This window comes from Mauremys mutica, chromosome 6 (assembly GCF_020497125.1).
Source record: "Mauremys mutica isolate MM-2020 ecotype Southern chromosome 6, ASM2049712v1, whole genome shotgun sequence".
In the NCBI taxonomy this organism is placed as follows: domain Eukaryota; kingdom Metazoa; phylum Chordata; order Testudines; family Geoemydidae; genus Mauremys; species Mauremys mutica.
Window position 1 is genome coordinate 76,390,646 of NC_059077.1, and position 288,358 is coordinate 76,679,003.

General features: G+C 41.2%; 3 protein-coding genes across 6 annotated transcripts; all 3 read left to right on the plus strand.

Moving 5' to 3' along the window:
- Window positions 1-894: 894 nt before the first annotated feature.
- Window positions 895-149,203, plus strand: MEGF10 (multiple EGF like domains 10). Its single transcript, XM_045022148.1, has 25 exons — window positions 895-1,076; window positions 43,318-43,450; window positions 48,125-48,226; window positions 49,788-49,888; window positions 66,610-66,702; window positions 90,487-90,733; window positions 91,959-92,079; window positions 93,464-93,600; window positions 100,541-100,753; window positions 107,307-107,481; window positions 108,426-108,546; window positions 109,524-109,687; window positions 113,836-113,938; window positions 126,309-126,455; window positions 129,737-129,871; window positions 130,286-130,414; window positions 133,998-134,126; window positions 135,823-135,951; window positions 138,090-138,218; window positions 138,790-139,026; window positions 140,303-140,430; window positions 140,661-140,784; window positions 141,398-141,442; window positions 144,162-144,368; window positions 146,403-149,203. The coding sequence occupies exons 2-25, from the start codon at window positions 43,335-43,337 to the stop codon at window positions 146,561-146,563; spliced, it is 3,393 nt and encodes a 1,130-aa protein (XP_044878083.1). The 5' UTR covers window positions 895-1,076; window positions 43,318-43,334; the 3' UTR covers window positions 146,564-149,203.
- Window positions 149,204-166,286: 17,083 nt separating this feature from the next.
- On the plus strand, window positions 166,287-197,794 carry PRRC1 (proline rich coiled-coil 1). Of its 3 annotated transcripts, none has more exons than XM_045021759.1 (9): window positions 166,287-166,431; window positions 173,949-174,083; window positions 175,490-175,897; window positions 176,504-176,667; window positions 182,440-182,542; window positions 189,090-189,253; window positions 190,090-190,193; window positions 191,098-191,200; window positions 196,359-197,794. In XM_045021759.1, exons 2-9 carry the CDS (start codon window positions 173,969-173,971, stop codon window positions 196,566-196,568), a joined length of 1,371 nt encoding a protein of 456 aa, XP_044877694.1. In that variant the 5' UTR covers window positions 166,287-166,431; window positions 173,949-173,968; the 3' UTR covers window positions 196,569-197,794. The 3 variants fall into 3 exon arrangements, with proteins under 3 accessions (XP_044877694.1, XP_044877693.1, XP_044877695.1); XM_045021758.1 differs by lacking the exon at window positions 166,287-166,431 and adding an exon at window positions 166,665-166,963; XM_045021760.1 differs by lacking the exon at window positions 166,287-166,431 and adding an exon at window positions 168,847-168,865.
- A 23,031-nt stretch (window positions 197,795-220,825) lies between these two features.
- On the plus strand, window positions 220,826-240,788 carry CTXN3 (cortexin 3). 2 transcript variants are annotated; one of them, XM_045022090.1, is made up of 2 exons: window positions 220,826-220,903; window positions 240,220-240,788. In XM_045022090.1, the coding sequence occupies exon 2, from the start codon at window positions 240,268-240,270 to the stop codon at window positions 240,559-240,561; it is 294 nt and encodes a 97-aa protein (XP_044878025.1). In that variant the 5' UTR covers window positions 220,826-220,903; window positions 240,220-240,267; the 3' UTR covers window positions 240,562-240,788. The 2 variants fall into 2 exon arrangements, with proteins under 2 accessions (XP_044878025.1, XP_044878024.1); XM_045022089.1 differs by lacking the exon at window positions 220,826-220,903 and adding an exon at window positions 230,808-231,172.
- The last annotated feature ends 47,570 nt before the right edge of the window (window positions 240,789-288,358 follow it).

Genomic DNA, 288,358 nt, shown 5'->3' on the forward strand with positions numbered 1-288,358 from the left:
AGTCTGGACAAAACTCCCATTGACTTTCAGGCAGCCAGGATTTCCCCCTAGATACTGCATGCCAAATCCCTGGCCCTGTGTGCCTTGGCTGATTTGACCCCTGAAGAGTCTTCCCCCAGGGCTTTGGGTGGCATTTTGCCATTGCAAGTGCGTCCTCTGTGTCGGGGCAAGAAGTCATGTCTAGGGCATCCCTGCAAGCCTCGGCGGAGTGGCTGGGCCCTAGGGCCTGCCTGGGCCGGGCATGGGAGCTCTCAGGCTGCTCCAACTTGCCTGGAGTAGCAGCCCGGCCCCTGGCCAGCCTCAGGCTCAGGGGAGTGCAAAGCTGAGCACCTCTTGCCCAGCGCAGAGAGCCGGCTGGTTACCTACGGCTGCCGGCTGCCGCGGGGTCCCTTTCTGTCCTGCCCGCAAATCTCCTGGCGTGTGTCCCCTGGCTCCGGGTGGGGCCGCTCTAGCTACGGGCGCCTCCCTGCCCCGGGGCAGAGGGGCATGTCACCGGGCAGGGTGTGGGTGGGTAGGGGGTGTTCCACGCCGGCCGGCCGGCCAGGCTGGAGGCGGCAGCAGCAGCAGCATCCTCTGCTCCGTCTCCCTGCCTCTCCCCGGGGCTGGGAACTCCACGCCTCTCGCTCGAGCGCGGCGGCGGCGGGACACTTGCCATTGGCCGAGGCGCGCTGTGGTGTCACAAAGGGGAGCAGCAGGTTCCAGGAGCCCGCCTGGGACAGCGGGGGCGGCAGCGGGGGGCACTCGCGCTACGTGCCAGACAGGAGGCGGCAGAGAAGCGCCTCGGTGACTGTCCCAGGAGCAGCCGCAGCTGAGCTCCCCCCTCCGGCTCTCCCCACCCCTGGGAGCCCTCCACGCCCGGCGGCCAGCGGGACCCCTGGGAGGTCGGGGAGGGGATCTAGTTCTCCTGCCCCCTTCGCCCTAGGGCCAAATCACTATGCTGGCGTCAGCTCGGTGCAGCAGCCGGCTGTAGGCTAAGCCAGCGAGCCGCGGCCGCAGCAGCAAGTGCCCTGCCAGGGGGGTGCGCGCAGCCCTGAGGAGGACGCTGCTGGGGTGCAGCTCAGCATCTCCAGGGGCGGGTAAGGAAGCCTGGCAAGGGCCTGGTGCTTTGCGTGCTCTCCTTGGTAAGGTATGTGTGTGGTGCGGGGCTGTGCCTGACCTCTGGGCTCCAGCCCCTCAGCAGTGCGCGGGGTTGTGCTGGCTGCGCTCAGTTTCCAAGTGGTTTGTATCGGCTCTCCCAGCACTTTGCATGCGGTGGGAGCGCGGTAAAAGCCCTCTAAGTGTTGCTGTTGTAGGGGAAATCCCCCCAAGTTGGGATTGGGGTGGGCTTCGTATGCCGCTTGCATTTCTTTTGGGCGCTTTGTGGATTAGAGAGCGGTTCACATTGGGCATTTCGTCCAGAGAGCAACACGCTTAGGGTCGTTTACAGCCGCCTTTCGACTCACCATTCAGCTCCGAACATGAATATTTTACCCAGGGATGTTGTTGTCTTTTCCTCTGGCAACTTTGGATTCTTCCCCCCTCCCCACCCAAACTGTTCTTCTATTAGTTACTCAGTGTTTGCAGATGCATTAATGTTTGCCAGGTCCCCAGATGCGGGGGAGCGGCAGTGCCACATGTTCTCGACACTCCAGAAGAGGGTCAGATGCGGGTTTAAAGTGTGCTGTTTATATTGAAGTCTGTGCCATTCCCCACTTGTTGGGAGCTGAGTTTGTGGAAACCTTGGAGACGGGTTCTCCTTAAATACAGGTTTGACGGCCGTGTTTATTCTTTATAGTAGTTGAGTGTTTGTATTCTTTCTTTCTTGAATGTACTGGGTACAGTCAGAATCATTTTTTTTCCTGATTTGGTAACAAATTACATATAGATGCCTCTTGTTTTCATTTTTGTATGTGTGAAGGAGTAACTTAAAAAATCCTTTTATTTCTTCTCTATAGATAATATACCTTGTTTTAGCATCCACACCAGATGTGATATGAAAATATACATTTTGTTTGACTGTTATTTTAAACAAATAATAAAACAGTCTTTTATAATCCACACACATCCAGTTGGTCTAGACTGTTTAGACAGAATTTCTCTAAGTCAAAGCAAGGGGAAAATAACATTTAAATAAGTTTCCTCTGCAAAGAGTAACTTTTTCTTCATTGTCCTTTTGACTTCAAAATTATGTGTAGGAAGCTAATAACTTTACATATTAGTCAAGGCAACAGACTAATCATAATTTTCTGTAGGGTTATCACTGCTGGGTGAACTGATAAATAGGGATTCCACTCAATACATCCCCAGATGTCCTCCCTCATGCCTTATAGCACCCGCCTACTCCCCCTTCTTTGGGACTTGATTCTGTACTCATTCCAGTCAGTGGAAACTCCCATTCACTTCAGTGCAGAATCAAGCCTATGACTGGCAGACCACACTAGTAGCAGGGAAACTGTTTCTTTAAAGAGGTTTAATTTTTCTTTGAAGGCTCTTAGACTTTGGCGCGTCTCCTTTGTTTCTGACATATTTGGGCTGTATCTGAACAAGGGAAAAGAAAATGTTTTCAAAGGCCTTTTTTTATGAGCAACTAATTCAGCAATACTACCTAATTGTATTGGTGACCCCTTTCACACAGCAAGGGGAGTATGAACCCCTTTATAAATTAAAAACACATTTTAAAATATTTAATGCTATTATAAATGCTGGAGGTGAAGTGGGATTTTGCAGTGGAGGCTGACAGCTCGCCACCCCACATGTAATAACCTTGCGACCCCTGAGGGATCACGACTCCCGGGTTGAGACCCCCTGAACTAATTTGATCTCTAATAGTAATTCTAAAAACATTGTACAACAGGAGGAGACCTGGGGCTGTAAGTGGGTGTAAACTTGCAAGTTCTGCTCATAAAAATGCACACCTGCTTTATAACTTGACTGTGTTCAGGAGTGTCTGCATAAAGACTTTCACTAGTGTGATATCCTGTAAGCATTTTTGGAGTGCAAATATTCCATGTTTTCATTTCTTCCAAACCTTAGTTGGACTTCAGCTGGAATTATACACTCAAATCAACTATAAAAAAATGAAACTCTATTTTCAGAATAGACTTTAGGTGAATTTCTTAGGGTGAACTAAGAACACAAATTAGTTTGGAATCTTATGAATTCTTCAAAGATGTTGCTGTTACCTGTAAGATACTTCCCTATAGTCAGAATATAAATGTAGTTTCTATGCCATTCACCACATTGATGCTTTCTCTATATTAGGTGCCTACATTTGGTCTATAATCCTTTCAGTTCACTGAAGGTCTAAAATCTCTATTCAAAATTTGTTATCAGCATGGTATAAAAGAGATGGTGTGCAAAACTTAGTGAGATTTTCAGCTATGCTTGGCAATGTCAAATAGTTTGGAAGAGAGACCAACAGTGACTTTAGGAAAATGTTATTGTTCAGTAACTTATACAACTAAAAATCAGTTTGGAGAAGTGTAATTTGTTGCTGACCTGCACTTAAAAGATGCATTGAGTGAGCAGTGGCATGTCTGATATGAGACTGAAACTGAAAGCTGTGTTCAGACTTCAATTTCATTGTAAACAACCCTGAATGGCAGTTGTGCCCAAAAACACAATTCAGGGAGAAAGCATACATAATTAGCTATGTGCATTCTTCTTGATGTGCAGTATAGGGTGGAACTGACTGAGCTGGAGGAGGAATTTATGAAAGTAGCAATTTGGGTGGGCAAATTATCCATGTTTTCTGGGTTCTTAGTTCTGTTTCCTTTTAAAAGCCATTGAGTAGCAGTTTTTATTTTCAGTCTCAAGTCAGATGTGCCAGCCAGGCAGAGGTATTACAGAAGATTTTTAATAAATTGGATGTACAAAATATCTTAGGCCCAAATTTTCACTTTTGCATGTGTCCAACTTGTATTCATTCACATCTTGAAAATGTGGGTCTTGTATTGTAAAAACTAGATCATTTTCCCTATAAAGACAGTTGGGACAGACATATTCTCTTGTCATACAACCAAATTTGAAATGTAGATTGCCCTTTAACAAATCTCCTTAAAAGATAAATGACTAACAGTTTAAAATAATAACTTTAATCAGGGAGTTGAACAGTTCATGGGATTGAAAGTGAATCTTCCCCTCTAGCTCACTAGTTCTAATCCATAACTAGCCAAAAATGATCATTTGTTGTCCTTTCAATGGTCTATGTAAAATGAGTTGGTTATCTCAGTCTAGTTTTCCCTGAATAAGTTTTTACATCACATAAACTAGAATTGGTATTGGTGTTATTTCACCAAGGAATAAAAAGTCCTGGAGACTGAATTATCCTTTCACATCTAGGCTGCCTCTACATTAGCAAACTTTGTAGCTTTAATTCTCTACATGCAGTAGAAACAATGAATGCTGTAGTGTGGAAACCTGGATGACACAGTGGTAAAAATGCCTGAGTCCTGTCTACATAACAGCTTCCATCATTGCTATCACTGGTGGAGCTGCACTGGGAGTGCAATACAGCTAATAAGTAGACAAGATCCTAGAGGCGATTCCTCTAAACCAGGCACCCAAGAAGAAAATGTAGGGAACTTTACACTACTGTTGCATGTGCTGTACCTAGTTTGTAGATAAACTGGGAATTTCTTTAGGTGGTTCATCCAGCACCTACCATGAGCATAATGACTAAGGAGGGATATGATAGAGGTCTATACAGTCATGACTGGTGTGGAGAAAGTAAACAAGGAAGTGTTATTTACTCCTTCTCTTAACACAAGAACTAGGGGTCACTGAATTAAATGAATAGGCAGCAGGTTTAAAACAAACAAAAGGAAGTATTTCTTCACACAATGCACCGTCAACCTGTGGAACTCCTTGCCAGAGGATGGTGTGAAGGCCAAGACACTAACAGGGTTCAAAAAAGAACTCTCTGAATTTATCTAGGATAGGTACATCAATGGCTATTAGCCAGGATGGGCAGGGATGGTGTCCCTAACCTCTGTTTGCCAGAAGCTGGGATGGATCACTTGATGATTACCTGTTCTGTTCATTCCCTCTGAAGCACCTGGCATTGGCCACTGTCAGAAGACAAGACACTGGGCTAGATGGACCTTTGGTCTGGCTCAGTGTGGACATTCTTATGTTCATATATTTAAAAAAAAAAGGCATATTCAATAAATGAGCACAACCATCTAATGAGGCAAATAGCTAGTTTTGATTTCTCAAAAGCAGTTAATTTGGATACAGAAGGAACACAGGAAAAGTATTAACATATTTAAGTTTAGCTGGCAAAAAACAGAGTTGTATTGAGGGGGCTTTTGACTGCAGCTGGTAAGTGTCCCTTGAGTTTCTGTTCAAATTACTTGGCAAAAGTTTTACACAGCATGTCTCATACCTTTTTGTTGTACCGGCATTATCAGATGTCCTTTTTTAATGGAAACTAAGCTGCTGTTGGAAAAAATGCAGAGTGCTTGCATATGTGATGAAATTCTCGGTACTAGTTAAGATAGTTTGTGTTGCCAAAACATTACAAAATAAACATTAAATATAGTGGTAATAAAACATCTTTTATAAACCTTTTCTTTAACAATGGGATTATGGGCCAGATTCTCACTCGTAAGTATCACTTTACTCAGTGAATGGGTTTATTGACATCAGAATCTGACCATCTAGTTGTCACGGTTACTGCCTTTCTACCAGTCAAAGATTGGTTCCCTTACATTGAATAGTACCCTACACCACAAACAGTCTCACTGAAATCAGTCAGACTAATTGAGGAGCAAGGTGCTGATCATCATCAGCAAGGATAATGGAATTTGAGCCTACATTTGCAGTGATAATCTAATACCTACTTAATGGACACTAATCTCTAATAATTTCTACTTGTGACTTTTTCAGAGACTTAAAAACAATGTGGCACAAATTTATACATAATTGTGCCTGTTTTCTTTTCATGTGGGCATATAAAATTATGAGAGAAATCTGTATTTTCATGTAATATTCCAACGTTATTCCAATTAATTGAGACTATTGATATCAATTACAGCCATCTTGTCAGAAAAATAGTTCTAGGGGGGCAATAGGCCTTGCTGATTCAGTTTGATTAATTGTGTCAGTGTCTCAGTTAATAAACCCAAGCAGACTATTTGGTCTTTACTCAAACAAAACATCTTTTGAGGACTGCAGATAGCTCAGTCTGTGAGATGTACAAATTAGCCACAGGCTGAAATTTAGACAGGCAAGTCTAGTTGCAGCTCTTGTAACAATTTAATTTAAATAATGTACCTGTCTTTCATATCTAATTAGCAAAGAAATTGATCCATAATGTGCACTGAAACAATAATTTTGAACTCTCTCGATGTGTGAGGCAATGAGTTCTAGAGGAATGAGCCTGGGATTGGGCATCAGAAATTGTAATCTTGGCTCTACCATTGACTCAGTGTGTGTCTTCAGGCAAGACATTTAATCTCTGCCTCAGTTTCTCTAACTTTAAAATGGGTATAATTCTAATTCTATCTAACTTTTTAACTATTTAATTCATAGGGGTGCTAAGAGGCTTCATTAGTTAATAATTGTAAAGGAGCTTGAAAGTTCAAAGCTCTATATGAGTTCTGTTGTTGTTTATTATTTGTATTGTGGTAGCACCCATGAGCCTCAGTCACAGATCAGGACCTCTTGGTAGGCTTTTTACAAACACTGGCCCAAAAATCTTACAATATAAATTTAAGACAACAGGCGGATATAGACAGACTGATGAGGGAGTACAAGCAGACGATGAAACAATCTTGGTCAGCATGATAAACAGTCAAGATTTGTGTGGGCATCATAGCAAAGGAGCGTTTTAAAGAGGACAATGATGTGGCTTTGCAGGTGTTTACAAGGAGGTCCTCCCAAGTGTGAGTGGCAGCATGAGAGAAAGCACAGAAGGGCTTGTTTGAAAATATAATGAGTGATGAAGGCTTGCATCATTGGTCAACTGGAGGCAGCAGTCAAAATCTGGATAGGTTATGAGAAATGACAGCCATGTGAAAGGCAAATAGTGACGACAAATCGTTTGTTTGATGTGATAGAGAAAGGGGAGCCAAGATAGAAACGCAAATATAGAATCATAGAATATCAGGGTTGGAAGGGACCTCAGGAGGTCATCTAGTCCAACCCCCTGCTCAAAGCAGGACCAATCCCCAACTAAATCATCCCAGCCAGGGCTTTGTCAAGCCTGAACTTAAAAACCTCTAAGGAAGGAGATTCCACTACCTCCCTAGGTAACCCATTCCAGTGCTTCACCACCCTCCTAGTGAAAAAGTTTTTCCTAATATCCTACCTAAACCTCCCCCTCTACAACTTGAGACCATTACTCCTTGTTCTGTCATCTGGTACCACTGAGAACAGTCTAGATCCCTCCTCTTGGGAACCCCCTTTCAGATAGTTGAAAGCGGCTATCAAATCCCCCCTCATTCTTCTCTTCTGCAGACTAAACAATTCCAGTTCCCTCAGCCTCTCCTCAGAAGTCATGTGCTCCAGCCCCTTAATAATTTTTGTTGCCCTCCGCTGGACTCTTTCCAATTTTTCCACATCCTTCTTGTAGTGTGGGCCCCAAAACTGGACACAGTACTCCAGATGAGGCCTCACCAATGTCAAATAGAGGGGAATGATCACATCCCTTGATCTGCTGGCAATGCCCCTACTTATACAGCACAAAATGCCATTAGCCTTCTTGGCAACAAGGGCACACGGTTGACTCATATCCAGCGTCTCATCCACTGTAACCCCTAGGTCCTTTTCTGCAGAACTGCTGCCTAGCCATTCGGTCCCTAGTCTGTAGCAGTGCATGGGATTCTTCCGTCCTAAGTGCAGGATAGGGGGTGACATAGTCAAAGTGAAGAACTAAGAAAATGATCTTTGCAGGACCATTCTGAATGCATACAAGTGGGGGCAAGATTGTATTTTTCAAGCCAGAGAAAAATATGTTGTAGTGATAGAGACGTGAGGTGATGAGAGCCTGGCTGGCAGTCTTAGTGGTGTGGATGGATAGGTAAGGCCATATCTTACCGACAGTGGCAGAAAGAATTGGCAAGGTTTAGGCCCAGCCTGGATATGAGGAACTTGACATAGAGCTGACTCAAAAGTGACACCCAGGTTACAGGCCTGAGTAACAGGAAGAATGGCAGTACTGTCTGTAGTGGTTCAGAAAGGAGGAAGTGGGGACAGTTTGGGAGAAAAAGATTAGGAGCTCTGTTTTTGTCATGTTGAGCTTGAGCTAATGGCTAGATATCCACAAAGAGAGGTCAGAGGGACAGGCCAAGATTTTAGAGTGGACAGAAGGAAACGCATCTTGAGTAGAGAAGTAGATCTGTGAATTGTCAGCATAAAGTAGTTGAATTTATGCTTGCAAATGAGATAACCAGAGGCAAAGTGTAAGAGGGAGAAGAGAAAGGGATCAAGTACCTCTTTTAACTCGCATAGAAAATTGGAGGGTGGATGGGGCAAATCCTCCAAATGACATGCTGAAGGAACAATAGAAATGTTGGAAAAGAATCAAGAGAGGACTAAGTCATGGAAGCTAAGGGAGGACAGGATTTCAAGAAGAGTGTGGTCAGTGGTGTCGAAGACAGCTGACAGGCCGAGGAGAATGAGGATGGAGTACTGGTTCTGAGATTTGACCAGAAAGAGGTATTTAGAGACTGATGAGAGCCATTTCAGTGGATGAGATGGGCAGAAGCTGGACTGGAGATTGAATAATTATTTTATTATTGGTTTAAACTCAGGAAACAATACACAAATAGATTGTTGTTTCAAACATTTTACCATTTCAGTTGGGATAACTCATATTGTTTTGCGAGGCCTTTTAGGCACTTGGAACTCTATCTTGTGAGGTGCTGCTGAGTGCCCTGATCTCACTTAGGGCTAGTTTCTATTACACTTACGCTAATTGAACAGGACCTTACTCCACTAGTAGTGCTACTGACTTCACTTGTACTACTTCCAGAGCAGGGTATTTCAGAGAGTGAGTAAGAGTATCTGAATCTAGTCCTCAATATTTTAGGTCTCAGTCCTGCAAAGAAAATTCTGTTCTTATAAAGGTAGATGTTTAATCCCTAATGGAGTCTCATAGATATCCGTGCACTAGCAGCATAAATTGGAATGATTCCTTCATGGTGGTTGGTTGTCTACCATCTAGCATGTCACAGACTCTACTGCAGACTTATTAGCCATCCACAGCAAGGGAATTTGATGGATTTCTTTCTTAGAGAATGTAATACAAACCAGGGGCGGCTCTAGACATTTTGCCGCCCCAAGCACGGCGGCATGCCGCGGGGGGTGCTCTGCCGGTTGCCGGTCCCGCCGCTTCGGTGGACCCTCCGCAGGCACGCCTGCGGGAGGTCCACCGGAGCCCTGCCTGCTGCCCTCCCAGCGACCGGCAGAGCGCCCCCCGCAGCATGCCGCCCCAAGCACGCGCTTGGCGTGCTGGGGCCTGGAGCCGCCCCTGATACAAACTAACATTGCTGTCACCACAAAAGTAACCTGTATTTTTCCTGTTAAAGTCAATATAAGCTTTATCTTCCTAATTTTTCTAAGATATTTGAGCTGTGTATTTCAGAGGCAGAAAAGTTTGACATTCATGTGTTTTCTTTCCCAAATACCATTCTCCACACAAAGCCCTATGTACCACCTGAAACTCTAATTAGTGGTACATGAATCCTGGTAAGGATGAGACTGGTAAAACAAAGAGGTGCAGTTTTCTAGCTGAAATGCTGTGCTTGTCTCCCCATTGTGGTTACATTTTTGAGGTGGTTTCAGACTAATGGGGGATGATTCTGACCATATGTGCTGCAATATGCTTTCAACCGGATGAATTAAGGATGACTGTCAATTCACTCTAAATTGTGTTTCTGTTGTTACTTTCATTCAGCTCTTTAATCACACTGCAGTATATATTTTTTTATTATCCGTATGGTTTAACACTTGAATTGGGTTTTGATTCTTCCTTGAAATTGCATCATTATTTAAATGGTGGCTAATTCATGCTACTTGCCTCTTTGTTTTTGTGACAGGTGGATAAAATTAAGCATTGGTTGAATTAGATACATTTTTAAACTTTATTCTCAAGGTTTTAGTAATCAGCTATCCTGATAAACTATGGAGTAAAATAGTTCTAAGCACAGGGCTCCTGCCAAAGAGAGCCCACGAAGTGGATGATTTGTGTGAAAGCATGCCTTCCTGTTTAAGCCTGGAGTGACAATAATCGTAACATAAAACTGTTCATGTGACAACTAGACAAAGAAGCCATTATGCATGGCTGGCTGGCATCAGAGCCTATTGAAGCCAATAGTCAAACTAAGCTTGGTAGCCCCAAGGAAATTAATACATTGGAAGCGGTCTTATGTAAAAAAACCATCAAGAGGTGAAGGTCTACAGCAGTTAAACTGTTTATAGTGACATAACTGATGCAGTTCTTGTATATAGTTTTTGTAAGCTCCTGTATGGAAACGTAAGATATGTCAGCAAATAATAGACAATATAGAATTATAAAGTTAGAATGGGAATCATACAAATAGAATAACAGATGTTATAGATAGAAAAGATCAAGTTGGTCATTTAGTGCCTCCACCTCCTAATGCAGGATTTCTCCCCACAGTATACTTTTGAGTCCATTTAATCAAATTATTATAGATGCCTCATAAGCACTAGTGCAAATTTTGAATGAAAATCTGCCCACAAATACATGTATGTTATACTAATGAACCTTAAATAGGAGTTGTATACACTAATATCTGTGGGCAGCATTTGGCCCTTGTCTTAAAAATCTTTTCCAAAACATTCATGATCATGTGCCAAAATTACAAGACTCAAGAAAAGAAGCAAGGTCCCAGAATACTTGTACACTATGGTAGCTCTGGCCCCCAGAGGCAGCAGACTTGCGTCATCCACTGTAAGCCTATTTAAAAATTAGGATAAGACAGCTGGAGTGGAAAGGCCTTCAATTAGAAATGTATTTGTTTAAAAACAACTGTTCTCCCTCCACTGCCTTTGGGGAAGGATTCTTCTCGCTATTCCCTGACGACGCTCCCCAGTATCCAGCTGAGTTTCTCAGGCTGAGAGCCGGGGGGCAGGATTTTGGCCTTACTCCATAAATAAGAGTAATGATACTTGATCATTTCACTGCCTTTTTGGATCCTATGATCAGCTCTGACTTTAACCTCTTTTGAAACATGTTTACCCATAAACACTTAGCTCAAAGGCCACATATGATTCTCAAGAAGATCTTTGTTGTTGTCAGTGTTTTTTAATCTTTATTTTCCACTACTATATAACACTGAAGCATAAGGAGTTAAGCTTCCCCAAGGTTGCTTATGGTCTATCTATATTTTGCATTGTACCTTGATTATACTGTGTAATAATGTTTTGAATAATGAGTTGTAAAGCTTTAGATTACATGGATGCAAATTATTGCACTTTATTTATTATTTTTTACCCTTTGTTTATACTCTTGTAAGTGAATACTTGATTTTGGAGACACTTGAAAGAAAAAAAGCAATGTTTGTAATTGGTAATAGAAGTATATTAAATAATCTATCCTGTTTATTCAATTATCTGTCATTCGGACTTTTTGTTTTCTTTTTTTATATGCTTTTGGGAGAGGCTGTTACCAAAATTACTTATGCTTGTACTAGTTTGTGTCAACATAGATTCAGTTAAGGAATGCTAGAAGGTATTTTGTTCTTGCAGTTGTTGTCAAAAATGAAACATAGAAATGTTAAAGTAGATGTACTAGTATTTAAATGTTAAATACATAGCATAAGAGCCTTGGTAGAAGATGATTCTGTTATTTATATATAAAATATCAGCAAAAACAAAGGGCCACATTCCGTTCAGTATTACACCCATGCAATGCTATTGCTCACGCTTACTCACAGGGTTGTATGCTCACATATACACCATTGACTACAAAGGCACAAAGTGTAATTGCTCACTAATGTAATGACTGGGCAATCAGGCTCTATATGGACAGAGTACTTTAATTTACAAATGGCTCATTTCAAAGTATCGTTATTAAGTGCTATGATTAAAATCAGCCATTTTTACAACTGTGATTCCTATGACAATAAAAATCACAAAGTTTGCCCACTACTTTGTAAGCTTTCCCTTGGTTAGTGCTATGTACTCATAGCATAAGGGACAGTGCAGAGCCACACTGCTCCAGGAGAAGTACTGGGAGGAATGTGGAATAAGGAGGGGAGAATCAGAACCCCTACTAGCTCCTCCCCCAAGGCTTTAAATATATGTTTTGGTCAGTGTTTTTAGTGGAAAGAAATAAGCCCATGGAACTGTGAAGATTCCACCCAGCCAGGGCCAGAGAGAGACTAGACTGTCAGCATAAGAAATTCCTTCCATTGATTAGAAGAAACCTTCCTGGAAGAGTGATCACTGTGACCTAGCACAGCTGAATAGTTTAGGAGAATAAAGGTTTGTGAAGTATGGAGCTGTGCTAGCCAGTCTGTTTTTATTCTGTGGGAGACAGCCTTCAAGAAAAGGATCTTAACCATTTTTTAAAAATTGCTTGTTTTAGAACTATGCCAGACTTTCTGTAAAAGCTGGGCTTTCCCCTTCTATTAGAAACAGTATGTAAATGATGTCTGCGAGTTTTGTATGCACTATGGTTGAGGAATGTTCTGCAGGCCACAGAGCATCATTATTACTGCAGTGGATTTTAATTACCCATATAATTACTGTTTTGTGCATAAGAGCTCCTTTATTTAAAACATCACTATTAATGTCTTTAAATCATTGTCACTTAAAACAGGGATGTCTCTTTATTTGGAGATTATATAAAAATATAAGAGCAAATATCTCATTGAATTACTATGAGAAGCAAAGTTCGTAGAATGGCTTTTTTTTTTCATTGATGCTCCTTTTTACTAGGATTAATCTAAAGGGAATTAATGCCAAGTAGTGATAATTATATTTGTGTTAACAAATTTAGGTCCAAAGTGATTGTTTGAAAGCACTGGCCACATTTATTTGTATCTTATTGGTTATAGCGGTTAAAAAACAAAAGCAGCAGCTAGCTTTAAGTTTTTGACTGCATAGTATATGAATTTAGGTAGATCATAGTACTGAAATAGTGCTGATTGATACTGTTTGGTGCACTAGATTATTTCTACTACATACTGTTTGGTGGCTAGATTATTAAAAGTAGCACTTTACACTTACGTTAGCTCATCCCAGGTCCTGCTTAGGCAATGAGTTATATACTTCAGTTCCAAGCTCTTGCTTTGTTGTTAGCATGGATGTCTGTGTCTGTCATTTCAGAGAAATCATGTGTAACATAGCCAGAAGGATAACTAATTCATAAAACAGAATACTAATATAACGAGCATTAAAGTATATGCATATCGAGATCATTTTAAAGACAAGGGCTGGGATTTTCAAAGAAGGCTAAAGAAATTAGGCATGTAAAGGCCATTGACATTCATCATAGAAATATCTCTTCAGCTCCCTGTTAAAAAAAATCTTCCTTTTCTAGCATGCCCCCTTCCTCATATCTTCTTTCCCCTCACCGGGTAATTCTTTTGGTATTTTCAGGTATATTGAAAGTACTCAGATTGCTATATTCAGTGACATCACAAATGCTGGAAGTCCCTTTGAAACTCATGCAATCTATAATATTTTTGATGACATTGAAAGATGCAAGCTGGAATTCTTTCAGGAAGGAAAAGGCATCAGAAATATGTCACAGAAAGTGGGAGGGAAAGAACAGGATTGCTTGGGTGCACTGAATTTGGCCCAATATGCTTAACAAGTGGAACTTGCAGTACAAGCAACATTCACAGTAGTGTTGCTGTTGTAGCCACTAGTCTGTTGCTTTCAAGGGGTATCAAAGAAGAAAGTTTTCACATTACAAACATACTTCAGTTGCCCCACATTCTCTTCTGTTTGCTAGTCTACTCACCCATGCTACTAGAGAATAGTGAAAGGCAGTGAATAATAGAGAATAAAATTACTATGTAAAAATAAATATCCAAAAATTAATTAATTAACCTGGAAAGTGAGACATTTTTATAATATGTTGCTTATACAGCAGAATGTGGAAAGGGAAAATACTTATTGGCCTAATATGGGTGCTGTAATCCTGATCCTGCAAAGAGATCTGCACAGACACCTGCCTATGAAGATCAGTTTGCAAATAGAGACCTAAAACTAGGAAAATGTAAGGCAGGGAGCTTAAAACCTAGTTGTCTGACTATCCCACAAACAGATGAGTTGTTATGTAGCAACAGTCCCATCACGGTGTATCATTTGGCTTTTGCCACTGTATATGGATCATGTGATGCTCATGTAGATAATTTAATGCCACAACAGGGCAGATAATATGACAGCCTGGTTCTACATTCATAGAAAATTTGTTCTCCATGGCCCTTGGGCATCTAGCACTAATTTTAATGTTTTTCTGGGGGTTACCAACTGAATTAGAAGCCTCGTATCTTTCCAGAACTAGCATGATAAATAAGTCGTGTGGAAAGATTTCTTCTGCTACTCACAAACTTATCATCAGCTACACCCCGGAATAGGGCTGGTCTTTCACACCCACTACCCACCTTCTTAAAGGACACTCCCATGTTTTCTCAGGGGAGTACAATAAAGTCCCTTTAAAGGTGAACAGCAACAGATTTTTTAAAAAATGGACTTATGCCTTTTTAAATAATGTATAAAAAACACCTAATTTTTTTTCTTTTTTAGATCTTAGACATATTAGGAATGTCGCATCCAGGCTTCCCTGGTTTTGCTGGGGGACATCCTGGGTATCTTCAGTCATGCATATTATGAGTTCTTATATTTTACTTAAATGGGTGGGAGTGCTGAATCTTTACTGAAGACTTATTCTCTGCAGAATTAGTCACTGAAGTTAAATAACAAAAACAAGTAAGTAAAGTTAAGTACGCGAAAAACAGATAATTTTAAACAGTCTGACTAAAAAATTCCTTTAATAGATTATAAGGCAAGAAAAGCAACCGTGATAATCTAGTATGACCTCCTGCATGACACCAGGCCATAGGATTTCCTTGTCTTAATTCCTGTTTGAACTTTCCCTTTCAGTTATTCAGCGTTTACTCAACTCTTGTGATGTCATAATTTCACTAGTTCTCCACTCACCTAAGTGTTTGTTTAAAATGCTGCGAGCAAGTTTATCCTGGTGCTATTTTAAGTAAAATAGCTTAGTGTAGACATATCCCCAGAACCTTCTGGGGAAAATCAGACCTGAATTCTAATGTGAAAGACAAAATGTAATTTTTTTAAATTAGCCCCTAATTCTTCCCCTCCACAAAACCTTTCAAGTCTATTTTTTTTTTACAACACAAAGATACAAAAAAGAACACACACCCATTTACCTCCTACTCCCCCGTTAACTTTAAGGGTGCACTAGTGTTCTGGATTTACATGCCTTCTAGCACCTCCATTACTGTCAAAGAAGAACTGGTTAATGGTAGTAAGCATGTACAGGCATTTGTTCTCCAGAGGTTTTCAGTGGACTCCTGAATGCAATGCACCTGGGATTAGATACAGCCTTCTTAATTATCCCTAATGTGGTGATCATATCTCAGGATCCTACTATCAGATATTCTTGGTTTGCAGGCCAATATCCATAAATTCTGGCATGTTCTTTGCATCTGAAATCTAGTGTCCTCGATACTTTCTTTTACTTTGGGGAGGGATAGCTCAGTGGTTTGAGCATCGGCCTACTAAACCTAGCATTGCTGAGTTCAATGCTTGACAGGGGCATTTAGGGAACTGGGGTAAAAAAAAAACTGTCTGGGGATTTGTCCTGCTTTGAGCAGGGGGTTGGACTAGATGATCTCCTGAGGTCCCTTCCAGCCCTGAGATTCTATGATCTTTCCTTGCCAAAGTTGGTGTACATAATTGTAGGTAGATCTAATAAATATATATAGTTAATACATACAGCCTATTTCTGGCTTTCTGCCACAGCCCATGGCTGTATGTGAGATTATCATCTTGTGTTGAGGAGACCTGTAACAACATAGATGATGCTATGTTTCTATGGAGAGCATATGCTGGAGCAGCATCTTTGTTGCTCTTTGAGGGTTTTTCTTAACTGAAAGAAACTGAATCTGGTTTAAATACAATTTTTAACAATTGGGTTAAGTGTCATGATGCTGACCTCAACTGACTGGTCAGTGTAGAGAAAGGCAGGTATGGTCATAGCCTGTGGTGTATACTTGAAAATAAGTGAGGGAATTATCTTTGTGTAATTCATGCAAAACAGCTATAATACAATTAATCAGGGGCAATAATTTACATGACATCAAATGGATTAAACTGTATTCTGAAAACTGGAAATTCTGAGCTTGTACCTTCTCTCTCTGGGCTCTTTTGGGATTTCTTAGATGTTATACTCTTGCATGTTTGAATTGACATACATATATGAAGCAATTCATGTTATTATAAATGCCACATATAAACATATGTGAACCTGGAGGCTTACTGGCTAATAATTACACCTGAAAGTTAACACTCGATTGAGATAACACAGGGAAGTTCACCACTTTCTTAGTTATCTTATTCCAGTTTCTTGGGATATATTATTATAAGAAAGACAAAACCTTGAAAATGTGTAAATTTTTACAAAGAGAATAACTAGAAATTTGGGACCAGATCATGCATCCCAGCTCTTCACATGTAGAGGATCTTCAGTGTGTAGGACTCCCACTTCTGTGTGGAAGAGAGAGTCATCTGCCTGCTCAGAGCCACCCATTCCTTTTCTGGACCCCATGGAGGGCTCTTATGTCTTTGCAGGTTTATCATCTGGGGAGTAGTTGACCCAAGTCAGAGTGGGGGAAGGGAATTGTCCCCAATCACTTATCTTTCAATTGTTCCCTTATTGCCCTATAACTCTGCATGGAATTCACTAAAAACTTAGTACAGTCTGGTGCTGATTCAGTTTTTTTCATGGAGCCATCTGTGTTCTGTGGGTTACCCCTTTTGAAGGGTGAGGATCCCAGTGGCAGTGGTAAATGGCAGAAGCCCTGCCAAATCAACTAGAAATGGACTGTGGAAGGACAGTAGACCCTGAAGCTACAGAGGAGGCACAGGGCCTCAGCACAAATAGTTCTGGACAACGTCTCAAGATCTGGGAATTCTGAGGGCCAAACTATCTGCCCATTTTGAAGGAGAGGCATCCCTCTCCATTAAATAATGTAGGGGGAAACTCCAAAAGAGGAACCTTCCCTCAGGTTTTTTGACAAGGAGACAGAATTTGGCCCTTTATTTTTGTAATGGGACAGTGGAAGGGTCCTGTGCAACAGATTTGCCCGACGGACTATATGTGGCTGATGCTTTGGCCCAAAATAAGGGTGGACAAATTCCATTCATAGTGTTAAATGCTAGTGAATGGACCATCCTACTTCATCCAAGGGTTCACATTGCTGAGGTCTACTTGCCAACTACAGTAGTCCCAGTGGGAAAAGTAGCATTCAGTAACACCAGGAACATATTACATACCCAGGAGGTTCAGGGTCTGACCTTTCCAGGCTCAACTAGTGGTTATCTGCACTGGGAGGTTCTAGTACATATTGAACAGGAGGACCTAACTGAAGATCAGGTACAATAACATAAGGAAGTCTTTTCGAAAGATGACACCAATTTTGTGCATAACACCTTGGACACCCATCGAATCCCCTTGGGGGAAATGGAACCAATTAAAGAGACACAGGAAGATCCCAAGCTGTCTTCCAGGAATTCAGGTGATGTGCAGGATCTGGTCTCCCGTGGCATCCTCAAAAAAAGTGATAGTCTATGGCTGTGATAGTGGTGAAGAAAGGTGGAGGTGTCCATTTCTGTTGTGATTATAGGTGATTGAACCAGGTGCCCTGAAAGGAAGCATATCTTCTTCCATGAATTGGGGACGTTTTGTGAAGGACCAAAATCTTTTCAGCATTAAACTGCACCTCTGAGAGAAGACTGCTGTCACTACCCTGTTTCTACTGTTTGAGTGGACACTGATGCTGTTTGGGCTGTGCAGTGCCCCTGCCACCGTCCAATGCTTAATGGAGAAGGTGTTGAGCAGTTGTTATATCTATGAAATTCTCCTTTTACATCTGGATAACATAATTATATTTTCCTCAGTCCTCAGATGGAGTAATATGTCCAGATTCGGTCACCACACTTTAAGAAAGATGTGGACAAATTGGAGAGAATCCAGAAGACAGCAACAAAAAGGATAAAAGATTTAGAAAACCTGACCTATGAGGAAAAGTTTAAAAAACTGGGCATGTTTAGTCTTGAGAAAAGAAGACTGAAGACAGTCTTCAAATATGTTAAGGGTTGTTACAAACAGAACAGTGATCAATAGTTCTCCATGTCCACTTAAAATAGGACAAGAAGTAATGTGTTTAATCTGCAGCAAGCAAGATTTAGGTTAGATATTAGGGAAAACCTTCTAACTATAAGAGTAGTTAAATTCTGGAATAAGCTTCCAACAGAAGTTGTGGAATCCCCATCACTGGAGGTTTTTAAGAACCTAAGGACTAACACTTGGCAGAGATGATCTATGTCCCTCAGTGCAGGGAGCTGGACCTGATGACTTCTTGAGGTCTCTTCCAGCCCTATATTTCTGTGATTCTATCCACTTGGAGAAATTGGACACTGTTTTCCAAGTTAAAAGAGCATGGCCTCAAACTGAAGCCTAGCAAATGTTGGTTGAGGAAGGAAATTCAGTTCCTAGGACACACAGTTATGTCTCAAGGTATCCGAGTAGATGAAGAAAAGACTAAAATTTTGGTTAACTGGCCTATGCCAGCTGATCTAAGGGAAGTACAACACATATTAGGATATATGACTTTAGTTTACCATTCATTCCACCACTGATGCATATAGACTTGGCTTGGGAGCTGTGCTCATCTAGAAGCAAGATGGAATGGAAAAAGTAATTGCATATGTGAGCAGCCTACTGAGAAATGCAGAAGAAATAAGAACTACAATGTGTTCAGGTTGACACTGCTTACAATGAAGTGGGTGGTGACTGAAAAATGCAAAGATCATCTGCTGTACCAAAAGTTTGTTGTCTTCATAGACCACAACCCAATGAGCTACTTGGATACTGCCAGTCTGGGAGCAACTGAACAGAGATGGGTAGCCCAGCAGGTCCAAGCAGAATGTTGATGTCCTGTCCCATACCTAGCCTAGTGGGGAGAGGTCCCAGACATTGAGAATGACAAAGACTTCCTCATGATAGTGGCAGAGGATGTGAAGATGAGTTTCTGGCCTGTAATCTCGAATCAGGAAGATCGCTCTGGAGAATTACTGGAACAAAATCTGACTCAGAAGTGCTGTAAAATCACACAGAACCAAATGGAAAAAATGTTGGGTCACAATAAGGAACTTTTGCAGGCTCCAAGCTGACAACCTATGCATTGGACCTGTCCTGACACTTTGGTTCCAGAGATACCACAGAAGTCATCCAGCAGAGCTTTTATTGGCCAATATGGCACCAGAGATTGCACAATGACTAAGCAGTGTAAGAGATGTTCTTTGTCCAAACACCCGTGTCCCTGTGAGAGACTCACAATAGGATGTATAAATGTAACTAGTCCACTGGAGATAGTGGCTCTGGACTACACATTACCATGCAAAACATTTGATGGGTTTGAGAATGTATTGGTGCTGACAGATGTTCTATGTTCACATGTTTTACCATTGCAGTACCCACACTGGATCAGACTGCACATACAATGGCTAGACCCCTGGTACAACATCAGTTTGGATATTACAGATGTCCAGCATGTCTGCACTCCAATCAAATTTGGAACTTCAAATCCAGTGTGATAGCAGAGCTGTGTAAAATGTATAACCTTGCTGACAATCCCTTATCATCCATCAGGGAACAGGGATTGTGAAAGGTTCAACCATACCATATATAAGATGCTCTGGACTATGCAATCTGAACAAAAGCAGAGATGGAAAGACCATCTTCCTGAATTGGTTCTGGCAAACAGCAGCCACCTGCACTCATTGACGGGTTACGCGCCATTCTGTCTGTTGTCTGGGAGAGATCCAAGGCTGCCCATGGATGTGGGCTGGGTATCAGCTTGACCTGAGGTTGAAGTTGAAGTACTGGATGAATGGGTCCACAAACACCACTGGAAGTTCATGTTGGCTTGTGACCCTTGCTTGAGAAGTGTCAGAAAAAGCAGCTTAGTCTTGGAAAAGGGGCTATGATCATAAGTCTCACAGAGCCATCATCAACACTGGTGACCAAGTGCTAGTCAGGAACCACAAGTCAAGGGGCCAGAATAAAATAGGGAGTAGATGGGAAGCAGTTACCCACATAGTGCTCAGACACAACAGCCTGGAGTTGCCCATATATACTATATGGCCAGAGAAGGGTGGTTTAGAGAGAGCAATACACAGGGATCAGCTCAAGTTATGCCCTTTACCTCCCAAACCAATAAGACAGAGGGCCCCAGCCAACCCAGTATGCTCAGAAACATATGTGATAGTGTCAGAAAGAAGGAGAAATGGGTCCCTTACACATATACCATTGAAGCAGTTGCAAATTCTGAGCCAGAGTTGGCAGTTGTGAATGGGTGGCCACAGAAGATGAACCTGTAAGTGATGAGGCTGAGGGAGAGCTAGATGGGGCTTCTGAGGCAGTCAGGTTAGGGGCTCCAAAAGACCTACCTGTTCCACTAGGACTGTCGTACCAACCCGGTATCTCAATGATGAGCAGAAGTGTTTTTGTGTACAGGAGGGGTGAAATATAACTGTAATACCTAACTTCAGTTGTATATAATCCATTTCAGTATCCTATGTTTTGATTCCCCCCCAAAAACATGGTCATGGACATTATTAACTTTGCTAATGCCTTACTCAACTGTCTGTACAGTGACTGCTTGGGCAGAGTGGTGAGCATGGATTTTCAAGGACAATGAGATACCTGCTGTACTGTGGTCCCTCCACCCCACTCCAACGTGTTATGTGATATATTGTACATGAGGCCAGGGGGATAAGTTTTGAAAAGCCCAGAGGAATGTAATGGTACCGTTGGCCCCTTACAAAAACTTGGTGGGGTTTTTTTGATTGGCCCTCTGCCTATACAAGGGAGACAAAGGAAGGACTGAGAAGGAATCAGGATCCTCGAACTGAAAGAACCTCTGGCCAATCTGAGAGCTCCACATCAGGGCCAATGGGAAATAGACAGTACTCTAAATCAGTCTAATTGACCAGGCAGCCAGGCCAATTAGGGAGCCCAGCTCAGGTCCTGGCCTCTGTGTGTGCTGGGGGAAGGACAGATAGAGCAGCACAAGGCAGGATGAGGAGCTGTGGCTGGAAGCCAGGAGGAGAAAAGCAGCATGAGAGGCTGGAGGGAAGCTGCATAAACACACAGTGAAAAGTGTAAGGCGGGGGGAAGTGGCTTGACCTGGCCCCAGCATGCTCTGCTCTGCTGTGCTCCTCTGGCACCCTGCCTTGGGGGAGCAGGGGGAAACTGCCCCCCAATGCTCATCGATGGCGTGGCTGGGAGCCGGTGGGGCGCAGTGGGCTGAGTCTGGGTCACTCCACTTCCCGCCGCCCGGTGAGTGCAGGGCGCACCCGAGCTCTGCTGCAGTCCCCCAGGACATAACTCTGGGGAAGGGGTGGAGTTGGGGCGGGGCAGGGGTAGAGCAGGGGTTGGGGGCTATGTGGGGAAGGGGTGGAGTGGGCACAGGGCGGGAGCGGGGGTAGCTTTCCTGGCCAGCTCAGCCAGCCGGGGGATCGGGCTGGCTGCTGGAACAGCACGCAGCTGCATAGGGCACCAGGAAATTTAGGGCAATTTGGTGCCCCAAATTTCCTGGTGCCCTACACAGCTGCATAGTTTGTGTATGGGTAAGGACGGCCTTGGCTGTGATGGCCCTCAGGGAGAGAGGGAATTTGGGTTGCAGCCTTAAACACAATCACAAAGTGTTCTGGGGCTCAGCAGGCTTGGCCCTGCTAGTATAGCCTTGCTAAGTAGATCGGGGAAAAGGAAACCCCCTACTATTGTCTCACCCCTTCCCACATTCAGCCTGTTCCTCTGGATAATGCTGGGGTGGTGAGAGATGGGTTGCTTATTGTCCCACTGAGATAACTTGGTCCCATTTTAGCACACCACTGCCTCAACTCATATTTTTAAAATTTGAGAGTGTGACTTCTGGAGAAAACAGTATAATCTGCACAAAGACTTTAATTCTGCTTTTCTATTAACACAAAGGATCATTGATTCCTTTGCAGTTATTTGCAGTTTTTTCACAGAAAGACCTTTTAGTAGACTCCTCCTTCCTATTTCTCTTTTTTTTAAATGCAGCATGGAAATACACAGGATGAAACACCATTTTTTTACTTTTTTCAATGGAACGTAAAACTTTGTATAGTCTCCTCTGCATGTAATATATGGAAACCCCTCTGATGAGAATGTCAAATGGAGGAATTTACCAGTGGCACAGGCGCTGTGTGTATAAACTCACTGTTTAGCCTACTTTATAATAGAGCTTTAGTGCTGCTTTAATCCATGCCACATGCAGATGACCTGAGTAAACCCTGCGGGAAGACAGAAGCCTTGTTGTGTGCATGTGAAACAGTTGCTCAGAATCTGATGTACAGCTGTGGCCTGACTTGTTTGGAAGTGAAGAGTAACTTGATCTTTTAATCTTTTTTTTTTTTCCCCAGACAGATACTGTAAATAACAACTGTTTCTGAAGAGTACCTGCCAGTGAGATTGAAACATTTTTTAAACTGTAGGCGTTATTTTAGTAAAAACGATTGATTGCCTGGTGTGAAGAGTTTTGATTTTATTTTTTAGTTATTGCAAAATTTAGAAATAAAATGATTAGAAGCATAGAATTATTTTTCTTTGGTATGTTCAGGCAACTGTATTGGGCCTGATATTCTTCTCACTTATACCAGAATAAATGTGGAGTCAATGGAGTTACAAAGTAACTGAGGTAAGTGAGAAGAACAGGAGGCACGCTATCCCTTTTTAATGCACTGTACAATGTGTGAACAAATGCTATTGTGGAATCTAAACATTGCAAAGCTGCTTCCAAAGTCCATACAATTGGTCTCTTCTAGTGGAACATTAAAGGAAAAATGCTGAACTTCTTACTCGGTCTCCAAGTCTGCTGAATATGTACAGCAGTATAAGTGTATTTATGCTTTATCATTGTGATGGATGAAAGGCACTACATTCTGTAAGTCTCTGGGACAAAGGGGAGATTTGGCCCATTGTTGTTACCCTGAGCTACCATAGAACCAGTGCTACATTTATATGATGGCTAAGCCTTGGTATGTTAAAGAAGGAGATTTGATATTTCTTATGATGAGAGGTCAGGCCATATGAAAGTCATACTCACTAGTTCTGGAAAAGCTGCATATAACCCACAGAGGAATATATTATTAATTATTATAGCAGAATAATAAATAAAGATAAACATTTTGATTTGTGATAATAAAAAGACACAGAGAATACATTGAGATACTTGTTCACTCTAATGGCTCCAGTTTGCTGCCAGTAGTTTCTTCCATCTCCAACATCCATCTGTTCCCTCCACTACAACCTAGAGAGCCATAATGAGACTTAATCTCTTCATTGAAACACTTTCAATTAATTTTCTGCAATTTTAATACACATTTTAAGACCAGACTTCTTTTCCCATAACTACAGTTCTTGTCAAATTGTGTTATGCATGAATAACATAAAAGCTTAAAACATGTTTTCCATTATGGGCGAACCGCAAAGGTTTAGTGGCTTGGTTAAGCATCCCAAAGTTTTGGATACTTTTCCATACTTCTAAAATATTTGAGGACTCCACGCCTATGACCTTTCAGACTGTCTTCTTTCCTATGCACACCTTTTCCTTGCAGATCTCAGATTTTCCAACCCTATTTTGGTCTGCAGTAGGTCATTTTAAGAAAGTGAATCATCCTCTGTTGAACAAAGTCATATTGGGAAGCAGCCATGAAACACTTTCTCCTCTGGCAGTGAACTACCTGAGGAAAGATGCAAGCCAACCTTGTCTTTCTTCCTTTCCTTAGATGGCTGGTTTTTGGAATGAACAAGTAGTTTCCTTGCTAGAATCCACTGCAGTCAGTGGAGCTTGCATCCTAGAATGCAACAACTTCTTCTTGGCCTTGCCAGAATCTCTTATGGGGATTTCAGAATTGCTCCTGTTTGCACCAGATGTGTTTGTCTCCAAGTGAAATCCCAAAGCTTTAGTATACCCGGCTTTCCTTTTCGGCATCGTAGGATGTAAGTTAGTTCACTGTAGTTAACATCTTGAAAAGTAAATGGAAAAGTAATTAAATGAAAGAGCAGAAAACAATGCAACCCAAAAAGCATCTTTGCCTCCTCATATACTCCCTGTGACAGAGTGCAGGGTGCAAACAGGAGAGCCTGCACTCTGATCACTCTAATAGTAATTAATTCCTCAGTAGGCAGCTGATGGTGGTAATTAGCTCAGCTGGGCAGCCTGATTGAGTAATTGCCCCATCAACCCTGGGCTGATAAAAGAAAGGTGAAGGAAGGAAGAAAGGAAGGAATAAATAGCGCTAGCTGAGTTTAGCCAGACAGAGGCTCAGAACAGGGAGTCTTTCTGTTACCCTCAGGCCCTAGTGAGAGGGCCAGAAGCTAGTTGAATATTGTAAATAGGCTGTTGCACAAGGACTGTTGTGAAATTGATGGAGGGAACACAAAATAAAAAGACATGGTGAAGGCACAACCATGGGGGTCTGGGCAGTTTTTGCGGCAAGAAGGCAAGAGAGGAGCCACGCTCTGTGACATTGCTCAATCCTGTTTTTTTTTTAAAGGCCTCTTTTGTAGAGTTGATTGAATTCTCTTGATTCCTGTTGAAGTAAATGAGAGTTGAGGGCACTTAGCATCTCTCAGGATTAAACCCCAAACTCATACATCTCATGACTTTGATAATGGTATTACACACATGGCTACTTTCACTGAGGCTGGAAGGTGTATTGGAAGCAGCATGATCCCATGGATAGACCACTAAACAAGAGGTCAGGAGACTTTAGTTCTATTTCCAGCTTTGTTATTGACCTGTTGTGTGAACTTGGCCAAGTGACTCCATCCCTTTGTGCATTAGTTACCTGTTTTGTAAAATCTGGATAAAAATATTTACATTCTTTATAAGGAACTTTGAGAACTATTTTATGAAAAGTATTGTATAATTTATCTTGAAGGTGTGGTTTAGTTAAACAAATAAAATCCACCAATTGCAGAAATAAGGGGAGTTTTAAGAAAAGCAGATGTTGTACAAGACACGTGGGAAACGGGAGAGAGACTACAGGGGTGGAGAGGCAAGGGAACTTGAGCCACAATATAAATTAGCTGGTGCTTAGAGCAGTATGAAACAGTCTTGGAGCTCTGATTTCTCTAACTGTTCAACAAAGACATTCTAGTAGTGACAGACAACACTTCTGCTATGGCCCATATCAATAAGCAAGGAGGAGCTTTCTCAGAAAGAGGCCACTCCCCTACTCTTCTGGAGGAGAAAAATCCCACATCCCCATGTGCCCTGTACTTGAAAGTGAAACTCCATCGCAGCAGACTTGCCCATCAGGACATTGATATATTGGGCCGAATGGAGTTTCAATCTTCTGATCATGGGCAGACTGACAGTGGATTTCTTCACTTCAAGTTACAATAGTAAGACACCTAACTTCCTTTCCAGAAAACTGGATCAACCGTCCATAGCAATAGATATTCTCTCCCAGAGCTGGCCATGATCACTTCTCTACACATTCCCACCCACCTACATACTCTCCAGAACAATGCACAAAATCAATAAAGAGGCGGCAATAACAATAATAATAAACTCCATCGCTCAGAAGGCCAAGGTTCTCTGTCCTTGTCAATATGGCAGCTTTCCCATTCACTTTCTTTCCTCACAATAGAAACATACTATCTCATGGGGGAGAGGGATAGCTCGGTGGTTTGAGCATTGGCCTGCTAAACCCAGGGTTGTGAGTTCAATCCTTGAGGGGGCCACTTAGGGATCTATGGCAAAAAATTGGTCCTGCTAGTGAAGGCAGGGGGCTGGACTCAATGACCTTTCAAGGTCCCTTCCAGTTCTAGAAGATTGGTATATCTCCAATTATTAAATCATTCCTGTATTTTAACAAGAAAGGCTGACAGTTAAGGAAGAAAGGGTATGTACTTGGATAAGCTAATAAACATTTTGCTAGGATCAAGGAAGGCATGGACTAATAGCATGTGCTCCACAAACAGGAAAAGTTCAATTGCTGAAATAAGGAATATAATAGAATATCTGCTAAGGCCAGAGGAGGCAGGCCATGGAATTCCCACCAGGTGTCTGATCATGGACCTAAATCTTTAATCTCTAAGGTATAAAGTAGCAGCTCTATCCAGCATATTGGAGCCAACAGACTGGAGGAATATTTCACTTCATCATGGCATCAAGAGATTTCTCAGAGTGGTGTCCCTAATTATCCCTACATTGTGTGCATAGAACTCTCCAGGGGATCTCAGTTTGATTTTAAATATCTTCACAAAGCACACAATCCAATTGTTTGGGAAGATGTCTCTACTTGCTATCAATCAAGTTGGCCTTCCTCATAGCTATCAATCTCAAAAAGAAGAATGTCAGAGCTGGGAGCATCATACAGCCATGATGTTGTACCTTTCACAAGGAGTAAGTAACAGAATTAGTTCAGCTTTCATCCCAAAACTGAGCACCCAGTTCTACAGGTTGCAAGAGATAGTACCACCTTAATTCTCACCAAAACCTTCTCATCTATCAGAACAGCTCTGGATAGCCAGTGAGCTCTCAAGATTGAATGCACAAAGACTTTTCAGAAGTCTAATACGCTGTGTCATATAATCAAACAGCCAAGGGCAAGAAAGCCTCAAAGACTTCAGTTTCAAGATGAATCATAGAATATTAGGGTTGGAAGAGACCTCAGGAGGTCATCTAGTCCAACCCCCTGCTCAAAGCAGGATCAACACCAACTAAATCATCCCAGCCAAGGCTTTGTCAAGACAGGCCTTAAAAACCTCTAAGGATGGAAATTCCACTACTTCCCTAGGTAACCCATTCCAGTGCTTCATCCTCCTCCTTGTGAAATAGTGTTTCCTAATATCCAACCTAGACCTCCCCCACATCAACTTGAGACCATTTCTTCTTGTTCTGTCATCTGCCACCACTGAGAATAGCCTAGCTCCATCCTCTTTGGAACCCCGCTTCAGGTAGTTGAAGGCTGCTATCAAATCCCCCCTCACTCTTCTCTTCTGCAGACTAAATAGCCCCTGTTTCCTCAGCCTCTCCTCATAAGTCATGTGCCCCAGCCCCCTGATCATTTTCGTTGCCCTCCACTGGACTCTCTTCAATTTGCCCACATCCTTTCTGTAGTGGAGGGACCAAAACTGGATGCGGTACTCCAGGTGTGGCTTCACTAGTGCCAAATAGAGGGGAATAATCACTTCCCTCGATCTGCTGACAGTGCTCCAACTAATACAGCCCAATATGCTGTTGGCCTTCTTGGAAACAAGTTCACACTGCTGACTCACATCCAGCTTCTCATCCACTGAAATCCCCAGGTCCTTTTCTGCAGAACTGCTGCTTAGCCAGTCGGTCCCCAGCCTGTAGCGGTGCATGGAATTCTTCCTTCCTAAGTGCAGGACTCTGCACTTGTCCTTGTTGAACCTCATCAGATTTCTTTTGGCCCAATCCTCCAATTTGTCTAGGTCAGTCTGGACCCTATCCCTACCCTCCAGTATATCTACGTCTCCCCCCCCAGTTTAGTGTCATCTGCGAATTTACTGAGGGTGCAATTAATCCCATCATCCAGGATTATTGATAAAGATGTTGAACAAATCAAATGGAACAGTGGAGAAGTATACAGAGCAAAGAGTTTGATTCTTCATTCAATGGACAGGGCTCTCTCTCTGAAGCTTAGTAGCAATGTGGGCAGAAAGATCATATGCTCCATATATTGAAACTTGTAAGGTGGCTGCATAGTTCTCTGTTCTTACTTTCACAGAGTGTTATAAAATAAAATGTAGGCAGGAAAACTAGCCATTAGGCCTCCCAAAATGGGTAATTGGGTACCTCTATGGCCATTTCAGTGCTCAAACTGAAAATGGTGACCTAACTGAGGTGAAAAAAAAAATCAAAATATGGACCATGTCTCTAATTAATAAACTATTTACTGAAATGAGATTGATACCTTTTTAATGTGTCACCTCCCACCCTCTATCTTTATATACAAATTTGATTCATAAGAATAAAAGACCACAAAATGTAATATAGTAGTTCTTTGTTGTCCCAGGAGTTGGTTGTTGATCTACAACGACATCAAAACAGTGCTACACAACTGTAAGCAAACATGAAACTTAGTCCCATTTGGCATTGTGGATTGCTGACTGTTCTCCTTAGACACAATCTTATAAAATGTGCATGTAAATTATTATAGCTCTTACTTCTGAAACCAGTAAATGTTTCTAATAAAAAAAAATAATCAACCACCCACCGCATAACTCTTTACTGAATGAACCTGGGCCAAGAGATACATTGTTTTAACTGACCAACAGCAGAAGCCGTAACAGATAAGGTGCTAATACCAGTTGGGCTATAAGTTATACGTTTATTTATGCAATGTGCCTGTTTTTGGCAGAGTCTCTGACGCATACACTCCAGTCAATCACAGTAAAGTGCCAAATAACAGATGTGGCAATTAAGCTGAAGAACTCTGTCTCTCTCTTTTAATTTTTATTACAGAGAATAACAAAGTACCTCATTAAACCCACCATCATAGAGATTTTTGAATTTGGTGTACAAATGTCTGTAAAAATCAGATCACTGAATAGGGTTCATTGTTAATGTAGGTGCTTTGTCAGACAATGTGTGAATAGACCATTTTTGTAATGACAGAATGCTTTTGGTGCTGCTGCCCTTTTGCAGCCAGTAATGGAAAGAGATGCAGATTTAAAGAATGCAACATGTGTCATATAAGGATCACGGTTTTGGGATTTAAGTCCTTCTGCTCATGTTAATAAAAAATGCAGTCTCAATTCTTCTAGCTTCAAATTACGCTGCTTGCAGCAGGAATTAGCTTCAGACTTCACTTTTAGAAAGGTTTCAGATAACCTGAAACCAAAGTAAATTAACATATTTTAATAAGGGAAATTATCTAGAAAAAATATTAATTACAACCAAAGGGGTCTTTCTTTGATTGTTACAGTTTCTAAGGCAAGTGCCTTCATTAGTTTCCTTTCATGATGAACCAGGCTCTGTTTTTAAAGCAGAGCCGGGTTCATCATTAAAGGAAAAGGATGTAAGGATTTAATGATTTGGGACATCTTTAAAAAAATGTTTTTTGTAGTAAGAGAAAAACTGAAAGTGATGTAAATCACAACTGGAAACTTTGATATTAAATCACTCTTAATTATCAAAACATTTTTATGCATAATATGTAACGTTGTTTACTTTGCCATTGGTGGAAGGGACATCTTTTACTACTCCCAATCCCTAATATTAAAAAATTATATTTTTCAGAGTTTAAATTCATTCACTAACATTTCTCTTTATTCTACAAAAAGCAAAATTTTACTTTCAGGAGAATTTTAAAAAAGCCCTTCGAGGCTCTGAATTTTCTTATGTTCAGCTGATTTTACAGCAAACCAGTTGTTAATGTTGTTATTGGCCTGCAGGTGTTAAGGGCTCACAACTAGGAAAATTAGACCAATTTACCTTGCCACCCTGTGTTAATGAGGCTTGAATATGACCTTGCAAATCAAACAAGTCAGTAAGTAAATATGTAAAGGTCTAGGTGATTTCGGGCAAGGATCATATAGGGATATATAGTTTTCAGTACGGAAGACTCATAGAATAAAATTAAATCTTGCCTGTGATTCCACATGTAAACCAGGAGGGACAAAGATGCATGCAAGAGGAATCATCACGTAAACAGAGGTTCATGAATGTGGTGCCTGATGGCAAGAGTGTGTAGACAAACATCGCAGTGAAAGGCGATGGGTAAGCAGGGAAAATGGGTATAACTCTGATCTAGCAAGTGCACATGCTGTTCACTATAGCACTCTTCATTCAGCACAGTTAGCAGTAAGTGAAGTGAAGAAGTGAAAAGAACTTCAAGTGCTGGTGAGTCAGCCTAGTGTGTAACATCCTGCCTCTTAGGGTACGTTTACACTACCTGCCGTATTGGCGGGTAGCGATCGATCTATCGGGGATCGATTTGTCACGTGTAGTGTAGACGCGATAAATCGATCCCTGATCGCTCTCCCGTCGACTGCTGAACTCCAGCAGTGCGAGAGGCGGAAGCCAAGTCGACGGGGGAGCCGTGGCCGTCGATCCCGCGCCGCGAAGATGCGAAGTAAGTAATTTTAATTGGATCTAGGATATGTCGACTTCAGCTACGCTATTCTCGTAGCTGAAGTTGCGTATCTTAGATCGATCCTCCCCACCCCCCAGTGTAGACCAGGCCTAAATCTTGGTCCTATTGAAATCTCTTGGCAAAATTCCCTCTGATTTCAATGGGAACAGGATTTGGCCCTTAATATTTACTGATTTGTTAAGTAATTTTAAGTAGCAAAAAAGGACCTTTCAGTTTTGCATGTTAGTCACTCTGATTCTGAGGCAAAAAAAGGTAGTTTCCCTTGTGGGGGGAAATGAAGGAATGGTGCCCATTTTAATCTTTGTGAATGAGTGCCTGATTGCATGTAATGCTCATTAATTTCTTCATACCTTTTCTCTTGGCAATGTGGGCAAATACATTTCTGGGTTACCCAGACTTCTACATCAGTGTACTGTGGTATAATGCTGACATGAGGGGGATCTTCTGTAATGAATCATAGATTGCTTTGAACTAGATTCCTAAAGGTATAAAGAAAGGCTTATAATAAATGCACTGAACTGCTCAAAAATTTCATAGATTCTTAGAATGAAATGGCACTCATAGTTAATTTTTAACATATTTTTTTCATTTTAAGTCACAGCATTTGAATGTTAAATTCTGTAATAAAGTATAGTGATGAGAGTTTGTGGGAGCCATATTCTCAATATATGTCAAGAATGCAGAGTCTATTTTATATAAAATAATACACTCTCTTTTGTGTAGTGTTTTCTATTCAGATAGTATTCTTGGATGATTTAACAAGTTAAATGCAGTGATACAGTACTACAGCTAAACTTTTAAACATATGATAATAGGTAGAGTGAAATTAAGGGGCATAAGCAAATGAGGTGTCCATAGATGAGATTTTGAAAATATGTCAATGATGGAGGAATGGAGAGTATAGAAGAAAGGCTCTTACAGCTGGTGAGAGCTGCAGAGAAGAAGGATCTTGCATTAGCAATAATGAGATATATAAAGGGAAAGAGAGGAAGCTAGTGATAGATGTGTGGATGAACCTGGAAGAAAGTGGGGAAGGGGGAGAGAGAGAGAAAGTGTCTTAAAGAATGTCAGAGCAAGACGACAGAGGTATTTTAAAAGGAAGGGGGATAAGTTTGAATTGGATCCTAAAATGAAGAAGGAGCTAGAGGAGTTGTCTGAGCAAAGTGGTTATACTCTTTTATATATGGTGAGAAGGCTGCCAGTGGCATATGCTGAAATCTGGAAAGTTGGGACCTGAGCAGGCCATAGAAGAGGGGGTCAGAATAGTCAAGATAGAAGAAATGAAGGCAGGAATTAGGATTTCAGCAGAGCTGGAGTTGAGGAATGAGTGTACATGGTCAACCACAGGATTTTCTTGGGCAACTTGTCAGCAACCACAAGGTGTTCATAGTTCTATTCAGAAATTCAATATTTTTATCTCCTATTTCTTTTATGGGATGGTAATCCCAAAGCATCTGAGGTTAGATTTATCCTCAACAAATTATTCTGACTGAGAGTATGCCAAAGATGGGACACATGGCGCTAGACCAGACTGAATTTTCCCGTATCTTGTTATTCTGCACTGTAACCACTAAATCACAATTCTTCACATACACAAATAACAAATTAAAAGCATGCATTTCTTTAAAAGCATAGATCTGGTTATTCCAGAACAATACCACCACTATTCAATCATTCCCAGTCACAAAAAGTCATTCTCGGTGCAATGTAAGGCCATACCTTCAGCAATTCTGGAAGAAATTGTGCCCATGCTACAATTTTCACTGGGAAGCTGCAATATGTGGGCCTCTCCATGTTTGGCAAGAACTGCTGGCTGTTGAGGAGGGAAGACAGGAAATGGACTCACTCCTTTTGGCATTACATGATTCTGGGAAACCTAGGAGGGAGCAGTCTCTGTGCTTGAGGATTCTCAACGACTGTGACCATGTCTGACTGCTCCACTGCGGCAATAGAGGGGAAGCTTCTTGCAACTTTCTCTTCCTTCCTTATGCAACTGCCCAAAGCCCAGTCACATGCTGATCCTTTGTGTTTACACTCCTTAAATACTGGTAGATGCATATCATACTCTTTCTCCCCTCATCATTTAACTAACTGTGCTATTTAGTTCTCGTAATCTTCACTCATGAATCCATCATTCCGGTCCTTGAATAATTTTTGTGCTTCTTGAACTCCCTCCAGTTTGCCATCTTTCTGAAATGGAAGCTGTCCAAATTGTGTTCAGTATAGTAAGTACGCTGTCCTTAGAGCCATATACAGCGGGACTATCCTTTTCCTGTTTTGTGTTATGATATTTTGCCCATGCAGCCCGAAATCTCATTAGCTTTTTGGCTGCTGTAACATATTGCAAGTTCCTATTTAATTTGCAATCCAATATCACCCTAGGTCTCTTTCAGCATTATTGCCTTTCAAGTATTCTCATCCTATTGAACATCTCTGTTTTGGATTATCCCCCTTTCCAATATGATTCTCATTTTGTAATTGTTTGCCTGAATTTTTGACTTCTCTATTATTTCTCTGTCCTCACAGGTGTTTGCAATATCTTTCAATGTAGTAACATCTGTGAATTTAATTAATATGCCACTTACCTTTTCCCTCCAGATCATTGATAAAGATGTTAAATAAAACTGAACCTAACATTGATCCTAGTAGTGCCTCACTAGAAACCTCTCAATAACATGCTGCCATTTATTTACATTTGCCTTCGTTTACAGTCCTTCAGCCAGTTTACAGTCCATGTGACAATGATCATATAAGAAGTAAATTCATATTTGTTTTACAAGCAAGATTTTCTGAGTCACTGCATCAAACTCATTTTTAATCTCCACATATAAAACATATACTGCGTTACATTCTCTTCATCCATTAATTTTGTAATGTGACTATGAAAAACCCAATTGTTTTTATTGATTACAAGTTAGCATGAGACTAATAATTGCTGACAGGATGGGGTCAAATTCAAGTTTTGATAAGTTGTTTTGGTTTTATTGTTGTTTTAATTAAGGTTTGTGTCCCTGGCAAGGAAAGACACTTTTTAAAAAAAGATGCTCTATGTCACGTGATGCTGCCTTACATTTATTTTGTGCCTTATCCCAAAGAGCTTTACAAACAAATAGGGAATATAGCAGAGGAACTAACACCTCTAGGGTGAAATGATTTAACGTTACACTAAACACTACACAATGAGTTAGGAAAGGAAGCAAAGAATACTTTACCCTAGTGGAACTGAAGTGGGTATTTAAAATACATAGATTACAGCTACCAACAGAATTTGATGCTAACCTTGCTATTTTGGCAAAAAGTACCATGAACTCTTTAGGTGATACTCAAGTTCTGTCTCTCATCTGGGGACATTTTCAGGAGCACAGTCTTCTATCACCTAATGCTATTCTGCGGCATTGGCTTAGTCCTAAACAATAGGGATTGAGAGAGAGGAGGGCCACCTCCTAAATCACCAACACCATACTCAATATTGATTGTACAATTTGTAAACACAATGTGAAAATGAAAGTATGATGAACAAGAGGTTATTTCTTTTTAAAATAACATCATCTGCTATCATATGTGCAGGATGGCTGTGTACAAATGTAATACAAGGGAATGCAATGTGTCATGTTGTATAGAGTGGCTCACAACTGTGAGTGCCAACTTCAGCGCTGACACCCCAAACCGGTGGTATGTTCTATAATTAGATTTCACCAACATAGTAGCAAATGTGAACGCCTGAATCACTATATGAGTCTTACTCTAGAGTCACAGACAGTCCCCTTGGGAACTGCAGTCTATCTGGCAACCCAGGCAAGCTGGATTTAGTGATAAATTTAGTGATCTATGGTTCCAAAAGGTGACAGAGTTGTAGTAATCTCTCAGTACTGAATATCTTTTGAAGACTAAACCAGGTTGACCTTGGGGATCTCTGCTTCTGTTTCCTAGCTTCAGGCCAGTGAGAGTCCAAAGAGCAAAGACATGAAGAATTTTCATGTCGGCTGTCTTTATTTTCTTCTTCCAGAATTAAAGTTGATGGGACAGGCTTCCTTGTACATAGCTGCTTTACAGATGTGTGAAGGCAATTAGCCCAAGCTTCATATTTTGATGCTTCACAATGGCGCACTTAGTTTTGATACAAACAACAAGGAGTCCTTGTGGCATCTTAGGGTAGGTTTACACTTACCTTCCGGGTCGATGCGGTGAGTTCGACTTCTCGGAGTTCGAACTATCGTGTCTGATCTAGACGCGATAGTTCTAACTCCGGAAGCGTTGCGGTCGACTCCGGTACTCCACCACTGCAAACGGCGGTGGCGGAGTCGATGGGGGAGCCGCGGAGTTCGACCCCGCCGCGTCTGGATGGGTGAGTAGGTCGAACTAGGGTACTTCGAATTCAGCTACGCTATTCACGTAGCTGAATTTGCGTACCCTAGTTCGACCCCCCTTCTTAGTGTAGACCAGGCCTTAGAGACTAACAAATTTATTTGGGCATAAGGTTTCATGGGCTATAACCAGGGGTGAAAGTAAGGTGGTACTGGCCAGTATGGCATACCGGTAAAAAGTGGCCGCTGGTACCGGTTCCTACCACTTTACTTTAAAGCGCTGCTGCTTTTGTGCCCCCCGTCAGTGGCCCTGCTGGGTTCCTAGTGGCAGGGCTGCCAATGGAGGAGCACAAAAGGGGCAACAACATTAAAGCGCTGCCGCGGCAGCACTTTAAGTAGGGTTGTTAAGCACTACCGCGGCAGCACTTTAAGCAGGGTCTTTGCCGTGGCAGCGCTTTATTGTCACTGCCCCTTTTGCCCCCCCCCAGGCTGCCAACAAGGGGGAGAGGAGGGCAGTAAAAGAAGCAGCTGCCCCGGGGCAGGCCATTTAAAAGGGCCCAGGGCTGCTGCCACTGCTACGGTAGTGGCAGCAGCGGCAGGATCCTCGGGCCCTTTAAATTGCTGCTGGAGCCCCGGGTGGTGCAGGCCAGATAGCCTGGAAGGGCTGGGGGATGCTGATCCTCAATTCCGCCAGCTTCCTCCCAAGGCCCCGCCCCTTCTGGGGGTACCAGAGCTGGCTCCTGTACTGGTAAGTTTTCAATTTTACTTTCACCCCTGGCTATAACTCACTTCATTAGATGCATGAGGTGAAAAATACAGTAAGCAGGTATAAATATTCAGCACATGAAAAGATGGGAGTTGCCTTACCAAGGGGGCGGGGGGGGGGGAGGGTCAGTGCTAAGGAGGCCAATTCAATCAGGGTGGATGTGGCCCATTCCCAACAGTTGACAAGAAGGTGGGCTGGGGAACCACTCCTTCTCCTGGGTTTACAAGTTCAGAGCAGGCATTTTTACAGTTATAAAGCAAAACTTTTGTATTACCTTACAGCATGGGCTATAGATATTACAAGTAAGGTTAATGCATTCAGCAACTTACAAGTGTTTTATAGAGTCTAAACATCCTTACAAGTCCAACACCTATCTTGAACAGGAGAACTGGTCTGATTTCCAGTTATGAATTTGTCAGTGCTCAGCCTTGGCAAGAGCTGGCACCTAGTTTACCAGTTTCACAGAGTGCACTATAGATGATTAGAAAGTTTCCAAACAACCTATACAATATCTGTGCTAAAGGACAGAAATGAACAAAAAATATCTGACTGATTAGAACAAAGCAGATATTACAAGTTCCTTTCCCAATTAAATATATGTTTCTGTTGCATGTTTCATGCTGCAGAGATAAAAGTGCTTTTGCAAAATTGTGGGAAAGCTATATCAGCATTTCCCTTGCTCTTCAGTCCAGTGTGTCATGTTAGCAATCGTATCATACTATAGCTCTGTTGCTTTGCAGTTCTAATACTGCTTAATTCACCAACAGCATTTGATTCTGCTAACCATAAAATACTTCTCCACTGCCCTGAGCAGCTTCTGCTTCTTTCATGGTTTTCATTATTTTAGCTTTTGTCCCCCAACCTCACCCAACATTTACATTTTGTTAAGATAGACTAGAGTATAATGGTTAGAGCAGAGAACTGTGAGTAGGGCCTCCATTTACCAATCTGTAAATGAGGAATGTTTGCTTTCCTTTCCTTTTTTCTACTTCTGATCCTGAACTTAATTTAAAAAAAAGGTAACTACCTGCCAGGTATAGTAATATTACCTACCACTCTGGGGTTTTGAGGTTTTCTTAATTAGGTCCAGATTATTAAAAGTGGGTGCAGTGGGCACATCTACAAATCCCAGATTTGTGTGCACAAATCAGGTATAGTAACAGTGACCTGGGACAATTACATACCACCCTGCCTCCCGGGCGCTTCTGAGAGGCAGTACTTCCCCTCTCACAAGCACAGAGTCTGAGTGTAGCAAAATCCTTTTAATAAAGGAGGGAAACAGTGCGGCATTATGTTGTGGAAACACCACTAACAGGATTCATAACACAAACCATGAGTAAAAGACCCACCCCCAAGTAAGTTTGGCAGTATCCTTTTCCCATCAGGGTCTTAAATCCAGCAACCCAAAAGCTCACCCAAAAAGTCCAGCACCCCAAAAGTCTCTTGAGTCCAGCAACCCAAAAATCACCCAAAAGTCGAACAACCCAAAAGTCTCTGTCCCTGAGTTCAAAAGTTTATCTGCAGAGTTTTACCTCCCAGCCTAGAGGGGAGGCACAGCGGTGTAAAGGGGCAACTTACGTGGTCCGAGGCCGACTGCCCCGCCGCTCCATGGGGTTCTGCTGCAGCCTTTACCACGAGCCACGCCACCAGCCGCTCCACCCCTCCAGCCATTCCACAAACTGCTCCGCTCCACCAGCTGTCTTGCAAGCTGCTCCAGTCCACCAGCCACTCAGCAACATAGGTTCAGCCACCCACCACAGCAATCAGTGATTTCAGTGCTTAGAGATTTCAGCTTGTAGTAGGGGAGCCTCAGTGCTGGTGCACCATTGTCCCAACGTGAATTCAGCTCAGGAGCCTGTAACTAGACTCCTAATAGAATTAAAATTAGCTCTAATATTCCACAGTAGAGAGAGAGGAAGAGATGCAATTGTCATTTCAAAAGGGCCCATACCATCAGGTACAAATACCTGTCCCCAGCCTCTCTCAATTCACTAGGTTTTGGAACCCATGTCCCTTGTGTAGTGAGTGCTACTTAGTTGATGGCGAGTCCCTCTGGCATAAAACAGTTTCATTGTCCTCGATTCACATAATCGGAGTAACAACACTTCATTCTTCCTGCCCCAATAACAGAGAAACTGGGGATCCCACAGCAGCCAAAGTGACCATTTGGGCTGCTGTGGGTTCATGCTAGGCAGGGTGGGTGTGCCTATGCAAACAAGATCGGTCCCTGAAGTTCTTTTCCACAGCTCACCACAATTCACCACCAGATGTCAGGGTAGAGCTCATTCTGACTCTGCTTACACTAGTAACAGAAAATGAGGCAGGGCAATCAAATTTTAACACCTTCTGTTGTGAACTATTGGGTGGTCATTGTTCATCCTATCCTATTCTTTTGAGGAAAAATGTGGTTAGAAAGACCTTATTGCTGTTGCTAGATTGAATTTGTTTTGGTTTCAGTCATGCCTTGATGAAGGATGGGAGTACTTCATCTATGTCAAAAGAGTTGCATTGATTAGTTACCAGTCAAATAAATTGCTTTTAAAGTTTATTCTGCGAATTTACACATGGCCTTGTTGGAGCCCTCACATCTTACTTCTTAAATTGCTTGTTAGTTTTGCAGTGTTAAATATGATGTGACAAATTTCTTGGTTTTTAAGTATGAAAACATATTGCTGGCAATGAGGGAGCATTTTGAAGGCTCTTCTTCACCTCTTTGGAACGCTTTACCATTGATTTAAATGGAATTACTTATAGCTCTAGGCCTGGTAGCAAGTGTTTACAACATCAGTGGCATAAATTATACAAAAATCTGTATGAGGTCAGAAGATCTTTCTCTTCTTACATGAATTGTTTACTTACACATACTTTTGCTAATCAGTAACATGTAGACAGAGGACATATTCCAACACAAATGTTTTCAGCTCTTAGATCATTTGTACTGTATGTGGTAGACTGCATATTGGGGGCACTGGAAAAATACTGGTAATATTACCTGTTGAGCCTTTTGTAGCACTACACAGTAGCAAACATGGATCTCTGAGCAGGACACATCAGTGCAAAGTGTAGGCAGCAAGAGTTAAATGAATCATCTATGGTTTTTTTTATTGCTAATGTAAACACTTTAGCAATGCTAATCAGTTGTACTGATTTTCTGTTTTGATTTTCCTTAATAATTAAGCAAAAGATCTGGAATGCAATCAAGTTTTACACTAGGGGGCTCATGCAAATGATTTTTTTTTAATATATTTTAAAATTTGTTAAATGTATCCAAAAGCAAAGTTATTGAACTTTTTTAAAAAAAAAAAAAAGAAAGAAAAAAGAGAAATACAGTATACAGTCTGCATATAAATAAAAATGTCTATTTTAATGGAGGAAATCACCACTTTGTTGGTATTATTAAATTGAAAATGCAGCTGCTTTTATTTGTTTTTAAACTAACTCCACACTAAATACCTTGGCATGCTATGCAGAATGAGAGGGAAGTTCCAGAGCATGAAATGTCTTCAGTCAGGCCTGGGTTTTGAAGGAAGGTTTTGAAAAATTGGGCAATCTCTGTGATCTCTACTTCACAATTAAAAAAAAAAAAAAAAAAAAGCATGTTTCTTAGATTTTTTTAAACATGATCTTAAACTGCTTGCATATTTATTTTGTATTCTTGAGGAGGTACCATTAAGTAGGTCTATGTCTATTTCATGTTGCTTCTACCATGTTCCAATACATTTTTATTTTTTTCCTTTTAAAATAATATGTCAATAGGTTTTGTGTTACTCTGTAGTGAAACAACTCAGAAACTTTTTGTTTCAGATACATTTATTTTACCAAAAATATTTTCATTACTTAAAAAATTAACTCTTTGGTGGGAAATCTACTTTATTTCTACATCATAAGTTAGCTTTAACAATCTTAGAATTGTTTTTGCCCAGATTTCGGAAGCCATGTATTAGGGTGACCAGATCACCCAGCTCAAATATCGGGACGCGGGGGGGGCGGGGCGGGGCGGGGGCAGAGGGGGAAAAAATGGCGGCAGAGCAAAAAAAAAAAAAATCCCCCACCCCCGATTCCTCCTCCCTCCGCAAGCGCTGGAGGGAGGCCCGGGAGACTCGGGAGCGCGGGGCCGGGGTGAGTGTGAGTCCAGCCTGGCCCCGAGCAGGCAGGACTCAGGCGCGGTATCTGGAGGGAGAGTACGGGGTGGCCTGTGGGGCCAGGCAGCGGCTGTTCTCCCCACCTGGGCAGCAGGACTCGGGAGCAGCCGCTGCTGCAGCTCCCACTGCCGCGGGGGGAGGAAGCGGCCGCTGACCAAGCTCGGCAGCTGCGGCTCTGGCGCCCACGAACCCCCCGAGCCCGGGCCTGCTGCGGGGACCCAGCGCGCATGCTGCGCATACCCAGCCCCTGGCCACTCACGTCTGGGCTGGCTGCCCAGCTGGTGCAATCCTGCGGGCGGCCTCGGAGTGGGGGCAGCAGGCCCCAGCCCCCCGCATCCTGCTCGGGTCCTGCAGGGGAACGAACGGGACTGGGCTGCCGATGCCTCCGCCACGGGATTGCACCAGCTGGGCAGCCAGCCCAGACGCGACTGGCCAGGGGCTGAGCGCAGTGTGCGCGCTGCCCCGCAGCAGGCCCGGGCTCAGGGGGTTCGGGCCCAGGCACCAAAGCCGCAGCCGCCGAGCGCCACGTGCTTGGCCACTTCCTCCCCCCGCAGCAGTGGGAGCTGCAGCAGCGGCTGCTCCCGAGTCCCCTGCCCAGGTGGGGAGAACAGCCGCCACCTAGCCCCATGGGCCGCCCCCCTACTCTCCCTCCAGGTACCGCGCCCGAGTCCTGCCTGCTCAGGGCCAGGCCAGACTCACACTCACCCCGGCCCCGCACTCCCCTGAGTCTCCTGGGCATGGCATGCTTGGAAAGAGGCGGGGATTTGGGGAGGGAGACAATGGGGCAGTGAGGGGGCGGGGATGGGGGCGAGGATTTGGGGAAGGATCCAATGGGGGAAGGAGGGGGCGGAGTTGGGGCAGGGGAGGGCGCGAGCCCTTCGGGCTCCGGAGCCTTTGCTTGTTTGTCCAGTGTCCCGACCTAACATTGGTCGGGACGCGGGACAAACAAGCAAATATCGGGACAGTCCCGATAAAATCGGGACGTCTGGTCACCCTACCATGTATAAATATAGAGTTAATGTTAGAAACAGTCATCAAATGAGGATACAGGGCCAGATCCTCAGCTAGAGTAAAATGGTATAGCTCTATTGATTACAATGGAAACATGCTAATTTAAACCAAATGAGGATCTGGTCCAGTATAGCAGATCTATAATAGATCTTCCTTAATGCATCTATAAAATCATTGTTTTAGTCTAATTTCTACTTTTACACAAAAAAGCAAATTCCAATTTGTAAATGGATGATATTTTTGTTTGAACTGGTGACTCTGTATATAGTTTTTATTTAAGGTAATTTTTTTTAAGTAGATGGCAAATTGCTGCTTACCAGCCTTCATTCTAATCTTTTGTGGGAACAATAATAAGAGGCCAGGTCTTAAAAAGTAAAAGCATTTCAGTATGTATTTTAAAATTCAGTAGCTGAAAATTCAGCTACAACATACTCAAAGCAATTGGGCGGCATTTCAGTTTATTTTTAACATGAGTTTTTTGATGGAGGAGGGAGTTGTGCTAGCACAGAACTTTATGACTTACAATTGGGGATTTTATATCAGACATCAATAAAATGATTTTTATGGATATTTTACAGTTAAACTTAGAAGCACAACAAAAAATTGGAACCACCTGTGAGAAAATTTTGCAAAAACTTAAAGCAAATTGGTTTAAAAAAACCCACAAACATTGTCAATGTATGCACTTGCATGGGAATTATGGGTCTGATTCTGCAAGGTATTGAGCAATTCCTGGAGGTGGTGAGCACTCTATACTCTCATTGAGGGGTTTGTTCAGCATCTTGCACGTTTGAGTAATATGTGATTCATAAAATATATGAAAAAACAAAAAAAAGTGTAGCATTTATTTATTGTTACTTGTTTGTTTATCTGACTTCCATCTTTCCCTGTGATGTTGTTGTCAGTTTCACCATCCTAGACTGGGTAAACAATAATATTTATTAAAACATGCTAACTGTGATGTTAGGTGCATGTTAGTAGGATCTTCCATCTGTTAAAGATACAGTCCTTTTCCAAGTAAGTCTATCTTTTTGCTATAAGCATAGGATCCAGTTCAACTCTCTGTGCACAAGCATCTCCCTTGTATGCAGTGGGACATGTCTATTCTCACAGCCAAGATCAGAACATGCACCCTTTTCACAGTGCATTCAACCATCATTGGTCCAAGATCAGTCTTGATTTTGCCATTATTCACATCATTTCTGTGCAAATCTTATCTGAAATATAGATCTTTCTCATTTGCCTAGCTCTCCTCTGCTGGTGTGCACACACCACTGTGTATCATGCTGACCAATATTATCTAATTGTTTTCTTGTACTCCCCATTCTTTCTGTATTCTTTTCTTATCTCTTGTCTTATACTTAGCTAGTAAACTACTTAGAGCAGTTCTGTGCTTATACAGCTCCTAGCACAGTGGGGTCCTAATCCATGACTAGGTCTGCTAGCTTCTACAGTGATACAAATAATAAACAATAAGAATATTGAATTATATCAATAGGAGGAAGTATGGTCTAGTGAATAGGGCATTGGACTTTGGAGACCTGGGTTCCATTCCTGATATAGATTTCCGGTGTGACCTTGTTCAATCTCTGATTCTAATCTGTTCCTTAGTTCCCCATCTGTAAAATGGGGGTGATATTTCACTACCTCAAAGAGGTATTGTGAGGCTAAAATCCATTAATGATTGTGTAGTACTCAGACATAGTAAGGGGAGCCATTAGAAATAGATAGATGAAGAATTCTGGGATACAGTTTTTATGAGCGATGCTGTGCAAAAGACAGTTGTTTCACATTATACACTATCGTGGATTTTTATAAGTGAAGTTGGGTCCTGTTAAATTGTGGGACTCATAGCACTAAATACTTTGTCCCTAGAGCCAGGGCTGGCTCCAGGATTTTTGCCGCCCAAGTGGCGGGAAAAAAAATGCAACGATCGTGATCAGTGGCAGGTCCACCGCGCCGCTTTCTTCTTCGGCAGCAATTCGGCAGCAGGTCCCGAGGGGCCCGCCGCTGAATTGCTGCTGAAGAGCCCGACGTGCCGCCCCTTCCCCTTGGCTGCCCCAAGTACCTGCTTGCTGAGCTGGTGCCTGGAGCCGTCCCTGCCTACAGCCATTCTGTGAACAAGTGCTGTCTGCACTTTTGGACAATACTCAGTGAATTGCATCTTCATTCTGATTGGGAACATCCCTGCTCCTTTAGTCTTCAGTCTTTTCTGAGCTAAAGATGTCAGTTGTTTTAATTTGTGTGTCTGTTCTGTGATATAGACAGATAACCACTGGTATGTAAACTGAGCCCATCTAACACAATTTCACTTGTGACACAGGTCTAGAGTGACCAGATAGCAAATGTGAAAAATCGGGACAGGATGTAGGGGGTGGGTAGTATGTGCCTATATAAGACAAAGCCTCAAATATCGGGACTATCCCTACACAGATCTCCAGAGGTGAAACTATAGTGCATTTGCTCACTCAGTGCCATCTAACCCATTCACATTTCATTTCTGATTTTGAATTCTATTAAGGAGAGCCTTGTATTCCTACTACGAGGCTGACACCATGTGTCTTGCTGTTAAATGCTGCTATCCTACATAATCCGGTTTGGGGCCAGATTCTAACTCGGTGTAACCAAAGGAGTTTCACCAAGGAAGAATTTGTCTCCCTATGTTTATAGTTTGAATATTACCTTGACATAATATAAATCATGTTTTTGTTCACAGGTCATTTATTTGAAAGGATGATTATTAATTTGAACTGGTTTGTGTGCTTCCCGGTTGTACTGTTTCACCACTGGATGGGGACAACATTATCCTTGAATCTTGAAGATCCAAATGTGTGTAGCCACTGGGAGAGGTAATGTTTCTATTAGCATCATAGACCTGATATATCCTTAGTTGCTTCTGATTATATTTATTATTTATTTTATACAGGGCATTTCACATGCTTTGAAGTGTTTTATAAAATAATGAACTGTGGACCAGATCCTGCAGTTACTACAAGGGGAAAAATGAAAAATTGGGCCATGTATATGTAAAGGGATCATCTCGCTTTACATTGAAATGCAGTCATCTCTGGGGTAGGATGCAGCATCCATTATAAGGACACCAATAACACTACACAATCGTACAGGGACAGAAGTTAATAAGAATACCTTATCCAATTAACTCAGCAGGGGAATTTGCATATTCAGAATATAATTAGCCATACTGGAATTGGGCCAAGTATGATTAGGGTGCTGCTTTACTTTTCTGCTTTCCCTGAATCTAAATTAAGACTTGTTGGCTTAATTTTTTGATGAGATTCAGGAATTTAAAATGTACGGCTATAAATTCATCAATCTAGTTAGTCCGTTGCTTTCATGATTTCATGATAATTGCCAGTAGAATGTTCACATTGGGTAAGACAAGATTAAACAATAAGCATTTGTTTTCCCTTCTTTTCATGTATGAAGATTATAATAATGAAACCATGCCTCATGGTCTCATTATCATTATTTAATAATGCCTATAACTGATCAGCTAGTCAGTAAGCCAAGCTGACTGTTAGTTTGAGGACATCTCTAGGTTATTCTTCCGGCATCAGAAGTAAATTGTATTATATATTTAAGTGTTGAGAGTTTTGGTGAGCATTAGTAGAGACACGTGCCTTATGGTGATATTTCTAAACTTGATGGGCTATTTATCAAAAATGGCCTCTAAGAGCCTGATCCAACAAATACTCTGAGATTCATGTGGAACATTTCAACTCTCTGGCCTTAAATTCTCACATGCAAGTTAGAATATGCAAAAACTTGTATTTGCTGATATATATCAAGTAGTTAGCTGAATAAATACCCGGTTTCTGAATGTCAAGCACAAAGCCAGAAGCTTGTTTGATATTACTTTATATCCTATATGGTATGTTGGGGGGAGGGCTGTCCTTAGCTCTAGGGATGATTTTGAAGGAAGCTACAAGATAAATGTAAACAAAAATAAAATAATTATCTATTGCAAGATTTCTTTAAGATAAATAATCAAAGGCTGCAGAAAACAAAAATGTAACAAATCTGCCTAGTGTTTCTAAATGTCAACTTTCATTCATCTTTCCATTTTCTGGGGCTTAGAGAGGGGGTAGAATGTATACAATCACAAACTGAAAATTGCCATAGCATTTATATTCCCATTCAGAACAGACAGCAGGTACAAAAGAGTAACCACCAGCTACCAGCTTATTGCTGCCTGTGTCATTGGCATTCCTATAAACTTTAAGTAAGAGGCCCGCCCAATAATAAAACCCTCATTACATGTGAACTGAGATCATAGTAGGAATGAACAGAGCTGGCTCTGTGTAAAGTAAGAAGTGCAGAGCCCCAGGGAAGTTGAGGTAACCCCTATAACATTTGGTTGGACAGAGTATGACAGCTGGATGGGATTAGAGTTGTTTGTCTTTAGAAGGATGCAGGAACCAGCAGGGAGTGGGCTCTGGACACTTGGAAAAGTTAGATCCCCAGTGTCCCCTCTCAAGGTAAGTGTCAAAACAGGAAGGGAAGATTGTAGGTGCTGTCTTGGAATAGATACTGACTGATCAGGGACACCAAATGTGTGGGGCCCTATTTGGCCGCACACTTGGCACATGTCTGTGGCCAGCCCAGGGAATTAGCACCACAGAAGAAAATGTACCCTTCACTCTCATACGTTATAATCCCATTACTCGGTGAAAAGTTGATTTATTGCCAGCACAAACAGTCTGGTTAAGAGTTTTCTAAGATTCAGTTATTATTTTCTCCTCTGAAATGTAGAAGGATTCCACTTGCTTCAGTGGCTTCTCTGCAGGCTTTGAGTCCCAAACCACATATACTTTCCCACTGGGTTGCACCTGTAGTTTGGCAGGAAACAAAACTAACACTTTAAAATTGTATTTCTTGGAAGCCATTTTAAAAAATGTGTTTATCTTTAATGTCCCGTACTTTCTAAGCCTCGTTCAGAATACACTTCATCTCTTTAATCTGTTACAGGAAATAATTGTTCTACACACTGTCTGCAATTATCATCCAACATATTTCTAAGATTCCTGTCATTTTAGTATCTAAGTATACCATAACTTTAGGTATTCTCTTAATCATCCCTCTAAGTCTTTCCATTCACAGTATTCAAAGAGGATTTCAGGTACAGTTTTTTCAGACATTTCTCTAAAAGTCCTAGCAGATTTTCTCTCTCTGCCTTCTCTGGTTGGCCAAGAAACCTCATTTTATGGCTCCAAACTTGGCTCTCCAGCTGCTCAGTGAGAGTATTTAAAAGCTTATTCCCTGGATATATCCTCAGGAAAATGTATTACAAATTTCAGTCTCCTGCCTTTATTTCTCCAATTTGGTCCTCACTTGAGACAACTGATTTTTCAGATTTACATTACTTTTCTTTAAACAATCTATTCTTAGTTCCATTTGGTCAGATATATTACCCAGCAGAGCAGTCCCTGCCTGCATGCAGAAAAAATTTCTTTTTTTAGTGAGGTCTGTGACTTTTTCAGTTCGTGTCTTCTCTCTGTTCTTTAAAGATGGTTGTTTCACCTCTTAATTAAGCTTGCATTTCCTGATGAGCTTCAATTTTACATATAGTTGTCCTTTTTTAACTTTAATATTCATCAGTAAACATCTCAGTACAAGTGGATATATTCATTACAGTATTGTGTCTTGTGCTGTATGTTTTCAGTGTGGAAATTGCAACATGGTAGACATTAAAAGACATCAATTTTATGTTTGGCTATCTGTTAATATCTGCATAATACAGGATTTATTAGATTGTTAAGATCCAATCTGTGGCAATTAGCTGTTTTCCATTTCATAAAATGATGGACAATGTTAGGATTGGGAATAAGAACATTAAAATATTATGACTGACGCAGATGTTAAAGAGTAAAGATATTACTCTTTAGTTAACTGTAAGATTACTTGTTATACTTTTCTCACAATCAACAACAATTCACAGCATAATAGGGCTCAGTCATTTTGCAGAAACTTCTAAATGATTACCTTGGTTAGTTGTCGTTGCCATCCACTTTGAATTATTAAAGTCTTCAATAAATCAGAATCTAGTGATCATTTTCTTTGATAGACATAATTAATTTCAGGTACAGTTTTCTTGAAAAGAAATATGACCTCCCAAGTTCTGAAAATTTGGCACAAAATGAAAGGCTGTCTTTAAACAAACAACCCAAACAACAATAACCCTTAGTGGTCTGTATCTTTAATAAACTTGCATGATAATATTAAGGAAAAAAATAAATGTAGAGCAAAAGTTAAATTATATGCACTGATATGCTTCTTTTAGGATGATGATTATTTTATTTTATTTATGTAGTACCAAATTAAGGCCTTAGGACCCAATCCGCCAAGTTATTGAATGTCCATAATTTCCACTAAAATCAATCAAAATTGAGAGTGCTCAACACCTCTCAGGAGCTGGCCCTTTTTCTGCAGAGTGGGTGAATGGCCTCCTGGGGCACATAAGGCTCATAATGCCTCATAAACTACTTGCTGCTGTGAACTGACCTGTTCATGGCCCCATGTGCAAAAGAGAAACCAAAATAAACCCTTCCGTTTCACAGTTCTTAGTAGTATAGCTACTCATATCTAGCACTGTAACAGCAAGATGGGCTGAAGATTGGGATAGCCATCCATCTCCTCCCTCTGAGCCTGTGCCATAGGTCATGAAAATATCTACAGTATTAGAGCTGTAATTGGTGTAATTCCTGCTGTATTATTCCCTCCTGGAGAGGAGAAGGCAGTGAGAAAGGAACTTAGATCTGGGGTTCTTTATAGAAAGTAACAAATCTGCAATTATTGGTTAGGATGGGGATCTTCCCACACTGATAATCACTACTGAGGGGGGTATTGGCTTGGTTGGATGTGTTCCACTTTCTTGAAAGTACTTGAGATGCCTACTTCATAGTTCAATGTAGTGAGGCAGGGGGCTCATCCTTCTTTTTCCTCCCTGTTCCAAAATACCATCATGACAAGAGAACCTTCCATTCAGTGAATCCTGTCCTTTTTTTAGCTGTGTTCCATTTTGGAGTTGTCGTCCCTGATTGTTAGGCTCCCAGAGAAGAACTTGCCACTCCATTTTACATCTACTTCTGGTAAAACAGTAGAAAAAGCATTGAGTGTGCTAAGTGCTTCCTTGATGCCATTTCCTAAATTTTCATACATAGTAGTTTGAGCTTGACAGTCACAGAATCTACCCTTAGGAAGGGGACAGTCTTAGTTGATAGTGTAATATGTAGAGCTGTTTCTTAGAGAGGCTTAAGGAACATCTCTTCTGCAGGTCTGCATCTGTGAAGACAAACTTGGATGGAAAAGGACTGTCAAGTTCATAGTCCTATATTGTTAAGTACTGATATAAATATTTCTAAGGGTTATTGGCGCTCCCCCAAAGACCTATGTGTAGTCCTCAATTCTAGCTACAGCTAATCTACTGGGATTGATCTTTCTTTGTAAAAAGAGTAATACTATGAGCACATACTTGCTCAGTAATCTGTTTTCTTTCTCTTCAGTTATTCAGTTACAGTTCAAGAATCTTATCCACATCCTTTTGATCAAATTTACTACACCAGCTGTACTGACATATTGAACTGGTTTAAATGCACACGACACAGGTAATTTATAATTATCAGTATTTTCAAATTGTTCATTTGTTGTAGTAATGTATGAAAGGTGTATATTTAGTGTGTTAAAAACTGACTGTTGTGTACAACATACATCAACAATAGTGAATAAACTGTCTAGCAGTTACAGTTCAGCTCATCTGGAAAATGTTTGTCTAAATCAGTCAATAGTATATGTGTTTATAGCATTTGTCCCTGTCAAGATCATAGGGTCTATCAACCCATCATATATGTGGTACGTATCTGATAGGTCCAGGTTAAAAAAGATTTGTATGATATACCAAAATATGATACCCCTCAGCTCCTATAAGGAGTAACTGGAGGGAGGTGTAAAATGAGGCATATGACTTGCTGCCCTCTTTGGAGAAAGGGAACATTGCCTTCAGGAGGAAAAAAGGCTTGTTTAAGGAAATCCCTTTCTTATGCATAGTAACAAAATAAGGAAGGAATGAGTGACTCAGAACTGGCCTCAGCAGCTGCAAAGTATTCTTTCTCTTCTGCCCAATATGATACACCCATTAGTTATGGTGGTGTTGGGTAACTACTCCTTGAGCATACCACATAAGATAGTTTAATATTGACAATACAAAATACAAGTGATACAAGAGTTCATGGAGATGTTGTACTGACAACACGTGTCTTCTATGTTGCCATTTAGATGTGTGCTGTTCATTGTTCAGTGTTCATATTAGGTCGGGTTTTGTGAGGGTATGTGTATTGTTTCCTTAAATCTGTAGTCAGAAGCCAGGCAGGAGAGAGCTTGGGAAGGTTCTAGGCTGGAACTCTACAGTGAAGAGAGAAAGTGTAGAGAGAGAGGCTGTAGGGATAAAGCTATATTCCTTATTCTAATAAAGTTGCTTGTTTAGTGTTTTAAAAAAAAGCAACTCTTTCTGTGATTCTTTACCATTGTCACAGTGACACAATTTGTGTTTCTTTTGTTGTGTTAGTGCTTCTGTTCACATGGGGCGTGATCCTGGAAGGTGCTGAATGCCTCATGCCTGTGAAATGCTGAGTGCCCTCGTGTTTCACAAAAGTTAGCACATTTCAGGATCTGAGCCCATAGAGCTGTGCTCTCTTCCTCTTAACCCTGCAGTATGGCTCTGGCTCTGACACCCTGAGTAAACCTTTTGCAGGGTAATTTCCAGAACTATTGCCTTTGGAAGTTGGAACCTATAATGATCTTATAGGCTGGCCAATTTGTGTTGTGTAGTTCCTTAATTTTATTCTAGAAAATGTTACATTAGAAAGCTCTATTTCCAGAAATGTCAAAATCTAAGATGGCGACACCTATTAGCTTAAATGTAGGTAAATAACCAGAATGCTTAATCTTTTTTACTGGCCCCTGAAAAATAAGATTTATGATGGTAATACTGGCAGATTTCCAGAATGGAACATTGATATTGTTAAATTTATCAACCAATAAAACCAAATCTTTGTTTTTGTTTCTCTTGTATTATGTATCAACCCAAGATATCCTTAAATATGCTAAATTAAACATTGTTCTATTTCAAAGCCATTATAAGAAATGTAAAATCCATTTATTTTTCATTAGAATCAGTTACCGTACTGCCTACAGGCATGGAGAAAAAACAATGTACAGACGGAAATCTCAGTGCTGTCCTGGATTTTATGAAAGCAGGGAAATGTGTGTCCGTAAGTTCAACTTTGTATTGCTTTGAAATTCCATGTGTTTATCAAAATGCTGGGTTCACTCCTCTTTGGAAATAGACTTGTGGAACTTGAATTACCAGGGGCTCAATTATCCCATCAGTTGTGCACATGCAACTCTCTTTGAAGTCAATTGGTGTTGTGCATATGCAGATGACAGGATAATTGGACCTCAGATGTATAAGTAGATACATTTGACATGATTTTCACTAATGATCAGCTGGCATGTTGCACCTCATACAGTACAAGTGTCTGTGTCCTTTCCAACACAATACATAAATACTTAATACTAGACCAGTGTTTTTCAAATTGAGGGTCGCGACCCAGTACTGGGTCGCAGAATGTAAGGCACTGGGTTGCAGTGGCTCTGGTCAGCACCGCTGACCGGGCCATTAAAAATGCTGTGGGCGGTGCTGCCCGGCTAAGGCAGGCTAGTCCCCACCTGTTCTGACATCACGCTGCGTCCTGGAAGCGGCCAGCAGCAGTTCTGGCTTCTAGGCAGGGGGGCAAATGGGCTCCGTGTGCTGCTCCTGCCCTAAACACCGGCTCACCGGCCAAAGGGAGCTGGGGGCGTGGGCAGTGCCTGCGGGTGAGAGCCACATAGAGCTGCTTGCGCACCTCTACCTAGGAACCGGACCTGCTGTTGGCCACTTCCGGGAGTTTTTCACAATTCTTACGGCATCTTATCTTCCATTGCTGTCCTGCTTTCAGGAGGAGCTTGGCACCTCACTATTTATTGCCCTAAAATAGTAACAATTACAACATATGTTATTTCATGGCTGGCTTTTGAAGGGTTATAGTCTTGGGTGAAACTTCTTCCCTTGGTAACATTTAGATTCTCAGGAGCATACTCTTCGTCTGCTGTTGCCACCAGGAAATGGGATTTTGGAAATGGAAATGAGAGAAAGCATCAGTATTGTGTATGGTTCAATTTTCCTGGCACAGAATACTGTGCTATTTGATTAGGGATCAAGCACATGAACACTCGCTAGATCTATAATTGATTCTTACTTGGCAAATTACTATTGACTTTTACTACTAGACCTTTATTATTCAAATATAAAAATAACTTTCTATCTAACAACTATCTATCTATCCTATATGAGCAATATTTTCCATAGGATTATCAGTCTGAAATCAACAAGATGAAATTCCATAAAGACAAGTGCAAATTACTACACTTAAGAAGGAAAAATCAAATGCACAACTACAAAATGGGGAATAACTAGCTAGGCAGTAGTGCTGCTGAAAAGGCCCTTGGGGTTATAATGGTTCGCAAACTGTATGAGCCAACAATATGAAGCAGTTGTGAAAAATGTCATTCTGGGGTGTATTAACAGGAGTGTCAGATGAAAGAAATGGGAGGTATTTATTCTGCTGTACTCAGCACTGGTGAGGCCTCAGCTGGAGTACTGTGTTCAGTTTGGGGCACCACACTTTAAGAAAGATGTGGACAAATTGGAGAGCATCCAGAGGAGAGCAACAAAAATGATAAAAGGTTTAGAAAACCTGACCTCTAAGGATAGGTTAAAAAAAACTGGGCATGATTAATCTAGGGAAAGAAGGCTAAGGGAGAACCTGATAATAGTCTTCAAATATTGTTAAGGACTGTTATAAGGAGTATGGTGATGAAATTTTCTCCATGTCCATTGAAGGTAGGTCAAGAAGTAATCTGGGGGGGCATGGATCAGCATTCACATCACACTCCCCATCAGTACCTGTCCTGGGCAGGCTAATGATTCAACCAGCTGACCAAATTTGGTGATGAATCCTGGTCATGTGTCACCTGAGGCACTTTGCGTATATTCTAACAAGACGTAATCAACTTAATCTGCAGCAATGGAGATTTAGGTTGGATATTAGGGGAAAATTCCTAACTGTAAGATAGTTAACCACTGAAATACGTTAATGTTGTGGGATGTGGCTTCCCTGTAGCACCCCCCCTCCCCACTGGCCAAGTGTGGCACTGCCTCAGTTTCCTTTCCTGAGATGGATCTCCTCAGCTCTCTACACACAGGTCAGTGCTGGAGATGTGGCTTAGGTCCCTTCCAGCCCTACATTTCTCTGATTCTATGAACACCATGTTCCATAAAATGTCATGCTTCTTAAAATTAGATTCCAAACCCATTGCCAGGGATGTAGTTGTAAAAATCTACCAGCAAATATCTGTAGTCATTCTGACTGTCAAATTGACATACTTATTGAGTTTATGAAGGAAAACTTGCTAAATTCTTAGTTTATTCTATAATGCCATTGTCATCTAAATGGAATAGTGCCAACTTTTTGTTTCTGAAAGTCTGGATAATGCCCTTGCAAGTGAGACAACCTGATCAGCAAAACTTAGGTGACCTAGCATAAACCACTGTTTACTCAATATGTTCTTTTTGGCTACAACAGCCAAAACATATTTCAGTTTTTTAGAGGGAAACCAGAATCCATTGCTGTGGAGTGCAGGTTCATCCCTGGAAACATACCTGTAAAGCACTGTGAAAAAGCCTTTGGGTACGTCTACACTACGGGATTATTCCGAATTTACATAAACCGGTTTAACAAAACAGATTGTATAAAATCGAGTGTGCGCGGCCACACTGAACACATTAAATCGGTGGTGTGCGTCCACGGTCCGAGGCTAGCGTCGCTTTCTGGAGCATTGCACTGTGGGTAGCTATTCCGTAGCTATCCCATAGTTCCCGCAGCCTCCCCCGCCCCTTGGCATTTCCGGGTTGAGATCCCAGTGCCTGATGGGGCAAAAATCATTGTCGCGGGTGGTTCTGGGTACAGCCTCACCCCTCCCTCCCTGAGCAGCAGACAACCGTTTCGCGCCTTTTTTGCTTGGTGAACTGTGCAGACGCCATAGCACAGCAAGCATGGACCCTGCTCAGCTCAATACCGCAATCGTGAATGTTTTAAACACCTCGCGCACTCTCGTGCAGTCTGTGGTGAACCAGGACCTTCAATCCGAGGCGAGGAGGAGGCAGATACGGCAGCGCGGCGATGACAGTGATGAGGACGTAGACACAGAATTCTCTCAAACCGCAGGCCCCTGCGCTTTGGAGATCCTGATGGTAATGGGGCAGATTCTATCCATTGAACGCCGATTTTGGGCCCGGGAAACAAGCACTGACTGGTGGGACCGCATTGTGTTGCAGGTGTGGGACGATTCCCAGTGGCTGCGAAACTTTCGCATGCGTAAGGGCACTTTCATGGAACTTTGTGACTTGCTTGCCCCTGCCCTGAAATGCCAGAATACCAAGATGAGAGCAGCCCTCACAGTAGAGAAGCGAGTGGCGATAGCCCTGTGGAAGCTTGCAACGCCAGACAGCTACCGGTCAGTCGGGAATCAATTTGGAGTTGGAAAATCTACTGTGGGGGCTGCTGTGATGCAAGTAGCCAAAGCAATCACTAAGCTGCTGCTACGAAAGGTTGTGACTCTGGGAAACGTGCAGGCCATAGTGGATGGCTTTGCTGCACTGGGATTCCCTAACTGTGGGGGGGCGATAGATGGAACCCATATCCCTATCTTGGCACCGCAGCGCCAGGGCACCCAGTACGTAAACCGGAAGGGGTACTTTTCAATGGTGCTGCAAGCACTGGTGGATCACAAGGGACGTTTCACAAACATCCACGTGGGATGGCCAGGGAGGGTTCATGACGCTCGCGTCTTCAGAAGCACTACTCTGTTTAAATGGATGCAGCAAGGGAATTACTTCCCAGACCAGAAAATAACAGTTGGGGATGTTGAAATGCCTGTCGTTATCCTGGGGGACGCAGCCTACCCCTTGATGCCATGGCTCATGAAGCCATACACAGGCAGCCTGGACAGTGGTCAGGATCTGTTCAATTACAGGCTGAGCAAGTGCAGAATGGTGGTGGAATGTGCATTTGGCCGTTTAAAGGCGCGCTGGCGGACATTACTGACTCGCTCAGACCTCAGCCAAACCAATGTCCCCTATGTTATTGCTGCTTGCTGTATTCTCCACAATCTCTGTGAGAGTAAGGGGGAGACCTTTATGGCGGGGTGGGAGGCTGAGGCAAATCACCTGGCCGCTGATTACGTGCAGCCAGACACCAGGGAGATTAGAAGAGCACACCAGGAAGCGGTGCGCATCAGAGAAGCTTTGAAAACAAGCTTCATCAATGGCCAGGGTACAGTGTGACTGCTGTGTTTGTTGATGAACACCCAACCCCCTTGATTGACTCAGTCCCTGTAAGCAACTCCCCCTCCCCCTTCGAGTACAGCTTACTTATGCAAATAAAGTCACTCTCATTTAAAAAGCATGAATTCTTTATTGATTCATTATAAAAAGAGGGAGAGAAGTAAGGGTGTGGTTTGGGAGGAGGATAGGAGGGATGGAGAAGGCCATTAAAAAAAATTCACAGTAACGGCAGCCTTCTGGTTGGGCTGTCCACGGGGGTGGAGTGGGCGGGTGCACGGAGCCTCCCCCCACGCGTTCTTACACGTCTGGGTGAGGAGGATGTGGAACATGGTGAGGGTTGAGGGTGGTTATACAGGGGCTGCAGCGGCACTCTGTGATCCTGCTGCCATTCCTGAAGCTCCACCAGACGCCGGAGCATGTCAGTTTGATCACGCAGCAGCCCCAGAGTTGCATCCCGCCACCGCTGATCTTCCTGCCGCCACCGCTGATTTTCCTGCCGGTCTTCCTGCCGCCACCTCTCATCTCGGTTGTCCCTCCTGTCCTCACGTTCATCCCTCCTGTCCTCACGTTCACTGGCCTCTTTCCTGTAATTTGATACCACGTCCTTCCACTCATTCAGATAGCTCTTTCATTGCGTGTAACTTCCATAATATCCGAGAACATCTCATCTCGCGTCTTCTTTTTCCTCCGCCTTATCTGTGCTAGCCTTTGGGATGGAGGAGGGATGGTTGAAAAATTTGCAGCTGCATGAGGGAGAGAAATATTTAGAAAGATACATTTTACAGAACAATGGTTATACTCTTTCACAGTGAACAGCACTATTCACCTAGCACATGTGATTTCCCTACAAGGTCGCATTTTTCATCTTAATAGTGAGTGCTTGCAGCTCTGGAGTTACAGATCTCACTGACACAGGTCCGGGCATCAGAATTCAGCTTGCATGTGGCCATGGTAAGCCACTGTCTTTCGGCTTCTGTAGTGATTTACCCCTCCCCCCCAACGCATGGCTAATACCACGCTAGCTCCCTGCTAATCAACAGCCTTCCCACCCCCCCACCCACTGCGTGGCTGGTAGCTTGGGGAAGATCGCCGGTGACCAAACACAAAAAAGATCATCGGCATTTCACTCCTCCCCTCCCCCCGCTTCACTACGTGCAGGAAAGTTTTTTTTTAAGCTGCTGCAGTCCACGAACCCAGTAGAAAAATGGCCACCCCCCTTACTTAAATTCCTGATTTTTAACCAGGTTATCCTGAACGATATCACTTTGCTGAGGATAACAGAACAAGATAAAGAGCGGATGCTTCTTGAATGCCAGCAGTCACCGGGACCATACGCTGCTATGCTTTGCCACGCAATGATACCTGATTACTTGCTACATGCATGGCGTGTTAAAGTGTCCTACCATGGTGGGCGGAACAAGGCTGCCTTGCCCAGAAACCTTCTGCAAAGGCTTCTGGAGTACCTACAGGAGCGCTTCATCGAGATGTCCCTGGAGGATTTCCTCTCAATCCCCGGACATGTTAACAAACTTTTCTAAGTAACTATACTGTCTGCGAATGCATCCCAAGTCCTCAGGGCAAATCAATCATTAAAAAAGGCTTGCTTAAAAAACAATGTTTTCTATTTGCAAAGGTACACTCACCAGAGCTCCCTTCCATGGCGTCATTGTCTGGGATAGTTGCTTGTGAGGGCTGGGAGGAGGGTAATTCCGTCAGGGTGATAAAAAGCTCCTGGCTGCTGGGGCTCACGGAGTGCTGTGTGCTCTCTGCTAGGTCTTCCTCCTCTTCTTCATCTTCATCTTCCCCGTCTGCATAATCCTCAGCCATGGCAGAGATTACAACCCCCACCTCGGAATCCACGATCAGGGGTGGGGTACTTGTGGCGCAGCCCCCTAAAATTGCATGCAGCTCAGCATAGAAGCGGCATGTTTTTCGACCTGCCCCGGACCTTCCGTTTGCTTCTTTGGTTTTCTGGTAGGCTTGTCTGAGCTCCTTAACTTTCACTCTGCACTGCACTGAGTCCCTGCTGTGGCCTTTATCCGTCATAGCCTTAGAAATTCTTTCAAATACTTTTTCATTTCGTCTTTTGGAACGCAGTTCTGTTAGCACTGAATCCTCTCCCCATATAGCGATCAGATCCAGTACCTGCCGTGCAGTCCATGCTGGGGCTCTTTTTCAATTCTCAGGAGACTGCATTGTTACCTGTGCTGATGAGCTCTGCGTGGTCACCTGTGCTGATGAGCTCTCTATGCTGGGGAAGCAGGAAATGAATTTCAAAAGTTCGCGGGGCTTTTCCTGTCTACCTGGCCAGTGCATCCGAGTTCAGAATGCTGTCCAGAGCGGTCACTGGTGCACTGTGGGATACCGCCCGGAGGCCAATACCGTCGATTTGCGGCCACACTAACCCTATTCCGATATGTTAATCCCGATATTAGCGCTACTCCTCTCGTCGGGGAGGAGTACAGAAACCGATTTAAAGAGCCATTAAAATCGATATAAGGTGCCTCCTAGTGTGGCGTTAAATCGGTTTTACGCTCCTAAAACCGATTTAAACGCCTAGTGTAGACCAGGCTTTTGTCAGCATCCTTTGCTAGTGGTGGTTTTAATTTGCCCACAAATTAGACCCTTATGCTTTCAGAAATAAAAACAGTTTTTACTTTAGACAGAGAATGAGAGAAGACCCCACACATGACAGATGCCAATCATATTTCGTGATGTATAATTAGATGACACTCACTGTGTTCTTTAAGATCAAATCACTCATTATCACTAACTCAAAGTTATACATTCTGTCAAGCAGGGTGGGAATGGAGATTATCTGAGTAAAGATATATTTTTGTTCTAGTTTAAAGGAGATGTGAAATCTAAATAACTCCCCCCAAAGATTAGGGGGGGAGAGAAAGAATCAATCCATTCATTTAAATGAGGCCACTTGCAGAATAAGTAAGGGTGCCAAAACTGGACCTTTAATTGTACTCTGGCTAAAGTACCAGTGGGCTAAATACCAGAGGCCACTCACCTCCATTACTTCTGTGGAGATGAGCTTCATTTTGGATGTCAGGTAACAAGAAAACATAAAATCATCACTGATAAAGTTTGCAGATGACAAAGGAACAGGGGGAGTGGTCACTGATCTGGATTGCTTGGTAAGCTGGGCACAAGCAAACAATGTGCATTTTAATATAGCTAAATGTAAATGTATACATCTAGGAACAAGAATGTAGTCCATACCTATAGGATTGGGGGTTCTATCCTGAGAAGCAGTGACTCTGAAAAAGATTTGGGAATCAAGGTGAATAATCAGCTGAACACAAGCTCCTAGTGCGACACTATGGCCAAAGGAGCTAATGTGATCCTTGGATGCATAAACAGGAGAATCTTGAGTAGAGAGGTTATTTTACCTCTGTAATTGACACTGATGCGACACTGCTGGAATACTATGTCCAGTTCTGGTGTCCACAATTCAGGAAGGATGTTGCTGAATTGAAGAGGGTTGAGAAAAGCGCCGCAAGAATGATTAAAGAATTAGACAACATGCTTTATAGTGATAGACAAAGAGGTCAATCTATTTAGCTTAACAAAGATATGGCCCGGGGTGTCTGAATAGAGTCTATAAATACCTATTTTTAAGAAAGGAAAAAAAAAGTGATCTGCCTAACTCCAGCCCTGTTAGTTTGACATCTGTAGTATGCAAGATCTTGGAAAAATTTTTGAAGGAGAAAGTAGTTAAGGACATTGAGGTCAATGGTAATTGGGACAAAATGCAACATGGTTTTACAAAAGATAGATCTTGCCAAACCAACCTGATCTCCTTCTTTGGGAAGGTAACAGATTTCTTAGACAAAGGAAACCCAGTGAATCTAATTTACCGTGATTTCAGTAAGGCATTTGATACGGTTTCACGTGGGGAATTATTAGCTAAATTGGAAAAGATGGGGATCAATATGAAAATTGAAAGATGGATAAGGAACTGGTTAAAGGGGAGACTACAACGGGTCATACTGAAAGGTGAACTGTCAGGCTGGAAGGAGGTTACTAGTGGAGTTCCTCAGGGATCGGTTTTGGGACCAATCTTATTTAATCTTTTTATTACTGACCTTGGCACAAAAAAGTGGGAATGTGCTAATAAAGTCTGCAGATGACACAAAGCTAGGAGGTATTGCCAATACGGAGAAGGACCGGGATATCATACAGGAAGATCTAGATGACCTTGTAAACTGGAGTAATAGTGATAGGATGAAATTTAATAGTGAAAAGTGCAAGGTCATGCATTTAGGGTTTAATGACAAGAATTTTTGTTATAAGCTGGGGACACATTAGTTAGAAGTAACAGAGGAGAAGAAGAACCTCGGAGTATTGGTTGATCACAGGATGACTACGAGCTGTCAGTGTGATATGGCCGTGAAAAAAAGCCAATGTGGTCTTGGGATGCATCAGGCGAGGTATTTCCAGTAGAGATAAGGAGGTGTTAGTACCGTTCTACAAAGCACTGGTGAGACCCCATCTGGAATACTGTGTGCAGTTCTGGTCTCCCATGTTTAAGAAGGATGAATTTAAACTGGAACAGGTACAGAGAAGGGCTACTAGGATGATCTGAGGAATGGGAAACCTGTCTTATGAAGGGAGACTCAAAGAGCTTGGCTTGTTTAGCCTAACCAAAAGAAGGCTGAGGGGAGATATGATTGCTCTCTATAAATATATCAGAGGGATAAATACCAGGGAGGGAGAGGAATTATTTAAGCTCAGTACCAATGTGGACACAAGAACAAATGGATATAAACTGGCCGTCAGGAAGTTTAGACTTGAAATTAGATGAAGGTTTCTAACCATCAGAGGAGTGAAGTTCTGGAACAGCCTTCTGAGCAGTGGGGGAAAAAGACATATCTGGCTTCAAGACTAAGCTTGATACATTTATGGAGGGGATGGTATGATGGGATAGCCTAATTCTGGCAATTAATTGATCTTTGACTATTAGCGGTAAATATGCCCAGTGGCCTGTGATGGGATGTTAGATGGGGTGAGATCTGACTTAGTGCAGAGAATTCTTTCCTGGGTGTCTGGCTGGTGAGTCTCACCCACATGCTCAGGGTTTAGCTGATCGCCATATTTAGGGTCAGGAAGGAATTTTCCTCCAGGGCAGTTTGGCAGAGGCCCTAGGGGTTTTTCACCTTCCTCTGCAGCGTGGGGCATGGGTCACTTGCTAGAGGATTCTCTGCCCCTTGAAGTCTTTAAAGCACAATTTGAAGACTTCAATAGCTCAGACATAGGTTAGGGGTTTAATACAGGAGTGGGTGGGTGAGATTCTGTGGCCTGCGTTGTGCAGGAGGTCAGACTAGATGATCCTAATGGTCTCTTCTGACCTTAAAGTCTATGATTCTATGAATAACTATTTGATAATGGGCTCTTCAGTCCAGTAGAGAAAAATATAACATGATCCAATGTCTGGAAGTTGAAACTAGATAAATTTAGGCTGGAAATAAGAAGTAAATTTTTTAACAGTGAGAATAATTAATTATCAGAACGATTTACCATGGGTTGTGGTGGATTCTCCATCACTGGCAATTTTTACATCAAGATTGGATATTTTTTAAAAAGATATGCTCTAGCCTAGGAATTATTTTGTGGACATTCTCTGGACTATGCTATAAAGGAAGTCAGACTGGATGATCACAGTAGTCTCTTCTGGCCTTCAAATCTGTGAATCTATGAAAAACCGATCGCAGTTGAGCCCCACAGAAGTTCAGAAGAACTTTCCACCATCTCTCTGCAGATCCCGCCTCCTTCCTTTTCTCCTCACAGGGTCTTTGGAGTCTTTTCCCCCAGTGACTACAGTAACTTCCAGGGAGCTATCTGTGCAGGGGATAGTGGATTCTGGGGATCAGAATTCTGTTTGCCTCCACTCCCACCAACACCACGTGCTTTTGGTACTGGCTTAGGGAGGTTGTGACTGATGAGCCCTTCTTCCTCCTCACTTCTTTCGCCTTAGAAGAGTCATTCTCAGTTGCAGTGGCCTTTCTGGGCTGATGGCTCCATTTGGCAGTTATCTGGTACTGTATCTCCTTGCTCCTGTCAGTTGTCGGTCAGCAAGGGGAACCTGCTTCCCCATTTCTCCCCATGCTGGGACATTCCTCCCAACATCATTCCCCAGTGATCCCATTGCCATCTGCAGCAATGGAGGACAGGTTCATGAACTCTGCCTGTGAAACAGGGAATGGGGATGGGGACGTAGGATTTGTTCTGTGGCCACTACAGAGACACATGCAATATCCTCTAACTGCTCTTTGGGCACAGTGTCTGGCCCAGAGGTAAAGCTGGGCTCTAGCTTGGATCGATGCCTGTCGGGCAGCGGAGTCATGATTTAGCCATTCAACTTCAAATGTAGTTTTGCCAAGTGTGGTCTTGGGGATTTGGCCCTTTATAAATATATTTCTCTCTGGAGTTTTGCAAATAACCAATTTTTCAGTTCAGTGGCAGAACCAAAACATGGAAGAACAGAAGAAGTGCTTGTGGTTGTTGTTGTTTTGGGTTCACCCCAAATTAACATTTTTTTCAAAAATTTCAGCAAACTGTAAAAGTAAAAGTAAAAAAAAAATCATTTCAGGATGAACAATGCATTTTATTTGACCTGAAATGAAACATTTTGTTTTCAATGGCTTTTTTACCTATAATTTAAAAAAAAATGAAGTAAAATTCAAAATGAGAAGTTATTTTCAATTGAAAAATCTAAATGTTTCATTTCAAATATGTCAAAAACATTCTTTGACTTTTTCAAAATTTTATTTATTTATTTATTTATTTTCCATCTGAAATAATTTGGCAGATTCACAGTTCAGTAGATCCGAATCTGCCATTTTCATTGAAAAAAAAAAAACCTGAAAATTTTCACCTAGCCCTATTCCTGAGCAATATAGGTTTAATTCTTTTCAAAGTATTTGACAAAGGTCTTCAAAAAATTGTGCATTCCTTGTATTAAAGATCAAACCCTCTTTCTCATTTCAAGATTTACTGTAGTGAATTCTTCAGCATCTTCTTTTGACATTAGATAATTCTATGCACAGCTGTTTAAACACAGTCCACAATGGCTTTATGATTAAGAAATTTCATATCACTTTCTGTTACTGTGCGGATTCATAAAATGCTATTCAGAAATTTTGATTCACCTGATTATGTTTCACAGCTGACAGGCCTGGTGCACAAGTAAAGGTGTAAGGTTAATGGGACATATAAGTTCCAACACTCAAGTGTAATATTTTAAGTAGATGGTGGATGTAAGCGGGTCGGTACTCACCCCTGCCGCGCCTCCTGCTGGGCGGTCCCGGAATGTCCCTCGGTCCGGCCCTGGAGCGCCCCCGGCAGGCTGGTGACCCGCCCGTTCTCTGGCCCCGGCGTCCCTCCCTGGACCCGGTGCCCGCTATCTATAATTGGGTCTCCCCCTCCCAGGGGAACCCCGCGCTACTATCCCCGCCTTGCCTCAGTAGTGGCTACTGACAGTCATGGTCTAGCCCCACACCCTGGGGCAGACTGCAGTATCAGCCCACTCATCACAGGCAAAGGGGGTTTGGACCTGCTGCTTCGTCCTACCCCTGGGCTGCCCTCTGCAACCCACAGTACCTATGGCCCTTCGCTAGGCCGCAGCCTGGGGCTGTCCTGGCTAGAGCTTCCCTGGCTCCTCAGCCTATCCCCCAGCTCTGGTTCACCCTAGGTGCCTTCTCAGCTCCCTAAGCAGCTAGGCCCATCTCTCTCTGGAGCAGAGAGAGACTCTGTCTGGGCTCTGGCTTTCCTGCCTCTTATAATCCCCAGGGCTTCAGTTTGGGGCGTGGCCCCAGCTGCAGCCACTTTCCCCATCAGCCCAGCTCTGTCAGGGCCGCTTTTAACCCCTCTCAAGCCCTGTCAGGCAGCATTACAAAGCCCTCAGGGCCGGAGCAGGGTCCACCCTGCTACAGTGGAATTGAAGAGAAGTCTAAATTTGCACCACAGGTGGTGTACTGTAGCACATTAATGTAAAAATTAGTTTCTGGATTGCAATCTTTTCTCTAAATGTCATACCGTCTGTCTGTACCCCATGATAACAGACAAGTATCAATTAGAGGCCTTGTACTGGTGGTAGGACTAATCTGGTTAGTGTCTGAAAATTGCAAGTTGATCTGAAACTGTATTATATGCACTAAACATAGTTTAATTCCCTTGGTATGATCTCCCCTCACCATGATACGATCCTGTGATATGTCTGAAAATGTGTGTGGAGAGTTTGCCACCACCAGTTGCAATAGTATAATAATAAAAATGGCTATGTTCTATGCGGATAACACTTTTAACATTTTAATATGTAGTACTGAGCTTACTCAGCAATGTGTTCTCATTTGAAAAATACTCTAATTTTTTCGTATAAATGGTTGTTTTGGCATTGGTTGATCTGGCAGAGCTGAATGTGCTTTCTGCATGCTGCTTACTACTGTCAACGACTGGTTGGTGCTATTTGAACCAGACAGACTCAATGTTAAGTTACACCAATCCTTGTACATCAACATGTTAGCATCAGGTCTGAAAGTTCTTTAGTGGGCCATAATGCTAACAGGACCTCTTTCCTTGATGCCATGCCTTGTTCAGCTTTTTCACTAGTCCAAGTCATATCCCACCCACAGCCCAGTGCAAGACTTCTTACATCTTTTCTGACACATTACACACCTCCACAGATAATATGCCCCTATTTGCACTTCCTTCCACTGGAGCAGATGCTGTTGCTCTATTTGGTGCCAGCTCTGAATTTAGCTCAGAGTTTTAAAATGCCAGAACTTGATGATGTGGTATTTTTTGCCTCACACAACATATGTTAAGGATGCTGGCTTGAGTTCAGATGCTGTGAGTCCAACAGTAACCACAGAAGATGTGTGGGAAACAAATAATTATTTTTATGACTGTAAACAGTTATGGATATATTAGTGTCCTGAGTATGGAAAGAAAAATTTCTTGAATTAGATATATTTTTGGATTTAAGAAGATTAACTAAGAAATGTTTCATGTCCCTCCTTTCTCTTCTTTCTTAGGCACACATAGGATGTGATCCTGCCTTTCTTATATTACTTAAATATTCCTCAACTTTAGTATAACCTCTTGAAAGTAAAGAATTACATGTGGATCTCCTTTTGTGTAGAATTTTGTAAATATGGTATTTTCATTTGATGTTTTAAATTATCTTTATTATTGCTTCCAAAATAATTTAATAATCATGTTATATAATACCCTTTATATCAATGAACTTCATCCTGCATTCCTTGTACATAAGGAATGGCAAGAAGAGTCAGCAGGAGTTTTGGATGTGAAAAATTAGTTTAAAGCCTATTTGAATTTCTTTCAAAATGGCAGTTGATACAATGCCACCTCCCTGCAGTCTCTACTCATAGTGTAGGCAGTATGGTACTCGTCAGCTAGTGGAATGGACTAAGGTTGTTTTTATTCTATACTATACTAGGAGCAGTGCTGAATCTAGATTCAAGGAGCCACAACCGGCTTCTTTGTGCCCCTCTGCTGTACCCATCAGGCATTGGGCACAATTGAGAATCTGGGCCAGAGTCTCACCTCTAGGCCACCCAAATCAGTTCTGGACTTTAGTGACTCAAAGTCTTTGCAATCTGATGGTTAATCATTAATCTATGTGAAATGAGATGGTGGTTTTAATTCAGTTCCTGATGGGCATGTGTCCACTTACACCATCAAAGAGGTCTCTTAATGGCATCCTTGTTAACAGCTTTAGTGGAGTGGCCTAAGAACTAATGGAGAGGGAAACTGAGCTATGCTCACTGTTAGGGGAGGTCCTTTGAGATCAAGGACACATTGGTAGCTGTGTGGTGAAGCCTGAACTACTATTGCACATGCTGTAGCTCCTCTATAGATAGATAAAGGACTTCAATCTGCAGGATTGGCAACCTGGCATATTTCACCAGCACTAAATTCACTTTATTTTTAAAATAACAGTTACTTTTCATGGGGGCTGTAAATCTCCAGCTTTATAAGTTTAAAACAGTCTAGTAAGTAGATTTCTCTGCAGTTACTGATGAAGGTATTACAGATGTATTAAGTTATAAAGATATTATATAGGTATTATTATTTAGGCTTGTATTAACACATATAAACTTTTGTATGTATTATTTCTATGTATTTCACGGTGTGCATAATGGGATATAATGAAAGTGGGGCCAAGGCAGAACTGTGTAGCCCCATTGCATAGAAATTTGGGTTTAGTATGTGAATAATCACCTGTTTATCCACACATACACATAGTTCGGGCTTGCTGCTTTCACTATCACCGTGTAAACCCTATGGTTCATTGGGAAGTTTACAGCAGACTTGGCTGAGGAAACACTTGTAGCTATTCTAGTGTGTAAGGCAGCATTAATTTAGGGCAAGAATCTTCAGTGATGTAGGTAGTGCATATCTAGTTATAAGACTAGTGGAAAAGTATGATGTATCATTTAATTTAATTATTTAGGAAATTATCACAAAAACCTCCAGTGTGATTGCTTTATATTTTCTGTTGGCTGGTGCTTTAAAAATATATTTTCTCAACCTAGATTTCTAATGAAGGTCATTTTAATGCACCTCTGAAAAAGAGCTTACCAAAGCATCCAGAGAGAAAATTAGAAGCTGTGAAACCATGAAGTTTACAGTCTGGGGCTCAGTAAACAAAACCTTTATTGGTCTATAAGGCACATATCTATCAGACTGATCTCTATGGGTTTTCTTTTTTTTTTTTTTATCATCCAAAGCTTAAAGATGACCACTCTGGCCTCTTATCCTTAATTAGAAAAAAATCAGTGGGAATGTTGAACATATTTTTATTTTTCAGTGCTAATTAACTTATGGGATGAAGCATTTCTCATCCAGTCAACAAAAGTCCAATTCATAAGTAGCCTCCTTAAACTTCTTGCAAACACCAGCTGAACCATTTCTCATTTCCCCTCCCTCAAAGATTCACTTATCATTGGTATAAATGATCAGGTTTCTGTTGTGGATGTTTCTTTCAAATGGCAGACTTCGGAGATGTTACAGAGAGAATCATCATCCCATGTGTATCTTTTAGAAATTACTGTTTGAATTTGTTGTTGAAAAATTCCCACTGTGTGTGTGTGTGTGTGTGTGTGTAAATGAACTGACCTTCCTGGGGATATACCTTCAGTGTATGTAGTTTTCTTTATTTGTTTTTCTTTGCTAGAGTGATTTCAAGCTCTGAGTGGTGTGGTCGGTCAGTCATTGTCTTAAATATTTACCACCCCTAATTCCTGCAGAGTAGCTGTGATGGGCAATTCTATGAGGCTTCTTTGGTTTCCTGGCCTAAGCGTTACTGGTAGTTGGGAGGGCAGGACTAATTGACCTGTCTGCCACTGTGACTGACAGAAGCCCTTCCCCTCAGTCAGTATGGTGATGTCTTTGTCTTGTTTTCAGTTTGGCCTTTTTGTCCAACAAAGATCTGCCTTCACCTCAATCCCTACTCTGGACATATCTTCACAACAGCCCCGATTCCCTCCCTATTCCAGTCTTCTCTGTGCTGCTCCCTCTCTGCTCTGGGTTCCCATAACTTCCTTCTTGCTCTAGGTTTCCCTCCCTGTATCCCATGCTAATAGTATGTAGCTTTTTGTGCCCTTCTAGTGGCTAGACCACTGTTTCTGATTGTTCATCAATAATAATTTACACTGTGCTTTGCATCTTCAAAGAGCTTTGCAAACATTAACATTAATTCATGTTCACCCCATTATGTAGGTAAGCAAGTAACATGTATTTCAATTTTATAGGTGAGGAAATTGAAGCAAAAAGATTGTGATTTGCCCAAGATGACCTAGTGTAAGTCTTATGCCCAGGATTAGAACACTTTGGCTCACACTTCTGTGCTCCAAACACTAGAGCACATCTTGCACAAAAGACTCAACATTAGGGCTGGTCAAAATAAAAAGTTTTCCCCCAAAATTTCCAATTAAAAAAAAAACCCTTATTTGTTTAAAAATAAGTTTCAAATGAAAAATTTCAGCCAGCTCTACTCAGCACTGGCAATGATAATTGCAGGAGGAGCCAGCAAGTTTACATTTTGTATTAGTCTAGTGATCATGTTTGTTTCACTGTGCTTCTTGTGAGTCATACAGTCATTCATAAAGATAAATATTAAAGTACTGATGTGTTGTGATGTATTCTGTGTCGTATAGAGAAAAATCATATTTTATTCACTACTGCAGCAAAAACTGGCATGAGTTTTTCTCCAAAAGTTTAGAGTATCTTCTCATAGCTTAGCATGAAATGGTATTTGAGCAGCCTTAATGGAATTTATTTTGAGATTTTGAACTTAGAGAAGAAGTTGTATGGTTATAAAATACATGTTAAGTCTGAAAAATGACTCCCAGGCGAAGCTACCAAACATGAATTTACCAACATTTTTTCTTGTTTTTAAAAGATATTTGAGACAAAAATATAAACCAGCTGGATTGGGGAAAAGGCTATTGGGTGGTGGTTGTTTTTATTTTTGTGCAAGATGTTCTTATTTTTATTGATTTCTCTTTTTGACAGCTCACTGTGCTGATAAATGTGTCCATGGTCGTTGTATTGCTCCCAACACCTGTCAGTGTGAGCCTGGCTGGGGGGGACCCAATTGCTCTAGTGGTAAGTTTACACCTGCTGCTGCCTGTCTTGTGCTGTTTTTACTGTATTGTCCTTCTTTTGGGAAATTATCATAGATCCCGTGCTTGATCTCCTGGTCACAGTTGGAGGAGCTTGCGCTGATTTACCAGAATGTGTCAGGACTCTGTATGTGGTCTGATTTCTTTCATTTATTCCAAAGCAGTTGCAGCACATGCCAATATTAAAAAATGCTAATTAATTTAGCCCCATTGACAAGCCAAATTGGATAGGGTTCCATTGCTGGAGAAGGTAAATATATTTGCCCTGATCAAGGTTCCCTCTAACTTTTGTTTTCTGAGTGCAAAAAGAATGATTGCCTAAGCTCAGGTTTAAACCTGACTAGTCTCTTCCGCTGCCTGTTCCCTACCCCTTTTACTTTATCCCCTCCCTCGTCTCATTTACCCCTTCATTCACTCATTCCCATTCCTTCCTCCTCCATTGACTCAGTATCCTTTTTTGTTCTCTGCTTGGTTGATTTCTTTTCATTTCACTCTCCCTCACTGTTTTTCACTTACCAGCCACTCTCTCCAACTTTCCTTTCCCTCACTTTTGCTGTGTGTGTGAATAAGAAAGAAAGAGAAATTGAAGGTGCCCTTCCCCAACCAGCACTTAAAGCTGCCATGGGAAATCGGAGACCTGGAGAACATCCCTGCACTTCTCCAAGAGTTCTCCCTCCCCACCTGGGTGGTACCAGAGAGTTGAAACCCTGCCAGGCAGGTTCCCTGTAGTGCACGGTGCCTGTCAGCAGTGGGTGCAGCTGTACTATGACCACATGGCTTTGGGGGTAGGGGAACCCAGGTACTGACCTGTATGTTTTGTATTTTTAAATAGAAATGTAGTGGAATAATGAAATCAGTTTTTTCCAAGATTTATTATGGGAAAACTCATATTAATGGTGTTCCTCCATATCTCCTTTTAAGGTGTATAGCTTTATTCAATAACAGCTTTTTTTCTGACCTCACTAGAACCTGATTGTTGTATGTAAAAGCTTTCTGTGTATGTGATGTTAGAATGAAGTTACTCTGCAAAAAAACAGAAGTGGAGGTTCATTGCTGTATCATAAAAATTTTAATTAGTGCATTGAAGGCACTGAAAGAACTTGGGACTTCAGTTGTTCTTCATTATAACTAGTTTCACTACATCTGGCCTGCAGGATGACTCTCCAGGATTACTTTCCCTTAGCCAAAGCCCCTTCAGTTATAATTTATTTTGAATATATTTGTTTCAAATCAACTCTCTTCTGCTGCTACTGCTGCTGCCTCTGCACGTTGCCTCTGACTGCTGGTCATAGTAGCTTCAGCAGTGAAAATACCTTGTGCTTTCTGTACACAAAAGACCTAGTGTGAAAGAGCCTTTGTTATTGTACCTTGAATAGAGTGATCTCATGGGATATTTGTGATGCTCTATAAAAGTTTTTGCATACCAATACAGCTAAATTTAACTGCTAAAAATTTGTTTCAGATTGCTGCTGTTCTTCTAGGGAGGATTAAAGAGGAAGAGGGTATTTTGTTCACTTGCTGTTGAAGCAATGTTTGAGACATGTGGTTTGGCAAATATCCAGCTTTTTTATGAGATGTTGCTTAAATGAGATGTTGCTTTCAGTGGATTGTCTTGCAAAAGATTCAGTTGTTCATAAGCATTCTAGGAACAAATAACATTATTGTTGGCCAGCATAGAGGGGAGGGTAAGTTTTTTAATTTGAGCAGTGAAGTTTGTTACTAGGTATAGTATGACAGAATTGTGTGATCTCCTCATCTGTGTTGACAGACAGTGCCTCTTAAAACAGACCAATAGTGGAAATCAGACCAAATAAATAATAGTTTGTAACACTGGGAAGACAACTACTGGACCTGATTTTCATCAACATTTGCATAACATAAACCCCCGCCCTCTTCACCTAATATACTTTCAGCTATGTTATCCATGGAGTCCCAAGACTTGCATTTTCTTTAGTCTCAACAAAGGCACAATAAAATAATATATCAGATTATTTATTTTTATAAACATTTTTGGATGTTATAAAATAACATGATTATACTGTGGTGATGATATATGCCTAGATATCTAACTCAGTAAGTAAGATGAGCCAGAGACTCTCCATGAAATCCAAATTTGCATGTTGGAGCTCTGATTCGGAGATGGGCGGCAGTATTAAATCCTAAAATAGAGAGGGAGACATTTACCTAGGATTCTGAAATTTGTTGTAAATTATTGTTTTGTAAATCCTGATTTGGTGTTTAATTTATTTGCATGGTCATTCTACTCAAGAATAAAACCTGTTATATAAATGGTGCAGAAATGAACCTACTCTCCAAAAAATACAATTCCTTATCAAGGAGGGTCAAACACTGCCCTATGTCGAAGCTGCACATATTTGTAACTGAGGATAGAATTGGACCCATAATGGATCTCTCCACCTGTTCTTCCTCTTCAAACCCTACTTGCATTTTGACTATTATTTATCAATTGTGTAACTGTCTTCTGTTAACAGAACTTTTATTTCAAAAAGTCTTGGGCTGCTGTATTACTGTGACTGTTTGGCTTGCTGGGTGGTAATTGTAGACAACGACTTCCTGAGTGCTATAATGTTCTCTCTAAAAATGACAAAGTGATTGCACTGACTCGATTCGGGTATCATGCAGGTAACAGCTGTGCAAGCAGCCTCCTCCCATACATTACTGCTAATTCACCTCAGTGTGATATGAGCTAATGTCCATTTGCGACTAGCATGGGACTCCAATTCACTTTTGATGTAGATTTGAACTCCACTCTCTCTAGAGATGCAGGGGGAAACCCACCGAAGGAAATTCATCTATTCTCCCAACCATATCCTGTGCACTTCTGAGCACCTGGTTCCTCTCCATCCTTCCCACAGAGTGGGGATCTTGGTTCTTCTTCTTTCCCTGCAAGAGGGAGGACAGGTTCATCAGCTTTTCCCCTCCCTGATTTATTGCAGGGATTGCAGGCATAAGATTCTCCCTCCCTAAGCAGGAGATTCTCTTTAGTTTCCCTTGTTCTTGATTCTTGGTCCCTACATGCTGTGACAGACTCATGTGAGAGGCCAGGAATGGAGACGATTCAACTTTATTGAAACACCAATTCCTTAGATTGCTAGTGGGGCAACTGCAAACTTTTTATAAGTAGGTCTGTTCTTGCTGCACATTGTAGTAGGTAGGTGTGTGTGTGTGTGTTACACCTCCCTTCATTACTTTAGGTGTCTTGCCAAGGAATTACTCTACTGTGACTCTCAACCCTTGTATTGAGAAAGCTCTTCATTGCATGCCAGTATTTAGTCTATTTTCATAGGCAAAATCCTGATGTCCTTAATCAGTAAAAATATCAGTGTTTTTCACCAGTCCGTGAGTAAAATATGAGCAGAGACTTCAGGCCTGCTATGTCTAAGATCTCCTTGATGAATTTGTCATATGTATAGATGTTTTTTCTTCAGACCTTAGACCTTATCTTTTTGGCAAACATATTATGAGGCATTGGGTAATGTATTGCCTGCGGTATAGTTCGGTGCAGAGAGATGAATGAGATGATAATATAAATCTGAAAAGAAATGCCACATGAATTAAAAGGGTGCACATTTACAAAACATTTTCATTCCAGTGCAAGAGCTGACATTCATGTGAAGTAAATTATTCTAATAAAGATTTATTGACTGGACACAATAGACAGATCAATGTCATTTGAGTGGACAGAAGACATATTGAACCTATCCCTTGGAGCTAGTGAATCAGTACATCCATTTCACTGTCAGGATCACTTTGAAAAATTGTTCATGAAGCTGCAAGAGTATGAACTGATCAGTTTGCTTTGGTCAGAGTGAGGGCAGAGGAGAGGAGAAAGGTTGATCATGATAGGAAGGGGTGGATTAAACATGAAAATATTTTAATAGATTTGACAAAAAGAGCCTCTTATTGTCTCATAGTTAGATTGATTTTTGTCAACAGTTGTAGTGAAAACTTGAATTACAGTAGTATAAGTTTTACTGGTTACAGTATTAGAAGAAAATAAAAATAAGAGCCCATACATATCCAGTTTTTTTCTTGTAAGAGTAGTTCTGCCACTAGCAGAGATTTTACTTATGGGTGTGGGAACAAACTGTATATCAATGAGTACTGAGTTCTGATTCATGTGGGTTAGTGTGCACTGCAAACTCTCTAATTTTATTTCTGACAAGTAAAACAAATTCCTCATTTGCGAATTCCTCAATAGCAAAAGATAGAAACCATCAAGTGAAGATGTGTTTTGTGTTCATTTCTATACATCTAGACAGACATGAACACAACACATCTTCACTTGGTGGATTCTAACTTTTGCTATTTTACCTTTTTTCATGATTGGGGGACACAGAGTGATATCCAGATGAAATGATACATAGCATTATAGATTACACAAGTCTCAGTGTGGGACATGTATGTGACTGAAGTATGCATATGCTGTAATATTGATTCCTGATACGTAATTAGGAAATTCCTTTTCTTCACATTTTCTCAGGCTGAATAGTTCTTAGTCCACAAATTGTTCCACTGAAATCAACAGGACAATTCATAAGGAAGCTTTTCCTCAATGAGAATAAGGATGACAGAATCCAGAGGATGAGTCATTCATAGAGCTGAATTTGGTGTCATTTTAAAATTTATTTTAAGTGTGAGTGACAACTTTTAAAATATATTTCCTGGATGACTGTCAGCTAGTCAAGGAAGGATCTGGTCCTAGGCTTTGGTCTGCACTGAGAATGCTCAGTGAATCTCTCCACATAATTCCCATAATCTCATATGCAATATATGCCTTGGAGTGACAGGGTCCAAGACTTTAGGGCACTCTGATTGATGGATTTGCCCTACAGCTGCAGACCAGGGTCCCCTGCAGCCCACCAGGAATCCAGGCAGGGTTCTGTGGGAACCCTGCTTGGTTTCATTGAAAGTTTTTCGAATACAGGTATTTCCAGTGAAATGTTTTGGGCTTGACAAATCAGCATTTTCCAAAACTTTGTTTCACTGGAAAATTTCTTACCAGCTCTACTTATGGGATCCACCAAAACTTGTAATTTACTTGTAATTTCTAAAATTCCCCTAATTTAACTCCAACTTTCTCTGATTAACTTCTGACTTTTCCCTCTAGGATCAATGAGAATCTTCAGCTTAAGATGTAGGGTTTCTTTTCCCAGCTAGTTAGATGGAGTGCTGGGGGTCAAAAATGGAAACCATCAACACCTTAACAGTGGATGGAGTCATTACTGTGGCTTAAGTAATAGGTAACTTAGCTGCAGAGCCAAAATTTCTGATGCTACATGGCTTTGGTACTTATTCAGGCCCCAAATCAGCAAGGCACATAAGATTAATGTTATACATATCTTTAAGACCATCTCTATTCAGTAGAGCACTTAAGCATTGAAATCCCACTGAAGTTAGTGGAAGTTCAGCCCCTGCTTAAATTTAAGCACATGCTTAGGTGTTCTGCTGAATCATGGCCCCATTGTTTAAGCCCAGGAGTAAACACGGAGCTCTTCTCCAGTCCTTAATTCAGAGAATTATTTGTCTAATGATTTACAGTAGCTTTTGGAATGAAAATATGAACCACGGTAGCTTTAGAAATCCTTTCCAAACAGCACAAAGTTCCATAAATAATATATGCCCTCCTGAAGAAAGTACTCAAGCACATATTTATCTTCAACCCTCCTAATGTTCAGGGTCTATCTGACCCCAACAAGCCCAAACATTTTTCATGCCAAACCTGTGCCACTTCATACATTAAGTATCCTTAGACTAGGGATGAGGTCAATCTTTCCACATTAGTTTATCATCCTACCTGTTGTGGTTTTTGTGTAGCAAAAAAGGTAATTAAAAAGGTAATGGGATCAGTTAGATCACTCAATATTAGTGAACGGGGAAAATGAAAGTACTACACTTCCAAGATCTTTGGGGGTCTCTTGGACCCTAAACACATACAAAAATTTAAATGAAATATGAAACCACTGCCTCTCTTTTCTTCAAGGATTCTCCTGAGGACAACCTGTATATCAACCTGTCTACAAATCTGTTGTGGTGCAAAAAAGTCACTCAAAAAATATTAGGGTCAGACCCCAAATTAATTATGCAGGCATTTTATTTTGAGGCAGCAATATATTTCAGCATTGTTTTTACCATCATAGATTCAGTGGTTTTTGTTTTTTTAAAAATGCACCGGTGGGGTCTAGGGTGGGATGTGAGGTGGGGTCATTGACACCCCAGATAACATTTTCCTCATGTATCACCACAATTGTCCAGCAAATTGAGTTTCTTTGAAGATAACACTGTCAAATTGATTTTCTGGGAAGCCTACACTTGCTAGGATTCTGAGGAAGCCACAGTTGTGAAATCTATTTTCTGGCAAGCACAGACTTGACAGATGCTGGGGCAAAGAATTTCTGGGGAAAAGACTCACTGCTGCACATGCACATTGCATATCTGAATGCACATATTGTTTGGATTTTGTTGAATCACACATGGCATAATAAATCTTTGAGTAAGAGATGGGTATTTCTAAGGGACCTGGGTACAGAAATGGTGAAACCACTGGTGCAGGAAAGGAACATTGCAGACCTTCCTTAGGCTTCTAGGGAACATCCCCTGTTGCCCATTCCCAGCTTCTGGCAAAGACAGGCTAAGGACACTTCAGAGCATGGTTTTGCATCCCTGCCCCCACCCCCCCCGGCTAATAGTCATTGCTGGACCTATCCTCCATGAACTTACCTAGTGCTTTTTTGAATCCTGTTACAGTCTTGGCCTTCACAACATCCTCTGGCAAAGAGTTCCACAGGTTGACTGCATGTTGTGTGAAGAAATATTTCCTTTTGTTTGTTTTAAAGCTGCTGCCTATTAATTTCATTTGGTGACCCCTAGTTCTTGTGTTATGAGGAGGAGTAAATAACACTTCTGATTTACTTTCTCCACATCTGTCATGATTTTATAGACCTCTATCATATCCCCCCTTAGTCGCCTCTTTTCAAAGCTGAAAAGTCCCAGTCTTATTAATTTCTCCTTCTATGGAAGCTGTTCCATACCCTTAATTATGTTTGTTGCCCTTCTCTGTATCTTTTCCAGTTCTAATGTATCTTTGTTGAGATGGGGCGACCACATCTGCACGCAGTAATCAAGATGTGGTCATACCATGGATTTATATAGAGGCAATATGATATTTTTTGTTTTATCTACTCATTTCCTAATGATTCCCAACATTCTGTTAGCTTTTTTGACTGTTTCTGCACAGAGAGTGGATGTTTTCAGAGAACTATCCACAATGACTCCAAGATCTCTTTCTTGAGAGGTAACAGCTAATTTGGACCCCATCATTTTATATGTATAGTTGGGATCATGTTTTCCAATGTGTATTACTTTGCATTTATCTACATTGAATTTCATCTGCCAGTCACCCCAGTTGTGTGAGATCCCTTTGTAAGTCTTCATACTCTGCTTTGGGATTAACTATTTTGAGTAGTTTTGTATCATTTGCAAATTTTGCCTCCTCACTGTTTACCCCTTTTTCCAGATCATTTATAAACATGCTGCACAGTACTGGTCCCAGTACAGACCCTGTGGGGACACCACTATTTAACTCTCTCCATTTTGAAAACTTACCATTTATTCCTACCCTCTGTTTCCTATCTTTTAACCAGTTACTGATCCATGAGAGGACCTTCCTTCTTATCCCATGACAACTTACTTTGCTTAAGAGCCTTTGATGAGGGACCTTGTCAAAGGCTTTCTGAAATTCTAAGTACACAATATCCGCTGGATCACCCTTGTCCACATGCTTGTTGACCCCCTCTAAAAATTCTAGTAGATTTGTGAGACATTTACACATGAGACATGATTTTCCTTTACAAAAACCAACAAATTGTATTAATCTATGTGTCTGACAATTCTGTTCTTTGCTATAGTTTCAACCAATTTGCCTGGTACTGAAGTTAGGCTTACTAGTCTGTAATTGCTGCGATCGCCTCGGGAGCGTTTTTTAAAAATTGATGTCACATTAGCTATCCTTCAGTCATCTGGTACAGAAGCTGATTTAAATGATGGGTTACAAACTACAGTTAGTAGTTCTGCAATTTCACATTTGAGTTCCTTCAGAACTCTTGGGTGAATACCATCTGGGCCTGGTAACTTATTACTGTTTAATTTACCATTTTTTTTCCAAATGGTAAATTACACCTGTAATGACACCTCAATCTGGGACAGTTCCTCAGATCTGTTACCTAAAAAGAATGTCTCAGATTTGGAACTCTCCCTCACATCCTCAGCCGTGAAAACCAATGTAAAGAGTTCATTTAGTTTCTCCTCAATGGCCTTATCTTTCTTGAATGCTCCTTTAGCATCTTGGTTGTCCAGTGGCCCCACTGGTTGCTTAGCAGGCTTTCTGCTTCTGATGTACTTAAATATTTTTTTTGCTGTTACTTTTTGAGTCTTTGGCTAGCTGTTCTTCAGATTCTTTTTTGGCCTTCCTAATTATATTTTTACACTTCACTTGCCAGAGTTTATGCTCCTTTCTATTTTCCTCAATAGGATTTAACTTCGACTTTTTAAAGGATGCCTTTCTGCCTCTAACTGCTTCTTTTACTTTGTTATTTAGCCACATCAGCACTTTTTTGGTCCCTTTACTATGTGTTTTAATTTGGGGTATACATTTAAGTTGAGCCTCTATTATGGTGTCTCAAAAGTTTCCATGCAGCTTGCAGGGATTTCACTTTTGGCACTGTACCTTTTAATTTCTGTTTAACTAACTTCCTCATTTTTGTGTAGTTCCCCTTTCTGAAATTAAATGCTACCATGGTGGGCTGCTTTGGTGCCCCCCCCCCCGAGGGTTATTACATTGTATTATGTTTCGGTCACTATTACCAAGTGCTTCAGCTATATTCACCCCTTGGACCAGATCCTGTGCTCCACTTAGGACTAAATCAAGAATTGTCTCTTCTCTCATGGGCTCCAGGACTAGCTGCTTCAAGAAGCAGTCATTTAAGATGTCAAGAAGCTTTATTTCTGCATCCCGTCCCGAGGTGACATGTGTCCAGTTAATATGGGGGTAGTTGAAATCTCCCATTAATACTGAGTTTTTTATTTGTATAGCCTCTCTAATCTCCTTGAGCATTTCATAGTCACTATCAGTGGTCAGTAGTATATCCCTACTGCTATATTCTTATTATTCAAGCATGGAATTGCTATCCATAGAGATCCCAGGCAGCAGAGTCTAGTTGCTGAAGCAGCATCTAGTTGCTGATCCAGAGACTAGGAAACAAGGATGATGTTCCATCTGTTTCAGAACAAGAAACAGAAAAACACACAAAAATGTGCAAAGTGTAAAACCTTTGTATGTTCAGAACACGTCACTTGTTTGCCCGTTTTGCTCAAAGTAGTAGGCCACTGACTGCCACTTTGCTGTATTTGTGCCTTTGATTTTGTTGCTGTTGCTATCTATTTTCATTGTCTAAACGTAGCATCAGTTAGAGCCTGACACTTGTATAGTTTGTAGCTTTTAAAAAAAATGTGTTTGATCATGGGGTCAGTTAGATCTGACTCTCCCTGCATATATGCTTGTATAAAATAAAGGAGCCTCAGGCTGTCTGATCTAAAATCAACCGTGTGGTCAATTTTCCACAACAATCCCAACACAAGTACTATGTAGTGTGCTCCTGAATCTAGAAAAGTTTTAATTTGTTCATAGTTTTATAATCACTGGTTACAATAAAGCTAGTTTTAAATACATGCCATGTTTTTTTCCCCAATTTTGACATACTAGGGGTCTCCAAGACCCTAATATGGAAATAGTTGGGTGGTTTTTGGTTCTATACGAGGTAAGCAGGTGCTTACATCCAGTGGGACTAAGTATATGCTTAAGCACCTTCCGGAATAATTATGCTTCCTGAATCAGGGCCATAATTTCTACTTTAATTTGCTTTAAAGTATATTATATATTAACATTATCTATTAAATGTAATAAATGAACAATGAATCATTGGAAGTAATTTATTCCTGTTTTTAATTAGAGTTCATTTAGGTGTATGTGATAGTCCCAATAAATCTTTCTTCTAAACATTTAACAGTAATTTAACAATTTCAATAACACACTTTATTTCACTTAGCAATGCTAGCCTTAATGATAAGCCTCTGGTGGTTGAAGGCATTGGGTTTTACCTTGTACTTTACATTTCCCTTGAAGCATGTCATTTTTTTAAATATAACTACATTTCTTATCAGCTGTTATGGTGTAGTTAATTACTAGAAATGCTAGTGTCTGTATTAAAATCAGTTAAAAGAACTAATTGACTTATGACATACCCTATGTTAAAATATGTGGTTTTGTTTTTTATGGTCACAAAAAGGCTTTCTTATGAGAGCTATACTTTTATTCAGACCTCTTTTAACATACATTCATACTATGGCTCAAAGAAACATTTGTATCTTTCTATTCAGCAGTTACCAAATGATCTTTAAAGCATATGCTTAGTGTGTCTGGAGGGAGCTAGTGGTGTTTGGTAAGTAGGTGTTGGGAGGAGAAAAATATGATTAACTTTAGGTTGTCATAAAAACAGTGTTTATCACTGTTATTATTTTACATATAGAATGTTGTTTATATTAATAGGGTCACTGGTGAAGCTCAGCACATATTCAAGGGGCCACATTAAAACAACTTCTGGAAATGCTAAATATTTTAAATAAAGATTTAAAAAATTGTTTAAAAAGTCTATATCCCTTAAAAATAGCAAAAAAGGAATTTAAAAATAACAGAGAAAGTAAGATTGGATTCATGGCCTGGTTGCTAAAATTAATACAAAATTGGGTTCCATCCTGCAAACTCTTGCTCACAAGAATAATTTGTGAGTGGATGATTGTAAGCTGGGGGGGAGAGGTAGATATGCTGGAGGGTAGGGATAGAGTCCAGAGTGACCTAGACAAATTGGAGGATTGGGCCAAAAGAAATCTTATGTGGTTCAACAAGGACAACTGCAGAGTCCTGCACTTAGGACGGAAGAATCCCATGCACCACTACAGGCTGGGGACCAACTGGCTAAGCAGCAGTTCTGCAGAAAAGGACCTGGGGATTACAGTGGATGAGAAGCTGGATATGAGTCAACAGTGTGCCCTTGTTGCCAAGAAGGCTCACCGCATATTGGGCTGCATTAGTAGGAGCATTGCCGGCAGATCGAGGGAAGTGATTATTCTCCTCTATTCGCCACTGGTGAGGCCACATCTGGAGTATTGTATCCACTTTTGCCACCCCTCCCCCACAATACAGTAAGGATGTGGACAAATTGAGGAGAGTCCAGCGGAGGGCAACGAAAATGATCAGGGGGCTGGGGCACATGACTTACAAGGAGAGGCTGAGGGAACTGGGCTTGTTTAGTCTGCAGATAAGAAGTGAGGGCGGATTTGGTAGCAGCCTTCATACCTGAAGGGGGGTTCCAAAGAGGATGGAGCTCGGCTGTTCACAGTGGTGACAGATGACAGAACAAGGAGCAATGGTCTCAAGTTGATGTGGGGGAGTCTAGGTCGGACATTAGGAAACACTATTTCACTAAGAGGGTGGTGAAGCACTGGAATGGGTTACCTAGGGAGGTGGTGGAATCTCCATCCTTAGAGGGTTTTTAAGGCCCAGCTTGACAAAGTCCTGACTGGGATGATTTAGTTGGTGTTGATCCTGCTTTGAGCAGGGGGTTGGACTAGATGACCTCCTGAGGTCTCTTCCAACCCTAATCTTCTATGAGTCTATGAAATAGTCCCATTGACACCAAAATAAATGTATTGTCTTTAATTTAATTGACTTGAGTTGAACTACTCACATGAATAAGGGTTATTCGCGTGAGTAAGGATTGTAGACTTGGGTCCTAAATATGAGTGAATCTCTTTGTATTCAATTTTGAGCAAAAGCAGTTAGTTGTTCCAAACTACGGTTTAGGAACATAGTTGTTCCAATTATGGTACAAGTTGTACCATTTCCATACCAGGGGGAAAAATTGCTAGAATTGGTTAAATAATTCACTGCAAATACTGGCCCCAATTTAGGACAGCACTGAAGCATGTGCTTAAGTCCCACTGGAGTTTTAGTCTTGCCTAAGTGCTTTCCTGAATCAGGTCTACATTCATTGCAAATTTTGGCAATTTTTATCCAATAACTTTTGTTTGTTTAGGAATTTGATCAGTTGAGTAGATGGTGAACAATGTGTGGTGAATTTTGGTGAACCATTATTTACAAAAGCAATTTTTTTCATTATTTGATTAGTTCTATCAACAAATGGACTGATCCTGTCTTATTCACTCAGACAAAGCTCCCAGTGGTTTCACTGGGAAGGACTATAGGGTTAGTTACTGTATTAAAAATTAAGAACTTCAAAATACAGGGCAGAAAAAATTCAAGTCCCAGTCCCGCAATGAGGTGCATACAAGATCTGATTACATACTATACTCAAATTCATATGATATTTTAACCTTCTCTACAATAATGATTATTGTGAGTAGGGTTCATGTCAGTAGGACGGTAAAATTAGAACCAAAGACTGTTTGTGTTTTTCCTTAACAGCTATCCACCATTGTGTTCTGAGGTCCAAAATATTTTAAAGAGTCTTGTGAAATGTATGACATGTGAAAGGCATACAGTTCCAGTCCTTTAGAGAGTCTAAAAAACACATTTTCATTGTTCTTCCACTTCACAGACCAAAAAGCTTTTACAAAGTTAAAAAAAAAGTCTTGAATAAAAATCCTTTCTTTTATACAGAACAATAAGAACGAATGAAAAATATGCCTGAGGGTAGAAAGCCTTCAATGTAACAAATGAAATCAGATAGAAACAAAAGATTCTAAAGGAAATCCAGATTTAATAGGAAGTGTTGTGTTCTACAAAAAGCACTAAGTACTTCTGTGTCTGGGATGTAGGAAAAATAAGTCTTTTACTAAAAGACATTAATACTTCATAATTATTAAGAAAGATTTTTCTAAAGAAGAAGATTATATTTGTCATAAGAATGTAGTTCTTGCCAACTGAGGTAACCATACAGATCACAATAGCAAAATGATATGGAGAATAATCTCTTGTTTTTATTAATTGAAGCCTTTTAAAAAGATTCTCAGAGTGGAAGATTCAGCATAGCTGGCCTTGATTTATAGCCCTTTAAATTGATTTCTGAGATTTCTGCTTCCAAATTTTACCATCTTGTAACCCTAGTAACATGCAAGTTTGATGCCACTTGTAGGGATGGACTTAATGTGTTTAATCAAATTTTGAACCCACTTGAATGTTGTTTATTTGAAATTTAGGGTGAACTTGAATGTTATTTGGTTCAAGTTTCACTTAGGAGAGTAATTTTCACTCTCCTATCCTCAGAGGGTAGCCTAAAGGAAAAGAGTGACATTATTTTCAGTATCGAACTAACCAAACCCTGGTATCAGAGTTGAGTAGTCACAAGATTGCACTCTGAGTTGTGTAATAAGAACGGACTGGATAAGGTTGGTTACAGTATCATTCTTGCCATAGGTTTTGCCATGTAAATGAATGGATATTACTCCATTTACTGTTCTTGACGCAATCTAGGTCATATAATAACATTTCAGAATCTGTGTCCCAAATACTGCATCAATGAGAATAGTCTCTACACTATTGTACCTTTTTGGTACTTCGTATTTTGTCTGACTGAGCATTTCACAGAGGCTAATGACACTGTAATCAGGGAACCGTAGGATATAAAGCCATTCAAAATGCAGTTTTACAAGGTCTAAGTTGCATGATATATTACCATAGTATATGTTACTTAAAGGATATTAATATTCCTCTGCTACCTCTGTGTGGACAAAGGAGAGGAAAAACCCAAAAAGAATACAATCCAGTTTTATGGCAAAGATTATGATTTACCTAAAGCCTAGAAAATGTTACTTACATAACTCACAGCCTCTCTAAGGCTTCATACTGTAAGCTTAGAGTACCCTTTGGACAGTACATTGAACATATTTTAATGTATACAACATATAAGAGGATTTACATCCTGATTTTTAATTCACTTGCAAATCTCCCATTGACTTCAGAGAGGTGGATGGGATGCCCTCTGTCTATGTAGAGTTGAAGTGACTTGTTTAAGGTATGGTTCCTCACAAGGGTTCTGCTCCTTCGTATTTGAGGTGGGCCTGAGTAACAAAGTTCAGATATGCAAAGAGTCTTATGGCACCTTATAGACTAACAGATGTTTTGGAGCATGAGCTTTCGGGAGTGAATACCCACTTTGTCGGATGCAAGATCCAGACTAACACGGCTACCCCTCTGATTCTAAAGTTCAGATATGGATCTAGATTTAAACTCTAAACTTCAGGGTGTTTGGATTTGGGATTCTCATGCAGACCTGCCACTCATCACCACACTTGGATTTCAAACACATTAGTTCCAGAAATATAAAAAAGGGCTTTTCTCACTGTCTGTGTTAAGGGAAGAGACCTTGGCTCAGATTCAAAGCTATGGCTAAGCTGTACTCAGCACAGCTCAGGAGAATGGAAGCACAGGTCGTTTTAAGTCTTTGTTCATCTACTGAAGGTTAATAATGCTGGAGAATCTGAACAGCATTTAACTATAAAGCCAAGTAAGCCACACACTTAAAGTTTTGCTGAAAATTGTTGGCATGTGGCTACATCAACATCTTGAGACAAGAATTAGCAGAAGTCAGTTTGGTTTCCACCCAGGAGTAGGCATGAGGGAGGCAGTCTTTGCCCTGAGGATCTTATGTGAGCGTGTGAAAAGCACAAAGGGAAATGTATATGTTCTTTGTAAGTTATAAGAAGGTATTTGGTAAAATCAAACACAAGAAAGTGATACAAATTCTTAAAGAATCTAATATTGACTCTCGAGATATATAATTAATAGAAAGCCTGTATAGGGGACAGTCTGCAGCAGTCTGAATGAACTATGAACTATCTGATTATTGTAACATCAAGAAAGATGTAAGTCAAGATTACATTCTATCTTCACAACTATTTGTAGAAAGTACAATGAGGCAAAGTTTAGAAGACACTACCAGGGCATGCAGATCAATATAAGATATGCTGATGATCTATTTTGTATCACTTCACCTAGGGAAGAAATTCAGAACTTGCTTATTGCTGTGAACAATGTCCACAAGAAATATGGAATGAGAATGTTAGAAAGACAAACTATTATAATGAGTAAATACAGTGATGCATAAGATAGGCAATGCCTATAACTTGATAGTCAAGTGTTAGAACAAGTGAATAGTGGGGCCCCCTATTTAGGTGGTCCAGTAACATCAGATAGAAGATGTGATGAAGAAATCAAGAAAATAATAGAGCTTGCAAAAATGTATTAAACAATTTCCAAAGACTTCTGTGTTTTCAAAAGTAAAAACTGCACATCTGCACTAGATTGCTGAAGTAGTGCTACATGTGATCAGCTCTCCTGTATGGATGTGAGAGGTGGACGCTTAAAGGAATCCAGAGCATTCAAGTTTTGGTGTTATTGAAAAATGTTAAAACATACCTGGATAAACAAAACTATGAATGAAGGTGTGACAAGAAGGATGAATTTAGAAAGATCACAATTACTTGAGACCCTAGGTAAAAGAATAACATTTTTGTGGCCATATAACTCTCCAATCGCAGAGCAACCTTCTTCTAGCACTCACTATCAGGCAAAATTGCAGGCAAACCAGGAAGAGGAAGAAAGTTAATATCATCAGATGGATTGGTAGCCAATGGAGAGTGGAAATTTTACAACTCTGTCATGATCATAAAGGTGGGAGGTTACAATTGATAATTTCCATATCAGAGATGTCTCTTGAAGAAGAATTACCATAGTGCCTAGGAGCCCTAGTAATGGACCAGGACTCCATTGTGCTAGGTGCTTCTGAACAAAAGACAGTCGTTGCCCCTAAGAGCTTACAATCTAAGTATAAGACAAGAGGCAACAGATGGACATAGACAGATGGGTAGTACAAGGAAACAGTAAGACAATATTAGTTTGCACATTAGGCAGTGGTCACAGCACACCAGCAGCCTAGCTGTTGTCAAGTTTTTGTAGGCATCACGGCAAAGGAGAGTTCTAAGGAGTGTTTAGAAGAAGGAAAGTGAAGTAGCTTTCTGGGAAAAACCACAAAGGTGCTTGTTTGAAAATTTAACAAGTTGCCAATGGAGGCTAGCACCTTGGGCCGATTGGAGGCAAGAGTTGACATCTTGATAGTGAATGAGCCTTGAAAGAGAAGATACATAGTTTGTGTGATGCAACAGAGATGTTCAGTGGAGGGAGGCAAAGAGAGAAGTGACATGGTCAGAGTGACAGCCTAGAGAAATTATATTTGCAGCAGCATTCTGAAGGGATATGAGTGAGGCAAGATTGCATTTGTCAAGGCCAGAGAAAAAAGATGTTGCAGTAACTGAGACAAGAGATGATGAGAGCCTGGGCAAAAGTTTTTGCTGTGTGGAGGAATAGGAAATAACATATCTTAGAGATGTTATGCAGAAGGAATCAGCAAGATTGAGATGTAACCTGAATGTGAGGAGAGAGGTTCGAGTGTGGGTCAAAGATGATGCCCAGGCTACAGGCTGGTTAAGTCAGTTATTGCATAGCTGAAGCAGTGCAAAGCAACCTTAATGTACCATAGACCTCGACCTTTTGAACTCAGCTAAAGAAATTATGTTTGGAGGTTTAGATGGACAGGGGATGAGATTTTTCACTGTTACAGTTGCTTTTTATTTAAATTTTTGGCTGACAAAATTACATTCCCAAATGCGTGAGCAGCTCACTCTGACCCACAATTTGTGGTTGGAAAAAACACATTTTCATGCATGTGTTTTATGGTTAAACTTGTGCAATCACTTCAGGCATCACAGGAAAGGAGATTAAAATTATATTAGTCTAGTACTCTTATAAAGGTCTCTTCTGTTTTTGGCAGCAGTATAAATGGCACTTGTTGCCAGACACATACTATAATGTTCTGCCATACAATCCCAGGAACAGTTATGAGCTAGAATCAAATAGTATGTTATTATCTCCGTACCACCTATCTGAACAAAGAAAGATGCTAAGAAAAATAAATCTTAATTTTAGTGTGATTCTTTACTTTAGCATCCATGTTAGCATTAGCAAAAAAAGAAAAATACAAGAAAGTCAGACCTTTAAATAACTTGCCATAAACATGTTGCATCCTGAATATCACATTATATAAGTAACTTTATAGTGTACATGTAAGGTAGTTGTCTTTGTTGAGTTTCTAAGGGGAATTTTCTTCTGAAATGTTCTTTGACTTGATTTGATAGCCATATTTTGCTCTCATCATATGCCATTCTTTAGAGAAGCTCAGAATTACATGTGATCAAGGTGGATTTGTCAGGAATAAACTTAGACTCATTCATGCTTCTCTTTTTGTTACCTTCTCAAGAGCAATCAATGTAGAGAGACAGAGATCACGTCATGTTAAAATTGGACTGACACATTGTTTTTGTTTATAAGGAATATAAGAGTTATAAAACCAAAAAAGTGTACTTCTAATGATACAAATTCCTCTCTCACACTGTAAAATATCAGGACACCTTGCCTGCTAATTTGCAAGTCACTACCAGGCTAGATAAGCCATGTGCATAAAAATGAGATCTGTCTAGCATAATAACAATGTGCATTAAAGTTATTATAATATGAAATACACAACTTTAAATCTTCAAGGATCATACAAAAGCCCCAAGAATAGTACCAATTTGCATCACACATTTTCTTCCTTTGCTTTTTCCTTGAAGAAGGTTCTTCGCAGCTGAAGCTCTGGGACCATTTCTGTTCATAAAGTTGTCATCTGACACTGTGCTTCAGAGAGCATTTATAATTTGTTTTTATGTTAGTAACTTTATATTGTCTTAGGGTTCCATATCATACTGATGCATTTTAAATGAGGGTTTATATAATATAATGCCCTTATTCCCAAAGGTATGCCTTTGCTTTTATTGAGAGCCTTTTGAGAGGAATGTTTGCTGTCCTATATTTGTAACACTGTGTGATGTACAGAGGACATACAGTAGGGGACTAAAAAGATATTATTCTCAGATGAACAAACTCTATAAGTGGCACCAAATATTTTTCTTTGCTAAAAAGTCTACTATGCAGTTTTTGGCAAACATTTCTCCGAGTTTCTTCCCACAGCGTGAGAAGTAGGATATAAGACTCCCACAAAAGAGTTGACTTTGAACAGTAAGTCTGGAAAACTGTTTTATTTAAAATTGAGAACACTGAGGTTGCATATAGTGTGTGCAGGAATGGTGTTTGGTATTTTGAGGAGGCTGTGCCCGTGAAACTGAGATTAGATTGGACCAAATATATGCAATATGGATATGGTGGGGCAAATCTTCTGTTGGTGCAAATTATGATTACTCCATTGAAGTCAGCGGAGCTATGACAGTGAAGATCTGTTCCAGAATATTTTGAAAAATATGTTTTCATTATTTATAAATCCAGGGATTAACTCCTGGCCCCACTGAAATCTGTGGGAGTTTTGCCATTGATTTCAGTGAAGCCAGGATTTCACCCAATAAGGAATAAACATTCTCTAGCTACTAGGAATAATGATGAAAATACTTTGCAAATAGAACATCACTATTGTCAACATCAGCAACTGATTGGTGAGGTCCATGATAATACATTAATATAATCACATTAAAGAAACAAGTTTTTACCATTAACATTACACATCTCACCACTTAGTTCTTGAGGCTCTGTAGCGAGTCGGTGTGGCTCCCCTCCTGCCCGGCAGAGGGAGCTGCCCTGCCAACACCTCAGTGGGCGGAACTTCCGCCCCCAGTCCCCACCCCCCAGAAGTCAAGGGGCGGGGCAGGAAGTAGAAAAGGAGCGCGCCCAAGCTCAGTCAGCACCCAGCCACCGCCGAGAGCAGACGTGCCTGCGGGAGCTCCCGGCTGGGAGCCCTCATTGGCCCAAGGTAACTGCCCTGCCTGGCCGGAGCTTCCCCGCGCCCACTACCCAGAGGAGCCCCCGGAGCCTACCCGGAGCCCGTACTGGGAGGAGCCCCCAGGATTGCCGAGCGCCCGCTACGAGGAGGAGCCCCCTCGGCCCTGCTGTTACCCAGAGGAGCCGCCCGAGCAGTCCTGGCCCAACTTCCCAGAGGAGCTGCCGGACCTGCCGCCAAGCCCTCCACCGGAGCCGATGCAGACCGACTGGCCTGAACCGGGTGCGACGGACGAGGTAGGCCTTGAGGGGGAGATGGAGTGTAGCCCGGGGGTAGCCGACCCTTGTCCGGCTGAGGGCACTGATGTGCCCATGTCAGTGTGTTGCGGCCAGGATCCCCACTGACTGCAGCGGATCCACGCCGCTGCTAGGGCCCCGGGCTGGGACACAGTGGAGTGGGTGGGCCTGTGTCCCCCCCTGCCACCCCACTCATGGGTGGCAGTCTCCCCCTCAAACCAGCGCTCCGGCATAGAAGCTTGCACTTGCCTGTTGCTGCTCAGTTCCTGCTGCAAGGATCTGAGCCCCCTGAGCAATTGTTTGCTGCCCCGCCCTGATCGAGGGCTTGGGCTTTATAGACTTGAACTGCTGCTCAGCCCCTGCCTGAGGGTCTGAGCTAGAACTGCTGTTTTGCTGCCCCGCCCTGACTGAGGGCTTGGGCTTTATAGACTTGAACTGCTGCTCAGCCCTGCCTGAGGGTCTGAGCTCTGCCTCTTGCTGTTGCCCTGCCCTGCTCCAGAGGGCCAGGGCTTATTGAACTACTGTTGCCCTGCCCTGCTCCAGAGGGCCAGGGCTTATTGAACTGCTGTTGCCCTGCCCTGCTCCAGAGGGCCAGGGCTTATTGAACTGCTGTTGCCCTGCCCTGCTCCAGAGGGCCAGGGCTTATTGAACTACTGTTCGCCCAGCCCCTGCCCCAGAGGGCCTGGGCCTATTTGAACTACTGTCTGCCCAGCCCCTGCTCCAGAGGGCCTGGGCCTATTTGAACTGCTGTTGGCCAGCCCCTGCACCAGAGGGCCTGGCGGTCTAACGTTGTTCCCTGTGACTCCTAAAAGACCAGCAGGAGAACAGAAGGGAGTCGGTGTGGCTCCCCTCCTGCCCGCTGGAGGGTCGAGCCCCGACCAACCGACTACAGGCTCTTGAACATGATGACCCATTGAGACAGCAATCATTGGTGGATAGATTCTGAAATGCTTTGGTATAGGACTCAAATCAATTCCCTGAATTGTTAGTGCTGAGTCTTATTTTCTGCTGAAACAGTTCTGAATATGGGACTTTTATTTCTTTTACTGTGTGGTTCTCTTTCCCCTCCTTTATGCCCTACACTGTGAAAGATGACTTACTACCCTAATTCGGTTTGGTTGAAGTCTCTAGCTGACACTTTCTTCTGCTCCTGTGTGTGTGTGTGTGTGTGTGACCTTGGAGTAGTAAGGATGGTTGTTATAGTAGCTATTCTGATTAAACTCTAGCTGACAGTCTGTAACCTGAGGATACTCATTAATTCAAAGAAAAATATTTGGTGCCACTTATAGAGTTTGTTCATCTGAGAATAATATCTTTTTAGTCCCCTACTGTATGTCCTCTGTACATCACACAGTGTTACAAATATAGGACAGCAAACATTTACCAGATTAACAGCTGTGTGACTTTCAGCCTGTCTTAGTTTTTGAATATGAGGCAGAAGTAGAAATCGGCCGATGTAATATTTGGCAAGTTTAGCCTCCAAAGATAATTAAAAATAAATCTCTTTACAGGAAGCATTTCTACCCCTTCCCTTTGCCCATATTTGTTTTGTGTATTGTAATCTAAGTATCTGTTTCTGATAAATCACTTTAATTTCCTATGAGAGACCTTATTGATTAGAGTGATATATAGAAGTAAAGTATGCAATTTATCTATCTTGTGCAAGAATATTATTTAATCCCATTAATCATTCAGCTTTCTCTGAAGTGGTGCCCATAACTCACAGTTAGAGAGTAGGCAAGTGACAGACCTAGTGTAATAGGCTACCTTATAGCGGTAATTGTTCTGGTAAAATACTCCAGCATTATGCTATAGTGAAATAACTAGGTAGTCAATATTTGTTTCCCACCCTCTCACCCTTCTCTACAGAGGGTGACCACGGGACTGGAAAACTAAAGAGTGAGCACGTAGTGTTTTTATTTTAATAGGCCCTGTGCAAACAGAATGAGAAAAACACACCAGGAAACCAATAAAATGTCATACAATGTGCAGCACATGCCTCTTACAATAAAATAGTCTAGAAAAGTTCATCTCTAACTTCAGCAGATCTCCAAGGGACAGTAACAACCTAAGAGGACAGTCTGATGATGTAGCTGTTAAAATGCATTATAATGGGAGCAGCCTGCAATGCTTCACAAATGATACAGTTTGTGGTAATCCTGCCATTGTGCATATTGTCTGGTACTGGTACTGTGGCAGGTATACAGTAGCAAAGGCTGTCTGCATGTCTTTGAGACTCATTAAACTCTCTCTCCAAACCTCTGTGTGAATGTTGGTGGATTGCATCAAATATCTCACTTCCAGCAATTGGTAAAATAATACAAGCTGCAAATTGTAAGCCAAAAATAAATTTCCTTTTGCCTAGTGGTGCTTTTTATATATTAAGAAAGGTTGGGCCAAGTTCACCCTGATGTAACTCCACCAGTGGGATGCATATGGCTCATTTTATTTTATTTGAAAGAGCTGCTGTCTGATGATGATTTTAAATCCTTCAGTTCTTCACAGAGGGTTTTTCAAACATTCCAAAATGTTCAAGTTTATTTTTAATTTCTGTATGAAATGGCTGAAATTGTCCTTTTCAGTTGGAAGCAGGAGCGGGATTGTAATATGAATCCATGATGGGGTGTGAAAGAAAATGATTTTGGTGGCCTCCATACAGTCCTGAGAGAACATCTGTCTGTCTCACAAATCCACTGCACACATACATACCTTTCAGAACAGTTGGTTTCCTGAGGAGAAGTTGAGGACTGATTCAGCACGAGGATTACTTTTCCTCCATCTAGACATTTTCAAAATATTGTGTTGCCAGGCCTGGGCTTATCTGTGAGCTATAATGAGGGAAGACATACATCTTGTGTGAAATACATTGTGCATTGTACAGATAGTCCAGCACGTAAGAATGAATGTTTAAATAGCTAAATGAGGAAGAGAGGGGACAAGAATGAAGAAATGAAAGAGGTGCAGTTACTACATGTTTGGTTTACTCCATTTATAAATATATATAACACCTCTACCTCTATATAATGCAGCCTGATATAACACGAATTCGGAAATAACGTGATAAAGCAGTGCTCCAGGGGGGTGGGCTGCGCAGTCCGGCGGATCAAAGCAAGTTTGATATAACGCGGTTTCACCTATAACGCAGTAAGATTTTTTGGGTCCCGAGCACAGCATTATATTGAGGTAGAGGGGTGTGTGTGTGTGTGTGTGTGTATACATAAATACATACACATTTTTAGCCACAATATGTGTACATAAACAATAGCTACATTGTGGAAAGCATGTTCCAGTGACCTTTTAGGAAAATACTGTTTGAGAGGAAACTGTCACTTCAAAGCATGCCATAGCTCTTAGGAATTAACCAGGACACAAGCCATACAGAAGGAGAAAATTCCTTAAAGGACCCTAATCCTGTTTATTTGTGTAGTCTGAGTGATCAGTTCCTACAGCAGAGCAATTCTTACCCCAGGAGATGTCTTGAGTTCTTTTGTCTCGCTCTAAGAAAGTAGATCTGTTCTCTGCTTGGCTGCTCTGCCCCAGGAGAAGACTGAGTGAACAATAGTGGTCAGTCATTAAGGGCATCCAGTGATTGCAACTGAGATTTCACCACTGCACTATTGTTATCAGCAGAACATAAAAAATTAAAAGCAGATCCTTTGACCTTTATGATTAGCACATTTCTGGTGAACTGTAGGTGACCGTTATCTTCTGGTTTGTTATTGAAAACTGCTATTTCTCATTTTAAACAAATCTTTCCTTACTGTTAAAGATTTCTTTTGAAGGTGAGAAGACAAAAGATTCTGAGAAGGGTTTACTATCATTACTACTGATGGAGTAGAATGTAGAAAACAAAAATACATAGTAGAGTGGTTATAAAACTGTAGCCTTACTGTCTGTGGTATATATCACCATATTGTTTAACCAAATAACAGTTAGTTTCTGTTGTTTGATGGAATGTTTATTACATTGCTTACAGCACTGTCAACCAATAGTATTGTAAAACATGAAAGGAAATAGCGGTAAGTATGTAAACTAGTTGGAAGTTTCGCTTTTAAAAAATTGCCATGCAGTGTGATCCTCTTATAATGAATTCATCTTTACATAGAATAACTTCATTGTGGGATTCTGATATATGTTTATGGCTCCAAAATCAGATTATGGGCTAAATTTTGCTCTCGTTTATACTCATACAATTCCAATGAAGTACGTAGCCAGATGGAGAATATGACCCTTTGACCGATTCACTATCATCATAATTTCAGTTTCACATTATCATGCATTGAAGAAATTTGGAACTTACCTTTATTTCACTGAAGACGAAGTTTCAGTTTATTTTAAGTGCAGGTTAAGGCATATACTTGTAAACAGGAAATTAAGTCCTATCTGGCTATCAAGACACTTAAAGACCCAGGAGAGCTGAGGGTGTCTCTACAAGGATACCACTACCATTTCTGTGTCATAAAAAAGCCATCTTGATATCTCTGAATCACCATGTCTTCTGCACTGCACCATGCATGCTTATAGAAGTGCTATGACATTTTCTTTCCACTTCCTCAGCATGTGATAGTGACCACTGGGGACCCCACTGCAGTAGTCGCTGCCAGTGCAAAAATGGAGCCTTATGTAATCCCATCACTGGAGCCTGCCACTGTGCTTCTGGTTTCAAGGGCTGGCGCTGTGAGGAACGCTGTGACCAGGGAACATATGGAAATGATTGCCACCAAAAATGTCAGTGTCAAAATGGAGCCACCTGTGATCATGTGACTGGAGAATGCAGATGCCCTCCTGGATATACTGGTGCTTTGTAAGCAGAGGGTATATTATTTACTGTTGGGAAGGCGGGTTTGGCATGGCACTAACCCCAGGGTAAATATTTAGTAACCTATGTGAACATTATGCTGCAAGTGCTTCTTTTAAAACCTACCAATACTTATATCTGATTATAAGTCTCTTATCAATGAATGTTATTAAAATGCTAAAGCAAAAGCTCTTGGTAAGGTACAGCTGTTGCACTGGTAGCACCAGCAACTTTGTTCAAAAGCATTCCTGTGGTTATGAATCTGCACTAATGAATAGTATGGTTTACATTTAGGTTTTAGTATAAGTTTGAGAATTGACTTCAGCTTTTAGATTTGTGTTTAAATTAACCACTTCATCTCCAGCCTACTTCTTGCAATGGAACATCAGGACAGAGCTGATGAATCCATAATTTGAGTGTTAATGTCCTGGCTGCATTAGGTAGCAGTCAACAGTTTAAGATTTGGGGGTTGAATTTTAAGGATTAAGCCCAAATTTTCAAACCATTCTCTGTACATATGCTCACATTTTGGGGGGCATACGAATGAGTATTTAAACACACGTAATCGATAGTTGGATGGGCAGCACTCTGTTTGTTTGTACGCACAAACTCCTGGTAGAAAACTAGCTGGCACAGTCTATAAGGGAACGGGACTGGCCCAAGAGGAAGCAAGGCCATGCAAGACAACAGTGTCCTGATCCAGAGCTTTCCCTAAAGAGTCTCTGCTAGTGAAGTTCATGTCAAGTCTTGGCTGCTAAATAGAGCTGCTCCCTATGCCCAGCTTAGAAGGTGAACACTGTTGCCAAAGCAGCTGCCTCTTGGAAGGCAAAGGGGACAACAAATCGCAATCCCTGTACTGCAGGAATGAGTTTGGTCCATAAAACATGGTCCAAATTCTGTCCACGTTTTATAAAATTCAGCCAACAGAGATTGGCCCTGTAGTGGAAAATTAAGCATAGAAAAATGCACTTGATTGGGTTAATCATTCTAGCAGAGAGTTTTAATCTTTGTCCGTACCAAGACCAAACTTGGTTTTTCTAGAAAGAAATATCTTTAAGGAAAGATACATACACTTACAATTTTTTAATTGCTAACCTTATTTTCATATGTTCATGTCATTGATCCCATAAAGTTTATTTCCCTTTATTTCTGTGTGCTTGCGTAAGAGAGGGGGAGAGACTGAACTTTGCATATAAATAACAATTATACTCATTATGCACCAATTGTTTAGCTGTGAGGATCTTTGTCCCCCCGGCAAGCATGGGCCACAGTGTGAAGAAAGATGTCCATGCCAGAATGGAGGAGTGTGTCACCATGTGACTGGGGAATGTGCCTGCCCACCTGGATGGATGGTAAAGCTGCTTTCTAAAATAAATATAAACTGGGTAAATTTCCATGTTTGTGGATTTCAGGCAACTTCAGGAGAAAGTTTAATTGGAAAAGCAAAGACAGTGTGACTGAAGCCAGGAACAAAAGGAAATGTATTTTAGCACATGGTACCACCACAAGGGATCAAAATCAAATATAAATTCTGGACTGCCTTGTTAACCTTTTCAAAGAGTGGGAAAAGGAAAATGTGCTTTCTGCAGACATGCAAACAGCATCTTTTGAAACTTGATCAGAAGTCATGTCCTTGTGGATATAATTTGATATAACTGTTACATTTTGAACAGCAGCACCATCAGATATTCCTATGATGGCCTTCACATGTGTTTCCAAATATATGATGCTGCCCTCTTAAAAGAAAAGTAGGTAATGGACAGGTTCTGGTGGCACCTTCATAGCCCAGGAATACAGTGACATCAGAACATCTGCTTCATAACTGATCAATAGACTTTCTATCCCTTTGCACCTCACACCAGCAAGGTCCTATTCCTACCACAAGGGCAAACATGAGAGGCTCCACTGGTTTCCCAGCCCCACATGGGGAAGAGAATTCTGTACAAGGACGGAGGCCATTGTTTCAACAGTTTATATCCAACAACCAACAAATTTAATCATGCTAGATACCAGGGTGGTTGGAGATTGTCTATATATAGTAAGGGGGCAAACAAACAAAACAAATAAATATTATGTAAAATAATAGGCAGTGAGCCCCGGGTGACCATTACTGGCAGGCAGTGGAAAGGGAGTTAAAATGATGTGACAGGGAATTTTTAAATAATTAAAAGGGAAACATTTAAAGTTTAGATTCCAAACCATCCAACTGTACACATGTACCATGTGATCTTATTGCTGTTACCCTCAGTCTTCTTTCCCTATTGATGTCTATTGCTCTTGCTGTGTTTTGTTTTTACTTAAAGCTACTCAGAAAATGCTAATATATTTTCCATGAAAAACTTCACACAAAATTTAAAAAAAAGTGGCTTGCTTTGGAATATTTCATAGAATTTTATACTAATATGAAAATTGAAACGTTTTTTAGTTTTTGTCCTCTCCTCCACTTTTCTCCTCTCTCCTTTTCTACGTGAAAAGAGTGTATGTGGTGAAAATGCAAATGAACTTTTTTTTGGTTCTCATTTTTTAACCAAGACAAAAATGTTGCAATCCTTTTTTCATTTTGGCAAAACATACTCTGTGTTTAAGGCTAAAAATGAATCTGCATTTTCTAGAAGAGCATAAGCAGTCTGATACATGATCCCATTAATCTCCTCCCTTCTTTCCAATCCCCTTCTCTTCTTCTTCTCCAAACAGCTGCAGTCCCAAGCCTAACATTTAGATTCTGTTTGTAAACAGGGCACAGTCTGTGGTCAGCCTTGTCCAGAGGGTCGTTATGGAAAGAACTGCTCCCAGGAGTGTCAATGCCACAATGGAGGAACATGTGACTCAGCAACAGGGCAATGTCACTGCAGTCCAGGTTACACAGGGGAACGGTAAGTAAAACTCACTTCTACCAAATTGTACCAAGGATTTTACAGCAAAAGGAAAAACTAGGAAGCAGGTGGAAGCATATCATCAGTGATATAATTCAAAGTGTTTTATAGATTTGTCAGTTATGTCACCTAAATGATAATGAATCAAAAGTAAATGTGGCAGTTCAATTCTTGAAAGATGTTTTAGTCCCTATGAGAAATGGTTTAGTTTAAGGACTCTCATACTGTGCCCAGTGTACCCCCAGTAATGTACAGGCCCCTTGCTGAGGGGTCTGCAGAATGAGATAGTTTGAGAACCAATAATGGGGTGAGATGGATCAATGGTGGCTATAAGATGAGGTGGCTGAAGAAGCGCTGATCCATTTGGTCTCTGAACTGGGCTACCAGCTGTCTTCTTTTCAAAGCATTTTCATTCAAAAGAAGAAATTAATCTTTTTTCATTGCCTAGCTGTGGTTAAAATGTCCATCAAATGTGTTTCATAGTAAAAGTGGACATAATATTTTTCCCTTATAGAGGGGTAGAAAGTGCTGAAAGAAGCACCTTCCTGCATACCTTTTAAACAGTACACAACCCAGTTGCTGAAGTCCACAGTAACTTAATCACTGGGGTTAGTCCGTAGGATCTCTGCCAACAATGATAGGTACCATCACCACATTCCACATGCAATTCCAGTGCAGGCATCCACAGGATGTGGGGATAACCCAACCAACCATAAAAAAACATAAACAACCCCAAAGAAGAAAAACAGCCAATCCAGAGCTATTAGTGTTGCCAAAATTAAATGTTTGCCTCTGTAAGGAAACACTGGAGATTGTGTTACATGCATTTAAACAGACACAGACAAATCAGAATGAAAGCACAAACCACTTTCATGAGAGACAGGACGATATACGCGAGAATCTCCATGCTGCACACGTGTTTCTAAAGACAGTTGTGGCTTCTATTTTTCTCATTTGAGATTCAAGTCTTGCTGTAATTTGACTTTACAAATCAGAAACAATTATAGGCCACACTGTGTCTATCCCTTGCAGAAGTTTGAGGTACAAAGAGCCTTTCATCTTTTGCCCTCCTGCATAGGGTCCAGGCATAGCTGTAGTCCCTGTGCTTACCAACAAGCTGGGACTATTCCCTGCTAGGGTGCTACTTATCTCACTGTAGTATGGGTGGGTCAGAAGGCCATGGTCTCATTGGCTACTCCACACCAGTTGACCAGCCATGGAGGGAAGTACTTGCTGTGTCCCCCCACAAGGGTGTGTGTGTGCAGTGTCTGTGTTCCTATTAGCAGCTAACAAGATGGTGTGAACAGGTGTTAAACTACTCCCTATATCAATTTATAACTTCAGGCACCTTCTTCTGACTCTTCAGTGTGGTAGCTGCACTAACTTAGACTCCCTCACATTCACTTATACACCAGCAAATGTGTGTTAGTATGTCTAATAGAGTCTAAATGAGTGTAATGAGATCTAATTAAATTCAAGAGAGTCCAGTTTATGCCACCTTAGCTGTAATTTCTGAACACAGCCCACTGGGGATTCATTGATACCAGTCTTCAGTAGAGGATGGAAGAGGTTCTTTCCTAAACAAATATTTTTTAAAAATTGCAGTGTGAAATTTGGTCTAATTTTGTTGTATTTCTTGATCACCATTTTGCAATATTTCTCCTTTAATTTTTTTTGCACAACCCCAGTGAGTAAACATGTAGGTGGGATTTTCTCCCAGCATTGACCTAATGACTCTTCTATTAATGTCAGCAGAAGCATTAGGTCAGCACTGAGCATTTTTGAAAATCCCACCATCAGTGCTTATGAAACGGAGGGATTAACAGTGCTGGCTTGAGCTGGGCAGAGGGCGGGCAGGAGCTGAACGTGTTTTCCTCACTTACCTCTGTTAAGAACCTTTCTTCTGCTCTGAAGTGCCCCATTTGTAAGCAGAGTCTGCCAATCATACAAAGATAGTGTGATATCTCCAGGGAGACTATTTTTTCATGTATTGGGGAAGAGAGTTGGTTCCTTCTTCAATAGGCAGAAAAACAGTATTAGCTCTAGGCCAAATCTTCAAGTTCTCAAGCTAAATCTCTCATTTAGCCAAATCCTGGAAGGTGCTGTGCACCTGGAACTCCCATGGGTGTATAACACATCTCATGATTGGAGTGTCAGTGTAGCCTGAGTAAGGATTTCAGGATTTGGCCCTATTTATCTATCTGTCTTTCTGTTTCTCTGTGTACATTTATATGGACCAGTCAATACATCGTGTAATTTGTATAGGGCCTGTATCAATAAATATTCTCTGATTTTCTCTGGCATGTGAAGCTGTGAAACACTCCACATTCTGGCTCTGTGCATGGTAACCTGTTCAGTAGGAAGGTCAACCTGCTGTGAAATGCATCATAAAATCTTTAGGGCTTTTAATAAGGGCTTTAGGGTGGTGTCATTCTGATTTTTAACAGTTCAGTCATAAAACACAGAGAAGCACAAACTGAAAACATCAAGCTGAGATCGTATATTCTCTCTAAAACCCCCCAAGTGAAATGTCTATTAAAAAGTACATCAGGAAAATGGGTTATATGTTTTAGAACAATCAAACAGGAAACTGGTTTTTCAGTATTTGTGCTAGATAGCAAGATGTACAGAATCATCTTCAAAATAATTAATGTCTTTTTCCAAAACGTGTAAAAAATTCAACAGATTTTTACTCTTGGAAAAAGCTGTTAATTTTTCCTCGAAAGCTACATGAAAGAAAGTCTGATGGAGGCTTTAGAAAAGAAATCCCTTGATCAGAAATTGACTTTGTGTCTTTCTGGTGGTGCTACATAAATTAAGCAAAATTTAAAAATGCTCATTATTTTTTACTATCTTCTGTGGAATTCAAGCCTCCTCTGACATGTATGTGTGAAAACGAGTAGCCAAGTGGGTTTTTTTGTGCCCACTCCCAACTACCGTTGAATCTGTGGATGTTCTCTGTACCACAGTTTTCTCTCTCTCCATTTGTCTTATCTGTTTAGACTGGACTTTCTTCAGGACGGGGTCTGCCTCCTACTATAAATCTGTGCAGTCCCTTAGCACAATGGGACCTCTCTAGGCACCACTATAAAATGAATAACTAATAGTCCTTCTCTATGGCTGGAGCCATGAAAAAGGTTTGCATGTTAGAGTGGTTTCTGTTTTAGCACAAACCCCTTTGGTCCCTTATGTAGTTTCCCTGCTGGGATTAATCCTAATTTTGATTTCATTTCGGAAGTCCATTCAGGGACACTTTTAACATTAGGGTTAATTAAAAAACAGTTTAATTATTTTCCCTCAGATGGAAAGTTAGGTTTGTCTTAATGACATAAAAAAAATTGGCCCAAACTGCTCTTTCTGAATTGGAATGAGTTTTGGTATTTACAAACGCTTTACTTTGGGGTCAGTGCTGAGTTTAAGGCACAGTTGTGAAGATTGAAATTATTCCTGGTGCAGTTCCAAGAGGCATTGTGTTTGAAGCAGAGAATGTCCAGATTCAAAGCTGGACAGGGGTGCACAGGGGTTCTCTCTTGTTCCAAACTGGGAAAGGCATAGGACATAGTTTTGGGGAGGCCAGAAAAGAAGTCTGAGGCTATGTGGATCTAGTGACTGGAAACCTCTACATGTGGGTTGTAGAGGCGCTACTGTTGCTATTCCAGCCTTCAGGCTGTAAAAATGACCCAGGAGAGGATGCGTTGCAATTTCAAACCTAGCCTCCAATTTTGGGAGTATATGATGTCATGGCCTGACACTGGAGGACACTGGAGGTGGGCCTACTCTCTCACACAATACTTGTAGCTTTCTATTTCAAACTGAATTGAAATCATACCAAGTGCCATATTTTGTGCTGCTAGAATCCTTGAAAGGTAGGGTTTTATTCACCGACCTTGTATTTCATCTTGTAGAAGATTCCAAGCAGTCAGCATTAGGTGCTGTATACCTGGAAGCCAGAAGGCAAAGAATAATGAAAGGCAAAGGATATATATAGCCAGCTCCATGCTATTCCAACCTGTCAATATTCTTTGCCCATTCGCTTGCTTCCTGGCATAATTGTGATTGTCTGGAATCATCTGCAGGAAGGGAGGAGATGAGGGAGTCTGACAAACAGAATTACTGGTGATGAGTAATTTCCCCAGGTTTTAATGTGGGTTCAGTGTTGTACGTAACGGAAACCTAGAAAAGTTAATGTGACTGAATTACAGGGAACTGTTAGTGGTCTCCGTATATATTTTATCATATGTTGGCAGAGCACTAGTGTTGTGTGGAAAACATCTGTAGCAGATGGTCTTAACTCAGATTTTTTTCCCCCTAACCTTCAATTATCTCCTTACAACCGGCTTATGTTCTAAAGAGCAAACACCGTTGGGCATAGACTTTTTGCTTTATTCTTATGTCAGCTGTTACAGGAAAAATAACATTTATGCAAGCCTTATTCATCTTTCGGGGCCTGATCCTGCAAGGGTTGCTGAATTCTCACTGAAATCACCCCACAAGTTCAGCCCCTTTGTGTTCTTGTGGGAGTAAGTTGTTAAATCCTGTCCAATTGCACTTCACAAATTCCAGTGGCTACAGAATTCATAAGAGAGACTTTAGAAATCTGCCCTGTTTTGTTTTTAAAGAGCAAATTGCTTCATATTAAATGAAACACAACAGGAGTGGGGGAACTAAGAGAGGGTCACAATGAATGCTGTGAAAGTGTGACTAAATCTTTTTCTATCCTCATATTTGCATAACGGATCATTTCAACTCACAAACTGAGATGGCTCCGTTCCCTCACAATCTTCAAAATAATAAAAAAACATGTAACACATCCAGTGCAAACCCATTTTAAAAAGTAGTTAACAGGTGTTTGGTTGACAAGTCCTATAGTAGCAGGACAACTCCGTACAGATGGGTTTTTACAGCTTAATTGTTGATTTAAATAGAAAGTACAGCCTCCACCAATCTCTTTGCATTTATACTAATCTATTATTAAACATTCTTTTGCACAGATTTACAGACCTTGTTGGGCTTTTTCTCTTGAATGTTTATTTTTAATACAATTGAATTTTTTATCTTTTTCTTTTGCTAGGCTGACAATTTCTTTAAAATGAAACACTGACCCAGATCCCTAACACTGTATTTGTTAGTGACTTGGCAGCATGAAAAATGCCTGCTACACTGACTTCCCATTTACATGACTTCACTTGAGTCCCTAGAGGAATTTTTCTGTCTCTCCAAATATTGCATACCATGCTCCAGGAAACTACATCTCTCTCCTCAGTATCTAGCTAAACCATTCAGGAAGAAACTCAACCTGAGATCTTAGTTAGTATAAGTTCCTTCTTGAGAGAAATGACTGGCAACAGTTTCTGCAGCTAAAACCCAAGGAGAAATACTATCTATTTACTAAAAGTTTGCAATGCTTTAGGATCAATAAGTCTTAAGGCTTATTTAGAGTTAGGATGTCAAGCCTACTTCTAAAGACAGAGCCGTACTCCCATATTTTGACAATATTGAATCATATTCACAATCACTTTTGGTAATTCCAAATTGCTAAGGATGGCAAATGTGTTTATTATTCATATTTAATACAAAAAACTATATTAAAAGTAGGTAGGAAAGTCAAGTGCTCAAAAATTAGGAAATGCTTGTGAAACTTTAGTTTGACCCATTTGTACATTAAGATAGTCTTGCCCGTCATCACATAGCAAACCTGGGACAGAGCAAAGGAGGGAATCCAGATCTCCAAAATCCCAGTACAGAACCATTAAACACGAGAGACCAGGCTTTCTCTTCTTGCAAGTTACTGATTCTTCATTGTCCATCCTGTGCACTGAATGAGGCAGGGTTCCTATAGAACAAATACTGTGTGACTGTGTAACTAAATGCATCATAATGCATACTCTCACTGGGGATGAATTGACCTTTGCTTTGCCATTTACATTTCTTAACTTTTGAGTGTTTGACATTGCAACCATAATGGGTGAGATCCTTGCTCTGGCCTCTTTATTCTGCACAAAAGGGCCAGAGTGACATAGAGGGGCCCCCAAAGACCCATATTCAGCTGGGTGTGGATTTCCCCTGATGCAAGCACTGTGGAAGACAGCTGTGTGGCTGCCTTCCAAGGACCCCTTAACGAGTCTTGGTGTAATGTGTGTGTGGGGAGGCAGAGTGCAGAAATACCAGGCAGTGCAGCAGTCCTTAGGGAAACCCAGGAAGCCTGTTGTAATTTAGACAGGCCTGCTGGGGGTCTCGCTAGCCACTGGAGTAGCCCAGGATCCGTGGACAGACAAAGGTGGCTTAAAGCTATCATATCCCCCTTTTCTCAGGCTGCCAGTTCTACGCTGTGTCTGTTTGAGCACAGAATCCCACTCAGTCTTCTTCTAACATACGTTTTTGAATGTCATTTCTAGGATTTTTTAAAAAACAAACTGAAAAGCCATGTGGAACTATATTTACATTCCCAGTCTGCAGCCCTCATGGCTATCAGCTGGGTACGAAGTCAGGAGCTTTAGATCATAGCACAAATGACTACTTGAGCTAAAGAAGGAACTATTAGTGTCAGTAAGTTGTCCTACTGTGTGAACCAGCCATTAATAGAGGTGTGTGTGTGTGTGTGTGTGACATATTTAACACTGGAAAAACTATTTTCCCTAACTTTTGTACTCAGAAATGAATTAAATGGTTTTCCTGAAACTTTCCAAAAAACATTTACTCTGAGGCAGATAACAAGCATATAAAACTTAAAATTTGGCAAAGTTATAAGCAGCTGAAAATAGGAACTTATAGTGCAAAGTATTAGGCAACCTTAAATAGAAGCAAAATTACTAGCTCCACCTATAATGATTTTAAGAATTCTATCCAGAGAAAACTCTTCAGAAACTAAGATACATTTTTACATTGATTCTCCAAAAATGTTTTAAATTTAAGGCAATTTAATTTTTTCCGACTTTCACAGATGCCAGGATGAATGTCCAGTGGGGACTTATGGAGTGCAATGTGCAAAGACCTGTCAGTGCATGAATGGAGGGAAATGCTATCATATTAGTGGTGCTTGTCTCTGTGATCCAGGATATACGGGAGAACACTGTGAAACAAGGCTTTGTTCTGAGGGAGTCTATGGTCTCAAGTGTGACAAAAAATGCCCCTGTCACCTGCAGAACACTCGCAGGTATGTTGTTATATCTTTTAGCAGATTTTCTCCAGGTGGAACATTTAACCAAGAATATAAATTATAAGGAAATAAGTTCCTTAGGTTTCCAGGAAAAGTGAATCAGCTAAGAGTCACAAAGCTTAGGCAGAGAGACTATTTAATGTTTTTATAATCATAGCAAGAAACACAATAACAAGCAGGGCAAGAACTGCAGATTTTTTTTTTTTGGCTTACAGCTTTATTTGATGTCTTTAAATAGCAATCGATAATCAGATTATAAACTGAATATCAAGATTTATTGACACAAGATAAATATTGACCTGGTTTTTGCCTTTGTCTATATTTACCGCATATAAAAATAAATCTTTACATTTTTTACCATATGAGGTCAATAGACCTGCTTCTCCTTTCACTTACACTGCGGTACTATTAATTAAGAGTATCTCCAATCAAATAAATGGAAATACACCATCCCGTACACATAAAACTGATATGAGAGGAGAATCGGGCCCAATATATATATTGTGGGGAGGAAGCATGCTGATTGTTTTAATGAGATATATCTGGAATTCTCACCATTATGACTATAAATTTCAGAAGTGTAACTTTTTCATTTAATCTAACATTCGACAAAAAGTAAAGTTTGATGCCAAGAAATTGAAAAAAATTATTTGTATAAGCAATCTAATTGATTTACATTTCTCCATACCTCTGTAGTATTGACTCAGAGAAGCTAAACAATAGAAACTTACTAACTCATCATATGACTCTTTTCAGGCAATCATGAGCCAAATATTTTTGCATTGTGTATGTATCTACGGGACCCACAAAGCCTTAACATGTTGTAATAAAAATCTATAAACCAGAAATTCTGAGATAATCCCTTTGGGATACTAGGGGAGGGATGGGAGATAAGACAAGATAACATACAATCAAAATATAATTCTCATGACAAGGCTTATCTTCTTATAAAGCACACCTGGTTATATGAAAGACTCCAATAATTTTGCATTCATTCATGCATAATTCCATTAATAATACACAATATGTCAGATAAATTTTGTGTACATATGCCAAATGTTTTGCTGTCACGGATTGCTGTGTTAAAACTATTTGCGGAAATGATGTACTCTTACACAGAACAATGTTGTGTTTTGTATCTGAGATGCACATTTTTTTTATACATACAAATAAAGCCTTTATTCAGAATTTAGAAGTGACATTAAAATGCACTGGGACATTAATGAAAAAATCTCCTTTTGAATATCTCTGTTTGTGTGATCCTGTTAGAGGGCACTGTGAGAAATAAATTCTTGGATTGCTCAAATTGTTCAACATAACTTCTGTTCACGAGCCATGTAAGAGAGGGCTGCATTTCTCCCATATTTCACTTACGTATTTGTATGTTGGTGTACTTGTACTTCTGTTTACCTCATCTACTTGAAATGTGATTTGAAACAATACTGTTTGGACAGGACGTGAAATCCAGTAAATTATGGATTGGGGAGAGAATTTAGGGGTAAGAAAAACTATAATCCCTCCCCATTTCCCTGCACCTTGTCTGGCACTCAAAACGTCGGTATTTGGCCCTCATAGCACTATGTGTATGAATTATGGTTAGCCGGTTTTCTGCAATTTTAACTGAAGACTAGTGTAGAAGTTTAGTTTGACAGGAAAGTATTGCATTGTATAGCATTTCTGATATTTCAAGGATTACTTCTGATTTGTGTTTAACACAGCTGTTCCTTCATTTATACCTCTGGAAGACAGCTTGTGGTCAAATCAAATCACAAATGTTCAAATGTAAACAGCAGCATATGGCTGAGCTTTTTTTGAACGTTTTCTCCTCTGTATGACAAATCAAAGGGAACTTAGCACTGTTGTGGGTGTGGGAACATGTGTGTCTGTAACTGCATGTTACAGTTGAGTAGAGAAAAATGAGAGGAGGGAAGCAAAAATTCACAGGCTTCACAAGATATTTTTATATTTTTCTTCTTCCTTTGTGCTGGGGGGTGATTAAGACCACCAGCTAGTAGCAATCAGATAACTTATGAATAATAATGGGGAAAACATAGGCCCCACTGAGGATACTTCCCTTCCACTTTTGATGATACAGTTGTTTCTGGCTATCTTCTGTGACTAAATGCCAGCCTGGTGGGAAAGAACTTACTCTCGCATAAACACATCAGGGAATGTCTATGTAGCGCTGATTGGGACTTTTTCCATTAAACATTTTTTGTCAAAATGGAAGCTTTTCATGGAAATGTACAGAGGGAAGGTCTCTGAGGTCCAGGAGGGAATTTTGGAGAAAGAGAGAATTATTAACACATCCCAGTATAGCTAATAGTCCAGTGGTTAGGGCACTGAGCTGGGATGTGGGAGACCCAGGTTTAAGTCCCTCCTTGGTCTCCCTTATGAGTGCCCTAACAATCATGCTACAGAGTCAGTCTCTCTCTCTGGCCCATGGGCTACAGGTATAGGCTGGGGGAGGCTGTGCCTCCCCAAACAGCCTGGTGTGGCTCTGCCCCCAGACTCCCTCTTGCAGTTCCCTGTGCTTTGTCCTGGCTTGGGGTGGCTGGTGCTGGGGCCGTGCTACCCACCTGGCAGTTGGACCATGCTGCCTGGTGTTTGGGGTGGTTGCCTGGCACTGGGACTGTTGGTCATGATGAGGGTGCTCTGGGCTCCTGTGTGGGAGTGGAGGGAGAAGGGTAGGGCTTGGGGCAGAATGGGAGAGGCTGGGGGCTAGCCTCTCCCAAAAGCTGGGTCACCAGCCACCCATGCTCTGGCCCAGTGAATATTTAACTATTTATACCAAGTGGAACAGTTTCAACAGGAGAGAAAGACTGACTGACTCTATTGCCCAGGGGTTAGAGCAAAAATCAAGCGTCCGTGCTGATTCTTTTAGATACATCAGCTGCCTTGAATGATACCGACCACATGATATTGTTGACATGCCTACTGACGCTGGTGGGGATGGAATTGTATTTGAGTTACTTTGTTCTCTTCTGTCCTAGATGGCTCCAAGGGTAGTACTGGGTGACTGCCCATCTGCTCCAAGGGCTCTCTCATGGAATGTTTTATTCTACTCCCTCTCATCAATATGAATGTGAAATAATTTGGGCTGCAGTGCCAACCATATGCAGATGATGTGCAGCACATCTGCTGCTCTTAGACCAAATGATGCTATTGATCAGTTTTCCATGAATGAGAGCTAGCTGGCTGAGGCTAAACGTAGATAAGACAGAAATAAAACTAGAAGGTTACGGGAACAACCTGGAGAATTGGTGAAATTAATATCTAGCCCTTTTAATTAGGGGGTTTGCCTGCCCTTGCTATTCAGGTTCACAAACTGTGGGTCTTGTTAGATCTTCAGTTGCTTCTGGAGGTTCAAATGGCAGGAGTCAGCAAATAGTGACTTTCCACCTGCCTTTGGCAAGACAGAACTGCCTTTGGCCAGTTCTTTTGGAAATGGATCTGTGCTGTGTCACTTTGAGGTTGGATTGCTGCAGTCCCTCTACTTGGGTGGCATCTGATGATCATGTGAAAACTTTAGAAGATACAGAATGGAGCTCCTCACTTACCTAGTAGTAATTCTTAAAGGGAGAAAACTACACCTATTCTCCAGAGAGTGCCCTGATTTCCAGTTAATTTCTGAATACAGTTCAAGTTGTATTATTTTGTATCTGATAAGCTTGTCAGGGCTGTCTGTTTCATCATTGTTTCAGCCTGGCAGTTGAGATCAGCTGGAACACTCAACCTGGCATGCCAAGGTCATTCTTAATAGTGGGGCCTTGACTCAGGACTTATTCATGACCCCAGGTTTAATACAGAGCATATCTACTTTCTCTTGCTTTTTCTGAGGCAAGAGTGGATGAGATGATGAGGGATGGATTAAGTTTATGTGTGCTGATAGTGTTTTAATGTTGACTTTAGGTCATTTTGTATTTCTGGATGGGGTTTTTATGGTGGAATTGTACATATAAATTGCCTAGCGAAGTTGTGGAATCTCCATCATTGGAGATTTTTAAGAGCAGGTTAGATAAACACCTGTCAAGGATGGTCTAGATAATACTTAGTTCTGCCATGAGTGCAGGGGACCGGACTAGGTAACCTCTAGAGGTCCCTTCTAGTCCTTTGATTCTATGATATACATAGCTTTTTCATCAGACCATTTTATAAATTGAAACAAATATATGGCATAAAGTATGCCAGAAAACTGCAGACTTAAATAACTTTAATTATATTATTACCAAATATACTGAAATTGATCTTAGTGCTTATATAGGAAATGTACATATAGGTCAATAAATTGTGAACAAAAATGAACAGGAAAAAAGGCAGAAATACTTGCAGCATCTCTCAACATCTATTCTACCTCCCTATCTTAACACACAAATCTTATTGCCAATTAAGCTAACTGCATGAGAACCATCAAAAAGCTTCAAAAGTGCTCCAGCTTCCTACATCTAATTACAAATTACAGAATACTAATTTTGGTGTCAATCAATATATGTGCGAGTATGCCTTACTAATACTCACTGGGGGGCACAGAATATCAATGCCTCTGTCTGCCTCATATGCTACATTCTTAAAAAAAAAAAAAAAGGCAGCTCAAAGGATTTATTTCCTGAAATCACTGCACCACTAATTTTCATTTTTTATATATTTATCTTATTTCTTCATGCTATGCTGCCTATTGTTGGGCAGGTTGAGAATGCTTTCCGTATCACTGAATACCTCCTGTAGTGATAAGAAATATGGGGATTAGATCCAAAATGCCTCTGGAGGCATACAGAAAAGCAATTAGGTATAGGGAACTTATTTCTCAGGGAACACATTTCTGTTTCTCTTTCTACATCATGTGTTTCCTGAGGTTAACATGTATTTCATTTGAGAATATTTCCATTCCAGCCCCAATTACCTGCTGGTGTTCTAATATTTTAATATATAGACTGTTCTCAGCAAACACCACATAGCCTGTTGGTGTGGCTTGATCTGTTTCCATACACACTAGATCAGTGGCTCTCAAACTTTTTTACTGGTGACCCCTTTCACATAGCAACCCTCTGAGTGCGACCCCCCCTTATAAATTAAAAACATTTTTTTATATATTTAACACCATTATAAATGCTGGAGGCAAAGCAGGGTTTGGGGTGGAGGTTGATGGCTCGCGACCTCCCATGTAATAACCTCACGACCCCCTGATGGGTTCCTACCCCAGTTTGAGAACCCCTGCATTAAATAGCCCACTCTAAACGTCTCAGTCTCTACTCAGTTGAAAATATCAGGGGCTAGATTTTCCTCTCATTGACAGCAGTTTTACACAAACGAGTCATGCCTTGTTAAAAAGAGATGTATACGTTTAATGCCACATTCCTTATTTTCACTCACGACTATTTTAAACATGATGATTATTAATTCTGCAATACCCAAAAATACTTTTCATACCTTCAAATAGGAAAAAAAAACTATCAGTTTTATTCATGTGTGTGTACACACACACACACACACACAAAGTCAGCAAATGAAGGAAGTCTAAAGGCATGTAAAACTTTCTTGATGTCATGGGTCATTTAATATGTCTGGACTTAGACACATTTTTTCCAATACACTTCAGGGGACTTTACTTCAATCAGTGCCGGAAGACTATCTTTAAATAGTCTTCCTATTGTAAATGTATTTGATTTGGATATTGAAGCTTTCCTTTGGTGAGAATTAAGCAAGTGCTTTGTCTGCCAGAGTGCCACAGAGTACTCCATTGTGTCCACTTTTCCAGCACATATATCTTAGCACAGCTGATGATGTCCATTTGTGATGAGGCAACAGCTGTCTGTCTGGCCATTCAATGAAACTGCTGTTTCAGGTAGAGACAGCTGGTCTATCACCAGGTATGTACAGTGTAGACCAAACACATTTTAAAAGGTCACTGAGTTTGACAGTGCCTCTGACTTCTCCCTATGAAAGTGATTTGGTATTATTTACTGGAAAGAAGCCAGTTGTACACTTCTGAACCACAGCTTTAAAGAGAAGAGCATTCATGTTACTCCTTGACTGTTGCTTTATTAAAGAAACTCGTCATCTTTCTCAGACAAAAGGATTATATTTCCAAATGGGCTTTGTAAGAAAATAAGATGCTGATTTTAACCATTATTTGAAAAATAATTATGTTTTAGTTACAGCTGAATTACCAAGAAGCATAGATGGAAGCTTGAATTTTTCACTATTTAAATATTTTTAATGTCATGAAATTTATAGTCATGAAAGGTAACTGTAGCATATGTAGGGTTTTTTCGACACAGAAATGGAAATGATAGATCTTTTTTTTTCAAACTAAATAAACACATAGATTTGTAAGTATGTGTCTTTATGATGTATTATGTTACATTATACTAATTGTGTGTGTGTTGTGTATGTTTAGTTTGGGAATATATATATCTTTATACACAGTATATGAAGTCCTTTTAAACAACAGATCTGTAACAGCATGTTGTTCTCTGAAAAAAAATTACATTGGGATCTTGGTGTCATATTTAGTCCCAAATTATTTATTCCTTTCATCTTCTTCTGCCAGCTGTCACCCTATGTCTGGAGAATGCTCCTGCAAGCCAGGCTGGTCTGGACTCTACTGTAATGAGACATGTTCTCCTGGATTCTATGGAGAATCTTGTCAACAGATCTGCAGCTGCCAAAATGGTGCTGACTGTGATAGTGTGACTGGAAAATGCATCTGTGCCCCTGGATTTAAGGTAAATAATTCTGAAGTTCACAGTTTATTTTTTTCCTTTACTGCCTTCAGTTAGGGCCCGATTCAGTGAAATGCTGAGTGTACTCCTTCCTGTGAGGTTAATGGGAGGTCAAAGCATTCAGCTTGTCACTTGTCAGGAGTCACTTAGCTCCTTGTGGGACAGGCTTATAAAAGAAAACAAATTGCATTTGGATCTCTTAAAAATAATGTAGTGATGAGAATGGAAAATTGCTAATAAGGTATACATACCTACTACAACAGAAAGGAATCGGGGAACTGTGACTGTTGCAGCACTAATCTGTGGATTTAAGTAACTATTTTATAGTAAAAATCTACAATAAATACAGTTATTTCTACAAATCATGATACCTGATTTCTGTGTTTCTCACAAATGTTTGTTCTTATATAGAAAGTTGATGATACTAAAAATGTAACCTTGAAGACATACTATGGTACTTCTTTTCTTCTATCAGTAATTCTGTGCATAGTAGAAAAAGCACTTTAATCAAATGACATTTTTTGGAATATTGTATATATCCAAATTGTTTTCCATTACATTACCATTTTACATTACACTCTGCTTTTGTAAATTGCTTCTTTGTACAGTAGTACTGAATATTGGCTTACCCAAGTGCTGGCAGGTATGTGAAATGCTCTCCGACATCAATTAATGTAAAACAAATACTTATTGTAGATTTAAAGAGTATTAAGAGCCTTGCTTAATGCTTTCCTGTAAACCCAGGCTGACCTGATGACAGCCTAGAATGTGACATGGTCTGCACATTTTCTTATACTTGTAATACTGTAACAACAGTCAGTCTCTCAGAAGGGGGTTGACAAGTCAGTTAAATCTAGGATTAGAGAAAGTGCTGGTGATATATTATTGTTTGAACTCTCATTGATGTTTTGTAAAATATTTTTTTAATATATTTGTGTATGTTTTAGGATTCTGATTGTGCTACTCCTTGCCCTCCGGGAACCTATGGAGTAAACTGTTCTTCTGTGTGCAACTGCAAAAATCAAGCCATCTGTTCTCCGGTGGATGGTTCTTGTACCTGCAAAGCAGGTCAGAGTGCCTAACAAATTAGTCTCCCATCTAGTCTCCCAATTAGTCTCCCACCTAGTTAGACATCTAGAGCACAAGGCAGATTCATGACAACATGTGTTGTGAATAGCTTATTGATTAGATTCAGTGCAGTTATTTTGACCCCCACTTACTATAAACAGAGTATAGAAATAGAAACCTAACTTGTGTCACTGTCAATGATAGCATATGACTACTTGGCAGTTATATCCAATAGATGTATAGTATCATGTTTTTAAAAGCTTTCTGTTTTTCTGCTTAGTTCAGTGTGTACTTCCTGGGTCATTTCTCTGACTTAATCACTGTTTGAAGCATCAACTTACAGACATCTTCTAATTTGTACTGGGGTTATTTTTAAATATTCAGAAGGAAGTGAGGAATCTCCTGAAGTATCTCATATCTGTCTTTGGAAAAACTCACATAATGACTTTTTCACTGATCTATTTTTTTATCCTTGGTTTCTTCTGCCAGGACCACTTATGATTGCATCATAGCTCTGTCTGCACTGAATGTAGTCCGCAAAGAGCCCATCAGAAAAACTACTAAAGAAATAGCCAATACATACCCTGTATAAGCAATTTTGTTTTTAAGAAGAACTGACCCTATTTTCTAAGGAATAAATTCTTTTTTTATGCTGTCCCTTGCAAAATTCAAAATAGTTTAGTGCATTTCAGTGAGCATTCTCAAGGTGTCCTGTTTTCCCTTCAGATGTACTATTAATTGCTTTCAAATATTCACACCAATTTATAAAGTGTGCTGTGCACAGCTGTTACAGGTGCACAAGGACACATCTGTTTGAACTTGAGCAAGGCCTCAGCTGGGAGGACTAATACTCTTTCATGGCTACATGGCCATCCTTGCTGCTGTGTATCACTGAGAGATTCCAAAAGAGGAACCTCCCAGCAAAGGAAGAGAAACATGTCCTTGTTTAATATGACACTTCATTTTTGTTGTGGCAGGTTGGCATGGTGTGGATTGTTCAATAAACTGTCCCAGTGGCACATGGGGTCTTGGTTGTAATTTAACTTGCCAGTGCCTTAATGGAGGGGCTTGCAATGCTTTGGATGGAACCTGTACCTGTGCTCCAGGTTGGAGAGGGGAAAAGTGTGAACTCACTTGCCAGGTAATTAAAATTCATTCAATGATGAGCTATAGGGTTTCTGTTATAAGTGGCCTGATCCTGCAAAACTTCCAACTGAGAGTATTTCTACTGAGTACAATGGAGCTCCTCAGCTGCGTAAATGAATATACAATACCTTTTTTTGTGCCTTCATATTGAAAATTTGACTCCAGATGTTTTGCTGACTGTTCCAGAACTTGTTTAAAAGCTTAGGTAGAGCCAAATTCTGCTCTTAGTTATAACGGTATAAATCAGGAGTCTCCCAAACTATCTCAATGAAGGTATTTCAAAATGAGCGTGTAAATGAAAAAAATGTAACCTCCAATTAACAAAAATTACTCTGACTATAAGAATGTGTTTAACTAGGTTAGTTTGTCTTCCATCATGAAAATAAAACCCAACTGAAAATCTTTCTCTCTCCTTCAACCAGATGTACATAATCTTTTGTTGTAGCAGCTTGTTGTGTTCCTCTGCTTCAGAGCTTTGTCTGCTACTTTCAATATTTAAGCAATCTCTCAGGGAACCACGAAAAAATCCGGGTTTTAACAGAGGAAACTTTATTATCAATATAGAACAGCGTTTTACTCAAGATCTTTGGGGGTACTGTGAGTCAGACACTTGGGGGTGGTCTCTTGATTAACCTTTACTGCATCTCATTTCTTCCATCCTGTTGACCCACACTCTTATGCTTCCTCACTTCTATCTCCATTTCTTTTTCTTTGTTTCTTGCTTGCTTCCAGAGACCTGCAAATCTGTTTGTCTCTTCTCTCTTTTTCTTCTACAGACCCTCCCTCTGGTAAAATTGTTTTTCTAGAGTGGGCTAGAAAACTGAGATTTCCCCCCAGGAACATTTTAGTAGGAAAATCCCCTTTTGAAATTTTCCCATTGGGAAATTTCAGTTTTCTCACAGGCAATGTATAAAATGTGGTAAAGTAGTTCCCTATTGACCTTTCTGACTGTTCTCCAGTTTTTCCATCTGGGAAAGAGCAAAAAAATGGGAGCTAAGTAAACTATGTTTCACTTTTAAAAGAAACACTTTCAATTTTAAGGGTTAAGGGTTAAATGTGAAAGTGTTACTTTGTTTTTGAAAGTGTTAATTTCAGAGGGAAAGTAACACTTTCCATTTGTGCTAAGATGTAACTACTGGCAAATGGGAAACAGATAGTGGAGTGGTGGGGGAAATTCACAATTTCAGAATGAAAACATTGGAATCTTTTTTAAATAATTGTTTTTTCTCAGCTTTTTTTCCGTTTCAAATACATTTCAGAAATGAAAAAAAATCATCCAAAATTTGTTTCCAATGAAATCTTGTCTTCCAATGAAAAGAAAACTATTTGTGAAGAAGACTGTCTTATGGAGTTATGGATAAAGAGAAGCTTTGGGTTAATTCAGTTACAGATGAATTACCTGAATTGCGCATGAACCCTGTAAATTCCCCACCCATGCCACTTCCACATCTATGTGTTTTGCTTAGCTCCATTTTTTTCAATGATATGGCGGTGTGAGCAGTTGGATTACAACATGTCTGACATCCATACCTGTGCTACTTCATTGGATCCGGATTATGCAGCTATAGGAGCAATCCGGAGTTAAATTTTGGGGAGACTGTTTTGTTTTTAATTAATTTTCTTCACAAAGTAACACATTATAATGTAACTTAACATACTAAAATGAAAACACATTCTTTACAAACAGAAAACTGATAGGGTACTAACAATATAAGCACATACAATGCTTCCAGCAAGACTATGAATTAAGCTCCTAGAAAACAGGATCAGATTTCTTTAAAACTACCTTGTCTATCTGATTCTGCAAGATGCTGAATGCCCTCAACTTGCATTGGCTTGCATAAGCACCTTCCAATATTGGCTCCTTAAGAGAAAGCTGCTCTTTCAAGGCTGCTAACCACAGCAATCCACTATTTTCAGCAAAACAACACCCACAAATACTAACCTTTATCAAATGCTTTTTCCATCTCAAAATTCTGTAACATGAGAATAAACAAAAAAACTAATTTGAATGTAAGTCTCTACATATGTCTTATCTCTAAGCATAGGGAGATAAAGTGGGTGAGGTAATATCTTTTATTGGACTTCTGTTGAAGAGAGAGACAAGGTTTTGCACTTACACTGAGATCATCTTCTCTAAGCCTGCTGTTTAAATTATAAAATCTTCAGGACAGGGACTGTGTTGAGTACACAGTTGAAAATTAACAAATTAATATTATGAAAAGTGAATATTTTTGAAGTACATATAATTTATCGATTAGAGTTTCCATCCATAAATATTTCCCCTCTGCTTTTATTATGTGAGAAATGTTTTTGTCAACAAGAAAGTTAGTTGGTTATTTGGGTCCACTTTAATATCCACATTCATTATTAAATTGATCCTCCTGACTAATACTTTCTCCCAAAAAACATAGATCAGAGGAAGTGCGTATGACATAATATATGTACTGAAGTTTTATTTTTTAGCCCATATCTCCAACAGTTATTAAACTTGAATCTAGACCACAGTTTTCCTGTGTCCAATGTGATCTGGGGAAAAAAATCTTTTATTATTTCAGCCACAATTTCAGGCTGTATACTTATGCTGGTCATTCCAGTTCTGGTGAGCATAGGATACATCTTTTTATTAAAATTACAGCTCATATTAGTATTCAAAAGTGAGTGAGTTTGCAGTGTCTTATTTCTGCTATGTCTTACTTATAAATTACCCTCTTTCCAGAATATATTTGAGGATTTTCTTTCTTCACAAATCTGATTATATGCAAAGGAAGTACTTTCCTTAATCTCTTCTTCTCCCTTACATTAAAATGGATTATTGAGATAAGTAAGACACTGCTTATTCTTGAGTCGTGTGCAGGGCAGGGCAGGGTAGTGCAGTGTTGTTCTGTTTTGGAATTGAAAGACTGGTTGTTGAATGGCCAAATCCAGTGGAACTCTATACAAATGTAGGCATGAGGATCAAGAAACAGCAGATGAATCTTGATTTAGGCTGCATTTCAAGTTTTGATGTTACTATGACCATATTTTTAGCCTTGGTATTTAAATTATCCTACTATACTAGCTTTTTAAACAGCACGGTGTGTTTTTCTTTTCTTGTTTTCTTTTATGCAGGTAGTGCCAGGCACATAAGTGTGATTATACTACCTATTCTGCCTTATATTTCATTTTGGTTCCAACCCCCTTTTCTATAGTTTCACATTACTGTTAAACTTTTCTTTCTTCTCTAAGGTTGAATCTAGTGGTTTTTCTTGGTGCAGTTTCCAGGGTTGGCTTGATGGGGAATTGTCTCTAAAATCAGTTTACCCTCTCCTACTTAACAGAAACTAAATGCAGTTAGAATTGGGATTCCATTAGAATCCCACGGAAGTCATCTGAACTTGCAGTGGGGAAATTTAGAGGAGAATTTGACTCCTTATGTCAAATCCTTCATACACCAGCTTTCCATCAGTCCACAGAAATGCTACCACACTAAAAAATAATCTTTGTCTTACATCATTGTCCCATCTCCCTTTGCAATCAGTAAGCATCCTTCCCATTGTCAGGTTGCATTTACTGTAATGCAAAATAAGGGAATTTTAATAAAAAGAAAGTGAGGCTGTTTGTGCTTGTTTATAAAAGATTTATATGTAAAATGCAGTCCTAGTATCACTGCAAGCTAAAAGTTGTACTTCCATACTTCTACTTTCTACTGAGTTCATTATGAAAGTCTGGCACTAAATGGCATCCTTCTTGGCAATCTTAATAGAGAGGTCAAGGACTGAGTCAATATGGAAACTGAATTACTCCCTCCTTCAAGGTCTCTCCACGTTTCAGGTCAGGTTTGAGGGCCATTAGTAGGACAGTGCAAGGAAGCTGCAGTGCTGCTGCTAACTTTGCAATAACTGTTTTGCAAAAAGAGTTGTCTGTCTGGGATCTGTCAAAAGCATTTTAATTAGCTTTTTTTCTTACCCCTGGCAATAAAAGAATAAAACCACAGATTTTATGGTTTATTGAAAAACAGAAAGGTGTTTTACCTTAATTAAGCTGATTAAAGTATAAAAAAGGTAGATTGTTGCTGCTTGAGAGAGGACTGATCAGAACTTGTTCTCATCTAAGTCTCTTTTTTAGCTTTCATGGTTTCAGCTATGTTTTTTGTTCTGACAGGATGGCACATATGGAATGGACTGTGCTGAGCGCTGTGATTGCAGCCATGCAGATGGCTGTCATCCAACCACTGGTTACTGTCGCTGTCTCCCTGGATGGTCAGGTAAAATAGAGATTAATATGAGGGTTAAAAAATGATGACAACCTAAATAAGGTGAGACCCAATCATTCCTTTTGCTTTGGTGGGCAGAGAAGATCCAGACTGGTAGTTTCTGGGATGGGAAGTACAGAAAGATAGGAATGCCACCTCCATGGCATGTGTTCCCTTTCATGGAATGTAAAGCTCCCTAGGATCTGGGCTCTGCATACATTTGGGAGTGGAAGTGGGAAGTCTCAAAATGCAGCCAACCTCCACACCATGGGGTCCCTTCAAGACAAGGTCGGTAATTGTGTGGATAGCTAAGGTAATGCTGACAGAAAAAGGTAATGCTGACAGAGCCACACCTGCACCATCCCCAAGGAGACTTTTTAACACTCAAGCAATAGGCAGCCGGGCAGTGGGATCATGGCTCCTGCAGAAGCTATGTTGTCAGCAGAACTGGCTGAAATTTTTTGCGCACACAGTTTTTCTGATGAAAAGTAATCTTTACAAAAACTGAAATTTTGGTAACATTTCTGCAACATTTGTATTGATTTTTATTCAAGTTTTTGTCAAAATTGTGTTTGAAATTGTTACTGAACACTTTTATTTGCAGAAAAATGCTTTCAGTAAATGAGAATGTTCATTGTTTTTATCGTGATTTTGATTTAAAAAATTGATGATAAAAATGTTGTGGAAACTTGAAAAAAAAACCCCACAATTGGGTCCATTCCAAACACCGTGAAACAGAAGAAGTTTAGAAATTTATTATGAGACTCTTCCATTTTTTTCTACCAGCTGTACAGTAACTCCTCACTTGACGTCGTCCCAGTTGTTACGTCCCTGATCTATTAGAGCACATACTCATTTATAGTTGCGCAGTGTTTCCTTTTAACGTTGTTTGGCCAGGCGGGCTTGGAACCAGGGTGGGCTGGCAGCCCCCATCAGCTCCTCTCCACCACCATCCCCAGCGCTTCCCACCTCTCGGTGGCCTTGCAGATCAGCAACTTCCCTCTCTCTCCCCGCAATCAGCTGTTTCATGGGCATAAAGGAGGCTCTGGGGGAGGGGGAGGAGTGAGGACGCAGCGCTTGACAAGTTATAGCATATTTTTCTGCTCACAGAAGGTTTGCAGACAGACTGATTTCTTCAAACATAAGCACTATTTGAATTTACTTGATTTATTTTGCAAGTCTGTATTTTAACTCTGTGGATAGATCACAGACATTTCAATGCAGGTATTTGATACTCAATATTTGAAATTCATGTGTTGGTTAGCTGTTGCAATTGTTTATAACTTGTGTTATACTGTTTCTGTTCTATGATCGATTATGTTTAGTTCTTACAATCAGGAGAGGCACTGACAAAGCCAGTGAGGCTTTGATTCTTGCAGAGAGAGAAGGGAACTAGCATAGGCCTTGCCTGAACTATCATTCTAGTGTGTATGAGAGTGCTAGGGTGGCCGCGGGGGGTGGGGAGGAGGAAATAAAAAATAGAATACTGTACAATTTATTGACTGACTGAAGAGCTTAAATTAATTTTCACTTGTCAAGTTCATTCAGAATAACTTTCTGCACAAAAATTCTCATATTGTGTGTTTGGGATCATGAGCATGAGTGTGCAGGGTTGGTGTGTGTAATCGTATGTCTTCACAAATTGCGCAGGCACAGGTAAGAAGACCAACTGAAAAATTGTCCATTAATCTCTTAATATGAAGGCAAATAGTCATGAAGGCCAGCATCATTTTATAAAACTGCAAAGGAAACTTAAAAAATATAACACATTTGTTGTAATGACTTTAGTAGAATCATGACAAACTTTTTTATAACAGGTCTTTTCCATAAAAAAATATTAGAGACTTGAGAATTATCAGTAGAATATTCTAAACTAGGATGTGGCCAAGACTTTTAAATGTAGCACAACTCTCCTGTCCTGTTTGAAGCCAGTTACTGAAAAGAGGGCAATGACTATGCATTTTTGCTTCTTTCAAAGTTAATTTCCCTTTTATACTTAGAGATGAGAAACATTAGCCAAAAAAAAAAAAAAGCCTCACACATGGTTATGGGTGAAATTGAGTCTCCCTGATGATGTCATCTTGGCAGTGTGTGTAAGAGAGACTAGTTTCAACATGTCACTGATGTCTAGACATACAGTATCTTATAAACAAGATAGACAGTATAAGAAAACTGAAAAAATCCTCCACCCACACACCATGGATCAGACTGACAGCCATGCGGCAGCCACACTTATTTATGAATGTACTTATATTTAGAATGGGGAAAAAAAAGATAATACTTTAGCAAGAGGTTCTAAAATAGCTGTGCCATAGATTCACATTTTAGTGATGGCACTTTGACTGTTGGGGGTAAACAGACTAATAATGGTGAAGATATCTTTTGTTATAACATCAATTTAAACAGATTGGTAATGTATGAAAAATGAATGGAGATACTGAAACTCAACAACATAAAATAATTAGATTTTTAAAAAGAGATCATTGAGCTGGTATATGCTAGGATTAAAAACTCCAAATTCTTGTAGTTTACAGACATATCAGACCTGATCCTGCTTCCACTGAAGTCAAGGCGAAATGTACAGGCGGAAGGGACCCCAAGAGGTCATCAAGTCCAGCCGCCTGAAGTGAGGCAGGACCAAGTAAACCTAGACCATCCTGGCAGATGTTTGTCCAAGTTGTTCTTAAAAACTTTCAATGATGGGGATTCCACAACCTTCCTTAGAAGCCTGTTACAGAGCTTAATTACCCTTAGAGTTAAAAAGGTTTTCTGAATATCTGACCCGGAAGTCCCCAATCAGTGGGGCATGTCCCCTAGGGTGGCGCAGAGGAACATATGGAGGAGCATGGTGGGCGGGGAGGGAGCGCTATCCAGCTCCATTCCTGGCCGTGGCTGCCGGCTCCGTGTCTGGGATCCTGGCTGCCGGCCCCACTCCTGGCCGTGGCTGCCAGCCCCATGCCCAGGGGTTCAACTGCCGGCTCCATGCCCAGGGTTGGTTTGGCATGATTTGGTCTTGATAAATCTAAGCTAGCTATTTCTTATAACCCTATTCTCCTCTAGGTGCTTACAAATTGATTAATCATTTGTTCCAGTATCTTGACAGGTATCAAAGTTAGGCTGACTGGTGTATAATTCCCTGGGTCCTCTTAGGGTACACTGCACTTAAACACCTGTGCCTGGCCTATGTCAGCCAACTCAGGCTCATGGAGCTCAGGCTACAGAGCTGTAAAATTGCAGTGTCGATGTCCGGGCTTGGCCTGGGGTCTGGGCTCTGGGACCCTTCCCTCTTGCAGGGTTCCAGAGCATGGGTTCCAGCCCAAGCCCAGACATCTACGCTGCAGTTTTATAGCCCCACAGTCTGAGCTCTGTGAGCCTAGTCAGGCCACTACGGGTGTTCAGTAGAAGTGCAGACATGCCCTAGTTCCCCTTTTTAAAGACAGGTATTATGTTTTCTCGTCTCCAGTCCTCTGGGACCTCACCCACGCTCCATGAGTTCTCAAAGATAATTGCTAACAGTTCCTAGATTGATTCAGTAGTTCCTTAAGTACCCTAGGATGAATTTCATCAGGCACTGCTGACTTGAATACGTCTAACTTATCTAAATATTCTTTAACCTGTTCTTTCCCAATTTTGGCTTGTGTTCCTTCCCCCTTGGTGTTAATATTAACAAAGAATATTGCTATCGACTTCATTGCAAATATGATTCAGCTCTTCGAAAATACTGTGTCTGTGTCCTCCCTTTTAAAAGAAAAACAGATATTAGGCATTTTCAAATGGTAGTTTTGTACATCAGAGGAATATTATGCCATGGATTGATTTTGTGGCATCAAGTATGATCTTAGGAGGGTGCTGAGCAATTGTTAAAGTCACTAGCAGTTGTGGTATTTGGGGGGGGGGAGCAAGTACACAGCCAATACATGTAACATTTAGTAGTTAGCACTTTTCCTCAGTTTTCATTATTCCTCCTAAGGGTCATTTGTGTGCCTAGCATCATGGGTAGCAGTGTGGTGGGGAAGTAGGGCTTCTGTGTGTCCTATTCATACAGGTGGTTTGGAGAGGGCAGAACAGGGCAGGGTTTGGGGGGAAGAGGCCGTGGCTTCACCTCCTCCTCCCAAAACACAGTGGACTGAGGAGCTGCACTAGCATGCTGGGGAATGTGCACTGCACCAGACATAGACCTGGTACAAGTTATTCCTTCTCAGAAGCAGTGGGGGAACTGGCTGCTCCTGAGGCAGTGCAACAATACATTGTCTTATACTCTGGACTTATGGCAAAGCCACAATTGAGCAGTATGTCAACAAATTAAGATAGTATTTAATTAATTTTTATAAATAAGTTTGCCTTTAATATGAGCCATGCCCCCCAAATATTGTTTTCGTTCTAAAATTCTTTATACTTTTAAGAACAAAATTGTAAACTCACTATTGGATATTACATTGTCATGAGCTACCACAAAGTAATCAGAATCATTTTTAAAATATCTATATTATTTCTACAGTATCTTCTACTGTTACACAGTGAAAGGTTTATGTTAAGAATGTTCGTCCTAAAGGAAACTCCACCCCGTTTAGAGAATTCAAGCTAAGAATGCTCACCCTATAAGAACCAAGCCCTGTTTAGAACTTAAACTAAGAATGTTCACCATATAGAAGCCCCACCCTGCTTAGAACAGCTGGAATTAATGGAGTGGCTTATTTTCTGGTTCTCACTATTCTGATGCATTCCAGGAGCCACTTGAATTATTATGTTATAAAAGGGACGCACTCACACACATTTTAGATTACCTCTATGCACAGACCCACCCTCCATCCCTTGGCATCTTTCACTCTGATATTTTTTTAATGTCTTCATTTGGATGGAGAAGAATAAATAGGATGATGGAAAAGAGTAATGTGCTTTAAAATAAAAGAGCCTTAAAACTAAGAGACTTACACACACACAAACCCCTTATTGTTAAATAGTGACCATTAAATTTGGTACAATGTGTCCATGAACATTTAATCTACATATGTATATATTTTTGGTATTTCTAGTTCTCATCTTAAGCTCTGGGTACTCAATATCTAATTTAAAAAAACAATAGTTTAAACTACCATTTTAAACCTAATGCGCTTGGATACTATGCACTATTCCACTCTATAATCATTATCCAGCAATTTCAGTAACATAACAAAGCTATTATCCTTATCCCCTAATTTCACCTCTTCCACAAACAGCCATGAAAAAAGTGGAGTTTGGAGCAGGCCAGTAAAATTAGCAAATCCAGGCAGTAGCAGGCCAAGACGTTCCACTGAACCAGTGTAAAAAGCACAAGATTTTATTTCAGACAACTTAAAATATGCCTTACTTCTTAGTGATAACACATTATTATTTTGCTGTGTTGCACACTATTTTGTTAGTTGTTTGGAGACCCTGAAGTAATACCATGTCACACTGATACTGCACATGCAATTTTAAAAATCAATTTAAGGGTTACGTGGTGCTAGGGATTATGAAATATGCTATGTATATCAAAACAATAGCAATGGCTTATGGAAAAGACAGATGCAATAATTCCTGTCTATGTTATGCCAGCAACTTGTACAGTATTCAACCATATGTTATGCCAGACAGGATGTTGGTGTCTTTTCCCTAACCTGGACACCTGCTGATACTAGTCAGTCTGTCTGTCACCATATGTGTCTGCTGTAATGAGGATGTGTCGTGTTTTTACCATGTGATCCTGACATTACTTTGGGAGCCACACTTGTTATTGAATTGAAAAGTGAATTGCCATAATTATCAAAACCTGCCTCATGGATGTGAATAAGCAGGTTCTCTGGGTCGCCTGAACTCTCTGTCTGTCTGTCTGTCTATCTTTTATTCAGAATGCATTTTTGCATACTGTGGGCTTGTCTCCACTTATCGGTGGATCAACGCTGCGGCGATCGATCCACCAGGAGTTGATTTGGTGAGTCTAGTGAAGACCCACTAAATCAACTGCAGATCACTCTCCCGTCAATTCCGGTACTCCACCAGAACAAGAAGAGTAAGGGGAGTCGACAGGAGAGTGTCTCCCATCGACATAGCGTAGCATGGACCCTGCGGTAAGTAGAACTAAGCTACGTCAACCTGATTTACGCTACTAATGTAACTCAAATTGTGTAGCTTAGATCGATTTCCCCCCCCCCCCCCCCGTAGTGTGTGATATCTTTTGTGTCTTTTTTTCTGTGACGTTCCCTCCCCACATTAACAGCAAAAAGTGATCCACTTCAGCATAGATGAGAAGAGGATCACTGACTCTTTAAAAAGATTACTATAATAAATGGTGTGTATAGCACTAGTGCCCTGAAGGAATTATAATGCTGAGCTGTGTGTCATAGGCACTATACTGCTGACAGCTGAAGGAGATTCTTGTTTTGCTCAATTGACTGGTGTCTGTAATTTTGGAGCATAAGGATCTGAGTCCTATCCCTGCAATCTCAGTGAGTGCTATAGCATACTGACAGCCATCACTATAAATCATATTGCCACACATTTGTGATAATTCTGTACTATGATATTACTTTCCAAAACACATGGTATGATAAAGCCTTTGTTAAATAATACTTTTTGTTTTGGTCCATATTGTTTTACAGTGAGTTCATTGTGTCCCCAGATCTGTTGGGGTTGTGCACTCTGACTCCTTCTATATACAGAGGCGATAGTGCTTTCTTTTTAAGAACAAACTTTCAATAGATTAACATAAGAAAAGGAGACATTATTTTATTTCTTTTTCCTGTGGCTGTTCAGAATCTGATAACTGAAAAGTTAAGTATCATTAGGCAGGGTGGCAGTGTCTAATAGAGCCTGGAAAAGAAAAGATCACCCACTAAAAAACTGTGAAATCTTAGAAGTAACTGGGCTCTTCCTTTAATAAAATAAACAAGATGTGTGCTACCAGCCTCTGTTTCAGCAGGGATTTTGTAGAGAGGTTGGTGCTGGCTTGCTCCCTACAAAAGCAGTTGGAGATTTATTCCTTCCCCAGTTACAAATCAGTATATGTACCTGTCTGCTTATATGTGCCCCTTTCCCCCCACCCCCAATAGAGTGGAACTGCCTTGCTTATAGTGAACTTTATTATAAATGGAATTTCATTATATCTAAGTGGATGGAAAGTTCAGAATTGTTTCAATGCGTTACGTTGTGCAAATTGAAATTCCAAATGGTCTGAACTGATATGAAAAATTCAGTGATCCTGTATTTTCTCCAGTTGGAAACACTGAAGTTCTATCTATTCCCTCAGCTTCCCCTAATTGGAGATCAAGGGCTCCCCCTCTTCTCAGCTGGAGACAATGAAGGCATCCCCAACAACCATATCCCCATTGAGATTGTCCACCTCTGTACCCTGTGCTCTCTCCATCAAGCACTCACCCCAACCTGATTCCCTTTTCAGTGTTCATTCACTCATTTAGTAAAGAATTAGAGAAGCTTTCCTTGGTTTTCTCCATTATAGGATGCACCTGCTTTCCCTCTCAGGAGTCTGAGCTTTCTTTTGAACTGAAGTATTGTAAGTTTAAGGAAAAGTGTTTCTCATGTGAATAAAAACAAGGGATGAAATCCTGCACCCTATTGAAATCAGTGGGAGGCCAAGATTTTATGGAACATTTTGAGGGTCTGATCCTGCTCTCATTTGCAGTGTTCTGTGTCAGAATTAACTCCAGTGTATAGGAGTTATACTAGGTTAAAAACAGGTCTTGATTCTGTTCCTTAAGGATATAATGGGAGACTCCATATGCCACACAGAGTATAAATACACTGGCATAGTAGCATGATATTTATCTTATTGTATGTTGGACTATTTTCCTCAATCAAATGGAGGGTGAGTAAGCTAGAAAGCATGCTCAGTGTCTGGGAACAATAGTTTTGCCTGTGTCACTACAGATCAGAAATAATTATTTATGGAATTTTCCTCTTAAAGGACAAAAATAAATAAGCCATGAGCTTTCAATGTGGGTTGATTTGGATATATCACTTATTCTCAAACTATTAAAAGTACAGTGTATGGAGTATGTAAACACTCTGCTAGTATGGCTGAAAACACTGATACCTCAAAAGAATTATTTACTTCAGTCATGCAATTCGGATGCCGAGGGAATGCTGATTTAGATGTGAGGCCCTTGGCATAAAGCACTGGGCATTAAATGCATGAGTATTTCTTCAGAGCTGCTTAGTTGAAGTTTATCATGACCATTCAGCTATCGCCTAGCAACTTGTGGAAGCAATCAAAGAGCTCTTTGTCCGCAGCCCTGGCAAAAACATTTCTTCACAGATCTCCTTATCAGGATCAAAAGCAACACACAAACTTATCAAAAATACTTTTATTGGATAAGAAAGAAAATACACATTTTTAAATCAAATTATTCATCACCATGTAATACTGGTTATGTCAAAATATCTCTGGCAAACCCCACTAAAATCTTGTTTTCCTCAGTTCATAGCTTTGCTATAAAGCTTAGCTCTCTTTTCTGAAATGTAGTATACAAAATCAGAGCCTGGAGAATTCTTTCTCTTTTTTGTTTAATTTTTTTGAAATTTCTACCCTTCTCTCAAAAATAAGTTAGTTTTTAAGTTATACAGATGTAAAAATTAAAACTAAAATTTCCTGTTTTTAATTTTTTTTGTGTTCCTCTCAATAACTAATAGATGAGATATTTTAAAATATGTAGATAGAGATACAATATGTCATTAAATTAGTATATGTACCTCTCTGCTTATACATGCCCCCAACTCCCAATACAGTGGAACCTGCCTTGATTATACTGAACTTAGATATAATGAAATTCCCTGTATAATGAAGCGGATGGAAAGTTCAGAATTGTTTCAGTGCATTACGTTATGCAAATTGCAATTCCAAATACAGCAGTCACCATTAACAATGCAACATTTGCCCATAATTATGGACAGTAGTATCTGAGATGCAATGTTTTTTCCTTTGCTAAGTATCCTGAAATAATTCTCCACCTGATCAACTTCACCCATCAGAAAACACATGGGAAGAGGAAATCTTTAAAGTTTTCTTCATGGAAGTTTCTCCTTCACCACTATAGGGGGAAGGGGCTTGTCTTTTTTTTTGTTCCTCCATGGCTCAGGTTGGGTCCCCCAAACCTCATTGACCCTATGGGCCCAGGACTCTGCCCCTTCTACACGAATGTCCCCACATAGCATGGTTGTCATAGATCAGTGATTTTCAAACTTTTTTTCTGGGGACCCAGTTGAAGAAAATTATTGATGCCCGTGACCCAACGGAGCTGGAGATGAGGGATTTGGGTTGTGGGAGGGGCTCAGGACTGGGGCAGAGGGTTGAGGTGCAGGGGTGAGGGCTGCGGATTGGGGCCAGAAATGAGGGGTTCAGGATGTGTGAGGGGGCTCTGGGCTGGGGTGTGGCAGGGGGTCAGGGCTCTGGGCCAGGCGTGCAGGCTCTGGGGTGGGATCAGGCTTGAGGGGTTTGGGGTGCAGGAGGGGCTCTGGGTTTGGAAGGGGCTCAGGGCTGGAGCAGAGGGCTGGGGTGTGGGGCAAGGGCTTACGTCCAGCGGCTTCCCTGGCCTGTCCTGGCACCGTGGACTGCCCTGCGCCCTGGAAGCAGCCAGCAGCAGTTCTGGCTCCTAGGTGGAGGTGCGCACGTAGCTCCGTGCAGCTCTTGCCCACAGGCACCTCCCCCCCCCAGCTACCATTGGCCGGGAACTGGCCAATGGGAGTGCGGAGCCAGTGCTTGGGGTGGGAGCACTGCGCGGAGCCCCGTGGCCCCTTCTGCCTAGAAGCCAGACCCGCTGATGGCCACTTGTGTGGCGCAGCGTGGTGTCAGAGCAGGTAAGCACTAGCCTGTCTTAGCAGGGCAGCACCACCGACAGGACTTTTAATGCTGACCAGAGCCACTGGGTCACTAAGCAAGGCGACCCAGTGCCTTACATGCTGCGACCCAGTACTGGGTCGCAATCAGAACTTTGAAAAACACTGTCATAGAGGCTTCTCTGTGGGCAGTTCATAGGAGCCCAGTATTGGGCTCATTATGGACTACGTAATCTCAGAAAAACACTCTGGGGTAGCTGTTGGCAAATGCTGACTTGTTACTAATGACCACTATATATTGAAACTCAACACACCCTAATTGAAACTCTGTGAAAAAATGTTCGCTATGACAAGATCCCACTGTGTGAAGCTGTGTATGATATGAAGGATAACGCACAAATAGAATGAGTTAAGGCAGACAGTGTACAATTTAATTCTGAAATGTGTTGTTTTTGACAGGTGGTGTTACAAACTCATAAACCCAGGCCAGAGTTTTCAAATTTGGGTTCCTAAATAAGTCCATATTTAGGCATCTAACTAAGTGGTATAGTTTTCAGACATGCTAAAATCCCACAGTTCCCACTGATTTCAAATGGGGGTCCTTAACATGTCTCAATATCAGGCCACTTAAGTGCCTAAATATGGACATATTTGTCTAATGTTAGGTACCCAAATTTGAAAATATTGGCCCAAGTTATTGAGAAGCTGGTTGTTTTGTGTCTTAACTGTAGATAAAAGCAGGACAATTAAGATACCTATGTAGGCAAAAAATCAAAAGTGATGGTGGTATTGTTAAGATACAGGAACTCTTTCACCTTATGGCAATAAAAATTCTTTTTGGGTAAATATTAATCAAAGGGTTGTTATTATCTTATGGCTGTTAGGTGACCTGTATCTGGATTCTAATAGACAAATGTTTTCACTACTGTTGGCACTATTTTGGCCCCCTTTTTGACAGTCTTAACAGAGAGGCCAAAGATTTAAGAATCTGGAGATTCACCTTTCCTCTAACCAGAGAGGTGCTCATTCCTTAATTAGATTCAGGCAGTTTGCAGAGCAGTTGTTGCGGGGCTGGAAGGGGTTAGGGTAGGAGAATGACACTGTGCCTGTATGGATGAATAGGGTAATTTATTTTCAAGGATTTTCAGCATTTTACTAACTCTAGATATTCACTTTTCAGTGGTTTTTAGAAGATTTTTCTCAAATATCACATGTGAAACTGTTTTGCCTTTTTTGAAAAGTCTGACAGTAAGTGACCAGAACCATATTTTGCTGAAAATACTTCTAAAGCAAGTTGTACTTGTGGCTGGATTTAATCCATTTTTTCTTTAGCCAAATGATTCATTCAATAGAGGCACTAGAATAATCGACAGTTGCTAATGCAAAGTACTGTAGACACAATAAGGTCTGAGTACCACAGTAGTTGCTTACTGGCATTTAACATGCAGGGGACTTTTCAGAAGTGGATAGAAAAGAAAGAAAATCAGGAAAGTTAGATTTAATTTTGCTGGTTTGTAAAGAAAAAAATGTCTATGATTCTAATTACCAGTTCATGTTATGATTTGTGCCTGTTTCTGTATTGGGCTTCAGGTCATGGCAATTTTATATTCAGTTTTGTGCCAAAAACAGAGAAAACACTGAATGACGGATGTCCTTAGTACTGTGTTGCAGCTAAGCATTTTGGAATGCTCACATGGTGTGTTTTGAAACCTTTTGTGTGCTCTACATTTTTCCATTTGGTGTGAGGCTTAGTGGTAATCAGCTCACCACTAATTAGAAGTCATTCCATGTCCTGATCACTATTGTTACATTAAATTATCTCAGTCCTTAAGAATTTTTACATTCAGAAGAGAAGTTTCTGCAGTAGTTTGCTTTGTCTTGTATATTTTCCTCACAAAGAAGTGACAATGATCTTCTGCTATCTGGAATGATCATTACAGAGGAACCAAAAGCCATTTATGGCGCATTTGGGTTATTTTGCACTTTTCCATTTCATTTCTCTTTGCAGCTGGTAAACAGAACATACTCAGGGTGAAAATGAGGGGTGAACAAGGCCTGGTTTTATAAAGGTTATGGGAGACACCAAAATTTTTTGTAATACTGGAGGCTTGGCTAATTGGGGGCTTCAGCCTTGTGGAATTCTTAAGCTTTGCTAAACTGAAGCTAAGCACCTGAAGAGTTCCTAAATCATTGTGGCTTAACTTCAGTTTTACAGATCTTAAAAGCTCAGCAGGAATGAAGCTTGAAGGTAGAATCTCCTGTAGCTCATATGTTCTGTGGAAGCAGAGCTGCAGCGATGCTTTCCTGCTGTAGAGCTTAGGATCAAGTCCTGCACACAAATAATCAAAGTGGAAATATAAAGGGATCCAGTGTTGTGGAGTCCAGGAAAGGCAGAAGCAGGGAGAAGAGCCTGATTAAAGAATGGGATGAAATCCTGATCCTATTAAAGTCTATGGGAGTTTTGCCCTTGACTTCCATGGGGCCAGGATTTCACCCCATTGTTTGTTATCTGTGGTCTATAGAATCTGACTACTGGTGCTGCTGGTGACATCTCTGTGTATTTAATGGCTTGCAGGTATACATTGTGACAGCGTGTGTGCCGAGGGTCAATGGGGTCCAAACTGTTCATTGTCCTGTTACTGCAAAAATGGAGCTTCGTGCTCTCCAGATGATGGAATCTGTGAATGTGCACCAGGATACAGAGGCACCACTTGTCAAAGAAGTAAGGACAATGCTTTAAAAATTTCTTCCCTTCTTCCTTTTTAAAATATGTGTATCATATATCTCTATGTGGTTTTGCCAATATATGATGTAACAGGCCCACATTCTGCATTTTAATTGTGTTAATATACAAGGGGAAACGAAATGTGCTTTATGTACAGTTATCAAATAATTCCCATCAGTAATCATCATCTTTTTGTTACTATATTTTTATACTTTTATTTATTATTTATATACTGCTATAGTAAAGGGTCTTACAATCAAAGTCCAAAATTTTCAAATCCAAATTTCTAATATCAGGGTCCTAAATCCATATTTAGGCAACTAAATAAAAGAAGCCTGATTTTCAGATGCACTGAACATCTGCATTTCCCACTGAGTTCAATGGCAGTTGCTAGTCTAATTATTACTATTATTTAACAATTATGTTGCAGGAGCACCTAGATGCCAACCAGGCCAGGATCTCATTGTGCTAGGCACTAACACAGTATACAGCACACAAATGGACTGTATGTACAGACATATAAATATGAAAGGTTTTGCAATCTAAAAGACACCACATAACAGAGGAGACAAACAAATGGGCTGAGGTGGGGTGGCAAAAAACAGGATCACAAAAATTATAGGGTGTGCACAATTCTTAACCACCAAAGAGTACAAATCACTATTGACCACCTTCCTAGGTTTTTCAGACTGTATTTTTCTGTTTGTACCATAGAAGAGGTGAGGGAGAGAGATCCGGAGTAGAGGTAGATTTGTGAGTCATAAGCGTAGAGATGGTAGCCTTTTTTTCTGAAGAAGATCACCCCCCAGGGAGGGTTTTGAATGAGAAGAGTAAGGGACAAGGATGGAGACCCGAGAAATCCCCACTGAAAGAGGAAAGGAGAAAGGCCCATCCAATGACTATCAAAAGATAAGAGCAGAACCAGGAGTGGATGGAGTCACAAAGCCCAGGAATGACAGGATTTCAAGAAGAAGAAGAAGAAGAAGATGAATATGAAAACAACAAGGAGTCCGGTGGCACCTTAAAGACTAACAGATTTGTTTGGGCATAAGCTTTCGTGGGTAAAACACCTCACTTCTTCAGATGCATGGAGTGAAAATTATAGATGCAGGCATTATATAATGACACATGAAGAGAAGAAGTGAGGTTGTTTTTTGTGGATACAGACTAACACGGCTACCTCCTGATACAAGACGGATATGATTGACCCTAATATTAAATGCCTGACATTACTGTGGCATTAGTATTCTCTAAGCATTTCTAGTTAAGTGGTGGTAATTGTTCTTTACTATCACTTGCATGCCTCTCAAAGGACTTTTTCAGTAAATCAGTTATCCCAAAAGAAGACTAAGAACCTAGGAACACAAGAAAGGCCATACTGAGTAAGATCAATAGTCCACCTAGCCTAGTATCCTGTCTTCTGACAGTGGCCAATTCCAAGTGCTTCAGAGAGAATGAACAGAACAGGCAATCTTTGAATGATCCATCCCGTGTTGTCCACACCCAGCTTCTGGCAGTCAGAGGCTAGGGATACCCACAGCATGGGGTTGCACCCCGACCATCTTGGCTAATAGCCATTGATGGACCTATCCTCCATTAACTTATCTAATTCTTTTTTAACCTTGTTATAGTTTGGCTTTCACAACTGGAAATGAGTTTCACAGGTTGACCGTGAGTTGTGTGAAGAAGTATTTCCTTCTGTTTTAAACCTGCTGCCTATTAATTTCACTGGGTGACCCCTGGGTCTTGTGTTATGTGAAGGAGTAAATAACACTTCCTTATTCACTTTATCTACATCATTTATGACTTTATAGACCTCTATTATATCCCCCCCTTAGTCATCTCTTTTCCAAGCTGAAAAGTCCCAGTCTTTTTAATCTCTCCTCACATGGAAGCTATTTCATGCCCCTAATCATTTTTGTTGCTCTTTTCTGTACCTGTTTGAATTCTAATATTTATTTTTTGAGATGGGGTGACCAAATCTGCATGCGGTATTCCAGATGTGGGCATACCCTGGATTTATATAGTGGCATTATAAAATGTACTGTCTTATTATCTGTCCCTTTCCTAATGATTCCTAACATTCTATTAGTTTTTTTTGACTCTGAAAACATCCACTCAATGTGCAGCAGCAGTCAAAAAAGCAAACAGAAGGTTGGGAATCATTAGGAAAGGGATAGATAATAAGACAGAAAATATCATATTGCCTCTATATAAATCCATGGTATGCCCACATCTTGAATACCGTGTGCAGATGTGATTACCCCATCTAAAAAAAGATGTATTAGAATTGGAAAAGGTTCAGAAAAGGGCAACAAAAATGATAGGAGTATGGAACAGCCTCCATATGAGGAGAGAGTAATAAGACTGTGACTTTTCAGTTTGTAAGAGATGACGAAGGAGGGATATGATAGAGGTCTATCAAATCCCGACTAGTGTGGAGAAAGTAAATAAGGAAGTGTTATTTACTACTCATAGCACAAGAACTATGCCTTTCTGCCAATACAGCAGTGGCCTGAAGTAATTTAGATTTGTCCAACAAGTGAGAAAAAATATAAGAAGTCAATAATAGCAAAGCCTTAGAGTAAAGTCTTTCCTCTTAAGGATACAACTATCTTACTCCATTCTCCTGTGTATTGTGTTCTAATGTTTTTTTCCAACTACTTATCCTTTAATTTTCAAATCTACATATTTTTCAAACATAATTCATGGAAGTTATTCCTCTCATCCTCTGCTTAAACGGAAATATGTTTGATCTGAGTCACATTCTTGTTTGTATTTGTTTGGCTGGTGTGAAATATAGCCTGAATACATGGCTAGGCCATATTCTGCCACTGAATTACAACTTGTGCAACCCCGCTGACATGAATGGGATTGCTCAGGGTGTGAGTCAGGCCAGAATTTGAGTCACGGTCATTATAGGCTTTAACACATTCAGTGCTGTTTTTCACTGCCACTACTTTATGGTAGTCCATTGTGGCAACATCCTTTCAAGTGCCTGAATGTCACCAGCTACTAACCAGACTGTAGCAAGCTCCTCAGGGTAGGGACTTTTATCTTAGATATCTGCAAGGCATTAAACACTCACTGGAACTAGATAAATAACAATAACCACTAGTTCAACAAGAATGCACCTAGTAAATGGAGCAGAACTGGAAGTGACAGGAAGGCAGCACTGAACTGGTAAACTGTTACCCCATTTAGTTGTTGAAGAAGAATAGATCGTTGTGGGGTAGAAAGTGCAAGAGGAAATGACAGGATCTTCTTTCTGATTTCAGTTTGCTCTCCTGGGTTTTACGGACATCGTTGTAGCCAGGCATGCCCCCAGTGTGTGCACAGCAGTGGTCCCTGCCACCATGTAACTGGACTTTGTGACTGCTTACCTGGCTTCACAGGAGCCCTCTGCAATGAAGGTAAATGCTGTAATACAGACCCTTGCAATGGATACAGTGACCAAGTGTGGCAATTTTTTTCATTCCATACATTCTAGAGTTATCAGATCACATTATCCCAAAGTGGTTTCTGGTTTTGTACATGCAGTTTGTAAATGTAGAAGCTGAAGCCAGGTTGAAGTTGGTTGAAAAGATAGCCCCTAACGTTTGAAAACGACCTTTCTTCTATTTGTGGAGATATCATTATCAAAAGAACCCTCTAGGTAAATGAAATAGCTGTACAATAAATAATATAAATTTGCTCAACTGAATTTATAGCAGCATTTATTTTGGCATTATACTAAATAGGAATTTTCTTGATCCAAGACATCAGATTTCAATTACAAATATTAGGGAAACAATACAAATGAAAAATTCACTAAAATGTTTTAACAGTGTGTCCTAGTGGGAGATTTGGCAAGAATTGTGCCGGAATTTGCACGTGCACCAACAATGGAACATGCAATCCTATTGACAGATCTTGTCAATGTTACCCTGGGTGGATTGGCAGTGACTGCTCTCAGCGTAAGTACCAGTTTTTTTCTTTCTTGAGATATCTTGTTAAACCAATTAGACTAAGTTGAATTCCTTTTAATTTTCTTCTTGATGCTGAGGAAACACTTCGTAACTGACTGATAAATGACAGGGACTTGTATTGGCACCTAGAATTTGTTTGGTTTGTTATAAGAAAAAGAGATGGACAAGATTAAATAAATAAAATAAATAAATAAGGACTCCTATGTTATATGGTTAAGAGATATTTACCTACTTTACATTTCAAATCCCATGTAAAAAACCCATTTGAACATTTGCATAGCAGTTTCTTTATCATAGAATTCAAACTTCATGATTAAACAGTCATGCATTTCCTTCTCTGTCTAGCTACATACCTGGCCCCCATCAGTCTAGTATTGTGAACACCCTATGAACATTAACAGATTTATCCGCAGGACACACTTTTAAATTATGGGAGTATTATTGTCATTATTATTATCCCTGTGTTACAGATGGGGATCTGAGACATATAGATGCTAGGTAATTTCCCCATGATCACACAGGAAGACTGTGGCAAGGCTGAAAACACAACCGAGATCTCCTGTGTTCAGTTCCTTTACCCACAAGACCCTCCTTCCTCCTCTTAAACATTGAAAATTTTCAAAGCATTTTCTTGGTTTGAGTTTTGCAGTCTGACTTCTTATTTAGCATAATTTTTACAGATTTCTCTCTGTTCCTTATTGATGCAGCTTTCATTGATGCATATTTTTTTCCAATGACAGTCTATTCCTTTCAGAGTAGCAGCCGTGTTAGTCTGTATCCGCAAAAATAACAGGAGTACTTGTGGCACCTTAGAGACTAACACATTTATTTGAGCATAAGCTTTTGTGGGCTACAGCCCACTTGTTGTTCAGTCTGTAGATTAGTCTGATCATGCACCAATGAAGTCAATGGGAAATTTTATCAACATTTTACTTTTCTTATGATTTGTACAATCCATTATATTATTAAGTATGGGCTTCCTACTGACACCTATTCCGGGTCTATCTGAATCAGTAATCACTGGCATTAGTTTTCTGACACATGCATTTTCATGGGTAGCAAGGCCTAGTACAAAAGCAACTTGATGGCCCAATCCTGTAGCCTGTACATACATAGCTTCACTGGGACAGTCTCAAACACTAATATGTCAGAATTCAGAAAATGTTGAGCTGTGGGTGTGGGAAAGCTATTCAGTTTCCAAGAAGATGCATCTCATAATAATTTACATTACTTATGGTTTGACTAGCACAGGTTAACTGGCTGTGTCTCAGTGCAATACAAAGTCTCATCAATTTGGAAAAAAAAGTCCATTGGCTAAACTCTCAGAGGCTCTGAACACCCACAACTCCCACTGCTGCTACTACTGGTCAAAATAAAACTTAGGACCTAATGAAGTCAATGGCAAAATTCTTCACTGGATGCAGACTCTCATTCTGTTGTTTTCATCTCCTTACCTCCTTTCTGGGTTATGAGTGTTTGAGAGGAAGCAGTACTTACAGAAGCAATGCAAGAAAATTATGCCAACAGCATGAATGGGGGCATCTATTAAGGCTGTGCTTGTGACCACAAGAGAGGAAGTTTATTTGTTTTGTGCAAAGGCTGTCAGCTCTCATGGAAAATAATGGTTCCATTAATTTCTATCTGAACTGGTGTCCTTCATGAAACCCCTTAGCCTTTTTCTGCATGTGACCTGACATTCCTTCTTGGCTGACCACTAACTTCATGCAGAAATTTTAAAAAATCATCATTACTCTTCACAGCTAATATGGAAACATCAGAAAAAGAATGGACTGAGATTTAAGGAAGAAGATACTTCTTGCAAATGTTTTTTTTCTTTCCTTAATAAAATGAAATTTGAATTGTGGCAACACTTCCCAAAAATACAGGCTATACATATATAAAGCATTTTGCAAATGCAAACATTTAATAAAATATTCAACTGCTGACCTGCCTTGAAGAAGCTAATTAGGTCTCTGGACAGCCAGATCAATATGATATGGGGAAAACACTATCTTACCCTTAACATAGTCAAAATCAGGGATCAAGCTCCAGTGCATAATTTGTTTCTTCTCTCCTGTAAAAATATTAATTCTTTTTTTCCACAGGACTTTTCACAATGAAAAATGACAAAACTCTTTACTTATGCTAAAAATAGAAATTTGGAAGAGTAATTAATCAAAAAATAAGAGGTCATTTTTACAGCACTCACTGCTCTCAATGGGATCTGATTTATTCATATATACATGTAACTTTTCTTTTGCTACAGTGCTATTTACATATAATAATTAGCATTTAGGGAGACATTTTACCATTTTTTCTGTTAATACCATTCAGTACCAAATTCATTCAATGTACCATTTTCAAAGCAGTTTCCAAACCTGCACCAATAATATTTGCAACTGCTGTTGTATGTGCAAGAACCTTCACTTACTTTATTGTTTATAATTAGGGCCCTACCAAATTCACGGTCATGAACCGTGAAATCTGGTCTCCCCCTGTGAAATCTGGTCATTTTGTGTGCTGTTACCCGATATTATACAGATTTCAAAAGGGAGACCAGCATTTCTCAAATTGGGGGGCCTGATCCAAAAGGGAGTTGAAGGGGGGTTTCAAGGTTATTTTAGGGGGATTGTGGTATTGCCACCCTCACGTCTGTGCTGCCTTCAGAGCTGGGTGGCTGGAGAGCAGCAGCTGTTGCCCAGGTGCTCAGCTCTGAAGACAGTACCGCCACCAGCAGTAGTGCAGAAGTAAGGGTAGCAATACCACCCCCCCGCCCATACAATAACCTTGTGATCCTCCCACAACTCCTTTTGAGGTCTGGACCCCTACAATTACACCACCATGACATTTCAGATTTAAGTAGCTGAAATCATGAAATTTATTATTTTAAAAATCCTCTGACCATGAAATTGACCAAAATGGACCGTGAATTTTGATGGGCCCTATTTGTAATGATTTGTTTGTTGGAAGGATTATATTGATTTTTGGTCTGATGGGGACCAGTGAATAAATCAGAGGCCTCAAATCAAGAAACTAAAGCTAAGCTATGGAATCTCTGATTCATCCTGCTTCAGCCATAAAGTTACATTTTGGGAGAGGAATACAGGGATTTAATTGATAACTGGGCCAGGGTACAAATATTTTTCCTCTCTCCCTGTTTATTCTCCTCCTGTGCTAGGATTAGAATGCACAACCTCTCCATCTAGTTCAGTGGAAATCAGGAGGGGTGAAAATTTTCAGTTACTGGAAACCAGTGAAGAATCAATAAAAAAAAAAAACAACCTGATTTATATGACTCCCCCTTTTGAACTATGAGAAACCAGTGATACTGGCCACATAGTACTGTATTGAGATCAGGATCTCGCACATTGATTCTTCTTTCCTGTTTGTGTTTTTCATTTGTTCTTATCCAAGGTAAGAGACTAGTTAGTTTAAAGAAAAATCTAGGAAACTATTTGGTTGAAATTGATCAGACTGAAGAAGGTAGAAAAGAACTATTTAAACATTTGTATGTAGTGCTGCTTTGTGTCTTTACCAGATGAGATTAATTAATTGATTTGGGATATTTTAGCTTGCCCACCTGCCCATTGGGGTCCAAACTGTATTCACACCTGCAATTGCCATAATGGAGCTTACTGCAGTGCCTATGATGGGGAGTGCAAATGTACTCCAGGATGGACTGGCCTTTATTGTACCCAGAGTAAGTGACTCTAATGATCTACTTATGTTGTTGTGTGACTACCAATTAATAGCAGTATTTTCCTTCATTTCTTTTAATACTTCCTGTTTGTTCACTGATTTTTTCCAACACTGTTATGTCATTCTAATCCAGAGGATGTGTCTCATGTCACTTCTGCTGGTACAAGTGATGAAAATTGTAGCCACCTATATTAGTTGGAACTGCTGCATCTGAGGGGGAATTCACCCTTAGAGGAGAATAGGCTATGTTCACACCACTGTCTTCCCTTTGGGTTTCCTACAGAGGAAGGCAACATTCAGTTACAGCCAGGAGTCCACAGGAGTCTCAGCAGCAGAAGCTGGCATGTGCATGTGCTGAATGAATGCTTTCCCAGGTGCCCAGACATTGTCTCCCAACCTGGCCAGAGCTATACACTTCTGAGGCAGCACTTGCTAGGTGTGCGTCCCTGACAAAAAGGCAGTTTGCAGTTACCTTGTACCCCTTCCCCAGCCAAAACCTCCTCTGGGAGGAATTCTGCCACTGGGCACTCTGCACCCAAAATTACATCAGCATTACCCAGGGCTGAATCAAGTCCTATGAAGTGAATAGCTTCAAGTTTGCTCATGACAGTGATTCATAGAGACACGTTCCTCTCCTCAGCAGTGTTGGAAAATGATTTTATTCCAGGTCTCCTATCTCTCTAGCCATTAGCTTACAGGGAACAAGCTTTACCAACACATAATTTAGGTACTAGCATGACTATTTATATTATTTGGAACAAGAACCGAAACTTCATCAGGTCACAATTTTATACTCTACTCTAGAATTGTTTTTGTGTGACTCATACATTTAATACCTGAGATCTCTCTCCAAGAACTTTACATTAATGAATTGGATATTGGAAGTGTTGTGACTAGAAATCTGCATATGAGTACTGAGCAATAGTTCATACAAAGTTTGAGATAATTTTTCTGTTGATTGAAGGAATGTTGTCTTATTTTCCTCATTACAGGTATCATATGATCACATTTATAGCTATTATTTGGCTTATGCTCAAGTCAGATATACTCATCATATTTGATCTCAGCAAAGTACCACTGAAATCTGCTTTGCACGCAGTGCTTTTTAAAGTCACAGCACTCCTTTTTCAATAGCACAATGTCAGAGCGGCAGGAGATAACACATATTATGGGGCAATATGGATAATGCTGTGGAAGACATTCACTGTATTGGTTCAGCTGCCAGCTATCATGGCTCTTTTGCTTCCTGCTGGTGAATAATGATCTGTTTGCAGTGATATGTCTTCTTCATACTGACATGGAACCTTTGTGAGGAGCTGAGATACAATATTTTTACTCATTAATGTTTCAACATCAACTGTGCAGAAAATATGTCCAAAGATTCATTCATCAAAGTCCCCACTCCCTCCTCCTTCAAATGTCTCCTTAAAACGTCTTCCCATTCCAGAAATCCTTCCTGCCTATCTTCTCATCAGCAGCAATCCCCGCATCCTCCCTTACCTGTTACTTTGTCTTGTCTGTTTGTCTAATTTACACAGTAAACATTTCAGAGCAGAGAAGCTCTTCATCTATTATGTTTATAAAGTCCTGTATAAATTAGTGGCACTATATAAATGATTTCTAATAAATAATAATACACCTTTTATATTCCTCATAGAAGATTATCTTCTCTTTTTTTCCTCCCGTTTGCACTGCAGGATGTCCCTTGGGGTTTTATGGGAAAGACTGTGCGTTAATATGCCAGTGTCAGAATGGAGCTGATTGTGACCACATATTGGGGCAGTGCACCTGCCGCACAGGATTCATGGGGAAACACTGTGAACAGAGTGAGTAGAAAGCAGAAAATATTTGTGCATAGTAGGAACAAATGCAAAACTCCCTAGACCGAATACTGTGATTGTGAGTCCTTACTCAGACAAAACAGCACTGACTTCGAAGGGAGTTTTGCCTGAGTAAGGTCCACAGGATTTGGAACTAACTCTATCCAGTGTGAAGTTAAGGTTGTTTCTCCATCTGATGAAAGCCTGAGAGATTAGTAAGACAGACTTATAGTCTTTCTTTAAATCTTTTTGATTGTTTATTTACATTTATATCTACCTTTAAAAAGCTCCTATCCTAGGCTACCTATAGTTGCCTTTGACATAATATTAGAAAAATGTCCATAACTGTACAAAAATAACAAATTAATCCAAACAACTATTACCATCATAACACCCTGATGAAAACTAATAGCTGGAGGACTGAGAGCCAAATTCATCCCTGGAATAGCTCTATGTAAGTCAAAAGAGTTACCAAAGGAAGGCATATAAGGCACATTAAATTTTCTATACATAGGGCCTGATTCTCCTTTCACACATACTAGTTCTACCCCGGTTTAACTTCACTGGTTTCAGTGGAGTTACATGAGAGAGAAGAATGAGGCCCAAAGGCTCACACTTGTGTTGGCCTAGTTTTTGGCAGGGTCAAGAGAGTGGTGCTTCTATGCCTAATACATCATATTACCCCCCAAATTGGCTCCAGTTCAGAAGATCAACACAGGGCCTACCCACTGTATAAATCTCACTTATGCCATGTTCTTAGTGTTTAATTAGCACTTGAGTGGTATATAAGCCTTTTGTAGGCCCTCTGCACAGGGCTCAATTTCACATGTGTAGAACAGGCTTCCAATTAGGTATAACAGATGTTGTTTTTTTTAAATTAACTAACATTTTTGTGTAGAGCCTCAAAAAATGTTGACAGAACAGTTTTCTCTCAGAAAATGCAGTTTTATCGAAATTTCAATGTTTTGCGGGAATGTTTTGATTTTGATGGAATTTTCAACAGCAAAATCTCAAAACAAACCATTCAGACTTTCTTGTTTCACTTTGACCATGTCAAACGTTTCATTTTGATAAGGTGAAAATGTTTTGTTTTGACTTTAGCATATTGATTCATTTTGTTTTGAGTTTTATATTAATTAAAACATTGATTTTAATATAGCATATTCATACAAATTACATTTAATATTTTATATTATAAAATGTTTGACATTATTGAAACAAAATGTTTTGATGTTAATGCATGGAATTGTTTCTGAATTTCAGCTCTGTGGAAAATTTCAAAATTTTGGCTTTTTGTTTTGATTTGGAACAAAACCAAATATTTAAATATTGGAATTTTCCATGTAATAGATATTCTCTTTTCTGATCAGCTCTAATTTTGGGAGAAATAAAACATGGACTTAAATTGCAATAAATACATAAATAAAAATTAAGAAAGCAAACTAGTTTTCCCACCCTCCCCTTCCAAAAATGTCTAAGAACTTGACAAAATTTAAGCTCCAAAAGGTTTGCCAATTCCTGTCTGAAAGAATTACACTTTTGTAATCCAGTTTTGTTACAATAAAGCAACAAGCCACAAATGTATGAAGGTGTCAATATAAAAAGAAGCCAAAGCTATCAGTAAAGTGATGCTAATGACATGATTAAAGAGACACTTTTAATCAGCACTGTATTACTGCACCTATTGCAATGCTTAGCATCACCACACCTAAGTTTCTTTGTGTATCTAGCCCATAGTGCCTTATTCTCTACTGCCTTGTACCATAAGTGGCCTTTTAAACCTGTGCCATTATGATTTGGAGACAATTTACATTCATTTTGCATAGATGTAAACAAAGAGCAGGGCAGTAGAGAATCAGGCCCGGGTATCCACATGTGAACATAATATTTTGTTTGTTTCCAGACAGGAAATAATTTTAAACAAACAAGTGATTTTCTTGCCTCCTAGAGCTCCAGCACCAATAACACATTGCCACCTGCTGGTCACTTATAAAAATGTACCTGCTTTACAATGGCAAATCTTTAGGGTGCTTAATACCCATCTGTAACATTAAAATATTTCAGTAGCATTTACTACACACACAGTTCATATTCATAGGTTCAAATATGAAGATGTGCATTTGATTTTTTATTATTTTGCACAGAGTGTCCCCCAGGTACATACGGTTATGGCTGCCGGCAAATATGTGACTGTCTGAACAACTCAACTTGTGACCACATCACAGGAACTTGTTATTGCAGCCCAGGCTGGAAAGGAGCAAGGTGTGATCAAGGTAATGACATGCAATAAAATGATTGTGAAAGTACTGTAAATTCTCTTAGATATCATATGTACATAAATAATGAATTCCCTTTGGGATGTGTATTTAAATGACTTGCTTGATGGTTTATTAATAATATTTATACTTATGAGTCTTAATCCATCCGATGACTTATTGATAGTTTACTGGAGGAAGGAAGGACCGTGAACTAGGAGAGAATGCTTGTTTTTAACACAGCACCTGATGATATCTTTTGCAGCGTTGTACTTGGTAATACCATACAAAGCTGTCGGTGGGTCAAGTACTTTGTACATTATGTATTTCTTGGCCAGAGGGCAGAGTGCTATTTTTTCAGCCACATAAAATAGACATATAAAAGTAGAGTATTTGCATGAATTATTGTTGCCGGGTAAGGCTTGGGCTATCACTCCTAATGCTTTCGGCATAGCTCTAACTATATTTAAAATATCTAGATATGAACACAGTAAGAGAGCTTTAAAAATAGAAGTCAGACCTCTGTTCTTCATTTTATAATTCTTGTATGAATTTATCCCATGTGTTTTCATTTCTTCTTGTTTTACAGCTGGTGTGATCATAGTAGGAAACTTGAACAGTTTAAGCCGTACCAGTACTGCTATCCCTGCTGATTCCTACCAGATTGGGGCTATCGCAGGAATCATTATTCTTGTCCTGATTGTCCTCTTCTTGCTTGCACTATTCATTATTTATAGACACAAGCAGAAGGGGAAAGAAACAAATATGCCAGCAGTTACCTATACACCCGCTATGAGGGTCATCAATGCAGATTACACCATTTCAGGTAGGAGTAGAGCTATGTCAGGGACATGACTAAGTAAATCCCAGCCGGAGAAACAAAATTGCAAGCTTTTTCCTCACTTAACTTTCACAACTATTTGTTCTCTCTTAATCAAGCTCATATACTGACTACGTAAATGCCCTCACAGGCTTGAGGAGGTGCAGATGGCACCTTTCTGCATCGGTAACTGCTACTATGAGCAGGGAAGTTTATGCTATCAGGGAGGGTAATTTGGGTTTCTAGTGCCTTTTGTTTCTAGTGACACCCTCCCTTGGGAGTTCCACCAGTGGGAACAGTTTTAATCTCCATGAGGATGGAGCTTCATAGATACCAAAGAGGGAGATTCTCAAGGATCTACTGAATTTGTGTATCCCTAGATGCTGCAGGCTGTCCCTCCTGTCTAGCCAGCAACTCAGCTTTTCAGGACACACTAGACAGCAACAGCCCCCCATGGCAGCCCCTTTCAGCTGTCAGCAGCACATAGTTAGAGTTCGGAGTGAATCTTTCCGCGTGTCTATAGCTGTGAACTGTTGTGTGTTGTGCAATATAGCCTCTTTAATCTATGCATTTAATATATAAAGCCCATCTATGCTAGTAGAAATGTGTACTGTTGAACAAAGGAAAATGCTGACCACATACCATACAATACAACTTTGTTCTCTAGCATCTTTCACGCAAATTGTATCTCAAAACATGTTCCAGAGTTAAGTAATACAGTGACGGGGTTAATTTTTCTGTTCCTCGGCTAACTATATTTAAAGGTTTAAGAAATGCTGAAAGGCTATGGTTTTCACTTGAGATTTGAAATGAAATAGAGTAGTATGAGACAAATGAAGGAAGTGGAGAGAAGAGAGGAGGCAGGAGTCATGGGTTAGGCTGGAGCAAGGCCATGAAGGGTTTTAAAACAAGTAGAGCAGTTTTTAGTTAGACCCTGAAATCAGCATGGAGTTGTTTCAGAGTTGGGTTGATATTGTCACAGTTTTTTGTATTCACAAAACTTTGGGAGTTAGGGAAGCTGGGGCTTTGGGAGGCCAGGAGTTGCAGTAGTTAGAGCAGATGAAGGTATGTTTGAAAAATATGGCCAAGGGGGAGTCACAGTAGTAAGCAACACACACAACATTGTGGAGCTGGTGGTCAGCATTTTTGCAAACTGGTTAATGCCAAGGTTGCAGACAATGGAGGCAAAAAAGAGTGAAGGGACTGAGTATCAGGGAAGTATCTTCAAAGGGCAACAGCACATTCCTTTACATTGTTCATTTTCTTCTCCCTTTCTTTTCAGAAACCATTCCTCATACTAATGGTGGGAATGCCAATAGCCACTACTTCTCCAATCCTAGCTATCACACCCTAACACAGTGCACAACCCCACCTCATGTCAACAACATGGACAGGATGACTCTTGCTAAGGTAAAACAAGAAAACGGTGGTGGCCATTATGCAGATCAACAAGCAGTATTAGCTCAATGTTTTCTTTTACATGGTACATCTCTCAACAAGTCATTTTCATAAAAGATTTGATTTCTTAAACTACCTTATTGGACTTAGTTTTGTTTTCCCCAATTATCATCTTGTGCAAACATTAGTGATCTATAATCAGCTGCAGTCTACATTATCTTTTGTTTGTTTGTTTGAAATAGTCAAAAAACAATCAGCTGTTTGTGAATCTTAAGAATGTGGATCATGGAAAACGGGGTGCAGTCCTGGACTATACGGGAACACTGCCTGCAGACTGGAAACATGGAGGCTACCTCAATGAGCTTGGTAAAGAAATAAAGAGAAAGGGTGCTGTATGTTACCCCATGTGGGTCTAAGGGACGGCAGAGCAGATATTTCCTGTGTGAGGTCTAGGCACAGTCTGGTTCTTCTGTGAAGCTAGCTAACATTGCCAATGATGCTAGCCTTGCCAAATTGAGCGTAGAGGGATCAAGGCCATGGCTCTCCTCCTTGGCTGACCAGTGGAGCAGTTCCCACAGAGAGAGGAATATAATTAAAGACAATCTAGTTGGCTTTATGGAAAATAGGTCTGGTTGATAAAGGAAATTGTGTAAACATAATATACTTAGACTTTTATTTGACTTAGGCCTGGTCTACACTGGGTGACATTTAATGGCCTATGATATACAGAAGATCAGACTAAACGATTAATGGTTCCTTCTGGCCCTAAACTCTATGAAGCTAGACACTGTTAGTCAGTATATAGGTGCACAGTCACACTGCTTCTGCAGTGAATCTGTGCTTTCATTGTAGGGGTATTTCTTCTGTGAGGCACAAATTAGCCATGAAACAATTCTGTAGAGATTTTGAATGGTTGCCCAGAGAATTGCAATTAAATTTACAAAACGTTCTGTGTTTTTGTTACTCTCCTTTTTTGCAGGTGCTTTTGGGCTTGACAGAGGATATATGGGAAAATCCCTGAAAGGTGAGTTTTTATTTTCTGACACATTTAAATAAAAATACACAGATATTTAATGTTCTATTTAAAATTATTCTTGGTTTCTGTGGAAAGAGAATATATGAAGTGCAGTGACTCTTTGTAAGCTGATGGGCTATCTCACTAGCCCAGGAAGAAATCAGTGCAATACCCAAATCTTTCAGACCTTTGCCTCCTGGCACAATTTATTGGTTAAACAGAAAACTCATGAGTAACACCAAAATAAAGCAACTCCCCTGGCTAATGTGGACTGCAGTCCCCAGAGACTTTTTCTTTGCCTCTCTTCCTTTCTGGAAGGAGGATACATCATTCCCTTAAATCCCCTGCTGCATCCTGTGAAAGGCAAGTAGCCCATTACCCTTTCTTAGCTGTTTCCCCCCATCACACTCCAGTTACCTCTGCAAGGATAATATAGCTTTGCATGAGGATACTAAAGATGGTGCAGAATGTGATGGCCCACTTGGTAAATTTAACCTGTGTTCCATGCTCTGCCCCGGCTGGCTGTGAGTTTCCAGATGAAACATTCTGGTTTTGACCTTTAAAGCTGTAAATGGCTTAGTACCTGAATGACCATCTCTCTCCCCATGCTATACCACCACAGCTGAGATTAGCACAGGTGGAGTCCCAGTGGTATAAACGAGAGGGGTAGCTGGCAGGGCATAGTCTGTCAGGGCACTACAACTATGGAATTTGCTCCCCTCCTTGGTCTGAAATAGCCCGATTCTGATCACTTTCAAGTCTCACTGGAAGGCTCATTTTTTTCCCAGGCATCTGAAAATGGGTGGAGTTAAGTATTGTGATGGGGCAGGGCCAGTTGGCTATAGTAAAGTAGTAAGGAACAGGTATGTTAGCCCCAGGCTAACCAAATCCCTAGTACCATGGTAACCAAACGGCAGTTGCTCCAGGTTAATCAAGACACTTGGAGCCAATTAAGATCTTTCTAGAAGGCAGTGGAGATAGCTATATTGATTGGGACACCTGAAGCCAATCAAGGGCTGGGTGGAACTAGTTAAAAGCCTCCCAGTTAGTCAGTGAGATTTGGATGTGAGGAGCCGGGAGCAAGAGGCGCAAGGAGCTGAGAGTGAGAGAGTGTACTGCTGGACAATTGAGGAATACAAGCATTATCAGACACCAGGAGGAAGGTCCTGTGGTGAGGATAAAGAAGGTGTTTGGAGGAGGCCATGGGGAAGTAGCCCAGGGAGTTGTAGCTGTCATGCAGCTGTTACAGGAGGCACTATAGACGGCTGCGATCCACAGGGTCCTGGGCTGGAACCCGGAGTAGAGGGCGGGCCCAGGTTCCCCCCAAACCTCCCAACTCCTGATCAGACACAGGAGGAGTTGACCCAGACTGTGGGATCCACCAGAGGGGAAGATCACTGAGGTGAGCAAATCCGCCAATAAGCGCAGGACCCACCAAGGTAGAGAAGGAACTTTGTCACAGTATATAGACAAGAGCAGCTATTTTGTAGAGCATTTGTATAATACAATATAATTTAACTGAAGGAATCAATTATAATGTTTCAGTATGTGATATTGTCTGGCAGTGGAGGATTCTCTGGATGTTCTTGAAAGATTTTGGGGTGCTTCATTTGAGACTCGTTAAAAGGGCCCGGTTGTTGAAAAGTTCTGACCTTCCACTCTCTGAAAGTCAGATACCTATTAGGTGTCTCAAGTTGCGTACCCAAAATCAGGGTATATCTACACTATGGAGCCCATACCAGTATAGCTAGGTGCCATAGTTATGCCAGAATAATCCCATAGTGTAAATGTGACCTGCACCAATGGAGGAGGTTTTTCCGTCAGTGTTGGAATACACCCAAATGACAGTACCTAGGTCAACAGAAGCATTCTTCCATTGACATAGCTGCATCTATACTGGGGGTTAGGTTGGCATAGCTGTGGTGCTCAGGGATGTGTTTTTGTCAACTTAACTTTTAAGTGTAGACCAGGCCTCAGTAGTCAGATCTGAAAGTCTTGGCTGCAAATCTGCAAAGACAGAAGAAACTCTCACAATGTCTTCCCAATTCAAGAAAACACTTTCCATCCCAAATTTCCTTTATCACTCCCTTAGCCACACCCCAAATTGACTAACCAACTGACCCCTGCTCATTCTTTCCTCCTCCATCCCTACTATTAGGAAAATTGTGGAAAAACAATTGAAAATTTTAGCATGTCTTGATGGTTATCAATAAAGGCACTGGCAGAACAAAATGGCTCCTCACTAAAAGCACGCTGCCTTCAGTTCTCTCCCAATTATTACAGGAATCGTCTGTTAGCTCAGTCCCTTCAGTAATTATAGTGTTATTTATGTGTCGTGAGTTCAGCACCTGCAAAGGCAAATGTGTTCTAAAATTATCAGTTATAGCCTGATCCTGCAAATTACCTTTAATTAGTGCCAGACCCAACTTTAATGAGAGTTGAACTTTGCAGCAGGAATGCCCCAGGCAAAATCAGGCCCATAAAAAGCAGGGCAGTTGAGGTAACTCTATTAATCACCGTGTAAAACAAATCTGGGGAAGTATTATGACAAGCTTCTATATAGTTATTGATTTATGAGAAACTCTGCAGAACGCAAAGTAGCCAATCTATTTGGTAGCAAACATTTTATGGAACAGACATTTATTTTGCTTTACTTACTCACAATATTTATGCTTACACATTACGCAGCACATTCTAAAGATTACAGTGCTATTTTTTCTATTGTCAGATTTAATGAAGAACTCAGAATACAATTTAAGCAACTGCTCATTAAGTAGCTCTGAAAATCCATATGCTACTATTAAAGATCCACCAGCACTTGTGCCAAAAAACTCAGAATGTGGATATGTTGAAATGAAGTCACCGGCACGCAGGGACTCCCCATATGCTGAGATCAGCAACTCTGCTTCAGCCAACAAGAATGTTTATGAAGTTGGTAAGTACAAACTGCATTGTTAGGCTGTATGTGATGAGGACACAATGCATAAGACTCTTCCTTTGAATCAAGCTGTGGTGGGTCAGATGAGCCCCACCAACCAGACAAGGTTAAGGAACTTCTGTGGTCACAACCAACCGCAGCTCGCCACATGTGCGTGTCAGGCCTGGGGGTGGGCCCTTAAAAGGGAGGAACTCCGAGCAGTAGGGGTGGCACTCAGAACAAGCAGAGACAGGGCTCAGTGTTCCCAGACGGGGGGCCCTGTGCCACTGACTGACTGATCGCTTGCAAACACCTGCCCAACCCTTTGAGAAAGAAGATGAAAGGGGGTGGACTTGCTGAAGGGCACAGACAGAGGGCTGTACCCGGTAAACTCAGAATCAGACCACCAGAGAATGACATAAGAAGTAACTGAAGTGGCCACTCTCCCCCAAAAAGTGGCCTGAAGACATTAACTCTTCAACACAGGCTCAACCAAAACAAACAAACAAAAATCACTACAAAAATATTGATACACTTTCAGGTTCTATACATGAACATGTAGCTGTAAGAACAGTCCCATTCTTTTCAAACTTGTGAAGCAATTCACAAAGAAGATGGTTTCAAATACCTTAGTTTCAGTTGTGTAAATAAATCACCCACCTAAATATCTCTGCCAAAGAGCCAATATTTTTTCCCTCCTTAAAGCAGCAGTGGGAGACATACGTAGCCTCTCACTGCCATATAACTTAGCCCTGTACCAGGTTGTTCAGTCCTGAATATGCTTAGCCCTGGTGGACAACAGGGGCAGAGCTCTGTGGCTTCTGTGCTCAGACAATGTGCATCCTGTCCCCCAACCCCTGCTCTCCTATCAGTAACTCTGCACATCCTGGTTCCTTTCCCATGGCAGGTCCTGATGAGTTATTACAGTCCTAAGAAAACTGTGACATACTAGTAGCATATTTAAATAACTTAAGGTCACAGACCAGATCACCTGAGTGCAGGTCCAATGCCTTAACCACAAGACCATCCTTCCTTTCTTAATTCATGCAGAATAGGCAACAAGATCATTAGCCCCTTACTAGCTGGAGTGAAATACTTTAAGATTTTAGATGTTCTGTTTTCTTCCTAATATATAAGGTCACAGCTTTTAAAAAGTCAGAAGCATTACTGTGAATAAAATAGAAGAAAAATAGCAGAAATCTGTATGGTTAGTTATACATTACTTAATTATGCTAAAATGCATTAGCAACATGGGTTAAAAAAATAGTCCTGATCCTTTAAGGGGATCTGTACTGTACATTTTGGATTTCTCCTCGTAGGCTGAAAGATGTTCACGTTGACAGTTACCTCTGATGGAAGATGCTCTAAAAAAGTTGTTTAAAGTAGGATCCGAATTTAAAGAGCATGTAGCTGCTGTATACATTGAAGGACCTAACTCTCCCTTTCTGTACCTATGTGGAGATTTCCTACAATTCCATGAGGGTGTCCATTGTTTTGCTAAGGACTATCTATTCCATGGCGACTCTCTCTGGAGCATCCCGGAGGAGAGTGGGATCTGTGGGATCAAGAAGAGTGGGACATGACTAATGAGTCTGTGTGAGAGAGAAAACCAAGCAGCTGCATGGTATTACATAACCTGTCTGTCAGGATTAGTATGCAAATTTCCATTGGATGCTTTGCACAATATCCTTTTACTTCTGATGCTTTGCTCAGAAGTCTGAAGTTTGGCCCAATGTTTGTTTAAGCAGGAGCCTGGATTCCTGCAGCTTGCCCAAAGAGAAAAGGGGACATGCAATTCTGTTTCATTGTGTTATCTTACAAACTCATGAATGCACACACAATTGAGTTTGTTGCATAACTGAGCAGTTTTAATGCCAGGCCAGCACACTTTTAAGCAATATGCTCTTTACTGCAGAATTTAAAGCTGAGTGAACAAGTTCTTTCTTTTAAGCAATGGTAACTATTTAGCAAGACTTGTTCATTTTTATTAAGATATTTTCCTCCCATTTGCTATTACCAGTGCCCAAATATGTGTGTTCTCTTTTATCACAGAACCTACCGTGAGTGTTGTCCAGGGCACATTCAGTAACAGTGGACCTTTCAGCCAAGATCCTTATGATCTTCCAAAAAACAGTCATATTCCATGCCATTATGACTTGCTACCAGTTCGAGATAGTCCATCATCCTCTGAGAAAGAGGTCAGCAGTGAATGACTTCAAGCTCATTGTACGGCACAGTGGAACTCTTAAGGAGAACGGTGGCTTGGTTATGCTCCTTCCTGTACTTTGCCACCATATTTGGCTCCTAATCCATTCTGTAGACAATTGCTGTATGTTAAACAGGAATCTCAAGCTGAGGTTTATATACACAGATACGGCACATGGATAGATGCCAAACTGAAGAGACCCTGATCAGATTTTCCATTACAGTTATTTTTACAAAGACACCAATTCCACACATTTACACTGTACTATACTTGTTTAAACATAATAGTTTGCAGAACAGTTCTGATAACAGTTCCATTTCTGCTACTTTGAAATTGTATTTCATGTTTGTTTTTCACTTGCTCATGTTTCATAGTAGAGATACCCCTAAGGACTGTACAACCTACCAAATATCCACTTCTTACAGGTAGTCTGATTCATTTGTTATCTAGAAGAAAAACTGTATGATATTGCCAGATTTCTTTCACATCACATCATATTGTGGTGGATTATATTGTTTTTAGTCAAAATGTGTAAAAAGACTTGATCTGATGGGATGTAACCAAATGCAATGCAGAAGTGATTTGAAAAACTCAACACACGTTTTTCATGTCGACTACTGGTTATGAAAATACATTGCCTGTGTAGTTTTGAAGGTGATGAAAGCATTGCATGTATTAATATTATTGCAACACCCAAAGATCAATGGATACCCCATACTAGTAGGCTTTGGCACACATCCTTGCCAAATCATTTGGTGCATTACTGCTCCATATACTACAATTCTGACCATCATTCCTGTCATACACGAGTAATAATCCATAACATATCAGTAATTATTGCATAAATATGTAAATGAAATCAGTTTATTTTTGTCAGAATGGACTGAATGAGTGTGTAAGGAATGGACAAAAATGATGAATGCTGTAAATTTGAAGTGCAAGAAAAGGTTTAAATTTTATAAACAAGTAGTAATATGGACTGTAATATAGAATAAGAATAGTAGTGTTTTGATTAATTTTTTCCCTAGGAATGACTGAACAATCTCTGTGCATACTTGCTAAAAAGGCACCTTTTTTAATAGTTGATGTAGGGAAAATATGCTTAAGCTGGTCTTTTGCATTGCTAATAACTTGACACATATACCCCATTTTTCATTAACTTGTATCTCCATTTTTAACTTTTGTATCTATGTTTCTAGTGCGCTAGCTTATAACTGCAAAATATTTTATTGTACATTCACTGTTTATTGCATTTTTGACAGCTGGCCTTTATTTTGTCTGGTTAACAAATACTGACTTTTTCTCTTTGGGAGGGATGGGGGGGAGTATAAAAGTGAGAATTGATATAATATTAATGTCCACCAGAGATGGGCTAAACAGGTTAGGTAGTGGTGTAAACTGATGGATTGAATCAGCAGGAAAAAAAATACAATTACAAGGTGTTTTGCTTGAGGGATAATGTTTATAATAAGAAAGCATGATAAGTTGTCCTAAGCAGAAAAGAAAAAAAGAAGACCCCTAGCTTGGGGGTCAGCTCACTCCTGACCCTGCATGTGGAGGCCAGCCTTCCCAAAGGCATTCTCCCCTCTGTCTCCCAAGTAGTCAACTTATAGTCAGGGCCCCATGTCTTCTGCAGTTCAGTGGAAGTAGAATTGTTCATGGAATCCACCCCTTGAAACAGAAGTCTGCTCCGGAGTCCAAGCTTTTATTTATTTGTAATTGTTAAAACTGATGCAAAGACATCTCCCTGAATCTTCAAACAGTCTGAAACAATAGCTTTAGGGTGTCTGGACTGCTTGTTTCATCTCATTGGGATGTTAGATTCGAAACCTAAAGATCAGAGATTATATATCAGTATTGTTGACGATACCACTGCTGATCATATTAGTGAAGCATCCTGCTGATGGCCCATAATCTCAAACAGCCTTTTTCACCTTCCCAAACTAGTGACTCCGCACCCGGTCACAAGTAGGTTTACCTTTAAATACATCTGAACTGTGTGATTAGGATATGAAGGCCAGCGGTTGGTCAAGCATTTTGGTACTCGTATGCTCTCTGTCTCAGTACAGTAGGTTCCACTATGACTCTGTATCTGAAAGTTTGGATTATGTTAGACAAAGAATTGTTGACATTGTGAGGGTATTGGCTCCTAAGAGAATCACATCCCATTGCCTTTGGCTGGAGGAACAATAGCTACAATACAGAGCCTCAATGAGAAAAATGTTTCTGGATACAAAACCTGCTTGGGCTGAAGTGGAAATACTGTCTGATGTTTGCTGCGATTAAAATGGTGACAGATCAGAGGTGTACACTCGGAGACCTCACCGTAGCTGGGCTCAGGCCTCTGCAGCACATGTGGATGCATGGGGTGCCCATTTACACCCCATATTTGTTTCATACATAAATATTGGCTGATTTGTGGACAAACTGGAACTTCCTGGGCAATTACACATCCTTGTAAAAGTTGTATGACCAGCTCAGGACATCACAGATATAAAAATAAATGCTGATGTTTCCGAAATTAAGCAGCACTTTACACCCCACTTAAGGTAAATGACTGATTGGGTGTGTGTGCCAAGTACATGTAGTGATATCGATGTGTTTGTACCGTGTGATCCAAACTTAAAAATAAAATCTCCTTTCTGAAGCTGTGATTAGTAAATGCAATACACTACAACTGTGAGTTCACAAAAGTCGTCTCCTCTTACCTCATGTATAATTTGAATTTGATGGCCAATAGAACAATTATTCATTATAACATTAAAAAAAATCCCTGTCCTTCATAGTATACAATGGTGAAGAGCAGAGCAAATTATTTTTAACTTGTGTAGGAATTCCCAAAGTGGTGCACATCTTCAAATTATGTATTCAAGCGAACACTCATGACAATAAATCCTGCTCAGACACTTCAGGCTATTGTGTTTGCTCTAAATATACCCATACATACAGGTCCAAATTCAGCCTTGCTGTATGTGGTGACATTTCTGCTGTGGCCAAGGGAAGTTGCACCTGCTTATATTTGGCCCATATAAGTATACATACGTCACATAGAAGACTTGTGAATATGCACAGTTGCCTGAACAATTAATATGTTCTGTTTAAACAATCTCTGCATGTCATTAACTTGAGTGAATAAAGCACATTGGATAATGTAGAAATTTATCTATAATCTTTGATTTAAAAACCCCAATCAATGTTTACTGATATTAATAAAGGCTAAATACCTGCTTGGTGCAACAAGGGGAAGCAGAAATTTTCCCAGGGCACTTGCTTTAGCAATCATGCCATCCAGAACAGGTTTCCTCATGTCTCTCAAGAAGACATGCTTTGGAATACACTTTGCTGCTCTTAAGCACAACCAGAGCTCACATCTCACAGCCGTCAGAGCGCCCTGGCTGCTGATCACAGCATGTTCATTAACTCAGAGGGAGAATTTAGACCCTTCCCAACCTCCATATCAGGCCACCTTAGGGACATGATGTATATGCTGGTGCATTACCTGGTTATCTTTCCAGATTTCTTCTTGAGAACTATGGGGAGAGATCCTGCCTTGCCACTTGCACAAATGGAAAAAGACGTCTGTGTCTTTATATGTTCAGAACCCCATAAAGAGGAAAGCAATATGAAACCCTAGGATAAATGTCCATACCAACTTGTGTGCCAGTGCAATAAAGTGCAGAAGTTAGCCCAAAGTTAATATCTTATTTTAAAATGTGGTATTTGGTATAATCCCGGAAATTTTAAATGATTTAGACAAACTGTCTCTTGGCCATTTAGAAAAACACTGATCCTCAAAAAGACTTTTTTATATCAGAGACTTTTACTCCCAACATACTGCTGCACTTAAACTTTGCCCTCATCTTCATTTACACAGAGAACTCCCATTAATTTTAATTGGAGCTGCACATACAGATTGAGGGGTGAACAGACTTCATTTTGCCTATCCTTTTTATCACAATCTGCAAAATCAAGCTAATGAAATAAAGTTTTAAAAAAGTATAAATATTGGTAAGCACATTAATAAAAATGTATTTGATTTTCAAAATACTATGGCTAAAACTGGACTGTTGAGTAGGGCTATGTTTCCAAGTAATGACCCTTACACTGAGCCACATGAATAGGACAATGCATCTTTAAGATCCATACTGAAGAATACAGAGCTAATGTTGACAAAAATGCTTTATATTAAAGACTGTATATAGCAGTTTAAATGACTTAAAACTGATGGGTGCTTGTTTAACTATTGTACAGAAAACCTTGCCCTTTTTGGTACAATTAACACTAGTGCCATAGTACTGGGCCTAACTATTATATTTTCAGTGTTTTACCCCAGCCACACTCCACTTTGATATGATTGAATTATAATATATATTTTTAAAGAAAACCTACAAACGGTGTCTAGCTTGTATCTCGATTGTAACAAAAAACCTGTTGCAATGTTGAAATGTTTTCTATTTTCCAAAGATGACTGATGCTCATCATATTACCTTTCACTACCATTTATATCACCGAACATGCTTGTAGGTTAATGTAATAAACTTTCTAATAAAAGACTGGAAATGTTGTTTGGTTTTTCCGTCCTGTTTTTCCTCTCTCTAGGGGTACCGTGAAGTACCACAATGGATATACATAGTAGTCTCTGTGTGGAAGGCTTTATGTGTACAGTTCAATAACAGTCATAGGGTGAAATCCAGGCCCCACTGAAGTCAATGGGAGTTTTATCATTGACTTCAGTGGGGCCAGGATTTCAACCACAGACTATTACATGAAAGCTCATTTATTTCTACTGTATTTGGGTCAGTTCCTTGCCCCCGCTAAGGCTGCTTTGCACTGCTTCAATAGCACTAAGCGGTGATAAAGTTGGCTTAATTGTCTCCCTGGGTATTCCATTTGTGTAGGGAAATCTCCTGGTGGAATAGAGCCAACTCTATACCACCCCTTTTGAGCCTCTAGTGGCATGGCTGGAGACAAGGGCCGTAGCTGGAGTCCTGCTGTACTCTGTTGATGCCTAGCTGTCAAAGTGGTGCCTTTGGAGCTGTTGCAGCCAGTCTAATTTTGAGCAGCATTGAGACCATCAAGGAAAGATTTAAATAATGTCAAGGCATTTATCTTGACCTCCACACATCTGTTTGGCAGAATAACAACATCCTATTATCAACCATGTAAAATACCAGTGAGAAGCCTAAAACTACAGGCACGTAGAAAGGAAGAGATCATCAGCAGCACCTGCATTCTCATTTCTGTTCCATATCCTGGCATGAAGCCTCTAAGCTGGCTCAAGAACACTGGTTGTGGACAAATGTGCTTGGAGATGGCTTTTTACTGTCTCCACAGTTAGATTGCTCAGGAACATGAGATCTGGCATTGAGTGTTAATTGGAAAGTTCTGTTTCATCTCGCAAAGTTTCCTTCAGGATTGGTTGGCCTACACTGTGCTTTAAGGAGGGATATAGTAGCTAGTCAGTCTCACATCCAACCTGGCAATCAGGCCTAGTTGTGTGACTCATTATGAGGCTAACACCAGAGGTTACTTTTGAGAGTTCAATTATAGAGTGAAAGAAAATAAGTTGTTTGGTGTTTGCATCTGACTCCCTGGAATTAACTGAGATTCGTAAAGGAGAAACTTCAGTGAACTATCTTAAACAGGTTAAACAAACAATTCCAGATATAGAGCCAAATCCTGAACTTCCTCCTCATGTATAATTTTTTAAAAATTGTAATCCATAGTCTGAAATTCAAAGAACAGAAGAAAAGAAAATGCCTCAAACATAAAAACTTCCCCACAATGTCACAATCCTTGTAATATTTGAGTGAGTTACATTGCCTCATTAGCATCTTTAATTTGTGTGATCAGCATTTATGCTGCAGATCAGCCAAAGCATATCTGACCTCAGCAGCATTTCAAGGATAATTTTTTAAACAGACCAACTGCACTTTAACAATGGCCCTATTAAGTACAGCCTCTAGCTCTTTTCTTCCCATCTACAATAATTATCAGAGACTTCAAGGAAAAAAACGGTTACTTACCTTTGTAACTGTTGTTCTTCAAGATGTGTTGCTCATATCCATTCCAGTTAGGTGTGTGCGCGCCGCGTGCACGTTCGCCGGAAGACTTTTACCCTAGCAACCCCAGTGGGTCGGCTGAGCGCCCCCTGGAGTGGCGCCATAACGGCACCGCATATATACCTCAGCCGACCCACCCGACCCTCAGTTCCTTCTTGCCGGCTACTCCGACAGTGGGGAAGGAGGGTGGGTGTGGAATGGATATGAGCAACACATCTCGAAGAACAACAGTTACAAAGGTAAGTAACCGTTTTTTCTTCTTCGAGTGATTGCTCATATCCATTCCAGTTAGGTGATTCCCAAGCCTTACCTAGGCGGTGGGGTCGGAGTGAGACGTGGCGGTATGCAGGACCGCAGAGCCAAAGGCTGCGTCATCTCTCGACTGTTGGACCAGGGCGTAGTGCGAGGCGAAAGTATGGACGGATGACCAGGTCGCCGCTCGGCATATCTCTTGTATAGGTACTTGCGCCAGAAAGGCAGCGGAGGATGCCTGGGCCCTGGTCGAGTGGGCGGTGAGATGGCCCAAGGGGACATTAGCCAAGTTATAGCAGGTGCGTATGCACTCTGTGAGCCACGAGGAGATTCGCTGCGACGAGACAGGAAGACCTCGCATCTGGTCAGCAATCGCCACAAACAGTTGCGGGGATTTGCGGAACGGTCTTGTCCGATCAACATAGAAAGCCAACGCCCTGCGAACATCGAGGGAGTGAAGTCGTTGCTCTCGTGGGGATGCGTGAGGCTTTGGAAAGAAAACTGGAAGGAAGATGTCCTGGTTATTGTGGAACGCAGACACTACCTTCGGGAGAAATGCCGGATGTGGTCGTAGCTGCACCTTGTCCTTATAAAAAACGGTGTACGGTGGGTCCACCATGAGCGCCTTGAGCTCAGAGACCCATCTGGCTGATGTGATAGCCACTAGAAAAACCGTTTTCCAAGACAGGTACAGCAAGGAGCAGGTGGCCAGCGGCTCAAATGGTGGGGACATGAGCCTGCTGAGGATGAGATTGAGGTCCCAGGTGGGAATCGGGTGGCGCACCTGGGGGTAGAGACGATCAAGGCCCTTCCTGAAACGAGTAGTGAGCGGGTGAGAGAACAGCGTATACCCTCCCTCACCGGGGTGGAAAGCGGAGATGGCCGCTAAGTGCACCTTGATAGAGGACAGTGCAAGGCCTTGCTGTTTCAGCGACCAGATATAGTCAAGGACCATTGGAAGCGGGAGCTCCGAAGGAATAGCATCGCGCGCTTGAGCCCAGCAAGCGAAGCGCTTCCACTTGGCCATGTAGGTAGATCGAGTGGAAGGCTTCCTGCTGCTCAATAAAATGTGCTGCACGGGAGCAGAGCAGCACAATTCCGTCTGGTCTAGCCACTCAGGAGCCACGCCGTGAGGTGGAGGGCCGGCAGGTCTGGGTGACGGAGAGTGCCGTGATCTTGTGTTATAAGATCTGGGTGAAGCGGCAGAGGAATTGGGCTGGCTACCGACAGACGGAGCAGCGTGGTGAACCAGTGTTGCCTGGGCCACCCTGGTGCAATTAAGATGAGATGTGCCTTGTCCCGTCGGAGCTTCAGCAGGACCTTGTGTATGAGGGGAAACGGAGGAAAGGCGTAGAACAGATGACGAGTCCATGGAAGGAGAAACGCGTCCGACAGAGAGCCCGGTGCCAGGCCTTGAAAGGAGCAAAACTCCTGGCATTTGTGGTTCAATCGGGATGCAAACAGGTCTACATGGGGAAATCCCCACTGTTGGAAAATGGCATGAGCGATGTCTGCTCTCAGCGACCACTCGTGGCAGAGAAAGGACCTGCTCAGGCGATCCGCGATGGTGTTCTGGATGCCAGGAAGGAACGACGCCACTAGATGTATCGAGTGGGCTATGCAGAATTCCCACAGTAGCATCGCCTCATCGCAGAGGGGGGAAGACCGGGTCCCACCTTGCTTGTTGATATAGTACATGGCCGTTGTGTTGTCTGTAAAGATTGAGACACAACGGCCGTGGAGGCGAGTTCGGAACTCCTAGCATGCCAGGCGCACTGCCCGGAGCTCCCTGACGTTGATGTGCATGTTCAATTCCTGCAGCGACCAAAGGCCTTGAGTACGAAGATCGCCGAGATGGGCTCCCCATCCAAGGGACGAGGCGTCCGTTGTCAGGGACAGCGAAGGTTGAGGAGCCTGGAATGGGACCCCCGCACATACGTGGGAAGGGGTCAGCCACCAATCCAGGGATTGAAGGACACCCGCTGGAATGGTGAGTAGGGTATCCAGAGGGTCCCTGTGTGGGCGGTATCTGGAGTGGAGCCACAGCTGAAGCAGGCGGAGGTGGAGCCTGGCAAACGGAGTGACATGCGTGCAAGCCGCCATATGACCGAGGAGGCGGAGACAAGCACGGGCCGAGGTCATCCGAGAGGCCTGAAGGGCGCAGATTAGCTGCGTAAGGGCCTGGAACCGGAGCTGCGGAAGGTAGGCTCTGGCTAGAGATGAGTCCAGGGTCGCGCCAATAAAATCCAACCTCTGAGTTGGAACTAAGGTGGACTTCTCTATGTTGAGAACTAGGCCTAGGCGCGTGAATAAGTCCTTGATCTCTGCGACATGTTGCTGGACCGTGGCCTGCGAGTCCCCCCTGATGAGCCAGTCGTCCAGGTAGGGAAAAACGGAGATGCCGCGCCGACGGAGGTGGGCGGCGACAACGGCCATGCATTTCGTGAACACCCTTGGGGCCGTGGAGAGGCCGAAGGGGAGTACCGCAAACTGGAAGTGTAGGTGAGCGATTATGAAGCGGAGGAAGCGTCTGTGTGGTGGGAAGATAGCGATATGAAAATAAGCGTCCTTCATATCGAGGGCGGCATACCAGTCTCCCGGATCCAAAGAAGGGATAATGGTCCCGAGGGATACCATGCGGAACTTCACCTTCAGCATGTATGCGTTGAGGTTTCGCAGGTCGAGGATGGGTCGAAGGCCTCCTTTGGACTTGGGGATCAAAAAATAACGGGAATAAAACTCTTTGCCCCGTTCCGCGTCCGGAACCTTCTCGACCGCTCCGATGGCTAGGAGTGAGTGCACCTCTTGTAAGAGGAGTTGCTCGTGAGAGGGGTCCCTGAAGAGGGACCGGGAAGGAGGGTGGGAAGGCGGGGGTGAAACGAATTGGAGTTGGTAACCACGTTCCACAGTGCGCAGGACCCAGACATCGGTGGTCAGCCGGGCCCACGCTGGGAGGAAATAGGAAAGACGGTTGGAAAAAGGCAGGGAGGAGGAATTTGGAGAAAGACCTGGTATGCCGTCCCCGGGCGCATCTTCAAAAAGATGGTTTAGGCCCCGGTGGTTTCGAGGGGGTTCGCCCTTGGGACGGTTGGTTGCCAGGCTGTCGCCTACGTCCCCCGCGACCCCGTCGCCGACCAGAGTCTTGCCTGTAGCAAGGCATATAGAAGGGCAGTTAAACTGGGGGCGGAACGGACGCCTCTGGGTAGCCGGGGTATGCATCCCCAAAGTACGGATGATAACCCTGTTGTCCTTTAGATTTTGAAGTCTGGAGTCCGTCTTCTCCGAGAAGAGCGCCTTTGAATCAAAAGGAAGGTCCTGAATGGTGTATTGAACCTCAGGAGGGAGCGTCGAACTCTGGAGCCAAGAGATCCGGCGCATGGTAACTCCCGAGGCTACAGTACGCGCCGCCGAGTCAGCTGCGTCTAAGGAGGCCTGTAACGAGGTGCGCGCTACCTTTTTACCTTCCTCTACGAAGGCTGCGAACTCCTGTCGGGAATCCTGAGGCAGGAGCTCTTTGTATTTCTCTACCTCAGCCCAAGTGTCATGCCCGTACCGGCTCAGCAAGGCCTGCTGGTTAGCCACTCGGATCTGCAGGGCACCGGCAGAGTAGACCTTGCGACCAAGCAAGTCCATTCGCCTGGCTTCCTTCGACTTAGGAGCCGGGCCTTGCTGGCCGTGTCGCTCTTTGTCGTTGACAGACTGCACCACCAACGACGAGGGGACAGGGTGCACATACAAATGCTCATATCCCTTGGAAGGGACCATGTACTTGCGTTCCACCCCTTGGGCTGTGGGCGCAATAGAGGACGGAGTCTGCCATATGGTATCAGCATTCGCCTGGATAGTCCTTATGAAGGGGAGAGCTATGCGGTTTGGAGCGTCCGCGGACAAAATGGTCACTATCGGATCGTTCACTTCCGATACCTCCTCAGCCTGGAGATCCATGCGCAGTGCCACCCTGCGAAGGAGCTCTTGGTGTGCCCGTAAGTCAATTGGCGGGGGACCTGTTGATGACGACCCCGCCACCGCCTCATCGGGGGAAGAGGAGGAAGAAGAAATTCCGGGCATGATGGCGTCCCGGTCAGCGTCTGGAACCTGCAGTGCTTCCTACTCCAGAGGTTCCTGAACAGGCTGAATACCTTCCTCTGCGCCCAATGGTGCCTCAGTGTCAACCGGGGGGCGGCTTACTGTAGCCTCCGGGATGCGTGACTCGTGTGGCACGGTACGCGCGGTGGATAGAGGAGCACCCTGAGCTTGGTGGTAGGCCCAAGGGGTCCAATAACCCCATTGATGAGGGTCCTGGTCCGCGTAATGGGACTGATGTAAAGCTCCCGAAGGGACCTGAGGGTCATGGTCGTCGACGTAGTAGCTATCGGCATGTGAAGAGGCCGAGGCGTGTCGAGAGGGCCAGGGTGGGGCAGATAACCCTTGCGCCGAAATGCCCACGGAGCGCATTTCCCGCCTGTGTGGTGACCGGTGCCGGGAGGCATCTCGATATCGCGAGCAGGAGCGAGAATGGGACCTGCGACCGGTACGGTGCCAGGAGGTCGACCGGGATCTCCATGACCGGTGCCGGGAGCGACTCCGCGAGTAGCGGCGGCCATATCGGTACCGAGAGCTTGAGCGGTGCCGGGAATGATGAGTAGGAGACCTGGAGACTGACCGGTGCCGCGAGTCTGACCGGTGCCGCGTAGTGGAGCGGTGCCGGGACTGCGAGCAGCGTTGCGATCGGCGCCCAGATCGAGATCGGCGTCGAGAGTGTGAGCGGTGCCGGGAACGGGAGCGGTGCCGGTCAGAGTCGGTGCCAGCAGGTGGCTTAAACATTGACGGCTTGCCCATGGAGCGGGGCGCCCGCACTGGCGGCGCCAGGGGCGGTGGCACAGCCGGGTCTGTCAAGGCGATAAGGTCCCGTGCCGCCACGAAGGTCTCCGGAGTTGACGGCAGTGGCATCTCTACCGCGGCCGGAGCCGGGGAGGTCACAGGTGCCGGGCTCGACGGCCTTTGAGGGGCCGGAGTCGCCGGTGCCGGCAGAATCGTCTGCGGCGGAGGAACCGGTGCCGTGGCAGGTTTCGGTGCCAGGCGGTCCGGACGGGGCGCACTCTGGTGCTTCGGAGCCGGCAGTGCCGTAGAGGCAGCGGCCTTTCCCTTCTTCGCCTTCGGCGAGAGAGAGCATCTTTGGGCCGGTTTCGGTGCCGATGGCGCTTTCGGTGGCACAGCAGAGTGGCCCGGCGCCGTGGCAGCGCTGCAAGAGTCCAGAGGGACAGCGGGCGGTGCCGCGGCCGGAGGGGTTAAGGCTGCCTCCATTAGGAGCTGTTTAAGCCTAATGTCTCTTTCCCTCTTAGTGCGAGGCTTGAAAGCCTTGCAAATTGGGCACTTAGTAGATAAGTGTGACTCTCCTAAACACTTCAAACAGGAGCTATGAGGATCTCCTGTAGGCATAGGCTTGCGGCGAGCATGGCTTGAAACCCGGGGAGCCGGGCATACGCTCCGGTCCCGGGTGCGGGTGGGGCTAACCCCCGAACCCGCTAACTATCTAACTCTAAACTGATTTAACTATCAAAAACAAGAAAACCTAAGCTAAGATATTAACTATGTACAAATTTTTACAGAGAAAAACTATGAGGAAGCTAGGGAAGCGGAGGTCAGACAAGCTGCACTCCACTGTTCCAACGACGACACGGGCGGTAAGAAGGAACTGAGGGTCGGGTGGGTCGGCTGAGGTATATATGCGGTGCTGTTATGGCGCCACTCCAGGGGGCGCTCAGCCGACCCACTGGGGTTGCTAGGGTACAAGTCTTCCGGCGAACGTGCACGCGGCGCGCACACACCTAACTGGAATGGATATGAGCAATCACTCAAAGAAGAAATTCTACTTTCCATTCATGTTACAGCTCCTGTATACCTCTAGAGCTAACATGATAATGGTGTGCAGGATCTTGCTCTACATACATGTCCTTTTGACATGGAAAAAGTGAAAGATTTTCTTTGAAGACTCTAGTGCAATGAAGCAGCTGATCGTGTTTATAACTTTTCCAGAAGTAATTCTATTTTTGTGGTTACAGAGAGATTGGTTGATTACACTCATCATGACATAATGCATGAGGCTAAAATAGGGAAAGAACAAGTAAAAAAATTACTTAGACAAGTCACCAGGTCCTGATGAAATATATCCTAGAATACCCAAGGAGCTGACTGAGGAGACATGTGAGTCATTAACAATTATCTTCCCGAAGTCATGGAAGATGGGTGAGATGCCAAAGGACTGGAAAAAGGCAAATATAGTGCCAAATCTATAAAAAGGGAAATAAGGATAACCTGGGGAATTACAGACCAGTCAGCTTAACTTCTGTACCAGGAAAGATAATGGAGCAAATAATTAAGCAATCAATTTGCAGACACCTAGAAGATAATGAGGTGATAAGTAACAGACAGCATGGATTTGTCAAGAACAAATCATGTCAAACCAACCTAATAGCTTTCTTTGACAGGGTAACAAGCCCTGTGGATAGGGGTGAAGCCATAGATGTGGTATAGCTTAACTTTAGTAAGGCTTTTGATACTGTCTTGCATGACCTCATAAACAAACTAGGGCAATACAACCTAGCTGGAGCTACTATAAGGTCGGTGCAAAACTGGTTGGATAACTACTCTCGTTCCCAGAGAGTAGTTATCAGTGGTTCACAGTCAAGATGGAAGAGCATATCGAATGGGGTCCTTCAGGGATCAGTTCTGGGTCTGGTTCTGTTCAATATCTTCATCAATTATTTAGATAATGCCATAGAGAGTACATTTATTACGTTTGTGGATGATACCAAGCTGGGAAGGGTTGCAAGTGCTTTGGATGATAGGATTAAAATTCAAAATGATCTGGACAAATTGGAGAAATGGTCTGAAGAAAATAGGATGAAATTCAATAAAGGACAAATACAAAGTACTTCACTTAGGAAGGAACAATCAATTGCACACATACAAAACGGGAAACTGACTGCCTAGAAAGGAGTACTGCAGAAAGGGATCTGGGGATCATAGTGGATCATAAGCTAAATATGAGTCAACAGTGTAACACTGTTGCAAAAAAAATCAAACATAATTCTGGGATGTATTAGCAGGAGTCTTGTAAGCAAGACACGAGAAGTAATTCTTCCGCTCTACTCCGCACTGATTAGGCCTCAGCTGGAGTATTGTGTCCAGTTCTGGGCACCACATTTCAGGAAAGATGTGGACAAATTGGAGAAAGTCCAGAGAAGAGCAACAAAAATGATTAAAGGTCTAGAAAACATGACCTATGAGGGAAGATTGAAAAAAAATGGATTTGTTTAGTCTGGAGAAGAGAAGATAGAGAGGGAAAATGATAACAGTTTTCAAGTACATAAAAGGTTTTTACAAGGAGACGGGAGAAAAATTGTTTTCCTTAACCTCTGACGATAGGACAAGAAGCAAGGGGCTTGAATTGCAGCAAGGATGATTTAGGTTTGCCATTAGGAAAAACTTCCTGCCATGGTAGTTAAGCACTGGAATAAATTGCCTAGGGACGCTGCAGAATCATTGGAAATTTTTAAGAGCAGGTTGGACAAAAACCTGTGAGGGATGGTCTAGATAATACTTAGTTCTGCCTTGAGTGCAGGGGAATGGACTAGAAGATTGCTCGAGGGTCCTTCCAGTCATACAATTCTATGATTCTATGTGAAGATCAAGAATGGTCCATCTCCCAGAGGCACTGACACAAATATCAAAAACCATCAGCCTTAATGGATGGTATTGATGAAGCTTTACCACCTTTTTTTGAGTAATACTAACAATTCATGTGCACTACATACGGGTGAAGACTGCCTCTTTCATAGGATTATTTAAAATGGAAGCAACATTTAGCTCAGTCATCGGTCTTTGCACAGTGCCTGGATTGTGGCAAAATTTATGTAATTATTCCTTTCCATTTTTTCAAGTGTAAGACAACAGTTGAGCTTAGAATCCCATGAATGTTGACTCTCCAGGGCTAACCAGATTTTTATCACAGAAGGAAATTGCTATTCCTTTAAATACACATAGGGAGCAGAATTATTGCATAAAAAGTTACCAGTTTTACTTAGTCACTGCTCTGATTGTAACCATGTTAAGTATGTCAAAGTATGTGCACAAATAATATCTGTAGCTGCTTTGTAAATATGCATGTTTACAGACTAGAAGAACAAATGTCTGAACTCATTGACACAGGATATTATTTAGATTAACAAGTTAGTAATTTTAAAAATGGGTTAGACATTTATAAGAATAAAAATACCACTTGTGTAGTTATATTAATAGCTAGCATATACAATATATAGCCATGCTTCAGTGTGCAAGCTGATCACACCCTGGGGGTCAGGAAGAAATTCTCTCCAGGTCATAAAGGAGAGTGCATTAAGGATGTATTACATCTTCTTAAGTACTCATTGTTGGCCACTCTCACAGACCAGATACCAGGGTAAATGGATGATTGTTGTGTCCTTGTATAATTATTCTTGTATTACTCCAAAAAGTCTATGTCAAAAAAAAAAAGTTCTGTGCACAATATTTAAATAAAATTTGCAGAATTTTAGTCAATAAATAAATGTGGCAGTTCCAGCATGGCAGTGGTGAGCGCCCTGCAGGCCTCCCCCCCAGACATGGACTTGGCCGTGAGGCTGCACTCAACCCTAACACAGCACCAGGGCTGGACCTCCCCAGAAACACCCTGCAGTCCTGCCCCTCCATGCCAGGCATAGGTTCTGGAACTAGGGGTGCTGCCGCACCCCCTGGCTTGAAGTGATTTCCATCATAAACATGGTTTAGAGTTTGGTTCAGTGGCTCTCAGCAAGCCCACTATACAAATTGTTCCAGCACCCCGGTGCCAGGTCCACTAAAGTAGCAAACAAGAGGAACAGAGTTTCTCATTCACACCCAGCCCTGGCCCCTGATCCAGGTGTAGGCCAGCAGGCTCATCCCGGCAGGATCCAAGAGTGGAGAGGCTTAGTGTGGGGGGGATCCCGGCAGCTCAGTGGGTGGGAGGGTTCTGTGTGGGGCAATCTGGGTCCAGGCAGCTCAGTGGGACATCTAGATGCACAGGTCTTATTGAGGAGTTCTAAGTGCAGGGGGGATGGGACTCTGCGGGGGGGGGGGAGGGAGTTAGGTGAAGGTGGTTGAGGCTCAGCATGGGGAGATCTGGGTGTGTGGAGCTTGTTGGATCTGGGCGCTGGGGAAGTGGGGTGGAGGTCTGGTGGGGTGGAGGTCTGGGTGTAGCTGGTTGGGGCTCAATGGGGTGGGGGTCTAGGTAAGGCGGGGACCTGGGAGAAATTCAATGTGACCTGGGAGAAATTCATTCCTGACTCCAAATATGGTGATCAGTTAGGCGCTGAGCATGTTGGCAAGACCCACCAGCCAGACACTTGGGAAAGAACTTACTGTTGTAACGCAGAGCCTTCCCCGTCTAGTGTCCCATCTCTGGCCATTGGGGATATTTGCTACTAGCAGTCATAGATCAGCTACATGCCATTGTAGGCAGTCTCATAATACCACCTCATAGACATTAAGGTTAGAAGTGACCATTGTGATAATCTATTCTGACCTCCTGCATATTGAAGTCCACAGGACCTCACTCACTCACTCACTCCTGAAATAGATCCTTAACCTCTGGCTGAGTTATTGAAGTCCTCAAATCATGGTTTAAAAACTTCATGTTACAGAGACTCCACCATTTACACTAGTTTAAACCTGCAAGTGACCCATGCCCCATGTTGAAGAGGAAGGCGAAAAACTTACAGGGGTTCTGCCAGTCTGACCTGGGGGCGAATTCCTTCCTAACCCCAAATAGGGTGATCAATTAGTCCTTGAGTATGTGGGCAAGACCTACCAGGAAGATACCTGGGAAAGAATTTTCTGTAGTAACTCAGAGCTCCCCCTATCTAGTGGGCTGTCCCTGGTCATTGGGGATTTTTGCTACTGGCAGTTGCCAATGAGCCACATACCATTGTAGGCAGTCCATCATACCAACCCCTCCATAAACTTATCAAGCGCAGTCTTGAAGCCAGTTAGGGTCTTTTTGCCCCACTGCTCCCCTTAAGGCTGTTCCAGAACTTCACTCTTCTGATGGGTAGAAACCTTTGCCTAATTTTGAGCCTAAAATTGTTGATGGCCAGTTTATATCCACTTGTTCTTGTGTCCACACTGGCGCTTAACTTAAATAACTCCTCTCCCTCCCTAGCATTTATCCATCTGATGTATTTATAGAGAGCATTCATATCTCCCCTCAGCCTTCTTTTGGTTAGGCTAAATAAGGCAAGCTCTTTGAGTCTCCTCTTATAAGGTAGGTTTTACTTTCCTCAGATCATCCTAAGAGCCCTTCTCTGCACCTGTTCCTGTTTGAATAGCATCTTTCTTAAACATGGGAGACCACAATTGCACATAGGTCTCACCAATGCCCCATATAATGGTAATAACACTTCCCTATTTCTACTGGAAATACCTTGCGTGATGCATCCCGGGATTGTATTAGCCTTTTCCACAGCTGCATCACATTGGTGGCCCATGGTCATCCTGTGATCCACCAGTACACCCAAGTTTCTCTCCTGCTGTAAGTCCTCAGTTTATAACAGAAATTCTTGTTTTTAGTCACTAATTGCATGACTTTGCACTGTTAAATTTCATCCCATTTCTATTACTCCAGTTTTCAGGGTCTTGTATGATAAGAACACAGACCTTTCCTAAATAGGGCCAACTTGCACAGCTATCTATTTGGAAAATTTTCTTGTCTATTTTTATGAATCAACATCTTGTTAGCAGCTTCCTTGTTTCTTTTAGCTCCACCCCTTTGGCTGTCCACAATGTTGCTATCTTGGGGTCAGATTCTCTCCTGTGCTCAGCAGAGGCAAATGGGAGGGGACCATCAGGGAATTGGTTATGACTCCTTGATTCTGTGGGCCAATCTGCATGGGCCCCAGCCAAAGTTGTTGACTATGGACCCCAAAGGTCAAGGGATCATCTACCAGTTGAGAACTAGCAGAGCACAGCTGCGTTCCATCTGTGACATGCTGCCTCCTTCCCCAATACACCCCCTACTATAAGGTAGGGGTTAGGATGGTGTAGCAGTGGTGCAAAGGGAGGAGAGGATTGGTTTGTGTGTAACTGGCCCATAAAGCTACATCTGGAGTAACTGATTAAAAGGATTGGAAACCAGAAGCAGAATAAATTCTGGAGTGCAAGGTATTACCAGCTGTGATTGCCTAGAATAGTCATTTCTTTTTTTCTTCAAAGTCACTTTAATACAGAGCTCTCAAAAGCTTTATTTAACTTTCCAGAGGCCTCCTCTGATTCCCCACCCCGCATTTGTCTCTGATGTTGATGATTTTTGACTGTTGTTTTAGCTGGGAGTTGAGAGCTATAGCTCCTCAGGTGATGAGACTGTGCAATATCACACTCTGTGTGCTTGGGGGAAAAGAGTTTAGAAGATTGTGAACCTTTGTACTTTACTCTGTAAGGATACATTTAAACACTTTTCTTTCCCCCAAGTGATCATCTCAGTAAGCTTTTATAAAACTTCAAAGACAGGACTACTTACAGCTGCAAAGTAACAGCTCCATTTTAAAACAAAGTCTACTTATTCCCACAGCAGTGTGCAAATTTTCCCTACTAGGAGTCTTTCACATGCTCAGTGTGCAAGTAGTCCTCCAGACCCAAATGCTTAAAGGGGTCAGTCACCCTGTGGCAACAAGTATCAGGCAATCTTCACTATAGGCATTGGTACCTGCACCGCCTATAATTCATAATACATTTTCTGGCTTAACTAGCAGACTAAAAATTTTTTTTTAAACCTTTGATATCCAGAACAGCCAAACATGTATATAGCTTTTTTTTTGTAGTCCTGACAAATGAAAAAATAACACCATAAGGTAACTTTGTGTATGAAACTAATCACTGCAAGATATGTCTGTGAGATGCAGACAACAACTTTCGAAGTGAGAGAAATGTGGCAGTTTGTCAGGTTCAATCAGCTGCAGGCTCCCTCGTTGCCAACTTTCTAATTGCAAAAAAACCCAACCCACTCTTGCCCTGTCCCCCACCCCATCCTCCCTCCCTTCATCACTCACTTTCACCGGGCTGGGGCAGAGGTTTGGGGTATGGGAGGGCATGAGGACTCCAGCTGGGGTTATGCGCCCTGGGATGGTGCCAGAAATGAGTTCAGGGTACAGGAGGGAGCTCTGGGATGGAGAAGGGGGTTGGGATACAGGAGGGAGGGGGTGCAAGCTCTGAGGTGGGGATGAGGGGTTTGGAGTGCAGGAGGGGGCTCTGGCTGGGGATATGGGCTCTGGTGTGGGGCCAGGGATGAGGGTTTTAGGGTGCAGGAGAGAGCTCAGGGCTGGGGCATGGGTTTGAGGTGTTGGAGGGGGGTTGAGCTCTGGGAATGAGTTTGGGTGTGGGAGGGGGCTCAGGCTAGGGCAGGGGGTTGGAGTGCAGGAGTGTGTGATGGGTGCAGGCTCTAGGAAGGAGCCTGAGTGCAAGAAGGGGCTCGGGGTTGGGGAGTGTGGTGCCAGCTCTGGGAGGGAGTTCAGATATGGGAGTGGGTTCTGATCTGGAGCATGGGCTTGGAATGCAGGAGAGGGTGAGGGGTGCAGGCTTTGGGAATGAGTTAGGGTGCAGGAGCAGGGCTGGGGCACAGGAGGGGGTTTGGGCTGCAGCTGGGCAGCACTTATCTCAGACGGCTGCCAGAAGCAACTGGCACATCTCTGCAGCCCCTAGGTACAGGGTCTTTGAGCGCTGCCCACAGGCACTGCCCCTGCAGCTCCCACTGGCTGTGGCTCCTGGCCAATGGGAGCTGTGGAGCCCATGCTGCTGCTCAGGGTTGCTGCCCTTGCACCTAGGAGCAGGAGATACTGGCTGCCGCATGGAGCCTGGGCAGGTAGGGAGGCTTCCTTAGCCCCGCTGACTGGCCTTTTAGCGACCAGAGCCATCAAGAGTCCCTTTTCGACCAGGTGTTCTGCTTGAAATCCGGCTGCCTGGAAAACTTAGTTGCCCAGCAGCCTTACTTTAAACTGGCACCAGGTCTGTCTGCACTGCACAGCCTCCTCTTCCCTATCTTCATCCTCTTACACCACTCGTACCACGCTTAGCACCCTGTTCACGAGCAGCCTTTGTTGTGGGGCTTGTTGGAGCTGGGGGGCGTACCAAGGTCTGTGCCCTGCTTTGCGAATATGCCCCCACAGGGGAGGCTGGGGCATGACGCGGCTCTGAGCAGGCGGGGGGGAAGAGACCCCGACCTACCCGCCGTGAGGAGGAGGAGGAGGAGGGGGGGGGTACCGACCCCGCTGCGGGCCGGACACCAAGAACCTGGTGGTACGTGGCCTGGCCGGGCTCTCCCGTCCCCGCCCCAGGTCACGCGCCGCAGGCGGCTCCGCCCGGCCCCACCCGCCGCAGGCCAACGTGGCAGCAGGAGGTGGCGTCTCGCTCCCAGGCGCGGCCATTTCGGATGCGGGAAGCGAGCGGCGGCGGCACGCAGCAGGCAGCGCCGGGGACGTGGCGCCCGAGGCCCGGCCAAGGAGGACCCCGCAGCTAGGTGAGGACGGGTGGGAGATGCCGCCGCCAGGCCGGACAGCGCGCGCGGGAGCGGCCCGGCCCCGAGGAGCGTGAGCTGAGCCGCCGGCGGGAGAGAGAGACGTGGCAACCCAGACCGGCGGCGAGCGGCATTGCGCATGTGCGGTGCCGCCCCAAGTCTCACGGGAGCTGTGTGCCCTGCACTGAGTCTGCGCCCCATTCCTCGCGCTCTGACCCCCGAGGCTCGCGCGGAGCTGGGGGCGGTGCTTCTCCTCCGGCGGCCGCGTCAGAGCCGGCTGCGGGGTCACGCAGCGCCGCGGCCCGTTGCTACCGTTACGGGGGGCTTGTTCTACGGGGTCCTTCCCGCCGCAGGGCGGGGCTGCGCTGCGCTGGCGAGTCTGGCAGCGGGGGCGCAGCCTGGGCTCGGGGGCCGCTTCTGCGAAATGAACCGAAGTGAACCACTCGGAGCTGCGGTTTGAATAGCGTGTGCGAGGCCCCGAGAGGTCGTCCCGCCCCTGGGAGCTGTGGTGGGCGGCTCGGGAAGGTCTCCCCAGGTGGGTTTGCCCTCGGGTTACCTTGGCAGGAGTTGTTTCTCTCCTGCACCTGGGGGGTAGGAATAACTTTGAAAAACAAACCCGTGCAAGCTCGGCGTCTGAAGGGGCTTTTCTAGCGGGGCGTGGAATTCACTGCAGGTTTTGCAGATGGACGTTCGCAGCCTTGTTTTTACTGCTTGTGTAACTCTGGTGTAACGTATTGTCACAGAGCGTAACCTAGTATCCTAAATCCCAGAGTTGGGTGGCTTTTTTAAAATTTCAAAATTGAGGGATTTTTATGAAGATTAGCGCAAATGATTAATGAAATACGGGGCCATAGTGTCTCTAATCTAGACTGTAAACTCATTGGGACAGAGGCCAGCTCTTGGGTCTGATATTCCCTGCCTGTCCCTCTAGTATCTGAAGTCTTGTTGCTACAGTGATGATGATTAAATGTTAAATACTCATAGTTTAGGAAGCAAATGTTTAGAAAACAACTGGGCCTTGGGGTAGTCTGATCAATACCATCCATGCTAGAAAAGCGAGAAAAGGACTGGTATAGAAAAACTCAAGAAGTTCTGATTTTGGCTTAGCTCTTTAGCTTTGAGCATGTCAGTGAGTATCCATTCTTGCTGTTGACTCCATGTGCATGGTCTTTCCTGTGCCCACGTGGCACTTCATTTACATCAGCAAGGCTCTGTCACCTGAGGAGCCTGCCCATCTGCATTTAAAAATGTGTGGGATCCTCTTCTGTCAAATGGAACTAATATCATTTGCTTAGCTTCTTCAGGAGGCTTGTCAAGATTAATTACTCAATTATAATACCTGACCTTTTGTTGAAGAAGCCACCCTATTGATTGGCAGATTGGTATCACAGCATGTTCTGATAGTTGCTGTGTCTCTTGTTTTCTTTTTTGTGTTGCCCAAGAATGAGCTGAGTGCCACAGGGGCACAAAAGAAAAAGATAGGGTGGCAGAGCTTGAGTCTTTACCCCAGTATCTGTGAGCTGTTTCTGTTCTGTGGCCTTTAATGAGGTTGGCTGTCTGAGGTAAATAGGATGGATTTTATTGAGTCAGCTTCCCGCTTTATAAGCAGATGAAACAATATGTTTACAGTATGTATAGGGTGGTATGAATCTGATGTCCCTCAGCTTTCCCTAGCGACGCTGATCCTTTCCTCTACCCATACACTCCCACCCCCAAACTAACCTGGTGCCCATCTTGCCTAGGAAATAATGGTTTAATATCTGTAAAAGACTTAGGCTGTGTCTGCACTGCCACTTATGAATAAAGCCAACCCAGAGAGACATAAGTTATACTGACCTAAGCACTGGAATGGACAGCGCTATGCTGACGGGAGAGCTTCTCCCATTGATATAGTGCAACTGCTATAAGCTCTCTAGTGTAGCCATAGCCTTAGAAGGTGAAAGGGGCTACAGTTCATAAATTAGTACTATTTATATCTGTGCCTATATAGCCCTTAATTAGGATGTGTGTATTCAGGATGGCTGCTCATTTGGGGATGCCTCCTAGCAGTTAATTGGCCATGCATGAGGACAACTGCTGCTTAATCAGGAGAGTATTAACAAAAATTCTACGTAATGAGCCTAACCAGTGCTTTAGGTGTTAACACAATATTACCTTTTCACACTTAGTTATAGAAACATTGCCTGTTACATATTAAAAAAATGTATTAAATAACATTTGGGTCTGGTATTTTAATTGATTACTGAGCTTATTCACTTCTCAGGTTAAGCCTGAGCCTCTCAAGATAATTCTACTGTGCTTTGTCTGTTAACATGGATGTCTACTCAACTGTGGAAATCTGCTTGTTAAGGGTTAACTATTAAACAGCACCACTGCAAACTGTGATTCAGTTCTAGAAATTGAGTTTATCCTTGTCAATTTTGGGTTGTCTTCATTTGTAAGTAGTTCAGTTTCCATATTTTTGGGACATAACCTGAAAATGATTTTAAATTAAGATTATAATCAGAAAACAAATATATAAACTATTTGGTTTCATATTTTTCAGTTACTTCATATAGCTTTTGATTTTTAAAGGTAAACTTTTTCTGATTGCCAACTCAGCAAGCTCAACCTTTGATCTCTAAAATGAAACTTTTTTCTTCTTTCTAACATAATCACCACTTTAAAAAAAAAAAGTTGTGCAGTCAGAATTTATGATCTGATTTTTCTTAAGTGCCAAATACCCACACAACCTGCTGAAGCAAATGAGGGTTGTTGGTGCTTTATACCTTGGAAAATCAAACTGTTAACTGACAATTTGGGGGGAAAGGCTAACAACTGACTAGAATTCAGCTCCCTCTTCCTTGGCTATATTGGCTCTGCACTCAGAATAAAGTAAATAGTTACACCTCAAAGAGGCACAGACCTTGTCTGTACTAAGTATGCTTCTTGTTAAAAGCTCCCATGATTGTTCCAGTACTGGTGCAGTTCTAACATTGCTGGACACAGTGGTAGTATTAGCATAGACCAGTTGTTTTTCTCACCTCCCACCCCCTTCTCATTTAGTAACCTAACCCTGCTGAATTTTATATTAAACCCTCCTGAAAACTTGATCTATATTAATGGAACTTTTTTAGTGGCAAATTTACAAAAAAAAGTCTTTGTGTAAACAAAGCCACAGGGCAAGAAGCTGTTAGGAATATGCTACTTTTATGATCCTAATTTAGTTTAATAAACACTTTAATGTAATCGTACAGAATGCACTCAAGTTTGGGTTTTTTTCCAAATTTGGTGACATGACCAGACTCATGAAATGAACTTTTAGTCACAATCCGCTAGATGGCAGGAGCACAATTTCTTTTGGGCTAATTACACATTTGCTTGACTCTGCTTGTAATTCTTTGTCTCCTGGATTTTATATTTTTGGACTGGTTTGTGGGCTTGTATTAGGTCAACTTTGACATAGGAAGTATCGGTTTTGTGGATTATGTTCAGACATTTTTTTAATCATCTGAGAAAAGGCAGCAGTAGGTGCGTGGAGGAGGTGACTAGAGGCATTTCTACACTGCAGATACCCACCCACCCCCCGGCTAGCCCATACCAGCTGACTCGGGCTCCCCAGGCTTGGGCTGCAGGGCTGTTTCATTGTAGTGTACGCTTCCAGGCCTGCACTCAGGCCCAAACCTGGAAGTCTGTATGGCAATGAAACAGCCCCTTAGCCTGAGATCTGTGAGGTGAAGTCAACTGGCATAGGCCAGCTGTGGGTGTCTAATTGCAATGTAGACATACCCTAAAATAGACTTTACTAAGTTGCATTAAGGACTGGGTAATCCATTGCTGATTGAATGTTCTTGTGGTAAATAACGATAAAATATCACAATGCACGTTGCTAATATATTTGGATAAACATTTTATTTTTGGTAGGTTATAATGTAGTATGTTGTGTAGAAGCAGTGATGTCTTAGGAAGAGAGACTTCACTGTAGGGCTCTATAAATATGTAAAACTAAATCTTTGCTTGGAAGTGGGGTTTAACCTTCAAGGATTACTTGCTGAGAATTATGGGTTGTGGATTGGAGCAGCAAGGAGAAAGAGGTTTTTCTGTACCTAAATAACTTTAATATGAGGTTGGGAGTAATAGTAAAGACAAAGGCCATTGCCAAAACTGGTAGAGACTAAGGATTTGGGGCCTGATCCTGATAGGCACTTTGCCTCTGCATTTTTCTTCAGGACATTTTTCAGCAGCTTAGTTGTGTGGTGACTAGTCTTCAAACCTTATTTGCCCTCTGTTGGTTTCTCTTACTCTTCCATACCTGCTCTCTTGTAATTCTCTAGAATTATATCTAAGGGCCTGATTTTCCACTGTCTTGCTCCATTCATAATCACTTACACCTGTGCAAACTGAGAGTGGATATTTTTAATTTGGAAGCATGTTATATTTGCAGTGTTGACAATTCTTCTGGGGTTTCTTTACCATGAGCTTTGTGATATTTGGGTGTTTTTAAGTTTCCTATGATCTCACAGTTCCTGGCTTCAAAACTCATGACATTTCCCTTATTCACAATGGCTTGATGGGTAGTATATTTGTGTAGGAGGCAGACTGAGGGAGGTGAGGGCAGTAGTCAACCTTTTTCGTCTGGCGGGCGCCGGACGACAAGCCACCAAGGACCGTGACTGGCGGACAAGCATTCGCCGAAATGCCGCTGAGAAGCAGCAATGTCAAGAGATGTCGCCGATCAAATGCCGCCGTAAAGCAGCAGCATTTCAGAGGCGACGCCTCTTGACGCTGCTTTGTGGCGGCATTTCGGCGGATGCTTGTCCGTGGGTCAGTTCGCGGGTGCAGATAGATGCCATGGCGCCAATGGGCACCGCGTTGAGTACCACTGGAATAGAGGTTGGCAGAGGAAAAACGTGAGGGGTAGGATACTGTAAAGGAATAAGAGGTGAAAAAGTGGAGGTAGGTGAACTTAAAGTTTGGAGACTGTAGATGAGCATGGAAGGGTGAGAGGAAGACTGTGTGGATTAGGAGGCCAGCGGGATGGAATGGTGAAGGATACAGGCTACTGATAGTGGGGGTTGGGGAATGGAGGAGGAGTAGGGAGAAGTTCCCCTCCAAACTGCCAGTGGTGAAGCATATGCATATATATATATATATATATTAACTTGAAATGCTCTTACACACATTGGGGCAGGCAGCTTCCCCTCAACGACTCAAGAACTAGAAGGCAAACTTAAAATCACAAAATATATTTTAAAGTCATGATTTTTAGGGGCATACCTGTGATATGTGAACACTTCAGGTAGGCAGTGCTGTTGCCTGCTTAGCACTCATTCCACATAAATGTAAATAAGTAAATAGAATGCATGGTAGTGGAGAATCAGGATGATAGATTTCTATTTAAGAATCCTGTTTACACCTTATTTTCTAGATTAGGTTGTTTGTTCCTTAGCTCTTGAGCCTATAATTATTCTGGAAAATATATGTAGTAAACCACTGAGAAAGTTCCATGTGGAAGCTGTTCAGTCATTTATTTATTTATTTATTTATTTATTTATTTATTTGTTAGTATTTTTTTAATTACCTTTGTACTGTAGAATACAAATCAGAAATGGGAGAAAAGGAAAGTGGAGAATTCATTTGCATGTTTTTCTCCCATCTCTCTCTCCTGCTTCCCACACATTTTGTGCTACCTTTGTAATAATAAGGTGTTTTTAAGCAAGGGTATGATTTAATGTTTCTTGGGGTAAAATGGATTTTTCCAGTGTTTTAGCATGATGAAAGACACCCCTCCTATCCTCTACTGATCCTGGTGGTGAAAGAAAACCAGTTTGTCATTCAGTCTTAATCTTTGATGCTCTCATTAGGTTAGTGAGAGGAGAGAGAGTGTGGTCTCATAGGGCTTGTCTGTTTTGGTAAACATCAACTGCTGTAGCTAAATCATTATAAAAATACATCTGGTTACACTGGTGGTAACCCCCTAATGTAGACACACTGAATCTGTTTTAAATTGTGTTTAAGCTTAATGCAGTAAGTCACTTTAAGTGCAATTTAAAATGATTTTCCATTGTGTCAGTATTAGGGACTTGCCCTGGTATAACAACATAGATTTTTATATTCAATGAGTTACATCAGCACAAGTTATCGAATATAAACAAGGTCACAGTTAAAGCAGAGGACAAGGACTCAGGATTTCCTGGGTTTTGTTCCCAGATATGCCAATGGTTTCCTTTGAGACCTTTGGCAAGTCACATGAATTTACAGAATTGCTACCACAACTTCTTTTGAAATAAGTTGATGTGCTCAGCACCCTGTTGAAAACAGGTGCACAGTCTAAGTGCTTTAGTTTATCTATCTGTAAAATGGCAATGCGTACTTATCTGCTTTGTGTGGATTTTGTGAGGTTTAGTGTTTGTAAAATATTTCATATCCTTAAATGAAAGGTGTTTTAGAAGTAAGGATTTCAGAGAGAAGTTTTGAATTTGAAACGTCTCTATAGTAGAAGCTGGGAAAGGAATATTACTGTACAGATTTGCGGGACACTGAGGGTATGGTTACACTTGAGAGTTGCAGCGCTGGTGGAGGCTTTCCAGCGCTGCAATTAGTAACTGTCCACACCTGCAGGGCACATCCAGCGCTGCAACTCCCTGGCTGCAGCGCTGGCCGTACACCTGAGTCTGCTTGGGGTATAACGATTGCAGTGCTGGTTCTGCAGCGCTGGTCGTAAAGTGTGGCCACACACCAGCGCTGTTATTGGCCTCCAGGATATTAGGAGATATCCCAGAATGCTTTTAACTAAATTATTCCCTTTGTTTTGTTATGCAGCCTCTCTTTGTTTTGTTGTGAACTCGGAGCTCCGTTACCGGAGCTGCTTATCTAAAAAACAAACACAGCTCCTGTTTGCTGTGATCAATCTGTACCTGGCTGTGAACAATCAAATGAGATAACCCCCTGTGAATGAGGCAGGCAGGGAGTAAGTGTTTGCTTGACAGAGAAAGGGAGTCCGTTGGATGCAGGCTGTTTGCAATTAAGAGTTAAGACTAAGGGGTCGGGAACATTTTCAGATTTTTCAAGGCAGGAAGCTAACACACAGTGTTGGCTCCAAAAATCCACTCTCTCCCCCCCCCCCCCCCGCTCCCTGTCATACTACAACCCACCCCACCCCCCTCTTTTGAAAAGCACGTTGCTGCCACTTGAACGCTGGGATAGCTGCCCATAATGCATCACTCCCAGCAGCGCTGCAAATGCTGCAAATGTGGCCACACTGCAGCGCTGGTAGCTGTGAGTGTAGCCACACACCAGCGCTGTTCCTGCACAGCTGTACGACCAGCGCTGTAAACTCCCAGCGCTGCAACTCAAGTGTAGCCACGCCCTTAGTAAATGGTTTGTCTAGGGCTCCTGAAAAGACTTATTTTGGAACTGGTATTTGAATTGTCCTGGGCTCCTAAACCAGCATCTAGTCTGCTATAGCATGCTCCTTTCTTTGTAATTCAGTTTGAAATAGTTATGTCTTATTTCTCAATACAGATTTTGTTTTTCTGCAGTTTGTTGTAGCTGAAGAAAAATGATGGAAGAGAGTGGAATAGAGACGACCCCACCTGGCACTCCCCCGCCAAGCACGGCAGGGGCAGTAGCTGCTGGTATCACCATTGCCGCCACCACCACACCTGTCTCATTAGGTATAAGAGGCTTCCAAGCAACTGGGTTTTGCTTGTTCATGTGTTTGAAGCATAGCGATTAGTCCAAGTGAAAGCAATATTATAATCAGTATAATTGCAGTGCACTTCTCCAGACTAAACTGAAGATCTTAATTTCTTCCTTAATCCCAGTAGTGTGCTCCTTAAATGACTTGCTGCATCTTTTAAGAATATGGCTTTTTAAACTTACACTTCTATAAGAAATTATGTGGGTGTATGTCTAGGGTTTTTATGGAGGAGTGGGTGGAGAAGATAGAGGCTTTGATTGCTGTGTAGGTTCTACTAATAGAGTAGGCTAGTACTGTAGATAATCAGAAGATTTGGCAGGATCATGTGGGGAAATTACCTGCTCACTTGGCCTGATTTTCTAGTGTGTGCACCATTTTCTGTAGACCGTATTTCCCCCCTTTTGGGTGCATATGCAGTCACAATTGTGCAACCTCAGAGTAACATCTGACCTTCCAGTTGATACTTAGAATCTAGTGTACTTTCCAGTAGTTGTTTTGCCTCTGAATTACTAAAAGGCATAAAAAGTAATGAGTTATTTTTGTTACGATTTTGAAGTCACACAGGAATCAGAACTGTTGAGAAAGATGGTATCATTTTTACATAGGCACTCTTCTCTTAATAGCAGTTGGTGCTGTGGGGTGTGCAATAATGTTGACGTGAGAACCTTAATTTAAGCATTTCCTAACATTTCCCTTCACTGCCTCCCCACCTTATATCATTATTCATTTCTTGTTAATTTGCATTATTATGTATCTTAAACTCAAAGTACTCTCTACACTTTATACTGCTATCACACACAGCAATTGTTTCACAGTACTGAAAGGTAACCGCTACTGAGGTGAAATGTGGAAGCTGTTAACAGTGTACAGCAGTACTACCCAAGAGTTTAGCACAGGAAGTACAGCAGAATACATCATACCTGTCTAGTTAAAACTTAGGTGAAATTAAGGTAGTTGGAATTTAGCTAGATTCCACCTTGAGTTATTAAAGTCTTACAGAATCTCTAATGAATACTTCTTCCAGTAGCACAATTCCTCCTAATATCATTTTGGAGTGTTAACTGAGTAGTGACTCAGAAAGAAGATTGTCACCTATTGAACGGGCTTTTGGAAGTCTCCATTCAAATATTGACCCATCCTGCTGCTGCCTAGCTTGATATCTGATGGGGTCACAGTGGAAGATGGGGCATCACTTACTTTTTTGGTTAAAGTTTACTTGTAACTAGAATCATTACTTCATACAACTAGGTTTTGAACTCAAATTTATTTTTTGGGGGGGAATCTTTAGGTATCTTATTCAGATATTTTGTAAACAATTTTAAAGCTATGATAACTTTTTATTAAAGTGCCTTTTCTTTTTTCCGTTTTTTCCCCTCCTAGCTTTGTCCAGTTCTCTCACTGCTCCAGACATATCCCCTCTCCCATCTTTTCCTCCTCAATCATTCTCCACACCTCTACCACCCCTAGTGTCTTCACTTTCTCCTATGAGGTCGTCAGCACCTTTGCCATTTGTGCCTTCTGCAACAGTTTCAACTATTGCACCCCCTTTAATTCCTGCCCCACCTCTTATTACCCCTCCAACCGCTTCAGCTTTTAGCGGTGCCATGTCCCATTTCTCAACACCTCCTCCCCTAAGCTGTATTCCTAGCCCTAACCTTTCTGCACCTCCCACGGCACCCCCCATTTCAGGATTTTCCATTGCTTCATCCTATGACATTACCAAAGGTCATGCTGGGCGAGCACCACAGACCCCGCTGATGCCATCGTTTTCTGCACCTTCAGTCACAGGTAGTATTTTGTTCTGTCTTTGTAAGATGAGGCAAGTTTTCATTAGTGACCTTATGTGTAACATAAGGGATAGTAGGGTGTCAGCATTTTTCTATTCAACCTGCCTCCCTGTAGAGAAATGCTGGCTGACTTCTGTATTATGCCAGGTGTATCTATCTCATTCTGCGTATAAAGAGGTGGGAGTGGCTTTTTGGGGAGAAGTAGTCATGGTCTAGTACAGAAGTGTCATTTCAGGGAAACCCTAGGAACATACAAGTTTAGGGGAAAAAATGTAACTAAAACAAAAAGTTACTCAGGATAACCTGTGTAGCCAAACTCCACTGTACGTAATGTATGTGGGCTCTGTTCAGAACAGGGTGGAAACTCCACTTGCTGTACAATGATAATATAGTATAACATTTTGAATCCATAAAGTATACTCTAAATGCTGTAGTTTCTAAACCAGCTGGTGAGATACAGAGAGCTGGCTGGTCATGTGATGCTGGCTTCTGCTTTCTTATTTCCAGCCTCTCTCTTGCTTTAAGACAGCTAAAAGAATATTGCTATAGCAAATTAATTGTGGTAGGATACATGAATGTTTGTGTGTGGCTTATTTTTGCTTTTCAGGTGTCTTGACAAATCCTGTTACTCCACAAACAACTTTCCCATCCTCTCTGGTGCCCGGAACTGGAAGTGGCTCTGCAATAACTTTCCCAGAGGAGCATGAAGACCCCAGAGGAGCTGGCATACAGAATGAAGCATCTGCTGGAGGCCTCTGGGGATTTATAAAAGTAATTTTTTTTCTTTTACCATTTGTGGATTAAGTCTTTTAACAAACTAAAATGTACCATAGGTTCTTCAAGGATGTGTTAGTGTGGATCCCACTGTAGGTGCACATGAACTTCATGCATGTGAGACCAGAAGGCATTAATGTCAAGAAGGCTGCATCCCTCCCTCAGTTCCCTCTTACTGCCTGTGGCAACAAGATAGAGCCTGGCATTTGTCAGACCATTAGTTCATAACTCAGGCTAAACTTCAAAAGTTTAGCACTTACAAAGTCTTCAGCACTACTACTTATCTTTTATGTTCAACTACCATGAACCAATGTAGACTGAGCTTTACTGGTCAGACCCCTCTATAGAAAGCTTCTTAACATGGCAGATTTGAAACCTTCAGGCTTTAAGCCGTGTCTGTCCTGTGATGGACTAATCCCCCTGAAGGTCGGACACAGTATTTGTGTCTTCTGCTTGGGGAATGGCATATTCTGAGCAGATTCTTGGTTTGCTTGTCCTTCTCTGCTATAATGCACAAGTTGCAAGGCCTGAAACTCCATCTTCTGGAACAGTCCATATAGGTCTCATCAGACCTCAAGAATACAAGCTCCAGAATCCCACCGGTGAACAAGTCGCATCCTACATTGGCTCTGTCAAGCCAGATAGGTGACACCTGAGGCAAGTGCAGAGAAGACTGCACCATGGGAAGATCTGGTACAGGCATTCCTGGCACTGAAGCTGCCCTCAACAATTTTGAAGCTAGCACCAAAACCTCAGATTTTGAAGTCAAGTACCACTAAGGGCTGCTCCAAATATAGAGGTTGACACTCAAGAAGAAGCTCACTGTCATCCCACAAGGACAGACTGCTGCAAAGCATACACAGAGAAGTCCAAGCCCTGTACAGACTCAAGAACTGAGAAAGGGCAGGCTACTATGCAGCAGATTCTGCTGGTCCTAGTCCTGGCTCCAATAATTCATCACTCATTGTTAATCCTGGCCTTGGGGGATGAGACTAGGGCAGAACTGGATCCATCATTGATGCTGAGACACCTACTGGCACTGGTACAGACTCTGGTACTGCGAGCACCTTACATGTTGCTGCTGCCCCAGAAGAGGCTTACTGCTTCTCACCGTCACTGGGGCAAATGTTTTCCCATCACTGAGTAGAGAACTTTCCTCTGATCAGTGCTATTGGGAGCCCTATGGGCTTCTCTTATAGATCTCAAATACCACTGGCCCATCAAGACTGGTATTAGACTGACTAGCGTCCAACAAAGTCTGCTGTACTCCTGTGTTGTACAGCCAGTATCACAGGCATTGAGAAGCCATTTTCCATAACTGAGGGAAAGAGCTCTCTCTTGCTAGCAGTATGCATGGTCAGACCACTAATACCTGAATACCAGAAATAACCAGATTTAGGGTCAGAACAACATCAGTACCCCAACTCATCGCAAAAGAATCTCTTCTCTTTGTTGCCAGATGAAACTGTATCCTTGATATCAGTACTGGCACCAGATGACTTCAGGGTGTTCCAGGCACTCCTTTTGTCAATTTCCAGTCTCAGCAGTCCTCAGAACAGAGAAATCTCACAAGCTCTTTGAAAACCTGTCAGCTTTTGGTCTTGTCAGAATCACCCTTCCCATTAATGAGGGACTGCTCGACCTCGCTAAAGCTCTGTGGCAGACTCCATCCATAGTAACGCCAATGACAAAACAAGCTGAGAAGTACCAGGTGTCTGCCACAGGATTTGAGGACCTTTTCACTGTCCCCAAGCTGGGCTCCTTAATTATGTGACTTCTACAAGAGAGGTAGAAATTGAGCTAAAGCACATCTAAGGACGAAGACCCTAAAATACTCAATTTATTTGAGAGGAAGTCATGCTGTTCAGCTTCGTTCCAGCTGTGTGAGGCTAACAGCCAGCCCGTTCTGCCGAAGTATGATACTTACAAGAAAGAGTGTCACCCTGTTCAACATGGAATTTCTTTTATGACAGCAGAGGATCTTCAGGACATAATTTAGAAAGGCCAGCACCAATGGTGGCCAAGACAGTGTTGCAGGCAGCAATGGATGCTTTAGACATTGCAGGTCAGTCTTTGGCCACTGTAGTGGTCATGCATAGAGCACTGTGGTTCTAGGCAGTGGGGAGGTTCTCGGACTGCAGATGGCCTGCGGGCCAGGACTTTGAGACCTCTGCTTTAAAGGAAGCAGGCCCAGCCCATGCCTGCTGTTCCTGATTTGATACTTTCCTTTCTGAAGGTCTGTCGTGTTCCAGAATCTCTTGGGTTCCATTTTAGCCTTCCTGGGTTACTTGTCAGCCTCCCGACTCCCAGTTTTCACTAGGCAATCCTTCTGGAAGCAATAGAACACCCTTCCTGGAATTAATTATCTGCTGGAGTGAGCTGGGCTCCCTCCCACTCCTAGCAGTTTCTGTGAAGATTAGTGATTGCTTAGCGTAGGCTGGATCACAACTCTAGTTCTGACTTCCTGGTGTAGTCCACCACATACAGCTGCTTCTCCAGGGACTTTGATTTCTTGTTTTCACACCCAGTAACGGTTGACTGCATCACACAAACATTATGCACTTGACATGGCAGCAAAGCCAGACGTCAAATTTTGGGAGAACAATACTTCACTGTCTGACTGAGACAGCGAAAACTTCTCAGTCCTACCATCCAGGGAGGATACTGCTTGCCAGTAACCTGCAGCAGGATCTACACTGACACATACTTGAAGAAGAGAGAACAGTTACCTACCTGATAGTCACTGGTTCTTTGATCTGTTGTAATCAGTGTGGATCCTATGTCTTGCCCTCTGTCCCTCTTCTGGAGTCCTCAGCAATACAAACTTTGAATTACAAGGAACTGGTCATGGTGGGAGCATAAGGTAATGCGGGGAATGTGAGCACAAGCGCAGGGTAATGCAGGGAACGTGTGCATTCACGACTGACATAACTATTAAAAAAACCCTTTCTCATTCATGCACACCTACAATGGAAACTACACTGACTACAACAGCTCAAAGAGCCACAGTTACTGTAGGGTAAGTAACTGTTTTATTTGCTGTATCTAATCAGACAGTTAGCTCATCAAGCCTTATACCTGTTTCTAGCAATGACCAGTGTGACGGTTCATAGGAAAGTGGAAGATGCCTTTCCTCCCCCATCTCCTTGATCCCCAAATTAATGCACATGGTTACTTCTGCAGTGCTGCACAGGGTGGTAGAGGGACAGATTTTTATCCTGATTCCTGTATCAAATATCTTGTGACCTGATGAATGAGAATTGACTATTGTTGTTAACGTGTAGCAGTCATTACTATTGTTTATAAATTATGTGGATTTATTTATGTGCTGCATCTGCAACAAATAAATGGAAATTATCAGTATTTTGTGGAAAGTGCTTTGGTGGACAGCAATTTAAAATACTTTGATAACTTTTCTAAGTATTGCACATTTCCTCAAAATATTGTAAATATACTGAGCAACATAAATAACAAGTGCTGCACACTAAGAGAAAATTTCCTGGGCTATAAGATGCCTTTCTAAAGCAAAAATGTAGATATATAAATGTGAATGACTTTTAAGTCTGGTTTTATACTTTATTGTATTTTTTTTTGCTAATTTTTGTGCTTGTGAAATGCTTTTTGTCAAAGTGTTATTGAGCTGACTCTTCATTGGTGCCTTCACTAAACTAAATAAGTCTGATTAAGCTGCTCTGGAGTGACACTGGCATTCACTGTGATTTGGGGGAGTATTTGCATTCATATTGAAGAATACAATTTGAATGCAGTAGAAAGCAGTTCCACCTATGATGATTTGGCAGAGGAACATTGGGCACATTGCCAATATTGTCTGGAACCTATATATAAATGACTTTCAGCTATGTCGCTTCAGAAATCTTTGTTAATGGTGGACTATACAAAAATAGATCACATTGGCTTTTCCAGAAGGTAAAAAAAGAAACCCTCCCTCTTAATGTTCGTTTAAAATTGTTTCAGGCAGTCCAATTACATGGTGTGAAAGCATCTGTAATCAATACTAGGGACCTATACATAAATACAACCCTAGGATTTCTGGTCTCAGGGTAGTGGTACTAGACAAGCTACAGTATGTAATGCTCTTGGTCACTGAGAGAGAGGGGTTGTTTAATGTACATCTCAATAAAGCCTTTCAGTAATGAATTTATGGAGTAGCATTAGTGGTAAGGTCAGAAAAGTGTACCCTAGTTGAAAAGAGTCATACTACAGTAGTGAGACCCCAAAATTCTTGTGGTGGAAGAGAATTCATTAATGTGTTTACACCGCGCATGCATACATATGCGTTCTCGTTCTCGCTCGCTCTTTCTCTCGTGTATGTGTCTGTTAGCCAAGAGAAAAGGTAAATCTCAGTCTCTGTTCAGTGGCTAAAAATCATGATTTAAAAAAAACTTAAATCATATTTTTACATGCATTTTTGGTTTTGTTTTTTTACTTTTCATTTTATAGCCTTAAATTGTTATAGTAGTACTTGTTTCTTAGTTTAATGGTTCAATCTCCTTTCCCCCAACTGAGATCTGAAATTCAATAGGAAAAATTTCACACTTAAATTGCTCATTTGTGCTGAAACAAATCCAGGGCCTCATTAATATCTTTAATGCACAACACCACAAACTCCAACCCAAAATTGATAAGCAAAAGAGCCTGAGTTGTGTTTGCAAACAATGTTACTTTTTGATATATTGAATTTCTACGTTTCAAGAAAGCTTGAAATGCTTTGATTATACTGTCCTCTTTCATCAGAGTTTGAAGTCAGTGGGAGCTGTGTGCCTAAATCACAAAGGTGCTTTTGAAAATGCCAACATTAAGAGCCTAAATTCAGGCCTAGAAATCTAACTTAAGGTTTCTATTTCTGAACTTTGGCCTGTGTTTTAATTTTTTTTAAAATTTTTTTAGTACACCATACCTTCAATTGAAAGTTTAAATAATGTTTAATTGTTAAAACTGAGGTAACTTTCATTTTGAAGCGAGAGAGATTTCATACCACTAAGATTTTTAATAAACATTTTAGCTTTTAATTCTGGAAGCAATTATGCACATGCTTAGCAAGCACAGGGTAGTCCCATTGAATTCAAGAACTTATGGGATCAGGACCTTAATTTTCAATATTTAGTTTTTTGCATATAGCATTTGTGTAAAATTCAACTAAGATACACCACCAATAAGTGCATTTCAAAAAAGCACTTATTCTGCATATGAGCATTTAAAAAAACATTAGTTCTGTGTAAATTTTAATCTAAAATTGCAATGGCACAAATTTTTGCATCAGTTTTACAAAGCCTCAAACTGATTTTAAATCATTTCAGTCTGGTTTCTGCCCTGAGATGCATAATGTCAAAAAGTGTGGATTTATCTTCCTTAGATGCCTACTAAGTGTCTTGACTTTTATTTCAGGAGTTCTCAAACTGGGGGTTGAGACCCCTCGAGGGGGTCACAAGGGTATTACATGGGTGGTCGTGCGCTGTCAGCCTCCACCCCAAACCCTGCTTTGCTGCCAGCATTTTATAATGGTGTAAAATATATGTGTTTTTAATTTATAAGGGGGGGGGGGGTTGTCGCACTCAGAGGCTTGCTATGTGAAAGGGGTCACTAGTATAATAGTTTGAGAACCACTGTTTTATTTGAATGGAAAATCTGAAGCAACTTGCTGTCCCAGGTTTGTTTCAAGTGTAATATTTCAAGGTTTAAGAAAAGGCCTAAAGGTTTGAGAATAAACTCAATATACAGTATTTACTTATTTATTTGTTAATTTTGCAGGGTGTAGCTGGGAATCCTATGGTAAAGTCGGTGCTTGATAAAACAAAACACTCAGTAGAGTCCATGATCACCACGCTGGATCCTGGCATGGCTCCATATATCAGTAAGTATTTGAGGCAAACTTCCATAGGGTAGTAAGTGTGAATCATACAGAACTTGTAAGCTTAAAGTGGATCTTATACTCTTTAGAAGAACTTTTAGGTACTGTACTGGTTTACAATTAAACTGATCATTTAAAAGCAGTACTGGAGTGTGGTGTACACCAAATTTTGTATGTAAGACAGGGGTTTTTGTTGTTTGTTTTTAATGTTGGGCCATGGTTCAAGTTACACAACACTGACTTTTAGTGATGTGGTAGTGATGGAATCATTACATTTGGAATGCTGCTATCTTTCTATGCCCCACTTTGCAATCAATTTGTAACTTCCTCAATTAAACTTGGGGTTGAAATGTCTCTAATTTGGCTCAGGAAGTATGCCATAATTTCTAAAAATAGGCACTTTTTGGAAAGTTGTATAAAAACCCATTCTGCCACCTTAATTGGATGTTTTGTTAGGATGGTCTTGTGGTAAAGCGCTGGACTGAGACTCAGGGGGCCTGGATTCTAGTCACAGTTTGCCACAGACTTTGTGTGATCTTGAGCAAGTCACATAGCTACATCTACACTATGAGCCACGGGTGTGATTCCCCTGCTCATGTACGCATACTTACATTAACTTTTGTCAAGCTAGTGTGAGTATAAATAGCAGTGTAGCTGTGGGAGCATAGGTGGTGGCTGTGGACGCATGGCTGAGCTGTGTCGAGTACATATCCACTGGTTTCAGGTGGGTTTGTGCTCAACTATGCGTCTGCTGTCACTACCCGTGTTATGGCATCTGCACTGCTATTTATGCTTGGGTAGCTCAATAAGAGCTGGGATGAGCATGTTTACACAAGCAGGGAAATCACACCCCTAACTCACAGTGTAGATGTAGCCTTAATCTCTCTCTGCTTTCATCTTCTGCTTGTATGTTATATCCCTTTGTCCCTCTCATTAGACTGTAAGCTCTTCAGTGCAGGGACTGTCTCTTTGTATTACCCTAGTGCCTAGAAGTCCTACCTGAGATTGGTGCCCCATTGCGGCATAAACACACAGTAAGAGACAGTCCCTTCACTAAAGAGCTCACAGTCTAAATAGACAGGACAGACAAGAATGGGATGGGAAACAGAGGTGTGTAAAGTGACTTGATGAAGCAGGTTAGTGGCAGATCTGGGAATAGAACACGTGTCTACAGTGTAGTCCAGGGGATAGGCCAGTGGCCCACACTGCTTATCCATTGGCCCACACTGCTTATACTAGCATTGGTTGGATTTCTAATGTATAGGTTGTTATGTCTGCACAATATGTTAACTTCAGAAAGATCACTCATGGTGGCTCTAAATATTTGCAGGTGCAAACTTTTGAAGGTGGGCAGTTATCTGGGCACCTGCAGCTATCTCTTTATGGTGCAGTTCTTTGTCTGCTGTAGTCGTCTGCATAGATGCATATGAAAATACAAAAACTGAGGGAAAGGAGAGGGAAGAGCTTGGAATCTTATTTAATAACTAGTAACTGAAAGTCCGTGCCCAACCATGGGTATGACATTTGGGTCAAGTAATTCACCATCCCTGCAGTCTCCTTCATACAACTAATGAAATTGTTGCATGCAAATTAGCTGTAGCGTAAGAGTGGTGATTTGTTGAGTTACCTCTGTTGTCACAATGATGTAAGACTTTGCATGGCATAGATGCATGCCTTTATTGTAGCTATTCCCTGCATGGATGTAATTTGTAAAGTCACAATGGCTGAGAACTTAAATTGGATGGCAATAAACTCTGAAGCCCAGTGATGGTTGAACCTGGTGATATTCTGAACAAAAAGAGTTCTCAACCTTGCTTGTAGCTGTTTCCATTGCTTCATGCTGGCTAAACAGACATTCTAGACTTCAGAGTGACACACAGTGAGTATCCTGGAATCTTAGAACAGACTGTACAGCAACTTTAAAATATTTTAATTACATAGTTATTCTTGGCTAAAAGGAAAAAAAATGTAATGTAGTTTAGTGCTAAAATATGTTGCATGCCTCAAGTGTGTTGGAATTTGTTTTTGTCCCTTTAGTAGTCCAATAAGTATGCTAATGGCCAAGGAATACTCACCCGGCTAGTGGCTTATTTCTACTATAAAATGGTGCCTTTGTGGCAGACATGCCAAACCCATGAAAAAAATGCAGAAATTGTGCCTGTTTTTGGTTTAATTGGCTTGTGAGTTGCTTGTTTGGCTTGTAGCTTGTCACTTTTTTTTTTGATCGGCTCCTGGCAAGGGGGGAGGGAGTCAGGGGTGCACAGCAGTCCCACCACAGTCTCAGACTGCACGCTAGGGGGATGTAGTCACGTAGAGTGTTGGGGTTCTTAGGAATTGGCTTGTTTTGGCCTTGTTTTGAAATGGGATTCGCTTGATTTTTGGCTTATTGTGAAAGTCACGGTGCTTATTTACTGCATGAAAGTTGGCAACTGTGCTTTGCAGTAAAGTCCATTGGATTTCGTTTTTAACTACATTTGAGGGAATTTCATTAACCAGACCCTTCTAGTATGAAAAACAATAAGAAGATAAAGTTCTCTTGTGTGCCACTTACATTTTGAATAAATGTTTAAGATTTTTATTTAAGGTTATGTAAATTGCTTATACAAATCTTCCATCCAGTATGCTTCCATTTAAATGTGTTGCGTTTTCATGCAACAATGTCATTGTACAGCCACTTTCAACTTTCTGTAGTAAAACCTACCTAATGGAGTACTTAAATATCATCCAGCATAGTTCTGATACCAGAAAGTGAGAATGGAAAATCACTAAAAGGCCACAAAACACAACTTGAGGGTTTGTAGAGGCATGAAGAGGAAATGCTAATACTTGAATGTTTCTCCTCTCTTCAAGACCTGAAGCTCTTCTGGGTTGGCAAAAGTTTTTTATATTTCATTTAAGAAACTGATTTGGGATCTTTACTCATAGCTGACTTGGGAGTTGTTTCAAAGTTAAACTTTAAAGCTGCCCAGCCAGTTCTGAAGCATTGTTGAGTATGGTGAGTGGGCTGAGAGGAAAAACACAGCATTTGCATTGCTGCTTGAGAATAGCTGGCAGCAAAATTCAAAGAGAGACTTCATAGTACTCAGCACTTTGGAGGTGTTGGAATACATAACATGTTACTTATAATGGATTTGAGAGCTGTTTCATCCCAATTCATCTTGAAAACTACAGGAACCTAGGTGGAGTTGTTGAGTGGATGCAAACCTGTAGACTGTCTTTGTTGCTAAAATACTTAAAGAGGATAGTTATTCAATAGCATTGAGAGCCTCACATTTAAGTGACAAAGGCTTAGCTGCTCATTAAGTAGGAGTTATTGTGTGTATGGTATGAAATCACTTATAAGGCCAACCAGACAGTGGAGAGAATGGCTTTGGGGGCAGGGAACCCCAAAGCTCTAGTAAATCTAGAGTTAAAGGTTCCTACTGCAATCTTAACTCTCTCCTCTTTCAGAGGATCTGATCATGTAACTCTAGGCAATTTTATGTGATATTCAGCAAACAATACAATATTATCTAATGCAGTAATAAACTTGGAAACTTAAGATTCAGTTAACCAAATGAACTTGCCCACATTGCAAGTTATATCAAATTGTCTGAAAAACACACATTGTGTCAAAGGGGAAAGTAGTTCTTGGAACTTTAACTGTTATGTATACTGCCATTTTTTGTATTTGAGGAACCCTGTATGTCGCAGGATCATGACAAATTTGCAACCTTCCTGTTGTCACGAAAATAGCAAAAGGCTCATCCCTGGCATCCGGGTGATTTCCCCCTTCTTTGCAGAACTTCAAATCCCGGCTCCAAATCTGGGGGTGCTAGAGTTGCTCAGTGGAAAGGTTGTAAGAATTTTTTTTAACATGGGCAAAACCAATATATTTTCCCTTATGTCATTCTTGGAAAGAGCTGAACTGTTTTAACTGACATGTTCTAAAAAGAATTTAGCCTAAGGCAGGCACCTGGCATGGAAAATTTCAGTCTGAAGTTTGGCCAAATTGTGAGCTGCTGAAAATGGGGTCTTATAATGGAAGGCATTGAGCAGGCTTTACTATTGGTGGCGCTGCCAGCTCTGCTTATATGAAGCATGTGTTACCAGTTTTGTAATCACGTAATGAAAGCCTCTGTTGTAATCTGTACATTAGAGGAGGAGAGCTAAACTTGACATGCTAACCTTAACTCTGAATTTCCTGACTTGTGGTTAAAACCTCAAATTTAACATAGCTTTTAGCACATAATACAGGGGTAGGCAACCTATGGCACGCGTGCCGAAGGCAGCATGCAAGCTGATTTTCAGCTGCACTCACACTGCCCAGGTCCTGGCCACCAGTCTGGGGGGCTCTGCATTTTAATTTAATTTTAAGTGAAGCTTCTTAAACATTTAAAAAACCTTATTTACTTTACAGACAACAATAGTTTAGTTATATATATAGACTTATAGAAAGAGACCTTCTAAAAACATTAAAATGTATTACTGGCACGTGAAACCTTAACTTAGAGTGAATAAATGAAGACTTGACACCTCTTCTGAAAGGTTGCCAACCCCTCACATAATACCTTTATTTCTATATTGTAGCATTGTACAGCAAATAAGATGAGTGAACACATGCTCTCACACACTCTTTACAGAAAAATAATGATCATAAACTCAGGGCCGAGTCCTGCTCTTAATAAAGTTAATGGCAAAACCGCTGTTGAATTCAGTGAATATAATGTTGGGAATGAATCGCTTTCTTTTCCACCTAGTTACATTTCTGAGTGTGTCCTTGAATCCTGATAGCTTTGGTTTGACAATCTGCAGTATCTTTCTAGCTCATGTAGTGCGTGCTACAATAAAGAGTGTACCATATATAGAATAGTTTATTGGACATATAACGGATTAGCATTAGCACCAACCCCCTGGAAGATTTTTATGCTGTCAGGGCATTCCACTAGCGTTTACTCCTGCATAAGTCCTATGTGACTCTTCAAACACCTGTTAAACTATAGTGCCTGATTCCTTATTCATATCAAGATGTTCTCAGTTTTCTGTCTTGCTGTACCTTAAGGTTTAATGCAATTGTTAATGTTCAGTAATATATACATAAAATTCCATCGAGCAATACGGTTACTTTTTGAATTTTTTGTTTTAAAAATGAAAGGCTTGGGTAGAATGTCCTGTTGTCACCATTCTGGCAAACCTTCAGTGACTTCTAATACAGAGAAACTGTTTCCCGTAATTGAGGGTTGACAAATCAATATGGGCCAAGGTGAAAACTCTTCTTTTCCCAATATTTTAAGTTTCCTGTTGATTGTGGTAAATGCTACTATTGATGACCTATTGGGGGTAAGTACTGCAGACTTCAGCAGCAGGTTTTCTAGGTGCAGTGTTTGATGTCTGTAGCATCTGTTTGTTTCCCCCCCCCCCCCCCAAAAGCAATACATTATCTTGGCCTTTTTTAAAGAGGCTGCTTTCATTTTCTGTTTGTTCCTGCTGTCAGAGGATTTTCAGAAATGGCAGCTTAACAGACTAACAACTTTCCAGTCTTCTCTGTCTGTACAAAGTATTCATATTTGATACTTTGCAAGGGAAAATTAACATCCAACTAAACTACTTGAAGTTCAGCATTGTTTGCTTGAAAATACCAACGTGTTATATTGAGAGGGGTTTTAAGCTGTTCTTGAGAAGTGAAGCATGTTGCAGCAAGGACTTTTGGAAGGTGCTGTGATGGATTAAAGCTTATCCAAGATTGACTAGTGAAAATAAAGGGAATGTAATATCAAAAATAGTCTTAGCAGCAGTTAAAAAACAATTGTGTGGAGGTGGTGAAAATGTCATTTTTAGGCTTCTTCCAAAAGTATGAATTGTTTACTATAAAACGTTTTTCTTAAAATTCTTTCCTTAAAAATTATTTTCTTGATTAAAAATACAACCCACATTTCATAGATGTTATCTGTCTAAGGAAAACATGAACTACAAAGATGCGGAACCATTAGAGCTGCAAACAAGCACACACAGTTAAACAATCTATGTTGAAGCTCATGGTTCAAGAATATACTTGGAAAAAACCCTTTCTTTTGAGCTTTTACAGTCTTATAAGTGTTAACAAGTATGAGGTGTCAGTTCATTTGCTTGTGAGCAAGTTTCCACATCACCAAAACATATCAGACTTTATACCTATGGCCAGGATTTAAAAAAAAAAAAGCGTTAACCAAAGTTAGGCTTCTAAATTCATATGCTGGCTTCTATAAGTTGTCTGATCTTTAAAAAGGGCTGAGTATCATCAGCTCCCATTGACTTCCCTGAATGCAAAATTTACTTCTTCACCTAAAAGATTTCCTAAGTAGAGGTTACTTCATAAGAGATGGCTTGTGGGAACAGTTTCCTTCTAACCAACACTCCTGTTTCCAGTACCCATTACAAGAAACTCAGCTTGACATGTACCAATGGATAGTGCGTTGTACATGTACAGTACCTGAGGAAGATAGGGAAAGAGACTACTGATTTTTATTGAGGCCTACTCTGAGATGTGAGTGTATTTTGAATTAGCTTCTATTAAAATATTTTGTCTTTGTAGAATCTGGGGGAGAACTGGACATAGTGGTTACCTCCAATAAAGAAGTAAAAGTTGCTGCCATTCGAGATGCTTTCCAAGAAGTCTTCGGAATGGCCACAATTACAGGAGAAGCTGGACTGTCTAACATTGCACCACAACCTGTGGGCTATGCAGCTGGATTAAAAGTAAGGGGTTAATGGCAATGTTGAAAGTTTTGTGCAGAGAATATCACAAATATCAGTGAACATGAGTGGAGCAATTTGCCTAGAACAATCCCATCCTCTGAGAAATACCTTTTGGTCTCCCCAGAAAAATTAAATGGAGAAGCTTTCTTGTTCATTACTGTCTTTGTGTATAGGTGTCATCTATGCCAAGTCAGTCATTAGAAAATGGTCTCAGGCATTTGTGTCGTGTTGCAAAGACAGTTAAAGGGCATAAATATTTTGTCCATTTTCTACAAGGTCACTGACTGCAAATGTACCTAGCATATTGTGTCAAATCATAAGAGTTTCACAGTGTATCAATTCTTGGTCCCCTGTCTACTTTACAGTACCATTTTAAATAAATTACACTAGTTTTAAAGGAGAGAGTCTCCTATGATGTTACCAACTTGATAAAGTTTTAACACAACCAGAACATAACTTTAGAGAATATAGGTGAGGGTAATAGAAACATTTACAATCTTTAACCATGGTGAAACTCGGCACCATTACAAATAAAGGTGTCTTAACTTTCTTTCAATGTAAAGCTAGTTATTTTTCACAGGAAGTCAGTAATTTGATTTGTAATGAACTAAAGCAAATTTGAAACTGTCAAAGTTTTATCACAGTTCCTGTAACTTTTGGGATTCTAAAGGAAGCATTTTTTATTTCAAAATGTTGTTTATTATGCAACGCGAAAGGCTTTTTGAACAATATCTGTGGTGTATCTTAATGATAAAAGTTACATTCGTCCATCAGTTTTATGCTGTGTTGTGACATGAGGAGAATATTTTCTAATAACTTGTTACGTTGTCATCTAGGGAGCTCAGGAAAGGATAGACAGCTTGCGTCGGACTGGAGTGATACACGAGAAACAGCCTGCTGTATCTGTAGAAAATTTCATCGCAGAATTGCTTCCTGACAAGTGAGAGGCTTAAATGTATTCTTTGGAAGAAAAATCATTCTGTATTAGGTCCAGGTGCCCCATAAAGAATTGTTAGCAGTATTCTACTTGGGAGATGAAAGGAGAGAATCTGTCAGTGTACGGTATTGTCTTGGCAGGCTCTGCTTTGATGAAATTGTTCAGCTTCTTGTCCAAAAAATCTTGAGAGCTTAATAGCTAAATTCTGTCAGGTTTTGAGACTCAAAGTTGAAAAACATGCTACAGTTGCACTTAAATCTACAGAAGTGAGAAACTTATAATAAAGTAAGAGTTGGAATTGGTTACTAGTTCTGTTCTGAAATGACAACTGGTTTGGAGAGTATACTGGGTAGGTACTGAGACTCTAGTAATGTTATGCTGAGGTAGTACTTTCATCTAATAACATATGATATTCTCAAGTCTGGTCAGTTTTCCTTTACTGTTCACACAAAATGTACTTCCCAGCGCTGCTCTCAGCAGTTGACAGGCTTTTGTTTTGGAGTTCACATTAACTTGTTTTCTAAACAAACTATTTTCCTAAGAAAAGATGGAACTGACAAGTAATTGTTGAGATAATTTGTTTCATAATACAATTTGAGAAGTATTAGGGCCCATTTCTTGTTTGTCTTATATGATTTCTTCAGAAAATACTTCTTAAGGGGGCGGGGAAAAAGAACAAGAACCCCTCCACAGCCTTGCCGATGTGCTGGGCTTTGATTTGTTTATTTTTTTGAACCTACTCTGTTCCATTCAGTTATACTTTTCAAAGCTACTTTTAATACCTTATGTATAAGATGGAGCTTGGATTTTAACCCTGCCAGAGTTGCATCATTGCCAGAATTCCATTCTTCAATTGGTTGATGTTCTTTACTGTTTAAAGCTTTGGGTAACTAGTGTGCCATTGCAGGTGGTTTGACATTGGATGTCTGATTGTTGAAGATCCAGTCCATGGAATTCATCTAGAAACTTTTACCCAAGCAACACCAGTGCCTCTGGAATACATTCAACAGGTGAGGTTTTTTTTCATCTTTTATCAGAGGGTAGACTTATGGCCTGAGCATTAGGATTCAGAACTCATGAGTACTAGTCTCATCACTGACACTGATTCTCTGGGCAGTTACCTTTCCATTTATAAAATGAGGCTACGGTCTACCTGAAAACTGTTGTGAAAGTTAGTCAATATGTGTAGTGGCTTTTTGCAAATAAACACTGTACAAGTCTCATTACTTTTTTAAATTAAAAAATCCAGAACAACTTGTGTAGACGCATTTCAGTTTGCAAACATGATTTTTCATAGGTAGTCATTTAAATCCAAGATGACAGTTGGCAAAAGCCATGTCATAAAGATCTAGATTGTGCCCAGGAAAGAAATTTAAATTTTAAAATGCTTTCAATAAAGAATAATGGAATGTTTGAAAATAATGAATTATTAAAACATGCTGTGCAGGTTACTGCTGAGTCAATATATTTTTCCATCATTGAAAAGATGACAGTTTCTGAATCATAATGCTTGCATTTGTATTAAGTGTGACTCAATGACACGACAAGCTATTGCCCCATCCCACAATATATGAGGGCCAAAATGGTGAGCCAGCATGGAGTCCTATTGCCTTCAGTGAACCTATATGCAAGGGTCTTCCCGTGCATGGTGTTTTGCTGGGTTAAGACCTTCTGTTTAGCATATTTAATCTTGGTTTTAGGTTATTTTGCACATAAGGATCAGTTTTATTATTTTAAGTTGTCTTGTCACTTTAAGTGAAGTGTAGCCTTGGTCTAGTAGACTTGGTATTCACCACTCCTGGATTCAATTCCTAGCATTGCCACAGACTCAGTATCACCTTTTCTAAGGGCCTTAGCCACCCTATTTCTTAGCTTGCCCTTCTTTACTTGCCATCTCCACAGAAGTATTGAGAGTTTCAATTAACAGTAAAACTATTTGAGAGGTTTGGCTGAGATGAGCTGTGTGAGTGCAAATTATTGTTTGTATACATAAATGTTAGCATTTTAACAATGTGACCTAGACTCCATTTAGATCTTCATGTATAAAATATGTAGCTATCACATAAGACTTGAGGCAAAGTTTAATGACTTTTTAAAAAGTTGAGTTCATAAATATAATTTAAACTGCCAACAATTAGCAGCAAACAGACAATCCCAAGATTCAGTAGCAGCAACCACTATGGAGGAAATGAGAATAAACAAACAATTGCCCTGTTATTTCTTAATTAGTGGGAGGTATCTCCTATCCAAACCTATGTATGGGTTAAAATCCTGCATAAACAGATTCTTTGTTCTGAGGCTGTGACCTTAGAAGATGTAGGCTGTGATCTTTCCTCTTTGCCCTGTGGCATTCCAACAAAGAGACGGAATTTCAGAACTGACTCTCCAATCAGAATGCCCTTTGAAGGTTTAAACTTCAGAATGTCTGAGCTCATATCAGAGATGCAAGGTAGGTGAGGTAATATCTTTTATTAGCCTAACTTCTGTTGGTGAGAGAGACGGGCCCTGAAGAAGACATCTGTAAAAGCTCCAAAGCTTCTCTTTCTTGCCAATTGAAGTTGGTCCAATAAAAGATATTACCTCATCCACTTTGTCTCTCCAGTATCCTGGGGTCTACCTGGCTACAACTACACTTCATACAACATTAGTTTATCTCATCCACTTTAAAGGACACAAATCAAATATAACCTATCATCATCTAGCTTTTGCAAAACATAACCAATAGGAATTTTTTCCTATTGTTTCCCAACATTTTTCTGTAGGAACTTTCCCATGAAACATTGCTAATCAAAACTATATTCAGAACAAAAACTAACTTCAGTTTCAGTTTTTGAAAACCCAAAACACCCAGATGTGGGTGTTTATCTGTTTTGCTACTGAATCCAATGGAAGACTGCCTGAATCTTTTTTCACTTTAATTTTTCAGAACTTTGTCCAACTTTGGGGAATGTGTACATTCCAAAAGGAAAAATGTAACTTTTTTGGTCTCGTGAGCCCTGTTGACTTGTATTCAATTTGTGATCCATTGTAACCCTGAGATCATTTTTCAGCAGTACTATCACATTACCAGTTATTCCCCATTTTGTAGCTGTGCATTTAATTTTTCATTCCTAAGTGTAGTACTTGGCATTTGTCTTTACTAAATTGCATACAAAAGTAAAAATACAATTTGTAGTGGCTAAGACCTAACTCAATAAGCCACAACTTTGTTCAAGGCAGATTTCTTACCAATCTTTTTCTTTCCAGCCACAGCTGCCTTTCTGTCAAAGATCTTTGCCTAAGCAAGTTTTTTACTTACATTCAAGTCCCAGAGACTTCAGCCCCCTTGGTTGAATTATCTATCTTTCTCAGCTTGCAAGAGCTCTGGCCCCTTGTCTCTGTCCAGTGATGGACACCAAGATAGCTTCTTCTCTCTCCTTATATCTTCCCAATCTCACTATTTTGTCCCCAGACTCAGGATGGACCTCTTGCTGTTCTTCCCTTTCTGTGGACTTTCTATCCCCACGCTGATTCATATGTAAAAGGACTTCTTTTGTTTTGATTTAACAGTGCTACCTTCCCTCCTGTCTAGGGAAAAACCTGTTTCTCTCTGTGTTTGGTCACAGACTTTAAAGCATAATATCATTGAGTATCCAAATTTCCTCATATAGTGTTAATACATACATTTCATAATGATATTAATCAACAGTGTGGTACTAGCTTTCATAAAAGACCTTACCTGATACACGTTTATAAAAAAAATTATATACAATCAGTTAATTCCATTACTTATTGTTTGAGGTTCAAATCCCTTCCAGAGGCTCTCCCCCACTCGCTGGATTGATATCTTTGTTTACCTTTCTATATAACTGTGCCTTCGTGGTCTGCCTAACCAGCAAATACATATTTCTTTGTTTAGGTCAGACTGGCCTTATGCATTGCTTTCCAGTGACACATTACATGCCATCTTTTGGGTATGTATCATGATGGTGTGTCAGGTGTGGTGAGCATGTCAGGCCTGATAAGAGTTGCTGACACAGAGTAGTAAACCACCAATGGGTCTCTGTGTTACAGCATACACTCCACTCCATTACCTAAGTCATTAACGAAAATGTTGACTAGTACCAGGCCCAGGAGTGACCCCTGTGGGAGCCAACTAGATAAGCGCTCCCAGTTTGACAGCAAACTATAGATAACTACTCTTTGAGTATAATCTTTCAACCAGTTGTGCACCCACCTTATAGTAATTTCCTTAGTTTGCTTATGAGAATGTCAGATTGTATAAAAAGTTTTACTAAAACAAAGATATATTACATCTACTGCTTCCCTCCTAGTCAGTAGCAAGTAACCCTGTAAAAGAAGGAAAGTAGATTTGTTTGGTATGATTTGTCCTTGACAAAGCCAAGCTGGCTATTCTCTATAACCCTGTTATCCACTAGGTGCTTACAAATTGATTGTATAGTAATTTGTACCAGTAACTTGCCAGGGATCTGTTATGTAATTTCCTGGGTTCTCTTTGTTCTTGTTTTTAAGGATAAGTACTACTTTTACCCTTCTCCAGTTATCTGGGACTTTACTTGTCCTCCCTGAGTTCTCAAAGATAACTGCTAATGGTTTTAAGATTGCTGAAACTAGTTCCTTAAGTACCCTACTGACCTGAATACATCTAACTTATCTAAATATTCTTTAGCCTGTTCTTTCCCTGTTTTGGCTTGCATTTCTTCTCCCTTGTTGTTCATACTAATGGTGTTAGTATCTTGTCACCCATCAACCATTTTGGTGAAGACTGAATCAAAATAGATATGAAATACCTTAGCCTTCTTGATCATCTATTATTAGCGCTCTTCTCCCTTCCTACCCTCCCCCCCTCAGGACTTTACCCTCAACCAAGCGAGTGGACAAGAATACAACCTGCACCCCCTGACTCTTTCACCCTCACTGCCAGAGCCCTGTGCTCATTGCTGAGCTGCTCAGGGTCATATCTGGAGTGTCATTCGTGACCATATGGATGAGCAGCATGAAGTAGTGGTTGGAGGGACAGAGGAGCCTTAGCAACTTTTCTGTAACATCTCAGGTGTAGGCTCCAGGCTAGCAGAACACCTCCTGAAATATCATGTCAGGTTGGCAGTTGGATTCCTCCATTCCCCTCGAAAGGGAGTCCCTGACCACCAACATTCTGCACTGCCTTTTTGGGGTTGGGGGTGGCCGTAAGCATCCTAGCTTTGGGCACAGGTGGCTCCTCCTTCTCAGCCATTGGGGCCTACTTCTCACATATTACCATCTGTCACAATTATCTATCCCCTTATTAAACAATTATTTTGCTGCTGATTTAATTCTCTGGAGAGGAAACTTTGGTCTTGCATCAAAACTGTTGTATACTCTTGTCAATGACAACATTCATGACAATGTTAGGGCAGAATTTGGTGGTGTTCTAGCAAATGTACTGGCATTTATTGTCATCTAATGGTGTATTGCTTCTACAGGACAGTAGGATCTAGTGAGGCTGTGCACACAATATTGGTATTGCAACTTAGATAGACAGTGCACACCCTGGATCTAATTGAGTCAGTGAGAATGTTGCCACAGCAAGGAGCTAAGAATGTAACCCATTGTAATTTTAATGAAATTAGTATGGTATGGTGATCTAAGGAGTTGACACCCAGTTCTGGTATGGACTCCCTCTAATTTTGGCCAAATTGCTTGGAGTCTCTGCCTGATTTTCCACATTGAGCAGGGATACTTACTTGTTTCACAGGGTTGTTATAAGGATTATAATATTTTTAAAGCCCATTGAAAGATGAAAATCACTAGATATATAAGTAACTTTATTGATCACATCTGTTTGGCAGCTTTTTTTATATAACATTCTGGTAATGACAAGGTGACTTTATTTTAATAGTCATGCTGTACTCCAGCTCTGGGAATGTCTAATGGTTGTCTAAGATTGTAATATGTGGAACTATGAAAAACTGTTGGGGGGGGGGGGCAGAGGTGTAACCAGTTATTATGGGGCAAACTTTTAGGATCAGATTCTAATACCCTTTCTCCTTGTATATTCTTATTCAGGAAGTCCTATTAAAATTACTGAGACTACTGACCAAATAAAGTGTTAATCCAGGGGAATATGGGTATTAGAACCTGGCCCTTTATCTCATTCATTTAATAACATCTCCTCAAATTATTACACAGGCTCAGAGTCTCACTCCCCAGGACTACAATCTAAGATGGTCAGGTCTTTTGGTGACAGTTGGTGAAGTGCTGGAGAAGAATTTAGTGAATATCAACAGGACTGATTGGCATGTGGCATTCACTGGTATGTCCCGTCGACAAATGATCTACAGTGCAGCCAAGGCTATAGCAGGAATGTACAAACAACACTTACCACCCAGGACCGTTTGAAAGAAGCTTGACTCATCACACTGAGTACTGTTTTTCTGTTCAGCTTGATATGAAGGAAAAGATTGCAGCTTCTGCCAATATACAAGTCCTCCGTGGATACAGCACAATTTTGTAATCTACCTGTCAACTGTAATTTTTTTCTTTTTAAAAAAATGAGTACTGTTCCAATAATGGAAATGAACAACTCAAATTTTTAATAATCCAGTATAATTAATGAGAAGGGAATTAGATGCAAACAGATACATTTATAGCAGGGCCAAATAGCATTAAAATTTGTAAGGTGGAATGCATTTTCATTTGACAATAGGTATTTGCTGAGACACTTAACTTAATATTTTATTTACTCAAGTATAACTTTTTAAAAGGGGGTGAGGGTACAAATATTATCTTTTGCATTTCAGTAGAGGTACTACCCTGTATTTTGTAGATGCCTAAATTTTGGAAGTATTTAGCACTTCAGAACTGTTGCTGAATAGTTCTAAAGCATCTTAAAAGTGAATAACCGAGGAAGGGCATAAGTCCATGCTCAAATGTATCCAAGGTGTGGGCCAAAATAACTTTGAATGTTCATCTTCCATACCTCTTTTTAAAAAAAATACTTTTTCTGAAGTATGGTCCAAGCCAACTCCCCTGGAAACCAATGAATTAGACACTTCATACACATGAAAATGTGTCAACAACTCAGTATAACACAATTCACTTACTCCAGCATTTATTTACATACAGTCATCCAGGGTACATAACACAAGCTCTTATGTAATTTTCTTTATCGGTTTTCATCTACAAGTTAATATAGCAAACATTCTGTATTTTCCAAAGCAGGAATGTATTTCTGCGTGGTGTGATAGGTGTTGTTGATTCACTGCTTCTCCTGTACATCTTTGATATCTGTCCTTCATAGCTGAAGATACCCCATATCTGTGCTCAAAGATAATCCTAAATCTCTATTCAGAAATACAGAAGTTATTGTAAAAGAACATTTTGATAATAGGTTTGTTTTAAAAACAAATGATGAATTCTTTGCCTTAAACACTAGCTTTTCAGCTTGAACTGCTCTGCCTTTATCTTTTGTAGATGCTTTCAAAGAACATTTTTATATGCCATATACTGTCTAGCCAACTTCTTATATTTGTACCCAGTGAAAACCTGTCCTTTTTCCAAGTAATATATTTTGCCATAATTGGCTCAGTGTAAATTAATATTGAATAAACATTTTTCCTACAGAATTATATTTTTTTCATTTAAGGTTTTTTTAAAACCTTGAATGAGTGTAACTTTTACTATGTCTTAAACAGGCCATTTGTATAACTGGTATGTAGTGACACAGCATAGCTTGTTATCTGAAAACAGAAACCTACTAGTTCAATATTTTTGGACTAAGAACTCAAAATAAGAGAGAAAAGTGGGCACGAACAAGCTCTTTATTTTCTTCGCTGCTCTGAGTCTCTGAACCATTTGATCTCAGGCCCTCTTTTCTTTCTCAAATTTAGAGTATTTGACCTCTTCCCCAGGAAAAGTGGGGTTTGATAATATAATGATGAAGACCACAGAGGTATCTAGACAGACTTTTCATGTGGAGTCATGTCTCTTCCCTCCTCATGAATCTTTTGAAAATAACTGAATAATAAAAGTAAATCAAGAATCTGAGATAGTATCAGGAGAAGAAAATCAAGCAAATGAAAATCACTCCAGAAACTGAGTCAGTTTTATGTCTTACACGATCTCTTACAGAATGAGTGTGTCTCCAGTCAATTTTATTTGTACTACAGCTGTGGCAGGCAACATGCTACCTGGGAAATATTTTCAGCAAAGATGGTAAACTGCTGCTATGTCTAATCCTGTCTGTAAGAGCAGCCTGGCCTTTTCCATCATAATCCAAAAAGATGGTACAGAAACCTCTTGTCTGGCAGTCTTCAATAAGGGCATCTTTGCCCTTTCAACTCATGGATTTTTTTTTTCTTGAATACACGTTGTGAAAAATGTTAGTTGCTCTTTTTCCCCAAGGTGGAGGTAAAAGATTTCTAATACTCAAAGGGGTTACATGTCCAGGCATGAATCGGACAGCCTATTTCAATTTTAATAGGCTACCTTGTTTTTCTCCTGGACCTTTTTGTCCTCTCTCCTGACAGTTGTCACCATGATGAAGTGAACCGCTGCTAATTTTTCAGCACCTTGCTCACAATGACAGCTGCTCAAGAATGGGTGGCTGTGACGTCTACTTCCTATGATACTACTTGGTAGGATTGAAGTTGCCCAACTGCCTGACCCAGGTTATTTGTGTAGTGTATAGCACTGTTATAACTCTTTACCTCAGAGAGTTCACCACCATACAAAACAGTCAAGAATCTGCTATGCCAGTGCAGTCTCTGAATCCCCAGTGTCAGTTGCTTCTTCAAATGTTCCAGGAGCATGGCTCCAAAATTCTGAATAGATGGTAATTTTTTAAAAGGATGCCACTCATTCAGACTAGGAATTCCCTATTACTTGTATTCTGGACAAAAAGTCAAACCACTAACAGTTTCTTCTCAAATGGAGTATTAAACTCTGAACAGTAGGAGTGTATGAGGCACGAGCATATCTACGCTGTGGAATGCAAGTAGTTCCACAGCGAGATCAAACACATTCTTGACTGCTGCTAGAAAAAGGAAGCACTGAAACTGATGGTCTGTAAGGCAAGCAGGTAGGGCTTGAATTTCACTTTGCATCCTGATACTATAAGGTAAAGCCAACTCTGTGTTTTGCTAATATAAATTGTTCCCAATTACTCCTAACACTTGTCAGTATAAGTGAGAGAGTTTCTCATAGGCGGCATGGCAGAAGTGGGCCACTGGAAGACTTGCATGCAGCAGACTTCCAAATGAAGTTGGAAAAGGTGTTCTGTGTAAGGCTTATTTTTTAAATTTTTATTTTGATTTAAATATGAGAGCTGAACACTGTACAAATACATTGAAATGTTTGATTTTTATTAATTTTCAATCAGTTCACTCCTATCTAGCAGCAGCTTTTCATACAAATAGTAATGCCCCCATACATGAGTCCCTACCTCAAACTCCCTGCACTGTGCTCTGAAACCTGACAAATTAGGCTATATTGGACCAGCATGGGAGCCCATTGCAGAGTCTGAGGCCTTATAAGAAACACCTTGCTAACTGCTCCAATTCCTCCGTTACATCAAGGGAGATCTATCATCAGCTCTTCTGCTGATGGTAACTGGGACTGTATCATGGGGGAAGTGAGGTGGTCTCTCAAGTGAACAATATGATGGCCCACAATTATAAATTAACACAGTTCTTTAAGAATAAATGTGCTTGCTTATAAGGTAAAAGCATTACAGAGAAAACATTAAAAACAACAAAAGAACCTACACCCATGCTAAAAAGTTTACCCCAGGTCACCCCAATTCTACCTTTGGGTTCTAGTAGGTGTCAGTCCTTAAAAACCTAAACTGGGTTTTCCTTGTGGTTAAAAGTTCATAACTGTCTTAGGTTCAGAACCAGATCAATCATGAATAGTTCAGTCTTGACTTTATACAGCTTGGGCCTTTGATCCTGGCCTCATGTGAGAGGTGATCAACAGACAGTGATCCCCACTGCAGGTATAGCTTCAAAAGGCTGCATTCACCTCCCTTCAGATATTCCCCTGGAGAAAACCCGTTTTGTTCCAAAAGTCCATTAGTGTCTGTCACACTGTTCAACAGAGTCCTTTGAACCCCTTCCCCAGTGTCTCAACTATCACATCTTCTCCCTTGAGAGGTTATATACAACGCTGGTTCACAGTAATACATAAATTATTCATTTAATACCATGGACCCCAAAGATACTTAAACTTAGTTCAATCACATCTTCTAATAACATTTTAGGAAACTGCCATCTGTCACTTCTATGCTGCCATTACTCTGCTGGTGCAACTAATTTATAACGAAAACTTTAAAACAAAGACAAAAACAAAATGTGTGGTGCTTGTGAAAACGTGACCATCACTTTGCAACTCCTAGCTCTCTTGTACTAGTTACGCTGTCTCAAAATGGAACAGTTCCTGTTATCGCGAAGGTTCTTTGTAGGGATTTTCTCTGTACTATGGTTGGATTCCCCTGCTTTGACCCTAATTGTCTTCAAACTACTTTAACAAGCAGCACAACATGAGATTAAAGTCATTGCCTCTGTTCTGATGACATCTGATTTGCTCTGTTTTTAGCTTTCCTTTTTTAGTTTCCAGTACTTCCGTCATTCCGTTTTGTCTATATTTTTTTCTCCCCATCTCCTCCCAAACAGTCACTTCTCTTATTTTGTTCTTTAAACTTTTCTTTATAAAACTGATCATACCATTCTCCATTCAATGGAAGTCCTGCTGCTGTCACTATATCTTCCTCAGACCTTTCATATTCCCTCAGGCTGCCATTCTGAACCTTCTGATTCCATCTCTTCCTCCTACCGTTGACATAAACCCAGTCATTCCACTTACTCTTTGAAGCAGGGGCTCTATGTATCAACTGAGAAGGCAAGTTGCCCCCCCCTTTCTGTTTTTGCATTCAGCATTTAACATCAATGTATGTGGATGTAGCATTCAAAGCAAGATGTTAAATGTTTCCTATCTTGCCTGGTGTGTTTTTTCCCCTCTGTCTGATGCTTTTTATTATATATTTGAAAAGGTATTCAAGGGCAGAAAGGAACCACTGACACTCCTAGTGAATGCTACCTACTCCTATTTAATGCTCCCAAACATTTGGAGCCATAATTCAAAGGAGTATTTATGATGTAATTTTACCATAGAAGGGACTGCAGTCTGGGATATTTTCACATTTGTGAAGTTTTCAGTGAATTAAAGACTTAAACAAAAGGATGCAACCTCTGCTTCTAACTAAAATCTTCTTAAAAGGCAATTTTTAATAATTTAATCTCATCAGATTGTCTTGCTTACATGTATTAAAACTTATTTGTATTGTTTAACAAATCCATGGTTGCCCAGAACTTTATGGTTGTCATTAATGCTACAGACTTTTTGATTGTTTAGCACTTTGCAGTGCCAGAGAAGCTAGAATTCATGCTCTAAAAAAACACAGGCCCTTACCACATAAAACGATTGGGAAATCTTCAGCTGTTTTGAGACACTGCAATAATATAAATAATAATAAATTATCTATGGCCCTCAGTAAGCATTTCTAATTGCATCCAGAAGGTGGCAATGTTTTATTTATATATATATATATATATATACATACACACACACACAAACCAATTCATTACAGTATTAACTGAATAGAATGAGATGCTCATTTAGAAAATTCTTTGTTCCTTTGAAATCTCATTTTTCAATTGTGCGTGATTGGCTGCTAGCTTCTAAATCTGTCGTGAACTACGATGCACAAAAACTGATGGACAGTCTTGGGGTTTCTAGGGCCCCCATGTGTGCATCATGCAAATTTTTTTTAATCACAAATAGTTTTGTATTCTTTATTAGTCACTGTAGGCATAAGCAGGCAACCATAACTTTGTAATTTTTTGACTTGCTCCCTTTGCTACCATAACATTCTTTTACTGTGGGAGGTGGAGTGAGTACAGAATGTCTAATGTTCTTCAAGTTACAGCCTGTTGTCTAAGCCAGCAGAATTATGAGCCCAATTGCAGTGAACCCCTCTTTATAGCACTGCCATTTGTCTCCTCTCAAAAAAGTATTTGTCACAAAAGCCAAATTCTACTTATATGATTTTTAAAATATAGTTTCACATGTATTTTTCCAATTCATGAGAAGCATCGCAGACAATAGCCCTTAAAGGGAAACATCAAGGTACAAAGTGTTGCATGTTTTATTGAGAATGTGCTGACAGCTGCTAATCTTTATAAAATGCTAGTACCTGGCAGGATCTCATTAAATAGTATTTTGCACTAGTCTGAAATCTATGATAAATGTGGCACATCATTGATTGCAGATGAATAGAATTTCAGGAGCAGTAGATAGCTGAAGAGGAACTTGCAGCCTGAGTCTTAATTTGCTTTCTTTCACGAACACCTTTATGCTCCCCTCTGTTTGTATAGTGTGGAGGGGAGCAAAGGAACCACAAAGGGAAGGAGAGATCCCACTCCAGTGACTAGACCATGGGACTGACTTAGGAGACCTTGGTTCTGTCCTCAGCTCTGTTACTGGCCTGCTCTATAATATCTTGGGCAAATCACTTCACACTTCTGTGCCTTAGTTTCCCCACCTGCAAAATGGAGAGCATAATATGTGTCCTCTTTTTTTTTTTTTTTTTTTTTTTTTTTTTTTATCCCAGAACTGTCAAGGAAAGCAGGACCCATGAGCATGGGACCAGATCCCAGTTCCCTAACAACCAGGGCCGGCTCTAGACCCCAGCGCGGCAAGCACGCGCGTGGGGTGGCCCTTTCCCGGGGGGGCGGCAGGCTGGGCCGGCGGACCTGCCGCAGTCATGCCTGCGGGAGGTCCACCGGAGCCCCGGGACGACCGGACCTGCCGCAGGCATGACTGCGGAGGGGGCGCTCGTCCCGCAGCTCCAGTGGACCTCCCGCAGGCAGGGCCGGCTCTAGACCCCAGCGTGGCAAGCACGCGCGTGGGGCGGCCCTTTCCCGGGGGGGCTGCAGGCTGGGCCGGCGGACCTGCCGCAGTCATGCCTGCGGGAGGTCCACCGGAGCCCCGGGACGACCGGACCTGCCGCAGGCATGACCGCGGACAGCCCGCTGGTCCCGCGGCTCGGCTGGACCTCCCGCAGGCATGACTGCTGTCCTCTTTTGTGAAACCCTCTGAGATCTCCAGGTAAAAATTACTGTATGGGCTAAGTATTTTTATGATCTACCTTTGGGAATTCAGCCAGTGGGATGCTCTCTTTCCTCCTGAGGAGCCCATGGAAGCATTGCTGTATGGGCTTGATCCAATTCCCGCTGAGGTCATGGGAATCTTTCCTTGACTCCAAATCGATTCCTTTTTTAGAGTCTACTTTTGTTACTGGAGGACAAGAAAAAAGACACTAGGAAATAGCCTTAATGCCACTAAAATGTAGCTAAACTGATTTAAATGCAAGCCTCTTTAAAAATGTTTTTCTGATGGAGGTGAAAATTCTAGTGTCTCCTTCACTGCTCAGCCTCTAGTTATTAAAACTTTTTATTCAGTTCACATATAAATACCAGCTTTTTTGCCAGTATTAGTATTTGACTGAAAATTGGCGAGAGGAAATAAAGCAGGTGTTTCCTAGACTTAAAATGGCTAGTGCCATTCATGAGTGTAACTCCTGGTTCACATTTTGAGTGGAGGAGAATTTTAGCTTGGTAGTCTGTTGCTGGAGTGGATGTGGTGGTTAATCGGTTGTGTCAGGGATCCAGCAGGGAGCTGGGAGTTTTAGCAAGCCTCTTATTTAGAAAATGTATGAATGCAGGTACCATGCTTAGTACCCTCACTGAGGACAATTACAAGAAAAGATTGATTGCTTCAAAGAGCCAGCATCTGACACATCGGTGAAGTCCCTATAGCAGGTGAGCTTTTATGTTTTCCTGAATGGTGTCTATCCACTTTTAACAGTGGAGTTGGCTAAGATGATTCATCAGTGGGAGGGTAATATTAGAGGACTGCCTGTCCAATCGACATGCTCACTGCATGGATACCATTTCACTGCTGGTTAGACCATTTTCATATGGGGAATTTCTGACAGAATGATGTTTCTAAGAAGAGTTGTATTTATTTAAACAGGACTGTTGAATATGCATTAGTTATCAAAGGCCTGGCGTAGGAGGACATGCACTACCTGATTACCATGCTTGGCATGTTGTGCCTCTGCATTGTAGAAGCATTGGGGCGTATCTGTGCAGCACCCCAGGGGGTGTTATTACACAGCTCAGCTTTTTTATAAAAGGAAACTACCTGTTTTGCCTAGCACAAAAATCTCAGATGTTTGAATGGTGAAATTTATGTATTGGCATGGCTGGACTCCAAAATATATTTGCAGGTATTTCCAGTGGGCATTTCAGAGCCAATTAATCTTAGTGGCCATCATGCTGACCTTGATGACTAATGGCTAGAGGGGTCTTCACAGAACATTTCTTTAGCTTGACATGTAGCACTGCCTTCAAAAATTGGCAGGGTTTTCCTATTCCACACTGGGACAAACAGGGCTCTTTTGAAGTGGGAGACTCAGCTTCAAGTCGGTGCTCTGCCTGAGTAGGAACTTGAACCCCAGTCTCCTGAATCCCAGGTGAGTGCTATAACTAGGCTATAGACTCTGGAGCCACTCAGATTAAAGACTTTAATTTATGATATACCCTTATTGTAAAGGGTACCTCTTTCTAGCCTAGTATTTGAGCTGAACTTGGTCTTTCTCTTTTCTCTCCTTTTACTACAGAAGTTTCTTGAGAGCTTATGGCACTGAGTGTGGGAATTCACTCAGGCATTTTGTTAGCTTGGGCATATGATCGCATGAACTCCATGAAAGGATTCATTTCTTTGTAAACCTGAGACCAAGAGAGATGGAAACTGTATTGATGGTCTTGTATATTTTGTTTATAAACCTGAACAGTGCTTGCCTATTATAATATATAATAATAGTTATAAAAATAATAACTTGTAGAAAGTAACACAAAATTGCTCCTTGTATGAGAAATTATATTGTCCTGGAAATACTTTTCATGGCTGATTTTTTTAAAAAAATGGAATCTTAATAATGGTTACGCAAACGGTTACTTCAACTCCCACCTGGCATAAACAGTTTAACAGGAAGCTGTAACTGGCTCCCTGATGACCCACCACCACCCAATCCTGAGAGGAACTTGAACACAGAGCAGGATCTGGCCTGTACTCTACAAAACTAGAACATTTCTCTCTCTCTCTTTTTTATTTTTTTATTTTGTTCAATATGTCCTAGGGGGAAAAAAACAAACTCTTTCATTTGAAATGTGCTTTCTTCCCCCACAAACTATTAGAACATTTTGAAGAGTTTTATACTGCCTAATAACTTAGAACCTTTCAAGGGTCTCCTGGCTGTAAGAGAAATTCATTTTCTGGTGATCAGAAAGACAGATAAAAGTAAAACTTGCAGTAAATATATCTAAGTGGAGTTGCTAGCACAGACAAACCAATTGTATTTTGGTGCTGAAGACATTACTTGTCCTGAGTCAGAGGGGTAGCCGTGTTAGTCTGGATCAGTGAAAGCAGCAAAGAGTCCTGTGGCACCTTATAGACTAACAGACGTATTGGAGCATGAGCTTTCGTGGTTGAATACCCACTTCGTCGGATGCACTTGTCCTGAGTGTGTCATACTGGGTTGCATAAACTCTTTGCTAAATGGGATGTTAACTGGCCATTGATTATGTCTGACATGCAGGATATGGTTAATATTTCCATAACTCAGGAACAATATAGTGAGAGGACAAATACAAAACTACCCCTTTGCTACTCCTATAAATATTCTGGTTGGTGGTGTATCCACCTAATGAAACACACTAGAGTATACCATAAAATGAGACAGTTAATTTGAGATACGATGAATTTCATGATCCAAAATATTGTTTCTCTATTCAACAAAGATGTTTACATTCATTGCTCCACTATTTTGTTGAGACAAATCTTTCCCCCAAAGGTGTTTCATATGTAGTAAATTTTGGCTACTTTTTGGGTCTTCAGTTTAAGATATTTGATGAAGCATAAACATTAATTCCCTTCATTTCAGATCTTCAGGTTGAATGTTTGAGCTATACAGTGTTTGAGTCCTGCTGGGAAATTCTAGGATGCCGTTCCAGAACTTTCTTGAGGAGACAGAATGGCATCTGATGGCACTTCTGGTACTTGTGTTCAGACGCTTCTTGAGTGCAGCATTCACCTACTGGACCTCTAGTAAGCATGCAAACCACAGGCCATCTTCTTGAATAGAACTACATGTTGTGCTCAGTGATGCATTCTAAGAAGGAAAGCTATTTTGAATCAATGAAATACTGATTACTTGCTTGTTTGAAGGTTCATAGATTCAAAGGCCAGAATGGACCACTGTAATAATCTAATTTGATCTCCTGCATACCACAGGCCATAGAACTGCTTTTGACTTCTCTTGGGAAATGCCTTGCACTGCCAAACCAAAATGTATATATTCTCTGCCGTAAAGCGTATGGGTCAGAAAATATAGTTCATCCACATCACTATCTCTTTGGTGTTTGCTAACTGGTAAAGGAATCCGCTACCTTTCTAACCCGCTCACGAACCTGTCCAAGTGTGTTCTCTTCTAGATGTGGAGAATTTGCTAACCAAACAATTTGCAACAAGAATTTGGTGGCAGTAAGTCTTAAATGTTGTTGTTTATTCATTTTCATCTATTCTTTCTTGTATAGTGTCAGCATCAAATAATTTATATAAAGTTAGAGGTGAAATCCTGGCCCCATTGAAGTCAATGTCCAAACTCCCATTGACTACAAAATAATACCTAGTTCTTATATAGGCTTTTTTCATCCACATTTTGCAGATGGGGTAACTGAGGCACAGGGAGCTGAAGTGGCTTGCCCAAGATCACCCATTAGAGGCAGTGGCAGAGCTGAGACTAGAACTCAGGGCTATCCATTAGGCTACACTGCCTCCCAATGGGGTCAGGATTTTACCCAAAGTCTGTTAAAGGCAGTAAATACTATATAAGGAAGAGGTAACTCCATGATCTTTCCCTTGAAAGAGGTGAAGCTTGTATCATTCTGGCTTCTGCAAAGAGAAAGAGACTTTGCTACTCTCTCTCTCCCTTTGCCACATGCCTGCTGTGTGGGGAGAAGGTTTCCTGTGCTTTACTCCTCTCCCAGCTTCAGTCTTCGCAGCTGCTTCCTCTGAGTAACACAAGTGCCTAAACAGACAAGACAGATGGAAGGAAACAGAGGTCTGCTGCTGCTTAGAGATTTCTCAAGGAGCAACACAGCAATGAAATTGAAATGATTATTCACAGTTTCCTGCAGCCAAATTCCAGATAAGAGCAGTGAAACTGACCAATGCTTTATTAATTTCATTTTGTTACAGCTTGACAAAGCAATGAACTGCAACTTGTTTTGGCTCCATGGAGCTGTCCCTTCATCTCAACAAATGAATGCACTAATCTCAAACTTCCATCTCTTGGGGAAAGTAATTGAAATAGTGATGGCTGGGCAACACCAGAGAGTACAGTGAGTTTGTTGGGTTTTTTTTTCTAACCTTACAATCTTGTTTCAAACCAGGATAAAAGACATGGATGCAAACCATGCAAGCCACAGTTTATACAGATAATAACATAACGTAAGAACAGCCATACAGGTCCATCTAGCCCAGTATCCTATCTTCTGACAGTGGCCAACACTAGGTTCTTCAGAGGGACTGAACACAACAGGACACTTTTTCAAGTGATCCACCCCATCATCCAGTGCCAGCTTCTAGCAGTCAGCTGTTTAGGGACATCCAGAGCATGGGGTTGCATCCCTGGCCATCTTGGCTAATAGCTATTGTTGAGCCTATCCTCCTTGAACTTACCTAATTCTTTTTTAAATCTAGGTATACTTTTGGCCTTGACAACATCCCCTGGCAATGAGTTCTACAGCTTGACTATGTTATGTGAAGAACTTCCTTATGTTTGCTTTAAACCTGCTGCCGTTAATTTCATTGTGTGACTCCTGGTTTGTAGATTATGTAAAGGGGTAAACAACACTTACTAATTCACTTTCTCCACACCATTCATGGATTTTATAGACCTCTCTCATATCCACCCTTAGTCATCTCTTTCCAAGCTGAACATTCCCAGTCTTTTTAATCTCTTCTTGCTTGGGAAGCTGTTCCATACCCCTAATCATTTGTGTTGCCCCTTTCTGTACTTTTTCCAATTCTAATGTATCTTTTTGGAGATGGGACAGCCAGAACTGCATGCAGTATTCTAGGTATGGATGTACAATGGATTTATATGATAGTGTTGTGGTATTTTCTGTCTTATTACCTATCCTTTTTGTAATGTTTCCTATTCTGTATGGATGCAGTATGTCTACACTATTTGTTTGCACCAGTGCAGCTATGTCAGTGTAACTACTCCCAGTAAAGCCAACAATGTAGCAACTGATGAAATAAAATGTTATCCCAGGGCATGTTCACTTCACAGCCTTCACTGAACTGAAGATGGAAAGTGACCTCTGACACCAAGATTTTGGCTCTTCCCAGTGGATTTGTGGCAACATTTTCTACAGATGAACTGAAACTGTGAGCTAAATTCTCAGCTGGTGTAAATCAGCATGAACTCCAACTGATTTTAGTGGCACCCATACTGATTTAAACTAGTCAAGAGTCCAGTCCACAAGCTCTAGTTTCTACAGGGTGTTAAATTTGAAATTCAATTATGATCATTTCTGTTTACTTCAACATTGAATAGAGCTTTCAGGAAGCAAAGCAAAACTGATCACTTCACCACTATCACTGACAAATACTCCCGTCCTGCCAGTTCCATGGAAACACAAGGTACAGTTAATAAACAATCAGATACAATCAGTGATGATGGCAGTGTTAGAGAGGAAACATCTGGATCCAAACGTGGCTGGTGAGGAAACACGTGGGTCTTGTCCATTCCAAGGCAGTTTGATCTAGGACACCATTTGCTAACATCTATTTTAAATGAAAACTGCAAAATGGTCAGATGCTTAAGAACTGCTTTTACAGAGGAAGAACTTTCTATAGCATACAAAATTCAGTGGAAGAAAAATAAAATGGTAATCTAAAGCCTGTTTTTTCAGTGAAGGCAGTGAAGTGCTCTTGTCCTGGAATAACTTTTTATTTCATCCGTTGCTATATTGGTGGCTTTACTGAATTTCTGCCTCATGCCCTCACTGCTATCAGGATGAAATACATTGACTATGCATCTGTCCTACATGAAAAGTCTGGACATAAACTATCAAAGAGAATTTATTTCTCTCTTTAAAGCTATGAAAATGTTTGCATGAGGGCTACAGTCATATTCCCTGTGGATATTTCTCCACAATTTTATCATTAGAAATAAAATATTGGTGGCGTAATACTTAATATTAAACTGGATAAGATAAACTCTAATCATAGGAATAACATTATAAAAACTTTGGTTTAAAACATTTTAACAGGAAACAAACAACCAAACCTGAAATGAAACATTTTAAACAGGATTATTGTGAGAATGGAAGGGGGATCAATCACGTATTCCAAAATGCATTCTCATTTTTAAAAACACTGCACTCTTCAGAAATTGCAACTATAAGCCATAAATGCAACAATATATTCAGCTTATCAGTCTAGAAACTGGTATTTTGTCCTGTGAAACTTAGCAAAATATTTCAGTTAAATAAATTCAAGAATAAAATAACATTTTATCCACATGTGATTTTTAAAGGTAATTTTGATTGATACTAACCAATGAATGTTCTGGTGAAGAAAACACAAGATAAAGAGGTAGGAGAAACAATAATTTATAATTTTGTAAATCCCTGACAAAGAAATTGTGATATCCTCCTTTTATTAGTTCACAGAGTTTAAATTCTCACTCTTTTTTATAGTTTTGTGGTTTCTTCGAGGCTGTACTGACATTAATTCAATCTTATAAAGGAGTAGATACTTATCTATCTTCACCTTTTAGTGAATTTACTCTTTTCACAGGAGAAATTTTAGTATAAGATGAATTTCAACTTGCACACTTACAGTTCACTGAAAAATTCAGATACTTATTTTGCTTCAATATATATAGTTTCCTGGTGTGCAAAGTTTCTAGAGATTATGGTGAATGGCATTTCAGAGGATGCTTATAATAATCATGCTCACTAACATTTCTTAACCAATAGTTTTGCACCTACCCTAGATGAGACAAGTGTTTAAAAATGTGTCAGCATCTCATGGTTAACTCCACCTCAGAGTTAACTATGTTCAGCTAGGACCTTTTTAAACGTGACTGTCCTTGTCCACAAAACGTACAAAATCATGTTTAACTTGGTATTAGTTGACATGTTTCTTAACACGATGGATTTCTCCAGTGTAGCCAACATCTGAGACAGTTGATTTGTTCCCTCATTAATCTCTCTCATCCTTGAATTTTTGGGACTTTGTGCTCTTAAATCTTTTCCTCCAACTTCTTCTTTAGCAGCTCTGGCAATAGCTTCACTATCAACACTTTTCTGTGTCAGATTCCCTCCCCCCACAAATCTCTCTCTCCCATCTAGAGCTGGTCAAAAATAGGTTTGTCCTCCAAGCAAAATGTCTCTGAAAATTAAAAAAAATTGTTTTCATCAAAATTTTCCAGGGAAAATGTTGCCATTTTGGCAAAAAATCAAAACCTGGACATTTTTGTCTGAAAACCAAAAACTTTTTGATTGGGGAATGCAATCGTGGTGTCTCATGATAATTGTAGTTCAGGTGCTTCATGCCCCCATTCTCCTGTATGGGCCAGCCCCACTGGCCCGCCTATTTCTCCCAAGATGCACCATGGTCTCATTTATTGGTGAGCCCATATCTGTGTTGCACCATGGGAGATGTAGACCAGCTGAGGAGCACCCAAAATCTATTATTTTTTTTAAATCTCATATTTTTGCACTCTTGCGACTGGCAATGCTGGGAAGGAGGTGACATCAAAGTAGTGTTTGGAGCCCATGTTCTCTGGGGGAGATATAAAAGAGGGATACACGAAAAGGGAGCAAAAGGCTAGAGAGTCAAGTATGGTGACTGAATGGGATGCACATGCAAAAAAGGTCAAGGAAGAGTGGCAAGACACTGGAGGTCATGACACGGGGTGCAAATATCCAGGGAAAACATGGAGCTATGGGGCAGGGGACTGGAGGAGGCATACTGGGGACAGAGAAGGGCAGAGTTTTATGACTGTTAAACTCAAAACATTTAACGTTTTCTAGCTATAAACCTTCAAGTCCCCAATTCTACAAAGATTGATGCACATGTTTAACTTTATGAGCTGTAGACCCATTTCTTGAAAGTCAATGGGAGCTGAGCACTTCATTTCCTCAGGTTGCTTTGAAAATCCCAGTGAAAAGCCATGCTATTTTGATGGAGATCCTTGCAGCAATCCTTTAAAGCATGTCAGACACAGTAATTCAAGATAAGTATCATTCAATTTCTCTTTAAGGAATTCCATGACGTTTTCATGTTCTACTATGGAGGCTGTTTGTTGTGAAGTTCAGAGTACTTCAAAGTAAACTTATATCTGAAGCAGCTTTGTAATAGAGTTTCAGAACTTTTACTGTACAGGGCCGCCCAGAGGATTCCGGGGGCCCGGGGTCTTCAGTGGCGGGGGGCCCTTCCGTTCTGGGACCCGCCGCTGAAGTGCCCCGAAGACCTGCGGCAGGAGCCCCCCGCCGAATTACCGCTGAAGCGGGACCCGCTGCTGAAGTGCAGCCTGGTCTTCGGCGGTAATTCGGCGGGGGGGGGGGTCCCCGCCGCGGGTCTTCGGGGCACTTCGGCGGCGGGTCCCGGAACGGAAGGGGCCCCCCGCCGCCGAAGACCGGGCTGCGCTTCGGCGGCGGGTCCCGCTTCCCCCCCGCCCCGGCCCCAGCCTCTTACCCCCGGCTCCCTCCTCACCCGGAGTCTCAGCGCCTCGCCGGAACAGCCGCAGCGTGTGGCCGGCGGGGCCTGAGCCCCGTCCCGCTCAGAGCCGCGTGGTGAGGGGGCGGGGCTCAGCCCGGAGCTCCCAGCCCCGCCCCCTCCCCACGCGGCTCTGAGCAGGGCGGGGCTCAGGGGCTCCGCCGGAGACATCAAGTGCTGAGGCTCCAGGAGAGGGGCGGAGGCGGGAGCCTCCGCTGTTCTCTTGGGGGCCCCTGCGGAGCCCGGGGCCCGGGGCAAATTGCCCCCTTTGCCCCCCACTCTGGCCGGCCCTGTTACTGTATCTCACAGTGATTAGATTAAATTATAACAGTGATTAAACAAGACTGTAATCCTTCTCAGAGCCATATGAAGCATATGTATCCTTAAAAAATAATAATACTTTTGTCTACTAGGCATCCACCATTTAATATACAAAACAAATAAAAACATCATAGAAAATAAAATTAAGTATGCTGCATATTATAAAAGGCAAGAGGACAATAAGATAGTGGTCATGAAAGGTTAACATTGAAAAGACTGCTGAAATAAAAGTAGGTGTTCAGATGCTTTTAAAATAAAATGTCAATTAATATTCTTTTCTATCTCTATGATGTACTGTGTTTGCTTTCAAGCCAACACCCCGCCTGTCAACTTTTTGGAAGGGATATACACATTTCCAGTTCAGTATTATAATGAAAATGTATAAATCTTATTTTGGATGAGAAGTCATACATAGAAAGAGACTCTTTAGATAATACATAATGAGCACTTGTGATGCTTTCTTGGGGCGCCAAGGGCTCAATGTCACCTTATTATCTCCCTGCTTCGAGCTAGAGAAAGAATAATTTGTGCTTACCTGGGTGTTAGCTCCCTGACGCCTCCAGTGCATTAACCAGCCAAACAATCTCCAATGCTAGCCTCACTTTGCCTTGCAGATAACAATCATGCACTCCAGTTCTCGAGTCCTGAGAAAGCATCACAGCAATATAAACCTAGGGGAAATTTTTTCTCTCAATTTGAAAGCATGTTGATGCAATGTTATGGTATAATTATATTTGCAGTGGCATAAATTATAAATAATTTTGCAACTCACCATCTTTTATAACCTCCTAATTTCACTCATTTAGTTTGGCTTCACCCAAAACTTCATCTTCTTTTTTTAAAGTTTGCAGGAAATCCATTCAGTCATTGGAGTTAGGTGAATGACAGGGTCAGGCAGCATAAGTTAAACTTATATACATGTGAGTTAGTCTATGGTTTTAAACAGAGTTGTAGTAATAGGTCAGCTATGGATGTCTTCTAGGGATAACTGAGGTTGATGCTAGAAATCTCTACTCTCTGGTTTGTAGCTTCTGCCCAGTTGGGAGTTCAGACAGCAAAAGAGATGTAAAATTTTCTTGTCCACTACCTTTAATTTCCTTCTTCCAAAATTCAAGCTGATGGGACAAGCCCTTTTGCACCTAGCATTTTCATGGGTGTGAAGGGGCAATTAAAGAATTTGTATTGTGATGTCCCACGATGGCCCATTTAGTTTTGATAGGCCTCCTTAATGAGCAGGAGATGATCCCTTCTGACAGGTTGACAGTTTCAGGGCAAACATTTTTTTAAAGCAAAAACTTGAATATTACCTTATAGCATGTGATAAAGATATTATAAGCAGGATTAATACATGTAGCACCTTAGGAGCATTTCATAAAGTCTGAACACTACACGCATTGTTATAAGTCCAATAACCATCTTAACCATCCTAACACACAGGTGAGCTGGACTGGTTTCCAGCAATGAATTTGTCAGTGCTTGGCTGAGGCCTAAAGTCTTGGCAAGAGTCTATATCAAGCAAGGTAGTTTCAAATCTATGCATAAGGCATAGTTGATTAATTCTTTAGTGGGATAGCTAGCATTTTTCCTTTTGTTCCCCCCTCAACAAACTGGGGTGCAGGTGGAACTATAGTACAATTATAAGGAAACAAAATAAGTCAGCAAATGCAAAATGAAGATTGCCATAGCGATAATAGCTTGCATATATTGCCCATAATGTGGTTTTCTGGATTATTATTTTTATGTATTATTGCTTATGAATTGCCCCATTCTGCGAACCCCTGCAAGTAATTTTACTTATATGTGTTTATCATTGACTCAATTACTGACATGCTACAAATTAAAATAAAGGCATGGTTCCTGTACACAGGAGACTACAGTCTAGGGTCCTGATCCTGCAAACATCAAGTCCTCAGTGTAGAACTTAAAATCATGAGCAGTCCCATTGTCTTCAAAGGGACGACTCATTGTAATGCACTTTAATACACCTGGTAGTGAATTGCAAGATGGCCCTAAAAGAGATGAAAGTCTCTAGGCTTGATCCTACAAACACTTATGTGATTAATTTAGCTCATGTCAATAGTCCCATTAGGTTAACACATGCCGCTGAAACGAATCGGGGAGGGTTTGCTTAAAAAGTGATGGCATATATTGGGACTTCTCACATGAGTGAACATTGAGCCTTTCATTATTATTTACTTGTTCAATGCTGACTTTATTAAAATTGATGGCACAATAAGGCTGATTGATGTCAGTTGCAGGATGAGGCCCTAAGCTTATATATTTGTTATGGCTGTCACTAGAGTCACAGATCCTGTGATTTTCATGGTTTAAAATAAAATATCCATAACTTTCACATTTGGAAGCTCTGGCACATGTAAGGGTGTGATGATGGTGACAGATTTCCTAGTGAGCCCCAGGGCTGCCCCCATTAAAACACTGGGCCATGCGGAGGAAGTCTCATAATTAGTGCTAGTGGTTGGCCACAAGGGGAGTCAGATTCTGTGATTTCCCTTTGAGTGTGTGGAAAGAGTCAGAATGTTTGTAGCTGACTTAAATGTTATCTGCACAGTGCTGCTGCTCCTTCTGCAGAGGCAGAGAAGCTGTACTGAAGATGCAGCGTGGCTCTCTGCTGCTCAGGTGCATCAAAATACAAGAAAGTGCCACCCTCCTTCCCCACCACACCCTACCGCTCCTGGGGATCTATGCCTTACTACACTTAAAAGGTTGCATTGGCGCATATGCACCAGTGCAGCTGCACCGCTGTAGCGCTTTAATGAAGAGACTGCTCTGACAGGAGAGTGCTCTCCTGTCAGTGGAGTTAATCCAGCTTCCTAAGAGGCAGCAACGATGTGAACAGGAGAAGCTCTCCTGCCAACATAGTGTTATCTACATGGGGGGGTGGGGAGCAGATTAGGTTGGTCACTCAGGCATGTGGATTTTTCACACCCCTGAATGACAGTTATACCAATATAGGTCTGTAGTGTAGGTGAGACCTATGAAATATGAGGTTGGGAATTTTTTTCCTGTCATCCAAGGAAATAACCTATGCCTTGAAATACAGGTTTAATTACACTTGTTGCTTTCTTTAGCTTGAAAGCTAACTGTGAGCTTGAATACTAAGGTATTTATGCTGGATTCTGGAAGTGGTATATTGTATATGGGTTGAGACACTGCTTTGCACAGAAGATCGATGGTACCCACCCTCCTCCAAAACAAACCAACACTCATGCTAGCATGGAGTCTGTTAAAGGATCTAGGTTGGGTCTAACCATACCCTTCACTTTCTGTAACTGTGATTGGACCATGTTAAATTTAAAATCTGGACCCAACCCATGCATGTTAGATAATCTTTTTGAGGAATGATGCTTCTGTCAAATCTGTTTGTTCCAGCCAGGAACATGTTTTAAACATTTTAAATTTGTGGTAATCACAGGATCTGAATGCTAGTTATCTCTATAAGGGGTTGTCTTCATTGCAAAGTTAACTCGAGTTATACCTCAAGTGTTGCTCTTAACTCAAGTCCATCCACACACAAAAATCCTTTAACTTGAGTGTGGTGGTGCTGTTAACTCTTAAGTTGGGTGACTGCTCAGAGGGTATAGACTAAGGCCATGTCTACATTACAAAATTAAGTTGACCTAACTTACGTCGGCATTACATCATTTGTGTGTGTCTAGACTTTGGTCCTTGTATCAGCAGTGCATGTCCTCACCAGGAGTGCTTGTATCAATTGTACTGTCATTGTGGGGTGGAGCCTGAAAGCCAGTAACAGTCTACATAGGCAACACAGTGTCTACACCAACACTGTACCAAACTAACTACATCAACCTTGACTCTATGTTACTCATGGAGATGGAGTTATTAAGTCAGCGTAGTGGGATGCTTACATTAGCAGGAGTTAAATTTAAGTATAGACGCTTCTATAGTTAGCTTGATGGAAGGCAGCTTACGTTGACCTAACTCTGTAGTGTAGAACAGACCTAAGCTTGAGTGAGCACAACTCACCAGCTACTAACACAACCAGTTTGCAGTGTGGATGCAGGCTAACGCCACTCAAGTGCCACTTATCCTCCAATGCCTCCCCTCAGTTTGCTCCATGTGCCCAGAAAGGATGGACAAACTCTCCCACAACTCATTGGGGGAAAAAACTCATATGGAAGATGAGCTTTACTGCAGCACACAGCACCAAGGGATATGTTTTAATGCTATGCAGAAGTAAGTGCAGCACCACTATGGACATAGCAGCTCAAGTGTTATTTACAGCATGGCTGCTTTCACTTGAGAGATGTAACTGGAGAGTAGATAACTTGAATTAATTCTGCAGTGAAGACATAACCTAACAGAGTGGTAGGGTTGTTCTGTTGACCACGTTGGCAGGTGTTAGAATCCCGCAGGGAGATTGATTGCTGCTGCCACATTGAATATGTCTACACTGCAATTAGACACCACGGCTGGCCTGTGCCATCTGACTCAGGCTTGCAGGGCTCGGGCTAAGTGGCTGTATAGTTGTGTTGTAGACACTTTGACTCAGGCTGCAGCCTGAGCTCTGGGACCCTCTCACTTTGCAGGGTCCTAGAACCTAGGCTCCAGCTCGAGGCCGGAAATCTACATAGCAATTAAACAGCCCTGTAGCCTGAGCCACGTGAGCCTGAGTCAGCTGGGATGGGCCAGCCACAGGTTTCTAATTCAGTGTAGACATACCCATCATGGCAAATGTAGCACCATTAACTCAATGTGGACGATGAGAGAGGTGGGAGTAGCCTCTTTAGACAGAAGGAACTAGGGGGTAGGACAGAGATGTCTGTGCAGGGAAACTTTAGCCATGGGGAGAGAGTTTAGGCTGTTTTGATTACTGACAGTAAACACCAGGAAGATAATAGGTTTTGGATTAAATATAGTGTGTGTAGGCTGAACAGAGCCGGGTGAGATGTCAACCTATGCAGCCAGTGTTGTCTTCAAGTCCTCTTCCTGAGTTATGGTAACTGGTATTTTTAATTCATATAATATTTCCCCAAACACTTTATGTATAGAAGAGATAACATTTTGTCATTTTAAAAACTTATATTCCTTAATTCTTCCTGCGATGGTCTCCTCATCTCTCTCACTCACTCATCCTCAGTTACAGTTTGGGTTTCTTTCTCAATTCTCCCTCCTTTATCACTTAGTCTTTTTCCTCCTCCTTTCAACCCAAAGTTCTTATGCACTCTAGCACCTCCATCTCATCTGTAAAACCTATGACCATGGTCCATCTGCAACCCCTAGTTTATCTGTTACCCAGTCCCTATGAACACCAGTCCATGTGCTACCTGTGTATCTGTACCATCCAGCCACCCCAACCCATCTTCACAACCAGATTCTCCTAGCCCATTCTTCCTAAGGCTTCAAGAGTGAGGGTTTGTCCTTGGTGTTTTTTCTTGTCTGCAGACAGAGGAAGCACAACAGCCCCTCCTGACTGGAGGCTAGAAGAGTAGGATTAAAAAAAAACAACCCACCACCACCAAACCTGCCAGTGATGGGGGCTGAGCCTGAGGTGGCTGTGGGAGAGAACTGGGGAGGTGAAGGGCATGCTCACAACAATGGTCCTGACAGAAATAACTTTGTAAAAGTTTGGTTATTGAAATCCAATGTAAATGTTGTTAGGTTCTTTGCTGGTGATTCTGTATTATACATTGCACTTCAAAGCAGGGCAGGACAGACTTCAGCTAAGATGCAGCTTGACTTCATCAAGAGTGAGTGAAGTGGAATATGCTAACATGGGAGAAGGCTGGACAAATGACTTCTGCTCAAAATAGAAATGTTTATGAATTTCACTTTCATGCTAGCGGTTATAATGTAACACCAGTCAAAGGATATAAATATTTAGATGAACTTGTAATGGATTAATTACGTTGGCATATAAAAAACAGAGTAAGGCCTAAAGAAACTTTCTTATGTGCAGTACCATCTAAGATTTGTTTATACATTTTGCTGGCATACTTTTCCTTGTTCGTGTCATTATAGAACATCCGGCTTCTTTATGGGACCGTTCAAATTAATTTTTAATTAATATATTAAGGATCATTCAAAGGAAAGCTTATCAATATATATAAATAGAATCAAACTTTTTACTCAAGTTATGGCAAATGTTAATAGGTTGCTCTTGGGTTGACACAATCAATAGTGTTAAATATCTCTTTCATGTATATAATTTCATCTTCAGTTGATGGAACTAATTCTGTTTTAAAGAATCATAAATTCCATGAGACTGGATCATAAGAAGATGTAGAATTATGAAATACTGGGGGTTTACATATTTTTTTCCAGCTAAGATAATAACTGAATATTTTATCACCTAAGGTTAACTCTGCTAACTTTGTTCACATTTGAAATTTATTCAATAACTGTTTACAGCCTATTATTTCTGAGGGATTAAAATGGCACAAATTTCTGTCTTCATTTTTTACCTATGTAAGCGGAGTCAGAATGAGCTCTCCCCAGATATCCGGTGGTGAGCTGTGGAAAAGAACTTTGGGGGCTGATCTCATTTGCATGGGCACACCCACCCTGTCTAGCATGATGGACTGCTTGCCCAAATGGTCACTTTGGCTGCTGTGGGATCCCCAGGCTCTTTGTTATTGGGGCAGGAGTAATAAAATATTGTTATCCTGGTTATGTGAATCAAGGACAATAGAATTGTACTTGGTATTTTATGATGGAAGGACTCGCCCTCAACTAAGCAGCACTCGCTAGGCAAGGGACATGGGTTCCAAAGCCTGGTGAATTGAGAGAGGTTGGGGACAGGTATTTGTATCTGGTAATGTGGGTGTCTTCTGAGGGCCCAAAACACCACTTTGGCCCTTCCTCTCTCCATTGTGTAATAACAGAGCTAAGTTTGACTCAATTAGCAATCTTGTGTTATGCTGCAGAGCTGAAATCACTGATACCTAGGTCTAAGCATTAGACCTTCTTTGGGCTAGTGGTTCTGATGCAGAAGACTAGCTGGGTGCACCAGTAGTGAGGCTCCCCTACTAACAGCTGAAATCACTGAGAGCTATGTTGGGGAGGGGCTTAAGACAGCTCACGTGTCCATGGCAGAATAAAAGGACATGAATAATTCCATTTTTTCATTAGTACATTTTATTAACCAATAACTAGCAATGTGAATTTTTTCTACTATTGCTCTGATAATTAAGGTTTCAGAGTAGCAGCCGTGTTAGTCTGTATCCGCAAAAAAAACAGGAGTACTTGTGGCACCTTAAAGACTAACAAATTTATTTAAGCATGAGCTTTCGTGAGCATCCGAAGAAGTGAGCTGTAGCTCACGAAAGCTCATGCTTAAATAAATTTGTTAGTCTTTAAGGTGCCACAAGTACTCCTGTTTTTTTTTCTGATAATTAAAATACTGAATTAGGATCTATATTACAGCATATTAAATAAGGACTATGATACATTTCAATTATGTCAGCTAGTGTGCCTTCAAGCAGCATTTTATGTCCAAGTGTCTGTCTGTCTCTCTCTCTCTCTCTCTCTCTCTCTCACACACACACACACACACACACACACACACACACACACACACACACACACACACACACGAGTAACAGCACTGAACAGAATTATAACTCCTCCCATATTGGTGAGCGGCTAGTGGAGAGGTGTGGCCAGCTGAGTGGCTGGCAGTGAGGCGTGGCTAGCAGAACGGCTGGTGGAGAGGTGCGGCTGGCGGTGAAGACTGCAGCAGAACCCTACAGAGAGGTGTATCAATCAGTTGTCGAGGGCCTGAGCAGCGGAGCATGTAAGGTGCTTCCATACCTCTCTCCTTCCACCCAGGCTGGGAGGTAAACTCTGCAGATGAACTTTTGAACTCTGGGGCTGCACTGACCAAGGATAGAAACTGTGAGTGAGGTGACTTTTGGGTTGCTGGACTCAAGAACCAAAGGGAAAGGTCATGGGCCAATCTACTTGGGAGTGGGTCTTCTGGTTCCTAGTTTGTGTTTACAGACCCTAGTTGTGGTGTTTTCCCAATTTAATGCTGAGTTGTTTAACTCCTGTTATTAAAGATTTTTGCTACACCAAGACTCTGTGCTTGCGAGAGGGGAAGTATTGCCTCTTTGAGGTGCCCAGGGATGTGTGTGTAATTTCCCCAGGTCACTGGTTGGGGGCTCAAGCCGGTTTTACATTGTACTGTTGAAAGGGAACCCCTATGTATTGAACCCGACCCCTGTTGCTGTCAACTCTGCCTGGCAGAAGGGTTACACCTACTATTGTTATAAACCATACACAAGAGTACTGCAACTGAAATATATGAGCTGTGAAAAATATTTCCCCTCTATTCTCTTTCAGCTATGGTAATCTCAGCTGTTGTAAATATAGCAAGTACAAATTGTTCAAATAAATCTGATTTTCAAATTGACACTGTCCCCTTTAACTAGAAAAAGCAATGTGGGCAGAGCTGGCCTTTTGCATTTCTGGAAGAGTCAGCAAGAGGACACTTTCATCCCATTCCCACTCCAAAAGTAAGTGGCTTATTTTGAATAATAATAATAATAATTTTTTTAGAAAGCAGGGGAGAATTATTTGGCTGGTACCAGCATTCTCTGCCGAAACCCATGTGGAGCACTGCATAAAATTTCAACAGAATGGGTTTATTGTTAGAGACATTTCTTTCTCTCTCCCCCTTCCAATCCTGAAAAGGTTACATGGTTGTGAAAAGGGACAACTCTTGCACCAAAGACGGAAATCTTGAAGGAGGAAAACATACTGTCATTCAAATCTCTCCATGTGCCAGCACTTATGTCTACGGTATCTATTGCTACTAAGACAATACCATCTCATTTCTGACCTGTAGCTGTCTGTTCTACTGAGTTATTGAAAATCAGGATAAAAATCATCTAGCAGAAAAGTCAGTGTTTTGTCCCTTACCTCTCCCCCACTTGTATTCTTGTTTGATGCTACGAAGCTGTTTATATTATTCTGAAAGGACTTTCAGGGACTATTAGCTAATGGAATTAGGAATATTAGGGAGGAGTTATATTTTTTTAAACAATAAAGTCTGTTCAGTGCTGTTACTGTTTGTGTGTGTGTGTGTGTCACTTGGACATAAAATGCTGCTTGAAGGCACAGTAGCTGACATAATTGAAATGTATCATAGTTCTTATTTAATATGCTGTAATGCTCTCTTTAAGGATATATATCCTAATTCAGTATTTTAATTATCAGAGCAATAGTAGTAAAATTTCACATTGCTAGTTATTGGTTAATAAAATGTACTAATGAAAAAATGGAATTATTCATACCCTTTTATTCTGCCATGGACACGTGAGCTGTAATTTTAAGTAGTTGTTTTCTTCCAGAGCTGCCTGTCATGGGTTGTCCAGTACCCTTTTAAATGCAACCAGCATTTATCACTGCTGTATTGCTTTCAGATTTTTACACAGCAATTTACATAAACCACTATGTTTTTTGAGGGAGGGGAAAGCAGAAATGTTTAATATTTTTTTACAATAATCTTTGTTTTGGCAGCAGAAATGTGTTGTGTTGTTATGTTAGACCTCACTTCCAGGCTGCATTAAAAGAAACAGAGGAATGCAAATAAAGTAAATTCAGTTTGAAATGTTGATTTTATAATGAATTATTTAAATGATATTGTGGCACTCTCTTTTTGTTTGATACCCCTACAGCACAAACAAAGAGTGCAAATCAAGTTGAAAATAAATGAATCAGTAGTGAAGCATAATATGCAAGTCCATCTTCTGAATTGTCATGTTGAAATGAGCTAGTGTATTAAACACCACCTTTGGATTAAGGTTCTCATCTATAGCACTTTCTAAAAATGATACGGAAAACTCAATGTGATTTGCAACAGGAGACATTTTTGCTGATTTTGTAGAAGTGCCATAATTGAACTGTTTATGAATAGTGCCTGAAATTGGCAATACTATCGCCTAGGCCATACATGCTTAAACTGAAAGTTGATAAACAAAAATGTAAGAGAGTGCTTCATAACCTCTTAGAAAATCTTAGCTCTTTGGTAACTTCAAGTCATGCTCACCTCACCCCAATGGTGATTCTTGTCCTCTCCCTTCCTCAACTTTCTCTGTATACAAAAATGCTTAATGAGAAGATGAAATGTAATTTCCACCTCTACCTGAACCAAATTTTAAGATCGTTGGTAGATGATGACCATATAAACAGGATTTAGACTAGTCTCATTGATGTGGTATCTGTATGCTGGCTGGTATAAAAGTGGTGACTGTTTAAGCTACTATAAAATGGTCAGGGCAGGTCAACTAGAAAAGGGAAAAAGCACAATATCCAGAATAAATTCAGTTTAAAATGTGGCTTTTCCCTAAGCCACGTTGACATCTTACCCTCTTCACTTAACTTGGTCGGATTATCAGACATATCTAACTTAATCATTTCTCTGCCATTGTGGGGGTCTCTGGCACTGGTGCATCTCCATCCTGCTTATTCTTTGCCTGTGGCACATAATAGTCCAGTCTCCTATAGATTGTAATATTTTGGTCTAATTTTAGTTGCTGTGTTTAGTGTGTGGGTGGTATTGGTGGCCTGTGATATACAGGAGGTCAGACTAGAAGATCTGGTGGTCCCGTCTGACCTTAAACTGTATGACTTTATGCAAATTATGGGAAGAAATTGTCCTATTCCATTCAGCACTGGTGCAGCCTTAGCTGGAGTACTGTATCCAGTTCTGGGTGCCATACTTTAAGAAAGATGTGGGCAAATTGGAAAGAGTCCACAGGAGAGCAGCAAAAACGATAAACTATTTAGAAAACCTGACCTATGAAGAAAGGTTAAAAAGCGTTAGCCTCGAGAAAAGAAGACTGAGGAAGGCCCTGATAACTGTCTTCAAATATGTTAAGTGCTGTAATAAAGAGGACAGTGATCAGCTGTCGTCCATATGCAGGACAAGGATTAATCAACTTAATCTGCAACAGATTTAGTCTGGATGTTAGGAAAAACTTCCTAACTATAAGGGTAGTTAAGCACTGAAATAGGCTTCAAAGGTAGGCTGTGGAATCCCTGTCATTGTAGGTTTTGAAGAACAAATTGGACAAACACCTGTCAGGAATGGCCTGTTTACTTGGTCCTGCCTCAGTGCAGTGGGTTGCACTACATGACCTTAAAAGGTCCCTTCCAGCCCTATACTTTTATGATTCTGTGATTGCTGCTTCAGGCCATATATCCATCCATAACTGAGACTAATACAGTACTGCCAACTCCACACATTCAAAACCCCAGAGTCAGTCCCCACCCCCACCCTCAATCCCCCACATGGCTTAAAATCATGAGATTTCCAAAATAATAAATTTGGGTTCTTTCTATTTGTCTTGTGTTTTCTGAGTCTTTGAAGCTTTTCTCTGCAACCATAAAGATTTTTTTTAAATTAAAGTTGAAATACTCACAATCACCTGATTCCAGGAACTGGGGCTTTAATTAAAACAGCAAAAATTGTGAGACTTGTCATAAAATCATGAGTGTTAGTAAAACTGTGATAAGTTTTCCATATCTGGACAGGAAAACTACACTGAATAAGTTTTTTCATTTAGAGGTACAATGTCCCTGACTCCAAAGGGAACAATGTTTGAGTTAGATAGATGTAAATAGAGAGAATAAATACATCCTTATGAGCCACTCCTGCCTACGTGGTCAAAATGTTTCTTTAAAAGTGCCTAAACTATCCTGTTATTTTGGAGCTACAGGGCCGTAATGTAATGAGGAGGAAATACGCACACATGTGTGCACTCACACCTCTACACACAACAGGATAGAGGGGATAATTGGAAAGAAGCAGGAGTGTAGAAAGTAGATCTATGATTGTACAGATCTACTTTTCAAAATCAGCTCTATAGAGGGCTTAAGGGTGTGCCAGTACTAGAGCTTTGTGACCTGGGAGGAAGGAGTAGGGGGAAAAAATCCATGTCCTCCAAGCACCTATAAACATCCCAATTCCAGCTTTTTTTTGGAACCAAAATGTGATCCACAGTGTTTATAATATATGTGCCAGAATATTCTCATGGTGCCAGACAAATACATAGAGGGGATAGACTCTTACAGGTGTCTGAGCCAGCCAGAGGCCTAAAGGCCAACTTTCAATGAAAAACAAAAAAATCAATTTACTTATGCAAAATATAGTTTTACACTTGTGTGGAGCTGGCAGGAATGTCACTGAATCTCAGTGAATGTGGCATCTTTGCTAAGATCCTCACGCTTGTGGGTTTTTGCTCAAAATCTAAGTGGCTATGAAAGATTGCTTTTATAGTTACATTTAAAAAATGCTTGTGTCTATCTTTGAATGCACACTGATTTCAGACCTGATGCCCATATAAATATTGATCATAATTATCATTAAACCACTTTTTATAGGAGTTGTCAAGAGTAATGTAGTTCTTCACATCAAAACAAGTTAAGAATATGGAAAATATTACAATGGTATTATCTTAGAAAATCTGTGAAGAACACAAAAGCACAATGCACTAGGGAAATACCGTTTAATTTCTTCTGAACTGATTCAAAATGGAAGGTTTCAGATTAGTTCAATAAAATGAAATATTCCAGTTCAGACTGAACTGAGCAGAAACAAAATATTTCATTTGGATTTTCCTGACAGAAAATTAAAAAATTTCAGCACAACTGAACACAACCCAAATTTCTTGTGGAAATTTTTTATTTTTTGCAGAAACTGCATTTTTCATCTGAAAACTATTCTTGCAGAAAACTGTTGACCAATTATACCTATTATTTTTTATCCCTTTTCTACCATTGCAAATAGATAACAAGCATGCTAGGAGTAAGTATAATGAATTATTTTAAAGTTAATTGTATTGCATTTTACTTGACATTTTAGAACCATAATTCATAGCTCTATTTAACTTGCACTCGAATCCCTTCAATATTAAGAGATTCAATGTTTTAGAGTCCAGATGGACAGGCAAGAGAAGTGTGTCCAGAAAAGCTACCAGATGGAACTGTAGGGTTAGCTCTAGTTCTAGGCCAGTCTCAGAGACTCATGACAACAGAAAATCCACCAGACCACAATGATGCAAGTGTCAAAAAAAACTGCAATTTCCCCTCTGTTAGGGGGCCTGTAGAAAATTTTAGCCTGAAGGGGACCATGGGAAGAGTCATCAGGGATGCACTAGAACACTGTGCCCCTCCCAGCATCTGCCAGGGGAGCTCCAGTGGATCTCACCTCCTAAAAATAGAGTGTTCTCTTTCTTGCCCGTCTCCCTTTCCCCCAAGAAAACAATGAGGGAAGGGTAGATGTGAAGCTAGCTCCTGCCTCATTTAAGATGGATCTGACTTGGAGACAGAGGGGGCCAAGCTGGCTCAGGGAAGTATAACGTCTCCCTTCATCCATTTCAGTTAATCTGGCCCACAGCCTATTTTCAGAATGTCAGAGTTGACAGGTTAGGGCTCAGTCCTGCTTTAGGATACCTAAGTGATCATCACTACAGACCTTGTAAAATCATTCACTGCTGGAACATGCACGCCTAGCAGCCAGTCTGACAAGATACATGGCAATGAGCAATAGACCAAGAGCAAGCCATTAGCATGTTCCTCTGGCTTCCCTTCAGTCAATTCACATGGGTGTAGAGTCAACCCTGAAAACTGCTTCAAAACTCCCTTTGGTAGAAAAGCCTTGCCTCTGTATGGCTCTCAGGTTCGTCACCACTGCCAACCATGTCATAGGTCTCACCCCCACTTAGAGCTGTTGGGTTCCAAGATGGGGACCTGCATGGACTCCCCTAAACTAAAATCCTAGTTTAGATCTGGTAAAAGCTGCCACCACCCAATAATGTACGTGTATTGGGACACAGTCCTTCCCCAAAATCCTTGGGGATCCCAAGAGCCCCAAATCCATGGAGTTCTTACACCTAGGAGAAGTAAACCATTCTCCCCTGCTTCCTCCCCCCTCCCTTCTCCTAGGAGAGATACTGGGATTCAACTACAGAGGGATGCCTTCCTCCTCCCCTTTCCCTGAGAATTCACCCAAGGAAAGATCAACCAAGTCCTTAACAGAAAAAATTTATTAAAAAATAAAAAGAAAGTAAACTGTCTCTGTAATACCAAGATGGAACAATACACAGGGTCTAAACTTATCAATCTCTGAAGAGAATCCCCCCTCCTTTCTTTCTCAGTAAAAGCAATAACAGTACAGAATTAAAGAAATTCTATAGCAAAACACACAATTGCAAATACAAAAATAACAATATAAAAATACTAGTTCCCTTTCTAATACTCACTAGCTTGAATAGAAGAAATTATTGCAGAACTCTGAGAGGACTTGATTAAGACATCTGGACTCCTTTAATTCCAACTAGCAAGTCACTCAAACAAAGGACACAGGAAAAAAAACTTCCCTCCACAGGGATTTTAAATTATCTTGTCCCTGATTGGTCCTCTGGTCAGGTGTTCACAGGTAAAAAAAAAAACCTTAACCCTAAACTAACTGTTTATAACAGGAGTCTGTAATCCCCAGGTACACCTCTACCCCAATATAACGCGTCCTGATATAACATGAATTCGGATATGACGCAGGAAAACAGCACAAGGGGGCGGGGCTGCACACTCCGGTGGATCAAAGCAAGTTCGATATAATGCGGTTTCAGCTATAACGTGGTAAGATTTTTTTTTTGCTCCCGAGGACAGCGTTATATTGGGGTAGAGGTGTATCTGAGAAAGTGAGTTGGAGATAAATGGGCTATTGATTTTTTTCTTTCATTCTCTTGCTCACTGTCAGATTCAGTCGGTCAGTGATAGCAGCATTGGTAGTCTCAGACCCGCTTGCATATCTTAGAAACTTCTCTAGATGTGTTCCTACAGAATGTTTGCAATATTCTGTGACTTTCAGAGCTGTCAGTTTTGCACAGCTCATTTTGAGTGACATGGCAGGGTGAAGAGTGAATCAAAATGAGTAGGATTCTTCCAGTGATGTGGCAGATTCATGGTAAGTATTGGTGCAGAGGTTTCATTGGATCTCTGGGTGACATTTTATTTTTTCATAGCCTTTTGGAAAGGTTGTGCAATAATAACCAGCTAACTTAAAAGGATACCTTCAGACCTATTAATAAAATCACACCAAGAACATCCCTAGAACACCAAATAGAGTCAGATATAGAGATGCTGTAGTTTAGTACTGTAATGAGAATTAATTAGTGGGATGGTTTGAGTGTTACCTCTGGAGAGCAATTGACTAAAATGGCTATAATAGATTTTTACCTTGCTGTTCCTACAGAGTGTTTTCACCAAATGTGATGTATGTAATCTTCACAAACACAGCTCTGTTATGCCATAGTTACAAAGAGAAAGCTTGAGGTCCTTGCTGTGACAAACCCCAGTGCAGTAAAGTGTGAGCACAATAGAGTAAGGACATAAGGATTTAAGCCCATAGTAAATACCATGAGACAATTGTGGGAGGTATTGTTAATTTGGTAACTACAGCACAGTGATGTCATTGCTGATATCAATAGTATGCAAGGCCACTGCATTAAAGCCCAATAAACTCACTGGAAAGACGCCCATGGACTTTATTGGGCCTTAAATGAATGTCACTGTTGTCATCTGTTTGTAGACTTTAATAAAATACAAAACAAAAAGATATAATGAATCTTTACACCCATTGTTTCATCAATTCTCTCTGTCCCCATGTTTATTAGCCACAAACTGTGCATTCATTGGAGCATACATGGGTTCAGTGTTGTGAATCTCTACAAAGATGGGCAGACCAAAAGAGAAAACATTCATGAATGACATTTTCCAATTATTTAGAACCTATCTACAACTTTGTTTAATATAGTAAAACAGCCTCTCACATACAGTTTTCCTCTTGGATCTAACAAACCTCTTCCATCCTGCCTTTATCTTTTGGTTGTTGTGTATATTCATGCTGATCCTCTAGCTAGGAGAGAAACTGAGTGGATTAGTATACAAAGGCTGAAGCTGGTGTCACAAAGGGAATAATTCAATAAGAAGTGCTCAGCAGAAACAGTTTATTTTTTAAAAACACAAAAGTACCTCCCGATAACCCACATAACTTTGCTGGGATCACAAAGCTGTCCTGAATTGGGCTCTTTTTAGTAATTCAGTTTTAGTGAGGCAGTAGTGTACTACCTCTGTGCTACCAACACTGTAAGGCCTTGGCTAGCTACACGTATAAGTTGTACAACTTTCCAGTATAACTCTGGCTTTGGCTACACTTGCATTTCAAAGCGCTGCCGCGGCAGCGCTTTGAAGCGCTAAGGGTATGGCTACACTGGCGATTTGCAGCGCTGGAAAGCCTCCACCAGCGCTGCAATTAGTAAGTGGCCACACCTGCAGGGCACTTCCAGCGCTGCAACTCCCTGGCTGCAGCGCTGGCCGTACACCTCACTCAGCATGGGGAATAAGGATTCCAGCGCTGGTGCTGCAGCGCTGGTCATCAAGTGTGGCCACACACCAGCGCTGTGATTGGCCTCCAGGGTATAAGGTGTATCCCAGAATGCTTTTATAAATTACTCTCTTTGTTTTGTTATGCAGCCTCTCTTTGTTTTGTTGTGAATGAGCTCCGATCGGAGCTCTGTTGCCGTTGCCGTTGCCACTTATCTAAAAAACAAACAGAGCTCCTGTTTGCTGTGATCATCTGTACCTGGCTGTAAACAATCAAATGAGATTGCAGGCAGGGAGGGAATGAAACAGCGGGGAGTCGTGTTGGCTGCAGGCTGTTTGCAATTAAGAGTTAAGACTAAGGGGTTGGAAACATGTTCTGATTTTTCAAGTCAGGAAGCTAAACACACAGTGTTGGCTCCAAAAATCCCCTCTCTCTCTCCCCCCGCTCCCTGTCACACTAGACCCCACTCCACCCCCCTCTTTTGAAAAGCACGTTGCGGCCACTTGAATGCTGGGATAGCTGCCCATAATGCATCACTCCCAGCAGCGCTGCTAATGCTGCAAATGTGGCCACACACCAGCGCTGGTAGCTGTGAGTGTGGCCACACACCAGCGCTGGCCCTGCACAGCTGGATGACCAGCGCTGCAAACTACCAGCGCTGCAAACCGTAAGTGTAGCCATACCCTTAGTGTAGTCAAAGTGCCAGCGCTGGGAGAAAACTCTCCCAGCGCTGTCCGTACTCCACCTCCCTGTGGGGAATAACGGACAGCGCTGGGAGCCCGGCTCCCAGCGCTGGGGCTTTGACTACACTGGCGCTTTGCAGCGCCGCAATTTGCAGCGCTGCAGAGGGTGTGTTTTCACACCCTGCTGCAGCGCTGCAAATTTGTAAGTGTAGCCAAGCCCTAAAGCAGCACAATACTCTAGTGTGGACAGTTATACTGGTATAATTAGGTTTATAGTGGTATATACTGTTATTTCAGTATAACTGCATCCACACTAGGGCTTGTACTGGTATAACTCTTTCAGTTAAAAAAAAATCATACCCATAACTGAAACTGGTACACCTGTACAAAAGCTGTGTGTAGACCAGGAGTAAAGCTCAGTACAACCCCTGTTTCTGCATCCATGCTGCCGCTCCTCCCCACCTGGAGCCAGGTATGTGGAATTTTGCATGTGTGTGTGATGAATGAGTGGAGATATTATTCCTCTTTGTTTACTATGGTGAAATCAGACAAAGCGTTAAGAGCCAGATTGCGTGTAGTCCTTACACGGGCCTGCAGGGATGGAAGGGGGACCACAAAGGGCCTCTCTCAATAACCATCAAAGCACCTTGGGAAATGGATTGCCCCTTAGATGGGAAACAAATTGTCCTATGATGCTGCTGCTGGGGGGGATTGGTTCCACATTGCCCCCTACACAGGGCTGTAGCACAAATGCCCTGATCTAACTATAAATTGTTCATCCTTTCCCCTGCCCCCTTGAGCCCCTTCAGAAAAAGTGGAAACCAGGGGAAAAACAGTGTTTAAATCAGTGTCATTTACTTGGCACACCATTTTAAAACTAGCGTTGTTTTCTTTCAGGAAGGGAAAATAAGAACCATGTTGCTTTACAGAGTGTTTTTTCCTCAAATAAAGCAGCTATTTTATTAAGGGAAACTTTTGCACATGGCTTGAAAACAAATACGGCTTCCAGGAAAAAAGAAATGCATCAAAATAAGTTTAAAAACAATCAACAGCTATGTTGACGGGTGCATGCCAGATGCTGTTGCCGGCAGGTTATTTTTATATAGTAAATGTAGCCGAGAATTACTCTCACACATTGTTTTTTAGAAGTCTTCTAATTAAGGAGTTTTCCTGAAGGTCACAAACTGTAATCAGATTGGCTGATGAATGCTATTTGTCTAATACTGACAGCAATCCTTACAGTAAAAAGAGAAATACTGGTATATTTATGGCTTCAATTTTAGCAAAGATATGGGAATGCCCTGTGATTTTTTTTATTTATTTCATGTACTACTTTTGAATGTTAATATTCTCCTGAAGACAGTTTCAGACAGATTGCTAGGCTGCTGCTGTACTCATTGAAGCAGAATCTACTGAAGAGTTGCTGAGGCAGAACTGAAATCATGCCTCGCCTCAAAGAAACGACAGTCTTGTCAGCTAATTATTTCTAACACACAAATAGCATTCTTGTCTAACATTGCTTTTCATGTAAAATTCTAAGCCTTTTAAAGGCAGCTCTAGTGCTTAGGTGTTCATCCAGGTTCTTTGCAGCCCCTGCTACTTTGCACTTACATTATGAGCAAGGTGAAGAAGAATGGAAACTAAAGATACCTGGAACTACCCGTAACAGCTGCAGAAGGAAATGGGTCGGGTTTTCTCTCGACTAGATGAAGGTACTTGTATAACAAAAACTGTGTGCCCAATTGTACTTATTTAATAAATAATATTTTTATATTTTACATGCCTGGTTAATACTGTTTATATGCAATATTTCCTGGATAGAAGGTAAGATTTTGTGACATGGAGATCTAAAACCTACTAAAATTAAATGTATCTAAAATAAATTAATACAAAGTATATGTGACCTGTACTGTTTTTTACGGTTTTTTTTTGAAAAGTTCATTAAGGTTAACAAAGTTGACCTTTACTAATGCAAGAAAGAGGAATGTAAAATATATTAGTCTCATTGAGCAGCGGATTTCTTAATTTGGAAAGGTTTGTAATTGTAATCGGATTATTTCTTCCCAGTGGGATCCAGCCTAATCAAATATTTTAATAACATGTTAGCTTAAAGGGCTTTAACATTTAATATATTATGGACATGCCTTAGCACTATGCAATGGGGAAAGAATTACAATGCTAGCATTTCTAAATTTTGTTAGCTACAATGCTAGCTGTAAACTTTTTAGAAGGAAAAGTACATGGAGACAAAGGGAAAAGGAAATAGTGTATTTTGTATGGTGGGTTCAGATTAGGGGCCAGGTCCTCAGATGGTGTAAACCCATTGAAGCTATGCTGATTTATACCAGCTGACTCCCACATGCTGTCCTTTTTGTTTAAATCCAGTTAGCCAGTAAAGTGAGCAGTTACTTCAATAAAGTCAGTTGCTGATTCTGGCACTAAGTGGTTCCCCCAGTAACTTTGCCCCTATGTGCATATACCTTACAATAGGGTGTCTCATTAAATGAGTACACACAGCATATATTTAGTATTACAAAATGCTACTTCTATACATCTAAGGTAAAAGATACAGGTGCAGTTTAAACATTACCATATACTATTCAACATAATTACAGTACACAGTGTTATTGGAGAGGCAGCCAAAGAAAAAGTACAGTTCCTTTTATAGTAATATAATATTAATATTACCCCTGAAATCCAATTAACTTCATCAAGTTGCTTTAACAAAGTCAGTCACTGATTCTTGCACTATGTGGTCTTTTTCTAGCCATACCACCAGGCTGCGAGGCTCTGCCCCTAAAAGCTGTTGGGAGGAAGATGAGGATGTGAGTGCATGTAGGGCAGTGGCAATCTGCTGGCCCTGAGTTCATAAATAGGAGAGGGTGAGGCAGTGTAAAGTAAGACAAGAGTCGCTGCATTCACACTCAGACTGTGCAGTGATGGTTGTCAGGGTCAAAGTGTGATATTGTACATGAGGGTTGTGAGGCATAAGTAGATACCACAGTGGGCATATTTAATACAATTTGTCAATTTAGTGACTAGTTTTGTGAAGTTATATGTATTCCAGGTGGCTTTGATATGACTATCACTACAATAGAGTTGTGAGCGTACGGAAAAAATCTTTGTGCAGATGTTTAGAATAGGGATGTTTGAGTGCGAAGAAGCTTGTGTGATGTTTGTATGTAAGGAAATGCAGTGACTAATCTGCTAAACTAGAAAGGATATTATAGAAAAATAGTACATGTGGCTGTGACACAATTTAGGTCTTGCATGCAATCACATGATTTACATTACACTAGATAAGCCATAATGGAAACCCACATGTGCCATTAAATCCATATACTTACATTAAATTATACATACTTGTGAGGTACCTTGTGAAGTCACAGAGACAAATTCTGCTCTTAAGAATGAAGTCAGTGAGTTTGCATGGGTGTAAGTAAGGGCAAAATTTGGTCCCTCAGTTTTATCTTAAAAGCAAGGATATTCCCACACAATCTCAGTCCTAACATGTTTATTATTTATACATTTTACAGTTTTCAGGGGCCAAATTCTCTGCCACGATAAATCTAAAGCAATTAAATCAATGGCACCTGTGGCCATTTACACCAATAAAGAATTTGGTCCGATATGTCAAAGTGGGTCAAAACTCTTTAAATTGTGTATCTATATGCTCAGGACTGGTTTTAGCTGGTCAGATTCCTCCACTGATCCAGCTCATTTTAAAGGGTTGCCTGTTAATTTTAGGTAATTTGCTTAAAACTGTATAGCAAGTGATTTATTAAATAATAGAGATAAATGTGACCTGGAATACACTTAATCTGGAATTTCATTTTTTGTCTATGGAAAAGGAATTTTATATAAAAATAATATATATATAAATAGATAATTCCAGGATTTTTATCTCTGAATTTCCTTTGCTGATGTCTTTAAAAGCCTGGAGATTATGTGTTCTTCATCACACCTAGAAACAAAGGGCCAGGTCCTCAGCCGGTGTTAATCTGTGTAACACCACTGACTGCAGTGGAGCTACTTCCATTTACAAAAAGAACAGGAGTACTTGTGGCACCTTAAAGACTAACAAATTTATTTTAGCATGAGCTTTCATGAGCTGCAGCTCACTTCTTCGGATGCATAGAATGGAACACACAGACAGGGGATATTTATACATACAGAGAACATGAAAAGGTGGAAGTATGCATACCAACAGGCAGAGTCTAATCAATTGAGATGAGCTATCGTCAGCAGGAGGAAAAAAAACTTTTTGAAGTGATAATTAAGATGGCCCATAGAAGGTGTGAGGAGAACTTAACATAGGGAAATAGATTCAATTGGTGTAATGACCCAACCATTCCCAGTCTTTGTTTAGGCCACAGTTAATAGTATCTAGTTTGCATATTAATTCAAGTTCAGCAGTTTCTCTTTGGAGTCTGTTTTTGAAGTTTTTTTGTTGCAAAATTGCCACCTTCAAGTCTGTCACTGAGTGGTTAGAGAGGTTGAAGTGTTCTCCCACTGGTTTTTGAATGTTATGATTCCTGATGTCCATTTACAGTAGCCTAGAATTTCATTTGCTACCGAACATCAAATGTGTTTCAAAAATTGGGCGGTTTTGCAAATATTTGACTCTGTTCACTGCAGTGTTTATACACAAATATAGTATAAGAATTGCAAAAAACACAACACATTGAATGGTAAAGGGTGAGATTCTAATTGTACAAAAGTTAGCAAATTGAGATTTCAGGTTCCTTCTTGTACATATATGTTACAAGAGTCTTTCATAAAACAAACACAAATCCTATATTCAATTATATAAAATACTATTTTATATAAATGGTAATAGAAAAAGGTGCAGTTTAAACATAACAGTGCAAAGTCCAATTCAGTTACAAACACAGCGGTTTTGGAAGAGTGACATTTAAAAAAAGAACAGTTTCTTTCCATTGTCTTCTTGATCGATTGGTCCATTAGCCCTCATAGAGAGAGCGTCGATCACAATACGGCATTCGAGTTGTTCAGCCACTCACTGGCCAGGCTGTCAGTGGCTCCGGACACCTAATTGGCATAGCACACCGCAGCACAGAACCCCTGAGCTCAAGCGATCTGCTAGCCTTAGCTTTCCAAATAGCTGGGATTACAGGCGCACGCCACCATGCCCAACTCTTTTCCATTAGTCTGTTATATTATTTTCAAATTAAGAAGCTTGAAAGCTTTTTAGGGTTCCTGGCAAAGAAATAATTAAACAACACAACCATTTTCAATGCAAGTTTGCCTTTTTCAAAACCAAATGTTGGAAAGTCTAGAAATGCTGATTTAAGGTGCACTGACCTTAACTCTGCCTGCATATTCCTGGTAGTCTGTCTCCCAACTTTCTAAAGCAGTGTAATGTATTCAATAAGTGCGTCTGTATCAAAGCTAGTAACCTTCTCAACTCCATATACTTGGGTGGTTTGACCCCTGCAGGGACACTCAAACTTTAACAAATTTCAGGTTTGCAGGTAGGTGGTTTCTGTAGCATGAGATAGGTAACTGAACCAGCAATGGAAGTTTATAGCATCCAGAGTAGATTGTCCAGTCATTGTAGATTGGGTGAGTCTGGGTGAAACTAGGGACAGATCAAAATTTGATTGATAATGATAACCTTGTTACAACCTTAACGATGGAGAGAGATTGTCCAAAAGAGTGAGAGATCCCAATGTCATGCAAATGTGCAAGGGGACAGAGTTGAGCTGGCTGTGGTAACCCTAATTCTGTTTCCTGACTTGTTTGAAATAAAAGTTCAGTCCCTATGTGGCAGTGACATGGTCGTTGGTATATTTCAAAAAGAACAGGAGTACTTGTGGCACCTTAGAGACTAACAAATTTGTTTCAGCATGAGCTTTCGTGAGCTACAGCTCACTTCTTCAGATGCATAGAATGGAACACACAGACATGAGATATTTATACATACAGAGAACATGAAAAGGTGGAAGTATGCATACCAACAGGAAGATTGCTCTAGTCCTGAGAACCTCTCACAACTTATGCAGCAACTCAAATGCTGCAACATCAGGCAGCAAAGTGGGAAACTGCCTGATTTTCCTATGTTAAGTTCTCCTCACACCTTCTATAGGTCATCTTAATTATCACTTAAAAAGTTTTTTTTCTCCGCCTGATGATAGCTCATCTCAATTGATTAGACTCTTCCTGTTGGTATGCATACTTCCACCTTTTCTTGTTCTCTGTATGTATAAATATCTCATGTCTGTGTGTTCCATTCTATGCATCTGAAGAAGTGAGCTGTAGCTCACGAAAGCTCATGCTGAAATAAATGTGTTAGTCTCTAAGGTGCCACAAGTACTCCTGTTCTTTTTGCGGTTACAGACTAACACGGCTGCTACTCTGAAACCTGGTATATTTCAGTTATTGTTCCAAGGAAAATGATGTATTCCATTAAAACAGACCTCCACCGATTTCTTCAAACATCTCTGCTTAATCCACAAAAACAAAACAAAACCTTCTGGGCTGGCATTAATCATAAGCATTTGAGTTCTTTTGTTTTAAAAAATGTATAGCTACTACAACTGAGTGACTTAGCTTGAAAGTGCTATCTCAGCCGGAACTATAATAAAATGAGCTAATGGTTATGTGCATGTTAGCAAGAATGAATGGTAACAACAGAGATGGATGTGGACAGAAAGGTATTCAGTTGTGTACTCATAAAATGAAAGATTATTCATATCTGTGAAGAAATCATTTCAACAAGAAATTGAACTTGAATGCCTTTACCTCTAAAAGCTACTCATCGAGTTAAAGGCTAATCTGTTTGCTCAATCAGTCTTAATTCTATTTAAGTCAGATAGACAGCAGCCTGGTGTTTAGACAAACCTCTGTTTATAATATTTTTTCCCTTGAGGATCTCTAATCCAGGTAATAACCGGGCCCAGCTCTGGCTGGCTTTTAAAACCAACAATAAGAAACATATTCAGATCACCACAGTCCTACTCTTTTTTTGATCATCTGATAGCTGCCACTTCAGTCGTAACTTTCTGTGATGCCTACGATGAATTCCTCTCTGGATCAATGTATACATATGCAATATCATTATTTGAGTTTTACACAATTATCATCAATGTTTCATAAATCACTGCATAGACAAGAAGGTGAAAAGTAATGAGGGGTGGAAGGATGGTTTTGTGGCTAATGGAAAAGTGGAAAATCTGGCTCCGATCACTGACTTTGCCGTGCTACTTCCTGTGAACCCTTTGGCAAGTCACTTAATCACTCTTCTTCCATTTCTCCGTCTCTAAAATGGAGATGATAATATCATTTGTATCATGATATCTCACAGAAGACCCAGTCAGGATCAAGGCCCTGTTGTGCTATGTGCTGTACAAACAAACAGAAAGACAGTCTGTGCTCCAAGAAGCTTGCAGTGTAAGATGCCGCCACCACCACCGTGAAATCTGTACATGAAAGGGACCCTTTATGCACAGATCTCCCCAGAAGTACACCTCTACCCCGATCTAACATGGTCGTGGGGAGCCAAAAATCCCTACCGCGATATAGGTGAAACGCCGTTATATTGGGGTAGTGGTGGCAGGGCTGCAGAGGTGGCAGGGCTGCAGTGGTGATTTAAAGAGCCCGGGGCTCCAGCCGCGGGGAGCCTCAGGCCCTTTAAATTGCCGGTTCGCCCCACTGCTGGAGCCCGGGGTAGCAGCGGCAGGGCTCCAGCAGTGATTTAAAGGGCCCTGGGCTCACTGCAGCAACCAGAGCCCCAGACCCTTTAAAGCGCCGCCGGAGCCCCGCTGCTACCGCGCTATATGTGAACCCGTGTTATATCGGGTCGTGTTATAGAGGGGTAGAGGTGTATGTGGAAAAGTTGTTTGGCTACTTCTGTAGCACCATACCTTCCATCTCCCAGGCCCCACAAAGATCTCCCCATGAATCTAGGATCTATACTCAGAAAGGGGATGCAGGCTGGAGGAGAAGAGGGTAGGTTGTGGATGGGATGAATGCACAGGTGTTTCCCCGCAAAGATAATACAGCCTGAGGTTGTACTAGCATTTCCCTGTAGCCCCCTATACTGGGGACCTACACCAAGGGGATCCACAGTTGCTCAGCAATGGTGCAAAGGAGCTGGACTGGCAGCTGAGAATCTGTCCCTACATGTTTGTCTGCTCTATGGGCAGTGCAAGATCTCTGAGGTCCTTAGGCAGTCATTTCCTTGCTTTCAGAAAGGTGAGTTTTGTAAATGATGTGAAAGATAAGCACTTTGTTGTCATTTAGCAACATTTTGTTGTTGGATTTAACTTTTATATTGCAGCGGCCACAGTTAGGATCAGAGTCCCATTGTGCTCCAGTGAACTCCAGTATGAACTTAAGGAGAGACCCTTTGTGCTCCAAAAAGCTTACAAGCTTTGGTTAAGTGCTGGCAAGACTTATGCCTAAGAAGTAGCCGTAACTGGCTTTTGTGATGACTTTTTTTTGGTGTTGGTGCATGTAGTTGTAGCATGATAATGAGCAGTCTGGGGTTGAAAGGCTGCCAAACCCAAAGCATGCTTCACACCTCTGTTGATACATAAAATCAACTAAAACCAGTTATGGCTATGAAAATGATTACCCAACACATCTCTGCACATACCCCATTTTGGGTGCCTGTTCAATCCTTAAAGAAAGTAATTAGCTCACAATCTTTAATAATTCATCAAATGATTTTGAAATCAGGTTTCTTCAAAGAATGCAAAGCATTTGTGTTTTACTGAGCAATATAGACCTGCTAAGTTTAAAATGAGGTTTTTCAAGCACAGTAAAAATCTGAACTTTCTTGAGAGGTGAAAACTTTCCATTTCCCGCCATCCCCAAAATCCTTAGCCCATTTTTAGATGATTGTACATTATTGAATGTATGTTTCCAAACCTTTCCTAAAATACTCAAATCTGTGCTAAAATCAAGGATGACAAAACGTATCTCCAAAAGGTAGTTTTAGGAGAGACTTTCAAGCCCCAATTCAACAAAGAATTTAAGATTGTGGTTAACTTAAAGCACATGCTGAAGTCGTTGTAGTCTTTGAGACTTAAGCATGTGCTGAAGTGCTTTGCTAACTCAGGGCTTTGGTGACTAAAATGAAGGGTTTTTTTGTAGAAGTAGTTTGTTTTCAACCTTCATTATAGCATCATTGCCACAATGTTATAATCCTGTGTCTCAAATCCTGTGTCTCAAAGATTTATCATTGGACCTTACTTACATTTCCTCCTCCATTTATCATCTAAGATCTGACACTTTTATTAAACTGCTTGATCTTAGGATTACAGCTCTTTTCATTAGCCAGGCTCTCAAATTTTTCATCAGCTGGTAGCTGGAAATATACTTTCAAAGATTTGAAATTAACAACTTTTATATCATTCTGTCATTTCAGTTATACATTGGTTCAGGCATTAATAATTGTACAGCTGGGACATTTGTTCTTTTATTACCTCTTCCATTGTTTTATTTCAAGTATGTGTGGTTTTAAAATTACGCTTGACGTGTAATTATATAACTGTGCTTTCTCAGTAGCACATTCAGTGGTGGTTATTTTTATTGACGTGCTTGTATGTCATTACTGACCAGGTCTCCATTGTGAATGACAGCTAATTCTCAATGGATTTAAATGGCAGCATAAAAGTTTTGCTTCTTTCCACAGTTTTGCGTCCTTCCTCCTAGCTCAGGTTCAATTTTGTTTAAAAACAGTCTCTTTTCTTACCATCTGCATGAAGTGCTCCGATTGTAGCCTATTGTGCTAAATTGGGGACAAACAGGGATAACCTGTAGCCATCATACCTCATATGGATTTCATAATCTAGGTAGGTTTAGGCCTCACCAATGCCTGAGGTGAGACTAATAGAAATGTAAGTACTCTAGGCAGTGCTGATGATTTTGGTAGGGGACATTCTTACAGCCACATTTGGGCACCCATTTGAATACATTTCACTTTACTCATTGATTTCGTGGGCCCATATGCAAGGATGGCATGATGTGGCCCTGAGTCAGTACTGACCTGATGACACTACATAGCACTACAGCATGCTTTGAAATGTGAAACCTAGCTTCTGACTCACTCTACATATTAAAAGATCATAGGTTGAATTTCAGCATGAGGTAAGGGCATTAACTAATATGTTGGGCTACATTTGAGTAATTTCAGTCTGCCTCCCTAAAATTCCTCTTGTTTCAAATGGAGAAGATACTTTCCCTATCTTTTATAAATGCCATGTTGTGCTATAAGCACAGAATGGCTGCCAGCATCCAGCTTAGAGGTGTCTGAATTTCAGTTGTATGTAAGAGATCCCTGTCTGTGTCATCTGGGTCCATTTGGGATAAAAGGCGTTAAATTTTTTTATTATTTTCTGATGCTCCTCCTCCAAAACTGCTGGCACAGTAATGACACTCTTCTCCCAGGTGGAATGAGAGACAGTCTGCTTCAGACCTGTCCTTTCGGTAGCTTACCTTTTAGCAGTGTTCTCTGAGCAGCGTGATTGGAACCCTGACACTTCCCCTTGAAGAGAGGGAAAATCCAAATGGTACATGATCAGATTTACCACCCAGTACTTGGCCATCTTATAGACAAGATGTCTGTTCATGATATTTAACAGTAATATTAGGTCTTTCATATTATGAAACCAATAAACATGGAATGGATGCAACCATGGTGTTCTTTCCCATATGCCCTCTGCGTTCAGATGAGACCACACAAAAAAATTAGGTGCATTCTTAGCTAACATTTTTTCCCCTTCCCCTGCAGATAACACAAGTACATCTAAGTGACTTCTACCATGGCCTCAGCAAACTGATGATGAAAATAAGGAAACTGGGGGATTACTCCTTTCAGCTTCCCTGGACAATGGAAGGAGAGCCTATCACCTCTACTTTGTTGCCACCTGGGAATGTTCCACAAGACGCTAGCTTGACCCTGGAACAGAAAACCACCTTTGTCTTTGTGATCTTATTATTTATTTTCTTAGGCATCCTCATTGTCCGATGCTTCCGAATTCTCTTAGACCCCTACAGGAGTATGCCAACCTCCACCTGGGCTGACGGACTCGATGGGCTAGAGAAAGGCCAGTTTGATTATGCCCTGGCTTAGACTGAGACTCAGAAATACTATTTAGAGGAGTTTGGTTTAAAAAAAATCCTGGAATGTAGATTTATTTCCCCCCAATTTTCTCAGCTATTATAAAAGCTGCCTTGCATGACTGCACAAAACATTAATTTGTTTTTAAATAAATGTCAAAGCGAGTTAAACATTTGAAGATAGACTGGTGATTCTCCTAATGGAGGGAAAAAATAAAACAACTGCGCTTCAAAACATATTGGAACAATATATAACATAGATGGTATCTTATGACTCAGAATAATACTTTGATTTGTAGTTACTGGAGAAAGTCTTATTGTTTGAAAGTAGCTTTTTTACAAGCATCAGTAGATTTACAGGTGGGGTAGGAATGTTCTTTTATGAGTTGTATGTGGTGATTAAATAAAATTTTAAAGCCCCACTGACTTTTAAAATAAATGTACGGGCGGGGGGAGAGAGGGGCGGAAGGAAGTTAAGGAATCACATAGCAACCATTTGGCCTAGTGATACTGGGCCTATTCCTAGCTCTGTCACTTGCCTGCTGGGTGACCTTGGGAAAAGTCACTTTACCACTCTGTATCTCAGTTTCCCATCTGCAAAATGGGGATAATGATGTAACATTCTTTGAGATCTACTGACGTAAAGCATTATGTAAAAGTTAGGTCTTTTGATTATTATCTAGCCATAGTATTCTGTATTGAAATGATGCAGATTGGAACCTCAAGGTCCCTGTGGATCTCTTTCCTTTTATAACATGCATGGGGGAGACTCAGACCAGATTTCTTCATGTCACAATCACAGCTCTTCAAAGCTGCTCTGGCTTATTCCTCTGCCATTCAATACAGCTACACCTAACACATAGAATGTAGCTGGAGTTCATGCAGATAATTCCCAATTGCTATTGCCAGCTCTAGAGGGAAGAGAGGGTCCTTTATTGTGAAGCCTGGTACCTCCAACCAAGGTGACTCCTCAATTTACATGAGACACAAGGGCTGCTGTCCCTTAGGAAAATGAATAATGTTATCACTGCTGGCACAGAGTATTGACCCCGGTACACAAGAAACAATGAAGTACATCAACCCAAACCCCAGCAAAGGAATGACACCCCAAAGTAACAATATAACAAAGGGAGAGCTACTGGGAGCAGGAATATAGGACCTAGGGAAGGATAGGGTTAAGGTTAACTAATAAGTACTAACATATCAACACTCCCAACACTTCCTAGCCTACAGTTCCCTCCCTGGCACTTTCCCCAGGCAGAGGGTATACTGAAGATGAGTCTAGAGATGAGTGTTGCAGTGCCATGAATGCTGGCCAGCTTAAACAAAAAATGCCACCTTTTAACTATAGTGTAGCCAATTGCTTGACTACACTTACAGTTTTATATTAAAAATATTTGAGAGATCAAATAACCAAGTTTAATTGGTTTATTAGTGAAAGACAAAGCACAATATGAAAATGAGCCATCCATACCATTCTTTCTAGGAAGCAATCAGTCTCACAGCATGGCATTCACCTTATACAGGAGGTCTGATTTGAAAATAGGTACCTAAGTCTAGCTATATTTGTAGAACACCTGTTTACAAGTTAGAGAGCACTTGATAAGTCATCCACCAGTCTATACTTGTTTTTTGATACCATCCTGTAGCTTCCTTATCTTTGCTTTGGATACCACATTCCAGGTATCAGTAGGTCATGACAGAATTCCCTTGTGGTACCAGGAAATACCATTCATACATTTTGCTTCTGATAGGGTTTGTACTTGGCTGTGCAAAACTGTTGCAAATGTTGCAAACTGTTATGCGATGTTAACATCATTCTGGGAAAAAAACATAGCACAAATTAAAGTAATAGAATTTAGCATAACTACCCAGCATTCAATACAATGTGTACAATGTTACTATTGTGCACAAGACCTTTTAGTGTGGTGTGTCAGAAACATAACAATATATACTAGATAATGTACCACTTCATGAACATGATGCAGTGGAAATCAGTGGTCACAAAGAGCTGTGGTATCACGTGAGGTTGTCCTGCAGTCAGTGCCAGGTATAAAATAGCTAAACTACAGCTTAGGGCCTTGCAATATGAGGGGCTTCTAAAAAAGAAAAAACTGACTAAATTTCAAATTTTATCGAAATCAGTTGATAAATAAAGGAGATATGGCAAAAAGAAGATTCTGTCTAAATGTAGACATTTTTGTTCAAATATGACAAAAATATACACATCGGGCTACACAAATACCCTTACCCTACCCTTACCTTTCACTAATTGTTCATTAGTGACAAACAGGAGGCCAGGGCTGAGAAAAAGAAATGATAATTGCACTTGTAAAATTAGTATTTCTACATGTAAATCTGCTATCAGTCTCCTAAGGCAGCATTTTGCTGGCCATCTGCTTCTGGTAAAATTCTGACCGTGCCTTTGTAACTTATTTAAATAAATAAATAATCTCACTGCCAACAAAATCGGGAAAAAAATGTGAGGTCGGAGACGGCAGTGTCGTGAAGCAATCCTGCCAAACTCATACTCATATGTTAGTGTGTTCCTTCTTCTTTTGATCTGTACGTACGTACAATTGTGTATTTTAGTGCGCACGCCACTTTCTGCTTCATGCGCTATCCATACTTCACATGATTGAGTTTGTAGGTGATCATCTTATGGACTTGGGTCGAATGGATCTTGAGGAGGATACATTTGTGTTGGTTTTCCTCCATCAGTTTCAGGAACCTTCATAGTACTATCAAAGAGTGCTGATAAAAGGATAAATAGAGGGTTTTGAGAGACATGAAGGAAGCTATACCTATATATCGAAATATTCTGAGTATTTGGTGAGTAAGTTATTTCAAACTATGTGCATATATATATATAAAGCCCATAATATTCATTATATTTCTTGAATATATATTCAGGCACTTTCTCAATGCCTGTCTAGAGATTACCAGTCTTTTTTCTGGTAAATTCTTTCTTTCTCTTTCGTGCATAGAGCTTGTTGTCACTCTGTGTGTCCGAGGTGTTTACTCGAGATTAATTAGTGGTCCTGTGGGAGACATAGGATAGACAAGCAAACGCAAAGAGAGATGTCTGCCTAGAAAAAGACTGGGATTTTCTGCTCACCTGGTTTGGAGCACGAAAGATAATATTTTATTATAGGTAGTATGCTATGTAAAAATTCTTATATAGACTTATAAATCACATACCATATGCATAATATATTGTGTTTTATAGTATAGCAAAAGAAAAATCCCAACAATTCAATGTTTTGCAGCAAACATTAAATTGGAATAAACAGTTATAAATATATTTTATATATAGTCTGGATAAACTTTGTATTTCCCTAACAAAATTAATCATTTTTTTTATGTATTCATATGAAAAGAAGGATCATTTTCCTTATTCATAGTTTAGAAAAAGTTATATATCTTCTCTTATTTTCCTGTGAGAACATAGATAAAAAAGCAGTAACTTTTCACAGAAATATCGTGGTAAAATAACACAGGTTTTTGGCATCTATATATAAATTAAATTTTATATTATAAATATTGAGATGTATATAGCTATACAACAAAAATAATATTATATATATTATTAACATATATATAATTTGTTGTTCTATAGATATATACATCTCAATATTTATAATATAAAATTAAATTTTTTACTTGTTTCAATAAAAAACTTTCTGCTACTAATTTTAGTACCAATATTAGGTAATTCAACATAACCTTCTATAAAAACAAAACAAATCAATGTATTGGAAAAATACAACCCATATATAATTTTCTGATGGTTGGCTTATTACCTGGGTGTAATTCATATTAATATAACTGATAGCTGAGCTTTAAACTTGTGGGTTATCTGCATCCTATAACCTCTATTGACGCTTATATTCTCTGTTGCCATTTTATATCCTCTCATTAGGTATTCAGACAAGGAATTCCAGAATTTAGATGCCCCAACAGAGAAGAAAAATTTCCTGAGCACTCTTCTAATAAATTGTATTTACTGTATTTTTTTATTTTGTTTTTTTTAATATTGTTTTGTTTACTTCTACTTTACTTACACATGAAATTAGTTCAAAGAATTTGACTAAAATGTATTTCTATCATGATGTCATTGTTATAGAGAGGGCTGCTGAAAAATGATTATTACTTTATTTTTACAACTTTGCCTTTGTATATATGCAAATATAAAGTTTTCGTGTTTATATATTCAGTGTGCTTTCTGTGAAAATAAGACATTCATTTTTTTTTTATATGGGGCCTCTTACACTTAACATAGCTTAGGGCCTCAGAATGTCAGAATCCGGCCCTGTCTGCAGTCTTACGAGGTTGTCACCCCAGACAGACATATCTGAGGAGGAACAGGCAATACCTTCTCCACCTTCCAGAAGGAAGGGAGATTAGGGACACTAAGTTTGCTGTTTTGTCTGAGAAAGTCTCAGAAAGGCAACAACCACAACAGGTCATGATAACCAAACCCCAGGACATTAAACTGGCAGAACAAATGGCGTTATCATCTCAAGACAACAGTGGCATTCAGGGGCATGCACAAGTGGAGGGGGGAGCAGGGGCATGGGCCTCCCCAGTAATCATCGGTGGGCACAGAACTCCTCCGGCCTGGGGGAGGGGGGCAGAGCGAGTTTCTCCTGGCCTTGGGTTGTGACCGGGGAGGGGGAAGAGCGAGCTCTTCCGGCCCCAGGACCACGGTAGGAGCTGACAGCTCCTCCAGCCCTGGGCCTTGGCAGGGGCACAGAATGTTTCCCTCCAAAAGGGGTCAAATTTAGATTCCTGCGCATGCCCTGGTAGCATTGATTTCAAGGGAGACAGCAAGTCCAAACTACAGTGTCAAGTGCCTTAGAGGGCACCTTGTTAGTGAGTTTAGTTAGTAGGCTGAGTATGAGTTTTTGGACTGTGACTTAAGGGTATGTCTACACTGCAATTAAATATTCTCGAGTGGCCCATGCCGGCTGACTTGGGCTAAGAAGCTGTTTAACTGCAGTGTAGACACATAGGCTCAGGCTAGAGCCTGAGCTATGAGACCATCCCCCACTCACACGGTCCCAGAGCCCGGACTCCAGCCTATGCCTGAATATCTGCACCACAATTAAACAGTGCCTTAGCCCTGCTGGCACAGACCAGCCACAGGTGTTTAATTGCAGTGTGGAGCTACCCTAAGGCCATGTGTACACAAGCAAGGTTACAACAGCGCTGCTGTAAGATCACTCATGTAGCAGCTCTATGCTGGCAGGACAGCGTTCTCCTGCTGACATAATAAAACCACCTCCATGAGCAGCAGTAACTATGTCAAAGAGGTACAAGTGGCCAAGGGGCGGGGGGAGTGAAGAGGTGTGAGCAGTGGGTGGAGGGGGTGAAGAAGCACAAGTGGCAGGTGGGGGAGGGACTGGGGGAGGCGGCAAAGAGGTGCATGAGTGGTTGGTTGGCCAGCTGGCAGGTGGAGGAAGGGAGTTGAGAGGGGCTGGGAGTGGAGCATGGGTGGGGCTTCTGGGGAAGGAGGCTGAGTGGGGTCAGGCTTAGTGGTGTGGCCACAGTCGGGTGCACACAGCCTCCCCAGATGGAGGAGTCATGCACTGCTCATTGAAGATGTAGCATTGAGAACTGTACAGTTTAGTGGTTTAGCTTTCCAAGCAGGAAGTCTGGGGGGGGGGGGCGGTTTGCTTTCAAACACCTTGGGTCCTGAGCAGCCAGACAGGCCAGCTTTCCTTTACGTGGGGTAATCAGAATAGGCTTTTGGAAAGGAAGAGCAGTATTCCATTCCAAGTAGGCAGCCTTGGTGTCACAGGGTGATTAGCCCCTTTGGTATGAAGCAGGGTCCAGTGCACCTGTGACTGATTAGCTGCTTAAGTTGGGCTTAAGAGAAGGCACCTCGACCACATTAGGGAGACTGGAAGAGTCTGAGAGCAGTCAGTCACAGGAAAGTGCAAAGAAAGGGGCTGGGCACGGCACGGCAGGGCACAGAGCACCAGCGGAAAGGAGCAGAACAGAGCAGGTGAGAACTACCTGGGAGAGTCAGGGCAGTTGCAGAGAGTGGGAAGCTCTGCAGGCCCTCCCTGGGAACAGCAAGGAATTGGTTGGTAGACTAGAGAGGGGCTAGACTGCTGATTCCTGAACCAGAGCTGGGAGGCTGAAAGGCTATGTCTACACTGCACCTGAGGGTATCTCTCTAAGCCCAGGTAGACAGACTTGTGCTAGTGGGGCTCAAACTAGTGTGCTAAAATAGCAATGTAGATGTTGCAGCTTGGGCTGTAGCTGGGGTGCTCAAGTCTGCCCAGTCCCCTGGTCTGAGCTTTACCCTGAGTTGCTGCCAGGACCATGACCTCCACGTTGCTATTTTAGTGTGTTAGCTACAGCCAAGCTAGGTATGAATCTGTCTGCCTAGGCTGGGAGGCTCACTCCCAGCTGCAGTATAAACATATCTAACAGAGCTCAGTTCTGGACTGTGTTTTGGGTTGAAAGGTCATGATGCTGGTCACTTTCAAGTGAGTGGCCAGGAGAGTGGGGCCCTGGACCAAAGGCAGAAAGTCCCTTGGAACTGAGTGCTGGTGGTCTCCATTCCCCTCTCAGGTGGATGAGCTGGAAGTGAGGTCCCCAGAGAGAACTGCTGTGTCTCTGTTTTACAGTGGAACTGGGGACACTTGTTTTACCTTGAGGTTCTATGGACTTTTATGTGTACATGACTAAACCATGCCCAGAGGTGGGACTTTGAATTGGACAATGAAAGGAACTGTATTATTTCCATGGCTGGACTGAGGCAGATGCATCTGTCATACAGTGGTCTGATGCAGGAGGTTACCCCAGGCCAGGTTGCCTTACTACATATTGTGGAGAACATGGGGACCTCAATTAGCCCCTGGCCAGAGGGGTGTAGTACAGCAGGAGTGTGCTCAAGATGGGGCTGCCCTATCACTCATGGACACATTTCTCATAAGCATGTAGGGTCACTGACTCCTTAAATGAAATATTGAGTCTTAAAATGGAGGGCCTGTATGTCAATGTAATCACAGGACAGAGAGCTCTGTGTCTCTCCACAGTGTGGACTGGGCCTAAATCTCTAGTTTATCCTACTGAAGAAAATCCTGGTCATTTGAAGGAAAAACTCACTCAAAAAAAAATGTTGCTTGATATGTTTAATTATAGTCTTACATGACAGGGTGTGTTTAAAAATGAGGCCTTTGTGGTGATCCATGTTTATTCTCAGTGGCTTCAACATCAAATTTGTTCAGCTTGTAACTCAAAGCAAGCTTTTACTCATGCTTGTACAGTGAGTTCTACTTTCATATCTGAAAAAGAAGCTGTTTGCTTCCCATTCTGTGCCTCCTGTGATCAGTGCCCTTGGAGTTCTGTGGCACTTCAGAAATGATTTCTGCAGCAGGTTTTTATAGATTCTGTGCCATTTCTGCAGGACTGGTATATGAGCCTGCAGAATCTAAGCGAATCCTACTCCCTTTGTGTGTCAGAATAAAAGCACTTTACATTACGCAGAGCACTAGACACTAGCTTCTCATTCTTCTGAGAGGTCTGTAGTATGATCACTCTTGTGTTGCAGAAGGGGAAGCTGAGGTAGAGATGTTAAGTAACTCTCCCAGGGCAGAGCCAGCATATAGTTAGTGGCAGAGCCAAGACTGGAACTCCAGAGTTTGGTTCTCTGTCCTAGGTTGAGATCGCTAGACAATGCTCCTTCATGTTGTCGTAATCCTTACGCTAATGTGTACATTAACTAAGAAAAAGCGCATACAGCGTGGGTTTTAGTTTTCAGTGACATGTTGTTAGCACATACTAACTTTATCTACAGTGGTTTAAATTCTTGTCCTGCTTAATATAATGTGGTTGTAGCTGTGTCAATCCCAAAAGAAGTTGGTCCCATAAAATATTCTCACCCACCATGTCTTTCTAATATCATTTGGTATCAGGTGCTGTGCATATAAAAATGACATTGATGACTGGGTGTTAGTTCTCTGCTCAGGTACTATCGGCCTTCTGGCTAAGAGGGGTGAAAACATTATCTATTATCTGTTCTCAAGGTGGTAGAAAGCTCTATTGTTTTAGACTGCCTGGCCAAAGACAGGAAAAATTACTAAGAAAAGACTGGTTACATGAAGGGTTCCAGCTGAGCTACATAGAACCCAAAGGGAGGGGTCAGGGAAAAGGTGGCTTACTGCCCAATTTTGGTGATCACTTTTGCCCTAAGTATAAATCTGAGCAGACTTATGTGTAGGGCCCTACCAAATTCATGGTCCATTTTGGTCAATTTCATGATCATAAGATTTTTAAAATCTTAAATTTCATGATTTCAGCTATTATATTTTGGAATTTCAGGGTGTTGTAAATTTGGGGGTCCTGACCTATAAAGGAATTGTGTGTGGGGGGCGGTTGTGGTATAGTTACCCTTACTTCTGCGCTGCTGCTGGCAGTGGCACTGCCTTCAGAGCTGGGCAGCTGCTGGCTGGGAGCCCAGCTCTGAAGGCAGAGCCACCGCCAGCAGCAGTGCAGAAGTAAGGATGGCATGGTATGTTATTGGCACCCTTACTTCTGTGCTGCTGCCTGCAGAGCTGGGCCCTCAGTCGGCAGTCGCCACTATCTGGCTGCCCAGCTCTGAAGGCAGCAGCGCAGAAGTAAGGGTGACAATACCACACCATGACATGCTTATGGGGCTATATCCTATGCAATCTGCAACACGCCCAGAGTGTTTTCTGCTGCTCCAAAAATGCTGACGTGCAAGGCGCTTCAGCATCTTTCCCACAACATGTTCCTGGAACGCTGCTTATCCTGGATGGGGAGCAATAGGTGCAGAGATAGGTGGCATAGAGCCAACATAGCTATAACTTCCCCTACACAATGCTGCTGGAGTGGCATAAATAGGATGGATCGGAGCCAAGGACCTGGCCCAGCAAACAGTATACTAGGTAAGTGAAAATTCTAGCCATTTTCGTTTTGACTGGATTTACTTCCAGTTTTAATCAGAGAGAGCTACCTATTTTTATGCCAGTCATTTATTATAGCCACATAAAAGGGAGTATATTTATGAATCCGATACTTTAAAAAAATCTGATTCTGATCTCACTTACACTAGTTTAGTACCAGCGTGATGCTGCTGACTTCACGGGTGTTACTCCAAATTTACAACAGGGAAACTGAGAATCAGGCCCCAAATTTCTAATCCCATTCTATTGCATCAAAGAACTGCAAGCTTGCAACTGATGTTTAATACATGTGATATCTATTTTTTTATTAGCTGATTTTTAGAAAAAAAAACCTTGGATGTTATATTTTAATAATTTCTTTAAATACCATGACACGCTTCCACTGTGGGTTTGGTTTTTTTTTCCCCCTCCCCCTGACATGATTGAAAATAATTTCCAATTTGGGTGACTTGCATCATTTAGTAAGCATTATAACTGCTATTTATAGTAGAAGATTTTTTTGGTTTTTTGGAGTTAGAATAATCAGGGATTTTTTTAACACCGGAGAAAAACCTCAGCAATGAAGATTAGAAAATTGCCCATTTCTGTGAAGAAACATGATCTATGGTTGCTGATCCACTCCCTGCCCCCCATGCCATTGAAATGACTTTGATAGATACAAGAGATTATACCTGTGTAAAACTTAACCAGTTCTAAAAATACCTGTAAATAAAATAATGCTAATGTTCCTTTCCCGTCTCACAGATTTTTGAGTCATGCCTATCCTGATGCATAGGAAAATGAAGTGAGTTTGATACCTGGAGCAAGTGGGCATGTCGGGAACAAGACCAATGCAAAACTTGTTAAATCATATAGCTCCTCTCTTTTATCACTGGGCTTTCCATGTCTCATGTGGGACTTTGTGTATCATGTAAAGATGCCTTTCCTTACTTGAAACTCTGTGATAAATTCTCTATTCTTCCTTCCCTTTCAGATCTCCCCTCTTCCTTGTTTCTTCTCCCTGGTTCTTCCTTCTCCTTTTTGCTGTTCCCAATTCTACTCCCTCACTCTCCTTGTTCCAAGCTTTCTCTTCTCAGAGAGGGGTCCCTTCCAGTACAATAGTGAAGGGTAAATGAAGTTTACCCATTTCTTATTTGGGGATGGAGTTTAGTTTAGGTTAATTTACTCACTTCTTTTTGTTTTTACCACTTTATGACTTGTCATTTCCACATGTGAACATTCAGGATGAATTATCCTGGTAGCAGAGGCAACTGAACATATCTTCAATGTGTATACATTGTAGCAGTAGCCATGTTGGTCCCAGGATAGTAGAGAGACAAGGTGGATGAGGTAACATCTCTTATTGGACCATCTTCTGTTGTTGAGACAGCTCTGTGTGGCTTGAAAGCTTCTTTCTCTCACCAACAGAACGTGGTCCAATAAAAGATATTACCTCACTCACCATACCTTCAACAAGCAGTAGTGGGGGAAAAAGGTAAATTAGAGCTTAATTAAATTGTTATTGAAAGCACAGATGCAATGTCCTAATGGCTTTGATTATTGGCATCATGATTCAGGACATGTCTCTATTAAGGAATTTAAGGGAAAAAATTCCCACTTGTGTTATCACTGGTTCAGTTGCACCAGTGAGGCTCTAGTGTAAACTTCCAGCATTTTTGATGACAATGGCAATTAGTTTGTACTTAGTTGTAGTTGTACTAAATACAACGGCTTTCCCCCAAAAGTTGTATAGTGTGTTGGTGACACATGCTATAGTAAGAAAAATAGACACAAAGGGATGAAATGATGCACTGTCTCCAGGGCTGCAAAATATTCTAGACACTCTGAAAATGGCTAATACTAAACAGCAGGATGACTTACATATGGGGAAAAAAGACTTGAAACTTTCAACTAACATTTTAAATAACTTAAATGGTTCATATTTATTGGATAACAGTCACTTGGTTATACATAGGCTTGGAAGAATTAGACTTTTATCTGTAAATGTAAATCATATACAAATGAGAAAATATTTGTATCAATAATTGAAATTTATAGACAGGCAAAATAAGAAAAGCACTACTTGAAAACTTATTAGAGTTTGATTTTTAAGGATATATACTTTGTATATTTTGACATAATATTGACAACTTGAGTTCTAATGGTTATAAAGTTTTAACTTTTTGAATCTCAATGTCTACTGCCATTAAATAATATTTCCTGAGTTCCCAATATATTCCTGCAACTGTGAACATTTAAATAGAGAAAAATCAAAAAGCATAAACCAATAATTTCTTGCAATTGAATATTTAATAGTACTTAAGAATACACATCAGTATCTCAATTCAGTAAAGAGTGACTTGTTACATACAAACAAACACAATAGTGTTACTGCAAGCAACTCAAGCTATATCTTCATTGAAAAATAAAAAAACCTGTTTTATATTGATATAACTGTCTTGAATTAGCTATCTCCTCATTTTAAAAAAAGACGTAAATTTTTTCCTCCATGAATCTAGTTTAAAACAACCCTATACTTTCCCCTGCCCCCAATCTGGGGTTTACCTTTATGTAGCCACATCAAGGTAAAAACTGTCAGTGCCTTGTCTCCAATAGTTTTTACCCTGCATAGCATCTTGATGTAAAAAAACCACACCCTTTTTGCAGTGAAGACATAACCTCATCCATTTCCTCCAAAGAAAAACATCAACTCTAAGCAGTTAACTCCCATCAACTATACCATTCCACTATTTGGGGAAAAAAGTAATGCTAATACATAAACATATGCATTGGAAAACAGAATTATTTTTGGTGTACAGGTTAGTTACAATTTTTCCTAACCTAGGTGGGATCTAAAATTCTCTGTTAATGATATATTTTCATGTTATCCATCTCCTATATTCAATGCTGCCTCTTGCAGTCTGTTTTTAATCTTTATGATTTATATAATATTTACATATTTCTAAGGTACTTACCCCACCTTGATGTCTAATTACTACCATCAGCCAAGATTTTCAAAAGTGATTAGTGTAGGATTACCAGATAGCAACTGTGGAAAAAATGGGACAGGGGGTGGGGCGCCTATATAAGAAAAAGTCCCAAAAAACGGGACTGTCCCTTTAAAAACAGGACATCTGGTCACCCTAGATTAGTGATTTTATTTTTTTGGTGGGGGTGTGTGTCTGGCTGCTTCCTTTTTTGGGGTGGGGGTGTGTGTCTCCAACTTGAGGTACCTTAAATGGGCCCAACTTTTCAGGATGTGCTCTACACCTGCCCTCTGAAAATCAGTCCCCTTAAAGCGCCTCTATATCATATCTCCTGTCTGTGTGTTCCATTCTATGCATCCGAAGAAGTGAGCTTTAGCTCACGAAAGCTCATGCTAAAATAAATTTGTTAGTCTTTAAGGTGCCACAAGTACTCCTGGTTTTTTTGCGGATACAGACTAACACGGCTGCTACTCTGAAATCTATATCACTAGTTAGTTCTGAAAATCTTGGTCATTGTCTCTCTAGAAAAGCAGTATTGGAAACTGCAGACCTTCCACAGGAATGAAAATGTCACCTCTGAAGAGTCAAGGTTATTCAATAAATTCAGCAAAAGAAAACAATTTTGAGAGAGCCCCAAATCAAAAGCCACTTAAAGAATATGGCCTGTTGATGGGCCTTGGGCTTCTGCAGTAACTCTACTTAGGTCATTTTTTAACTGCTAATATTGATACCAGGTATCAGATGTTGAATCTGTTTCTAGTGATTTAATTTAGTTGCTCCTGATTCTCACTGGGGTTTTTAAGTTTAAAATTCTGTCAAAGTTTGTGGGGGTGGGAGGAAAAACCTCCCTGCATAGACAAGACCTTAGTGAATTCTGGATCAGGCCTTAGAGGACTTTTCAGACTTGTAATTCCCATTGGTTAGTAGTAGCAGCAGTGCAGGCTGCATTGGAGACAGGGCTCAAAATAAGCATGGAGACCTGAGCTTTGTTTACTATAGATTCATCAGGTACCAATAATAGAGCTGCACATGTTGGGAATTATGGGTCTGAAAATGCTTATGTCTAAAAGACCTCAGAGGGAACAGAAGTAGGTATTTTGCCTGTTTCTGCTAGAACCGCCTGTTCTGAAAAGCCAGGCTAAGGTCATTCTTTGTTTTTATATTGTGAAATTGATCATTTTTACAGAGCCAGTGCTCTGTTTTAATCTGTGCACACTTTGCTGCTGTTGTGTGCAATAAAGAGGAAATTGCAGTGCAATATTCATCTGTCTGCTGATGAAAGCTGGGAAAACATGAAGTGTTGCCCTAGCACAGAGGTGGGCAAACTATGGCCCATAGGCCACATTTGGCCTGCGGGACCGTCCTGCCCGGCCTCCGAGCTCCTGGCCTGGGAGGCTCGCCCCCAGCCCCGCTTCCACTGTTCCCCGTCGCCCGTAGCCTCAGCTCGCTCGCTCCGCCACCAGTGCAATGCTCTGGGCAGTGGGGCTGTGAGCTTCTGGGGCAGCACAGCTGCAGACCCTGGCCTGAAGGGGTGGTTGGATGGGGCAGGGATTCCAGGGGGGCCATCAGGAATGAAAGGAGGGGTTGGATGGGACAGGGGTCCCGGGAGGGCAGATAGGAAGTGGGGGCTAGGCCACGACCCCCTCCCCTAACCAGCCCTCCATACAATTTACGAAACCCAATGCGGCCCTAAGGCCAAAAAGTTTGCCCAGCCCTGCCCTAGCACAATGAGTTGGGCAACTATATCAAAATTTAGGGGTGTGTGTGGAAGTTGGGAACTGTTAATCATTAGTGTTATGGAAAAAGTCTCTGTAGATGTCCAATAGTAGGTCAAGAAGCTACTTTTCCAAGGTGTTTTCTGTGCTCCATCTCATTGACAGGGTGTGTGGGTGTGTGTGAGAGAGAGAGAAACAAAGGGATCCAACTCTTCCTAATATTGAATTTGTTAAAATTTTAAAAGGCACATAAACTATGTAGATTACATCATACACCAAAAGCTTATGCCCTAAATAAATCAAGAAACTGCCAGAGTTTGGTATCAATGTAATACAAACCCATCGTCACAGACATCTTGAGCCAGATTCCCTACTGCTTTGCACTTTGTGCAGTCACTTATACCTGTGTAAAGTGCTACCAAATTATAAGTCTCTACTCTCACAGCAGAGTCACTGATGACCAGGAAGAAAGCTGCCCTGAAGGGTCATTTGAGCATTTTTCCTTCCACAATGGAATTCTCATGTTGCATGAAGGCAACGTAGCTGGTTCTGTGCCATCCATTCCCCATCTTAATAAGAAGATCAGAGGGGGCAGGGAGGAGTGCATAGCAATCTGACCAATTATTGGCCACTGTAGCTGCTGGATGTACAGGAGGCATAACCTAGAGCAGCCCTGCAACTGCTCTAAAGTTGTCTCTACACTGGAGCTGGAAGATGTAATTTTCAGCTTGAGTGAACATGCCAGTTCTAACCACAGTTGCCAACTTTCACGCAGTAAATAAGCACCCTGACTTTCACAATATACCAAAAATCAAGCTAATCCCATTTCAAAACAAGGTCAAAACAAGCCAATCCCTAAGAACCCCAACACACTGTGACTAGATTTTCTGTCCTCCCTCCGCATGCAGTCTGGGACTGTGGTGGGCCCGCTGTGCGCCGCTAACTCTCCCCCCACCCCCCAGGACCCTGCTTGCCGAGAGCTAATCAAAAAAAGAAAAAAAGAAGCTACAAGCCAAACAAGCTACTAACCAACAAGCAACTCAGAAGCCAACTAAGCCAAAAACAAGGCCAATTTCTATGGTTTTTTTCCACGGATTTGGCATGTCTCGTTCTAACTCTGAGCTAGCATGCTATAAATAGAAGTGTAGCTGCAGTGGTGGGAGGGGCTAGCCCCCTGATATACATATATAGATGCTCAGACAGGATTGTATTGAGGGCAGCTAGCCCCTTCTCTTGCTTCTTTTTTAGTGAACTATCAAAGCTAGCAGGTGTGTGTCTACTTGAGCAGGAAAGTACAACTTAGTTCCAATGTAGACAAACCCAAAGTCACACTGGGGGCTGTTGTGGCTCTCGGCTGGCCCAGGAGTGGGGGAGAAGAAAAATTATCTTATAGCTCCCTTCCTTTTCAGCAGCACTGAGTTTGACTGAGATCACAAATTGTAAAGGAGAGGAAAATCAGGATTTATATCCCTATTGTATTCTAAATCTATAGGATTACTCCATATGCAATGGAGCCATATAATCCATTAACCTTCACTCCTGTCTTTCAGATAGCCAGAGAAGATCAAGCATAAAGTTGTACTTTGACAGTCAAATTAAATAACTTCATAAAACCTGTTCATGCAACTCAATTCACACATGTATGAGCCACTTCTAATCTTCTGTTCACTGTACTGCATCACTTGGCCACTAAGTGTCATTTTCAAATGTAACCATCAGGAATCATCAGCACATAATCAAACAGATGCCGTAAACACATGGTTTCAGGACCAGAGAATCTCATGTTAAGTAATTTCTACTATACTCACATTATCCAGACATTTTGATTCTTCCTGCTGTAGGGGACCAGATCATGCACGGCAGATCAAAGACAATATTTCCATTCTGCAGCTTTAGCCATACTGGAGTGTGGCTGTGGTGTATAACAGAAGTAAAATTATTAAAAGTAATGTGCAAGAAAAATATTCAGGAACACCTGGCATTGGACTGAAGGAATAGTGGTGCAGTATATCATATAATTCTATGAAGTATTTTGGGATATAGTTTGTATGAAAGATGCATAGAATTAAAGTAGTATTGGTTTTGGTCAGCTTGAGAGAGAGAAGAATGACCAATTGGAAATTGAACAAGTGAGACTTTTTAAAAATTCATTTTTTGAAGTGTATAAATAGTTTAAAAATAATTGTGCTATAAGTTGACTCATTCACAGTATGAACAAGGGAATATCCACTATTTTTCAAAACTGCAAGAACATTGGTTTGACTTCTATCTTAGAATGGCAAAAATAAAATAATGTATTGACTTTCTTCTCACAAATGCTATTAATTTAGATTAATAGAAGTAGTTCACATGTACCTGGCATAGTTCTTATTGTAGTATATGGCCTGCAGGTATTAAACTTTTGATACTGGACATTTAAAAAATATATCTACTGTGCATGTCTCCACTTTTTCATGCTTTTTTTGTCAAGCTACAAAGAATTCAGTTCTTTTGAACGTTTACAGTGATCTTAAACAGCAAATAAAGGAAACAAAATTCTATTGCTTTTGATGCATTAATACTTTTAAAATTATTAAATCTGATCTTGTTAATATCAGTTGTTTATGTATGTTAGAACTGGCTGGGGAACAGTTTTCCCATATTTTGTAAGAGTTTGAACATTTTTATCCTCCTGAATTAGGACAAAAATCTCAAATGTTCACAAACCAAAAATTTTCAGTTTGGGTCAGTTGATATTAAACTAAATTTGTAAACCATCATTTTGAACCAAATATCAGAATTCATCTAAAAAAATTATTAAAATTTTGTAACATTTTGAGTTGGGAGATTTGTCAAATGGATTTCATGAACAGATTTGGTTGCGATAATCTTTTTTTTTTCCCCCAGTCAAAGATGCTGATGTATCAGGAATTTTTCAGTCCATATCTACTTTTTTCCCATGTACAGTACATAAAATACATACTTGGGGGTTTTAGAAGAATTCCACTAAAGTCAAGAAATGTAAAACTGGGGCTGAAATGTACCAGCAGGTTTTTCAGGACACAGGCCCTTAACACCTAAAGTGCATCTCTAGAATTTTATGTAAGTATTGGGAAATAAAAGCACAGCCATATCTCTTTAAACTTCTTTTTCCCTTGGCAGAGAAGTTATTTTACTCTTTAATATACTGGTTTTGGGCAGTTTTACATTTTTTCCCATTCAAGATAGTTTAAATATGTACACACCCAGAGATTTGGCTGGAAAATATGAGTGGTGTAAACCCCCACCCCCTTAATCTTGTATTTCAAAATTAAGTGCTGACTGCAACCAATTCTGACACCAGGATGAATATTTGAGATATTTGAGATTGGTAAATTGAAGGACTGGTGCCAATGCAATACTAACTATCCATCCACAAGAGATTCCAGGGCAGGCAGCTGCAACTGCTTTCTCATACCTCCTGATCTACTTTCAAGAAGAGCCCTTCACTTTGTTCTGTGCAAAACTGATGACATGCTATGATGCACCATTTCATAACTAAATCCAGTTCTCTTTACTAGAGAGCATATTGCTTCTCAGTACTTGCAAAATACAGGATAAAGTATTCCTCTTCTGCAATGTCTTCCAGTTTTAAGGCTATATAGACTGTTCCCTGCCAGATCTAGAAATAATTTAAGACTTGAAATTGGACCTGAACTAGCAATTAGACCTTACTTATGCCTGGCTGCCTATGGCCCCAAGGGACACTGTGCTGGTCAGAAATAGCCAGAGCATATTCATGCTTCAGCCATGCTGCTTCTTCACTAACTAAATCCCCTAGTCTTGAGGCTGACAGGGGTTGGGCCTGGAGCCATTATACTGGCTTGATACCATGCAGGGGCTCCTTCTATGCCATGAGTCTTCCCCAGTGTTGGGTTCTGCCAACTTTATAGTCCCTTTATGCTACCAGCCTAATGGAGCCACAGTGAGGTGATAAACCCAGCCCACGGAGCCTGACTCAAGCACCAGAAGCTGCCATTAAAGTGGCGCACCTCAGCACACCCCTTTCATCAAGGGTAGAAGTAGCTTGATCTAGCTCTTAGTTCCTCTCAAGTGCTTGAGGGGAAGACTGCTTAGAGGTATGAGAGAAAAGTGGCTCATGTGGGAGCATAAACTATCAAAACAGGCTTTTGCTATTGATCAGTGAAGTGTGTCCTAGCCAGATAAAATTGAATTCTGTTTGTTTGTTTAGGGTTGGTGAACCTCACGGACTACTTTTGAGCCCACAGAATTCATGTGAATATTCATTTTCTGTGAACTCATGGTTTTTAGTCCCCCTCAAGTGATTCAATGGGGGTGGAAAATAAATCAACACATTTTAAAGGAAAGTCTGGCTATGACATTAGAATACCATCCTTCAGCCCTGGACTGCCACAAGTAGGCACCTTGTCTGCAGTATATATGCTGCATTTATTTAGTCAGTCTTTTAGAATTTCTCTCTCTCCCACTCCCTTCTTGGTTTTTTTCAGTCTCCACTTAGTAAAATGCAAAGCTGGTGATATTAGAACTGAGCTCAAATTGTTAGATGCTTAGTGTTCAGATTTAGGCAAGGCATGTTTACCAATCACTGGAGTTTATAGACTAACTTTTTAAAGTCTGAGTTGGAGTAAGAGGAATGTTCCATATTGAGACCCAAAATGCTTACAGCTGCACCACAGTGACTTGAAAAACCACATTGGCTCAATAATCGCTTGGGTAAAGGTTGGTGTAATGAATTAGACAAAGGCAAAATAATTCATTGAGTCATACAAGTGTAAACTGATGCAATTAATTGCTAGCTTAACTGTGATCTAAATCATTTTTGTCAGGTGGGTGGTTGTGGCAGGCACACTGTAAAAGGCCCTGGGGTTATACAAATTGATTGGCCCACCTTTTCTGGCAGTGGCACTTCTGCAGTACATAAAGCGTTGTAAAGGTGACTGAACTCTGTGTGTAAATTAAAGTTCTCCCAACATACTTCCACCATTCAGTTTAACAGTTGCATAACACTGTCCTGCAGATAATAAATGGGAGTGTCTGCACCAGCTCAACCACCTGGATTTGTATCAAGCTACTTGGGAACACTGGTCATTGGATAGCCTTTAAAATGCATAACAGAATGATAAACCAGACCTCTTTGAGGGTGGCAGTTTTTGGAGGAATAATACCTATGCTGCCATCTGAATTCACTGAGGTGTATGTGCCAGTTTTCCACAAGGGGGACCAGCAGGACAGTTTTTAGTCTCTGTAACTGGCCCACTAAACGTGATGCTGCTCTTGCACAGCTATGCAAGGACTGAATGCATAAGAAATCTTCACAATGAAGAACAGTTTCTGGCTGACCCTTGATGTTTGGGCACTTTATGCAGAACATACTCCATCCTTCTATGGAAAGTTGTAGCCTACCAGCCACCCAGTATTGCACTTGGCTTATTCTAATCTACATCAACACCAGCAATGCCACTCACAATACATATCCTCCTAGGTGTCTAATTTTAAAGACAGAAGTGTGCACTAGTTGCACTTTGCCAGCCAAGAACTGAATGGGGCTCAATCAGTAGATTTAATGTGTGTTGGTTTTTTTATGTGTCATTGATCATTTTAGCAGTACAAAGGTTACTTCCTATTTCTTTGAATGTATCCTGTCAGATGAGCAGTCATTGTTATACAATTATTGTTACAGCTTTGACAGTGTAGTGCCAAACAAAGCAAGCCATGTCAGATTCAGCCCTGCTTTAAGTTGATGCAACTCCACTGAGATCAGTGGAGTAGTGCCTGCATGCACCAGGACTGCCTTTGGCCCATAGAGTTCTATAGTAAAAAATAAATGTTACCTCAAAGCTATATAGTATTGGCACACAGCCCACACTGAGCATCCTTCAGCTACTTTCATGAAGTGTCTGCTTCTTGTAGTAAAAGGTGTATATTTATTAGGCCTGATTTATGATAGCACTTGTTTTCTCATCCATATGTATTGTAACAAGAAATGTCTAATTTACATGGTGTCCATTTTGGAAGATGAGCAACTACCTCAAATGAGACAGGCATACCTATACAATGGAAGCCACACAAAAGGATAGTTTTCTGGGCTCTTTTTTTAAGCGCACAAATCAGCTTCTCCATCATCAGTGTGACTGGGGATCCAGAATTGATCTCCACATTGTTTCTAACATATTAATCTGGGGAAAAGTTCCCAAAATATTATTTCGGGTAACTTCATTTAACACACATTTACATTAATGATGTGCCAATTCTAGTCCATATGTTGGATCAGTAGGTAATGCGAGAATGTGGTGATATCTTCTATCTGTTCTTGAAGTGTACTATGTTGTGTCAAAGCAATCTGCAGTTTTTATTCTGTAAAATACTATAAATACTATATACTGTATAATACTAGCGCAAAACACCACAAAGGAGGGACATGTATATCCCAAAACATCAACTTTGGCTATGGGAACCTCAGATTCTTACCCTAGCAAAATGTATTACCAAGATTTGGCTCTGGCTATACTAAGGACATTTTATAACAATTTCCAACTGTTGCTGACTCTAGTTCAATTGCAACAGGGTTAGCGATGTTGGAGCACTAATGTGCTCTAACCCCATTCACAGCAGGGCTGCCACATCTGCAACCATTTTAAGCATGATTAGACCTATCTACATTAGGATTTCCAGCATTGCTAGCACTGAAGATTAAGTGGTATTAGGGTGATCAGATAGCAACTGTGAAAAAATGGGCGAGGGAGTAGGGGATAATAGGCACCTATATAAGAAAAAGTCCCAAAAAACAGGACTGTCCCTATAAAAACGGTACATCTGGTCACGCTAAGTGGTATTAACAGTAGAAAGTTTTGAAAAAAATTCCTAATGCAGACAAAGACTTAATATTCCTGATGACTGATGAACTACAATTAGGAGCTATCTTTTCATTGGGTGTGGCTTTTTCCCAGAATGCCCTTCTGTTGTTTAGGCTTTAAATGTGAGAAAGACAGAGTTCTAAGCTGGCTATTTTGTAGCTGACTTTGGCAGGCTGTCATTTTCTCCCTTCAAGATGTCATTTTCTCCCTTCAAGATGCTAATCATTTTAGCTTGTGTTGTGTTTTCTCTTTCTGTCAGTCCCAAGGAGGTGGGTGCTTCATTGCAGGTATTTATTTCCTTGTAGAAGATTACATTCTTTTTCTTCCTGTTTTGTGTTTTTACTGCAGAAATTAAAAAATGATCTCTTGGGTTTTAACTAATCCTTTTCTGCTCCTTTGGCTGATTATTTGAGATTGTTTGTTTGCAGCTGTCCTTTTAAAAGTATCCACCAATTCTACAGAATACAGTTCATTTGTTGATGGTTTAAAACTGATATATCTGGGAATTTAAAGTCCCTTTGTAGATGTTCTCTATTCTTAATAATGTTTTTCCTCAACACTGCTTTTTATGCATAATTTGTAAAATACCCTGTATTTTTATGTGGAGGGAACTAGGTTATATTTTTTTCAAGGATGTACCATTTTCTTGATGATTTGAGACCAACTATCAGCTCTAACTTTTTTAGTAAGCAAAGGAGCACAGCCCACTTTTTGTTGGGAAGGAAATCTAATTTCTCCAGTAGTGCCCTTTCTCCGTTGTCCTTGGCTTCAATTATAGGAATTTAGTGCTGGAAGGGCCCTTGAGAGGTCATCTAGTCCAGCACCCTGTATGGAGATAGGACCAAGTATACCTAGACCACGTGTTTTTAAATCCCTCCAGTGACAAGGTTTCCACAGCCTTCCTTGGAAGCTTATTCCAGTACTTAACTAACGGCTGGCGGTCGAGCATCCACCAAAATGCCTCCAAAATTCAGCGGCATTTCGGTGGTGACGCCTCTCGCCGCCGACAAGCGACGTCATCGAGAGGCGTCGCTGCCAAAATGCTGCCGAATTTCGGAGGCATTTCGGCGGATGCTTGACCGCCGCCATGGTCCTTCGTCTGGCGCCCGACAGACGAAAAGCTTGGGGACCGCTGTTGTATACTAAGTGTATTGGACATTTTGACTTGACCAGGTGACTTTATGCCCCTTCTGCTGGTGTTGCAATGTCCAAGTCAAGTGCCCTGTATGCATTTCTGATTGTCATTTCTAATAGTAATTCAATTTTCCCATTTGTGTAGTAATTTACTATGTGGTTGCCTTCCCAAAGAACCTCAAACTACATATTTTCCTATTCCACATCCTTTCATAATCACAGATGGCATTTACATGGCTTTGCTGAGGTCCTGCTGAAATACAGTCGGTCTTGCTGGCAGTCAGAAATACTCATGGTCTAGGTGTTTCCTTTTTCTCTACTTTTCAAAGATTTATATTTGGTACATGGGTTCAGCACTAACGCTTGATTTTTATGGGGCACCATCAGTCTGAACCTCTTGCAAAAGTGGTGGAGTTCTGCAGGCTGCCCATCTAAATCCATACTTGGCTAGAATCCATGCTCCAGTGGATTAATATAACATTCATAAGCAGGGGCAGCTCTATGTATTTTGCCACCCGAAGCATGGCAGTCAGGTGGCTTTCGGCGGCATGCCTGCGGGAGGTCTGCCGGTCCCGCACCTTCGGCGTACCCGCCACCAAATTGCCGACGAAGCCGCAGGACCGGTGGAGCTCCTGCAGAAACGCCGCCAAAAGCAGCCTGTCTGCCACCCTCACAGCGACCGGCAGGCCACCCTCCATGGCTTGCCACCCCAGGCATGCGCTTGGTGCACTGTTGCCTGGAGCCACCCCATGAGCACAGGATCAGCTTAGGTCTAATTAAAGCCTGACTCAAACCCAGCCAGACTACAGCCAATCTGAACCAGGCCTGAGCCTAAGCATGTCAGTTTGTTTTAATACTCTACCTGACCCAAACTAGATACTTGTAGTTAGGTTCACATTGGTTTGCAAGGCCTGCACTCTATTTTCTTTACTTTGCTGCCTCTTTGGAGCTGCTGGAGCTTATTACCCCTCCTCCCTGTTCTTTTCCCCCCACACACACAGTGGCTGCCCCCCACCCCAGCTAATCCCACCAAACCTGTCAGTGCTGCCCCTTCGTCCTTGGAGCTTGGCCTGGTGAAGGCTCCCCATACCACAGCTGTTTCCAGCCCCTTCCTGCCTGTAGGGACAGCACAGCAGAGTGGAGGAGACAGAATATGAAAGGGAGTGTCTGATACAGTATAGAGACAATACTTAGTCCCTGGTAAACAAGAAGTTAATTTCAGCTCAGCATCCATCTCTCCTTGCATTGTCACATGCTGTTTAGAAGACAGAGGAGAAAAATGCCTTTGGGAAGGTTTGGCTCTATAGTCAGAACTCTTAGAACATTGCTTATCCCTGAACTGGGGAACTCTTCTGTCTGTTTTCTACTGTTACCTAATTTTACTTTTTTGAGTTGTCCCACCAGCCTACATGGTATTGGGATATTAATTGGTTTTCCATTAGGGTTCTCTGATGGTTAAGAATGCAGAGAAGTGAACATTATTGTCTCATTATCTGGAGAAAACACAATAGTGGTATGAACATTTGCATACCATTAAAAGCACTCGCAGTGCTGTCAACCCGCAGTATGTTACAGGTGGGCTAAGGGCTTGCAACAATACTAGCAATACCAAACTCCTCAAAGGTAAAAAAAGGCTAGAAGATTTAAGTAGCGCATTCATAGTCAGTCCATGCTGATTTGTTTGTTTGTTCGTCCACTCTTGTAGCATACTTCACTAGTCCAGAAAGTGCCAGGAAGAACTTCAAACCTGATGCTACAGAAACTAGATTGATTGTTTGCGTCTTTGAAAGCAGGATTGCGCACTCAATTTCATTTAACTGTTGTAATTACAAATTTTAAAAAGTCTGAAAGCAAATGTTGTCCAAAGTGCTCAGAGAATGGGATGACGTGAGCAATGTGAATTGTTCACTGAAAACAAAGGCAAGCTCCATGCTTTAAGAGCTAGGTCACTGGCTGCCTGTAGCTATGACTATAACAACAGCAGTACACCTGAATGTACTAGAGGTGAAATCTCATCCCCCTAGAAAAGGCTGCATGCACAGAAGAGACTTTTGTCCCTTTCTAATTTATTCTATGTAGGTTCTTGTACCATGCTTATCATTGTGATATCGGAGCACTGCTTAATGTACTCCTGTACAATGTGACTTACATCTGTGACATATTGTTTCTCTTTTATTCCTGTTTGTAGATTTTGCTGTTTCAATGGCTGGGAAGAAGTAGTTCCATATACTCCAGTTTGGTCTTTTGCATCCTGACTGTATCATAGAATCATAGAATCTCAGGGTTGGAAGGGACCTCAGGAGGTCATCTAGTCCAACCCCCTGCTCAAAGCAGGACCAAACCCAACTAAATCATCCCAGCCAGGGCTTTGTCAAGCCTGACCTTAAAAACCTCTAAGGAAGGAGATTCCACCACCTCCCTAGGTAACCCATTCCAGTGCTTCACCACCCTACTAGTGAAAAAGTTTTTCCTAATGTCCAACCTAAACCTCCCCCTCTGCAACTTAAGACCATTACTCCTTGTTCTGTCATCTTCTACCACTGAGAACAGTCTAGATCCATCCTCTTTGGAACCCCCTTTCAGGTAGTTGAAAGCAGCTATCAAATCTCCCCTGATTCTTCTCTTCTGCAGGCTAAACAATCTCAGTTCCCTCAGCCTCCCCTCGTAAGTCATGTGCTCCAGCCCCCTAATCATTTTTGTTGCCCTCTGCTGGACTCTCTCCAATTTATCCACATCCTTCTTGTAGTGTGGGGCCCAAAACTGGACACAGTACTCCAAATGAGGCCTCACCAGTGCTGTATAGAGGGGAATGATCACATCCCTCGATCTGCTGGAAATACGCCGACTTATACAACCCAAAATGCCATTAGCCTTCTTGGCAACAAGGGCACACTGTTGACTCATATTCAGCTTTTCGTCCACTGTAACCCCTAGGTCCCTTTCTGCAGAACTGCTGCCCAGCCATTCGGTCCCTAGTCTATAGCAGTGCATGGGATTCTTCCGTCCTAAATGCAGGACTCTGCACTTGTCCTTGTTGAACCTCATCATATTTCTTTTGGCCCAATCCTCTAATTTGTCTAGGTCCCTCTGTATCCTATGCCTACCTTCCAGCGTATCAACCACTCCTCCCAGTTTAGTGTCATCTGCAAACTTGCTAAGGGTGCAGTCCACACCATCCTCCAGATCGTTAATGAAGATATTGAACAAAACCGGCCCCAGCACCGACCCTTGGGGCACTCCACTTGATACCGGCTGCCAACTAGACATGGAACCATTGATCACTACCCGTTGAGCCCGACCATCTAGCCAGTTTTCTATCCACCTTACCGTCCATTCATCCAGCCCAGACTTCTTTAACTTGCTGGCAAGAATACTGTGGGAGACTGTATCAAAAGCTTTGCTAAAGTCCAGAAATAGCACATCCACTGCTTTCCCCTCATCCACAGAGCCCGTTATCTCATCATAGAAGGCAATTAGGTTAGTCAGGCATGACTTGCCCTTGGTGAATCCATGCTGACTGTTCTTGATCACTTTCCCCTCCTTTAAGTGGTTCAGAATTGATTCCTTGAGGACCTGTTCCATGATTTTTCCAGGGACTGAAGTGAGATTGACTGGGCTGTAGTTCCCTGGATCTTCCTTCTTCCCTTTTTTAAAGATGGGCACTACATTAGCTTTTTTCCAGTCATCCGGGACCGCCCCCTATCGCCATGATTTTTCAAAGATAATGGCCAATGGCTCTGCAATCTCATCAGCCAACTCCTTTAGCACCCTCGGATGCAGCGCATCCGGCCCCATGGACTTGTGCTCATCCAGCTTTTCTAAATAGTCCTGAACTACTTCTTTCTCCACAGAGAGCTGGTCACCTCCTCCCCATACCGTGCTGCAGAGTGCAGCTGTCTGGGAGCTGACCTTGTCTGTGAAGACAGAGGCAAAAAAAGCATTGAGTACACTAGCTTTCTCCACATCCTCTGTCACTAGGTTCCCTCCCTCATTCAGCAAGGGGCCCACACTTTCCTTGACTTTCTTCTTGTTGCTAACATACCTGAAGAAATCCTTCTTGTTACTCCTAACATCTCCGGCTAGCTGCAACTCAAGTGTGATTTGGCCTTCCTAATTTCACTCCTGCATGCCTGAGCAATACTTTTATACTCCTCCCTGGTTATTTGTCCAATCTTCCACTTCTTGTAAGCTGTTTTTTTGTGTTTAAGATGAGCAAGGATTTCACTGTTAAGCCAAGCTGGTCGCCTGCCATATTTACTTTTCTTCCTACACATCAGGATGGTTTGTTCCTGCAACCTCAATAAGGATTCTTTAAAATCTTTAAAACCTGTAGATGGTTTGCACTAGTAAAGGCCTAATTCTGATCTCACTTGCACCAATACAAATTAGGGGTAATTCAGCTGAAGTCAATAGAGTTTTATAACAGCATCAACTTAGTTTGATAGCAGAATCAGGACCTTGGCTGCTTTCTTTGCTTGAGAGATACTTGAGACTATAGCTTTCAGAGAATAGAGGCCAGAAGCTCCTTTTCTCTCATTGTATTTTAAGGATGCAAATATTGGGTATTATTGCCTTATGCCCCTTGCACTGTGACCACAGATGAGAACAGTGTATTTCTCATGCATCATGGTGAGGCCCCCAGCCCTGAAACTGATACTTTGCGGGAACTCCTTAGTCTGTATCTCTTTGCACCAACAATTTCAAACAAACAGAAGATTCCAGACCTTCCTGCATTGCTATCTTTGTTTGGGCTTTATTTGCCCACACATTTGCACCAGTTAAATGGAAGGTATTTCTTTAAAACAGTTCAGTTAAACTAATGCAAACCTCTCTGTGGACACTCAAGTCAATTTAAACCTGGCTTGTATTGATTTAAACTGATATAGCCCAGAGAAGAATGCTTCAGTGTCTGGAAGGCTGGTGGTGCCAGGGAGCTGCCACAAGAAAGACTCCTCACTGGAGGAAGTGGTTAACAAATCTTTGCTACCCTAAGAACCATCACATGTGCCCAGAACAGAAGGATGTACTCATGTACTTGAGCTCCTACAGCTTCCCACAATGAAGCATGGTTTTTTTTACTATATGTTTGCCTTAATGTATCAGACATTATCTGGTCTGAAAGATGATAGGCTGGGCAAATGCACAGCCAGTGCAGGAAGCCCTGTATAGCCTTTCCATATGGGACCACTGAGTCTGTATTTCATACTTGCAATGCAAGCTGGCACAGATTGGCCTTTTAAATATTTCTTTGTCATATAATTTGTGTCAGTTGCTTAATGAAGGTACCAGCATCTGACTCCAATTTTCCAGGAATAATCTCTGGAAAGACATAAAGTGGGAACAGGGAGTGCTACTGTTCTGCTGATCAATGAAATAGCATGCTCCTGGCATTTCCCATTAGAGAGCTGCTTCTCTCTTTTCCCCCCCCTCCTCCCCCCAGTATGTTGGGAGTAAAAAAAGAACAGCTGTCCATGGAGCCAGATTTTGTTTTAAATATTGGGTCAGATTCGCACAGGTCTGTTTTTGCAATGGAATCCTGGCAGCAGAACACCATTCCCCACTTGGGAGGCTGTGGTGCTAGTTGCCAACAACTTTCCTACTCCTGAGGGGAATGTTGTGGCTTATAACAGCATGTCTCATTTTCAAAGGAGACTTAGGCTTCTAAGTCACTTATATGCTTTTGAAAACTTTACCCAGAGTGTCCAATATTAGATAATCTCTTTCTTAAATATTTTTATTTATAGGTGCACTATGCTCCATTGCAATAGCATCCCTCATGGACCAGCAGGGTCCTAGAGCCCAGGCTCCAGCCTGAGCCTGGAAGTCTACACAGCACTGAAACAGCCCCACAGTCTGAGCTCCACCAGCCTGAGTGGGCTAGCACAGGCCAGCCACAGGTGTCTAGTTGCTGTGTAGACATACCCTAACAGGGAACTGGCCAGCTCATCTGTTCCTTATTAACAGCCTTGATGGGGGCCTGATACGGGGGCAACTGGTCTCTATAAAGAGCCACAGGGGAATAAGAAACCACTAGAGGGGTTGGGTTAGCCTGGACAGGAGTGGGTGGGGGAAATGAATGGGGTTTTTGTTTTTGTTTTTGAGGGAGATGAAGGATTTTCTGAACCCAAATGAAGTCACTTTGGAAACTGAAGAAGAGTCTATTGGTGAGAGAATGGATGCAAAGGGGTGGGAAAAGAAGCAGATGATAGCAGAAAAGCAAAGCTAAAGAAAGATATATTGGGGTAACAGAGAACAAGATGGCAGACAAAACAGCTCAAAATGCTGTAAGAAATGGAAGGATTGACACAATTTCCCTTGACTAAACAGAATTCAAAAGCCAAGTACAAAAATTTTAAAAGAGGAATGATAAAAAATTGGATTAATGAAAAAGGAAGACCTTTTTTTGAACTGTGCCCTAGAGTTTTGGACAACTTACTTCAGGGCCTGGATCGGATTAATTAGTGCTTTGTTTGGAGTACTAACTGGCCATTGTGGCTTAAACAAAAAATTATCATTGAATAAATAGACAAAGATGGACGATGTGCTCTCAATAAAGTGGAAGAAACAACCGATCACTTCTTATGGATATGTAAGGGCTTTGATAAAGAGAGGGAAAACTTTTTGAAGAATTAAAATGTCTTAAAGTAACAAGTTATTGTTATTTAGTAAAAACATCAGGGAAATGGGGTATTATTAAAAAGACATTGTTACCTGAAAGACACAGGGCAGAACGACAGAATATAAACTGCTAAGTATTGAGGAATTATAGTTGGTGACAGCTATGTACTATTAAATCAAGTCTACTTTGCCATTAAAAAGAAACAACTAGAGGAAGCTGTGGCAGAGAGAAGCTGTAGAGCGTTAGAAGGCTCCTGTTGTATTCCAGAAAGCAGAAATTTGCAGGAGAGCCTGAGACTTCAGGAACCAAATGACGCCAGTCAGATATGACTAGAAGTAGCCTGCCAAACATAATGAAGAACCAGAATGAAGCTGGAAGGCTTGGCTCAGCTCTTGGAAAAAGGGAGAAGCTTCAGGACTGTGTCAGACACCAAGGGAAAAGGACTGCAGGTGGGAAGGCCTGGGAGTAGCCTGGGGGAGAAGGTTCTCTGTGGGGGGGCAAGAGAGGAAAAGGCCTCCCAGGACTGAGTGTTTCTATATAAATAAATTAGGCCCAGAAGTGGAATGTCTTAAGGACTCTAGACTGGTGGAGTTTATTTAAGGATCTGTGAAGAGGGTAAACAAAGGCAGGGTGTTTGCAGTGTTCCCTCTAGCTACAAGGGGGTGCTTGGGAGACTGTTGCCCTGCCGCAGTCCCTGCAGCCCCTGGTGCTGCTACCCACATCATGAACAGCAGCAGAACAGGAAGAGCAGCAGGCTCTTCAGAGCTGCAATTAGGAGGGATGGAACACAATGGGATGGAGCCTTGCCTCTACCATTCAGTATGCCCAGCCACATAGCTGCACCAGACAGTCAGGTGGAGTATGTGGTGCCAGCTAGAAATCTGGTGCAATTTAGTCTCTTCCTGGAGCAGCAGGGGAGCAGAGTCACAATCTCCCTTCTGGGGTGCCTTGGGGACAGTGCAACAATGTTCATCCATCCCCTCCCCTTCCCCCACCTCTCCCCCAAGCGGATCATTATCTCACAATCTAGCTGCAATCTAGATATATGATATGTGGATTTGAGGTTCAGAATAGAAACTCTTGCTCTGTGGCTTGGAAATTATGACCAGCAGTGGGTATAGGGTAATCTCCAAAGACTCGGTCCGGTTCCAGGACTGCCATGCTTTTGGTTTTTGAACATGAGATAGCATAATATGGGCTTTTCCAACTGTCTTGTTGTTTCAGGCTGCAGCAAGAAATGTTGACATGTTGAAACTCACATGAATGTGTCCAAGTAACCAACTGAAAATGTGGCAATGAAATTAAGTGCATACAGGCTGTATGTGCTCCTGAAAGAAATGATACAGCAGTAGGGCTGAACATTCTTCTCTAGCTTCTTCCTCTGTTGCTATGTGTACTGTGATGCTTTGTATTCATCTGGGTCATTGTTAAAGCTGGTCTAAACACTTCTAATTACATATTTTTTCCTGTCAGAAAATGGGATTTTATTCAAATCAGAATTTTCCATGGGAAAAGATTAATTTCAGCAGAATTTTCCATTTGTAAAATCAAAACAAAAGATCTTTTGACAATCTGTGTCCACCTGAGTTGCTGCAGTGCTTTGTGGGAGTTGTAGTTTTGGTTCCTCATGCCCCCATTCTTCTCTCTAGGCCTTGCTTCCCCATTGTACTATGTCTTCCATGACACAGCACACTCTCCCTTGGCTCAGCTGCTTCAGTGCTTATGAGATGAAAATAAATGTTGAAATATTGGACCTTCCCAGGGAACGAATTCTGGTTCTTTCCCTCCCCTACCTCCCCCCGCCCAGTTCTAATCACTGTCATATATTTCAAAGGGCAGGATAATCGAGAGGGGCTGAGACCCTTGGCACATTGAAAACTACCTAGTGAGCTGGAACCTTCCCACCAGAGGGCTCACTAGTGATCTCTCAATCTGCACCCACAACACACAAGTCTGTACACGATTTCCAGATACAGATGTTTCCACTACTCTGATCAGTAGTTACAGAGTAAATAATGTTGACATGTAGACTGTTAACACTGTAGACTGATAATTACACTGTAGCTCACAAGTTTCTTAGCGCTATTGTCTGCAGAGAGAAAGAATAGTTCTAAAACACTGCATCAGTTCCCATTCAAAGGGTATTGGTACAACCACGGGGGGCTAGAAACTTAATTGTTCTTATTGGAAGCTTAGACTCATTTTCTTCTGAATTTATCAGAAGTGGCAGAATGCTGTAGCAGTGAATATCAATTCAGAATGACCCCTGCATTGGCTGCATAACATAAGAATAGACCCTGCTGCTGCTAGAATCTTGGTCAGGCCTGTTCAGCCTCAAGTGGTTGTTAGGAAATAAGAAACTCCCATAACTTAAGATTCTAAAACAGAGACTAAGCTGAGAGAAAAGCTGATGTGTTCACAGGGGAGAAGCCAGGTGCCTATTTTTTTTTCCCCATTGCAATGTGAAACCACCTGTGGGCCTGGCAGTTACAATGGGGACAGGATCCAGCTGTAACGTCAGATCAATACCATGGAAACAAACATGAGTGTGGGAGCACGAGGAGGTGAGATTAAAAAGGTCACAATGAAATGACAATAGCATCTCCTCCCTTCAGTTGGAGCATGTTCCCCTGAATGCAGCATTGTAACAAGTTATTGTCTACAGTGCCTGACCAGAAAAAAAATCACTATGCTGCAATCAAGGGTCTTTTTGTTGTTCCCAGGTACAGAAGACCGGAGAGGTAGGAAGGGCATCCTCAAACATCCTATGTTATGTAAAACTAAGCATTCCAGACAATGTGCCCTTTTTCACATAATGGGGTTCAATTAAACAAAACAATGCATGAACACTCCATCAGGAATAAATACCATCTGGGCACTTATGAAATTATATTTCAAAGTACCCAGCTGTTTCACATGTTTAAAAATAATTAAAACAAAACAAATAAACTTTCCCTCTTCTGCACAATTGTGATAGAAGAACAATCTATTAGATATTTCATAGCCTAAAACATTTCTTTCCCTCTTCTCTTTCCCCCGCACCCCCCCAAAAAAGCTGACAATGTTCATCAAGTTGAGGTGGTCCTGACCCAAAACTCACCAAACACAGCAGAAAGTCTCCCTGTAATGCCAAAGAGTTTTGGATCAAGTTCTGGTGATGATATAGCTCGGGATGACTAACCTGTGGTTTCACGGCCACATGCAGCTCTTCAGAAGTTAATATGCAGCTCCTTATATAGGAACCAACTCCAGGGCTGGAGCTATAAGTGCCAACTTTCCAATGGGCCGGGGGGGGCTCACTGTTCAACCTCTGGCTCTGCCACAGGCCCTGACCCCACTCCACCCCTTTCCGCCCCCTCCTCTGAACCTGCCGTGCCCTCACTCCTCCTGCTTCCCCTCCCCCAGAGCCTCCTGCATGCCACAAAACAGCTGATTGGGAGGTGCGGGGAGGGAGGGGGAGGCACTGACTGGCAGGGCTGCCGGTGGGTGGGAGGCGATGGGAGCAGGATGGGAGAGCTGATGGGGGCTGCTGACATATTATTGTGGCTCTTTGGCAGGGTACATTGGTAAATTCTGGCTCCTTCTCAGGTTCAGGTTGGCCACTCCTGTTATAGCTGAACAGCTCTGGATATTAAAAGGGCAGTATAATTAAGTTAAACATTAAAGTAAATATATAAATTTTCTTACTGTTTATAATAACTCCTTGGAAAGTGGAAACTGAAATCTATCTATTTTGTCTCTTTATTTAACTGCCTCCTGCACAATAAAGATATCTCTTATTTCATGGTTGCCTATTGCTAGTGGGCTGTTTGCTTGTTTTTAGGAAAAAAAGATAAAACACTTGTTATAAAAGGAAAAAAAGTATGGACTTTGTAAACAGATATCAATTGGCAAAAGAATTCCTTCATTTGTTAATAGTCCAATGCAGAATCAGGGAATAGAAGTAAATTACCCATAGAATTGTGGGAAAGCATCATTTTAAGCCCATAAGTAAAAAGCAAACCGTCAACATTTTTGATTAATCCCCTCTACTTTTTATTTTCCTTCAGGGATTACAGAAAATCACATTTTATATAAATCCCGCAGCACATTGTCATCTGTGTGTACTGAGTTACTGTGACTGAGATCAAGACCTTTCAGTCTTATCCAGTCACCTTCAAATCACTGTGGGCAGTGTTTCCTTTCTTAGAATTACAAGAAGGAATGAATACTAAGTAGGACATAGACTATAGCTCTCCTCAGAGTTAGTTATACGTGCAGTGCGTGAACATCTTTTGGACTGCCAAGCAACTGTGACTTCATGAGACTATCTTCTGTCACTTATAACCTCCCTCTTTATTTCAGAACATAGTATTAGGAAAGTTGGATGTGAAGAGAAGTGAAGAATTCATTCTCCTAATAATCAGCTGTTGGACCTTTTGATTAGATGGACCTTTTGATTAGATGGTCCAAGTGACCCTTATTTTAGGAGTTTTAAAATCTCCAGGGAGAAAAGGCATCTCTTTGATCCCTCTCCGGATACCTAGTAGTGTGCTTGGAAGGCAGTCTGGTTAGGCTCTCCCCCTGCTGTTAGTGCAGCCATTTCACAGTCCAGAGAACTATTCCCAGCTGTTAGAGTTGGAGCAATTAAGAGAGAATGTATTTACATAGAATAGAAAATAACTTGAAACGGGTTCTACACAATACAAATATTTTTTTAAAAGGCATTTGGGTGAGCCTATAGTGGAAAACAAAACAAAACAAATCCTTAGGATGAACCATAACTGTTAGTTCTTTCTTTATCCATAATCCTAACTTTTTTGGTACACTTATTCTTCCCTTGGACAAGATCTTTTATGATACTGCCGCAGTAGAAAAACCTGCTAAACACACAGTTAGATTTACCTTTCACTCAGGACACTGTGCCCTTGTAATCTAGGTACTGAGCCCTTCAGTAAACTCACCAGAGGAGGTAGACATTTTTATTCAGCTCTCAGCAAAGGCTACTTCCAGATTTATACTTGAAATGAGATCCAACTGTCTGTGAACCACTCTGAAAAGCTGAGCAGTTGGAGCTGGGTGCTGGACAGGCTTTTTTCTTTCTTTTTTTTTTTTTAAACCCTCTCTTCTTTTCTAATTTTTTTCTAATAAGATGAAGGCGTTTTTATTTGTCCATTTTACTGAGTTTCTGGAGTTGTTTGCATACCTCTGCTGGCTGAAAGTGACAGACAGCAACACAATAGAAATGTAACTTTCAGTCCTAGAATATGCACTTGTCTCAAGCTTTCTGGAAAGCTATTCCATGGAGCCTTATCAACTACATGTACAACTTGCATTCCATCATTCTTTCATTTCCTTCTAAAAGTCCAGAAACGGACTTTGGGAGGAAGTTCCATTTCTTGTTTATGGAATTAATTCATGTATATTATGACTATGGTCATATTTTATCTTATTTGGAACCATATTTGAAAAGGTAAATTCTTACTTTATTTTAGCTCTGCTTCTAGTTATTGTGAGCTGGGAAGTCCAGAGAGGAGCAAAACCAGGGCAAGGAATGAAGTTTACACTTTCCTGCTGTCTTTGTGTTCTGAGTATGAATGGAATTCTTCCTTGATCATTTCAATTTAACTCTTGAGCATTGTCAGATTCAATACATAAACAGGAAGCCAAATCTTGCAGTCCTAATTTAGGCAAATCTTGACTGAATAAAGATAGCAGGATTTTATATATAAACTGCAAGTCCAAAATAGGGCTGGATTCTGCTCCTATCAAACTCAATGGGAACAGAATCAGGCTCATATAAATTAAAATGTTGACTTTTGTAACAAGCTGCTGTTAGAATGGGGAGAGGGGTAGGGAGAAAGAAACACAAAGTTAACCAATGTAGAGAGGTAAACAAGTGTGATTTTAATGATCAGTTGGTTGAGACCGGGTGAGTTTCTTGGTTCACATTTCCCAGTCTCTCTTCAGGCTTTAGCAAAACATCAAAGATGCTATTGTTTGAGTTTATTTGTGATTCTATAGCTGATGAAAGGCACTCTGACAGCTCTCTGCAGTAATTTCTGTTGCCATATTTATTTACAAGCTGCATGAATTTTTTTTAACCTTAACTATGGGACACCTGGCCAGTAGTTAAATTTCAGGGCCAGGCTGGTGGAAAGCTTAATGCAGCAATCAGTGCTTTGTCCTTTCCATTGTCTCTGGAAGCCAAATAGCCCAAGCACAAATTAAAATGACACCAACTTAATCAGAGAACTTACAGTCTTTACCCAGAATTCTAATTAGCTTCCTGGAGTTTGGCTTGTGATCCAATTTGGCTCCAGCTTTTTTGCTGCCCCAAGCAGCAAACAGAAAAAAAAGCAAAAAAAAAAAGCCACGACCCGCGCTGAATTGCCGCCCAAGACCCGGACATACCGCCCCCTTCCATGGGCCGCCCCAAGCAGCCACTTGCTGCGCTGGTGCCTGGAGCCGGCCCTGGATCCAAATCCCTTTTTACATTTCACATTGTGATGAGAGTTAAGTTTTCAAAAGAGCTCAGATTCCAGTGGGCTGAGCTCTTTTGAAAATCCGGACACTTCCTTTGGTGCCCAAAAGGGAGGTGAGCAATTTTTGAAAATCTAGTCCCAGTTGCGGGGGCTGAGTCTTACTGAGAATTCTAGCTGATGAACTTTGAAGCATTATTCATTAGTAGGGTGACCACAAGTCTTGTTTTTAAAGGGACAGTCCCGTTTTTTGGGACTTAAGAACATAAGAACATAAGAAAGGCCGTACCGGGTCAGACCAAAGGTCCATCTAGCCCAGTATCTGTCTACCGACAGTGGCCAATGCCAGGTGCCCCTGAGGGAGTGAACCTAACAGGCAATGATCAAGTGATCTCTCTCCTGCCATCCATCTCCATCCTCTGACGAACAGAGGCTAGGGACACCATTCTTACCCATCCTGGCTAATAGCCATTTATGGACTTAGCCACCATGAATTTATCCAGTCCCCTTTTAAACATTGTTATAGTCCTAGCCTTCACAACCTCCTCAGGTAAGGAGTTCCACAAGTTGACTGTGCGCTGCGTGAAGAAGAACTTCCTTTTATTTGTTTTAAACCTGCTGCCTATTAATTTCATTTGGTGACCCCTAGTTCTTGTATTATGGGAATAAGTAAATAACTTTTCCTTATCCACTTTCTCAACATCACTCATGATTTTATATACCTCTATCATGTCCTCCCTTAGTCTTCTCTTTTCCAAACTGAAGAGTCCTAGCCTCTTTAATCTTTCCTCATATGGGACCCTCTCTAAACCCCTAATCATTTTAGTTGCTCTTTTCTGAACCTTTTCTAGTGCTAGAATATCTTTTTTGAGGTGAGGAGACCACATCTGTACACAGTATTCGAGATGTGGGCGTACCATGGATTTATATAAGGGCAATAATATATTCTCAGTCTTATTCTCTATCCCCTTTTTAATGATTCCTAACATCCTGTTTGCTTTTTTGACCGCCTCTGCACACTGCGTGGACATCTTCAGAGAACTATCCACGATAACTCCAAGATCTTTTTCCTGACTCGTTGTAGCTAAATTAGCCCCCATCATGTTGTATGTATAGTTGGGGTTATTTTTTCCAATGTGCATTACTTTACATTTATCCACATGAAATTTCATTTGCCATTTTGTTGCCCAATCACTTAGTTTTGTGAGCTCTTTTTGAAGTTCTTCACAATCTGCTTTGGTCTTAACTATCTTGAGTAGTTTAGTATCATCTGCAAACTTTGCCACCTCACTGTTTACCCCTTTCTCCAGATCATTTATGAATAAATTGAATAGGATTGGTCCTAGGACTGACCCTTGGGGAACACCACTAGTTACCCCTCTCCATTCTGAGAATTTACCATTAATTCCTACCCTTTGTTCCCTGTCCATTAACCAGTTCTCAATCCATGAAAGGACCTTTCCTTTTATCCCATGACAGCTTAATTTACGTAAGAGCCTTTGGTGAGGGACCTTGTCAAAGGCTTTCTGGAAATCTAAGTACACTATGTCCACCGGATCCCCCTTGTCCACATGTTTGTTGACCCCTTCAAAGAACTCTAATAGATTAGTAAGACACGATTTCCCTTTACAGAAACCATGTTGACTATTGCTCAAGAGTTTATGTTTTTCTATGTGTCTGACAATTTTATTCTTTACTATTGTTTCAACTAATTTGCCCGGTACCGACGTTAGACTTACCAGTCTGTAATTGCCGGGATCACCCCTAGAGCCCTTTTTAAATATTGGCGTTACATTAGCTACCTTCCAGTCATTGGGTACCGAAGCCGATTTAAAGGACAGGTTACAAACCTTAGTTAATAGTTCCGCAACTTCACATTTGAGTTCTTTCAGAACTCTTGGGTGAATGCCATCTGGTCCCGGTGACTTGTTAATGTTGAGTTTATCAATTAATTCCAAAACCTCCTCTAGTGACACTTCAATCTGTGACAGTTCCTCAGATTTGTCACCTACAAAAGCCAGCTCAGGTTTGGGAATCTCCCTAACATCCTCAGCCGTGAAGACTGAAGCAAAGACTTTTTCTTATATAGGCACCTATTGCCCCTCACCCCCATCCCAGTTGCTATCTGGTAACCCTATTCATTAGGGAAATTGTTGGTGACTCACTGGAAGCTCAGCTTTAGATGCTCTCTGGTTCAGTTTTGGGGTCCCTACTTCCATCCATCCAGCTCACTTGGTCCTCTACCTGTGTAATTTCAGTATATGAAAGAGAGTGTCTATACCTCCTCAGTCACATGCAATGTGCACCTCTAGTTCTAAACATTACCTGAAATTTTTTGCAGTAGCTGAAGCAGCACTTTTAAGGCTAGTGTCAGTTTATAAATCACATTCTTAATTTTTCTCCCAGGTAAAATGACTGATAACTCTATAAAATTCACATATTTGTAATTTTCCATTTCTTGTCTTCATCTGCCAAGGCGGATTGAAGGGATATGCTGAAGCATTAGTACTTTATGCTCATGTGCACCATCATAGCAACATCATTACACCTGTGCACTGCTCTGGAAGCCACAGGCAGTCTCCCCCCTTTGCTCCAATGGAATCAGGTTTAAGGAGAGTACAGAAACTTTTGATGGGAGGATATCCCTGAGGAATTTAACTCCTTCTAGATGTGATGTCAGGAGGGGAAGGGGGCAGGGATGCCATACTGCTCCTGACATTCTGGATAGTAACTGGGTGTTAATTCTCTGTGACTGGAGCAGAACAGTCTAGAATTTGCCTGTTGGTGCAAGAGCTGGGTGGCTCTCTAATTACTTGTGCTAACTTCAACATTGACTCTTTAAGGACATGCTGGTTCAAACGCAGGGAGTTCTAGCGAAGGTAGATTACCAGGTGCTTACCTAGAGCCATTCCTCTTCTGCTGAATGTTCCCTACAATGTGTTCTCTTTCAAATACTTGCCTAAAAGTAGCAGTAGTCATTTTATTTGAACTTTTGCAAACACTGCATATACAAGACAGGTGTGTTAACATTTAACAGCAAACAGGTTGTGAATATTCAGATATTAAATTTTAACCCAATGTGTCTTCAGTCGCCACCTTTGATTTGGTAATAACTTCTCAAGGTTCAGTTTATACGGTTTAGAAAAAGCTTATCCTATATTCCTGCACTAGCCAATCTATTGTAAAATTCAGGTGAAGTCCACTTTGAAATTTCAATGGTCTCTTAAAATTTGTCTCTCTCTCACCTTTATTGGGTATAATCTTTCAAAATCCGAAGCAGTGGAGTTACACCAGGGAGGAATTTGTCCCACTCTACTTGCTCCAATTATAGTTCTGCAGTGTTAGGCCTGGTCTGCACTACGTGTTTAAACCAAATTTAGCAGCATTACACTGAATTAACCCTGCACCCCTCCACACAATGAAGCCCTTTATATCGATATAAAGCGCTCTTAAAACTGATTTCAGTACTCCTCCCCGACGAGGGGAGTAGCGCCGTCTCTTGTTTTACCATTCTTCCCTTCTATTCTCTCTTTCCTTCCATTCCACACTTTCACCTTCATATTGGGTTAGATTCTGTAATTCTTATTTATTTTTCATAAATTCTAGGTCCAAAAGGGACCCATACGATCATCTAGTCTGACCTTCTATATGATACAGCTCACTCAGAAGTTCCAGGGTCTGTTTAGCAAAAATCATTCAGACAAGTCAGCCTATTGAGCTCAATGAGATTATTCATGTAAATGCTATTCTGCAGTAAATTTAATATTAATTTATGTAAATGGCATCTAGATTCCATGGTGATAGCCATATTAGAAATGCATGTAAATATGTATGTAATATATGTATGAGAATGGGATACATAAAACAACACTTCCGATGAGCTCCTCTCTCTCTCACTCGCTCTCTCGTTCTCTCTCTACCTGGAACACTAGGCGTCAATTAAGGAGTGCTACTTCTGATTCAGACCAATAGAGAGATTTCTAAACCCAAATCAAAAATCCAAATATCCCACTTTGGGGAAGAATACTGTGACTGGTCCTGATTTCTATAACCTCAGATTCAAACAGCCATGAATTTAGAAGATCAGATCAGATTCCAAACTCTGTAGCTTAGGCCTATCTCTCCTTTTAAAAGTACAAAATTGAGAACTGCCTGGCTGCTTTTGAGACGTTAAATGCACTGGATAGGCCAACATCAAGACTATTGGTTTTGATTTTGTTGCTTTGAAGTATATGTATCTGGCATTCAGAAACAGGTAACTGGTAATGGGGGGGACTTACATATATTCATTTCAGAGTTTCATCTACTTAACAGAGAGAGTCTAACCGTGAGTGCCTCTTCTGTCAGGTGCAGACCACCCTCAACCTCCATGGATTTTAGATGGAGTCAAATGTAGATAGCTCCATGAAGGTTAAAACTAAGAATCCTAAATAGCCTCCTCTTCAAAAGCAGGAAGCAAAATGATAATTAATCCAGCAGTTCAAATAGTAAATAGTCTTCAGTATAATAGGTAACTGTTCTTCATACCAAAGTCCATATTAATACCACAGAATAAGTAAACATGAACAGGAAAAAAATCCTTTTACAACAAGCAAATATAAAAATCTAGAGAGCCTGGCCAAATAACCCAAGGGCTATGTTTTATTTACCAAAGTAACATAAGGTTTTATAGATAAATAATCCCAGAAAGTCACCATATATTTATAAAATGCCACTAATGATATTTTCTCAAGCAACAATTCAAACTATGCTCCAGTTTATAGTACTCTGGACGTCAGCTATTAGTGGACTTTCCATTACAGCAAAATTAAATTTTCCTCAAATTAAATTATTTTGAGTTTGCAGCTTTCTTATTGAATTATTTAAAAAATAGCATATATATGCAGAAAAAATATTAACTACAAACCCTAAATAATATACAGATAACAAAAGGTTGGTAAAGAAAAATGTAAATCTTACTGCCATGGTCCAAAGCTAAATGATGATAAATAGAAGACACCCATTGACTTAATGGGCTTTAGATGAGACCCATTATGTTCATTGTTTGAAATTCTAAAGTGGTGTGCTGCAACAGAAATAATTTATTAATGCATATAGTGACTGAGAACCTAAAAGTCCTGTGGTTGTTCCAAAGTCCCTAACCAGGCATATGCTGACATTGGAGCAGAAAACCAATTATTGCTGTCATGCCTTCTTTACACAGACATGGATCCTAGAAATGACTATGCATGTGCTTAACTTCCTGCATATGTGTGCATTAAAGCCAATGGAACTACTCACATACATAATGTTAAGCACATATGTGTTTGCAGAATTGGATCTAAGTGTTCTATCCTGCCTAAATCCACTGCACAGATCCCTTGCATCCTGGGCTGCAGAGTCATGGAGACAGTGCATTCTTTTGTTCTTGGTAGCAGTTAAGCAATACCTGTTTCTGTATTATACAGCTGTCCAAGCCTGGTGTTTTCCCAAAGGTGGAGTAACACACTGTCCATCTGAAATACCTTTAATCAGGCTTGAGGGAATGACATTGCCCAACACAGCAAACACAGCAGATCGGTCCATTCCAGGGTGACTGAAGTCCCACTTCCATACTATCTGTTTTAGTTTGATTGTAGAGAGAAGTCCCTACAAGTTTGTCAGTTGAATAATTGCTTTCCTCTGGTTTCCAAGTCAGACAACCCACCTCTTTTGCTAGGAGGAACTAGAGATCTCTATTTTTAATTAAACATCTATCCATAACAGGCCCATCATTGTAGTACCTGGCCGCGTCAGCCAAGGAAGACACTTTAAAGGGATGGCATGTATTCAAACAGATCCTTTCGGTGCTTCCACACTCAGCCAGAATTTGACTCTTAACAGAATTCTTTAATAATAAGTCTAATATGGATTTTAAAAAGATTGTAGCAGCTGAGGATCTGGCCAAAGAGCCACTGGTTTCAATAAAGCTATGCTGATTTATACCAGCTGAGAATCTGGACCTATATGCATTTTGAAAGGTGCTTTGTATAACTGATCTGGAAATGTATTTAATATTCCAGCTTCACATTTTTATGTAACTCTCCTTTATCTCCAATTACATAGCTGTTCATTTTCAGTCCAATTTGCTAGGAACATTAAGTCAACATTCTTTCATAAATTAAAAATTAAGTCAGTAATTACTAGCAGAAACTAACAAGGGCAACAGAGGAGAAATGGATTGTTCAGTTGAGAGAATTCTGAGTGCCTCCTCTAAGCAATATGGGATTTGATCTTTCAGCCTTCAGCAATGTCTGATGCCTAATATATCTCAGATACTTCAAAGAGGTGGATCAACTAATTTTTAAAAATCCCAGTTCAGTGCACAAAAATCTAAATAGCTCAGCCATGTGGTTTGAAACATATAGTGTCTTAATTGACCTGGCAGGGTGATATTTTATGTTCAGGAAATGTAGTCCATTATTTCTTTGGAGTAAAGTGGGGTTTTTTGTTAGTGTTAATGGCTGTTTATTATTCGGATTAGTCAATTGCCTCTCAAACTTCTCTAAAATAATCCAAACAGATTACGTTCCTTAAATCTCTCACTATAAAGTAGGTTTTCCAGACCTTGAAATATTGCTCTTCTTCCTTTCCAATTTTTCAATATATTTTCCAAAGTGTAGACACCAGAACTGGACACAGAGTTCCACTAGTGGTCTCCTGTAAGGAGGGAGATCAGGCCTTGGCTTTGCACATTTTGGGGCTTATTTTTGCAATGTGTAATATCTAGATATACATTTCGACATGCAAGGAACATGTGCTGTAGTTGTGTTTATGTTAACTAATTACACATCCTAATACACAGCATGTAGATGTTTGTTTGTGTGATGTCATATATATATCTAAGAACACTGAAATAAATGCACATATTTATTTCAATGTGTGATCACCAAAATAACAGTATGCAAAAGAGTCCTGACCGAAAGCCCATTGTAGTCAATAGAGAGACTTCTATTAACTTCATTGGGCATTGGATCAGGTACTAATAATACACAGTGCACTTATGCACTCAGTCTCTTGAAATATTTCTGGCCGAACCTGAAAAATGCTAGATAAAGTGTGACCATTAATACATTCTGCAGCTGTGCAAGCGAAGCCCGTAATCTTGCTCAGTGGCAAAATATGTGTTGACTTGAAGGGGAGAGTGCCAACAATAATTTATGGAGAATAAATCCATTCTTTAAGTGTGTATAAAGTGATTGAACAGTAGGTGCACCATGGAATGTTTTGCCTTCCTCTAAAGCACCAGTTAATGACCATTACTGGAGAACATATGTTGGATTTGTACAATACAATATGGCAAATCTTGTGTTCATAAAACCAAGGAAAATAAATACCAACAATTGTCAGTGCAAGGCTATGGTTGAGATTTCACATGCACATGTCAGGAAATTCAAAGTTATGTTTCATACAGCAACCATACATCAATTACCTAATATATAATCAGCCTTGCTCTTTGCTCCAATGATTATATTGGAGCAACATCAGCATTAAAGTTATCACCAGGTACCATATTAGAAATTATATGTGCAAGAGTAAAGTTATGCCTCCTGTAAGGATTCCCTGAATTTCCTGAGTTTTGTGAATGTAAAATCAAAATGACAAAGTTGCATTAATGTAGGTTTTTGTTTACTCTCTGCAATTACCTGTACTATCAATGCCATTCTTCTGGCATGTGTTTCAGCACTGTACCAGTGTATAATCTGAGGGGGGGATTGTTAAATGTCTCTTTGTATCATCAGACAAGCATTATACCATGAGAAACATGTTTACCTAATATATATTTAACATAATCCCAGACCTAAAACCACAATTGAGGGCATTTCATGCCAGGGGTATGCAAATAGGTTCAAATAATATTCCATCTAGGCTCCCTTTCAGTGGATCCTTCCTCTACTCTTCTAACAGGGTCCCACAAAGCTCCCTCCTTGGCCACTTCTCCCAGTACTCTCTCTTGAGGTAATTTCATCTGATGACACAGCTTCAGCTACCACTATTACATTGATACCTTACAGATTTATTGGTCCTTGCCTGATGTGTCTCCAGTCTTGAAGTCTTGCACCTTGGCATGTCTCTCTGACATCTGCTGGATGTCCTGAAGCGAACTTACACTTAACTTGGCCAACAATGACCTCCCTGACTTCTCTTTCCGTGTCACTCAGGCCCATTACCTGGATGTGGGGGAGGACCATCTTTGACTCCCACTCTGCTCTAGATTCCACATCCAGGCTGTCTCCACACTTTATTACATTGACTCCACTACAGCAGTTTGAAGTATAATGAAATTACTACTGTGTACATGCACCACTCAACTGAACTGAATTAGAACTGCTCTATTCTATGCCATAGGGCCCATATTGTAAACAGCTAAAGATGTATATCCTTTAGATTAAGTGCTTTGGAGAAGGAGAATCTGAGTCCTGTTCCTGCTGCTGCCATGAAGTTCCAGCTGGCTACTGTGCGTAGCACAATGACAACTGACAAATTCCTAGGTGGCCTAGGATGACCAGATATCTCGATTTAATAGGGACAGTGCTGATTTTGGGGTCTTTTTCTTATATATTAGCCCCATCCCCTGTTCTGATTTTTCACATTTGCTGCCTGGTCACCCTAAGGTGGCCACAGGTTTTGTTACAGAGTATTTTCTGCCCCGGACTCATCAGTCTTAAAGCTTTCCGTAACTTCAGTTTGGAAATTTGAGAAACTGAATAGCAGTTGCCAGATGACTTTGTAATTAGATTTACAGACCTCTGAGTAAAAGCATTGTCTGTGAAAAGCTCAAACAGATAGCTGTGTCATATGTTTTGGAAAAAAGTAAATACAAATTGGTTGTAATATCAAATCTAGCTTGTTTATAAATGGGTAGATCTGCAAAATTCAGGTCCTGATATAAACTTTTCAACCTTTGTAGGTGTCTAGATCTTGGATTTAATTTGGACCCACCATTACACTGGGACTGAATTGAGTCCATTAAAGTTTTGTTCATCAGAGTTTGTGTTTCAACAGTTATTCATATAGCTTCTTTTAAAGAATTTGAGGCCATTTATCGACTCTTAAAACTTAGCGTTGAAAATCTCAACCTTTCAATTAATCTTTGTATTTTGTGTCTAAATCCCCTATCAAGTTGTGAAAATCGCAACCTAAATGTCTACCCTAATTTCCAGAGTCATACTTTTCATGCAACCTTTGTATTTAGATGGGAGTGTTAAGAAAAGCAAAGATTACAAAATAAACTTCTAACAGAAGAGCAAAAATGATCACACAGGTTTCTCAGATAATAAAACAATATTGTGTAGTAACTTATTCAAAAACTCTCTCCATATATCACATCATGCTTGCTCATACATTGTTCTCTTATTACAATAATTTTTTTCAGGGTGTTGGCAGTATACTATGTTTTTACATCCTTCACATTGCATGCTCAGTGTCAATATCTTCCCATATGATCAGCTAATTCTTTGTGGGTTTTAATGCACTGAAATATTTCAGAAGCTTTATTTTGAACTGTACTTTATAGTCAGTCATCTCAGGCTTTGATCTCATTAGTTCTCAGTGGCTAAGTAGAATTGAACCTGGTCAGGTTTTGGATGGGAGACCAAAGTGCTCCAGGATGTGTTGCAGTGATTTAGTAGGTAGCATTCTTTCCTTTGACTCAGTGCTGATTGATTTAATTCTCCAGCACAAGGTTCCAGCTAATTCTAGGTGTTAAAGATCTCACAGCACTTTTTGCAAATGGAGAGCTGTTGTCCCAGAGTCTTAAGCTACGTCTACACTTGCAGAGTTTTTGCGCTGTCAGTTTAACCAGTGACAGTGAACTGATGAAAGAAAAGTGCTGGTTTGTGCACTCACTTACTTCCATAGGCATCAGAGTGTGTTTACATTTGTAGCACTTCCATCACTGATGAGAGTAGGGCACTGAGGGCAGCTATCCCACAGTACAGCTCTCTCCATTTTGACGATAGGTCTTGTGGGAAGGTGGGGGTGCTGATTGCGAGGCATCCTGGGTCCCTGCACAGCCTCCTCTCCCCAAACACTGATAAGTCAGCATTGCTCCAAGCGGGGGTCGTTTGCTCCATGGAGCAGGCATTGTCACCTGGCCAGATGATAAGTGAGCACTTGCCAAGAATACAGGAAAGGGAGTTTCAAAGTTCCCTGGGTTTTAGAGGGGGAGGGGTGGATGTCTACTTACCTGGCAGCAGAGCTGCTGGCCAGAGTGGTCACCTAGGCACTGTGGGATATCCTGAGGAGGCTAAAAGCTGTGTAAACGGGAAGAATGTGTCTTCACTTGCACATCACGGGTATGAGCTGTACGCCTCTCATGGAGGTGGTTTTCTTTTTGCAGTGAAGTGTAGATGCTCCCACAGTTTTTGTGTAAAAAAGAGACTTTTTCAACTTTTAATGGCAAGCGTAGACATGCCCTTATTTCAGTATGGGTAATTACACTTCACTTGCCTAAACCTCTATGTTGGTTTAGTTGGGAACTATATTTCCCCCTCTTTTTCTCCTATCCCCCGTTATAAATAATTTTACTCCATTTAGTCCAGAAGACCTTCATTTCAATAGTGGGGAATGTATAATGATACCTTGTATGTAGTTTAATTTTATCAAGAGTTTTGAGACTTGCAAAAATCAACATGCAATTATTATTTAAGATAGAAACCTGGGATACCGGACAAATGTCATATAGCAAAGAGCTTGAGGCTTTAGAACAATATCTGACAAAAACTGAAGAAAAAGCCAAAGTACTGGCACACAAAATAAAATGCTCACTTACATTGAATGTGGAGGGATTCTTAGTTTGCTTTTATATCTGTGGGTCAGATTCTCTACTGATGTAAATTGGTGAAACTCCATTGATTTCAGCTGAATTATGTCAATCTCCATCAGCTGAGAATCTGGCCCTCTGTCTCCCCACAGGTGTTTATGTTTTAGGATGACGTATATGTAGTCAGAAATAATCATTTTTGTCTGAGTGAGTAGGTGTCTGATGCATGTGAGATTTCCATAGTGAGGGGCTGGTTTTGATCAGACCAAGGCCTGTAGCAAAGCCAGTCTCCAGGCAATCTAACAAGTGTACCTGGTCTGTAGTAGACTGCCTGGTTGGTTGGAAGGATCAGCAGACTGGCTCTTAAGCCCAGTAGCAGTTCAGTAGCTACTCAAAGCATTTGTGCATGGTTGTGATAGTACCTACTCCTACCTTGCCTCACTCTAGGTAACCCAGCTGTGACTCCCAACCTCTTGGCTTCAGCTTTGGGCCTTGGCTCTGGCACCTGGCCAATTACGTCTTCTTTGACCCTTGTGCCTGATTGCCCCTGCCCTGGTCACTGACGCTAATGCCTTGAGTATTCCCTTATCTCCCAGTCCCACACTCTACTGTCCCTTCTGCCTACAGGGTCATTTTCTCCTTTCTTTAGCTTCCCCTGCTCTGAGACTGTTTATTTGGTATCTCTATTTTCTTTGTTTTCTATTCTTTCATTTTTAATAGTGCTCTCACTCTTTTTTACACTTTTTCCTCACTCTTTCTCTGCTCATCACTTCCTTTCTCCCCCACGATCCTTTATGCACTCTCTTTTCTTAGCTCTTGCCCTATCTACCTCTTCCCCTCTGTCACACTCACTCTCTGTTTTGTTTCTCTTCCATTCCCTTCTCTCTGAAACGGGTTCCTTTTGTCCCCCTTTGGCCAGCTATAATATAGTGCTTATCTTTGTTCAGGGAGGGGAAGCACAGAAGCTAGTAAAGGCAAGGATAGTAGCCACCTGGTGCTGGTGCTGAGCTGCTTGTCAGCTTGCTGTTCAGAGCACCACCCAGAGTCCTCCTTTAACCTCATGTGGTTCTGTAGCTATAAGGTGGGGGAGGGTTGTTTCAAGGGATCTTTGAAAGACCCCTTAGAACGGGAGTGCAGGATGGCACTATGTGACCACTATGGTAGTGGTCACATAGTGACATATGTATTGCCACTTGAGGCACATATGTATTGCTTTTAAATTGTGTTGATTTTCCTGAAAAGTTGTACAGTTTAATGGAGAATAATTCTGCCTGATAGGTTTTTTTAGCCATCATATCGGATCAATGGTGGATTAGCCAAGGGCCCCGGGCCCAGGAGCCCTGGACAATTGGGGGGCCCTGGAAAAATGGGCACCCCTGCACCCTGACCCGCTCTGGCCACCCAGTGCTCCTGCAGGGGAGCAGGGTCGGGGCATGGGGTTTGCAAGCCCCTGCTCCACGGCTGGAGTACCAGGCAGGGAGAGCAAGCCCCCATGCTCTGACCCTACTCCCTGGCAGGAATGCGAGGTGGGGTAAGCCATGGTGCTCTGACCCCATTTCCCTGGCAAGAGCATGGGGGGGGCACCACTTGCTGTGGCCCAGGGCCCCACAAACCCTAATCTGCCCCTGTATAAAATGTAATAGGAAATTATATCCATGCTGTAGCTTTTGTGTAGCTCTGTGTGACATTTTATGCAAAATATTGCTAACTAACTAATTTGTATATTTACAAATAATTTGAAGAACATCATAAACATCAGTTTATGGCATAAGCAGTGACAGGGTAACATATGGTGCTATGGAAAGCTAGGCAACTCTCTGAGACTGAGGCATTCCTTCAATCCTGTCTCATTCCTCATGCATCCTAACATGGTGTTTACTTTTGTGATTCCAGGGCAAATGTTGCTTGAGTAAGTAGTGCAATACGGGCACTTTTTTTTTTTTTAAAAAGTCCTCTTTCAAAACAGACTTATTTGGAAATCAATATCAGTTACTTTGGTACATTGAGGTATGGCTCCCCATTTAAAAACATCCCAGTTCTCTTTAAATCAAAGCATTGAGACTCTAGAGTAAAATACAGAACTTGACACCCCCTTCGCCTCCCCTCATTGTGCTATGCAGGTGAGTAACTTTACATACATGAATAATGCCTTTGCGTTCAATGTGGCTGCTCACATGCACAAATGGTTGCAGAATTTGGGCCTACAGACTTTAATAAGTAGGTCTGCACCGCATGAGTATCTATACAGCAAAGATCCAAAGTCCTGTCCAGTCCCTGCATTGACTGGGTTCAGTATGAAACCTGTGAAGGATTCTCATGAGGAAGCCTCTTCTGGT

Bases quoted from the DNA above. Each gene is read 5' to 3' on its own strand.
- MEGF10 (XM_045022148.1), top strand. From the start codon at position 43,335: ATGATTATTAATTTGAACTGGTTTGTGTGCTTCCCGGTTGTACTGTTT. The intron at 90,734-91,958 runs GTAAGCAGAGGG...CCAATTGTTTAG, and splicing joins CCTGGATATACTGGTGCTTT to CTGTGAGGATCTTTGTCCCC. The intron at 134,127-135,822 runs GTAAGTGACTCT...TTTGCACTGCAG, and splicing joins TGGCCTTTATTGTACCCAGA to GATGTCCCTTGGGGTTTTAT.
- PRRC1 (XM_045021759.1), top strand. From the start codon at position 173,969: ATGATGGAAGAGAGTGGAATAGAGACGACCCCACCTGGCACTCCCCCG. The intron at 189,254-190,089 runs GTAAGGGGTTAA...GTTGTCATCTAG, and splicing joins GCTATGCAGCTGGATTAAAA to GGAGCTCAGGAAAGGATAGA. The intron at 191,201-196,358 runs GTGAGGTTTTTT...ATTATTACACAG, and splicing joins CTCTGGAATACATTCAACAG to GCTCAGAGTCTCACTCCCCA.